The 216,446-nt window shown below is 47.3% G+C and overlaps 2 protein-coding genes across 5 annotated transcripts; one reads left to right on the top strand and one right to left on the bottom strand.

Moving 5' to 3' along the window:
• Nucleotides 1-43,125: 43,125 nt before the first annotated feature.
• On the bottom strand, nucleotides 43,126-84,660 carry fn3krp (fructosamine 3 kinase related protein). 4 transcript variants are annotated; one of them, XM_072483140.1, is made up of 6 exons: nucleotides 84,525-84,660; nucleotides 70,989-71,140; nucleotides 63,038-63,153; nucleotides 62,156-62,238; nucleotides 44,196-44,318; nucleotides 43,126-43,756 (listed from the first exon to the last, which is right to left on the bottom strand). In XM_072483140.1, the coding sequence occupies exons 2-6, from the start codon at nucleotides 71,129-71,131 to the stop codon at nucleotides 43,418-43,420; spliced, it is 804 nt and encodes a 267-aa protein (XP_072339241.1). In that variant the 5' UTR covers nucleotides 71,132-71,140; nucleotides 84,525-84,660; the 3' UTR covers nucleotides 43,126-43,417. The 4 variants fall into 4 exon arrangements, with proteins under 4 accessions (XP_072339241.1, XP_072339243.1, XP_072339240.1 ...); XM_072483142.1 differs by having other exon boundaries at nucleotides 63,038-63,129; nucleotides 84,448-84,626; XM_072483139.1 differs by having other exon boundaries at nucleotides 84,448-84,620.
• Nucleotides 84,661-85,052: 392 nt separating this feature from the next.
• Nucleotides 85,053-167,295, top strand: LOC140395413 (ras-related protein Rab-40B). The gene is made up of 6 exons (XM_072483137.1): nucleotides 85,053-85,536; nucleotides 125,637-125,697; nucleotides 154,096-154,156; nucleotides 158,255-158,332; nucleotides 160,825-161,047; nucleotides 166,195-167,295. The coding sequence occupies exons 1-6, from the start codon at nucleotides 85,320-85,322 to the stop codon at nucleotides 166,461-166,463; spliced, it is 909 nt and encodes a 302-aa protein (XP_072339238.1). The 5' UTR covers nucleotides 85,053-85,319; the 3' UTR covers nucleotides 166,464-167,295.
• Nucleotides 167,296-216,446: the final 49,151 nt, after the last annotated feature.

Genomic DNA, 216,446 nt, shown 5'->3' with positions numbered 1-216,446 from the left:
TCTGCGAGATAGTCAAGGAACGGTTGCCACCGCCTGGTGAACCCTTGAGCCGAACCTCTTGGTGCGTATTTTATTCGCTCCAATTTTATAAACCGTGCCATGTCGTTTATCCAGGCCTCCACGCCCGGGGGTTTGGCTTCTTTCCACATAAGTAGAATCCTTCGCCGGGCTACTAGAGACGCAAAGACCAAAACATCGGCCTCTCTCGCCTCCTGCACTCCCGGCTCTTCTGCAACCCCAAATATAGCTAACCCCCAGCTCGGTTCGACCCGGACCCCCGCCACCTTTGAGATCACTCTTTCCACACCCACCCGAACCCATGCAATACCGGACATGACCAAAACATGTGGGTGTGGTTCGCCGGGCTTCCCGCACACCTCCCCGCACCTATCCTCCACTCCAAAAAATCTACTCAGCCTTTCTTCCTTCATATGCGCCCTGTGTAGAACCTTGAATTGGATCAGGCTAAGCCTGGCACACGAGGACGAGGAATTTACCCTACTTAGGGCATCTGCCCACAGCCCCTCCTCAATCTCTTCCCCCAGCTCCTCCTCACATTTACCCTTCAGCTCCTCTACCATCGTCTCACCCTCGTCTCTCATTTCCCTGTATATATCGGACACTTTACCTTCACCGACCCACGCCCCCGAAATCACTCTGTCCTGGATCCCTTGCGCCGGGAGCTGCGGACATTCCCTCACCTGTTGCCTCGCAAATGCCCTCACTTGCATATATCGGAAGGCATTCCCAGGTGGCAACTCGTATTTTTCTACCAATGCTCCCAAACTCGCGAACGTCCCCGTCCAAGAACAAGTCCTTCAACTTCCCAATTCCTGCTCGCTGCCAAGATTGGAATCCCCCATCTATCCTCCCCGGGACGAACCTGTGATTGTTCCTTATCGGGGACCACAACCAAGGCACCCGTCACTCCCCTATGTCATCTCCACTGCCCCCAAATCTTCAAAGTCGCCACCACCACTGGGTTTGTGGTGTATTTTTTCGGGGGAACGGTAACGGCGCCGTCGTCAGTGCTTTTAAACTTGTTCCCTTACAGGACGCCTTTTCCACGCCGCCCCTTCTTCTTCCCTCATCCACTTACATATCATAGACACGTTGGCGGCCCAATAATAGTCACTCAGACTCGGCAGTGCCAGTCCCCCTCTGTCCCTACTGCGCTGCAGGAACCCCCTCTTTACCCTCGGGGTCTTTCCAGCCCACACAAAGCTCATAATACTCCTGTCCACTTTCTTGAAAATGGCCTTTGTAATCAGTATGGGGAGGCACTGAAACACGAAAAGAAACCTCGGGAGGACCACCATTTTAACCGCCTGTACTCTACCCGCCAATGACAGGGGCACCATGTCCCACCTCTTAAAGTCCTCCTCCATCTGCTCTACCAGTCGCGTCAAGTTAAGTTTATGCAAGGTTCCCCAGTTCCTGGCCACCTGGATCCCTAGATATCGAAAATCCCTTGCTACTATCCTCAGCGGCAGATCGTCTATCCCCCTACTCTGTTCCCCGGGGTGCATCACAAAAAGTGTTCACTCTTTCCCATATTCAATTTATATCTCGAGAACTCTCCAAACTTCCTGAGTGTCTGCATTATCTCTGGCATCCCCTCCACTGGGTCCGCCACATATAGCAGCAAATCATCCGCATATAATGACACCCAATGTTCCTCTCCTCCTCTGAGCACCCCCCTCCATTTCTTAGAGCCCCTCAGCGCTATGGCCAATGGCTCGATTGCCAACGCGAACAGTAACGAGGACAGGGGGCACCCCTGTCTTGTGCCCCTATGTAATCGGAAATAGTCGGATCGTTGCCTGTTTGTAACCACGCTTGCCACCGGGGCCCCATACAGGAGCTGAACCCATCTGATGAACCCCTCTCCAAATCTAAATCTCTTCAGTACCTCCCACAGGTAGTCCCACTCCACTCTATCAAATGCCTTCTCTGCATCCATCGCCACCACTATCTGCGCCTCCCCCTCCGGTGGGGGCATCATCATCACCCCCAGCAACCTTCGTATATTGGCATTCAATTGCCTCCCTTTAACAAACCCTGTCTGGTCGTCATGTACCACCCCTGGGACACAGTCCTCTATCCTTGTCGCCATCACTTTGGCCAGTAACTTGGCATCTACATTTAGGAGGGGGATGGGCCTTTATGACCCGCACTGCAGCGGGTCTTTGTCTCGTTTCAGGATCAACGATATCGTCACCTCCGACATTGTCGGGGGTAGTGTCCCCCTTTCCTTAGCCTCATTGAAGGTTCTCGTCAGGAATGGGGCCAGTAGGTCCACATATTTCCTGTAAAATTTCACCGGGAACCCATCTGGTCCCGGGGCCTTTCCTGCCTGCATGTTCCCAATTCCTTTAATCACCTCCTCCACCTCAGTCTGCGCTCCCAAACCTGCCACCTCCTGCTCCTCAACCCTCGGGAACTCCAGCTGGTCCAGGAAGTGTATCATTCCCTCTTTCCCCTCCGGGGGTTGGGACTTATACAGCCTCTCATAAAATGACTTAAACACCCCGTTCACCCTCCCCGCTCTCTGCTCCATCCTCCCCTCCCCTTCCCTAACTCCTCCGATCTCTCTCGCCGCCCCCCTCTTCCTAAGTTGTTGGGCCAGCAATCGGCTCGCCTTTTCCCCATATTCATATTGTATTCCCTGTGCCTTCCTCCACTGCGTCTCCGCCTTACCCGTGGTCAGCAGGTCAAACTCCGTCTGTAGTCTCCGTCTTTCCCTGTATAGCCCTTCATCCGGGGCCTCCGCATATTGCCTATCCACCCTCAGAATCTTCCCAATCAGTCTCTCCCTTTCTTTACCCTCTTGTTTCCCCCTGTGGGCTCTTATGGAAATCAGCTCCCCCCTAACCACCGCCTTCAGCGCCTCCCATACTACTCCCACCTGGACCGCTCCATCATCATTGACCTCTAGGTATCTTTCAATACATCCCCTCACCCTTCCACATACCCCCTCGTCCGCCAACAGTCCCATGTCTAATCTCCAAAGTGGGCGCTGCTCCTTCTCCTCTCCTAGATCCAGATCCACCCAATGTGGGGCGTGATCTGAAACGGCTATAGCCGAATATTCCGTTCCTGCCACTTTCGGGATCAGCACCCTTCCTAGGACAAAACAGTCTATCCGGGAGTATACTTTATGGACATGAGAGAAGAAGGAAAACTCTTTACTCCTCGGTCTAGCAAATCTCCAGGGATCTACTCCTTCCATCTGCTCCATAAACCCCTTAAGTACCTTGGCCGCTGCCGGCCTCCTCCCGGTCCTAGATCTGGACCGGTCCAGCCCTGGGTCCAGCACCGTGTTGAAGTCCCCCCCCCATTACCAAATTTCCCATCTCTAGGTCCGGGATGCGCCCCAACATACGCTTCATAAAACCCGCGTCACCCCAGTTCGGGGCATATACGTTCACCAGCACCACCGCCTCACCTTGCAATCTGCCACTCACCATCACGTACCTGCCCCCACTGTCCACCACTATGGTCTTAGCCTCAAACGATACCCGTTTCCCCACCAGTATTGCCACCCCTCTATTTTTCGTATCTAAGCCTGAGTGGAATACCTGTCCCACCCATCCTTTCCTTAATCTGACCTGATCCGCCAATTTCAGGTGCGTCTCCTGAAGCATAACCACATCCGCCTTCAGTCTCTTTAGGTGCGCAAATACCCTTGCCCTCTTAATCGGCCCATTCAGCCCTCTCACGTTCCACGTGATCAACCGGGTTGGGGGGCCCTTTACCCCTCCCCCCCCCCATCGTCGACTAGCCATCCCCTTTTTTAAACCAGCTCCTCACCCGGGTCCCACGCACCTGTTTGTCCCCCAGACGGCGCCCTCCCGTAGCGCGGGAAGAAAAAACCACGCAGCTCCCTCTCCCCTTCCCTGTCCCCTTCCCCACCGGTGCCCACATTTCTTCGTGCCCGGGGGGGGGGGGGGGGGGGGGAAATTTTCCCGTCTAACATTTTTACAGATAAGCCCTCCCCCTTTGCATTTCTTTGTCACCACCTCGCTACTTCTTTCCAAACATCAATTCCTCAAATCTAGTCCAACTTCTCTTCTTGAATAAATGCCCACGCCTCCTCTGCCGTCTCGAAGTAGTGGTGCTTGCCCTGGTGTGTAATCCACAGTCTTGCCGGCTGCAGCATTCCAAATTTTACTTTCATCCTGTGGAGCACCGCCTTGGCCCGATTGAAACTCGCCCTCCTTCTCGCCACCTCCGCACTCCAATCTTGATACACGCGGATCACCGCGTTCTCCCACCTGCTACTCCGTGTCTTCTTAGCCCATCTCAGGGCCATCACCCTGTCCTTGTAGCAGTGGAATCTCACCACTATTGCTCGCGGTATTTCCCCTGCCTTTGGTCTTCTCACGAGGACTCGGTATGCTCCCTCCACTTCCAGGGGACCCGTCGGGGCCTCAGCTCCCATTAAAGTATGGAGCATCGTACTCACATACGCCCCAACATCAGCTCCCTCGGTCCCTTCGGGACGACCCAAAATCCTTAGATTCTTCCTCCTCGAGCTATTTTCCAGGGCTTCCAGCCTTTCTGTGCACCTCTTATGTAGTGCCTCGTGCGTCTCCGTCTTCACCACCAAGCCCTGTATCTCGTCTTCATTCTCGGCTGCCTTTACCTTCACTCCACGGAGCTCCATCGCCTGGGTCTTTTGCGTCTCCTTCAATCCCTCAATCGCCAGCAACATCGGCGCCAGCACCTCCTTATTGAGCTCCTCCACACATCGTCGGAGGAACTCCTGCTGTTCCGGGCCCCATACCATCTGGGCTCCCTCAGCCGCCATCTTGCTTCTCCCTTCTCTTCTCTGCCGCTGCTCCAGAGGATCCTCCGCAATCTGGCCACTACTATCGCTTCTTTCCATCCACACCCGGGGGGACTCCTTCCTTTGTCGCCTCACACTGTGTTTGGCCGTAAAAAATTTCAGTTGGGGCTCCCGATAAGAGCCCAAAAGTCCGTTGAAACGGGAGGTGCCGAAACGTGCGACTTAGCTGGTCATCGCCGCAACCGGAACCCCATTCATTTCCTTTTTCAAAGATTCAGTCACCATCAGCTGTTTGGGGGATGGTTATATGTCTGAAGGGTTGGGTTTAGTGTGATTTTGAGTATTGTTGTGCCATTTCTGCATAGTACCTTTATGTATTGGTGGTATAGTGGTCTATTATTTTGTTATAATGAAACATTTCTTCAGTAAAAATTTTAAAAAATTAAAAACTTACACAGTAGGTCTGAAATCTGCATTTGGGGATAAGTGTCAAAATCAATTTGTAGCTGTTGCATTTCAAAGGAGTCTCAAAGGTGATGTAGGACATTTGCATTTTACAGGTGATTTGTGAATAAACAGAACAGGTGTTTTAAAATTTTATTGACACAAAATCGAGATCAAATTGGAACATGGGAGATTTTTAAAATAAAGTTAGAGTATCCAATTCTTTTTTTCCCAATTAAGAGGCAATTTAGCATGGCCAATCCACCTACTGTGCACATCTTTTTGGGTTGCGGGAGCGAGACCCACGCAGACATGGGGAGAATGTTTAAACTCCACAAGGATCGAACCCGGCTCCTCGGCCCCATAAGGCAGCAGTGCTAATCACTGCGCCACCCTGCTGCACATAACACAAACAATTTTAATATTTGGGAATCTGAGTTTTCAAAGTAATATTTGAAGGCAATTGTGAACCAGGATGAATGGGGTGAAAAAGGTATTTACGACTATTGCATTTCAACTGTAGAGAGTTACTGGAGTTCCACCGAAAGCCAGTTCCTGGGTTTTGGAATGTGCCGAAAAGCTGTGAAAGTCTTTGAATTGAAGAAAAGCAACTGCGCTGGACCAGGAGAATATTTGTGCTGAAAAATTAACATTGAATCTCCCTTTAAAAAACTACACCAGCGTGGATTGGTTCTGGCAAGTTGTGGGTTGTATCCTGTTTAAAATTAAAGCAATTTCTCAGTTTGGGCGATATTTCCTGCAGTTTATGGTTAAGAATCTCTAAGCATGTGGGAACAAATATAATTTTATTGTATACCTTTGATAAAGCATGTTGGTCAGGTTTTTTTAACGATGTATCTTTTATCTTCCGTGTTTAAGTTTAATCATTTCTTTCTTTTAATAAACATTTATATTTTTTCAAATTAAAAAAATCTTTTGTAGATGCACACTGAAGTAAAATCTTTGGATCAAAATTCAGAGAACAAGACTCCAGGACAATAATGAAAACAGATTGTGAACTATAGTACCTGAGAAGTGGATGAAAGGGTGAAAGCTGACTTCCGGGTGCGGCGATGACCAGCTGAGTCGCACGTTTCGGCAGCTCCCTGTGAAACGGACTTTTGGGCTCTTGATAGGAGCCCCAACGGCAATTTTAACGGCTGAAAACACCGTGCGGTAAACCAGAAGGGTGTTCCCCCTGGACACGGATGGAAAAAGGAGAGGAAAGTGGCCGGATTGCAGCGGATCCTTTGGAACAACGGCAAGGAAGGCAAGCAGAAACCAAGATGGCGTCGGAAGGTGGCAGTTTCATATGGGGCCCTGAACAACAAGAGTTTTTGAAACGCTGCGTGGAGGAGATAAAAAAGGAAATGAAGAAAGAGTTGTTGGCCCCGATATTACAGGCGATTGAAGGGCTGAAAGAGGAACAAAAGACCCAGGAGCAGGAGCTTCGGGTCGTGAAGGCGAAAGCAGCTGAGAATGAAAACGATATACAGGGCCTGGTGGTGAAGTCGGAGATACAGGAGGCACACCAGAAACGATCTGTGGAGAGGTTGGAGGCACTGGAAAATAACGCAAGGAGGAACAACTTGAGGATTCTTGGCCTTCCTGAAGGTGTGGAGGGGGCGGACGTCGGGGCATATGTGAGCACGATGCTGCACTCGTTAATGGGAGTGGAGGCCCCGACGGGTCCGTTGGAGGTGGAGGGAGCATACCGAGTTATGGTGCGAGGACCGAGAGCAGGAGAAGCTCCCAGAGCCATAGTGGTGAGATTTCTCCGTTTTAAGGATAGAGAAATGGTCCTTAGATGGGCGAAGAAAACTCGGTGTAGTAAATGGGAGAACGCGGTGATCCGCGTCTATCAAGATTGGAGTGCGGAGGTGGCGAGAAGGAGGGCGAGCTTTAATCGGGCCAAAGCGGTACTTCACAAAAAAAAGATAAAGTTTGGAATGCTGCAACCGGCAAGACTGTGGGTCACATATCAAGGGAGGCACCACTACTTTGAGACGGCGGATGAAGCGTGGACTTTTATTGTAGAAGAAAAATTGGAATGATTGGACTACGAAAATGAACGTTTGGACAAAGTGGTGGGACGAGTGGGGGGGGGGGGGGGGCGAAGAGGGATTGTATTGTATGATTAATCCTGCGGTATGGTAACTTTTCTTTCTCCCACAGGTGGTGATGGGGGGAGGTGGGGAGGGAGAGGAGATGGGGCGTTGGCCATGGGAGGCGGGGCCGAGGGAGAGGCGCGGGCTTGGTTCCCGCGCTATGATAATTATGGCGGGAATAGAGAAGCAGGAAGGAGGGGGCACCGCACGGGGCGAGCCATGATCACGGGGGGAAGCCGAGGTCAGCCAGAGTTTGCTGACTTCTGGGAGCAACATGGGGGGAGTAATTACGCTAGCGGGGGGTCTAGCGGGGGGGGGGGGGAGGGGGGAATTACTGGGTTGCTGCTGCTGGGGAAAGGGGGGAGTGGGTGCGGGAAAGGATGGGCGGGGGGGCACCGTCTGGGAGAAATACAGCCGCGTGGGAACTGGGCGAGAAGCTGGAAAAAGATGATGGCTAACCGGCAAGGGGGGGGGGGGGGGGGGGGAAGCCCCCCAACTCGGCTGATCACGTGGAACGTGAGGGGGCTTAACGGGCCGATAAAGAGGGCACGAGTACTCGCACACCTTAAGAAACTTAAAGCAGATGTGGTCATGTTACAGGAAACGCACCTGAAACTGATAGATCAGGTTAGGTTGCGCAAAGGATGGGTAGGGCAGGTGTTCCATTCGGGGCTGGATGCGAAAAACAGGGGGGTGGCTATATTAGTGGGGAAGCGGGTAATGTTCGAGGCAAAGACTATAGTGGCGGATAACGGGGGCAGATACGTGATGGTGAGTGGCAAATTACAGGGAGAGATGGTGGTGTTGGTAAACGTGTATGCCCCGAATTGGGACGATGCCAATTTTATGAGGCGAATGCTAGGACGCATCCCAGACCTAGAGACCGGAAAGCTGATAATGGGGGGAGACTTTAACACGGTGTTGGAACCAAGGCTGGATAGGTCGAAGTCCAGGACTGGTAGGAGGCCGGCAGCAGCCAAGGTGCTTAAGGATTTTATGGAGCAGATGGGAGGGGTGGACCCGTGGAGATTCAGTAGACCTAGGAGTAAGGAGTTCTCGTTTTTCTCCTATGTCCATAAAGTCTATTCACGCAGAGACTTTTTTGTGTTGGGTAGGGCATTGATCCCGAGGGTGAGGGGAACGGAATATACGGCTATAGCCATTTCGGATCATGCCCCACACTGGGTAGACTTGGAGATAGGGGAGGAAACAAGAGGGCGTCCACCCTGGAGAATGGATATGGGACTAATGGCGGATGAGGGGGTGTGCTTAAGGGTGAGGGGATGCATTGAAAAGTACTTGGAACTCAATGACAATGGGGAGGTTCAGGTGGGAGTGGTCTGGGAGGCGTTGAAGGCGGTGGTTAGGGGGGAGCTGATATCAATAAGGACACATAAAGGGAAGCAGGAGAGTAAGGAACGGGAGCGGTTGTTGCAAGAACTTTTGAGGGTGGACAGACAGTATGCGGAAGCACCGGAGGAGGGACTGTATAGGGAAAGGCAAAGGCTGCATGTGGAATTTGACTTGCTGACCACAGGCACTGCAGAGGCACAATGGAGGAAGGCGCAGGGTGTACAGTATGAATATGGAGAGAAGGCGAGCAGATTGCTGGCACACCAATTGAGGAAAAGGGGAGCAGCGAGGGAAATAGGGGGGGTGAGAGACGAAGATGGAGAGACGGAGCGGGGAGCGGAGAGAGTGAATGAAGTGTTCAAGACATTTTATAAAAAATTGTATGAAGCTCAACCCCCGGATGGGAGGGAGAGAATGATGGAGTTTTTGGATCGGCTGGAAATTCCCAAGGTGGAAGAGCAGGAAAGGATGGGATTGGGAGCACAGATCACGGTAGAAGAAGTGGTGAAAGGAATTAGGAACATGCAGACGGGAAAGGCCCCGGGACCGGACGGATTCCCAGTTGAATTTTACAGAAAATATTTGGACTTGCTCGCCCCGCTACTGACGAGGACCTTCAACGAGGCAAAGGAAAGGGGACAACTGCCCCCGACTATGTCAGAAGCAACGATATCGCTTCTTTTAAAGAAGGAAAAGGATCCGCTACAATTCGGGTCCTACAGACCAATCTCCCTCCTCAATGTAGATGCCAAGGTCTTGGCCAAGGTAATGGCAATGAGAATAGAGGAATGTGTCCCGGGGGTGGTTCATGAGGACCAAACTGGGTTTGTGAAGGGGAGACAGCTGAACACGAACATACGGAGGTTGTTAGGCGTAATGATGATGGCCCCACCAGAGGGTGAAACGGAGATAGTAGTGGCGATGGATGCCGAGAAAGCATTTGATAGAGTGGAGTGGGATTATCTGTGGGAGGTGTTGAGGAGATTTGGGTTCGGAGAGGGGTATGTTAGATGGGTGCAGCTGTTGTATAGGGCCCCAGTGGCGAGTGTGGTCACGAATGGACGGGGATCGGCATATTTTCGGCTCCACAGAGGGACAAGGCAGGGATGTCCTCTGTCCCCATTACTGTTTGCACTGGCGATTGAGCCCCTGGCGATAGCGCTGAGAGGTTCCAAGGGATGGAGGGGAATACTTAGGGGAGGAGAAGAACACCGGGTATCTTTATATGCGGATGATCTGCTACTATATGTGGCGGATCCAGCGGAGGGGATGCCAGAAATAATGCGGATACTTGGGGAGTTTGGGGATTTTTCAGGGTATAAATTGAACATGGGAAAGAGTGAGCTGTTTGTGGTGCATCCAGGGGAGCAGAGTAGAGAAATAGAAGACCTACCGTTGAGGAAGGTAACAAGAGACTTTCGTTACCTGGGGATCCAGATAGCTAAGAATTGGGGCACATTGCACAGGCTAAATTTGACGCGGTTGGTGGAACAGATGGAGGAAGATTTCAAGAGATGGGACATGGTAGCATTGTCAATGGCAGGGAGGGTGCAGGCAGTTAAGATGGTGGTCCTCCCGAGATTCCTTTTTGTGTTTCAGTGTCTCCCGGTGGTGATCACGAAGGCTTTTTTCAAAAGGATAGAAAAGAGTATCATGGGTTTTGTTTGGGCCGGGAAGACTCCGAGAGTGAGGAAGGGATTCTTACAGCGTAGTAGGGATAGGGGGGGGCTGGCACTACCGAGCCTAAGTGAGTATTATTGGGCCGCTAATATTTCAATGGTGAGTAAGTGGATGGGAGAGGAGGAAGGAGCGGCGTGGAAGAGATTAGAGAGGGCGTCCTGTAGGGGGACCAGCCTGCAGGCTATGGTGACAGCCCCATTGCCGTTCTCACCAAGGAACTATACCACGAGTCCGGTGGTGGTAGCTACACTGAAGATTTGGGGACAGTGGAGACGACATAGGGGAAAGACCGGAGCACTGGGGGGGTCCCCGATAAGAAACAACCATAGGTTTGCCCCGGGGGGAATGGATGGGGGATATGGAATGTGGCAAAGAGCAGGTATAACGCAATTGAAAGATCTATTTGTGGATGGGAAGTTTGCGAGTCTGGGAGCGCTGACCGAGAAATATGGGTTGCCCCAAGGGAATGCATTCAGGTACATGCAATTGAGGGCTTTTGCGAGGCAGCAGGTGAGGGAATTCCCGCAGCTCCCGACACAAGAGGTGCAGGACAGAGTCATCTCAAAGAAATGGGTGGGGGACGGTAAGGTGTCGGATATATATAGGGAATTGAGAGACGAAGGGGAGACTATGATGGACGAACTAAAAGGGAAATGGGAAGAAGAGCTAGGGGAGGAGATTGAGGAGGGGATGTGGGCAGATGCCCTAAACAGGGTAAACTCGTCGTCCTCGTGCGCCAGGCTAAGCCTGATTCAGTTTAAGGTATTACACAGGGCACATATGACTGGAACACGGCTCAGTAAATTTTTTGGGGTGGAGGATAGGTGTGCGAGGTGCTCGAGAAGCCCAGCGAATCATACCCATATGTTTTGGTCATGCCCGGCACTACAGGGGTTTTGGATGGGGGTGACAAAGGTGCTTTCGAAAGTAGTAGGAGTCCGGGTCGAACCAAGCTGGGGGTTGGCTATATTTGGGGTTGCACAAGAGCCGGGAGTGCAGGAGGCGAAAGAGGCCGATGTTTTGGCCTTTGCGTCCCTAGTAGCCCGGCGCAGAATATTGCTAATGTGGAAAGAAGCCAAGCCCCCGGGGGTGGAGACCTGGATAAATGATATGGCGGGGTTCATAAAGTTAGAGCGGATTAAGTTCGTCCTAAGGGGGTCGGCTCAAGGGTTTACAAGGCGGTGGCAACCGTTCGTCGAATATCTTGCGGAAAGATAGATAGGGGAGAACAAAGAAGGCAGCAGCAGCAGCCCAGAACTTGGGGGGTGGGGGGGGGGGGGGGGGGGGGGGGGGGGTTGGCCTGAGACAAGGCAGTTGCCAATTAGGGCTAGTTTTTATTTTTGTTATTTAATATTTATTTATTTGTTGTTGTTTTCTTTTGTTCTTGTTTAAATAAAAAAGGTCATTATTATCTGTATTGTTATAATGTTGTGTAAAGGATGCACAATGTACTGTGTTGGTTGACCAAAAATTTTCAATAAAATATTATTTAAAAAAAAAAGAAAGGGTGAAAGCTTTATTGTCAACAATCTAGGATCACAAAAATAATATTTGGGTTGGACTGCAGAAAAGCTTCAAAGAAACTTACGGATGACGCCCTCAATTTGTATTTTACTCTTTTGTTTGACAAATGCTTTTACAGCAATTTCCATTGTTGGGTGAGCTGCAGGAGGAAAGGTATGAGTCAACATTTGCTGGATAATATATGTCAAAAGTACAATTTGCGTGCTATATCTTAATAGGCATTCTGACAGAAAATGTAAACCGGCCAGAAAGACATGATGTGTGGTGATCCAATTTCCATGACTCAGCTGTAATATTTTTTTAAAAATTTTAAACGAGAACATGATGGTTTGCAAAACCAAGTATGAAAAACAAGTACCGCTGTCCAATCCAATACCAGAAAGCAAGAGTTTCCAATGAACTGTCATCATCACAAGAACACAAGAGATAGAAGCAAGAGTAGCCCATATGGCCCATCGAGCCTGCTCCGCCACTCTTGGGCTTCAACTCCATTTTCCCACCCACTCATCCTATCCCTTGATTCCCTTCCCTGAGAGTCTGAAGGTTTGTTGATCCGGGACTTATAGTCACAGCTCTTTTGGGTTGAGTTAAGACGTTTCGCCTCATCAAACGTCCTAAATGACCAACCCCTTATCCTCAGAATGTATCCTGGTGTTCCAGATTCCCCAGCCAGTGGAAACTACCTCTTAGTGTCTACCCTGTCAAGTCCCTTCAGAAACTGGCATGTTTTAATTCGATCAACTCTCACCCACCTAAACGTCAGAGATATAGGCCCAATTTACTCAGCTTGTCACCATAGGACAATTCTCTCATTCCAGGAACCAATCCAGTGAACTTTCGCTGTTCTGCCTTCAATGCAAATATATCCTTCCTTAAATATGACGACTAAAACTGCACATAGTATTACAATGTGTTCCTATTATAGCCCTGTACAATTTTAGCAATGCCTCTTTATTCCTGCAATGGATTGAAATTGCAATAAATGCCAACATGCCATTTGCCTTCCTAATTATGTGCTGTACCTGCATGCTAACTTTCTGAACTCCTGGTACAAGCACAACCAAGTCTCTCTGAATATGAACATTTACAAGTTTCACGCCTATTTAAAAGATATTTTGTTTTTTAATTCCTATGACCAAAGTGAATAATCTCGCACTTGCCCATATTATAAGATATCTGTAATCCTGCTGCCCACTGTCATGAATCTACAGGGAGGCAGCTGTAGACAGTATTCAAAGGGTGTCAATCAGAATGTGTATCTCCCAGTAACGAGGTTAGAATGGCAGTTTAGATAATAATCAAGTGTGAACAGTTTATGGAGGAGAAACAGACTGTAGACAATTGGGAAGGTCTATGAGATATATATGTGATAAGGAAGTTGATAGGGGCAGACAGCCAAATACATAATCAAAGAACAAATAATTGCCCAGACTCTGAGAAGCCAAGAGAGGCAGTTAACATCCAGCATTCTCAGAAAGAACACGGGCAGGTTCCAGCCACCAAGCCTGAAGGCCAAGTTTACAGCAAACAAGCTTCTAAGTCTTAATGCCGAGGCAGTGCAGAAAACCTTTGTAACGGCAGCTTTAAAATATCTTTGCTGGACTTGGAAAAAGACAGTTCCCAGATATGAGTATCATCCCTGTATTTAAAAAAAATAAATTTAGAGTACCCAATTCATTTTTTCCAATTAAGGGGCAATTTAGAGTGGCCAATCCACCTACCCTGCACATCTTTGGGTTGTGGGGGTGAAACCCACGTAAACACGGGGAGAATGTGCAAACCTCACACGGACAGTGACCCAGTGCCAAGATCGAACCTGGGACCTTGGCGCCGTGAGACAGCAGTGCTAACTACTGTGCCACCGTGCTGCCCCTGAGTATCATCCCTGTATTGTGTGGTAACTATAGCTGGTTATTCAATTTGGATGTTATTTGGGGAACAGCGGAAGTCTTACAGAGTTCATGTATCACAAATATATTGGGGTGTAATATAAATTATATTTGTCTTTAGTAATTCATAGAACTTAATTTTTTAAAAATAAATTTAGAGTACCCAATTCATTTTTTCCAATTATGGGGCAATTTAGTGTAGCCAATCCACCTACCCTGCACATCTTTGGGTTGTGGAGGTGAAACCCACGCAAACACGGGGAGAATGTGCAAACTCCACACGGACAGTGACCCAGAGCCGGGATCGAACCTGTAACCTCTGCGCCGTGAGGCAGCTGTGCTAACCAATGCACCACTGTGCTGGCCATACAATTTAATTGTGTGAGAGTAGAGTAGTCCTGTTCATGAGTATTTGTTTTTCTTTACTTTAATAAAAGGTCTTTAATAATCGTTACATGACAATTGGGCTATTTATTCTCAATGGGTGTTACTTGTCTCCTCACACCATACAAAATAAAACTATACACACCACGAACTGGTGTTCCACATTGAGATACCCTCACAAGTAACATCAGCGTGTTTTGTGACACCACTCACTTAACCTGGCTATTTCTCTTTGCAGCCCATCTGCATCTTCCTCACAATTTACATTTCCACTTAGCTTTGTATCATTAGTAAACCTCGCTACATCTGTCTCTTCACTAAAATAGATTTTTAAATAGCTGAGATCCCATTAAGATCTTTGAGGGATGCCACTAGTCCCAGCCTGGCAACTTGAGAATTCCCTATTTATGCCTACTCTTTGCTTCCTGTCCATTAACCAATCCTCTATCCATGCCAATATATTACTCCAAATTCCACGATCCCTCAGCTTACCTATTGATCTTTTGTGACACCATATCAACTATAGCATATCTACTGGTTCCCTTTATCTACCCTATTATTCACATCCTCAGAAACACTAATAAGTTTGTCAAACACGATTTCCCTTTTGCAAAACTATGTTGACTTTGTCTGATCCTGCTTTGATTTTCTGCATGTATTAAGACTTCCTTAATAATGGATTTCAGCACTTTCTTGACAACTGATGTCAGGCTAGCTGGCGTGTTTTCACTCTCCTTTCTTGACGTGGTGTCACATTTGCTCACTACCAATCAGCTGGGGCAATACCCAAATGTAAGGAACTTTGGAGTATCAGAGCTGGAGTATCCACTATTTCTGCAGCTGTCTCTTTTAGAACCCTAGGATATAGGCCTTCATGTCCTGGAGATTTGTCAGATTTTAGTCTTTTAGTTTAGGGAGGGGCAATAAATACTGGCCTAGCCAGCGACACCCACATCCCATGAAAGAACATAAAAAGTTGCTCCAGTGCATTTTCTATGCTGATATTAATTTCCTGAACCACTTCTTTCATTTTAGCACCTAGCTTACTCTTTATTTCTGGCATGCAATTGGTGCTTTCTCCTGTGAAGGCAGACACAAAATATTTTGTTAATATCTCTGATATTTCCTCAATCCCTATAATTTTTCCTGTCTCTTCCAAGGGACCAATATTTTCTGTCACTACCCTCATCCTTTTTATATATGTGTAGAAACTGCTACAATCTGCTTTTAGATTCCTGGCTAGTTTGCTCTCATATTCTATTTTTTCTCCCACTGTTTTTAACAATGATTTGGTCACCGTTTTCAGGTTTCTAATAATAATAATTATTATTATTGTCACAAGCAGGCTTACATTAATACTGCAATGAAGTTACTGTGAAAAGGCCCTAGTTGCCACATTCCTGCACCTGTTCGGGTACACGGAGGGAGAATTCAGAATGTCCAATTCACGTAACAAGCACGTCTTTCGGGACTTGTGGGACGAAACTGCAGCACCCGGAGGAAACCCATGCAGGCACAGTGAGAACGTGCAGACTCTGCACAGACTGCGACCCAAGCCAGGAATCGAACCTGGGACCCTGGCGCTGTGAAGCAACAGTGCTAACCACTGTGCTATCGTGCCACCCACTCCCAATCCTCAGATTTACTGCTGGCGTTTGCAGCCTTACCAAAATGATTTTAAAAATCTTTACTTGCAGCCTGACAACTCTGGTATAATTCGGGACCTAACATCTTGACTTTAATTGGCAAGTTTAGGTTAGGTTTGATTACTATATACATGAACAGAACTATGAATTGAAGGAACAAGTAATAATTCCAGGATCCCTGGAAGCATGATTTTATGAGAAAAAGAATATGAACGAGGACAAAAGATAAATTTCATGTTCTATTGGTACTTTTAATCCAAGGATTAAGCACAGGCAAATATCAACATAACTGAATATATCAATGAAGAGCTCAGAGCTGCATCTCATTAATATTAATTATATTGTCAAGATACACAGATGAGGGGCATTGTTTAATTAGGTACCTAGAGTATTTATGAGGAGAGACTGCTGGGATACTGGGCTGGTAGGTGGAAAGCCGACACATGCAATCCTACATTCTGAACATAAACCCATTGTCATGAAAAGTATTGGTGTTGAGTTGCATACTTTACCAATTGGCTTGAGATTGGAATAACCTATTGATTAAGTTACTTTGAAGATATCGGAGTTCATAATCAAAGAAGACTGGATAATTGTAAAGCATTTTTAGCACTTTATCAGAACACGTTCAAATATTTGCAGGTACAGATATGTTTATTCCAGACACAGCTTAATTTTTGACCGCAATTTTGAATGTCCAAGTTCAGCTGGATGAACACATGGGCACTGCAAAATACACACACAAGCAGAATGAAGAAGTCAAAGTAGCATTGTGTAATTGTAAGTAAAGTGTGGGTACTCGATCTGCTTCCACAAGGCTGAATACTTCATCAGGTAATCCAGTTGGAGAATGATAAAATGTCTGGCTAGGTGCAGAGAAGGTTTGCCAGGATGTTGCCTGGTCTAGAGGGTGGTAGCTATGCAGAGAGGCTGAATATACTTGGACTGTTTTCATTAGAACAACAGAGGTCGAACGGTGGCCTGGTAGAGGTCTACAAGATTATGAGGAGCATAGATAGAGTGGATGGGCAGGCATTCCTTCCCAGGGCGGAGGGGTCAGTCACCAGGGGGCATAGGTTTAAGGTCCGTGGGGCAAAGTTTAGAGGAGATGTGCGAGGGTTTTTTTACAGAGTGTAGTGAGTGCCTGAAACGCGTTGCCAGGGGAGGTTTGGAAGCAGATACATTAACGGCGTTCAAAAGGCATCTTGACAAATACATGGATAGGACAGGTGTAGAGGGATACGGCGTAAGGAAGTTGCTGAGGATTTTAGTGAAGGGTGGTATCATGGCCGGTACAGGTTTGGAGGGCCGAAGGGCCTGACCTGTGCTGTATTGTTCTTTGTTTTCAATGATGCAGGAAATATAACACAAGATTCAGTTTCTAGTCCTCTCTGAACATGTGAGAGACAATGACAATAATGCTGTTTGTCTGTATCATCTCTTTATCTATATATTTTTCAACATAAACAAGTGAGATCATCCTAAGACAACTATGGAAAGAATACTTTATCCAGGGTGTGTGCAGAAAGCAAAACCGCGAAGAAACTAAAGGCAGGGTGTGGAATACACAGTACAGAGGGAAAACACATTTTGAGATTACAGGGCTGGAAGTGATTAAAATGATTCTCATTTACATCATGAGCCACAAGAGAAAATATCAAGCAGATTGTCATCTGAACGACAAGGTATTACTTAATTTTATTCAATCTTTCATTTTTCCTCTGACTTTTCCTTTATGTCTCTTTTCTCTCCCCACAATCCAACCTTGCTTTACTCTATGTATCTCGTTCTGTAGCTAATTTCGGTCTAATCCCCCTTCTTGTTTGCAATTCCCGCTTGTTTTCCCCAATCCCTAAAACTTCTTGGTTAAGGTGGTATGCTGTTGGTTCCACTGGTCACTGATGTCAAATTGGTCTCATTGTGACATTGTAGTTTGCACTTCACATGAAACGGCCTCAATCTCTAAATTGTACTGCTGCCCACTTGCTACATCCATTCAGAATTTGATTGGGATGTAGTTCCCCATTAATTGACCTAAATACACAACTACAATACAATCACTTCACTTGTCAACACAAAATACATTGATCTCAAGTTGGGGCATTCTTGGGAGGTGGCCAGGATTAGGAGGGTGGTCTTGTAGAGACGGCGACAGGCAGGGTCTCTAGTCTCCCAAACTTACAGTACTACTATTGGGCGGCGAATATGGAGACAATGTGGGGCTGGACCAAGGAAGGGGAGGACCGATGGGTTAAGGTGGAGGTGGGCTCGTGTAGGGGGTCAGAGTTGTGGGCAGCTGCAACAGCACCACACCCGATGGCTCCGGGAAAGTACGAGGTGAACCAGTGGTCTGAAGGCAAAACATGTGAACGTGATTTGCGGGGCCCCTCCCACATTGCTCAGAAACATCCTCCGCCCTCTCAAACAGCCGGCTCATCTTTGATTTTGTGAGCTGCACCCAATGCACTCCAATTTGAAGATCTGTTGGCAGGTTAGGCATCATTTTAAGCTGGCGGCTGGGTAAGGGAATGCCAATTAGGGGGAATCATGGGTTCGAGCTGGGGAGGAGGGATGTGAGGTTTCGTAGATGGGACGAGAGGAGGGAATCAAGGAAATGAAGGACTTGTTTCTCAGGGGTGATTCGTAAGCTTGGAAGACTTGGGGGAGAAGTACTGGTTGGTGCAGGGGGGAGGGGCTAACTACTTGCAGGTTCAAAATTTTGCAAGAAAGGTTTTCCCTACCTTCCCGATAGAATCATAGAATCATAGAATTTACAGTGCAGAAGGAGGCCATTTGGCCCATCGAGTCTGCACCGGCTCGTGGAAGGAGCATCCTACCCAAGCCGACACCTCCACCCTATCCCCATAACCCAGTAACCTCACCCAACACTAAGGGCAATTTAGTGTGGCCAATCCACCTAACCTGCACATCTTTGGACTGTGGGAGGAAACCGGAGCACCCAGAGGAAACCCACGCACACACGGGGAGAACGTGCAGACTCCGCACAGACAGTGACCCAAGCTGGGAATCGAACCTGGGACCCTGGAGCTGTGAAGCAATTGTGCTAACCACTGTGCTTCCATGCTGCCCTGATAGCACCGGCCTATTTTTTGCTGGAAGCGGTGCTGTCAGTGGGGGGGGGGGGGGGGGATTGGAGAGGGGGGGTAGTTTTGGCGATCAATGGGAGGAGCCTGGAGGACAGGGCATCTAAGGAGGGGGTTAAGGTGAAGCCGCAGTGGGTACAGTGGGGGGGGGGGGGGGACAATGGAAGAGGGATTGTGGTGTCAGGTACTGTGGAGGGTAAATGCTCAACATCATGTGCGAGACTGGGGCTGATACAGTTGAAAGTCGTGCATTGGGTGCAGCTCACAAAATCAAAGATGAGCCGGCTGTTTAGAGAGCGGTGGATGTTTCTGAGCAACGTGGGAGGGGCCCCGCAAATCACGTTCACATGTTTTTGTCCTGCCTGAAGCTAGAAAGGTGTTGGCGCGAGGTATTCAGCACAATCTCGGAGGCCTTGCATACGAATATGGAGCTTGGTCCCCGCGTAGCCATTTTCGGGGTGTCAGACCTGCCCGAGTTGCAGGTGGGTGTGGAAACCTTGCCTTCACCTTGCTGATCGCTAGTAATCAGTCTTGTTGGGGTGGAGGTCAGTCTCTCCAACCTGTGCTTCGGTATGGCAAGGGGTCTGGTTGGAGTTTTTGACCCTGGAGAAGGTGAAGTTTGAGCTCAAATGCACTTGCACTTTTCAATGAATCGTGATTCCTCTCCTGGTTCCTCTGGCTTGTCTCCAACCTCCCTGCTAAATTTGCGAACACCACGCTTAACCTGGTCCTCAACCAATGACCCATCAGCAGCTCAGCTCAGTTTCACTACTGGCACAATGGGGGCTGCCCATTGTCATGGGAGTGTCCCTTTAGGAAATGTTTTTGTCTTATCACATGGCTTCGGTGATGTCATTGTGTGGTTGGAGCTGGGCTGTGGCTCTGAGTTTTACTTTCGCTTTGAGCTTGACCTGGTTTTGTATTGCACAGGTTGGAAAGGAGTATCTCTCTATCTTCAGTTTAAAAGCTGTTTCCAGATTATTTGATTACTTAAAAGTGATCACTGTTTTCTGGAAGGAATTCAAACCTGTTGTTTTGGAAAGGAAACAGGTGTATCCATACCAAGTCTTAAAGATAGTAAGAGTGCATGTGTTGGGCCACACCTTTGTAAAGGGGTTTCTGATTTATGGGATCTTGTTATTAAATTGGAACAGTTACAGGGGGGAATTTATTAAGGGTGATACATAGATTACTGTAGCTGTGTGGGGTATTTATGTTTGTAGTTGATAAAAATGCTTACTGTGTGTGTTTATAAAAATGTTAACTAAATTCGTAGAATAAAGCTTGTTTTTGATTAAATTGCTTAAGGCCTCTGTTGAATAACACCTGAAAGGTAGGCCCATGTGCGCATCGTAACCAAAATCGATAAACAGTGGTAGGTCAGGTGAACTCCATGATATACTTTGGAGTTTTCTAAACCCTGGCCCATAACACCATTCTGCAAATCGCACTGGTTGAATGATGCCTAGGTCTTCCAGTCTTTTCAACTTTGTTTCGAACTTCTCCAATAACGCATACGCACAGGTCCAGCAGTGAAAAATTTGGGGAGCCTCCTGGGTTAAATGAATTCTTGCCTTGGTTCCTTCTATTTTTCCCAGTTCTTCCTGGAAAACATCTTGGTACTTGCTGATGATCTTAAACAGACAGTCGAGGATGAACCCAGAAGGCACATAGTACTGCAAATGTGGGGGAAGCCACCCCCAGGCGGATGCAGATTTAGGGAAGCTGAATGCTTCAGGTGCTTGGGTGTTAGAAATCTCTCGCTAATTTACGTTGATCTCCTGGAGCCAGTCCCATCCCATTAAGCTCGGACTTTGATCAGTCACCATGACTAAAGGCAGCTGAGCGGATTGCTGTTGATAGCTTACTGGTGTCATGCGAGAGTACCTTTAAGAAATGGATGTTTAAGCAATGTACCTTTAAGAAATGGAGCTGATCATATTACTGAAATGATGTCAGAGGGTGGAGGGAGCTGAGCTCACTTCTGCTTTTTGAGTTTCAGTTTGAGAACGCAGCTGGGAGTGTCTGTGTGTTTTGCTGTGAGTTGCAGGAAGAAACACAGAGCTGGTCTGTTGATTTCTGCAATCCAAAGACTATAAATATATTGAATGTAACCTATTGTCTGTTTTTGAAGGTTGAAGTCTTTTGGATGTTTAAAGGAACAGTTTGAAGGATTATTTAGTGTTGTAGTCTTTTGGGGTTATCTTTGAAGTAATGGGTGTTAAGATATTCAATGTTTGTTTTTAATAGGCTAACTTGAGTTCATAGAATAAACATTGTTTTGTTTTAAAAACCATTTGTCCATTTCTGCTGTATCACACCTGGAGAGTACGCCGTGTGTTTCCCACACCACAATCTATTAAAAGTTGTGGGTTGGTTGAACTCCATGAAACACTTTGGGGTTCTGTAAACACGGACCCATAACAATTGGAGGCTCGAGGGGGGGATAAAAGTCTATCGATTGGATTGGCTTAACGAACTTAAAGACAGTAAGAGGTGAGCATATTGTGGTTGCTTTTCAGGTGTGGTATTTTAGTTTAAGTGGGGAGTGTGTTGTGGATAATGGCTCTTTCAGAGGCTCAGGAGTTTTTGGGGGTGGACACGGTAACACGCAATACCTTACGGACAGAGACTAAAAGCAGACTGTTAGATTTGGCAAAAGCATTGCAGTTAACATTGCCTGGCCAAATGCGAAAAGATGAGGTGCTTACCGCTGTAGCTGAGCATTTAAATGTGCCTGAGATACATTCTGACTCATTAGAAATGGCAACGCTCCAGTTGCAGATTAAGCAATTTGAACATGAAAAAGAATTAAAGCAGCTTGAATATGCAATGAGAGAAAAAGAAAAGGGGAGAGAAGAAAGAAACAAAGAAAGAGAATGAGAGGAAAGGGAAAAAGAGATAGAGTTTGAACTTCATAAAATGGCTATGAAACATGAAAATCAGTTAAAATTGGCAGACGCACAGGGAAACATACAGTTGGATAAGATTGATGAGGATAGTGAGACAGAGCGTCATAGTCGAAGATGTGGTGGGGATCTATTTAAATATGTCCAAGCATTGTCAAGGTTTGACGAGAAGGAGGTAGAAGCCTTTTTCATTTCACTTGAGAAGGTAGCTAAACAAATTTGGCCACAGGACATGTGGGTATTACTGATTCAAACAAAGCTGGTAGGTAGAGCTAATGAAGTGTTTGCATCACTACTGGACGAGGTATCTGGAACGTATGAGGAGGTGAAAAAATCCATCTTAAGTGCATATGAGCTAGTGCCTGAAGCTTACAGACAAAGGTTTAGAAATTTAAGAAACTATCTTGTCCAGGAATACAGTTTATCTTGGGTAATGATATAGCTGGATCGCAAGTGGGAGTGATGCCTTCTGTGGTTGATAAGCCAGTAGAAAATCAGACAACTAAAGTGTTGAAGGACGAATATCCTGGTATTTTTACGGATTGTGTAGCAAAAAGGTCGCAAAGTCACAGGTTAAGACAAGAGGAGAAATCAAAGAGTGAAGATGAAGTGGATGTGTAATTATCAGAAACGATTTTTGATCAAATAGTTGAAAAAGAACAAGAACAGGTGGAGGATGAGGTGGATATTTTTAGTTCAGGAAAATTGGCGGAGTTACAACAGAAAGATGTAGAAATAAAACAGATATATCAGAAAGCATATACGGAAGAGGAATCTGAGAGTATACCAGAGTGTTATTACCGAAAAAGTGATGTCTTAATGAGAAAATGGAGAACTGTACATATGCAGGCGGATGAAAAGTGGGCAAAGGTTCATCAAGTAGTATTGCCGGTAGGGTATAGAAAGGAGGTGTTGCGAGTGGCACATGAGGTACCAGTGGGAGGTCATTTGGGGATAAGGAAAACTCAAGCTAAAATCCAGAAACATTTTTATTTTCCTGGACTACATAAAGATGTAGTTAAATTTTGTCAATCATGTCACACATGTCAAGTGATAGGGAAACCTCAAGCAGTGATAAAACCAGCGCCCTTAATACCCATTCCAGCATTTGAGGAACCTTTTACAAGGGTCCTAATTGATTGTGTAGGACCGCTTCCTAAAACAAAAAGTGGGAATCAATATCTTTTGTCTATAATGGATATGTCACTTCCGGGTGCGGCGATGACCAGCTGAGTCGCACGTTTCGGCAGCTCCCTGTGAAACGGACTTTTGGGCTCTTGATAGGAGCCCCAACGGCAATTTTAACGGCTGAAAACACCGTGCGGTAAACCAGAAGGGTGTTCCCCCTGGACACGGATGGAAAAAGGAGAGGAAAGTGGCCGGATTGCAGCGGATCCTTTGGAACAACGGCAAGGAAGGCAAGCAGAAACCAAGATGGCGTCGGAAGGTGGCAGTTTCATATGGGGCCCTGAACAACAAGAGTTTTTGAAACGCTGCGTGGAGGAGATAAAAAAGGAAATGAAGAAAGAGTTGTTGGCCCCGATATTACAGGCGATTGAAGGGCTGAAAGAGGAACAAAAGACCCAGGAGCAGGAGCTTCGGGTCGTGAAGGCGAAAGCAGCAGAGAATGAAAACGATATACAGGGCCTGGTGGTGAAGTCGGAGATACAGGAGGCACACCAGAAACGATCTGTGGAGAGGTTGGAGGCATTGGAAAATAACGCAAGGAGGAACAACTTGAGGATTCTTGGCCTTCCTGAAGGTGTGGAGGGGGCGGACGTCGGGGCATATGTGAGCACGATGCTGCACTCGTTAATGGGAGTGGAGGCCCCGACGGGTCCGTTGGAGGTGGAGGGAGCATACCGAGTTATGGTGCGAGGACCGAGAGCAGGAGAAGCTCCCAGAGCCATAGTGGTGAGATTTCTCCGTTTTAAGGATAGAGAAATGGTCCTTAGATGGGCAAAGAAAACTCGGTGTAGTAAATGGGAGAACGCGGTGATCCGCGTCTATCAAGATTGGAGTGCGGAGGTGGCGAGAAGGAGGGCGAGCTTTAATCGGGCCAAAGCGGTACTTCACAAAAAAAAGATGAAGTTTGGAATGCTGCAACCGGCAAGACTGTGGGTCACATATCAAGGGAGGCACCACTATTTTGAGACGGCGGACGAAGCGTGGACTTTTATTGTAGAAGAAAAATTGGAATGATTGGACTACGAAAATGAACGTTTGGACAAAGTGGTGGGACGAGTGGGGGGGGGGCGAAGAGGGATTGTATGATTAATCCTGCGGTATGGTAACTTTTCTTTCTCCCACAGGTGATGATGGGGGGAGGTGGGGAGGGAGAGGAGATGGGGCGTTGGCCATGGGAGGCGGGGCCGAGGGAGAGGCGCGGGCTTGGTTCCCGCGCTATGATAATTATGGCGGGAATAGAGAAGCAGGAAGGAGGGGGCGCCGCACGGGGCGAGCCGTGATCACGGGGGGAAGCCGAGGTCAGCCAGAGTTTGCTGACTTCTGGGAGCAACATGGGGGGAGTAATTACGCTAGCGGGGGGTCTAGCGGGGGGGGGGGGGAGGGGGGAATTACTGGGTTGCTGCTGCTGGGGAAAGGGGGGAGTGGGTACGGGAAAGGATGGGCGGGGGGGCACCGTCTGGGAGAAATACAGCTGCGTGGGAACTGGGCGAGAAGCTGGAAAAAGATGATGGCTAACCGGCAAGGGGGGGGGGTGGGAAGCCCCCCAACTCGGCTGATCACGTGGAACGTGAGGGGGCTTAACGGGCCGATAAAGAGGGCACGAGTACTCGCACACCTTAAGAAACTTAAAGCAGATGTGGTCATGTTACAGGAAATGCACCTGAAACTGATAGATCAGGTTAGGTTGCGCAAAGGGTGGGTAGGGCAGGTGTTCCATTTGGGGCTGGATGCGAAAAACAGGGGGGTGGCTATATTAGTGGGGAAGCGGGTAATGTTCGAGGCAAAGACTATAGTGGTGGATAACGGGGGCAGATACGTGATGGTGAGTGGCAAATTACAGGGAGAGATGGTGGTGTTGGTAAACGTGTATGCCCCGAATTGGGACGATGCCAATTTTATGAGGCGAATGCTAGGACGCATCCCAGACCTAGAGACCGGAAAGCTGATAATGGGGGGAGACTTTAACACGGTGTTGGAACCAAGGCTGGATAGGTCGAAGTCCAGGACTGATAGGAGGCCGGCAGCAGCCAAGGTGCTTAAGGATTTTATGGAGCAGATGGGAGGGGTGGACCCGTGGAGATTCAGTAGACCTAGGAGGAAGGAGTTCTCGTTTTTCTCCTATGTCCATAAAGTCTATTCACGCATAGATTTTTTTGTGTTGGGTAAGGCATTGATCCCGAGGGTGAGGGGAACGGAATATACGGCTATAGCCATTTCGGATCATGCCCCACACTGGGTAGACTTGGAGATAGGGGAGGAAACAAGAGGGCGTCCACCCTGGAGAATGGACATGGGACTAATGGCGGATGAGGGGGTGTGCTTAAGGGTGAGGGGATGCATTGAAAAGTACTTGGAACTCAATGACAATGGGGAGGTCCAGGTGGGAGTGGTCTGGGAGGCGTTGAAGGCGGTGGTTAGGGGGGAGCTGATATCAATAAGGACACATAAAGGGAAGCAGGAGAGTAAGGAACGGGAGCGGTTGTTGCAAGAACTTTTGAGGGTGGACAGACAGTATGCGGAAGCACCGGAGGAGGGACTGTATAGGGAAAGGCAAAGGCTGCATGTGGAATTTGACTTGCTGACCACAGGCACTGCAGAGGCACAATGGAGGAAGGCGCAGGGTGTACAGTATGAATATGGAGAGAAGGCGAGCAGATTGCTGGCACACCAATTGAGGAAAAGGGGAGCAGCGAGGGAAATAGGGGGGGTGAGAGACGAAGATGGAGAGACGGAGCGGAGAGAGTGAATGAAGTGTTTAAGACATTTTATAAAAAATTGTATGAAGCTCAACCCCCGGATGGGAGGGAGAGAATGATGGAGTTTTTGGATCGGCTGGAAATTCCCAAGGTGGAAGAGCAGGAAAGGATGGGATTGGGAGCACAGATCACGGTAGAAGAAGTGGTGAAAGGAATTAGGAACATGCAGACGGGAAAGGCCCCGGGACCGGACGGATTCCCAGTTGAATTTTACAGAAAATATCTGGACTTGCTCGCCCCGCTACTGACGAGGGCCTTTAACGAGGCAAAGGAAAGGGGACAACTGCCCCCGACTCTGTCAGAAGCAACGATATCGCTTCTTTTAAAGAAGGAAAAGGATCTGCTACAATGCGGGTCCTACAGACCAATCTCCCTCCTCAATGTAGATGCCAAGGTCTTGGCCAAGGTAATGGCAATGAGAATAGAGGAATGTGTCCCGGGGGTGGTTCATGAGGACCAAACTGGGTTTGTGAAGGGGAGACAGCTGAACACGAACATACGGAGGTTGTTAGGGGTAATGATGATGGCCCCACCAGAGGGTGAAACGGAGATAGTAGTGGCGATGGATGCCGAGAAAGCATTTGATAGAGTGGAGTGGGATTATCTGTGGGAGGTGTTGAGGAGATTTGGGTTCGGAGAGGGGTATGTTAGATGGGTGCAGCTGTTGTATAGGGCCCCAGTGGCGAGTGTGGTCACGAATGGACGGGGATCGGCATATTTTCGGCTCCATAGAGGGACAAGGCAGGGATGTCCTCTGTCCCCATTACTGTTTGCACTGGCGATTGAGCCCCTGGCGATAGCGCTGAGAGGTTCCAAGGGATGGAGGGGAATACTTAGGGGAGGAGAAGAACACCGGATATCTTTATATGCGGATGATCTGCTACTATATGTGGCGGATCCAGCGGAGGGGATGCCAGAAATAATGCGGATACTTGGGGAGTTTGGGGATTTTTCAGGGTATAAATTGAACATGGGGAAGAGTGAGCTGTTTGTGGTGCATCCAGGGGAGCAGAGTAGGGAAATAGAAGACCTACCGTTGAGGAAGGTAACAAGAGACTTTCGTTACCTGGGGATCCAGATAGCTAAGAATTGGGGCACATTGCACAGGCTAAATTTGACGCGGTTGGTGGAACAGATGGAGGAAGATTTCAAGAGATGGGATATGGTAGCATTGTCAATGGCAGGGAGGGTGCAGGCAGTTAAGATGGTGGTCCTCCCGAGATTCCTCTTTGTGTTTCAGTGTCTCCCGGTGGTGATCACGAAGGCTTTTTTCAAAAGGATAGAAAAGAGTATCATGGGTTTTGTTTGGGCCGGGAAGACTCCGAGAGTGAGGAAGGGATTCTTACAGCGTAGTAGGGATGGGGGGGGCTGGCACTACCGAGCCTAAGTGAGTATTATTGGGCCGCTAATATTTCAATGGTGAGTAAGTGGATGGGAGAGGAGGAAGGAGCGGCGTGGAAGAGATTAGAGAGGGCGTCCTGTAGGGGGACCAGCCTGCAGTCTATGGTGACAGCCCCATTGCCGTTCTCACCAAGGAACTATACCACGAGTCCGGTGGTGGTAGCTACACTGAAGATTTGGGGACAGTGGAGATGACATAGGGGAAAGACCGGAGCACTGGGGGGGTCCCCGATAAGAAACAACCATAGGTTTGCCCCGGGGGGAATGGATGGGGGATATGGAATGTGGCAAAGAGCAGGTATAACGCAATTGAAAGATCTATTTGTGGATGGGAAGTTTGCGAGTCTAGGAGCGCTGACCGAGAAATATGGGTTGCCCCAAGGGAATGCATTCAGGTACATGCAATTGAGGGCTTTTGCGAGGCAACAGGTGAGGGAATTCCCGCAGCTCCCGACACAAGAGGTGCAGGACAGAGTCATCTCAAAGAAATGGGTGGGGGACGGTAAGGTGTCGGATATATATAGGGAAATGAGAGACGAAGGGGAGACTGAGACAAGGCAGTTGCCAATTAGGGCTAGTTTTTATTTTTTTGTTATTTAATATTTATTTATTAGTTGTTGTTTTTGTTTAAATTTAAAAAGGTCATTATTATCTGTATTGTTACAATGTTGTGTAAAGGATGCACAATGTACTGTGTTGGTTGACCAAAAATTTTCAATAAAATATTATTAAAAAAAATATATATAATGGATATGTCTACTAGGTTTCCAGAGGCCATTCCATTACGTAATATTACAGCTAAAAAGATTGTGGAGGAGTTACTTAAATTCTTTACTAAATATGGACTACCCACAGAAATTCAATTGGATCAAGGGTCAAATTTTACCTCAAAATTATTCAAAGAAGTTAGGGATAGTTTAGGAATAAAACAATTTAAATCGACTGCGTACCATCCAGAATCGCAGGGAGCGTTAGAAAGGTGGCATTAGACATTAAAGACAATGTTGAGGGCTTATTGTCAAGATTATCGAGAGGATTGGGATAAAGGAATTCCATTCGTACTGTTTGCAATTAGGGATGCACCAAATGAGTCAACCAAATTTAGTCCTTTTGAACTAATTTTTGGTCATGAGGTAAGAGGACCACTTAAATTGATTAAAGAAAAATTGGTGGGTGAGAAATCGGAAAGAAAAATTGGTGGGTGAGAAATCGGAAATTACACTATTGGATTACGTGTCAAATTTTAGGGAACGATTAAATAGAGCAGGTGAATTGGCTAGACAACATTTGAAAGTTGCACAAAATGTGATGAAACGGGTAGCGGGACAAGAAATCCAAAGTTCGTAGTTTTGCCAGTGGAGATAAAGTTTTAGTGTTGTTACCAGTGGTAGGGGAGCCTTTGAAAGCTAGGTTTGTGGACCTTATCAGATTGAAAGGAAATTAAGTGAGGTGAATTATGTGGTAAAAACACCAGATATAGCAGGAAGACTCACTGAGTGTGTCATGTGAATATGCTTAAAAGGTACTTTGAAAGGGAAGGAGAGAAAAAGGAGGTTTTAATGATTCTAACTCAAAGTGACAAACCAAATCCAGATGACTGTGAATTTGACATACCTCAAATTAAATTGGAAAATAAGGATGTTCTTAAAAATTGGGATGAATTGTTAAATTACGTTCCAGAGGAAAAACGAACTGACCTGAAAGAGTTATTGATATCACATGGGCAAGTTTGTAGAGATAAATTGGGAAGTACTAAAATGGCTATACATGATGTAGATGTGGGAAATGCTGTTCCTGTCAAACAACATCCATATAGACTTAATCCTTTAAAATTGGCACAGGTTAACAAAGAGATTGAGAGTATGCTTAAAAATGGCATAATTGAAGTGGGTTGCAGCCAATGGAGCTCACCCATAGTGATGGTACCTAAACCAGACGGTACCCAACGGCTGTGTGTGGACTATAGAAAGGTGAATGCAGTTACAAGAATGGACTCTTATCCTATCCCACGTTTGGAGGATTGCATTGAGAAAGTGGGACAATTCCAAATTGGATTTACTTAAAGGTTACTGGCAGGTACCTTTATCCGAAAGGGCAAAGGAGATTTCAGCTTTGTGACTCCAGATGGTATATACCAATTCAAAGTTATACCATTTGGCATGAAAAACACCCCAGCCACATTTCAACGGTTAACTAATACAGTTGTTTCAGGATTACCCAATTGTGCGGTATATATCGACGATCTGGTAGTTTTCAGCCAGACATGGAAAGAACATTTAAAACATCTTATGGAGTTATTCGATCGACTTCAGGTGGCGAGTTTGGTGATAAACCTAGCCAGAAGTGAATTTGGAAAAGCCCAAGTCACTTTCCTTGGCCATACAATCGGACAGGGTCGATTGGTCCCATGGGATGTGAAAACGAAAGTTATTGGGGAGTTTCCGATACCCGCGACACGATGGGAAATAATGCGATTTCTTGGTATGAGTGGATTTTACCGGAAATTTGTACCAATTTTTAGCAGTGTGGTCGCTCCACTGACGGACTTGCACAAGAAGCGTAACAAATTCCAGTGGACAGCGGAGTGTCAATAGGCATTTGATGGCCTGAAGGCTGTGTTAACCACTGCTCCTGTGTTAGTCATCCCAAATTATACCAAACCATTCAAAGTGGCTGTTGACGCAAGTGATGTGGGCGTAGGTGCGGTGCTTCTACAAGACGACGACGAAGGGCCAGAGCGGCCTGTTGGTTATTTTTCAAAGAAATTGAATTCTCACCAGAAAAAATATTCGACGATTGAGAAGGAGACTTTGAGTTTGGTGCTGGCTTTGCAACAATTTCACATTTATGTGACCAGCAATCCGTCTGACACCATTATATATACTGATCATAATCCGTTGACGTTTTTGGAGCGATTCTGGAATAACAATGCGAGGCTGTTTCGTTGGAGTTTATTGTTACAGCCATTTTATTCAAAATAGTACATGTGGCAGGACGGGAAAACGTGATAGCCGATGCTTTGTCACGAATGTGATGAACGGAAGGATTTCGGTTGGAGGAAGAAGAACGAAAGAAAAAAAATGGACTATATTATTATACATGTTTGCGGCTGTTGTTTTTTTGAACCGGTAAAGTGTTTTTACTGTGTGCATTTCTTAATTGATTGTGCAAAGGTGAAAAATGAAACCATCTTGAAGTTGATGGGGTTTTTTTTTCTTGGGGGGAGGTGGCATGTTGAACATAGAGTGCAGAAGGAGGCCATTCAGCCCATCGAGTCTGCACCGACCCACTTAAGCACTATCCCCGTAACCCAATAACCCTTCCTAACCTTTTTGGTCACTAAGGGCAATTTATCATGGCCAATCCACCTAACCTGCATGTCTTGGGACTGTGGTAGGAAACCGGAGCACCCGGAGGAAACCCACGCAGACACGGGGAGAACGAGCAGACTCCGCAGGGAATCGAACCTGGGACCCTGGCGTTGTGAAGCCACAGTGCTAATCACTTGTGCTGCCGTCGTTATGGCCTTCCCCATTTATGTCGTCAGTTTGGTCCCAGTGTTCTTCAACCTCCGAAGTTGGACCACTTCTTTAAGGTACCAGTGGGTCTGCTCCCCCATCACAGTGGTTGAGGCCCCATTGTCCACTTCCATCTGTAAGGCCTTTTCATTTACCACTAACTTCACTGTGATCGGGGCTACTTTGCCCACATTTACATTATTGACAGACATAGGTTTCCACTCTGTCTCAGGACCATCTTCCATACAAAATATTGGTGCTGTACTTATAAATCTAGGCAGGTTCTGCTTGTACTTGCACTTAGGTCTCCAATGTGAGAGTACCTTTAAGAAATGGATGTTTAAGCAATGTACCTTTAAGAAATGGAGCTTATCATATTACTGAAGTGCTGTCAGAGGGTGGGGGGAGCTGAGCTCACTTCTGCTTTTTTGAGTTTCAGTTGGAGAATGCAGCTGGGAGTGTCTGTGTGTTTTGCGGTGAGCTACAGGAAGAAACACAGAGCTGGTCTGTTGATTTCTGCAATCCAAAGACTATAAATATATTGAATGTAACCTATTGTCTGTTTTTGAAGGTTGAAGTCTTTTGGATGTTTAAAGGAACAGTTTGAAGGATTATTTAGTGTTGTAGTCTTTTGGGGTTATCTTTGAAGTAATGGGTGTTAAGATATTCAATGTTTGTTTTAAAAGGGTTAACTTGAGTTCATAGAATAAACATGGTTTTGTTTTAAAAACCATTTGTCCATTTCTGCTGTATCACACCTGGAGAGTACGCCGTGTGCTTCACACACCACAATCTATTAAAAGTTGTGGGTCGGTTGAATTCCATTAAACACTTTGGGGTTCTGTAAACCCGGACCCATAACACTGAACTCATTGTTGTGCCTATTATCGTTATGGCCTTCCTCATTTATGTCGTCAGTTTGGTGCCAGTGTTCTTCAACCTCCGAAGTTGGATCCCTTCTTTAAGGTACCGGTGGGTCTGCTCCCCCATCACAGTGGTTGAGGCCCCATTGTCCACTTCCATCCGTAAGGCCTTTTCATTTACCACTAACCTCACTGTGATCAGGGCTACTTTGCCCACATTTACATTATTGACAGACATAGCTTTCCACTCTGCCTCAGGACCATCTTCCATACAGAATACTGGTGCTGTACTTATCAATCTAGGCAGGCTCTGCTTGTACTTGCACTTCTGTCTCCAATGTCCTTTTTTCCTGCACCTGAAGCATTCAGCTTCCCTAAATCTGCATACGCTTTGGGGTGTCTTCCCCCACATCTGTAGTACAATGTGCATTCTGGGTTCATCCTCGACTGGGGGTTTAAGCTTTTCTACCTTTTAGCTCTTCCAGTCTCCATATTCATTTCCTTACTTGGACCTGCACCTTCACTCCTGGCACCGCTGCTGCTTGTGGTTTCCCACTCTAACTGGTGTACTGTGCTGCTCAGAGCACTTGGCAACTCCTGGGAGCCCCTCTCTGCACTTTCCATGGCTAAAGCAATCTCTCGCATCTTTTTAAAATCAACTTCTGATTCTGCCAATAGCTTCTTTTATATGGCTTCACTGTTAATGGCACATATGAAGTGATCTCTTAGCATCTCATTTAACGTAATCCCCAAATTGCAATGCCCTGAAAACCTCTTTAGCCTTGCCACAAAGGCTGCAATGGTCTCCTCTGGCTCTCTCTTAGCTGAATTAAACTTGTAACTCTGTAATATTACTGGGAACTTGGGGTGGTAGCCCACTTTGAATAACTCTACAATCTGTGGGCGGCATGTGGCACAGTGGTTAGCACTGGGACTACAGCGCTGAGGACCCGGGTTCGAATCCCGGTCCTGGGTCACTGTCCGTGTGGAGTTTGCACATTCTCCCCATGTCTGCGTGGGTTTCACCCCCACAACCCAAAGATGTGCATGGCCATGCTAAGTTGCACCTTAATTGGAAAAAAAATAATTGGGTACTCGAAATTTACTTTTAAAAAGAAAAGAACTCTACAATCTGTGCAAATCTTTTGGTATCAGGGCATCTGGGGACATTAAGCTTTGAATCAGATCGTATGTCTGTGCCCCACACGCAGTTAACAAAATTACTCTCTGCTTTTCTGTATGTCAATTTCAGTTACCCAAATTATACTGCATTTGTCAGATTGTTTTCCCACTCATGTAACCTATCTATGTCCCCTGTAGCCTTCTTATGTCCTCTTCACAACTTACATTCCTACCTATCTGTGCATCATCAGCAAATTTAGCAACTAAACCCGCTGTCCCTTCATCAAAGTCATAAATTGGAGAAGGTTGAGGCACCAGCACTGACCCCGGTAGCAATTACTCATTACATCCCAGAAAAGGACCCATTTATGGTTACCCTTTTTTCACGTTAACTCACCAATCAAGAGGAGGAATTGACCCTGCTTAGGGCGTCCGCCCATAGACCTGCCTCTAACTCTCCACCTAGCTCATCCTCCCACTTGCCCTTAAGCTCCTCCACCGGAGTTTCCTCCACCTCCATCAGCACCTGGTAGATATCCGACACTTTCCCCTCCCCACCCAGGTACCGGACACTACTCTATCCTGTATCCCCCGCGGCGGCAGCAGCGGAAAGGCCGGCACCTGTTTTCACAGGAAGTCTCGCACTTGCAAATATCTAAAACCATTCCCTGGCGGCAGTTTAAAATTATCCTCCAGTGCCTTCAAGCTGGGAAAGCTCCAGTCTATAAATAGATCCCCCATCCTTCTAATTCCTGCCCTTCGTCAGCTCTGGAACCCGCCGTCCAGCCTGCCCAGAGCAAACCTGTGGTTGTTGCAAATCGGGGTCCAGACCGACACACCTTCCACATTCTTATGCCTCCTCCATTGCCCCCAGATCCTCAGAGCCGCCACTACCACCGGATTTGTGGAGTACTGGGCCGGCGAGAATGGCAGAGGTGCCATTACCAATGCCCCGAATGGTGCCTTTACAAGACGCCGCCTCCAACCGCTCCCATGCCGAACCCTCCCCCATTACCCACTTCCGAATCATGGCGATGTTAGCCGCCCAGTAGTAGTTGCAGAAGTTCAGCAGCGCCAACCCACGCTCCCCCCGACTACGCTCCAACTATATTCTCTTCACCCGCGGGGTTTTATTCGCCCATACAAAGCCAGAGATGATCCTGTTCACCCGCTTGAAAAAGGCCTTAGGGATGAAGATGGGGAGGCACTGAAAGACAAACAGAAATCTGGGGAGGACAGTCATTTTTACGGTTTGAACCCTCCCCAACAGTGACAACGGGAGCATGTCCCATCTCTTAAAGTCCTCTTCCATTTGCTCTACCAACTGGGATAGATTAAGCTTATGCAGTGCCTCCCATTTCCGAGCTATCTGGATTCCCAGATAGCGAAAGCTCTTACCTACCATTCTAAGCGGCAGCTCCCCCAGTCTCTCCTCCTGCCCTCCAGCCTGAATCACAAACATTTCGCTCTTCCCCATGTTCAATTTATACCCCGAAAAACTGCCAAATTCCCCCAAGGTCCGCATGATCTCTCCCATCCCCTCCAGTGGGTTCGAAATGTACAAGAGCAAATCATCCGCACAGAGCGAGACCCGATACTCTCCCACCCCCCCCTCCCCCCAACCAACCCCTGCCAGTTCCTCAAAGCTCTCAGCGCCATGGCCAGTGGCTCTATAGCTAGAGCAAACAGTAACGGGGAGAGGGGGCACCCTTGCCTCGTCCCTCGATGTAATTTGAAATACCCCGACCCCAGCCGGTTTGTACGTACGCTCACTACAGGCCCCTGGTAGAGCAACCGCACCCAGCCCATAAAGCCTTCTCCAAAGCCAAATCTTCCCAGCACCTCCCACAGGTACTCCCACTGCACCCGATCAAAGGCCTTCTCCGCAGCCATCGCTACCACCACCTCCGCCTTTCCTCTCTCTGAGGGCATCATAATAACATTTAGAAGACTCCGCACATTGGCCTTGAGCTGCCTGTCCTTAACGGGTCCCGTCTGGTCCTCCCCTATCACGCCCGGAACGCAATCTTCTATCCTTGTGGCCAATATCTTAGCCAACAACTTGGCATCTACATTCAGAAGCGAGATTGGCCTATATGACCCACACTGCTCAGGGTCCTTCTCCCGTTTAAGAATAAGTGAAATCGTGGCCTGCAACATTGTCGGGGGGAGGATTCCCTTCTCTCTAGCCTCGTTAAACGTCCTCACCAGCAGTGGGTTCAATATCCCTAAGAACTTATAAAATTCCACCGGGCAGCCGTCCGGCCCTGGAGCTTTGCCCGACTGCATGTCCTCCAGCCCCTTGATAACTTCCTCCATCTCAATTGGGGCTCCCAGCCCCTCCACTAGGTCCTCCTCCACCCTCGGAAACTCCAACCGATCCAAACATTGCTTCGTCTCCTCCACACCAGCCGGGGGCTCCGACTCACATAATTTACTGTAAAATTCTTTAAACATTTTGTTCACCCTCCCTGGGTCCAAGACCATGTTCCGGTCCCTATTCTTCACTCTATTAATCTCCCTGGCTGCCTCTCTCTTCCTAAGCTGTTGCGTCAACAGCCTACTTGCCTTTTCCCCGTACTCATAAACCTTCCTCAACTGTTCCACTGCTTTATCTGTGGTCAACAACTCAAACTCTGCCTGGAGCTTCCGTCGCTCCCTCAGGAGCCCCGCATCTGGGGCTTCCGCGTATCTCCTGTCCACCCGGAGTATCTCCTCCACTAATCTCTCCCTCTCCGCCCGTTCCTCCTTTTCCCTCTGGGACTGAATCAAAATTAGCTCCCCTCTAACATCCGCCTTCAGAGCTTCCCACACCGTCGCTGCAGATACCTCTCCCGTGTCATTTGCTTCCAGATAGTTCTGAATGGACTTATTCACCCGCCCGCAGACCGCTGCATCCGCTAACAATCCCAGATCCAGTCTCCATAACGGACATTGCCCTCTCTCCTCGCCAACCCGCAAATCCACCCAATGTGGGGCATGATCCGAGACTACAATTGCCGAGTATTCCGTCCCCACCACCACGTATTAGCGCCCTGCTCAGAACTAAAAAGTCAATACGAGAGTAAACCTTATGGACGTGAGAAAAAAAGAAAACTCCTACGCCCTCGGCCGTATAAACCTCCATGGTTCTATACCCCACATTTGTGCAATAAAGCCCTTCAATTCCTTTGCCACAGCCAGCTTCCTCCTTGACCTAGATATTGACTGATCCAATTCCGGATCAATGACTGTTAAAGTCCCCCCCCCCCCCCCATAATCAGGCTATGCGACTCTTAAGTCCGGGATCTTACCCAATACCCGCCTCATAAACTCCACATCGTCCCAATTCGGAGAATATATGTTCACGAGCACCACTCGTACACCCTCCAACCTTCCACTCACCATTATGTACCTACCCCCCTTATCTGACACGATTCGCCCAGCCTCGAATGCCACTCGCTTACTAATCAAAATTGCTACCCCCCTGGTCTTTGAGTCCAGCCCTGAGTGGAACACCTGGCTAACCCAACCCTTCCTCAAACTCGTCTGATCTATGACCTTAAGATGTGTCTCCTGCAGCATAGCCACGTCTGCCTTCAGTTCCCTTAGATGCGCGAACACGCGAGCCCTCTTGACCGGTCAATTCAGCCCTCTCATGTTCCACGTAATCAGCCTGGCCGGGGGGGGGGCTTCCACCCGGCTCTCCCCCCCCCCCCCCTCGCCAACTAACCATCACCCTTTTTAGGCCAGCCCCGGGTCAACGCCCCCCGCTTCCCCGAGTACCCCCATGAGCAGCAGCCGCTCCCGATCTCCCATTTATTCCCCGAAAATAGTTCCTCCCCTGTCAGCAAAGCAGTCTTCCCCCCGTCCCCCCAACAGCACCAGAAACCTCATCCCCAGGCCAAGCACCAGTTTAACACTTGCTCACCCACCACTGCGCTTCCGAGAGTCAGCTGTACCATGCTGACCCCGATAACGTCCGCCCCCGGCACCAAACAGTCTGTCTCCCTATTGTTCGAACCTCTCCCCCCACATGAATAAACCTATTAACAGCATCACATTCCCAAGTAAACAGCAGCAAAAACAAACAAAAAGATGCAATTAACAGAAACCAGTGAAGAGACAGTCCCTTAAGGCAAAATCCCGTCTCCCAAAGAAAAGCTCTAACTTGAAGACCCCCTCCCCCCCACCCCCATCAAATCCCTGCACGGCAAAGCACCCTACCACCATCACCGCAACCCACAATTTCCCCCAGAATGACATGAAATCTCTTTTATTTTGAAAAACCAGTACAGTAATACGAGCTACAAAACTTCTCCGCAACTTAAGTGTCCTTTAAATCGTCTCCAGCTTCTTTTCTTTAATGAATGCCCATACATCGTCCGGCGTCTCAAAATAAAAGCCTCGCTCCTCGTGTGTAACCCACAGCCGTGCTGGGTACAGCATCCCAAACTTCACCCCCTTCTTTAAGAGGGTCGCCTTTGCCCGATTGAACCCAGCCCGTCTCTCGGCCAACTCTGCTCCCAGATCCTGCTAAATACGCAACTCAGTTCTCCCATTTGCTGCTCCGTTCTTTCTTGGCCCACTGCAGGACGTGCTCTTTATCTGAATGCCAGTGAAAATGTACCACCATGGCCCTCGGCTGTTCATTCGCCCTTGGCTTTCTCGCGAGGGCTCTATGCGCTCTCCACCTCCAGGGGCCGAGGGAACGCCCCAGCCACCATCAACTTCTCCAGCATGTCCGTCACATATGCCCTCACATCCGATCCTTCACTGCCTTCAGGGGGGCCAACGATTCGGAGGTTCTGCCTCCTGGACCTAATCTCCATGTCCTCCAGCATCCTCTTCTGGCGATCATCCAGCACCTCAACCTTGTTCTCCAGCACGGTTATATAGTCCTCCTGGTCGGATAATTTTTGTTCGATCTCCCGTATCGCTTTCCCCTGGATCTCCCGATTCAAGACTACTTGATCAATCGAAGCCTTGATCGGGTCCAGAGTATCCTTTTTCAGCTTGGCGAAGCAGTCCTCAAAAAACTTCACCAGCTGCTCCGTTGACCACTGTGCCGTCTCTCCTCGGCCCTTGCCATCTGCCATGCTGTCCCGCTGTACCAGCTCCTCTTGCTTCTCGCTACCAGGACTGAGTCGTTTCTCATGGCCACTTCTGGTCCAATTCTCCATACACCAGAGAGGGAAACCTCCTTACTGTAGCACAGTTCGCTGATTTATCCCAGAAAATCCCAGGATAATCAGGGAAAAGGTCCGAAAGTCCATTACAGGCGGGAGCTATCAAATGTTGCGACCTACTCCTCCATGGCCGCCACCGGAAGTGGCATGACTTTTTCTATGTGTCCGACATAACATCGTTAATAATAGCTTCCAACATTTTCCCTATCACCGATGTCAAGCTAATTGGTCTGTAGTTTCCTGCTTTCCGTTTCCCTCCCTTCTTGAATAAAGGAATTACATTTGCTATTTTCCAATCAAATGGCATCTTCCCCAAATCCAGGGAATTTTAGAAAATTAAAGCTAATGCACCCATTATCTCACTAGCCACTTTCTTTAAGACCCCAGGATGAAGTCCATCAGGATCTAGGGATTTGTCAGCCTGCAGTCCCAACAATTTGTTAAGTACTACTTCCTGCTAACTGTAATTTTGCTGAGTTCCTCCCTCCCTTCCAATTCCTGCTTTACTGCTCTTTCTGGGTGGTTTCTTGTATCATCTTTAGTGAAGACCAATGTAGAATGCCAGTCAATGCATCTACCGTCTCTTTATTTTCCATTAATTCCCTTGACTCAATTTCTAAAGAACCAATGCTCACTTTGTTAACTCGTTTATTTAATTATCTATAGAAACTCTTACTGTCTACTTTTATATTTCTAGCTATCTTTCTCTCATATTTCCTCTTTATTAATCTTTTAGAATATTAGAAAATAAGAGTTGTCATTTGGCCCATTCAGTATGATTATGGCCGATTCTCTATCTCAATCTTTTTGTCATTCTTTGCTGTTCTTTATCTTATTTCCAATGTTCTGACCTGACACCTGTCTTTGCACAATAAAATGCTTATTCTTTAAGTTTGATACTATCTTTAACCATTTTAGTTAACCACAGATAACTACTTGCAGGCTATATTTGCCCATCTGATTAAAATCTCCCATGGTTATCACCGTACCTTTCCAACAAGCTCCCATTATCTTTCCTTCATACTCTGACCTACCACGTGGTTACAATTAGGGGGCATATACACCATTCCCACAAGTGACTTCTTGCTTTTGTTATTTCTCATCTCACCCCAAACCGCTTCTTCTTCCTAGTTCCCTGAACTCAGGTCATCCCTCTCAAATGTGCTATTACCATCACTAATAGAGCCCTTCCATTTTTTTGCTGACTTCCTGTCCTTAAAAGTCACATACCCATGATGTGTAAATATATAAATGCCTCAATAAAATCTATATTTTTTAAAAGTCACATACACTTCAATATTCAGGTCCCATCTTGCAGCCATGTCTTTGTCATGGTCATCAAATTGTACTTATTTATTTCTATTTACCCTGTCAGTTCATCTGGTTTGTTTCAAATGCTACGTGCATTCAGATAGCCTTTAGTTTTGTTCTTTGAATATTTTTGTAACCTTTAGCCTTGACTGTTGTTTTACTCTTAGATTTGCACTGTCCCCTTTCCTGTCACGTTCTGTTATCATTTGCCATATTAATAACTTTCTCTCTTGCCTTGTCTTTACTCTTTGATTCCCACATCTTCCCAAATGTGATCCATTGTGCGCCCACCCCACCCCCCCCCCCCAAACTTTGTTTAAAACTCTCCCTACTTCCCTAGTTCTGCAGTTTGCTGGAACACCAGTTCCAGCTGGTTCAGCTGTAGATCGTTCCAATGGTACAGACCACACTTTCCCTAATACTGGTGCCAGCCCACAAATTGGAACTCACTTCTCCCAAACCAGTCTGAGTCCGTTTGCACATGGCTCCGGTAATAACCCGGAGATTATTAAGTTTGAGGTTATACTTTTCAATGTAATGTCTAGCTCCTCATACTCTATGCAGAACATCATTCTTAGTTCTACCCATGTCATTGGTATCTACATGGGCCACAACAACTAGATCCTCCCCTTCCCACTGCAAGTCCTGAGCAGATGTCCTGAACCTTGGTACCAGGCAGACAACACAACTTTCTCAACTCTTGCTCTTTGCAGCAGAGAACTGTGTCAATCCCCTTCAGTATATTTACCCTACTACCACTACATTTCTTGTTGTTGCCCCCATTTGAATGGCTTCCTGTACCGTGGTCGGTCAGCTCATCCTACAGCCCGCATTCTCATTCAAACAAACTGAGAAACCATCAAACCTATTCATCAATTGCAAAGGTTGAGGCTCCTGCACATCTTCCTTCTGGATCCTCTTACCTGCCTCAATCAGTCACAGTCTCCTACCCCTGACCACTTACGAAATCGGAAAAACCCTATCCTAAGTAGTGTGACTGCTTCCTGGTACAAAGCATTCAGATAACTTTCCCCCTCCCTGGTGTGTTGCAATATCTGCAGCTCAGCCTCTAGCTCAATGACTCTAAGCCAAAGCTGCTTGAGTTGCAAATACTTAGAGTTAATGTGATTACCTTGAATCAGACTTGCATCCAGATGCTTCCACATGCCAAAGTCCTCACACATCACCTATCCTGTCATCCTGAATGTGTTTTAATTAATTACTTAATTATATAATTCACTTATTTATTTTCCTTTTTAGTTTTATTAACCTTACCAACATTGTTTTTACACTGAAGGAATAGAATACACCTGAACCACTTACTGTAATTTTAAAAATTATTATTACAATTAGAAGAAGTTACAACTTACCAGTTACTCACCAATCAGTTTATTCCCCTGTACCAAAGAAAGAACCAGCTGCTGGAGGCTGTAAAAAGATTGATAACAAAAGGAGCACCTCAGGACCTTCTTCACCGAACTCCCTCTCTCACCACACACCCATTTTACACTCTGTGCACCCAACTCAGTTGTCTCAGTGCAGACAAGACAGCATTGAGGAAATCCTGTGTCCATGCTCCAAGCATCTTCAAAAAATAGCAACTGGGAGAAAACTGTGACCAAAAAGCAACGAGTGAAGCTTTGCTCACCAAAAATAGGTTTCTGGCAAGTTGCTACGATGGATAGATTCTGAATGTGATGCAAGAATGAATCAGTTTTCTACCACTCTCACTTTCTGCATGTACCAACTCCCAATTTTGAAAAGTATCCAACAGACCACCTATTCCTCTCTCTTATCTCTGTAACATGACTCTCTTCATTAAAAAGTGGCCCCACCCAAGTGTTTAGTAATAGGGCCACAAGGCACCACATGTTTATAACTGCAAGTAACATTATTGCAAAGCAAAATGTATCCTATTATTGCGTTCCAACAATGCCTAAAGAAAACACAAAGTGTTGTATAAGTCAATAGCGATAACAAATATTTGGCAAAATTGAGGTTTAAAATAAAAACAATCAAGAATATACAATTGTTTTCATAACCAATCTGTGCAACATTAAAAGGGGTTTATTTTTTTAAAATACCCTTACTAAGTCAAAGAAAGAGACTGAGATTTCCACAAAGAGAAAGACACAAAACTGCCAATATAAAATAGACAGTCACTGCTGACTGAAAATATCACCCTGAAAATAGGTTGCAGCACACTGTATCTGAAGCCACATGAATTATTAGTGATACAATGATTTTCTTTTTTAAGTCTGCCAATGGTAATTCTTGTGGTCTTACATGCATAATTAATCTGCCTTAGATACTAATGCAACCAGTGAAAGCACACTGTTGTGTAATCAACCTATTGGAACAATTCTGTTAGGGACAACAAAAACATTCCTGACCATTCAATGTAATTTGTTAAAATATTTATTAAAGTAATAAAATATCTATTATTTTGAATTAGACACTTTGAATTTCCTTTCATTTTAAAGACACACTTTCCACATGTCATTCCTGTTCACAGAAATGCATGCTTTCAACACTTGGGGTGCACTATTGGCAGAATCTAGCATCAATTCTGCTCTAATTTGTGGAGTATTTATTATAGTCAGTTAATTGTTTCAAAGATTTGACAGAAAAAGTTAGTCCTTGCATCTGTATTGAGAAGTATACACTGTTGCTCCCACATGATCAAACTACAATGGACTTATAAACCACAATTTAGGAAAACTGATACACGTGCTCACAAGAACAATTGCGTACATTTTTGTTTCATTAGCCACTGTGCAAGTTCTAAATCTGGTCTGAGGGATTTTTCTCAGTTTACCTTTTAGTAGGTAAATAGCATCCAGAAATAGCATTTTTCAAATGTCCAAAGGCAGAAATAGATTTTCAAATATTCAAAGGTTTTCAGAAATTTGAACAAGCTACAATTATAGATCACTCCACAGCACAAAACGACAGAAAATACTCCACAACTCAACTTGATTCTGTTGTTGATCCACGTGCTAGATACAACATCAAACTTAATGAGAGGAAAACTGTTACAAAAGCTCGCAACAGGAAAACAAATGATAAGCTAGATGGCCACATTAATAATCTTTGAATATCATAATGATAATTTCACAATAACTAAGTTTCGAGTTGCTGTGTCATTAAGTTTTAAAGCCTTTAAAATTCATGAATACAGTTGTAATAAGTATTTAAACATTACACAGTCATGATTCCATATCATTTCAAATAGTTAATACATGGAGAATATTCACATGCAACAAACTAGGAAGTAAAATAAAGAACTGGAATGATTATCTTCAATAATTGTTACAGTGACTGGCTCTCAGCAGGTAACCTGACTTATTGTTATGCCAATCTGCACGAAGTCGGGTCTGTTGTGAAGCTAAATTTCCTTATTGACTAAATGTTCAGTTTCTGTAATTTTCTACTTTTAATTGATTTTCTGCTTTCATTATCTCAATGGCCAGGGCGGTTATCAGGGAAATATTTTATACCTGTGAAGAAATCTTATCTTAACTGGAACTGAGAAAGTTGCAGGGAGCCCTGATGAGGTCTAGTAGGTTATTGAAGGGTTGAATGTAAGATTGATTCCACTGCTTGGCAAGATTCTAGTTTAAGATAATTGTAAAAAGAATTAAAGGACATGCATAATTGATTTTCCCCAAGCAGACTGTAGTTGGATGTGACATTCTCTGATTAACCTCTGATGCTGAGTTGTCAAGGATTTTTGAAAAGGAATAGGTTGCTTGAAAAACATTAAGTATTTAAGGGATAGAAGATAGAATCAACCTCATTCATGACCTTCCTTGGATTTAATTCATAGTGACAAATATAAACTGATAATTGAATCCTGTTTTACAAAACGTAATAACTCTCATAAATCAGATCAGTCTTACCTATCAGAGTAAGTAAACAAAATGACATTTTAAATTTTGTGAAAAGATAGCAAGACAAAGGTGAATATTTCAAACTTGCAAGTTATCACTTTATTTGTTTTGCAGCTACATAGTTATTGCAAATGTTATTTTGAAGTACGAAATCGCAGCTAAATCTCAGACGTCAATGTTCAATGAAATCTTGTTCAGTTAGTAATAAGTACCTTACAATTAATTTTATAATTCACATTAAAGAATATATCTTCCTTCAAATACAAGTTTCTTGGTATAACTTTTCTTAAGTCATCTGAAGGACATACTTTGTGATCAGACAGGAATGATTTTTAATACTAGTTTATCTCCGAGTATGAGATAATTACAGAATCAAAGCTTTCATTATGCTGACTGACGATCCTCTGTACCCTGACCCAAAATGATTCCAATGATTCAGGTAATGGAAGAGTTGGTAAAGTTTCAGTCGCTTCTCAAACCCCGGTGCCTTGGGAATTTTGTTATGGTATGCTGTGTAGAAGCCAGTGCCAAACCCTCCAAAAATTCCAGATATTGCTAGTTCGAACTCAGAGTGGCCGTAGAAAGAGGCAGGATCAAAAATGACTGGACCATCTTCTACTTGTCCAATGTTTCCTCCCCATAGGTCTCCGTGAAGGAGAGCTGGCATAATTTCCATGTCATGAAACAGAGCAGGTATCTTCAACTGGAAAGCAAAATAGCAACCGTTAATCTAAAGAGGCATGATTCGTGGCCTGGGGGTGCAGTTCATTGTTGCAAATACATGAACCCCATGGTAGTTTGGGTAATGTGCTGATTCCACAGCATAGACCGTCCACAAGCTCAGTTGAGCTGTAAGTAAAGGAATCCATCCCCAACAGGAGGAGGAATTAGAGGAGTCAAAGTGAGTTACTATTCCGGACAGCATTCAACAGGATTTAAACCCACAAATATCTGACTCTGAGGGGAGCACGCTCTCAACTGAGCCAAGTTTTAATGATGAAAATAACAATTAGCAATTATTTAAGAATCAATAACTAATTTTGTATAATAAGCCTTTCAGCATGATGAGATTATTCTGTCAAATTTATTCAAGTCACTTGGTTAAGCTTCGGTATTAAAGATTTGTGTCACAGTATTTGTACCTGAAGCTTTGACCAGAGATCCCTGGCTTCACGGTCAGCATATTCCTTTTCGATTAAATCTAACTGCACCTGAAGTCGTTGCCGAGTAAAGAAGTTAACCCAGTCACTCTGCCAGTCATTATGCTGATGAAAGAAAATTGAAGATTTTATGCAAGATGGCATATTAGGTTGAATTTAAATTTAATTAATACATCCAAAACGTAAATAGAGTGGTAGAGGCTTTGTGGCTGAGGATGGAGGCAGACTCTTGCAGGGGGTCAGGGTTGCGGATACTGGTGACGGCGGCACTCCCAATGGCCCCAGGGAAGTATTCGATGAGTCAGTGGTGGTGGCCGCGCTGCAGGTCCGGTGGCAGTTTCGGCAGCATTTGAAGTCTCCAAAAAGCTTTTTTATAATGTATGTGGAGGCAGTATATCGATGGACTGAATAGCTATGATGTGTGCAGTTTTTTCTCACATGGATTACTTCAAAAGTTCTCAACGAATATAATCTCAAAGCATCAGCTCATTGACACCAAACACAGGTTGTACAAAAATGGTAATAAAGTGCCTATTTTATAGTTAGCTTAATGCTCGAACACCAGCACGAAGCATCAGTTCTAAAATCCTTTGATCTGTCAGGACTGCAGACATGAAAAGATCATTTATCTTTCTTTTGTGCAGGTTCATACCGTGAATACAGTCAACGGATTCCTTTCAATCAAGCCTGTATTTACCGTTTAATTTTCTGTTTTAAATCTTTGACATAGGTAAAAGGCTAAGCAGACTCCAAGGGCCAAATGGCTTATAGAATCATAGAATTTACAGTGCAGAAGGAGGCCATTTGGCCCATCAAGTCTGCATTGACCCTTGGAAAGAGCACCCTTCATAAGCATACACCACCCTATCCCCGTAACCCAGTAACCCCACCTAACCTTAGCCAATCCACCTAACCTGCACACCTTTGGACTGTGGGAGGAAACCAGAGCACCCGGAGGAAACCCACGCAGACACGGGGAGAACGTGCAGTCTCCGCACAGACAGTGACCCAAGCCGGGAATTGAACCTGGGACCCCGGAGCTGTGAGGCAACGGTGCTAACCACTGTGCTATCATACCTATTCCTATTTCTTATGTTCATTGAAGTTTATTACAAAAGTCTCAAATCGCTGCTTTAAAAAAAATTGTTATCTTGCAAATTATCAACAATTGCTAATTTTGTCTTAAATGCTACAAAGGAAGATGTTGTGCCATTGTCACATATCTCACTCATTCTGTTCAGTTTCAAAACATCCTGCAGCAAACAATTTGACTCTATTCTAAACTGAACTTTTTTCTGGTGATACATCATAAGTTTCCATTTCTGGGTCTGACATGAAATGAATTGAACACTCTTAACTTGATTCCTAGTGGGCATGGATACACCTGAAGTTTGTTCTCAGGTAGTAGTTGAATTCAGAGTGGGCATACAGATCATTTTTTTAAAAATTCATTTACAGGACGTGGACTTCGCTGGTCAGACCAGCATTTATTGCCCTTCAGAAGGTGGTGGTGAGTTGCCTTCTTGAATCGCGGCAGTCCTGGAGGTGTAGGTGCACCCACAGTGATGTTAGGAAGGGAATTCCAGGATCAGGGGTAACCACCGGTTTGTCCCGGGGAAGATGGACGGCGGGTTCCAGAGCTGGCATCGGGCGGGGATTGGAAGAATGGGGGACCTGTTCATCGACGGGACGTTTGCTAGCCTAGGGGCACTGGAGGAGAAGTTCGAGTTACCCCCGGGAAATGCCTTTAGATATATGCAGGTGAGGGCTTTTGTGAGGCGACAGGTGAGGGAATTCCCGTTGCTCCCGGCACAAGAAGTTCAAGATAGGGTGATCTCGGGTGTATGGGTCGGGGAGGGCAGGGTGTCGGAAATACACCAGGAGTTGAAAGAGGGGGAAGCGCTGGTAGAAGAGTTGAAGGGTAAATGGGAGGAGGAGCTGGGGGAGGAGATCGAGGAAGGTCTGTGGGCTGATGCCCTAGGTAGGGTTAATTCCTCTTCCTCGTGTGCCAGGCTCAGCCTGATACAATTTAAGGTGGTCCACAGAGCGCACTTGACGGGGGCGAGGTTGAGTACGTTCTTTGGGGTAGAGGACAGATGTGGAAGGTGCTCAGGGAGCCCGGCGAACCATGTCCATATGTTTTGGTCATGCCCGGCACTGGAGGGGTTCTGGAGAGGAGTGGCGGGAGCAATATCTCAGGTGGTGAAAGTCCGGGTCAAGCCAAGCTGGGGGCTAGCAATATTTGGAGTAGTGGACGAACCGGGAGTGCAGGAGGTGAAAGAGGCCGGCATTCTGGCCTTTGCGTCCCTAGTAGCCCGGCGAAGGATCTTGCTAATGTGGAAGGAGGCGAAGCCCCCCAGCCTGGAGAAATGATATGGCTGGGTTCATAAAGTTGGAGAGGATTACGTTCGCCTTGAGAGGGTCTGCGCAGGGGTTCTACAGGCGGTGGCAACTGTTCCTAGACTATCTCGCGGAGCGTTAGAGGAAGGTCGGTCAGCAGCAGCAGCAACCTTGGGTGGGGGGGGGGGGGGGGGGGGGGGGGGGGAGGGGACGTCCTGGGGGGGGGGGGGGGGGGGGGGGGGGAAGGGGGGACTGCCTGGGAGGGTGGATGAGCAAGAGATAACATGAAGGGTTGGGGAAACTGGCACGTACGGGTGAGGGCCAGTGTACAAAGCTGTGTAAATATATCATTTTGCCATGTATATATCTTGCTCTGCGCGATTTCTCGTTTTTTTTGTTACAGGGGGGGGGGTTTATTGTTTGTAAGGGAGAAGAATTGTGTTAAAAAACTTTAATAAATATATTTTTTTTAAAAGGAAGGGAATTCCAGGATGTTGCCCCAGTGACAGTGAAGGAGCGGCAAAATATTTCCAATACAGGGTGGAGAGTGACCTGGAGGGGACTCCAGGTGATGGGGTTCCAGGTATCTGCTGCCATGTCCTTCTCGATGGTCGTGGTCGTAGGTTTGGAAGGTGCTATCTGAGGAACGTGGTGAGTTACTGCAGTGCATCTTGTAGATGGTACACATGGCTGCCACTGTTCATCTGTGGTGAAGGGTTTGAATGTTTATGGAAGGGGGAGCAATCAAGCAGACTGCTTTTGCCTGGATGGTGTTGAGCTTCTTCAGTGTTGTTGGAGCTGCACTCATCTGGGCAAGTGGGGAGTATTCCATTACACTGTGGACTTGTGCCTTGCATATGGTGAATAAGCTTTGGGGGGGTCAGGAGGTGAGTTACTCGCCGTAGGATTCCTAGTCTTTGACCTGCCCTGGCAGCCACAGTATTAAAGTGGCTAGTCCAGTTCAGTTTATGATGAATGCTAACCTCCAGGATTTTGATTGTGGGGGATTCAGCAATGCTAATGCCATTGACTGTCAAGGGTCGATGGTTAGAACCTCTCTTGGAGGAGATGGCAATTGCCTGGCACTTCTGTGGCACGAATGTAACTTGCCATTTGTCAGCCCCGCCTGGATATTGTCCAGGTCCTGTTGCATTTGGACTTGGACTGCTTCATTATCTGAGGGTGTCGCGAATGGTGCTGAACATCGTGCAGTCATCCGCAACCATCCCCACTTCAGGCCTTTTAATTGATGATGCAACTGAAGATGGTTGGGCCTCGGACACTACCCTGAGGAACTCCTGCAGTGATGTCCTGAAGCTGAGATGATTGACCTCCAACTATCACAACCATCTTCCTTTGTGCCAGGTATGACTCCAACCAGCAGAGAGTTTTCCCCATAATTCCCATTAACTCCAGTTTAGCTAGGGCTCCTTGATGCCATACTTGGTCAAATGCTGCCTTGATGTCAAAGGCAGTCACTTTCACCTCAACTCTGGCATTCAGCCCTTTTGTCCATGTTTGAACCAAGGCTGTAATAAGGTCAGGAGTTGAGTGACCCTGGCGGAACCCAAACTGAGCATCCGTGAGCAGGTTATTGCTGAGTAAGTGCCGCTTGATAGCAGTTTTTGTTTTAAACAAGCTATTTTATTGAGGTATTTTTGGCATATAAAACAATGACATTGTATAGTCCCGTACAAAAGGAAAAGCAAATAACCCATAGTGCAAACCATGACTCCATCCTCGCAAGGATCTTCCGAAACCACCCCTACTCGACACTACCCTAGCCCCCCCCCCCCGCTGACGATTAATTGTCCGTGAAGAAGTCAATGAATGGCTGCCACCTCCGGGCGAACCCGTTAATGAACCTCTCAAGGCGAACTTAACCTTTTCTAGACCGAGAAAGCTCGCCATGTCCGACAGCCATGCTTCGGTCTTCGGGGGCTTTGGGTCCCTCCATGCCAACAGTATTCGTCGTCGGGCTACCAGGGAAGCAAAGGCCAAGACGTCGGCCTCCTTCTCCTCCTGGACTCCCGGGTCCTCCGACACCCCAAAGTGCACGACAGAACATGTGCACGTGATTAGCCGGCCCACCGGCACATCTGGCACACTTGTCCCCAAGCCCGAAAAATTTGCTCATCCGGGCCACCGTCATGTGGGCCCGGTGCACGACCTTAAACTGGATCAGACTGAGCCTGGCACACGTTGCGGTCGTGTTTACTCTGCCCAGAGCTTCTGCCCAAATACCGTCCTCGATCTCCCCCCCGAGCTCCTCTTCCCACTTAAGCTTCAGGTCATCAGTCTGTGTATCCTCTGCTCCCATTAGTTCTTTGTAAATATCTGAGACTCTACCCTCACCTACCTCTCCCCGAGAAATTACCCTGTCCTGCCTCCTCTTTGGTGGGAGGCGTGGAAAGGATGGCACCAGTCTGCACACAAAATCCCGCACCTGTAAGTGTCCAAAGTCATTCCCTCCTGCCAGCCCGAACTTCTTCTCCAACGCCCTCATGCTCGGGAAGCTCCCTTCCAGGAACAGATCACGAAGCAGCCTCCATCCGCTTCCAGACCGACCCTGTGCCCACCATCCATTTCCTTATCATCGCTATGTTGACCACCCAGTAGTAGTTGCTAAAGTTCGGCAACGCCAGCCCCCCTTCCCCTCTGTTCCTTTCGAGCATCACCTTCCTCACCCGCGGGGACTTCCCCGCCCAGACAAATCCCAGGATAATTTTATTCAGCCTCTTAAAGGACCTCAGGAAAATGGGGAGACACTGAAATATGAACAAGAATCTCGGGAGAATCGTCATCTTAACAGTCTACACCCTACCCACTAGTGACAGCGGGAGCGCATCCCAGCTCCGAACCTCCTCCCTCACTCGTTCCACCAATCGCGACAGGTTGAGCTTATGCAACCTGCCCCAGTCCCGTGCTACCTGTATCCCCAAGTATCTAAAGCTTTATCCCACCAGCCTGAACGCGGCAACCCCTTCAGCCTACTCTCCTCCACCCCCCCCCCCCACCCCCACACACACGCCGGACCAGCCCTTTCCAGTCTTTTGAAGCTCTCAGAGCAATTGCCAGCGGCTCTATGGCCAGCACGAGCAGCAGCGGGAGAGAGGGCAACCCTGTCTTGTCCATGGTACAGTCTGAAGTAATCTGATGTCGTCCTGTTCAACCTCACACTAGCCTCTGGGGCCTGGTATAGCAGCCTAACCCAGTCAATGAACCCCTCCCCGAACCCAATCCTTCCCAGCACGTCCCACAGATAGTCCCACTCGACTCGGTCGAAAGCCTTTTCCGCATCCATAGCTATAACTATCTCAGCCTCCCTGCTCTCCGGGGGCATCATGATCACATTAAGCAGCCTTCTTAGATGGCCGCCAGTTGCCTATCCTTTACGAACCCAGTTTGGTCCTCCCCAATTACATCCGGTACACAGTCCTCAATTCTAGTCGCCAAGATCTTGGCCAGTAACTTAGCGTCTGCGTTGATCAAAGAGATCGGACTATAAGACCCGCAGGCCTCCGGGTCTTTATCCCTTTTCAGAATAAGCGAAATAGTGGCCTGCAACATCGTCGGGGGTAGGACCCCTCTGTCTCTTGCCTCGTTAAAAACCCTGACCAGCACTGACCTCACTATCTGGGCAAACTTTTGTAAAACTCCACCAGATACCTATCCGGTCCCAGGGCTTTACCTGACTGCATGACCTTCAGGCTCTCCAGTACCTCTTCGATCCCAACCAGGGCCCCCAGTCTGTCTACCAACCCCCTACCCACTCTTGGGAAGGTCAGTCTGTCCAGGAATCGCCTCATCCCCTCCGGTCCCCTGGGGGGTTGCGAAGTGCATAACTTACTGTAAAAGTCCCTAAACACCTTGTTCAGCCCTGCCGGGTCCCCCACCAGATGTCCTTCCCCATCCGCTATCCTTCCTATCTCCCTAGCCGCTTCACTCTTCCTTGGTTGTTGCGCGAGCATTCTGCTGGCCTTCTCTCCATGCTCATATATCGCATCTTTTGCCTTTCTAAGCTGCTCTACAACCTTGCCTGTAGTCAGCACCCCGAACTCGGCCTGCAGCCTCTGTCGTTTCCTGAGTAACTCTGGCCTCGGGAACTCCGCGTAGCTCCTGTCCGTCCGAAGAATTTCCCTAACCAGTCGGTCCGTTTTCTGCCCTGTCTGTCCTGTCCTTATGGGCCCGGATTGAGATCAGCTCCCTCTCACCACTGCCTTCAGCGTCTCCCAGAGCACTGCTGCTGAGACTTCTCCGGTGTCATTTACCTGCAGGTAATTCTGCATGCATTTCTCACACATTGCCTCGTCCGCAAGCAATCCACCTTCCAACCTCCATTGTGGGCGCTGGAAGCTATCCTTACAAATCCGTAGGTCCACCCAGTGCGGAGCATGATCCGATATGGTAATTGCCGAATATTCTGCCCCACCATCCCGGCCAGCAAGTCCCTACTCATGCCAAAGAAATCAATTCGGGAATACACCTTATGGACGTGGGAGTAGTACGGGCCGGCTATATCTCCATGGATCAGCTCCCCCCATTTGCTCCATGAACCCTCTCAGTTCCTTTGCCATCGCTGGCAATCTGCCCGTTTTTGAAGACGACCGATCCAGGCTCGGGTCCAGGACTGTATTAAAGTCCCCACCCATGATCAGTTTGCGCGAGTGCAAGTCGGGGATCTTCCCTAGCAACCTCCTGATAAAATCCACAACGTCCAATTAGGGGCACACACACTGACCAAGATTACTCTCACCCCTTTGAGCTTACCCCTAACCATAACAAATCTGCCGCCCCATCCGCAACTGTACCCTCCACCTCAAATTGAGCCCTTTTATTAATCAGGATCGCAACCCCCTCGTCTTATCTTAGTGTCGAGCCCCGAATGAAAGACCTGACTAACCCAGCTCTTCCTCAACCTAACCTGGTCTGCCATTTTCAGGTGCGTCTCCTGCAGCATGACTACGTCCGCCTTCAGAACCCGCAAATGTGTGAAATCACTGGCCCGTTTAGCCCTCTAACATTCCAGGTGATCAGCCTGGTTGGGGGACACTGCCCCCTCCCCTTTGCCGATCAGCCATCCCATTTCCTTGGCCAACCCCCCAGCCATGTGTCGTGTTCCTCTGGCCCGCCTCCTGGCCGGCTCCACCCATGACCTCCTCACTGTTGCCATGACCAGTTTCCACCTCATCATCAGCAGATCAACTTACCCCCCTCCCCCCCTACTAACACCATCCGACCACCTAACCCCTGCTCTAGTCGAACTCTATGAATCCGCCCCCACCTGGCTTCCATTGACTAGCCCACCCAGCTAGCCTGGTGGCTCCCCGCTTCGGCGCCAGCGCGTCTCTCACCCATTGTTCCCTGGCTCCCCTCCCCATCCATACCACTTCCCCAAACCAGCCCTGCTTAAACACACACTCTATACAATTCAAAGACATCCCCTGCAATAGTGCAATTTAGATCAAACAAATAGAGATAAGAAGTACCAGGCACTCTCAGCTCTTCCCCTCCACACACAGAAAAAGATTGCAAAAAATTCCCCCCAAACCCCCACCACACCTTTTTTAACTACTTTATTTTTTATTTTCCCCCTACCAAACCTCCAACCAAACAAGATACCACAAAAGGAAACATTCAGGGTAAGCCACGAAAAAGAACAAGAGAAACACATCGCAACAAAATACATCAACCTAAGAAGGTCGAAAAAATGAAAAGAACGGACCCAAGCATGCAGGCATCTCTCAAAGCGAGAGAGAAACCAAATAAGACTTAAAAGTTCCACCATGAGTCCAAGAGTCCTCAGCTCAGAGCCAGCCCTTGCTTCTTAACAAAGCCCATCGTTGCCTCGGGTTCGTCGAAATTGTGGTGCTGGCTCTCATACGTAACCCACAGTCACGCCGGAAAAAGCAGCCCGAATTTTCACCTTGTTCTTGTACAAAATCTCCTTCACCTGCCTTTAGCCTCCCCTCCTCCTGGCCACCTCAGTGCTCAGGTCTTGGTAAACACGCAGGGTGCTATTGTCCAGGTACAGCGTCGTGTGCTCTTGGCCCATTGCAGAATCCGCTCCTTGTCCAGGTACCTGTGGAACCGGACCACCGTCGCTCGTGCGGGACCCCCTCGTCGCAGCTGCCTCACCTGCACTCTGTGTGCCCTGTCCACCATCGGTGGGCGAGGGAACACCTCGTTCCCCAGCAGCTTCTGGAACATATCTGCCACATACGCGGCAGCATCCAGCCCCTCAGCCCCCTCCGGGAGGCCAACAATTCTTACATTCTGCCGGCGAGATCTGTTGTCCAGGTCCTCCAGCCTTTCCAGGAGCATTATTTGCTGATCCCTCAGACTCCGAATCTCCACGTCCACCACCGTTTTAAAGTCTGCCTGCTCTTCCACCGTCTTCTCCAGCTCCAGCTTCTGGAGCTTCTCAGCCTGATCATCCAGCCTTTTTTCAAATCGGTCCATCGACTTCTGGAGCGGCTCCAAATTATCGCGCTTCAGAGCTAAAGAGCCCTCCTGCACGGCCTGTAGCAGCTGTTCCATTGTAGGCCGGGCAGTCGGCGCCTTGCTCTGGACACTGGCCATATTGGTCTCTCTCACAGCCTCCACCGTGCCCTTGTTTGACCACTTCTTCTGCTGTTTACGGTCCCTCCGGCTTCTTAAGTCCATACAACTCTGTGTATGAGTGCACTGCCTGAGTACATTTGCTTTCCAGTTCCGCGCTGAAAAGCGCAAAAAAGTCAGGGGAAAAGGTCCAAAAGTCCAACCGAAACGGTAGCCACCAAATGTGCGACCTACTCCCTCATAGTCGCCACCGGAAGTCCCCCTTTGATAGCACTGTTAATGACTCCTTCCATCAGTTTGCTGATGATGGAGAATAGATTGATAGGGCGGTAATTGGCTGGGTTGGATTTGTCCTGTTTCTTGTGTACAGGGCACCTGGGCAATTTTCCACATTGCCGGGTAGATTCCAGTGCTGTAGCTGTACTGGAACAGCTTGGCTAGGGGTGCGGCAAGTTCTGGGACACAAGCCTTTAGTAGTATTGCCGGGATATTTTCAAGCCGATAGCCTTTGCAGTATCCAGTGCCTTCAGCTGTTTCTTGACATCACGTGGAGTGGATATCATGGAGAAATGGTTATATTCTCTTGTTGCAGGTGGGCATTGCTTAGTGTGGTGTGGTGCCACTTGTGTGGTGCCACTTATCAGCTCAAGCCTGAATATTGTCTAGGTCTTGTTTTTTGCAGATATGACCCACTTCAGTATCTGAGGAGATGCAACTGGTACTGAACACTGTGCAATCATCAGCCAACATCCACATTTCTGATGCTGGGGGGAGCGGGGGGCCAGGGAGGTCACTGCTGAATCAACTGAAGATGGTTGGGCCTAGGACATTATCCTGAGGAACTCCCTGCAGTCATGTCCTGTGGGTAAAATAATTACCCTCCAACAACCACAATCATCTTCCTTGGTGCTAGGCCTGGTTCCAACAAGTGGAGTCCCCTGATTCTCACTGACTTCAGTTTTGCTCGGGCAGTTTGATGGCACACTCGGTCAAACATTGCCTTGATGTCAAGGGCAGTCACTCTCAACTCACCTCTGAAATTCAGTTCTTTAGTCCATGTTTGAACAAAGGTTGTAATAAGATCTGGAGCCGAGTGCCCGGCAGAAGCTAGTCTCAGTAATAGGGATCATGATTTATCAGATTGTAGGGAAAAAAAAATTGATTCACGAATGCCTATTAGGGATGGAAAACTATTGTCCTTATCTGGTCTGGCCTACATGAAATGAAAATGAAAATCGCTTATTGTCACAAGTAGGCTTCAAATGAAGTTACTGTGAAAAGCCCCTAGTCGCCACATTCCGGCGCCTGTTCGGGGAGGCTGGTACGGTAACTCCAGGCCGACTGCAATGTGGTTGACTCCTAACTGCCCTCTAAAATGACCCAGCAAGTCACTCAGTTATATTAAACTGTTACAAAAAAAAGACAAAGGAAATAATCTTTGCTAGGTGGTCTGGACTTTTGCAAATAGTCCAATGTGATGATGTTAGCGCTTCTTCCAAAAACCAGTTTCACTGCATTAACAAAGTAATGACACTGTGTTTATGGTCTATGAAACTCAATGTAAGGTAGTCACATTTGCTGACAATACCAATCGGGTACAGATAACAGGGTAAGTTGGATAAAATTAGGGTCTGGCAGATGGGCAGCACGGTAGCGTACAAAGAACAAAGAAATGTACAGCACAGGAACAGGCCCTTCGGCCCTCCAAGCCCGTGCCGACCATGCTGCCCGACTAATCTACAATCTTCTACACTTCCTGGGTCCGTATTCCTCTATTCCCATCATATTTATGTATTTGTCAAGATGCCCCTTAAATGTCACTATCGTCCCTGCTTCCACCACCTCCTCCGGCAGCAAGTTCCAGGCACCCACTACCCTCTGTGTAAAAACCTCATACATCTAGTCTAAATCTTGTCCCTCTCACCTTAAACCTATGCCCCCTAGTAATTGACCCCTCTACCCTGGGGAAAAGCCTCTGACTATCCACTCTGTCTATGCCCCTCATAATTTTGTAGACCTGTATCAGGTCGCCCCTCAACCTCCGTCGTTCCAGTGAGAACAAACCGAGTTTATTCAACCGCTCCTCATAGCTAATGCCCTCCATACCAGGCAACATTCTGGTAAATCTCTTCTGCACCCTCTCTAAAGCCTCCACATCCTTCTGGTAGTGTGGCGACCAGAATTGAACACTATACTCCAAGTGTGGCCTAACTAAGGTTCTATACAGCTGCAACATGACTTGCCAATTCTTATACTCATATATTCTTATAGTGGTTAGCACAATTGCTTCACAGCTCCAGGGACCCAGCTTCGATTCTCGGCTTGGGTCACTGTCTGTGCGGAGTCTGCATGTTCTCCCATGTGCGTGGGTTTCCTTCGGGTGCTCCGGTTTCCTCCCACAGTCCAAAGATGTGCAGGTTAGGCGGATTGGCCATGCTAAATTGCCCTTAGTGTCCAAAATTGCCCTTAGTCTTGGGTGGGGTTACTGGGTTATGGGAATGGGGGGGGGGGCTTGGTAGGGTGCTCTTTCCAAGAGCCAGTGCAGACTCGATGGGCCGAATGGCCTCCTTCTGCACTGTAAATTCTATGATTCTATGACTCTCAGCTGAAATTTAACGCAGATAAATGCAAAGTACTTTTCAAACGAAAGAAAAATAAGTATCACATGAACTATATTAAAAATAATCAAGGATTTTAAAGGACTCAATGCGAAATACATCCAACCTATTTTTTTTCTAATCGATTTTTACGAGATGTGGGCTTCGCTGGCTAGGCCAGCATTTGTTGCCCATCCATAATTGCCCTTGAGAAGGTAGTGATGAGCTTTTGTGAGGCAACAGGTGAGGGAATTTCCGTTGCTCCCGGCACAAGAAGTTCAAGATAGGGTGATCTCGGGGGTGTGGGTTGGGGAGGGCAAGGTGTCGGAAATATACCAAGAGATGAAAGAAGAGGGGGAAGCGCTAGTAGAATTGAAAGGTAAATGGGAGGAGGAGCTGGGGGAGGAGATTGAGGAAGGGCTATGGGCTGATGCCCTGGGTAGGGTTAATACCTCCTCCTCGTGTGCCAGGCACAGTCTGATACAATTTAAGGTGGTTCACAGAGCGCATTTGACGAGGGCGAGGCTGAGTAGGTTCTTTGGGGTAGAGGATAGATGTGAAAGATGTTCAGGGAGCCCGGCGAACCATGTCCATATGTTTCGGTCATGCCCGGCATTGGAGGGGTTCTGGAGAGGAGTGGCGGGAGCAATATCCCAGGTGGTGAAAGTCCGGGTCAAGCCAAGCTGGGGACTAGCAATATTTGGAGTAGTGGATGAGCCGGGAGTGCAGGAGGCGAAAGAGGCCGGAATTCTGGCCTTTGCGTCACTAGTAGCCCGGCGAAGGGTCTTGCTATTGTGGAAGGAGGCGAAGCCCCCTAGCCTGGAGGCCTGGATTAACGACATGGCGGGGTTCATAAAATTGGAGAGAATTAAGTTTGCTTTGAGAGGGTCTGCACAGGGGTTTTACAGGCGGTGGCAACCGTTCCTAGACTATCTCGTGGAGCGTTAGAGGAAGGTCGGTCAGCAGCAACCCTGGGTGGGGGGGGGGGGGGAGAAACGAGAGATTGTTTGAGGGGATGGACGAGCGGGAGATGGCATGGAGGGTGGGGAGAAACGGTACGTGCGGCCAAGAGCCAGTGTATAAAGCTATGTAAATATACCATCTTGCCATGTATATATCTTGCTCAGGGAGATTTTGCGTTATTTTGTTACGGGAGGGGGGGGGTTACTGTTTGTAAGGGGAAAAATTGTGTTGTTTAAAAAAGAGAAGGTAGTGATGAGCTGCCTTCTTGAACTGCTGCATTCCATGTGGTGTAGGTACACCCACAGTGCTACTATGGAGGGAGATCCAGGATTTTGACCCAGCAGCCGTGAAGAAACTGTGATATATTTCCAGGTCAAGATGATGATTGACTTGGAAGGGAACTTCCAAGTTTTGGTGTTCCCATGTATCTGCTGCCCTTGTCCTTCTAGTTGGTAGTGGCCATGGGTTTGGAAGATGCTGCCTAAGAAGTTTTGGGGAGTTCCTGCAGTGTATCTTCTAGATGGGATACACTGCTTCGACTGTGTGCTGTGGTGGAGGGAGTGATGTTTTTAGAAGGGGTGCCAATCAAGTGAGTTGCTTTGTCCTGGATGGTGTCAAGCTTCTTGAGTGTTGTTGGAGCTGCACTCATCCAAGCAAGTGGGGAGTATTCCATCATACTCCTGATTTAGGCCCTGGATGTGGTGGGCAGGCTTCGGGAAGTCAAGAGGTGAGTTACTCACCAGAGGATTCCTAGCCTCGGACTTACTCTTGTCGCCGCAGTATTTGTATGGCTCGTTCAGTTCAGTTTCTGGTCAATGGTAACCCCCAGGAAGTTGATAGAGGGGGATGCATTGAATGTCAAAGTGCGATGGCTTGATTCTCTCTTATTGGAGATAGTCATTGCCTGGCAGTTGTGTGGCACGAATGTTACTTGCCACTTGTCAGCCAAGCCTGGATATTGTCTAGGCCTTGCTGAATTTGCAAGTGGACTGATTCAATGTCTGAGAAGCTGCGAATGATGCTGAACAAATGCAGTCATCAGTGAATATCCCCACATCTGACTTTATGTTGGAAGGCAGGTCATTGATGAAGCAGCTGAAGATGGTTGGGCCTAGGACACTAACATGACACTGCCCAATAGTAAACAACAAAGTTACAGAATATTAACTTATCTTGCAATACCAACAGTTTAATATTGCCTGAAAATGTATAGGTAAAGTATAGCATGAAGTCCCAGCATTGAGTCCTGGGTCATTCTACTGATATATAACCCAAGGATGACACTCCTCCACTAACTGGTGCCTGTTGCTTCCTCTCTTTCAGCCAATTTCACCTCCTGATGTTACTGAGTAATTTCAATTTGTGAAGCCTTTCATGTGAACTCGAGGTCCAGGCACATTGCAAAATAGAATTTTTGAAATTCCACCTGGAATGGAACATCCTTAGAAGAAAGCAAGTTAGTTCGTCAGGCAGAATTAACCCTTTGGTTACTAGTCATCGGCACATTTCCATTAGTACTTTGTAGATTCCACCCACACCCTAACAATATGGCATAATTCTTTGGGGATGCATTGATTTTGAGCCTAATCTTCTTCCCAGTGATCTTAACATTAATTTCCCTTGTAAAACCTAGTGATAGTTTGCATAACTACTAATGTGTTTTCTCTTTTTTTTTCATAAATTTAGTGTACCCAATTCATTTTTTTCCCAATTAAGGGGCAATTTAGCGTGTTCGATCCACCTACCTTGCACATCTTTGGGTTGTGGGGGCGAAACCCACGCAAACACGGGGAGAATGTGCAAACGCCACACAGACAGTGACCCAGAGCAGGGATTGAACCTGCGACCTTGGCGCCGTGAGGCAGCAGGGCTAACCCACTGCGCCACTGTGCTGCCCTAATGTGTCTTCTCTAATGCCATTTCTGTAAGTAATCATTTAGTTTATGTTAATTTCTTTTATTTTCTCGCCTGTTTCATTCTCGCTTCCATTATTTTGAAATCTCAATTTTCCTCTCTATGCTGCAAGAAACTGCTTTGAAGATCCTTGTCCTGATTTTCAGACCCCACACCTACCCCTTCATTACTTAAGGAATCTTTTCCAACCATATATTTCAACCTTCAATTAAAGTTGCTGTAACTCTGGACTGTGCTTTGCTCGCCATTAGAAGCCATTCGTTTCGTAGTTTACACTCTCCCAAAAGATATCGATCCTGAAGGTATCATATTTGCTCAACTGAGAATGTTTTTATTGGAATCAGGAAGTTGTGCCATCTCCAAGCCTGCCCTCAGACTTGAGCACTTAATCTAGTAAGAGTTATGGAGTGATGGATGCATTGTTGGAAACACCACTTTTCAGTAAGATGTTAAACAAGGTCTCGTCTGGATGTTTATATAAAGGTCAATGATACCAAGGGATTAAAAAAGAATAAAGTTGCCATCGTCCCAGGTGATCATAGGTGCTTTCCCCTTTGAGGGGGAAGAGCTGACTGGTGGTGATTTAACCTGAGGATCACCACAGATTCACCTCAGACGAGGGGAAAGGTTGAGAAGGTGGGCCTTCCTGAATAATCTCAGTTGGTATGGGAATTGAACCCTTGCTGTTGGCCTTGCTCTGCATCACAAACCAAATGTCTAGCCCACTGAGCTAAACCGGTTCCAAAAGTAATGTAACATTGCCACAGTCCCAGATGACCATAGGTTGCTTTCCCTTTTGAGGGGGAGAGCTGACTGGTGGTGATTTAACCTCAGGATCACCGCACCTCAGGTGAGGGGCAACATTGAGAAGTCGTAGCTACAAGAATAACCTCAGCAGGTACAGGAATTGAGCCCGCACTGCTGGCCTTGTTTGGCATCACAAACCAGCTGTTTAGCCCACTGAGCTAAACCGGCCCCATGGGATTATTCCAAGAAGAACAGGGTGTTCCCTTGATCTCCTGACCAACGGGTATCCCTCACGCCAAAACATATTAACTGGTCATTCGCTCATTTATTGTTTGTGGAACCTTATTTGTTTAATGGGCTCTCAAGGCAACAGAATGCACCTCAGAATTAGTTGCAAAACACTTTTGGCTATCATAAAGCACTATGAACACAAGTCCTCTTTCTAAAGTCTCCTTTTATGCCTTTAAATGTTTTTTGCGAAAAATTCTAACTTTTCAACTGTGCCTTGGTCTGCCCTCCTACCCACACCCCTCCTTACAAATGCAACATCAAAATGCAATTTATTGCACAGAACAGGTCTCGATCAGTTAATGGTACTTCTCATAATTTCTGCTCACCTTTGGTGGTGGTAAAAGGGTTTAAAAGTAAATGTTTAGGCTAAAAATAGTATGGACTGTGTCCAGACAGCAATACGATTCATGCCAGTATTTCTCATTTTATTAATGAATTATACTGGCTGGCACACTTTTCAGCCAAATTATATTGGCACGAGCATACCAGTGATAAGGCATCGGGTCTGTAATGGTAATCTAGTGCTTAACAGTATTTAGTAAAGCTGATTCCACAAACATTGTCCAAAGGGTTTGGTCAGTTATAAATATAACATATTACACAGAAAAGTAACTTTTATTTAAAGCAAAGCTAAAGAAATAAGCATTGCCTTTAAAAGTGCTTATTTTGCAGTGTTTGAAGATCATTTTAATTTCAGTAAGCTTTGATAGGCAAACTGTGAGTAACTGATCCTTTCAATGGATTGCAATCTTCTATGGTCAATTCCTTTCTTTTTAAATTTAGAGCACCCAATTAATTTTTTCCAATTAAGGGGCAATTTAGCGTGGACAATCCACCTACCCTGCACATCTTTGGGTTGTAGGGGCGAAACCCACGCAAACACGGGAAGATTGTGCAAACTCCGCACGGACAGTGACCCAGAGCCGGGATCGAACCTGGGACTTCGGCACCATGAGGCAGCAGTGCTAACCACTGCGCCACCATACTGCCCTTTTTATGATCAATTTCTAGAATGCAGTTGATTAATTTTGAATTTGTAATTTTCTTCCTCCTCTATTATAAAACTTGCTTCAACCATGGACCAGCAGCAGCTTCCAGGTTCTTAATCCAATCCTTATTCTGCAAAGAATCCCTACAGTGCAGAAGGAGGCCATTTGGCCCATCGAGTCTGCACCCACCTTACCTAGGCCCACGACCCCATCCTGCGCACTGATCATGGCCAATCCACCTAACCTGACATCTTTGGACTGTGGGAGGAAACCTAAGCACCTGGAAGAAACCTACGTAGGCACGGGGAGAACGTGAAAATTCCACAAGTCACCCATGGCTCGAATTGAACCAGGATCCCTGGTTCTGTGCGGCAGCAGTGCTAACCACTGTGCCACCCTAATTTGTTCAACATCTTTCAGTCTGGTCACTGTCTGGAGTACAATTTGGGGAACAATTGCATTAGACATTTCAGAATCTAGAGGAGTCGAAAATAACTCACTCCTTTGCCCAGTAACCCCTCTTTCCCGCAAGGAAAGTACACACCACTGTGCACTTTCAACGGTGAAGAAGCTAACATTACGAATTTGATAGATGTGGAGAGTCACTAGTTTGGATTCATATGCTTATCACTCTGCAATAGTCACTGGTGCTCTACCAGTTTATTTATCACAAGTTGTAATTTACTCAAATTTATTCTGATTATATGGAAGTACACTTAGCAAAGTTAGTTTAATGACAGATGTATATTCATCAAAATTAATAAAGAATGCACTTACATTTGATTTTCAGAGCTACGTCTAACCTGCAGTTACTTTATTTGTAATGTAATTAAAATTGCTATTCATGTTATAGAGTAATCAGGTAGCATAAAAGGTAGACAATTTTATACGAGCGATTGTATTTTGACACCTTCTCCTTATATTTCATATTATTCTGTCATGAAGATGGCCTTTCAGCCTTCGTGGTGAACAGTGATTCCATGGCACTATCTGAAGTGCAAAGGAGTTCCTCCACTGTCCCGATAAACCGTTAACCTTCAATCAACATCACCAAAACAGATGATCTGCTCATTTATCCTATTGCTGTTGTGGGGCCTTGCTCTACACAGAATGGCTGCTGCATTTTCTTACAATTTAACAATAACTCCATTTCATGGCTGTGAAGCAATTTGCAACATCCAGAGGTCACAAATGGCACAATATAAATTGAAGATTTTCTTTGATATCTGAATCTATGGGCGGGAGTTTCCACAGCAATCCACCGTGTGTTTCGTGGTGGCGGATGGTGATCTGCCATTAGCCGGCGGCGGGATCTCTTCTGGTCTCCGCCGTTGTCAATAGGGTTTTTCGTTGAATGCACTCCTTACCACTGTGAAGCCTTCAAGCTGGACAAGAAGATTGCGCCGGTGTGAGCGGCCAGAAAGTTCCGGTCTTTATATTTTATTTTTAAATACACTCTAATTGTACAGTAATTTCTGACGAACGAATCTGAGGAGATTGAAGTTCTAAATGTGCGCAAGGAGAACAAAAATCAGCCCACCTGTGGAAGATAACCGCAGCAGGTAGCGATATGAAACCCAAATTTGTTCACGTACTGCATTTCAGACTGCCCTGGCCCCTTACCTATCTCAGACAGAACAAAAAAACATATTTAGGCATAAAAACATTTAGGCATAAACATAAAAAGTCTTTATACTTTTTAGGTGGTACAACAATTTTCATTCAACTTTTAATGCTATTTTCCAAACATGATAATGTTTCATCTATCTCTTCTTAACATTCAGTTGGAAAGTATAAATTTGTGTTCACTTAAACAATTCAGATACAGCAAACCATTATAAAAACAGTACAATCCCTTCTTCATAGTGAGCATTCCACGTTTTCACTTTGTACCATGCTAAATAACTCCAGCTCATTCAGTTAAAACTAAAACTTACATTTCAGTGTTACTTTAAACGATTAATAATTCCAGTTTTCTGTAAAACGTGCCAACTAGTAGTCTTTTCCAAGTTTCATGAACAAAAACAAGAACTACCTTAAAATACCATAACTCCTCACCCACCCAGTATTTTACAGTCCAGCATAATTTTACCACTCTTCCCCCCCCCCCCCCCCCCCCGCCCCAGATGATAGTACCTATTGTGATGAATCAACAAAAATAAATCTTACTCTGAACCCAATGCATTTAACACTTAAAAGCATCAGCATCCTACAATGTATCCTCCCCTCTTCTGCAAAAAAGATTGCAGAATCTCAAAAGCCATCCACAACTACCAGATAGGACTTCTCCATCTGTTGTTGGTGTCACTGAAGGATACACATGAATTTGGGTTATGGATTTGTCAAACTGAAAGCTTACATTTCACATAGATGACAGCAAAGTTACATTTCACATAGATTAGAGCAAAGTTAAATGATTTACCTACAGTATGTGCATCTTTCCTCTGTTGTTCTTTCAGCGTTGCATTGTGAAGGTGCAGATCTGCCAGTTGTTCTCCTAATGTAGCCATGTACCTAGAAGAAAAAACCCCACCAAATCTGGAAATAGAAAGGTTTTGAAACGAGCAAACCAAAATGAATCTTCAAACATCATAGCTACGTCTAAGGCATCGTTGTCCATTGTCTATTTGATGCTATTATTAAGACACAGCAAAACAAAGGATCAAAATGAACTTTTAAAATGTAGCACCAGACTTCCGGTGGCGGCTATGAAGGAGTAAGTCGCACATTTGGTGGCTCCCACTCTGGTCGGACTTCTGGACCTTTCCCGCGGACTTTTTTCTGGTTTTAAACGGTGAATTCGAACGCTGATGCAATTGGGCACCGTTTCCACGTATTAGTGTATAGAGCAAAGAACCAGAAGTTCACAAAAAGGCAGAAATAAGAAGTAAGCCAAGAGCTGTGTTGAAGCTGTAGCAGGAGACAGCATGGCCGAGGACCGGACCCCTGGGGTGGCGGCGCAGCGACCAAGGGTGCAGTTGATGCAGGTCATCCAAGATGGTTTTGCCAAGCAGAAGCAGGAAAGTTTGGGCCCGATTAAAGAATCGATCGATCGGCTAGAGCACAGATTGGACGCCCAGGATCGGGCAATCCAGAAGGTTGAGAAGGCGCTGGCTGAGCAGGAGGAGCATCAAACAGCGGTAGAGCTGGAGGTGGGGATGCTTTGGGACCAGCAGAAAAGGCTTCTGGAGAAGGTGGAGGACCTTGGGAATCGGTCACGCCGGCAGAACTTAAGAATTGTAGGGCTCCCGGAGGGGGCTGAGGGAGCAGACGCTGGGCAATACGTAACGAGTATGTTCGAAAAACGGCTGGGGGAGGGGGCATTCCCCCGACCATTGGAGGTGGACAGGGCGTACAGAGCGCTTGCAAGGAAGCCGCGAGCGGGGGACCCTCTGAGGGCAATGGTGGTGAGATTTCATAGGTTCCTGAACAAGGAATGTATTCTTCGGTGGGCCAAACGAACGCGGAGTTGTAAGTGGGACAACAATATCCTGCGGGTGTACCAGGACCCGAGTGTGGAGGTGGCGAGGAAGACAGCAGGCTTCAACCAAGTCAAGTCAATCTTCTTCAAGAAGCAGGTGAAGTTCGGTCTGCTGTATCCGGCTCGTCTTTGGGTCACACTTGAGGACCAGCATCACTATTTTGACTCGCCCGAAGAGGCGCTAGACTTTGCTAAAAGAAAAGGACTGGTGGGGGTCTGAGAACTCTCGAATTTTGAGGCAACTTGTTGGCCTATATTGGGCCTTTTTTACCTTTTGATTTTCTGTTTTAAATTGGTTTTGCCTCTTCTTACCGTTTCGTTTCGGTTTTTGGAGTTCTGTTTAAGAAAAGGGAGTGTGTGGGGGGGGGGGGGGGGGGGGGGGGGGGGGTGGGGGGGGGGGAGAGTCGATTTTCCGTTTTTGGGTTCTTTTTTCGGTGGATGTTGGCAATGTCCCTTTTGTTTTTACTGATGTGCACTTTTGTGGGCTGGAGACGTGCCTGTTTGAGTTTCGGTGGGTGGTACTTTTGTTTTTGTGTTTTCTTGCTGTTGGGTGTTTGTCTGGGGATTGTTATATGAGGGAATTTGTTTGTATGAGGGGGGGGGGGGGGGAGCGAGGGAACAGTAGGTGGGAGACTTCTTGGCGCCGGGGCGGGGGCCACTAAGCTAGCTGGCTGAGCTGGCTCACGGAAGCACAGTGGGGGGGGGGGGGTGCTTTTGTTTAGTTTACTAGATGGGTTCGGTCTTAGAATAGTGTTGCTTGGGGGGGGGGGGGATCGGTTCTGCTGACGAGGGAGGGACTTCGGTGGAGGGACAGTGAGGAGGTCGGGAATGGGGGCCGCTGTGGGCCAGGCCGGAGGAGTGCGGCGCAGGGGCTGGAGGCGGGCCCAAGAAAGAGGATGGTTGATCGGCGGAGTGGAGGGGGGCACTTTGCCCCCCCAACTGGGCTGATCACCTGGAATGTTCGAGGGCTAAATGGGCCAGTAAAGAGGGCATATGTTTTTGCGCACCTGAGGGGACTGAAGGCAGGCATGGTAATGTTGCAGGAGACACACTTTAGAGTAGTGGACCAGGTCAGGTTGAGGAAAGGCTGGATTCGTCAGGTTTTTCACTCGGGGCTGGATACAAAGACTAGAGGGGTTGCGATCTTAATAAGCGGGTGACATTTGAGGTGGGTAGAATAGTCTCGGATGTGGGAGGTCAATATATCATGGTCAGTGGTAAGCTGCAGGGGATGAAGGTAGTGTTAGTCAATGTATATGCGTCAAATTGGGATGACGGGGATTTGATAAAGAGGGACGATTCTGGACCTGGACTTGCACTAGCTGATCATGGGAGGGGATTTTAATACAGTTATTGTTCCCAGCCTGGATCGGTCATGCTCGAGAACGGGCAGGGTGCCAGCAATGGCAAGGGAGCTGAAAGGGTTCATGGAGCAGATGGGGGCGGGTGGATCCATGAAGATTTAGGCAGCCGAGGGCGAAGGAGTTTTCTTTTTACTCCTACCATATATAAGGTATACTCTCGAATCGACTTCTTTGTCTTGAGTAGGGCCCTGCTGGCAGGGGTGGTGGACACGGGGTACTCGGCGATTACGATCTCGGACTATGCTCCGCACTGGGTTGACCTGCAGGTTAGTATGGATAGCAAGCAGCGCCCGCAATGGAGGTTCGATGTAGGGCTATTGGCGAACGAGGTGGTGTGCGAGAGGCTGAGGAATTGTATGTTGAACTATTGTATGTTGCAGGTGAATGATACGGGGGAGGTCTTAGCAGCAGTGGTCTGGGAAGCGCTGAAGGCAGTGGTGAGAGGACAGCTGATTTTGATCCAGGCTCACAGGGACAGGACGGATAGGGCAGAGACTACAAAGCGATTCTACAAGTCGAGAGGAGGTATGTGGAAGCTCCAGAGGCAGGGCTTTTAAGGGAACGCTGGAGGCTACAGGCGTAATTTGGCTTGCTAACCACAGGGAGGGCAGTGGAACAGCTCAGAAAGGCGAGGGGGGCGATCTACGAGCATGGTGAGAAGGCCAGCAGGATGCTTGCACAGCAGCTCAGAAAGAGGGAGGCAGCTAGAGAAATAGGCAAAGTTATTGATGGGGATGGGAACTTAGTTGGGGACTCGGCAGGGATGAGTAAGGCCTTCCGGGACTTTTATAGCAGGTTGTATAGTCGGAACCCCCTGCGGGGCCGGAGGAAATGAGGCACTTCCTGGAGGGGCTGACGTTCCCGAAGGTGGACGGGGAGCTGGTAGAAGCGCTGAGGGCCCCGATCGGGTTGGAGAGGTTGTGGAGGGTTTTAAGGCCATGCAGTCGGGTAAAGCCCCGGGACTGGACGGGTACTGAGTTGAGCTCTATAAAAAGTTCTCCGGAATATTGGGGCCGGTGCTGTTGAAGGTGTTTAACGAGGCTAGGGAAAGAGGGGTTCTGCCCCAGACGATGTCACAGGCCATGATCTCGCTTATCCTGAAATGGGACAAGGACACGGAGCTATGTGGGTCTTCCAGGCTGATTTCCCTGTTGAACATAGACGCCAAACTGCTGGCCAAAATTTTGTCCTCCAGGATTGAGGACTGTGTACTGGACGTTACTGTGGAGGATCAGACAGAGCTGGTGGCCAATGTAAGAAGGCTGTTAAACGTAATCATGATGCCCCCGGAAAGCAGGGAGGTGGAGGTAGTGGTCGCGATAGATGCAGAGAAAGCTTTTGACTGGGTTAGGTGGAATTATTTGTAGGAGGTGCTGGAGCGGTTCGGATTTGAGAGGGGCTTTATTGACTGGGTTAGGTTGCTGTACAGGGCTCCGGTGGCAAGCGTACGGACGAACAGGACAACTTTGGACTATTTTAGACTGCACCGGGGGATGAGTCAGGGATGCCCCCTCACCCCACTGTTGTTTGCGCTGGCAATAGAGCTGCTGGCAATTGCTCTGAGGGCCTCAAGGGGCTGGAAGGGGCTGGTCGGAGGGGGGGGGGTGGAGCACAGGGTCTCGCTGTATGTGGATGACCTGCTTTTGTACGTCTCAGACCTTATGGAGGGGATGGAAGAAATTATGGGAATTCGGCCGGTTTTCGGGGTATAAGCTTAATATGGGGAAGAGCGAGATGTTTGTGGTCCAGGCGAGAGGTCAGGAGAGGCGACTGGGGGAACTGCCGTTCAGAGTGGTAGAGGACAGTTTTAGGTCCAAGTGGCGAGGGATTAGGACAGGCAGCATAAATTGAACTTGGTTCGGTTGGTGGATCAGATGATGGAGAATTTCCGGAGATGGGATGCGCTCCTGTTGTCTCTGGCGGGCAGAGTTCAAACGGTAAAAATGAAGGTGCTCTCGAGATTCCTATTTGTTTTCTAATGTCTGCCCATCTTCATCCCACGGTCCTTTTTAAGCGGGTCAATAAAGTTATTGCGGGCTTCGTGTGGGGGGGCAAGTCCCCTTAAGTGAAGAGGGCAATGCTCAAGTGGAGTCGGGGGGATGGTGGGATGGTGCTGCTGAATTTCAGCATTTATTACTGGGCGGCTAATATGGCCGTGGTGAGGAGGTGGCTGGTGGTGGTCGTGGTGGTGGTGGGAGGGGGGGCCGGGGGGTAGCCGGCGTGGGTGCGCATGGAGGCTCGGCTTCTTGTGAGGGCACAAGTCTGGGGGCGTTGGTAACAGCGCCTCTGCCGGTCCAGCCGGCGCGGTACTCCACCAGTCCAGAGGTGGTGGCGGCCCTGAGTGTCTGGGGGCAGTGGAGGAGACATGTGGGAGCAGAGGGGCATCGGTCTGGTCCCCAATCTGCGATAATCACCGGTTTGCCTCGGGGTGGATGGACGTGGGGGTTCTGAATTTGGCGAAGAGCGGGGATCGAGAGGATGGGGGACTTGTTTATAGAAGGAAGCTTTCCGAGTATGAGGGCGCTGGAGGAGAAATTTACACTGGCGGGGGGGGGAATGAATTTCAATATCTGCAGGTACGGGACTTTCTGCGGAGGCAGGTACCAACCTTCCCACTCCTGCCGCTAAGGGGGATTCAGGATAGGGTGGTTTCTAGAGGATGGATAGGAGAGGGGAGCGTCTCAGACATACATAAAGAGCTTATGGGATCGGAGGAGACGCAGACCGAGGAGCTGAAGCAAAAGTGGGAGGAGAAGCTCGGGGGGGGAGGGGGGGGGGGGAGAAGAGATAGAAGAAGGCACATGTTCTGGGCATGTCCAAAGCTGAGGGGGTTTTGGCAGGGGTTTGCCAACGTCATGTCCAAGGTATTAAATACGAGGGTGGCAATGAGTCCAGTGGCGGCGATTTTCGGGGTGTTGCAGGATCCGGGAATCCAGGAGGAGAAAGAGGCAGATGTCCTGGCCTTTGCTTCCCTGGTAGCCTGGAGGCGGATATTACTAGCATGGAGGGACTCAAAGCCCCCGAAGCCGGTGACCTGGCTATCGGACATGGCTGGCTTCCTCTGCCTGGAGAAAATTAAGTTCGCCATGAGAGGGTCACTGTTAGGGTTCGCCCAGAGGTGGCAACCATTCGTCGACTTCTTCGCAGAGAATTAATCGGCAGCAGAAGGGAGGAGGATAGCGTAGATTAGGGGATTAAGTAATGGTGGGACCTGTGGGAGAGAGAGGTGGTATTTGCACTATGTTAATATTTTCCTTTACAGGGTGCTTTCACGCTTTCAGGGGTGTGGGTCGGAGAGGGCAAGGTGTCAGAGATTTACCGAGAGATGAGGGAAGAGGGGGAGGAGTCGGTGGGCGAACTAAAAGGAAAGTGGGAAGAAGAACTAGGGGAGGAGATAGAGGAGGGTATGTGGGCTGATGCCCTAAGCAGGGTAAATTCCTCTTCCTCATGCGCCAGGCTTAGCCTGATTCAATTTAAGGTGCTACATAGAGCACACATAACGGGAGCAAGATTGAGCAGGTTCTTTGGAGTGGAGGACAAATGTGGGAGATGTGGCGGGAGCCCGGCAAACCACGCACATATGTTTTGGGCATGCCCGGCACTGGAAGGGTATTGGAAGGGAGTGACGGGAGTGATTTCGCGGGTGGTGAGGGCCCGGGTCAAACCAGGCTGGGGGTTAGCTCTATTTGGAGTTGCGGAAGAGTCGGGAGTGCAGGAGGCGAAAGAGGCCGACGTTGTGGCCTTTGCGTCCCTAGTAGCCCGGCGCAGGATCCTACTCATGTGGAAGGAGGCGAAACCCCCCGGACTGGAGGCCTGGGTAAATGATATGGCGGGGTTCATTAAACTGGAGCAGATAAAGTTTGCCCTGAGAGGATCGGCTCAAGGGTTCACCAGGCGGTGGCAGCCATTTCTCGACTACCTAGGGGAACGTTAGAGGGAAGACAGATGACCAGCAGCAGCAACCCAGGGGGAGGGGGGGGGGGGGAGGGGGGGTTTAGTTTAGGTCAAAGATAAAGGGGTTTTGTTACTTGTGTATTGTTTAAAATTTCTGTATTGTTATTGTTGCGTTTGCTTTGTAAGAGGGGAAAAATTGTTGTTTGGGAAAAAATTTTCAATAAAACATTTATAAAAAAAAAAAAAAAAAAGTTAATATTTTCCTTTTTATGTACATTGTTTATCTTGTTGCTGTTACAATGCCAAAGAAATGCCTCAATAAAATGTTGATTAAAAAAATGTAGCACCTAGTACACTTTGTCACACATATAACTATGTATCATGTTTACATTTCCAGTCTGTCCAGGAACCAGTCTGCTTTCAGTTACCTGATAATAGGAAATCAAACCCATTCCTGCTTTCACATTCCATCTCCAACTTTGCCCAACTCTCTAATCCTCGACTCCATATTGTATTCCTTTTTAAAAAAAAATTTTAGTGAACCCAATTCATTTTTTCCAATTAAGGGGCAATTTAGCGTGGCCAATCCACCTACCCTGCACATGTTTAGGTTGTGGGGGCGAAACCCATGCAAACACGGGGAGAATGTTCAAACTCCACACAGACAGTGACTCAGAGCCGGGATCGAATCTGGGACCTCAGCTCGGTGAGGCAGCAATGCTAACCACTGTGCCACCGTGCTGCCCTCCATATCGTATTCCTGACCTATCTATCCTCAGTTACTGCTCCACAAATTATCTTTAATTATGTCACAGCATATCTAATACATCAGCGCAAATATACGATTATACAAATACAGATATATTACATCCTTGAAACATTCCTGATACCGAGATTTATAATACACATTTCCTTTTTAACAATATTTCTAACCTATTTTTACAACAGTTGCTTTAGCCTCAACAAAATCACACTAAAAAATGAAGGTCTGAGGCATCATTATTACAAATTTATGATGTAGTTGAGCATTGGAATAATGCAGAAGAAATGAAGGTGCATCATAGGGCAGTATTCAGACCAAAGAGTGTGAATAACATCCTGAAACAAGAGTCTGAAGCTTCAGTGTTTCCTAGTGACACCAGAGCCCTAAAATAGGACTGTACCATGGAAATCTATCTCCCATATATTTAAAAACAAATGCACACGAACGAGCTGCAGGGTTTTAAAAAATTCCATTAGCATGCTTTTGTGATGGTGGCAAGTATAATGCCAGACATTAATTGACAAACCCAATTGGGGCATTCCAGCCACTAATTCATAAACATACGGCCAAACACCAAATACTTTGATGCAATTATTATAAGATTAGAAAATAATTTATTCCAAGCATGGCATTAACCGATGCTCAACTTACTAACAAGTTTCTGTACTCACAAATAATAAAACGGGAGTTTGTTTTATAATTATATCATTAAGGAGTGGAATCTCAACTTTTATCTCCAGATTCACATTCGCCTCCCAAATTATGAATCGAAAATCAGCTTTTCATTTGGGAACGATGTTTCCATTCATAAATTAGCTGGTTCAGAATAGATGAATGATGAATAATGAATTTTCCCAAGCTGAAACCTTACCTGTTTAAACTGTGAATATCAAAATGTTCCATAACAAACACAGCTCCACCATCAGAGAGGCTGATCACTTTCACTGGCTTTGGGACCCTCACCGTGCTGGTTTTCAAGATTGCCTCAAGACCTGCCATTTCACCATCAAACATTTTTTTGGCCTGTTTCAAACAGTGTGATTCATGAGATGTTGAACATTGCCAACAAATGTCACGAACAAAAATATTTAAAGCATCATCAACATTTAACAAACCAATGAAATTTGAGGGGCCCAGTTCCAAAATTTCATACATATGTTTCTGGAATTCTCATCCTGCCTGCAATCCTGTCGCTTGCATGCTGCTTAAATACAGTCATTATTTTGGTGAACATAGAATCGCCGCAGTGCAGAATGAAGCCATTTGGTCCATTGAGGTTGCACCGACCCTCCAAAAGAGCTCCCGACCTAGGCCCCCCACCCCCCTCACCCTCCCTATCCCCGTAACCTCTTGGGACACTAAGGGACAATTTAGCATGGCCCATCCACCGAACCCGCACATCTTTGCAAAAGACAATCAAAAATGTATTTACCTATTCATAGTTGGCAAAATTTCATTTATTTTCTGTTCCAAGCAACCACTCAGCTCAAATGTATGGCACGGCTGCCCTTATTTCTTAAACGTTGGTACAGAATTAATAGAATGCAAGGAACGAGTCAATCCAGTTCCCCCAACAAAGCACTCTGATGCGTATTTGCCTTTAATAATCCTCCTTTTTAAGCAATAATACAAATCCCTTTTTAGGAAATCTATAGGTCAGCTTTGAAGATTTGTAACGAAGAGCTCCATATTTTAACCACCCCTGTGTATTTCTCTAATTCCATTCAATTACATAGAATTGAAAGCACAGAAATAGGCCTATACCAATGTTTACATTCCACCCACACCTCCCAACACGCTATTCCATCGAACCCTATTAGCATAGCCCTCTTCCTTTCTCTCTTCACTATTTATCTAGCTTCCTTTCAATAGCGTCTATGCAATTCATAACAACTACTCCATGTGGCAGCAAATTATCCATTCTAACCATACTCTTGAGGAAAGAAATTTCTCCTGAATTCTTTCTTAGATTTATTAGAAACTACGACCCCTATTTCTGGACTTATACTTGTCAAATGGATTGGGATTGTTGACTAATATACTCCAATGCTTAATTCATGTCAAACTAACAGGCCTGTAATTCCTGGCACTATTCACTTGACCTAAACTTGTAACATTAACTATTTTTCCATTTTCTCCTCCCATCTATATGTTCAATGAGCTGTGAACAGAAAGCTATTTGAACTTCTGCCTCTCATTTCCTTCACTGCTTTTGGATATGTTCCATCTGGTCCAGTTGACTTAGAAATGTTAAAAACACTCTTTGCTTTTATAATCATTTTGTTACTGATCTTCATTCTCTCTGTGAGCTTACATCTTCCCTGGTATCAGGAGGATTTATTACCACTATTTTCTGCATTGAAAGCTATTCGGAGAAAACTTAAAAATTCCCACCTGATTAATTTTTAAAGTGCCCACTTGTTTGCAAACACTTTACATTCATTTTTTAAAAAAATATATTTTATTCAAGATTTTTGGCCAAACGTAACAGTACGTAGTGTTTCTTTTACACAACAATAAAGCAATATAAATGGCAGTGGCCAGTTTTAAACAAATAAATAAATAATATATAAACAAAAACAAAACTGAATGGCAACTGCCTTGTCCAAAATAAATACTCTCCAAAAATACAATCCAACAATCCAATATACAATTACCTATAACAAATACCTATACATATTATACATATACAATAACATCTGAGAGTCCGTTCGATTCCTCCCCCCGCCCCCCCCTTCCCGCCACCCCCCCTCCCCCCTGGGTTGCTGCTTTTGTCTACTTCTTTTCCATTCCCTCTATCTTTCTGTGAGGTAATCGACGAACGGTTGCCACCGCCTGGTGAACCCCTGAGCCGAACCCCTTAACACGAACTTAATCCGTTCTAACTTTATAAACCCTGCCATGTCGTTTATCCAGGTCTCCACACCCGGGGGTTTGGCTTCCTTCCACATTAACAACATCCTGCGCCGGGCTACTAGGGACGCAAAGGCCAACACGTCAGCCTCTCTCGCCTCCTGCACTCCCGGCTCTTCTGCAACCCCAAATATAGCCAACCCCCAGCTTGGATTGACCCGGACCCCCACCACCTTCGAAAGCACCTTTGCCACCCCCACCCAGAACCCTTGTAGTGCCGGGCATGACCAGAACATGTGGGTGTGATTCGCTGGGCCTCTCGAGCATCTCGCACACCTATCCTCTACCCCAAAAAATTTACTAGGCCGTGCTCCAGTCATATGCGCCCTGTGTAACACCTTAAATTGTATCAGGCTTAGCCTGGCACACGAGGACGATGAGTTTACCCTATGTAGGGCATCAGCCCACAGCCCCTCCTCAATCTCCCCCCCCAGTTCTTCTTCCCATTTCCCTTTCAGCTCATCTACCATGATCTCCCCCTCGTCCCTCATTTCCCTGTATATGTCCGACACCTTACCATCCTCCACCCATGTCTCTGAGATCACTCTATCCTGCACCTCCTGCGTCGGGAGCTGCGGGAATTCCCTCACCTGTTGCTTCGCAAAAGCCCTCAATTGCATGTACCGAAATGCATTCCCTTGGGGCAACCCATATTTTTCCGTCAGCGCTCCCAGACTTGCAAACGTCCCATCTACAAACAGATCTCTCAGTTGTACTACCCCAGCTCTTTGCCATGCTCCAAATCCCCCATCCATTCTCCCCGGAACGAACCTATGATTGTTTCTTATCGGGGACCGCACCGAAGCTCCAGTCCTTCCCCTATGCCGTCTCCACTGCCCCCAATTTTTCAATGTAGCCACCACCCCCGGGCTTGTGGTGTATTTCTTTGGTGAGAACGGCAACGGTGCCGTCACCATTGCTTGTAGGCTAGTCCCCCTGCAGGACGCCCTCTCCAATCTCTTCCATGCCGCTCCCTCCCCTTCTCCCATCCACTTACACACCATTGAAACATTGGCGGCCCAGTAGTACTCACTTAGGCTCGGTAGTGCCAGCCCCCCCCTGTCCCTACTACGCTGCAAGAATCCCCTCCTCACTCTCGGGGTCTTCCCAGCTCACACAAAACTCATAATACTCTTCTCGATTCTTTTGAAAAAAGCCTTCGTGATCACCACCGGGAGGCACTGAAACTCAAAAAGGAATCTCGGGAGGACCACCATTTTAACCGCCTGCACCCTACCTGCCAATGACAGGGACACCATGTTCCATCTCTTGAAGTCCTCCTCCATCTGTTCCACCAACCGCGTTAAATTAAGCCTGTGTAATGTACCCCAATTCTTGGCTATCTGGATCCCCAAGTACCGGAAGTCCCTTGTTACCTTCCTCAACGGTAAATCCTCTATCTCTCTGCTCTGCTCCCCTGGATGCACCACAAACAACTCACTTTTCCCCATGTTCAGTTTATACCCTGAAAAATCCCCAAACTCCCCAAGTATCCGCATTATCTCTGGCATCCCCTCCGCCGGGTCCGCCACATATAGCAACAAATCATCCGCATACAGAGATACCCGGTGTTCTTCTCCCCCCCACTTCCTGGAACCCCTCAATGCTATGGCCAGGGGTTCAATCGCCAGTGCAAACAATAACGGGGACAGAGGACATCCCTGCCTCGTCCCTCTATGGAGCCGAAAATAGTCAGACCCCCGTCCATTCGTGACCACGCTCGCCATCGGGGCCCTATACAGCAACTGCACCCACCTGATATACCCATCCCCAAAACCAAATCTCCTCAGCACCTCCCACAAATAATCCCACTCCACTCTATCAAATGCTTTCTCGGCATTCATCGCCACCACTATCTCCGCTTCCCCCTCTGGTGGGGGCATCATCATTACCCCTAGCAGCCTCCGTATATTTGTATTCAGCTGTCTCCCCTTCACAAACCCAGTTTGGTCCTCATGAACCACCCCCGGGACACAATCCTCTATCCTCATTGCCATTACCTTGGCCAAAATCTTAGCGTCCACATTCAGAAGGGAAATGGGCCTGTAGGACCCGCATTGCAGCGGGTCTTTTTCCTTCTTTAGGAGGAGCGATATCGTTGCCTCTGACATAGTCGGGGGCAGCTGCCCCCTATCCCTCGCCTCATTAAAGGTTCTCATCAGTAGCGGGGCCAGCAAGTCCATATATTTCCTATAGAATTCAACTGGGAATCAGTCTGGTCCCGGGGCCTTCCCCGCCTGCATGCTCCCAATCCCTTTCACCACTTCCTCCGTCTCAATCTGTGCTCCACGTCCCACCCTCTCCTGCTCCTCCACCTTAGGAAATTCCAGCTGATCCAGAAAGCACATCATTCTCTCCTTCCCATCCGGGGGCTGAGCTTCATATCATCTTTCGTAAAATGCCTTGAACACTCCATTCACTCTCTTCGCTCCCCGCTCCATCTCTCCCTCCTCATCTCTCACCCCCCCCTATCTCCCTCGCTGCTCCCCTTTTCCTCAGTTGGTGGGCCAGCAACCTGCTCGCCTTCTCCCCATATTCGTACTGTATACCCTGTGCCTTCCTCCACTGTGCCTCTGCATTTCCCGTAGTCAACAAGTCAAATTCTACATGTAACCTTTGCCTTTCCCTGTACAGTCCCTCCTCCGGTGCCTCCGCATATTGTCTGTCCACCCTCAGAAGTTCTTTCAACAACCGCTCCCTGTCCCTACCCTCCTGCTTTCCTTTATGTGCCCTAATAGATATCGGCTCCCCTCTAACCACTGCCTTCAGCGCCTCCCAGACCACTCCCACCTGTACCTCCCCATTATCATTGAGTTCCAAGTACCTTTCAATACACCCCCTCACCCTTAAACACACACCCTCATCTGCCAATAATCCCATGTCCATTCTCCAGGGTGGACGCTGTTGTTTTTCTTCCCCTATCCCCAGGTCCACCCAATGTGGAGCATGATCCGAAATGGCTATAGCCGTGTACTCCGTCCCCGTCACCTTTGGGATCAGTGCCCTTCCCAAAACAAAAAAATCTATTCGTGAATAAACTTTGTGGACATAGGAGAAAAACGAAAACTCCTTTCTCCTAGGTCTACTAAATCTCCAGGGGTCTACTCCTCCCATCTGCTCCATAAAGTCCTTAAGCACCCTAGCTGCAGCGGGCCTCCTTCCGGTCCTGGACCTTGATCTGTCCAGCCCTGGGTCCAGCACCGTATTAAAATCTCCACCCATTACCAACTTCCCCACTTCTAGGTCTGGGATTCGTCCTAACATACGCCTCATAAAGTTGGCATCATCCCAGTTCGGGGCATACACGTTCACTAATACCACCGCCTCCCCTTGCAATTTGCCACTCACCATCACGTATCTGCCCCCACTATCCGCCACTATAGTCTTTGCCTCAAACATTACCCGCTTCCCCACTAGTATGGCCACCCCCCTATTTTTTGCTTCTAGCCCCGAATGAAACACCTGCCCCACCCATCCTTTGCATAGTCTGACCTGGTCTATCAGCTTCAGATGCGTCTCCTGAAGCATAACCACATCTCCCTTAAGTTTCTTTAGGTGTGCGAGTACCCATGCCCTCTTAATCGGCCTGTTCAGCCCTCTCACATTCCACGTGATCAACCGGGTTGGGGGGGCTCTTTACCCCACCCCCCCCTTGATGACTAGCCATCTCCTTTTTCAATCCAGCTCCTCACCCGGTTCCCACGTAGCCGTATCTCCCCGACCTCGGCTTTCCCCCGTGACCTCGGCTCACACTGTGCGAGGCCCCCTCCTTCCTGCTTCCCTGTTCCCACCGTGATTACCATAGCGCGGGAACAAAGCCCCGCCCCCAATGGCCGGCGCCCTCAGCTCCTCATCCTCCCTCCCCCCCGACATGGGGAAGAGAGAAAAGTTACAGGGTCGCAGGATTAACAACTTGGGAAGTCATCTCTTCCCTCTTTATCACCCCCCCACTTTGTCCCAAACGTTCTTTTTATGGCCCGCTCACTCCAGTTTCTCCTCGACAATAAATGTCCACGCCTCATCTGCCGTTTCGAAGTAGTGGTGTTTCCCTTGATGTGTGACCCACAGTCTTGCCGGTTGCAGCATTCCAAATGTAATCTTCCGTTTGTGCAGCACCGCCTTGGCCCGATTAAAGCTTGCCCTCCTTCTCGTCACCTCCGCACTCCAATCTTGATATACGCGGATCACCGCCTTCTCCCACCTACTGCTCCGAGTTTTCTTTGCCCATCTGAGGACCATCTCTCTGTCCTTATATCGGAGAAATCTCACCACTATGGATCGAGGAATTTCTCCAGCCCTCGGTCTTCGCGCCATAACTCGTTAGGCTCCCTCCACCTCCAGCGGACCCGTCGGGGCCTCCGATCCCATTAACGAGTGCAGCATCGTGCTCACACATGCCCCGACGTCCGCCCCTTCTACACCTTCGGAAAAACCAAGAATCCTTAAATTCTTCCTCCTCGCATTATTCTCCAGCACCTCCAGCCTTTCCACACACCTTTTGTGTTGTGCCTCGTGCATCTCCGTTTTCACCACCAGGCCCTGTATGTCGTCCTCATTCTCAGCAGCCTTTGCCTTCACAACCCGAAGCTCCTGTTCCTGGGTCTTTTGCTCCTCCTTTAGCCCCTCAATCGCTTGTAATATCGGGGCCAACAGCTCCTTCTTCATCTCCTTTTTGAGTTCTTCCACGCAACGCCGCAGGAACTCTTGTTGGTCAGGGCCCCATATTAAACTGCCTCCTTCCGACGCCATCTTGCTTTGTGCCTGCCTTCCTGGCCGCTGCTCTAGAGGATCCACCGCAATCCGGCCACTTTCCTCTCTTTTTTCCATCCGTGTCCAGGGGGGATTCCCTTCTGGATTACAGCACAGTGTTTTTTGCCGTTAAAATTGCCGTTGGGGCTCCTATCAAGAGCCCAAAAGTCCGTTCCACCGAGCTGCCGAAACGTGCGACCTAGCTGGTCATCGCCGCACCTGGAAGTCCCACACTTTACATTCATGATTCAATGCTTTTGTGTTTTTGTTTTGGAAGGTCTTTTAATATATTTATGTTTAATGCTACATATTTTTATAAAAGGTCTTGTGATGCTCTGCGTTGCGTCCCTGCCTCTGAGCCAGTGGCTCTGATTTTGAGCCCCACTCCAGTACTTGATGGCCCTAAAAAGTGTGTTCAAAACGTGAACGCACCTTGGCTGTCACCCAGTAAATTATTCCAATATGTCCAATTACATTCACAGCACAGACTTTGATTCAGTTACAAACACAGTAACCAGTCAGGAAGCATGTTTGAATATTCACCACAGGTGCAAAGATTTTTTTTTAAAAAAAGAGTTGTTTTTACTTTCAATAGTCATGCACACTGCTGCCTGTGAGCAAACCTTTTCTCCCCCAATCCAGAAGTATTCTCATTTACTTTCATCACAGGTGTCCACAACCTAGATCTAACAATTTAAGCCATTTTTTGTATATGTTACATTGGACTTTACAGTAGGTTCCTACTGTAAAATCACGTCAACAAACAAAAAAATCACCACTACTCTGAACTGCCATAAACTGAAATTAGCTACAATTTTGACAAAGAGACATTGTGATTATATTCATCCAAAGGACTGAGCTGCTGTGCATAAATTAAATGCTAAGCCTACAAGGTGAATTTTTAAAAATCTGTTCAAATCTTGCCAGGACAAAGTGAAAATTAAGTGTCCATTTTGCCAACTTCGCGATAAATATTTGCAAATACAAACTTCAATTCTCACTCCACCACAGACACTGTGTTCCTGAGATCTTCTCTCCTTCAGTTTGTGATTAAGTTCTTTCAGCAAGGAAAGACAGTTGAGCTGTCTGAATTCACTTTGATGTTTAAATCTACTGACATGCTAGAGAATGTTGCAGACAGAGAAAGCAACAATGAAGTAGCATATTTTCACATAGAATAATAACAATCTCTTAACACTACTCTGGGCAAAATTCAAGATAAAAATCATATGAAAGATACTGGAGATTATAACATATGGCTCGATAAACATTAACCCAATTGAAAAAAAGCAAATTACTGCGGATGCTGGAATCTGAAACGAAAGAGAAAATGCTGGAAAATCCAATTGAAAAGGCAGGCACATCTACCCACGAATGCTTAAATAACTCCAGCCAACCATTAAGCATGCAGAGCAGCTGTCTCTCGCACTTAAATTCACACTTCACCCATCAACCTGACTGTTGCAGATCAAAGGATGAGACTAAATTCTGCAACTATTCCAAGTTTTAAAAGCATAGTTCAGAAAATTTGGTTATATTATTTTAAATATCTACAGAACATCAGGCCCCTGCCTGTTGCTGGAGCTAAGTACTGGGAGAAAGAGGGAAATTAAAGACACGGTTGGTAGCGCAGAAAAGAGGCTGAGTTGTCTTTACTTTCCAGGGTAATCTTGGAGTAGCATGTGGTTTGGACAGAGGTGAGGTTCAATACCAATTGATGTGGTCCAACCAGATATGGACCCTTTGGACGAACAAAGGGAGGTGAGATCAAGAGTAATGGCTGGATGGGGCAGGGAAACGGTTGTAAAGTGGGACAAGGACAACATTGGTGGGACATGAAGTTCGAAATGAGCAAAATCAACAACTGAACTATTCCTCCAATGGAGGGCCAAATACTTGCAGGGAGTTTGAAAGTGTAGTGATAAGTAAATTTGGTGGGGGGAGCTATTGCTGAATCAAACACTGATGTGGGTTCTCATCAGTGACTGAGATTATGGGAGAGTTTACAGGGAATGGCATGGTCAAGGAGCTGGTCAAAAACATTGTGTAGAAGATTGTAGTTTAGTCGGGCAGCATGGTCAGCACGGGTTTGGAGGGCCTGTTCCTGTGCTGTACATTTCTTTGTTCTTTGTTCTATTAGTCGGAGAATTTATATGAAGCACAAGGTTAGGGGAGGCATTGGGTTCACCGTGGAGGAAGGAGAAAAGTGGTGGAGTGAAAGGAGTGAAAATGAAGAGTACAGAAGGCGAGGGAGGATATCTTGGGGTCAAACTAAGTGTGGGGCATCGGGGGACACAACAAAAAATATTTTGAAGATAGTGTCAAACAAGGTCAAATTCTCAAAGCAGAATAGGATTCTGGAGGGCTAGGACCAAGAGGCCAAAGTGTGACATGATGAGAAGGGACAAGGCTCCACTGTGATCGTTAGGTCAAGGCAGTGGTCGAATGTTTCGGCAGATTGGGAGGCTTCAGGAAGAAATGAAGAAGCCAGAGAAAAAATAGAATTGAAACTTACTCACAGTGAGCTGGGAATGAATGATTATAGACAGTACAGTACTTAAATGTTCTTAATGGATTAAGAGGTATGTGAGGGAGGTTTTCAGTATTATGAAAAGCTGAGCACATGATTTTTTTCTGTTGGTTGATGAATTGGTGACAAAAAAAGCAGAGAATAAGGATTATCGCTGGAAAGATGAAGGGGAAAGCACACCGAGAATCTACGAACATGGAATCCTTTGTTATTGAGACCATCGAAACAATTACTATAACATAATTTAAAACTGAATTGATAGGGCAGCACGGTGGCGCAGTGGGTTAGCACTGAGGTCCCAGGTTCGGTCCCGGCTCTGGGTCACTCTCCGTGTGGAGTTTGCACATTCTCCCAGTGTCTGCATGGATTTTGCCCCCACAATCCAAGGACGTGCAAGGTAGGTGGATTGGCCACGCTAAATTGCCCCTTAATTGGAAAAAAGTGAATTGGGTACTGTAAATCTATAAAAAGAGAAAAAAAACTGAATTGCTAAGTATTTGACAAGAAACATTTAATTCAAGAAAAAGGTAAAGCAGGGCAACACAATGGCTAGTATTGCTGCCTCACGGCGCTGAGGACCCAGGTTCAATCCCGGCTCTGGATCACTGTCCGTGGGGAGTTTGCACATTTTCCTCGTGTTTGCGTGGGTTTTGCTCCACAACCCAAAGATGTGCAGGGTGGGTGGATTGGCAACACCAAATTGCCCCTTAATTGGAAAAATTAATTGGGTACTCTAAATTTAATTTTAAAAAGAAAATGGTAAAGCACAGGAAATGATGGTCGATAGCTCTGGCTGAAGAACTTGCCCTAACAAATTTGCAACAGGCCAAGTATCCTCCTTCTGACCTTTAATTATCTGATTCAACATTCTGCACTGACTGACAAGGTGGGCAGGATTATAGGAAATCCAGGGCGATTTACCCTCAGTTTTTTCTGCATTTGTTCTCTTCTTATTTCTTACAGATATGAATTTCTGGAGAGATTTACGGTAGGGATGTGGGTGTAGCTACTTACACCAGGTACACTACAGAACTTCAAGAAAGTGGCTCACAATCACCTTCTCAAGGAGACTTAGGGATTGGCAACAAATACTAACCTTGCCAGCGCCACTCTAATCCCATGAATTAAGGAACATTTAGCTGTTCTTTAGGTGAGTGCCCAGATCCTAAGTGTGAAAAGCTGTGTTAAAGTTCAAACCAAATTGAATACTGAACTAACATCCACACCCATGCAAAGGTGTTATTGGAGATCAATAAGTATAATCTTGGTTGATTTTTTTCTTTTCCAGCCTAGGGGCACCATGAACATGTCAGGCATTAATATAATTCTCCCTGATAAAATCAGCCAATTTAGTGCAGTGCAAGTGATCAGATCTGGGATCTCTAGTCTCTGGGGTTCAGCAACACGCTGTATTTATCAATTAGTTTTCAATTCAGTTTCCAACTTCCTGTTCCAGAAGCGTCTGCCATCTGCCTGCCTTCCTGTCAATCGTATGGCCATGACGCAAATGCATGTGCACAAGGAATCACGGGCAAAAAGTGTATGCTCGCACATTTTAGGGCAGAAAGCCTTGGACTAGGGGTTGAATTTTATAATTGGGTTTATTTTTTGCTTATGCCTTTTCAGTTTTTGTAAATATTTACAGTAGATGTCAGTGAACGTAAAGATGTTATTTGGCTTGGTGGAAACGACAGATCCGATGGGCTCTGTAGTGTTTTTTAAATCTAGCAATAAAATGTCATAGAAAAGGCTTCATAGAAAAGGCAAGATTCTTTCATTAATCTTGCTATTTTGGAACCTTTCTTGATGGGGCAGTATGGTAGCACAGGGGCGGCACGGTAGCACAGTGGTTAGCACAGTTACTTCACAACTCCAGGGTCCGGGGTTCGATTTCCGGCTTGGGTCACTATCTGTGCAGTCTGCACGGTCTCCCAGTGTTTGCGTGGGTTTCCTCCGGGTGCTCTGGTTTCCTCCCATGTGTCCAAAGATGTGCGGGTTTGGTGCATTGGTCCTTAGTGCCCAAAAATGTTAAGTAGGGCTACTGGGGATAGGGTTCTCTTTCCAAGGGACAGTGCAGACTCGATGGGCTGAATGGCTTCCTTCAGCACTGTAAATTCTATGATGACCAATTAATGTGTTAATCTACTGTGAATTCAAGAATTAGATGCACAAAATAAACCTGACATTTATCTAGTTACCATCAGCCATTTTAAGTAATCGGTGGATAGTCTCGGTTGCTACAGATAGTTAGGACAAAGTTGCCTCAGGGCAATATTCTGGGCATAGTTACAGGAATGAGAATGTGCAGCTTCCATATCTTAAGAAGTTCTACTTTGGGACATGCAGTTGCAGACATACAGGATGTGAAAGGCTAATACAGGGAAAATCCTACTAAACCTCACTTTGGAACATGTGAGCAGGAATTGGAACCATGGTGAATTTTCCCCAGCTTAATGCAGTCTTTCATTGCTTGTTTGTAACTTCACTTTGATTCACAAATCTTTCCTTTCTTAAACATGACAAGCTGTGATAAACCCACCAAAATTGTAGCTGGCCAAATCATGAACCTCAGGAGGAGGAAAATTTACAGAAACTAATTTTCTGAGAAATTTACAGCACAGAAGCAAATAAATTCATCTTCTATTCTAACTGTGTGGAAAATGATTATTTCTATGTTATTTTTTCATCACTTCACATCCAAATAACATGTTACCTATACATGAACATCTGCAGGGTTACAGGAAGAAGGCAAGAAATGGCAACTGGGCACAGGTCATTCAGAGAACTAGCACAAACTGAATAGGCCAATTGGCCTCCTGTGCTGTAACAACATTCTGTGATTACCAGCACACTGTCACAAACATCCAAGGGTAATTGGCAACGATGAGCACGAGGTCAGGTTTAATGCCTGGATCTGGTATGTCTCTTGTGGAGACCATGAATTGGTTAAATTTAAATTGGTTTTTGGAGCAGGCAAGGAACTTGATTAGGGGGTTTCCCCCATCCACACTCTGATAAAGTAATTCAAAAAAAAGCAGAAGGGCATTGCAAAAAAAACCATATTATTTTACTTTAAACAATTTTATTTATTATTTGTAGAAACACAGTAGTGGAACTAAGAGAACACCGTTTGACTATACCGATCATAAGGGATGTATGATGAAGTAGCCAGGAATACATCCAACCAGAGTGGGGAATTCCAATTTTACCCCATCGAAGTATATCCTTTCAAGAAACACTCAAAATTACTCCACATCAGCATCAAATTAGTTGTTCCCCACTTAAAATCATTCTTTGGGTTTCTCCCTCCTATCTGTAAGATTATTCCATACATTTATCATTTCTTGATGATATCAATCCTAATTTCCTTTTATGAAAGCAAATTACTGCAGATGCTGGAATCTGAATCAAAAACAAAAACGTGCTGGACAATCTCAGCAGGTCTGACAACATCTGTGGAGAGAGAAGGGAGCCAACGTTTTGAGTCTGTGAGACTCTTTGTCAAAGCTGTCGATATTGGGACGTGATCAGTGTTCTCTGTATAAGGATGAAGGTGAAAAATAAATTCTAGTTTTACTGTTTGCTTTGACCATGTTTCCTTTGTTTAACTCCCACAGTTTTATAGTGCTGATTGAGGGATGTTGCTTTATCCTCTAATGAGTGCCCCTCCACCTCTTTTCAAGGTCATAACAAACCTCACTATCCATAGAATCCCTACAAGGAGGCCATTTAGCCTATTGAATCTACACCGACCCTCTGAAAGAGCACCCCACCTAGGTCCCACTTGCCCTCGCTATAATCCCACCTATCCTTTTACACACACAGGGACAACTTAGAATGGCCTAACCACCTACTCCGCACTTTTTGGACTGTTGGTGAAAACCGGAGCACCCAGAGGAAACCCACACAGACACGTAGACAACATGCAAACTCCACAGTCACCCAAGCTTGGAATTGAACCTGGGTCCCTGGTACTGTGAGGCAGGGGTACTAACCACAGAACAGGAGGAGGTGTCAGAGCCACCACCATTCTTTCCAATGCATGAGCTGCAGTATTTAGTTAACTGTACAAGATCCCCCCCTCCCCCAGTTGCGCACATAACAACATTCAAAGAAACCGAAAATTAAATGCATTAACCTGGCTTTTATGATTGATTTTGACAAAAACTCTTCCTGAATCCGTCTCATAACTCTGCCCTTGGCTAATACACCCACCCGCTGCGTGTCCCAAAGTTTTCAGAGCAACTGTGTTCAGCTCCCTCTTTAACAAACTCTCCATCTTCAGCAATCTGGCTGCGGGGACCTCGACAGGCAGATGTCAACCGACCGCCTGATCCAGCCGCCCCCCCCGAATCATCGCGTGTTGAGAGAAACGTTTTAAAATTCCGCCTCTGAATAGCTTTTGTTCGTTTCCCCCTCCCCCCTCCCCCCTCCCCCGGAAATTCGATTGCAGGAAGGGAGAGAAAACCCCTTCTCCAGAGAAATTAATAAAACAGGCGCGACTTCAGGCCGCCCTGGGGAAACTACAAGTCCCAGCATCCCTGCGGCTCAGGTGGCAGCCACGAGGACCCCGGCGGGTCCGAGCGCGATGTAAACAAGCGGCGAGGAGGGAGGAGGGGAGCAGAGGCGGGGCCAGCTGCGATTGACACTCCAGCCGCCCAATCGGCGGCGGGCAGGTTGGAGGCAGGGTCACGACGGCCAATGACGGGAGAGCGGCGGGAGGCGGGGCGGTCCTGTTGTGTTGGAGAGGAGGCGTCGAGCCGTCAGAGGCCGAAGGATCGCCGGCGAGGTTGCAGACGATCGAGCTGAGTTTGAAGCGGAGCTCGAGCAGATTTGAAAGATCGGGCGGAGAGAAAAAATACCCCACAAGTTCCACAGTAGTTGGAGGGTGAGAAAGCGGACGGGGAGTTATTTTGCTGTCAGGCGGACGGTGAATGGTTGTCAGCGCCGGCTCCCTGAGGGGCACCCCCTCCTCAGGACAGTGAACGACAGCGAGCCGAAACTTGTCCGATGAATTTCTACTTGTTCAACGAAAGGAACTGCCGCCAGTCCGCTGCTCCGGCATGGAGCGTAGCCCGTGAGAAGATGAGCCACAAAGGCAGCCCGGTGAAGGCTTACGACTTTCTGCTGAAATTCCTGCTGGTGGGTGACAGTGATGTGGGGAAGGGGGAGATCCTGGCCAGCCTGCAGGATGGAGCCAGCGAATCGCCTTACGGTTACAACATGGGTGAGTAATGAACACAAACTCCCCTGCACCCTTAGTGCTGTAAACTACGGGGCTGTGGACCGACCGGGTGCAGGAAGGTGGGATTAGAAAGAACACCTGGGTCTCTTCGGGCTGCCATGCACAAGATGGGCCGAATGGCCTCCTATGCTGTAGCTTTTCTATGGTTCAAAACACACAAGAGCCGGCAACCAATGTATATTCTTTTAACCACCCAAAATATACTTCATTCATAAAATCAAAATTGCACGTCTAATGCAAGCGACAAAGTTGAAGTCAAATCATTGTTTGCCAATGTAAAAACAGAAAGTGGTGGGAAAAACTCAGTCGCATCTGTGGAGAAACATCAGTCCAATATGACTCTTTGTTGGAACTCCAATACTGCATTGTCACTATGCTTGTAATTACAGTTGATATTTACAATTTTCATCGCACAGCCAACCTACATCCCAAGGAGTTTTAAAAATCCGCCTGTGTCCTGTGACTGAAAGGCCTCAGACGGTGCATCTAGCCCTGGACCTTGGAAGCTGGCAACCAGTGTGCGCAAACAGTTTCAGGCTTTAGACTCTAATAATAATCTTCATTAGTGTCAAAAATAGGCTTATATTAAAACTGCAATGAAGTTACTGTGAAAATCCCGCAGTAGCTTCACTCTGATGCCTGTTCGGGTACACTGAGGGAGAACTCAGAATGTCCAATTCACCTCACAGGCACGTCTTTCAGGACTTGTGGGGGGAAACCCACGCAGAAATGGGGAGAATGTGCAGACTCCGCACAGACAGTGGCCCAAACCAGGAATTCAACCCGGGTCCCTGGAGCTGTGAAGCAACAGTGCTAACCATTGTGCTACCGTACCGCCCGCGCTCTTCTCTCTCCCTTTATTTCACGGCCTAGATTGAGGAATGTAACCCATTTGTCCCGGACATTTTGTTGTATTTTCATGCTGAAACTGGATAATTAAGCAAATAGATTTAAGTCTGAACATGTTTTATTCCAAAAACAAGTTTAGTAATGCAGAAACTTTTGTTAATCTAATTAAATACAAAGTAATCCACACTGGGAATACTGTCGATGTTTTGGTAGAAGATCAATACAGTAAACGTTTTTAAGTGTTTTGAATTAAAGTGAGAGATTATTCAAATAAAGAAAGTTTGTCTATTTTTCTTATCAATTTTGTAGTGAAGCTATTTGCTGCAAATTATTACTGATGTATGTTATTAGTTTGAAGACTGTATTTACATTGTTCGCCAGAATTAGAGAAGTGTAGGTATCTTGGAGAGTTGTGGGGCTGGAGGAGATTACAAGAGATAGGAATTGGGTGTGAAGCCATGGGGGTATTTGAAAACTTGGGTGAGAATTTTAACGTCAAGATGTTGCTTGATCGAGAGCCATTGTGGGTCAGCGAGCGCAGGGCCATGGGGGAATGGACCTTGCTACAATTTAAGACGCAAGCAGTAGGGTTTTGGACGACCTCACGTTTACAGAATGGGGGAGACCAACCAAGAGTGTGTTGGACTAGTGTTATCTAGAGGTCACAGATTTGAATGACGATTGAGCAGCAGAACGAGTTGACGCAACCAAACACTGGTTGCCCAATCAAGTATCTCATTTCTTTTTGTAGATCCTAGCAATGCATTTTGTTCCATGCAGCGATTACACTTCAAATATTTTTCATTGAATCTGAGTTACTTTGGTAGTTCCTTACATAGTGACAAGCACTGCATAAATGCATGCATGTTCTTTTATAATACTGACTAGCCACAGTAATACAGAATTACTCCATGACAATACTGTAATTAAAAAATGTAGCTTTCAGAGATTTTTTAAGTTTGTTTTTCAAGTTTTGGTCTGCCTAATTATATTTTATATTCTTTGTTCAAATTGTTTCTGAGTATCAAAAACAGGTTAAATTCTAACAATTTTACTTCAAACTGCGATTCACAGAGGTTCGAGATTGATCCATTCAGCATTTGTGAATCTATTACAAATAAATTAATCTTGGGGTGGAATGAAGAGTTCTGTACTAATTTGATCATGAACGTTTGTTGACTCACATTTTCCTGGTTGGTTTGAGGAAATAATGCAAACAAATGTGCGGTTGGTTGAATGTATAGTCTTTCAGCTTTGACAAAGAGTCATCCAAACTCAAAATGTTAACTCCCTTCTCACTCCACAGATGCTGCCAGACCTGCTGCAATTGCCCAGTATTTTCTGTCTATGTTTGTGTTGTATAGTATTGGCTGAAGGTTTGCAGTATAAACTTGTACGAACTGCACTATTGCAAGTTTTTTTCTTTAAATCTGGAAACAACAAGCTAGCCAGCATGCTTATAAATATTCTAGTTTTTAATATTTTTGAAGTTGTAATATTAGAATGCAAGTAGATTTACAGCAGTGGTGAGGATTCCCGTAACAGCTTCCCCAAACAGGCGCCGGAATGTGGCGACTAGGGGCTTTTCACAGTAACTTCATTTGAAGCCTACTTGTGACAAGCGATTTTCATTTCATTTCATTTTAATATGAAATATCAATAGAAAGAGCGAAGGATTCACAACCTTGATGATGATAGAAGAGAACATGTGCTGATGAAATGCAAAATTTGCTAACTGTATCATTGTGGTTCATGTTGAGAATTTGAGTGATGTATTGTTTTTTAAAATTCTGCTATTGAGGCCGTGTAAAATTTATTGGTTTTCAGTATGTCTTGAAGGAATGTGTTTGTATGTATTGAATTCAGATATAAAACTTACTTAGAGCCTCACTATGGTTCAGATTTTAGTATGAGGCAATGTTCATTTTACTTTTTAAAAATAAATTTAGAGTACCCAATTATTTTTTTTTCAATTCAGAGGCAATTTAGCATGGCCAATCCACCTAACCTGCACGTCTTGGGTTGTTGGGGTGAAACCCACTCAGACACTGGGAGAATGTGCAAACTCCACACGGGCTGGGATTCAAACCCGGGTCCTCAGTGCCGTAGTCCCAGTGCTAACCAATGTGCCACGTGCCGCCACAATGTTCATTTTACTGATATCTGCCCACACGCATTTTGGTTTTTCAGCAACAGCATCTGGCCAATGGAAGTCTGATAAAGTAAATGTAGGATCCTCTCCAGAGTATCTGGGACATGTATGAACAAGGCAAACAACAGTGTGTCTCGATAACCAATCAGAGTGAAGAATCCTTAATGAAGGATGCAGAGTCTGAACCAAGAAGTTGTTCTCAACCCAAATGTAAAATCATGTACAGAAAGTAAAATGTACAGAAAGTAAAATGTACAGAAAGAGGGAAAGAAAGATGAGATTAAGAGAGCAAGATGAAGGAGAACAAAAACACTTTTAAAAATGTTTTTGAAGATCCAGTGATAAGTAAAATCTGAAGGAATGAGACCCCAATATACTTCGAGGGGCTGATAACTTTTAAAAAGAAAGATTGGGGACACGTGATGTGAGCAAGGGAGTGGCTGCATTTTCGCAAGCTCCAGCTCTGCCCATCTTTCAATCTTAATTTTTATTCTTCTGCACATCTTTTTTCGTTTTTTGGTCTACATGGTTAGTGTAATGTACCAAGAGATGTTGGTCAGTGTTTCAGCTTTATTGAGTAAAGTTAAAAGGCTTTAATCCTCGTTGATTGGTGGCAGCTGGAAGAAGTTGGAATGAAGCCCTGTCTTTGGAGATGCACCCATTTTTGAGGGGATTCTAGCCTGAACAATACAGTGTTCACCAGCAGATGATGGCTGCCTGCGATAATGCCAATCCATCTGAATGGCTTGACTCTGCGATGCGGAACGTTTCTGGAGTTGCGAGGTGTCTTTTTGAAAGCAGTGGTGGTGCATCCCCCGAGCCTCTCCTCCCACTTAAGCTTCAGGTCCTCAGTCTGTGTATCCTCTGCTCCCATTAGTTCTTTGTAAATATCTGAGACTCTACCCTCACCTATCTCTCCCCTCGATACTACCCTGTCCTGCCTCCCCTTTGGTGGGAGGCGTGGGAAGGATGGCACCAGTCTGCGCACGAAATCCCGCACCTGTAAGTATCTAAAGTCATTCCCTCCCACCAGCCCAAACTTCTCCTCCAACGCCCTCATGCTCGGGAAGCTCCCTTCCAAGAACAGATCACCCACCCTCGCAATCCCCGCCCTCCCCCACAGTCTATATCCGCTGTCCATGTTCCCCAGGGCAAATCGGTGATTGCCGCAGATTGGGGTCCACACTGATGCTCTCACATCCCCTATGTACCTCCTCCACTGGCCCCAGATCCGAAGAGCCGCTATCACTATAGGGCTGGTGGAGTACCGCGCCGGCGGGAGCGGCAGAGGCGCCGTAACCAGGGCTGGCAAACTGGTGCCCCTGCACGTAAGCAGCCTCCATCCACTCCCAAACCGACCCCGTACCCACCATCCATTTCCTTATCATCGCTATGTTGGCCACCCAGTAGTAGTTGCTGAAGTTCGGCAACGCCAGCCCCCCTTCCCCTCTGTTCCTTTCGAGCATCACCTTCCTCACCCGCGGGGACTTCCGTGCCCAGAAAAATCACAGGATAATTTTATTCAGCCTCTTAAAGAAGGACCTCGGGATGAAAATGGGGCGACACTGAAATATGAACAAGAATCTTGGGAGAATCGTCATCTTAACAGACTGCACCCTCTCCGCTAGTGACAGCGGGAGCGCACCCCAACTCCAAACCTCCTCCCTCACTCGTTTCACCAGTCGGTACAGATTGAGCTTATGCAACTTGCCCCCGTCCCGTGCCACCTGTATCCCCAAGTATCTGAAGCTTTCTCCTACCAGCCTGAACGGCAACCCCTTCAGCCTACTCTCCTGCCCCCTCGCCTGAATTACGAACAACTTGCTCTTAGCCATGTTCAATTTATATCCTGAAAACTGGCCAAATTCCCTCAGGTTTCCATGATACCGTCCAGTCACTTGAAGCTCTCGGAGCAATTGCCAGGGGCTCTATGGCCAGCGCAAACAGCAGTGGGGAGAGAAGGCAACTCTGTCTTGTCCCACGGTGCAGTCTGAAGTAATCTGATGTAGATTTTCATGTTTTAAGGCTTGTACGATAGCAAACAAATTAAAATCCAACATTGAACAAACATTACTTTGTAGGCAACTGAATTACAGCACACCAGCTCTCTGCTTTGTGATCAGCCCAAAAGCAGACCTTTCTTCTGCGTAGTAAGAAGTCTTGTAACACCAGGTTAAAGCCCAACAGGTTTGTTTCAAATCACTAGCTTTTGGAGCACTGCTCCTTCCTCAGGTGAATGTGCTCACCCCAGTCCAACGCCAGCATCTCCACATCATTTCTTCTACTTGACATTGCAATGCCTGTTGTAGGTCTATTTTCCCCCAAATCCTTCAGTCTTACTAACTTGGAGTCTGTAGCAGTAAGGCAGCTGCCTTTGACTTTGTGCCCCAAGTATTAAAACTTGCACCGTACTCAATAAATTTTGACCTGGGCCCATGTCCTATGGCAACCAGGTCACATGAACTTGTCTCTGGGCAGAACTGGCAGGAGGTCAAATGTCTCTCTCCATTACTTAATTTTACCTTGAATCAAAGAAGAGAGATTAAACATAATCACTGTACAAAACTCACAATAAGTAAAATTTCATTGCCAGAGAGGTTGTTTGGCAATATGTAAGACTTATCATGCCATCAAAAATTCTCTTAATTGCATAGACAAGCTCAGACATTTTCTCGCATACCTTGTAGGTAAGTATTGCACATTCGTGCCATTTGATATATTTCAATGCTGAATCTCTCAGCAAGATTCTGATGTGGTGAAGGTTGTGGATGCAATACACAAGATTTACATTCAGATGCTGAAAATTGCTGTCCAATTTACTCTTTTTAGTAAATCGTGAGATTTGGGTAAATGTGATTGACTCGTCAAGCCTTGGTATAGCTTGACATAAATGTTACCTTGCAATCATTGCTCACATACCATGCCATTCCATTAATTATTTTGTGTTAAAAAACACATAGTAAAAGCACCTGATTTTTAGTGCAAAATAGTGTTGTAAAACTTATTTTGTATTTACTTTTTATAATTTATTTCTGGTGCAGTGAGCTATGCATTCATTAAAAAATATTTTGCTTAACTTGCAAATATGACTGGTTCGTGTCATTGTTGGTGCTCATTCAAGACCTGTTTCTGAAGCACAAATCAACCAGAAATAGTCAGGTTGCTTCATTGTTGGTGCTGCGTATGAGGCAGGGAGCTGGCAGAGAAGACCATTTTCCCTGTTGAATTGAGTTTCATGTGCTGAGAGGAGTTTGTAGCTGGCTTACTTTTCCTGCTCAAGCTTGTGATGAATGCAAGTACCTGTGACAGGAAAATTCAAGATTATTTTTATGGTAAAAAGATTTTGTGTTACTGCCATTATTTGGTGAAATGGAAGGGAAAATGAACTTTGTGCAGACATCAAATATTACATAATGTTCAGAACCATTTGTGACTCTTCAGCGACTGAAGCAGTCCACATCCAAATGTAGCAAGACCTGGACATTATCCAGGTTTGGGAAGACAAGTGGCAAGTCACATTTGCACCACACAAGTACCAGACAATGACTGACTCCAACAACAGAGAATCTAACCGTCATTGACATTCAATGGCATGACCAGTGCTGAATCCCCCACCATCAACATCCTGGGGGCTACCATTGACCAGAAACTGAACTGGACGAGCCATATAAATACTATGGTTACAAAAACAGGTCAGAAGCTAAGAATCCTGCAGCAAGTAACTCTCCTCCTGACTCCCCCAAAGCCTGTCCACCATCTACAAGGCAGGTCAGGAGTGTGATGCAATATTCTCCAGTTGCCTAGATGAGCCCAGCTCCAACAACACTCGAGCTTGACACCATCCAGGCCAAAGCAACCCATTTAATTGGCACCCATCCACAAACATTCACACAGTGGCAGCAGTGTGTACTATCAACAAGATGCATTGCAGGAACTCTCCAAGGCTCTTACACAGCACCTTCCAAACCCACGACCACAACTATCTTGAAGGACAAGGGCAGCAGACACATAGTAATGGCACCACCTGGAGGCACCCCTCCAGGTCACTCACCATCCTGACTTGGCAATATATCGCCCTTCCTTCACTGTTGCTGGGTCGAAATATTGAAACTCCCTCCTTAACAGCATTGTGGGTGCATCGACACAGGGGCTGCAGCAGTTCAAGAAGGCAGTTCACCATCTCGAGGGCAGTTAGGGATGGGCGATAAATGATGGTCTAGCCGGTGATGCTCACAACCTTTAAATTATTTTTTTAAAGTGCAAAGTTATCCATATTGGAAGGAAAATGTGAAAAGGGGTGAGAGACTGGGCAGTGTTGGGCAGATTTGTCTGTTTTTAATAATAATAATAATTTGAGCACAAATCACAAAGTTAATATGCAGGTATGGAATGTATTTGGATGTTACAAAGGGCTGAATATAGAGTGAAGATGAGTCCTGAGGAATTTAAATGGCAGAGTAGGCTCAAAGGGCTGAATGGCCTACTTCTCCTAATTATTCTGTTCTTATAATTTAATCATCCAAAAGGAAAGATATCAAATGATTTAATTGAAATGATATAATTTAACATTTGGCAATAAAATACTAAAGTTATGTTAATTATCTCACATTAGCTGCTCCTATCATGGATCTGTATTGAAATTGTATATGAACCTTTCTACGACTGTATGTAGCTCTGTAACTATACGCTACAATTACTTAAACCTTAACTGTGATTTTATTTTTTTATTGGATTCCCCTTGAAATTTGCTGCAAATTCTGACACCTGTTAATTGGAGCAGTATGCCTTTTCTCTTCTGATGTTGATTCGTTTTGGCTTCCAGTTTACTTGACATGAAACCGACAAGGTTTTAGTTTAATCTGATGTTCTTGGTCCAGAGAACCATTCAAGTTGAGTCATTTCGCAACAAAATAATGCAAACAAGATGTTTGCTTTTGCAGCTATTATCAAATGCAGTTTTGACTGCAGTTGTCTATTTAGAGTAGGCATTGTCAAACTTGGGGGCGTGACCCGTGGGTGGGTGTCGGGAGGGTCGCGGAGCCATCCGTCGCGGCACTCCCGATCGTGCACAACAGCCGCAGCAGCCGTTAATAATGCCGGCTGCAAGCAGCGAACATGTTAAACAAAAATACGGCCGCACTGCGCATGTGTGCCAGATGATCGGGCACGCGTGCGCAGTGCAACCGCTTTTTTTAAACGGTCGCAGCTTTTTTTTTTACAAGTTTGGGGAGGTTTTATTCATTTTATTTTATTCATTTATTTTATCCATTTCACTTTTATTTTATTTTTTTTAACAAGTTCAGGGGGGTTTTATTTGATAAAATTTTATAGGAAAAAAATGCAGAACTTTGGAAAGATGGAGGCTCCATACTTTCCGACACCGGAAGGTTTCACCTTCATCCAACAGGTTCCGTTGGAGGAGCATGTACGAGGACCAAAGGGACCCAAAACCATTTCCTCCATTTTTGTCAACAGCAAACAAGGTAAGAGAAAATGGTGGGTCGCGCAGGTCAGGATGAATGGCTACTGGAAAGAAAAGTTTATTTAAAAAGGATATTTTTTCTCTTTGGGCAATTTGATTGTTCAAACGGTTGAGCACTTGACTGAGTCAGGGGTTTGCTCTTTTGCGGATGTTTTGTAGTTCCTATATGTTGGTTTGAATTAAGTCCTGATCACATTGTTAGGAGAATTGATGTGGTTTTTTTTAACTGACCCCCAATTGTGTAGCTGTTGTGGTGCCACTAATTTGCATTAGAGTTCTTTCTAGTTCTTTGTGGTATTATGAAGCATCATTGATAATCATGAATCATGTGTTTTATAGTATTTGCACAATCCTGTATGATATATTTGATTTAACTATATACTGTACCCCTATCAACATGGACAATTTGGGTCTGGATATTCAATATATAAGCCATCAGTGCAAAAGGAGTAATATATTGTGGAACATATTTCTTGAAAGGAGCATTTGAATATTTACATTTGGGTTCAAACAATCTGCAATTCACAAAATGTTGCTGTGTCATGTAGTATCAGTGGCCTGTTTCCAAAGCAAAATTCCTTTTGTTAAATATTTTGTTACTTGCATTATAGGCCGACCTACAGCTGTCCTCACCATAAACTTAAAACTGTAATTGATTTTGTACCTAAAATGAATGAATCACCTAACGCTTGTTCATACACGAGCATTTTAGCATGTTGAAGATTTAACTGATGAAGAATAAATTTCTGCCTGCCCAGGCAAGTGGTGGTAACTTGTACAAGTCTTTGCGGGTTTTCATTTAAACATACTTGCAATGTGCTGTGGTTCCAAATTACAGAACTATGATTACTTTACACCAGATATTTTCAGCTTCTATATGACAAATGATTCACTCATTTTAAATGGATTTAAAAGCACTGTTGAACAGTGTGAGTGTTAAATGTGAAGCTTTTGCAGGGAAAATTCCTTGCAAATGGGAGGGTTTCTCGTAAACATCCAAATCTTTGAATTGGAAATGCAGACATGCATGTTTGTTGCATTGAAAAATTTAAGATGAATAATTTTTTTAAAATTATGAATCCATTGTTTAGTGTACTCTGATATGGAATTAGTTAATTAAAATGGATACTTCTCTATTGGGAAGTTTTAATTTGATTGAATTGGTTCTCAAAAAGCATTTATTATGGTCTTTAAAAATATTTACTGTGGATTTATACGAAGAAATAACAGTATGCTATTAATGTTTACCATGGTATAACTTTTAAAACTTTTCAAAGCACGACTTTGTGTTGAATTACTCTGTACGCAGTGTAGTATTTACAATAAATATGTGCTTTTGAAATATTTAGTTAGGGAAGAAGCTATAAAAGTTCAGCTCCTTTTCTTTCTAGTTTTTGACTTTAAAAAGAAAATAGGGCTGGCTACAGTTGTAGAACAGTCCTACAAGGCAGAGGGTGTTCAATTTGAATGCATGAGTTGGCGGTCATTTAAGTTGATTTGGCTTCATTGACTGAATTTTGTTGATGCTCAGCCAGGTGGCTGGATGGAACCTTTTGTGCTTTGGAAGAGACTCATCATTGCCATCTTGTAGGCCACTTGCATTGATGTGGAGATGCCGGCGTTGGACTGGGGTGAGCACAGTAAGAAGTCTTACAACACCAGGTTAAAGTCCAACGGGACGGTTGGACTTTAACCTGGTGTTGTAAGACTTCTTACTTGCATTGATGACAGCTGTACCGAATCATAGTTAGAGGCGGGAGCATGCTGGGCAGAACACAGTATTATAAATTTAAAGGATTAATTTAGTTATATGTATATTTTCAGTATGTATTTGCCACTGTCTCTTTTTAATCATCTTTATTATTGTCACAAGCAGGCTTACATTGACACTGCAATGAAGTTACTATGACAGTCCCCTCATCGCCACACTCAGCGCCTTTTCGGGTACACTGAGGGAGAATTCAGAATGTCCAATTCACCTAACAAGCATGTCTTTCGGGACTTTGTGGGAGGAAACCGGAGCACCTGGTGGAAACCCATGCAGACACGGGGAGAACGTGCAGACTCCGCACAGACAGTGACCCAAGCGGGAATCGAACGTGCTGCCCTATTAAGATTACCATTTTGTCTCCAGACCCAAGATTAACAAAACAATGGGAACTTCAGGCCTTCAATGCACCTTGATTTTTAAAGAAAAATTCCAATTAAGGGGTAGTTTAGCGTGGCCAATCCACCTACCCTACACATCTTTGGTTTGTGGGGGTGAGACCCATGCAGACACGGGAGAATGTGCAAACTCCACATAACAGTAACCCGTGGCCGGGATCGAACCTGGGTCCTCAGCACCGAACCCGGGTCCTCAACACCGTGAGACAGCAATGCTAACCACTGCACCACTGTGCTGCCACTTCAATGTATCTTGATAGGTTTAGACACCATCTACTCAGGTGTTCAGCTTTAGAAAACAGAAAGGTTTCTGTTTCAGTTTCAAACACCTGTTTGTCTCTGATGTGATAACCTTATAATTGCAATGATTGATTGGATTCTAAAACTTCTGATATGAAATCAGCTCTGGGTTCTGCTATTGATAGCTGTCCAGTTGATCCATCCTAAAATGGTCAGGTGTGTACTGACTGTGCTGACCAATTTGGACTTGGTTGGCACAACGTCTATGGTCGATGAGCATGCTGACTGTCACTGACCACTTGGGCAAAATAATGGTGGACTGCTGAAGAATATGGAACCTTAGTCCAACATAAGCCACCAACTTGAGAGGAACAGTTAAAAATGGAAGAAGGGATTTGTATATTTCAGTCTTTATTTCTCCTTTTGCTAAAATGTTGTTTTGATGTTGTACTAAATGGTCTCATTTAGCTATGACGTTAGTGATATTCAGGCTTGGGACGATTGTCAGCCTACATAATTTCCTATGGAACCCCACATTGCTGGTATCAGCAGTTCCCAGCTGAGTTGAAAGATCAGAACACGCCTTTAAGCATGAACTACAGATAAACAGTAGTTTATGAAATGGGATAGTGCTTGACATAATTATGTAGCTTATAATCAAAGCTTTTTGGACTTGTAAGATCTGGGACGAAAACAACATCTGCAGTTTTGCAAAATTCAGTGTCAGGCATTCGGATCTATTTTCGGCTTTTAGTGACATGACAATATCATTATTTATAACATTCATACCTTTTTACTTCTTTGTGCCATGTAACTATGACGACGTGGGGTATGTATGAGCACTTGTACTGGTTGCATGATAATGTAAGAATTGTTGTTTTAGTAGTAGCTGTGTATCCAGCAATATCACTTCTGCGTGTTGGGAAAAGAAACTTGTGGATAGGAAAATTATTATTTTTATTTTTGCAAGAGATGTTTGGAAGATGGAGATTTGGTTGCAAGTGGGTATATAAATATAGCTGCCGCTTCTTTCCAGCTGCAGCTTTTTTGGAGTTGCAGTTCCACCACATTTAGAATCCTTGTTAAGATAGCAGCAGCAAATATGGTTGCATGGTAGTCTTGTGAGTGGCTTAGTAATTCAAAGGTTTGGACATGACATGAATTCAATTCTTATCACAGCAGCTGAGGAATTCAAATGGCCAATTAAATAGATCTCAAACAAAAAACCTGAATCTGCAGTGGTGACCATGAAACTACTAGGGAAGTAAACATGTCTTTGTTTCACCTATTTGTGCCTCCAGTCTCACAACAACAGTTGCTCTCTGATTTAGCCTAGCAAACCACTCTGTTGCTACAACAAAGTGCATCAGGTACGAAATGGGCTTGACCGTCTTGCATCGGACTCTGACACGGCAAAGGCACATCAAGCCCAGGTGAATCTGCAAGGTCTCCCTCGCTAACACCTGGGGACATGACATTTTTGAGGACATTAACAGTGCGGTAGATAACGGGGAGCCAATGGATGTGGTATATCTGGATTTCCAGAAAGCCTTTGACAAGGTGCCACATAAAAGGTTGTTGCATAAGATAAAGATGCATGGCATTAAGGGGAAAGTAGGAGCATGGATAGAGGATTGGTTAATTAATAGAAAGCAAAGAGTGGGGATTAATGGGTGTTTCTCTGGTTGGCAATCAGTAGCTAGTGGTGTCCCTCAGGGATCAGTGTGGGGCCCACAACTGTGCACAATTTACATCGATGATTTGGGGTTGGGGACCAAGGGCAATGTGTCCAAGTTTGCAGACAACACTAAGATAAGTGGTAAAGCAAAAAGTGCAGAGGATACTGGAAGTCTGCAGAGGGATTTGGACAGGCTAAGTGAATGGGCTAGGGTCTGGCAGATGGAATACAATGTTGACAAATGTGAGGTTATCCATTTTGGTAAGGATAATGGCAAAAGGGATTATTATTTAAATGAGAAAATATTAAAACATGTTGCTGTGCAGAGAGACCTGGGTGTGCTAGTGCATGAGTCGCAGAAAGTTGGTTTTCAGGTGCAACAGGTGATTAAGAAGGCAAATGGAATTTTGTCCTTCATTGCTAGAGGGATGGAGTTTAAGACTAGGGAGGTTCTGCTGCAATTGTATAAGGTGTTAGTGAGGCCACACCTGGAGTATTGTGTTCAGTTTTGGTCTCCTTACTTGAGAAAGGACGTACTGGCACTGGAGGGTGTGCAGAGGAGATTCACTAGGTTAATCCCAGAGCTGAAGGGGTTGGATTACGAGGAGAGGTTGAGTAGACTGGGACTGTACTCATTGGAATTTAGAAGGATGAGGGGGGATCTTATAGAAACATATAAGATTATGAAGGGAATAGATAGGATAGATGCGGGCAGGTTGTTTCCACTGGCGGGTGAAAGCAGAACTAGGGGGCATAGCCTCAAAATAAGGGGAAGTAGATTTAGGACTGAGTTTAGGAGGAACTTCTTCACCCAAAGGGTTGTGAATCTATGGAATTCCTTGCCCAGTGAAGCAGTAGAGGCTCCTTCATTAAATGTTTTTAAGATAAAGATAGATAGTTTTTTGAAGAATAAAGGGATTACGGGTTATGGTGTTCGGGCCGGAAAGTGGAGCTGAGTCCACAAAAGATCAGCCATGATCTCATTGAATGGCGGAGCAGGCTCGAGGGGCCAGATGGCCTACTCCTGCTCCTAGTTCTTATGTTCTTATGACAAAATTTGGAAACTGATATAACCATGCTCAGAGAATCATTCCTTTTTTTAAAATATAATTTTAGAGTACCCAATTCATTTTTTCCAATTAAGGGGCAATTTAACGTGTTCAATCCACCTACCTTGCACATCTTTGTGTTGTGGGGGCGAAACCCACGCAAACACGGGGAGAATGTGCAAACTCCACACGGACAGTGACCCAGAGCTGGGATCGAACCTGGGACCTCGGTGCCATGAGACTGCACTGCTACCACTGCGCCACCGTGCTGCCCTGAGAATCATTCCTTTCTGCCAATGTCACAGACTCCTCCATCACTGAGTATAGCCTATCCCAACTTTGTTAATGAGAGTCCTGAACACTGATTTCCAACTCCATTAAGTTTCATAGCAACAGGTCAAACAGGGGCAAGAAAACCTTTACTAACTGCCACCTGCTACCCTCCCTCAATCACTGAAGTAGTACATTTTGATGCCACTTGCAAAAGCACAGATTGTCCTCTTGAGTAGGGAACTTCAATGTCCATCACTAAATGTAGTTCAGTGCTTCCACTATTGACTAAGCTGGCTAAGGACAAAACTACCAGGCTGAGCCTGCCAAAATATCTTTGAAAGGCGGCCCTCACCCAAACTGGTGACCTCGACCATCTCGAAAGACCCGGGCATCAGGTGCAAGAGACCATTGTTCTCCAGAAGTTTTGCTATAATATTATCTCACCAAGAAACTTAGTACTAAAACATGTGGAAGAGCATAAAGTTGCAGGTACTTGCGTGAGAAGTAATGTTTTTGTGGCTTGATGAATTTTAATTGTAACCTGGCAATCTGTCTGCAACAGGAAATTAACTTCTACTGTTGGAGAGTCTTGTTGCTTCAGAATTTAATTATCGTTGGGGGAATGGTTTTTTCTGTCTCTCTTTCATCCTGTATGTAGATGGTCGTGTGCTGAAGTGGCTTCCTAATCCTAAAAAAGGCAGCACGGTGACACAGTGATTAGCACTGCTACCTCACAGCGCCATTGATCCAGGTGGAGTTTGCACATTCTCCGCGTGTCTGGGTCGGTTTCTTCCAGATGCTCCAGTTTCCTCCCACAATCCAAAGTTGTGCAGGTTAGGTGGATTGGCCAATGTAAATTGCCCCTCAGTGTCCAATGGTTAGGTGGGGTTATGGAAATTGTGTAGGGAGTGGGCTGAGGGAAGGGCTCTTTCGGAGGGTTGGTGCAGACGCGATGGGCTGAATTCTATGGTTCAATGAAGGTTCAGTGCATAAGAGCGTTTGTGGGCAAGTGTAAATGTAATGAAATGAAATTCTTTCTTTATTTTTCCAATTGCGGGGCAATTTAGCATGGCCAATCCAACTACCCTCCACATCTTTAGATTGTGGGGGTGAGACCCATGCAGACACGGGGAGAATGTGCAAACTCCACACGGACAGTAACCCAGGGTCGGGATCGAATCCAGGTCCTCGGTGCTGTGAGGCACCGTTCATTGCACCACCGTGCCGTCTGTAAATGTAATGAGCCCTGCCACTGATCACACAGTTTAGGTCCAAAAGTTGGGCCAATCTGGTGAAGTGGACAATGTACGATAACCGTCTAAAATTTAATCAGCACATGTCATGCATCATATGTGCATGTTCACATTACACTTCTGGGACTTTGCAAGTCCCAGAAGAAATCCATATGCCTGTGACTCGTTAAAGTATAAACTGGTGATGAGAGTTGGATGACATTGCTCGTTGTGTTTTACCCACGTTGACTCTCTTTCTACAATAAGGACACAATTCCTTTGATGCCATCATTTCTGCCCTTACAATAAATTACTATGCTCAAAGGAATCATCAGTTGACTCTCATATATTTTACTCATATAATGCTTTTCCATCTGCTCTTGATATTTGATTGGAGAACTAGTTTGTTAAAAGGGAACCATGGTCTTAACAGAATTTGAAATCGCTGGTCATGCTTCAGATCAGTATTAATCCCACAGTTGTTAATGGAAGGGGGTTTTGAAGCTGGCCATAGTATGGAGATAGAAATAGGCAGTCTTACTGCAGCAGTGTGTTCTGAATCTCATTTTGAGTTCAAATATAACATCAAAGATGTGAACTGACTGGTTCGGCTTCAGACAGTTGTCGAGGAAGTGGATGGGGCAGGTGGCGAGGGAAGTTTTTTATGGAGATAAAATCCAATGGGTGGGATTCTCTGTCCCGCCGCACCTGTTTAGGCGAGGATCTCTGTGGCTAGGGTTTGCTCACCTTTTTGACAGCATTAGTTTGCAGGTTTTCTAGTTGGAAAACTTCCATCACGTTCTCCTGCTGAAGTGTTCTATCATCCTCCCACTTGAGCAACTCTTAAGGCCAGGAATTTCATGACCTGTTCTGTGGCCAATCACTCACCCATGACTCAACATCAAAATACCTTGGCATCCTTGGTTCTGGAGTTCTTTTTTTTGAAAATATTTTAACATTTTATACATAAAACAAATCACACAAAAAAGCAGAACCCCCCCACCCACTCTACCAACCGATACATATATGACTCAAGAAATAACACCTCTTCCCCTCCCCTCCCACTTTTTTAGCAGTTGATTGTGACCAACCCTTTAAAGTGAAAAGAATAAACAGACTTCATCTCTTATGGAACAAATGTCATACAGAAACTGGCAGATATCACGTTGGCAACACGGTAGTGCAAGTGGCTAGCACTGTGGCTTCACAGCACCACGGTCCCAGGTTCAATTCTCCGCTGGGTCACTGTCTGTGAGGAGTCTGCATGTTCTCCCCGTGTCTGCGCGGGTTTGCTCCGGGTACTCCTGTTTCCTCCCACAGTCCAAAGACATGCCGGTTAGTTGGATTGGCCATGCTAAATTGCCCTTAGTGTCCAAAAACGGTTCGGAGGGGTTATTGGGTTATGGGGATAGGATGGAAGTGAGGGCTTAAGTGGTAAATGGGTCGGTGCAGACTCGATGGGCCAAATGGCCTCCTTCTGCACTGTATGTTCTATGTTCTAAAGCCAACACACTATGCACTGCTCACTTAGCCTACCCAACATGAGAGTACTGCTGCTCAACCTGACTCAGGAGCTGCCACACAACTGTGGTGGACATCCACTTCCAGGAAGTCATATGAATTACTTCCGGGATGTTGAGATCAACATAGGTTGAGTGGCTTCCTGTATTTGCACACATTGAACCTCCTTATGTCTGCAGGGAAAATGTTCTTCTCAAAGAACACCACCAGCTGACAGGTAATGAAGTACTCCCATTGACTCAGCTGCTAAACAACAAAGCCACCAGCTTGTCTGAAACCCCATAGTCCCTACTGGAATACACTCCAGAACCTAAAAACTGACCACCCACTCGATTGTCTCGATCGTCCATCTCCTGGCTGATGGCCAACATTACCAACTACAACCTAAGTCCCAGGTTTAAATCTCCATGGAAAATCTGGATGATCCTCAACCACTAGAGGATGGGCCAGACAAGATGTGACCACTTGCTCTACAAGTGGAACAACTCAGTGTGGCTATTGCCATCCAAGTCAGACCATTGCCCAAATACCTAATTTCTGCCCTGAGAGGTCAATTCCTGGTGGCTTGACAATCATTCACACAGAGTCAGCTGAAGCCATCAAAGTTTGATGCTGAGTTGGGACATGCGGCATAGAGGTGCAGTGGTTAGCACTGCTGCCTCACAGCACTGAGGACCCGGACCCGGGTCACTGTCCATGTGGAGTTTGCACATTCTCCTCGTGTCTGCGTGAGTTTCACCCCACAACCCAAAGATGTGAGGGTAGATGGATTGGCCACGCTAAATTGCTGCTTATTTGGGAGGAAAAAAGAATTGGGTACTTAAAGTTTGATGCTGAGGTTAACTGCTTCCCTCACCATACAAATAAAAACATCTTTGTAATTAATTGTATTACAGTTTAATTGTGAAGTTGCAAATGTTGATATCTTTGTAAATGGATTTTTTAAACAAACAAGGTATCTTCAATTAGTGCTGAATATTTAAAAAAAAAGAACTATCTGAAAATTATCAAGTGTTCTGTTACTGTGTACAATTTTAAAGAAAATTAAAATATGAAGTATGCTTATGTTATTGCTGTGATTCTTCCCTTTCCAGATTGATGAGCTGTTAATATTTTACAGCAGTTTTGTTGTTCTATTGTCGCATGAGTGAATGTGCCAAATTTCGAAATGATTTTATTGTTTGTTGAACTTTGATTTGTTCTTTCCTCTTTCTTCTGACTCTGTCTGTCTCTATACCTGCACTTTTGAGTTGTTTAGGCAAAGCATTTGTACCTCATGCATCCCCTGGAAAAGAAGTGCTCACTTTTGCGAAAAGGGATGGTAATACTCTTTCTCTTGGGTGTGTGCAGTGCCCTGTAATTTTTTGAATCACCATGTAATAATATAGCAAAAGTTCTGGACTGAAATGTTGCTGTCTCATTCTGACAAGTAGTATAGATTGGTAAAGAAATGGTGGGGCAGGGCAGGGAACAGCTTTGTTCTCTGGTTCTGTGAATTTTGTTCTTTTGAGGTGAGCCTTAGGCAAATTTGGACATGTTGCTGATTGCATTACCATATGCACTACCGTGTGACTTTTATTTTAAAACAAGCTGATGTGAAACTGAAGAGGACCTCGTTTGCGGCCTAGTTTGCAACAATACAACATTACTGTGCTATTGATAACACCATTAAATTGTTGTCGCACACAGTACTTATGAATTACCTTAATTAAAATCAAGTTGTAGCTTGGTGTACTATGTTTCAGGTTCTTCAGGTTAAATTGTTTTGTGTGAAAACTTCCTTGATAAATGGACTGAAAGAAGAAAATATATGAGGTCTCAAAATGATACAATTCATTATGCTTCTTTTAGACTGGGTTCTGATTTGCTTCATCTGCATGTGGTTTTTCTTCTTACTAAAGGTTATTCCGAGCTGTTTCGCTCCATGTTTCTCATTCAATTCATTTAGGATCTGACAAAATACTGTAGCTTTATCATAGTTAAAAACACTTGCATATTCTCCCGTGTCTGTGTGGGTCTTACCTCACACAACCTAAAAATGTGCATCAGGTGGAGTTGTCATGTTGGGCTCCAGTCATCGGGTGGGGGTAGTCAAGTCACAATTACACACACAAAACAGTGTCATTTTCTGGTCTGGGATCTTAACAATTACTGTGGGTGCCGTAATAGCATGACATTCATTTCCCACCATTCACATGCATCAGGAAGAAGTAGGAAAAATCTGTGACATTTTTTTGTTACTTAACTTTTGTAATATTTCAGTGTCTCATCCTTTAGAAATAGAAAATTGTTTTTGTTACTGCAGCTTGTGCTTTGTTATCTTTTAAACACATTCATTCAGTTAATAATTATAGACCATTGTTGTTTTAAATAGAAATTTTACGTCATATAGTTTCCTTTAAATTTTGGCAGCAATCTGGAACCATGTTTGTAAACTAGCATCGTGGGATGGCAAACAGGTTTATTATAATTAAGTTGAATCCATTGCATCTATATTGTAGGTTGATTCAAATGAATTTCACCAGTATTTTCGTCATTTATATAATATATCATTATGTCATTACAAATATATTTTAACACTAGAAACTATTGACTTATGGAAAACCAACTGATTGTCTCCAACCCGAGTGAGTTGCAACTATACTTGGGCGAACCTCCACCTCATAATATTAGTTTTCTTTAGATATTTACAATATAAAAAGTGGATCACCAATTTAGAATACTAGGATGGTGCAAGGTTTCAACCTGTCAATCATAAACCGAGTTCATTGGTGGCTGATGAAAGAAAATTGACTTGCCACTTAAATGTAAAAGTATTCTAGTGTTACATCTCATCACAATGAACTAAGTTACTACCATAAATGATTCTGTTCAACTGCCTTGAAATACTCGTATAGTGCCCCAGATTTCCCTGTTTCCAGATCGTCTGAGTACCCCTCCTGATGCACTTCAGGAACCCTGGGAAATGCCAAGGCATTGACTCAGTGGGAATTGCTTGAACAATTAGAACTTCCGATCGGCCACACCCCCGCTCCTCAGGACTCTCTGGAAAATGGCTCTGACTGAGTGAAATGGAGCCAGAGACATCAGGCAGTTCCGACTTACACTGGATAGTGTAAGGACCCTTCCGATTGATTCCCTTATTTCTCCTTAATTTTTTTTGCCATTATCATTTTGATCCATGGATGCTTAATGGACATGTATCGTTAAGTCAAGCAGCAGAGAGAATGAGGAATTCAAAAAGTTGCAATACAGGATATGGTGTTAGCTTTGGACAACAGAACTCCGGCTTTGTGGCACTCGAGAGATGGGACAGGACTCGGTTCGATTAATTGGCTGATGGCCAACAAATGAGCCAAAAGGACTATGTTTTGTGTGTGTAATTGTGACTTGACTACCCCCACCCGATGACTGGAGCCCAACATGACAACTCCACCCGATGCAATCCAACCAACCTCTCCCTTTAATGGATTTGTTGCTTTTCCTAGCACACGGTTTTTTCCCTAGGTGTGGGATTACAATTATGGACAAGTGGGTTTTTAAACACAAAACACTGTTTATTCCATGAACTCAACTTAACATCTTAAATAAACATTGGATCTCTTAACACCCCTTACTTCAAAGATAACTCAGAAAATATTGCAACAGTAAATAACTCCTTAAAATGTTCCTTCAAACTTCCAAAAGAATTAACACCTTTAAACAGTATCACATCAGGTTAAAGGATATATATATTTTCTGTAGAATGGCAGAGATATATTAGCTTGGTTGGCTCCAGCACCTTGCTTTCTTCCTGCAGCTCTCTGGAAACACACACACATACCCAAGCTGCTTTCTCAAACCTGGCTATCTCCCTTCAAGCAGATCACAGCAAACCAGAACTTCTAAAGCTGCTGTCTCAAACTGGCTTTCTACTTTTAAACTGCTCTCAGCAAAACCAGCCAGGCACTTTTTAGCTGCTGTCAGCAAAACCAGCCAGGCACTTTTCAAACTGCAAAACCAAACTGCAAAATGGCTGAACTGACCTCCGCTCCACCCACTCTCTGACATCACTGTTTTCTTAAAGGTACATTTCTTAAACATCCATGTTTTAAAGGTACTCTCACATGGCAGTGTGAAAAAAAATACAGTGTAAAAAAGGAAGAGAGTGGTAACCCAATGGTGAGTGCTGCTTGGAAGATTCCGTTAACATTTTCTGGACAAGCAGAACTGGCAGGCAGTCTTTTCCCTGATCTGAGCTCATGTTGCTGTTGAACCAACTAAGAAAACAAAGTTCCATCAGGTGATGAATTGTGTTAAGTAGTGTTCACATGGCAACAGCAACAGTTAAACCTAACTAATCGGCACATAAAAACATCTAGTGTCTTGCAATGAGATGGCACATTGAAATATTATCAATAACTGCATAAATGTCCATCTGCTGCACATTCCCCAACTTACTGAGTTAATGATATCAAGCCTCTCTCTTTGCTGATATACTAAATACATATCCAGTTGAAGAGAGGAAGAATAATTTTGAGGATAGCTCCTAGAAGATGGTCCTGAGTATTTCTGACTGAGGCCAAAAGGGAGACTCGGCTCCAATACATAGTGTGCAATTTGAGAATAAAAGAAATGTAATTAATGTCAACTAAAACAAAGCAGTTAAAAGTAGAAAGGATTGATCAGATCACAGCAGAGTGCACTGAATATGCTGCTTTTATCTAAGGTGATGCTCTCATGTCACACATTTTGGAAGTTGGATAACACATTTTGATACATTTTGAATTGGCTCAAAATTCAGTTCCTTGTCTTCACAAAGTAAATGAATGTGCACAGTTTATAATTAAGAAACCGCAATAGTTGTTTATCTGGTTTTATAAAGCAACCAGACTGCAAGACTCTGGCATTCAGTTCAGCCAACAGCTGAACCTTAAGTATCACGTTCTGGCCATCGCCAAGACTGATTATTTCAACCTTCATAACATTCCTCACCTCTGTTGCAATCCTTAAATATGTTTTTGCCATCAGTAAACTTGATTACTCCAGTGCCTAGTTGTTCCACCCTCCATAAACTTCAACTCTTAAGTTAGAACCAGATGAGGAGCTCAACTGGTAAATGTGAAAGATAATTTGGACGGAATTATCATTAACCGCAATCTGTGCTCACAAACTATGGTTTTAGTTACAAAACTTTGATAAAATCACAGACATATCTATATAGAAGGAAATTCTGCCCACTGTGCATGTGTCAACACAAACTGTGTATTGGGGATATCTATTCCAATCCCTTTTTCCTCCTCTTTCCCTTACTGTTTTAAAAAATATTTTTATTGCCATTTTCCAATTTTAACAGTTTAACAATTAGACATACAAAACACATAATATTTATCAAATAAGACTTTTCTTATGTACAATTTTATATGTACCCCTTTTATCATCTCCCCCCCCCCCCCTTATCTTGCTCCTCATCCCCCCCCCCCCCCCCCCCCATTGATAGTCTTCCGCCCTGGGTGTTGTGTTATATTCGTTGTGTGTGTGTGTTATATTCTTTCTGTGTGTGTCTGTGTTTTCAACCTGCTGAAGCCACTCTGAAAACCAACCCTTTTATATTGTTGTGGTCCCCCTTCCCCCCCCTCTGTCCCCCCTGCTACCTAAACCCCCACTCCCCCCTGCCCGAGCCTAGTGTTTGGCCCCCCTCCCGGGCTGACTCTTTCATTTGCCCGTGAGTTTGCTGTTCCCACTTCACCCTCTCCGCGCTCCACTGCCCTCGCAGTGTTCTTAATTTTGGAACGTGACCCAGAGCCGGGCTGAGATCAACATTCCAAACTTTTTTAAAATTTTTATAAATATTTTTTTATTCTACATTTTCACATTTTCCTTCAAAAATTTACACCCCACCCACAAACAGTAAATGGTAACAAATACAAAATCTTTCCCCTTAACAATACCAATGATCCCATCCTCCCACCACCCCAAACAACGGCCTACCTGTCAATATATGCATCCAATAAACCAAACCCTCCCACAGTGGAAACAGAAAACAAAGGAGAAAAAGAAAAAGGAGTCCGGGACCGCCCATGGTCACCATTGACCTATAGAGTCTACCCCCCCTACACTCAACGTCATCCAGCCTCTGAAAGAGTACCGTACATGATACCCAAGAGTTGTACCCCCCCCCCCCAAAGTCTCCGGCTCCTCCCGTCCACTGCCTCTTGTATAACTCCTCCTCCCAACCTCTGTTCTTTCCCCCCAACTTTCCACCCCGGCTAGACCACTCGGATCCTGTTCTGCCAAGCTCCGATGGCCGCAGCCCCTCCCCCCACCTCACTCCCGTTCACTGGCCGGCTTAAACTGGCCAGCGTGGAGGCCCCCGCCAGGGTCCCTTTCCCCCTTGCCCGGCCCTAGGAAAGCCCAGAGATCCCCTTTTAGCACACACACCCCGCATACCCACCTACACCCCAAAGAGCCCTCATTTCGAGTGAAAGTCCCATCCCTTCCCTTGTCCAAATATATACAACATTGGCTCCTTTAGCCCCTACACCCGCACGCAGTGAAACAAAAAAGAACAAAATCCAGTCATGAGGTTACATCGGCACTTGGCCATTTCTCAGTTTGTCAGTTGTGCCACAGTCCTTCTGCCTTCACAAACTCCTCCGCTGCTTCTGCCGTTCCAAAATAAAAGTCCCTGAGCTTATAAGTCACCCTCAGCTTTGCTGGATATACAATGCCGCACTGCACCTTGCTAATAACATTCCAAACTTAATTCCGCTCTTGTACGGGGCCGATTTCGCCTGGTTGAATTCGGCCCTGTGCTTTACCAGGTCTGCCCCAATTTTCTTCCCAGTTGCTCGCCTATGTCTGCCGACCCCAATGCAGGTTTCTCTCCCAGTTCTGATGCCAATGCAGTTTGGCAATTATTGCCCTCGGCTGCTCCCCCGCTTTGGGCTTCAGTCAGAACGATCTGTGTGCCCTGTCAATCTCCACCAGTTTGGAGAAGCTGCCCCTCCCGACCATCTGGGCCACATAGAAGTCGGGTTCATGTTCTCGATCCTTTCTGGCAGGCCCATGATCTGTATATTCTGCCGCCGGAACCGGTTCTCCTGGTCCTTGACCTTCCCCTTTAAGCTCCCCTGGGTTGTCACCAACCTTTTTAACTTCGACCTCCAGAGCAACAATTCTGCCGCTCTGGTCCGTCGATGCCTTCTCAAGTTCCTGGATCGTCTTCCCTTGAGTTTCCAGCTTCTTCCCCAGACCGTTGAGCACCATCTACGTGGCAACCTATGCCTCCGTCACAGTCTCCTTGACCGCCACCTGGATCTCCATCTTTATTGGCTCACTTATGGCCAATAGTTCTTTGATCAGAAACATCTTCCATCAATCTCCAGGCCGGGCGGGGGATCGCCTCGTGGGTCCACCATCTTGTTCACCCGCTGCTCTTGACCTTTCCCTCAGCTCCTGCCATCCCTGTGGCTTCTCGAGCTTCTGTTTGCTGACACGTTGTTGTTCCACTTCTCTCCCTTTCTTATTGCTGGATGAAATGAGTCTGAAATTTCAGGTTTAATTTGACTAAAAGTGACTGGTAGTGTTCTGGAGGAGAGCCACCTGATGTGCGACTGCTCAGCATATCACCGCCACTGGAAGTCTCCTCTTTCCCTTACATTTTATCTGCTTAATCCTTAAATGGAGTGATTGACTTAACTTCAGTAAATAGTGTGGTCATGCATACTTATTAATTATTGAACTAGAATTCTGTCAAGCACATTTGCAAGCAATATCCCGTATATTTGTTGTTGTGCATGGTTTGTTAAATTAACAGAAACATGCTTGCTATGAAAGTCCATTTTTATTTTAATATATACCAGAGCAGTACATGATTGAAGGTTTCCTATTTTTCTGCAAATGTAGCTGTGGTCATTTTGACCATTCTTGAAAAGTAGTGAAAAATAGGAAACCCCTATTACATAGAACAATAGAATATTATAGAACATTACAGCGCAGTACAGGCCCTTCGGCACTCAATGTTGCGCCGACCTATGAAACCAATCTAAAGCCCATCTACATTATCCCATTATCATCGTGTTTTGTTTTAAATGATTTGGCGAACATTTGAAGTGCTACTTATAGTTGTATGGCCAGAGTGTCATGAATTGCAGTATTTGAATATTAGTTGCACCCATAAAGAACTTGTAAAGAAAGTACTGACCTCGGCAAATACTTGCAATAGACAACTGAACATTTGTTTAGTGGCAGTCCATCCCCAACCACTTTAGGAATGATCTTATGTCACACATTTTGGAAGTTGGATAACACATTTTTGATACATTTTGAATTGGCTCAAAATTCAGTTCCTTGTCTTCACAAAGTAAATGAATGTGCGCAGTTTATAATTTAAAAACCGCAGTAGTTGTTTATCTGGTTTTAGAAAGCAACCAGACTGCAAGACTCTGGCATTCAGTTCAACCAACAGCTGAACATTAAGTATCACGTTCTGGCCATCGCCAAGACAGATTATTTCAACCTTCATAACATTCCTCACTGCCACTCCTCTGTTACAATCCTTAATCATGTTTTTGCCATCAGTAAACTTGATTACTCCAGTGCCTAGTCCTTCTATCCTCCATAAACTTCAACTTTTAAGTTAGAACCAGATGAGGAGCTCAACTGGTAAATGTGAAAGATAATTTGGATGGAATTATCATTAACCACAATCTGTGCTCAAAAACTATGGTTTTAGTTACAAAACTTTGATAAAATCACAGAAATATCTATATAGAGGGAAATTCTGCCCACTGTGCACATGTCAACACAAACTGTGTATTGGGGATATCTATTCCAATCCCTTTTTCCTACTCTTTCCCTTACTGCCTTAAAATATATTTTTACTTTGATAGTCTTCCGCCCTGGGTGTTGTATTGTTATAATTCTGTGTGTGTGCGTGTTTCCATCTAAATCCACTCTGAAAACCAACCCTTCTTCATCCTTGTGTTCCCCCCGCCCTCTCCCCTCTGTCCCCCCTGCTGCCTAATCTCCCATTCCCTTGTATACCCCCCCCCCCCCCCCGATACTCCTGCCGGGAGGTGAACCGCGGCCGCCTTATTCTTATACTTCTTTCACTAGCTTTCTCCACTGGTGTGGGGCCCCCCTCCTGGGCTGAACCTTTCTTATGCCCGCGGGTTTGCTGTTCCCACTTCACCCTCTCCTGCGCACCGCTGCCCTCGCCCCCTCCTGTGTTTTAATAATAATAATCTTTATTGTCCTGAGTAGGCTTACATTAACTGCAGTGAAGTTACTGTGAAAAGTTCTTAGTCGCCACATTCCAGCCCCTGTTCGGGTACACAGAGGGAGAATTCAGAATGTCCAAATTACCTAACAGCACGTCTTTCGGGACTTGCTGGAGGAAGCCGGAGCACCCGGAGAAATCCCACGCAGACACGGAGAATGTTCCGACTCCACACGGACAGTGACCCAAGCCGCGATTCGAACCTGGGACCCTGGAGCTGTGAAGCAACAGTGCTACCCACTGTGCTACTGTGCTGCCCTTTTAACATTTCTGTTCAGAGCGAGGTAGTACTGTCCCGTGCAAATGTGGTATAGGTCCATCATAGTTGTTTTTCATCTTTTTTCCTCCTCTGTTTCACTCTCGGTGCTGTCTCGTCTGCCTCTTGTCCAGGCCATTCGCTCGCACAAACTCATTTGTCTCCGCCGGGGTATTGAAATAATGTTCTTAATTTTGGAACGTGACCCAGAGCCTGGCTGAGATCAACATTCCAAACTTAACTCCGCTCTTGTACAGGGCCGATTTCGGCCCTGTGCTTTGCCAGGTCTGCCCCAATGTTCTTCCCAGTTGCCCGCCTATGGCTGCCAAGCCCAATGCAGGTTTCTCTCCCAGTCCTGATGCCAGTGCAGTTTGGCAATTATTGCCCGCGGCTGCTCCCCCGCTTTGGCTTCAGCCAGAACGATCTGTGTGCCCTGTCAATCTCCACCGGTTTGGGGAAGCTGCCCCTCCCGACCAGTTTGCCCAGCATCTGAGCCACATAGAAGTCGGGTTCATGTTCTTGATCTTTTCTGGCAGGCCCATGATCTGTATATTCTGCCGCCAGGACCGGTTCTCCTGGTCCTTGACCTTCCCCTTTAAGCTCCCCTGGGTTGTCACCAACCTTTTTAACTTCGACCTCCAGAGCAACAATTCTGCCGCTCTGGTCCGTCGATGCCTTCTCAAGCTCCTGGATCATCTTCCCTTGAGCTTCCAGCTTCTCCCCCAGACCGTCGATCACCATCTACATGGCGACCAATGCCTCCGTCACCGCCTCCTTGACCACCACCTGGATCTCCGTCTTTATTGGCTCACTTATGACCAATAGTTCCTTGATCAGGAACGTCTTCCATCAATCTCCAGGCCGGGCGGGGGATCGCCTCGTGGGTCCACCATCTTGTTCACCCGCTGCTCTTGACCTTTCCCTCAGCTCCTGCCATCCCTGCGGCTCCTTGAGCTTCTGTTTGCTGGCATGTTGTTGTTCCACTTCTCTCCCTCTCTTATTGATGGATGAAATGAGTCTGAAATTTCAGCACATCACCGCCACTGGAAGTCTCCTCTTTCCCTTACATTTTATCTGCTTAAACCTTAAATGGAGTGATTGACTTAGCTTCAGCAAATATTGTGGTTATGCATTCATATTAATTATTGAACTAGAATTCTGGCAAGTACATTTGCAGGCAATGTCCCGTATATTTTTTGTTGTGCATGGTTTGTCAGATTAACAGAAACATGCTTGCTATTATAGTCAATTAAAAAAAATATATATACCATGATTGAAGGTTTCCTATTTTTCTGCAAATGTAGCTGTGGTCATTTTGACCATTCTTGAAATGTAGTGTAAAATAGGAATTTCCTGTTACATAGACTTCCTGTAATGAACACCGACACTCATATAAACCAGTGTTTTGTTTTAAATGATGTGGCGAACATTTGAAGTGCTACTTAATGTTGTATGGCCAGAGAGTGTCATGAATTGCAGTATTTGGATATTAGTTGCACCCATAAAGAACTTGTAAAGGAAGTTCTGTCCTCGGCAAATACTTGCATTAGACAACTGAACATTTGTTTAGTGGAAGTCCATCCCCAACCACTTTAGCAGTGATCTTACCAATAAGGAAAATCTTTGTTTCTTCAAAAATAATCTTTAAAGCAAACAAAGCTTCTGAAAGGAGCTGATAGAAAGGAAGGCAGGAGGGGCCCTTTGGCCACCTGCCCGTGAAAGTCAATGGAAAGTTCCTGCCGGGGAATACTATGCTGCTTAACTGCCTTGTGAACAGTCTCCAAATACAAACATTTAAAATGTACTCGGAAGAAAAAAAATTCTGTCTTGAAGATCTGCAATTTAACATCAAAACGGCTTTCACCCTTCCCGCGTTCATCTGGTTATGAAATCTTTCTGCAAGTTTCCTATTGTACTGTACCCATGTACAGACTTGCACCCTCATTTGTCATTATTGTTGATTTGCAAGGTGTGCTTGGCAATGTTTTTGAATGATATTTCCTGGTGCTTGATAAAAAGAAAACCCTTGGTTTTTATCATTTAACATTATGAGTGATTGCTGAGGATAAGACTGCCACTTGTTAACAGGTTCTCACACTCTAATTGATCCTGATGTCCCCGTGCTGCATACTGCAGCAAAGGCAGGCAAGTTGATGCCAGGCTTTCATCAATTGACCTGAAAGCAGCTTCTCCCAGATATGAGAGTAGCTCTGAATGATTCTTGTTCTGTACAAGTGTTTGGTTTGCTCTTACTGCCTTTGCACACATGTTGTTATGATCCTAGACCAGAGCCCCAAGTTTCTGTACGATCCGGATAGGACCAATAACATTTTGTTTAAAGTTGACACATTTCGCGTTTCAAAACTCTTGTTAAGGAAATATAGACTCAAAATCCCACAGATTTTGAACAAAAATAAACTATTATACAAGGTCAAAAAAGATTTACAGTATCTATCTTGTATTCTGAACAGTGCGGTACATGTGAATTGACAGGCAAACTGTAGTTGAACACCTCACACTGTAAAATAAAAAGCAAATGTGACCAAGACAGATCCACAATTTTTGAGCAACCCACAGATGTCAGTAAACACTGATAGTCAACCTAATTCATTGCAAATTTGTTTACCCCACTCTAAAATTTAATTCTTGAAGTTCAAGCCTCTGAATTCTGTCCAAGTTGCTCTAACTCGGACTGCCGGGTGACACAATGTTAGCACTGCTGCTTCACTGCGCCAGCAACCCGGGTTCACTTCTGGCTTTGGGTATATGTCTGTGTGGAGTTTGTACGTTCTCCCCGAGTCTGCTGCGGTTCCCTCCTACAGTCCAAAGATGTGCAGGCTAGGTGGATTGGCCCTGTTAAATTGCACCAAGATCCCAAGATGTGCAGGTTAGGTAGGATTACAGGAATAGGATGGGGAGTGGGCCTAGTTAGGGTGCTCTCTAGAAGGTCAACTCCTACACTATAGGGATTCTATGAACTTCACACTTCCCAGGGTTTTGGTCTCGTCTGCTGTGACTCCATTCCCCTGGATTTCTAAGTCTGGACTTCAGCATCTACTTGTGTGATTCCAGCTCTTTAATAGCCGGTTAGTTTTGAGAGTTTGGCTGATGATCGATAAATGAGAGTTTGGCTCAAGATGGATTGGAACTTTATGGGAAAAACAAAATGTTAGATAAAGCTTTGCGTGAAGAAATGTCAAAACAGGCTTTTTAGTAGCAAGCTGTATCACTTGTTTTTGAACCAGACAAATTGCAGTAACGGCCTTGGGAATGGGTGCACTAGGCTTAAAGATAATTATAATTGAGGGGGCTGAATTATAATTGAGCTGTAAGCACAGATAGAAATGTGAGGGAGCTGCCCTCAGAAATGAACCAAAAATGTATAAATCCTGCTGTTAGATGTATTGGCTTTGGCTTGCTGTTGTAACTCTCAAGAGATACAGTGGTCTTAGCCCCGGCCGAGAAATAAACATATGTTAAAGTAACGAGGTGTTCGACTGATCATTTAATCCGGACTGGCTGCAAAAGAATCCTCAGTTTCACTAGGCTGGCACTGCCCCTGGATTTCATTGGTTTGCCCAAGCTGCACCAAGCTATAAATGGCTTGGAAGGGCTTCTTCCAAACTCTAACCCTTATCAACACGGAGCCAGTGACCTGCCACCTACTGAGCTCCCGAGGACTTCTCCTGAATCCTAACAGCACAGAGCTATCAAATGTCTTCTGACCCGAACAAACGGCAACACGTTTGCTGCCTGGAACCTGCCAACAGCAATACCTTTTAAGTATAGCATTTTTTCCTGCTGCAGAAAATTCAGTGCTCAGCAAGCACAGGAATAAATTGACCCCTAGAACTTTTTAAATCTCCACCCATCTTCATGAGTACATCATCTTCCAGGTCACACTGAAAGCTTTTAAATTAATTGTAGCCAAGCAGGGTTTACGATCTAACCGGCTGTTGCTCTTTTTAACCTTAGTCTATTGGCTCTGATTTTCCCAGCAGTCTTTCGGGTTAGCCATTTTAAACTGGGTTTTGGCCAAATTAATCGGAACGCAGCCATTTTACGTGGCTACACGGCTCACTCACGTTGCCGGATTCCTGAACTTGTCTAGGTGTGGCGAGAAGCCAATAATCATCAATCAAGGCCAATTTCCATCTCATTAATAAGATGGTCTCTGTATCTAATGGCCTCCTGCAATCTAACTGGCTCGCCAGCGAGAGGTCCCGCCTGTGACAATTAGTACTGGTCCACTCAAATGAGGATCAGGAGGAACAACGGCTGGAGGGTCTCCCAAGCAGTTGTAGGCCCCTGGGTGATCAATGACAGGGAAGAGTGGCACTGACTTGCCTCTGACAACCAGACATCTTGGCACTGCCCAGCCCACACCATGGCACTGCCACCCTGGAACTGCCACGGTGCAGGGTGGCGCTGGCAGGAGCATTGCCAGGGTGTCTGTGCATAGGTGCCCAGTTGTCAGGGTGGCACTGCCATGGGCCAGGGCTTGAGGGTAGCAATGCCCGTGAATGGAGTGATGAGGGGGATACGGAGGGTGAGGGGGTGAAAGGTGGGTATGAAGGAGCCTCCGGAAGGTTGCAGGGGGTAAAGGGTGGAGGTCCCGGAAAGAAGGGAGGGCCCCGAAAGGGGGTGTAGGCCAGTCTGAAAAGCGGGGCGGGGGGTGGTTTGCTCAGCGAACCCATAGCAGAATGTCTTCATTTGGGCAGGAATTGGGTCGGTCCCATGTGTGTGAAGGGTGACATTGTATATGGGTGGGGGACTCGCAAGCTCATTTAGAGATTAGGGCACCCTTTCAAAATGGCAACCCGATTTCTGAGGAGCCGGTCTGGTCAGCAACTTCAGCTCCCCAGTGATGAAAATAATTCTGAATATGGGCTCGCCCGGAGAGGAATTCAAAGGGCCAAAAAACACACCGTTAGAACGCGGTCAGGAGTTCGCCAACACCGGCATTGAGGATCTTGTAGGAAACCTAGCTCACTACGGCAATTAGAACTTGTTCCTTTAAATTGCGCCTCCTGTCTCCAATTCTCCAACAAAGTAAGCCCACATGTTGTTAACAACATAAGTCAACATAGCCCCAACCTTTTAAGTGAAATAGTCTTCAAGTTGCATTTGTTGCATTTATCCCATTTTATATAGTTAAACCACAATCTTTCCAGAACTAAAAATTACCTTTTAAAATATTTAAATAAACTAGGTATTGAAATTGCAAATGTGGCATATGCACATATGCTGGCTGGAACCAGTCTGCCTCCCAAGTTCTGAAGAAAGATCATCAACTCTGTTTCTGTCCTCAAAGATGTTGTTTGATCTACATTTCCACCATTTCCACTTTTAGTTCCGATTTTCAGAATCCGCAGTATTTTGCTTTTTGCCTACTGAAGTGTGTACACTATGCTGTATGCTGTGCCTTCATAATTTCCTCATAAACGTGTGACAGAATTCTAAGAAGAATGATTCATGATGTTTTCATCCTTTCTCAAATAATAATGATTGCCTTTAACATAGCAGTATGTAATCATGCCTTTTAAGCAGTATATTGGACCAAATAATGCAACTGTTAAATTTTTTTTTGTGTTGCTCATTTTGATGTTGAAATGTAGCTAAGGTGCATGAGTCAGCAGTCTGTTCAAATGTATGAATTCATTTTGAGCTACGAGTTATGTCTTGAACATTAACTTGTAGTATGTAAAATATGATTTGTGTTCATGTGATGTGGTGCAAAAATTTGCACTTGTTAGCAGGTGTCCTTTTCTGGCCTTGAGGTGATAGAATGAAGGGAGAACCATGTGAGCAGCTGTTTGCATATTTTCCCGGTTCATTTAGTGTGTGTGTTTGTTGAATGCATCTGAGTATGTAATGTAGTATATTGGTAGCTTTCAGATGATCCACAAAGTGGATGCGGGAAAACTGTTATCATAACGTGGGACCTCCGAGGTGAGCGAGGAACATTTGCAAAATTCGAATGCTGGTTTGTTTAATCTGCTGTTTTTATAGAACATAGAACGATACAGCGCAGTACAGGCCCTTCGGCCCACGATGTTGCACCGAAACAAAAGCCATCTAACCTACACTATGCCCTTATCATCCATATGCTTATCCAATAAACATTTAAATGCCCTCAATGTTGGCGAGTTCACTACTGTTGCAGGTAGGGCATTCCACGGCGTCACCACTCTTTGCGTAAAGAACCTACCTCTGACCTCTGTCCTATATCTATTACCCCTCACTTTAAAGCTATGTCCCCTCGTGCCAGCCACTTCCATTCGCGGGAGAAGGCTCTCACTGTCCACCCCATCTAACCCCCTGATCATTTTGTATGCCTCTATTAAGTCTCCTCTTAACCTTCTCTCCAACGAAAACAACCTCAAGTCCATCAGCCTTTCCTCATAAGATTTTCCCTCCATACCAGGCAACATCCTGGTAAATCTCCTCTGCACCCGCTCCAAAGCCGCCACGTCCTTCCTATAATGCGGTGACCAGAACTGTACGCAATACTCCAAATGCGGCCGTACTAGAGTTTTGTACAGCTGCAACATGATCACCTGACTCCGGAACTCAATCCCTCTACCAATAAAGGCCAACACTCCATAGGCCTTCTTCACAACCCTATCAACCTGGGTGGCAACTTTCAGGGATCTATGTACATGGACACCTAGATCCCTCTGCTCATCCACACTTCCAAGAACTTTACCATTAGCCAAATATTCCGCATTCCTGTTATTCCTTCCAAAGTGAATCACCTCACACTTCTCTACATTAAACTCTATTTGCCACCTCTCAGCCCAGCTCTGCAGCTTATCTATGTCCCTCTGCAACCTGCTACATCCTTCCTCACTATCGACAACACCACCGACTTTAGTGTCGTCTGCAAATTTACTCACCCACCCTTCTTTGCCTTCCTCTAGGTCATTGATAAAAATGACAAACAGCAACGGCCCCAGAACAGATCCTTGTGGTACGCCACTTGTAACTGAACTCCATTCTGACCATTTCCCATCAACCACCACCCTCTGTCTTCTTTCAGCGAGCCAATTTCTGATCCACATCTCTAAATCACCCTCAATCCCCAGCCTCCGTATTTTCTGCAATAGCCTACCGTGGGGAACCTTATCAAACGCTTTACTGAAATCCATATACACCACATCAACTGCTCTACCCTCATCTACCTGTTCAGTCACCTTCTCAAAGAACTCGATAAGATTTGTGAGGCATGACCTACCCTTCACAAAGCCATGCTGACTATCCCTGATCATATTATTCCTATCTAGATGATTATAAATCTTGTCTCTTATAATCCCCTCCAAGACTTTACCCACTACAGACGTGAGGCTCACCGGTCTATAGTTGCCGGGTTGTCTCTGCTCCCCTTTTTGAACAAATTACTTTAATTTCAGGTCAGTTGTTTTTAAACTAATTTTAGACGATCATTTCGATATGAACCTTGCCTTTATGTAATTTGCAAGCAGGTAGATCGTATCCCCCTGACTGCAACAAGTTTTCAGGCAATATGACTGCATGTTTCTGAAATAATGTAGTTCAACAAAATATTGGGTTATTCAAAAGTAAATTTAGTACTTTTTTTAGTGTGACTAAAATCATAAATACTGACATTAACAACCACTAAATTACACAATAGTTTGCCCCAAAAGCTGCTTATGTCAGATATTATCCCCGATTGGTTACTTTTTGAGATTTCTTTTTAGCGAAACGATTGGCTTGCTGATAAGTGAACAAATATGCTGGTGGTTTAGTTTGAATCTTCATTTGTTCAGCTTGTCCATTTAAATTGCTAGAAACTTGTGCTGAACTGTTAGTTCAAGCTCTGTGGTGGCATCTATCTTGTTTTGACCATCATTTTTCATCAGAGTGATTTTAACCATTGCTGAATCTAGATGGTAGCGTTGCTTCTACCTTAATTATACAGTATTGTTGTGGTATCAACCAAGCTTATTTGTATCAACAAAGATTTCTGTGACCAGTTTAGTGTATTGTATTCAATGCTATGTCTTGATTTTTTTAAAAAATGGATAATGTTGGCTTTTCGCCACAATGCAGAAAAATAGTTATTACTGTTTGGACACCAAGTTGTTTAGCTTATAGTGTACTGCATATAAAGTTGTCAACAATTAAAGTGAAATTACACACATGCTCCATTTGAATATTTATGAGTGTTAGCATCTTGGTTAGTATGTGCTCATGACACAAAGAAGGTGATGTTTTAAAGCTTTTGCACACCCTTGTCCAAAAGAGGTATAATTTTAACCATGAATTTTAAGTACTTTTATCTCTTTTTATTCCACAAGGAGCTTTTGTTGGCCTTGTATATGCACTGAAGTAATTTTGTCTATTCTGATGGTTTGTTCAGTTGAAATTGTAGTTGTGACTGACATTTACTTTACAGTATGTGTTGTTTTCATGTGGTTGGGCAAGACAACATCTGTTCGAGAACTGCGTAAAACAAAATCTCAGTAGATCAACCTGTAAACAGACTTAAAAATATCAGTTTAATTTGAATGTACAATTTAAGTAGCATTCTGCCCGATTGAATGCGGCGCGTGGGGGGGGGGGGGGAAATACGACATTAATGAACCTTTTATGAAGGCAGAACTCCTGCCTCTCACATGTAAATATGTTGAAAGAACAGATTGTTGACCTGGTCCCGGGCCAATGCCAGTCTTCAGCCATCTGCCAAGTGGTGTAGGACCTTAGCTTAAAAATGATTTGCCTTATTTTTCACATTCCACTCTCAACTTTGCCTTCGTTCAAACATGTGCAGAGATTTTTGTATTTTTTAATGTGTCCAAAATACTGAAATTCCATATGCCAAATTTAGCTATCTTTTATTTTTCAGACTACTATTCCCAGTTCATCCCATTAAATAGGATCTGGGTGCCATGACCTAGATAGTTTCAGATACAATGAGAAACAAGAAAATCTATAAAAGTTGAATGGCCGTCAAATATCTTTCTTGATTTTGTTTTCCATCATTGCCAGTAAGATCACAGCAGAAAGTATTGGGTTGGATTTGGAGTACTAATAGCAGTGAATGCTGAGAGGTTAACCTTCACTAATGGCATATTTTAGTTACTATTTAAATAATTAACTACAACATTTGGTGGAATTAGTTCAAGCCTTTAATGTTTTTATCCTCCCCACACTTATCCCCAGGCTGTCCTATGCCATGCAGCAATCTGGAATAACCCAATCAAATAATACTTACTTTCACTCTTGTGATTTTCCCTTGTGATTTTAGCTGAGGCGAGGCGAGCTATGGGATAAATCAATAAGGTGGGGAAATGGAGTGAAGCAATAAGGTCAACCATGATTTTATTGGATGGTGGAGCAAGCCAAAGTGACTATATGGCCTACATCTATTCCTATTTCTTATATACTTACGAATATGAGAACTTACGAATGTGAGAATAGGCTTACTACCTCGGATATACAACCAATGAACCGGAACAGCAGACCCCGAGATCTGCGGTGCGGCAACCGAAGAGGAAAGAGTCAAATTGGACCCCTCCAGAAGGCCGCTGCCCTAGACTCGGCATGTATGCTCAAGCCGTCAGGAGTCGCGTCAATGCCAGATTCATCAGTCGCATTCACAAGACAGCCCCAAATGTCACCCAAGTACAAGGCAACGCCATTCGCGCTCTCAAGACCAACAGCAACATCGTCATCAAACCAGCAGACAAAGGAGGGGCCACCGTTATACTGAACAGAACGGACTACTACAAAGAAGTGTACGGACAAATCAACAACCAGGAACATTACAGACAGTTACCCGCAGATCTGACCAAGGAACACACCCGGCAACTCAACAGACTGATCAAGACCTTGGATCCAGACCTTCAGAGCTCTCATCCCACGTACACCCGCGTTGGAGATCTCTACTGCCTCCCGAAAATACACAAGGCCAACACACCAGTCCAGCCTATCGTATCAGGCAATGGGACCCTGTGTGAGAACCTCTCTGGCTACATCGAGGGCATCTTGAAACCCATCGTACAAGGAATGCCCAACTTCTGTTGTGACACAACGGACTTCTTACAGAAACTCAGCACCCATGGACCAGTTGAACCAGGAACATTCCTCGTCACAATGGACGTCTCGGCACTCTACATCAGCATCCCCCATGACGACAGCATTGCTGCAATAGCCTCAGTACTCAACACCGACAACTGCCAATCTTCAGATGCAATTCTGCAACTCATCCGCTTCATTATGGATCACAACGTCTTCGCCTTCGACAACAAGTTCTTCATCCAGACACACGGAACAGCCATGGGGACCAAATTCGCACCTCAATATGCCAACATCTTCATCCACAAGTTTGAACAAGACCTCCTCACTGCACAGGACCTTCAACCAATGTTATACAACAGATACATCAATGACATTTTTTTCCTTTGGACCCACGGCAAAGAATCACTAAAACGACTCAATGACATCAATCAGTTCCATCCCACCATTAAACTCACCATGGACGGGGCAGCACGGTGGCACAGTGGTTAGCATTGCTGCCTACGGCGCTGAGAACCCAGGTTCGAATCCCGGCCCTGGGTCACTGTCTGTGTGGAGCTTGCATGTTCTCCCCGTATCTGTGTGGGTTTCGCCCCCACAACCCAAAGATGTGTGGGTTAGGTGGATTGGCCACGCTAAATAATTGGGTACTCTAAATTTATAAAAAAGAAGAAAAAATAGCATTAACAGGGCAGCACGATGGTGCAGTTGGTTAGCACTGAGGCCTCACAGCGCCGAGGTCCCAGGTTCGATCCCTGCTCTGGATCACTGTCCATGTGGAGTTTGCACATTCTCCCTGTGTTTGCGTGGGTTTCGCCCCCACAACCCAAAAGATGTGCAAGGTAGGTGGATTGGCCACGCTAAATTGCCACTTAATTGGAAAAAAATAATTGGGTACTCTAAATTTATAAAAACATAAAGATTCACCATGGACTACTCGCCAAAATCGGTTGCATTCTTGGACACACTCATCTCCATCAAGGACGGTCATCTCAGCACTTCGCTTTACTGCAAGCCCACGGATAACCTCACGATGCTCCACTTCTCCAGCTTCGACCCTAAACACATTAAAGAAGCCATCCCCTATGGACAAGCCTCACATATGCACAGGATCTGCTCAGAAGAGGAGGAGCGTAACAGACATCTACAGACGCTGAAAGATGCCCTCGTACGAACGGGATATGGCGCTCGACTCATCGATCGACAGTTCCAACGCGCCACAGCAAAAACCCGCACCGACTTCCTCAAAAGACAAACGCGGGACACAACCGACAGAGTACCCTTCGTCATCCAGTATTTCCCGGAGCTGAGAAACTACAACATCTTCTTCGCAGCCTTCAACACGTCATCAATGAAGACTAACATCTTGCCAAAGTCATCCCCACTACTTGCCTTCAAACAACCGCGCAACCTCAAACAAACCATTGTTTGCTGCAAACTACCCAGCCTTCAGAACAACGACCATGACACCACACAACCCTGTCATGGCAATCTCTGAAAGACATGCCAGATCATCGACAAGTGAGAACACCACCCACCAGGTACGCGGTACATACTCGTGCGACTTGTTGTAAGACTTCTTCCTGTGCTCACCCCAGTCCAACACCGGCATCTCCACATCATCGGATATATGGCACAGACGTTCATCATTCAGCAGAACTAGCCCCGGCTGTCATTTTATGCTCCACTCGAGTCTCCTCCCATCTTTCTTATCTATCATTCTAACTCTCTATTCCCTTATCTTTCGTATGTTTGTCTAACCTACCCTTAAATGCATCTGCACTAAATGGCACAACCACTTCCTGTGGTAGCAAGATCCACTTTTTAGGTGAATACATTTCTTTTGGATTCCCTGTTGAATTTCTTGGTGACTATCTTATGTTGATTATCTCCAGTTGTGCTATTCACCATAAAAGGAAACTTTTTCTCTTTATCCACCGTATTAAAATATTTCATAATTTTTAAACACCTAAATTAGGTCACTCCTCAGCCTTCACTTTTCAAGGGAAAAGCGACCCGGTCGGTCGATACTTTCCTGAAATGTATACCCACATGTTTCTGGTATTGTCCCCGGCAATCTTCTCAGCATCCTCACTAATGCCTCTACATCCTTTTTATAATATGACAACCAGAAGTGTTTACTCAGGAGTTTTGAAAGATCAATTATGGGTGGCATGGTTGCACATTGGTTAGCATTGTTGCTTCACTGCTCCAGTATCCCAGGTTCGCTTCCCGGCTTGGGTCACTGTCTGTGTGCAGTCTGCATATTCTCCCTGCGTCTGTGTGGGTTTCTTCCGGGTGCTCCGGTTTCCTCCCCAAGGGACGAAAGAAATGCTTGTTAGGTGAATTGGATATTTTGAATTCTCCCCCCAGTGTACCCGAACAGGCGCCGGAATGTGGCGACTAGGGGCTTTTCACAGTATCTTCATTGCAGTGTAACGTAAGCCTACTTGTGACAATAAAGATTATTATTATAAGCCATAATCCACCATTGCTACCACTGTTTTACCTAACCATGATGGAATCAGATATATCATGTATAATAATAATCTATTAGTGTTACAAGAAGGCTTACATGAACACTACAATGAAGTTGCTGTGAAAATCCCCTAGTTGCCAAACTCCGGCGCCTGTTCGGTACATTGAGGGAGGATTCAGAATGTCCAATTCGCCTTACAAGCACGTCTTCCGGGACTTGTGGGAAGAAACTGGAGCACCCGGAGAAAACCCACACAGACACGGGGAGAACGTGCAGACCCGCACAGACAGTGACCCAAGCCTGGAATTGAACCCGGATCCCTGGTGCTGTGAAGCACCAGTGCTAACCACTGTGTTACCGTGCTTGAAGGCAAGAAAGCAGATGTCTCTTTCGCCATTCCTGGAAAGTACATTTCTGTTTTATAAATTTTACTCATAATATGAATAACATCCCCAAAGAATTAAATGTGATTCTCAAGATGTTATTTATAATCTTAATTGCTAAAGTGTAAAAAATGATCACAGTCCTTTGTTTTAGGGAATAAAATAGGCCATCAAATCCTCCAGATTTCTAATTAAATGCCTGGCTATTTGTCAGCTAAATAAGAAATGTCTTTGAGAATGATAATTGAGAATGTTTGTTTGCCTTGTAATGAATTATTCTGTTTACACCTGATGCAAGCTTGCTAGTTCAGCCACAGCTCACATGCAGAAATATCCCAACTTCTTAAAAAAAACTGACTTTAATTCGTAATTTTTCCCTCAACGCTGGCAAGACAGAGAAAAAAATTCTAAATTCTAAACATCTGAATTTACTTGATATTGCTCATGCGAAACAGAATCTCCAATGGGCAGCAAGAGAAGACTGTTTAGAAATTAGAGGCTGGTTTAGCACACTGGGCTAAATCGCTGGCTTTTAAAGCAGACCAAGGCAGGCCAGCAGCACGGTTCAATTTCCGTACCAGCCTCCCCGAACAGGCACCGGAATGTGGCGACTAGGGGCTTTTCACAGTAACTTCATTTGAAGTCTACTTGTGACAATAAGCGTTTTTCATTTTTTTTCACTTCGTTAAGGATACTGAATGCATGGAGAGAGTTTTTAGGCGGCTTTTGAAAGCTGAAAGAACCCTTTGAGCGCCATTCTGCTTACCCCTCTTCGCCAACAGGAAAACATGGCAATAATTTTGTATGCAGCAGTATTCTGCCTCCACTCTTCTGCTCCCAGCCCAAAACAACTGTTAGATGAATAACTAATTAGTATTGTTGGTTGAAGGCACATCAGGGTTATTGTATATGCAGCAAATAGCTTTTGTTAATTTATTGGTTATATTGTTAAATGTTGAATAATCAATCCATTTGGGGTCTGAAATCTTTCTGCTAACAGTTATTTTTCTTTCTGTCAGGTATCGATTACAAGACAACAACAATTCTGTTAGATGGGCGTCGGGTGAAATTACAACTCTGGTAAGTGCTTTGTAACTGTGCTGGACAGGAGCAAATTTTTGTTTTTCGCCTCCAGTGTGAGGATTTGTTTCACACGTTTTATTTGGATTTGTAGTGGCTAAGTGGAATGAAGAGATTTCCAAATATAGCCAGGGGAGCTGTTTTGAGAAGGAACCTTTTATAGCCTTCAAGCAGGAATTCTTCCATGCCTGGAATCTCGCAAATTGTAAAGATCTAAAAACCTCTTCATCATGAAATTCAGCTGCAAGCAGAACCAAATATTACAGGGGCAGCACATTGGAGCAGTGGTTACACTGCTGCCTCACAGCGCTGAGGGCCCGGGTTCGATCCCGGCCTCGGGTCGTTCTCCGTGTGGAGTTTGCACATTTTCCCCGTGTTATGCGTGGGTCTCACCCCACAACCAAAGATGTGCAGAGTACGTGGGTTGGCCACCCTTACTTAGAAAAAAATATTTGGGTACTCTAAATTTAGAAAAAAGATAACTATATGCTGAAACAGAAATGACAAATTTCAGTATTAATGTCAAAATATCCTCAATCACCACTATGCTCGTTCTATACCCGATATGTGGAATGAGCCGGTTCAGCTTATCACTGTGCTCATTAAAGCTTTCCAGTTAAACCTTCCAAAAACAAATTGAATTCCACCTGATTTCCTGAAAAACATTTTTTTAAATGTCCCACTAGTTTCTGAGGTCTTTTAACCTTTGCAGTAAATACTCTGAAATTCTTTCCTGTTCTTTGGAAGTGTGCTCTGTCCCAGGAACATGGGGCAGACTTTTTTTTTAATCTCCTGCAGATACCCTGGAACACCAACATTAAGTCTATCAGACTTTTCTAGATGCCCCAAGACATCCAGACTAAAGGCTATTGGAACACAATCTGAAAACCTTCAAGCTAATTGGCTAGCAGATCCTCAGAGGAAGACCAGGAATTGAGTCAGTCCCATAGTGGATTAGAGTAAACCATTTGTTCAAAGGGATTAGAATTAAATTTACAATACATAAACACAAAGGTAATTCCCCACTCCTGCAGGAAAGTGGCACAATTCATAGAGGGCTGAGCCTGCCCTGGTGATTTATCTAATCAGGGATTTTAAGATATTGTCTAAGTCGCTATCAGATGTCATAGTTGAGCAACAGAGCAAAACTGTTATAGCACTCAGATTAATGCGAAAGAATCAGTCTTAGCCACTTAAATATAAGAAAATCAAATGGGAATGTTCGACAAACGGGTAAAGACTAGAAAGTAACAAATCAGATTGTTCAATGAAGCATGCACACTCTCCTGCCACCCTCAAAGTTTGATGAACGATGAGAAGCAAAATGAGTGGTGACTCATTCACAGTAGAGCTTCTCGTGTTCCATTTAGTCAAGCCAAGTAGTTAAGAAGGTAATCTTGGTGTTCCTTTTAAAAGATAGTCATTTATGCCAGTTAACTAGAATCAAAACACTTTATCTTGATGTAGAATCCGACGGAAGAGACCCAGGAACGTACGTCAGGATAGGACTGAACAAAGGTTTATTACAGTATATACAAAATTACAAAGCTACAGCTCCTCTCCCCAAAGGGCCACCTTCTTCGACCTGCACCCAGGTTAGGGTTTTTGTACTGTGAAGTTTCTCTCTTGTTAAGGGGAAACCCCCCCCCCCCTCAATTACTGGGGGAGTTTGTACTCTGAGATGAAAGGGGGGGAAATCATATAGAGCACAGTGTTTGGCCCCCAAGGGGGTCGTAACAATTGAGAAACACTGAGAACATAGAAAATAAAACCATCTGTTGTGTTCTAATCTCCTTTCTGTGGGAAGCATAAGAAGGCCAGGCAGGCATTGAGCTGCTGTAAGATTAGGGGGTCTTTTTGAAAAGTACATAAAATAAGCCACAGATAAGGAAGCTTTTTAAACTCTTTTTCGTGTGTGTCTTGGTCTTGTAGCAGTGGATGAGGGAAAAATAAGCTTTTCACTTTCCCTTCTTGGCTTATTCTTATTCTATCCTTACCTTCACTTGATTTCCATCCCATCCTATGAATTTTATTCCTTGTGATTTAAATTTTTTTTAATTTTCCTCATCTTTCAGCAAGTCACTGCCACATAAGGAGGGAGCAGTGCACTGAAGCAGTGGCATGCCACTGATGGATTATGACATTTCACGCTGAACTCCAGATGCTGAGTTGGAGAAGGCGAGTGGAGACTGCAGAGTTTGTTGAAAACCACAGAGAATAGGAAATATGTATCCGAGGGATAGGGTGGAGGATGTAGAGAGCATTAAAAAAAAATGTGCAGTGATAAGTAAATAGAGCTCACAACTTGGGCTGCAAAAAAATGAAAATCATGACTCTGCCAGATTGGCAATAGTTCAGCATATTCTAACAAAACAGAACAGAACTCACTTTATACAGTCGGAAGTATCTATAATTTAGTTTGTCGTCACCCAAACCACTGGATTATATTACAAACTTGTTCTATTAGCTATCTGTTCTGTGATTTGGATGGTGAGATTGGATTTGACTTTGGTTTAATGAAGGGTTCAACTGTGAGAATGTGAAGCTTGTACATGCAGGCAGATATTGCATGATCAAATCTTACAATAATCATTTAATGATCCCCGTAATGCGGTCAATGGCTGATTCCACATGAAGGTCCCAGAAGTTTGCAAACAAAGTTTTAGGGCGCCTCATCATCATTTCCGTTCCTTGAAATATAATGATATGAAGCAGTATCTGTCAATTAAGTCATTCTTTCTCATGAGTTCAAGATTTAATTGTTTTTTTAAAACGACAATATTGGTACAAAGTCACACACAGTGGGTAGGGACTGAAAATACTACCCGAAGGCTGGTGACAGCAGTGGAAGTTTGCCTTAAATAGAATTTGTGAGTTGCTAAATATTTGAAACTTATTTCATAAAATAATTTTTGAATTTTTTTGCAAGTAATTGAAATAAACCTAATTTCACAGAAACCAGAAGCATTACTGTTTGTCAGTAGATTGATAGGTATAATAGGTTTAGGACGAGGTTCCTTTTAGAATACATTTAGATCTTGTATCTTTTATTTCTAATATAACATTTCATTTCCTCCATATTGTCATAACCTTTGGTAAATTTTATGCTGATGCATTTAATTTTTTTAGTGCAATTTTTATAACTGGCATTGTACTTCATTACTAACTTATTCATTGTTAATAAAGCAAGAACCATTTTTTAATTAGAAATGCTGTATGTGCAAGTACAAGAAGTAGAATTTTCCTTTTGCAGCAAATGAAATGTCTTTTAACCCATGAAAGATAGTGGAATTTAAAATGATTAGCTTATGAAATTCTTTGTATGAACATTACAGTATGTAGTTTACCTCCAGGTAGAACATATGAATTTTGATAATTATTTGGCTTCTGTATAAATGTAATTTTCTTGTTGAACTTTGCATTACTGGGTTCCTGCATATCCCAGGTAACCAAATGCTTGCTCAGTGTGCCTTTTCATAATTCTGTTGTTTCCTGATATTTAGGTTGATAAATTGTAGAGCTTGAGGGAGGCTTGGATGGCCCTGATTCGCAGTAGCATTATCAGTGTGCCTCTTGTAAGCAGTGTGGGTGTTAACTGCAACTGATGTAACGGCTTCATGTTTCTTCTCCCATTTTACCTTATTTTCTGCCACTCCCCATTGCTCTCATCTTTCATTCTGTCATTCAGCACATTAGAGGCAGTGCTATTTATGGAAGGTTATGAAGCAAGTGGCATGAAGGATACAGAGGTGTGAGGCATGTGGCAAGGAAAAATTGACGTTGTTTTCAAAATACCTCATTAGTATAATGTAACTAGCCAAGCATTGGGGTGTTATAACAGTAACACACATATTTTGCTACTTCTTCCCCCCAAGAAAAAAAGGTTTAATCTTTGGTTTAACCATCCAAAATATATATACAGCAAAAAAGGAAGTTGTGATCCGAGTTTCATTCATCAAGTACTAGCTGAAATGGAAATGACTGCCATCTGCAACTTCTTCATTTTCCCCATGGGAGGCAAAATCAAAACTCTGCATTCTTGGATCGCATCTGGTTCACCACCCATCTTTCCTCCCACACCTCTGTTCAGATTTGACATTTATAACGTCCCCTTTATCTCCACTGTGTGCTTTATCCTCACATTGCTCTTACCAGAATGATCCTGCCCAGAAAGGGCAGCACGGTAGCACAGTGGCTTCACAAATCCAGGATCCCAGGTTCGATTCCTGGCTGGGTCACTGTCTATGCGGAGTCTGCACGGGTTTCCCTGTGTCTGCATGGGTTTCCTCCGGGTGCTCTGATTTCCTCCCACAGTCCAAAGATTTGCAGGTTAGGTGGATTGGCCACGCTAAATTGTCCTTAGTGTCCAATAAAAAAAGGTTAGATGGGGTTCCTGGCTTACAGGGATAGAGTGGAAGTGTGGGGTTAAATAGGGTGCTCTTTCCAAGGGCCGGTGCAGACTCGATGGGCTGAATGGCCTCCTGCACTGTAAATCTATGGAATATGTTCCATTAGTTTCATCGACTAATTTCCTATCCCCTTGTCCTTCCAGTTCCTAACTACCCATTCATAGCCCAATGCTAACTGACATGGGCAACTGCATCCTTTCCTCAAGCTTTGTTCCCCTCCCACTTTCAAACTCCCACAATCATCTCACTAGATAAAAGCTTTTCTTCAATCCCTCTGTATGGAATTGCTGTCCCATTTCCAACTTCCCTTTCCTTTCCAAGGTTCTGAAAGATAATGGACGGGATTCTCCGTTTCCCAATGCCACAATCGGGAAACGGAATTGGGTTGATTCCAACCAATAGGTTCCAACGCCAAAATCATGGCAGATGCCAATTTGATGCCAAATTGTGATTCTCCGTCACCTTGACTGCCACGTCAATGCGTACCAGAACACACGTACAGTAAACACCGTTTGCATATCATTAGAGGGACCGACCCGGTGTTCTCCGGGGCCTCCGTGATTGTCGTCCTCCGATGGACCACGTTACCGACGGCGCGGTTCATTTGTGCTTTCATAAATCGTGAGACCGGCAAGTGGGGGGGGGGGGTTGCTGGCCACCGACGCAGCCAGGGATGGGGTGGAGGAGGGGGACATGTGAGTGCAGAGCCCGCAGTGCCAACTGCGGCCACCATGTAGCCCGGTTGACCTGGTTCGGCACGGGGATATGCATCATGCTAATGTCGGCCTTTCACCCCCCTAGACAATGGATATTGGAATTCAACCAGCAATAGTGGCCTTCCTGCTACTCGCCGCAGCCCAGGGGGATGCACTGCAGCTGTATGAAAGGCGCTGTAGGAGGAAGCTGCAGCAACAGAGTGTGCTGCAGTGGAGCGGACAACAACGTGCTTGCCACAGAGGGACAGGTGCCAGATGCCCAGGTTGGAGAGCTGGCTGCCCAGCAGGCCGAGGAGGAGGAGGTGCCAAGGAGGCGCCGCATGAGGCCTTGTGTGTACCGGCACCGCCTGTCATTTGAGGACCTGCCGGACCAGGCATGCCATCGATAACTCCGGCTGAGCAGACAAACAGTGCGACATATCTGCCAGATGATGGCACACCTGGTACCACGGGCGTATGTGGGAGGACACCCACTCCCAATTGGCCGTCAAGGTCCTTGCAGGCGCCGAGTGGGGACCTGTCCGGGATCTCCCAGACCTCGGTGCACAGATGCATCCGTGCTGTCATGGAGGTCCTACATGCCCAAGTGGCTCAATACAACCATTTTAATGTGGACCGAGTCCACCAGAATGCCCGGGCAGCGGGGTTCACTGCCATCACCGGGATGCCCTGGGTCCAAGAGGTGATCAACGGGATGCATGTGCCCCTACAATCACCTCCAGATTAGTCTGAGGGGCTACGGTGTTCCGGCACCTCCCCTGCGAGAGTCACCTGCACGGGCCCCATCACCATCTCCTCCCTCGGGGTGCCCGATACCCCCTCCCCACCACCCCGGGCTACTCCACGCTTGCGGCCATGGAGCACAGGGAATGGACCCTCTGGAGCTGTGCCACATCACACTGCAACTGTGCCACCACCTTCTGGGTTTGTGTCACGTCAGCCAGTGACTACGCCGTCTTCCCTTGGGACCTCCCTCTGGGTCTGTGTCATGTCTGCCAGTGCCTGTGCAATGCCACCGAAGTTCCCAGCCATGGTCTGCTGTGACAGGGCCAGACTCAGCAGTGCGCTTGCAATCTCCACGTGGCTATGGGACATGGTCGCATGTGAGACGTCAACCCTGTCCTGGGCCTCGGCCAGCACCTGCATGCAATGCCCCAGGCCTTGGTCGCGCTGATTCATAGCTGAAACCGCCGCCCCCAATGCGAGGTCCGGAAACACTGTAAAGATCGTCATCGAAGTATTCGAGGTCGGAATCATCGGCTTGTGCGTAGGTAACTGCTTGTCGGATGTGTTAATGGTGACTATGGGTGATTCCTGATTCCTTTTTGTCATTTGTTTATGTTAACATGCGGGCTAATGTTTTGGGATTTGGTGGGAGGATGGGATCGTTGTTATTGATATGGGGATTGACATTACATTTGTTACTGATTATTGTTTATTATTGGGTGTAAATTTGGGGGAAAATGTGAAAAAGGAGAATTAAAAAAAAAAAATTTTTTTTTCAAAGAATCAATTGTGTTCCACGTGGCGCTGGTCCAGATGCAACGCCAGTTTTGCTGTCGTGAAAATCCACAAATTCTGTTTTGGTGTCAACACTTAGAAATGGAGAATCTTTCTCAGCATTTCGAGTTTACTTGGCTTCTGTGTGCCATTCACACTATTGGAACTGCTCAATACCGCCAGGAATGTTCTGAAATACTGCAACACAATATCCCTTCTCAGCCTTTTTGCAGTTTTTAATATCGCTATTTCTAATGCTTCCGCATTTTAAATATTATGGTCTGAATTCTAGCCTCGGAATGCATTCCGTGCGCGTTTGTTGGTTTGAGGCTGGGAAATCTGGAAGAACGGATTTCCTGAATAACTAACAGTTTTTAACTGCAGAACTCCTTTAAACATTTTTCTGTAGTTTTTGACCGACAGTCAGCCAGACTGACAGGCTAGAGGCCTATTGATGGGAAAGCTTACATCATAGTGCCACAGCCAAGGTGTACTTGGCAAGAGGTGCTGGGAGTAAGGGTGCCGATAGGTAACAGGAAATGTTTTGACAGCAGATTTCATGTCATGAAAGTTTTACCTTGGAGAACTAAGACACTTTGTTAACTTATTTAAATCTACATTCCACTGCACAATTAGAAGCCTGACTTTTCAGTTGCCGTGCAGGTTTCCTGAGGCTACTTCCCTCCTCCCGTCGTCGAAAAAAAATGATTTAACCATCCAAGATATGTGTACATGTGCACTCCTTGTGGGCCTGGAGGCCCAGCCCCTCAAGGAAGCCTTTGGCCTCCCCTCTGCCGATCACATCCTTTGTCTCCATCCTGTCACGATCGCAGATCTTCCACTTCTGTCCCCCTTCCATGCTTTGATGCCTCTTGGAGTGACTAACATTCCTGCCCCTACCTCAAATTATGATTTTGTTTTCACTCCCCTTCCTGATCTCTGACCTCTGCCAGGTGACTAGCTGCCAGGCGGAAAATGAAATAAAAAAATGTAATGTCCCGGCCTTGCTGATTTTTACTGTGCCCTCCCTGTATCACAGATCGGAGCCTATAAAACCTCCTGCTGCCTTATCCCTGACGATTTCGAGTTCTTTTTGCCCTCAGTCTGGTCTCAGTAAAATTACCACGTCGGATTTGTAGGTAAAAATCTATTTTATTCCAAGCAGCTTCCAAGCTAGACTCACTCTGATAACAGCAGGACACCAAAACAGTTCCTGAGATTCCCAGAGCAAGTGAGTGAAAAACAAAGCACATAGCATCTAATACACATGAACATAGAATCAAGTTTTACACACAACCAAATAAGGTAAGATAGCAAATATAAGGTTTTCATAGGTTTTCCCCACATTCCTTGACCTGGCCTGAGGCCCCTTTTCTCAGTATCCCCTGCAACAAAGAAATGGTCCCAGTGGCTGCCCATCCCCCTCTTCATGCTTTGCAAAATCCCAGTTACAGGCAATTACAGACTGCTACCCATTTTCTCCAGCCTCAGCTAGAGATGTTTAAAAGTCCGCTACCCTAATCCTCTAATCACCTGTATTAGTATCTACTCCTAACTTTGCCTAACTACTTATAGCTACTTATCCCCTTTCTAGTACCTTGCTCTTTTGCTCCATTCCTCATCCCTAGTGCCATCTAAACTCTCACACCACCAGACTTAATTTTGCCATACTGTTCTCGCCGCTCTATCCTACAAAATAGCTTCTCCTCCAGAACCGTGTCACCCTGATCCTATCCCACACAAAGTCGCACTTGCCTGTCATGTCATCCTTGCTGATCTTCATTTATTCATTGTATGCCAACAGTTCACCTTCAAAATCTTTCGCTTTATCTTCAGATTGCAATGCAACCTCTCCTCACTACTTTGTGATTCTCCCAACCCTGTAACTTTCTCCAGCCCTACATATCTACCCAGGCCCTCACAATGGCCCACAGGCACCATAGTAGTGCGAGGATGTCAGACCCCATGGCGGGGAGGGGGGGGGGGGGGGGGGGGGGGGGGGGGGGGAGAAGAGAGAAGAGTTGGTGTACTGGAGGACTCTCCATACCAGTCCAGGCACTGGAACTTCACCTCTAGCTCGACTAGCACACGCGTTCAGGTATGTACTTTGTCGTAGCGAGTCTTAGTTGGTATTTGTGCCTTCCGCACTGGCGTCCTCACTCACATCCTGAGTGGGTACTCTTTGTCCCTGAGGAACCATCCCTCCATCTGCTGCTCTCCCTCAAAAATGGCTGGGATCTGCAAGAGTCCCAAGATGTAACTGTCATGAATGTTCCCAGGGAAACGGGCACACCTCTGCATAATGCACATCACGTGGTCACAGACGATATGATGAGGGAGTGGTATCCCTTACGGTTCATGATATACCTTCAATTCTCCAAGAGGCAGAGAGAGCGAGTGAACATTAGGCTTTATTAATCATGAACTTGCCTAGCCAGAGTCGGTTGTACAGATGAATGCCGCGGTCTATATATGGCCCCGCCACCGGGGTTACAGTACATTACCTGGAAGCAGCTCATATCATCACTTCCAGGTCATAGGTTACAGTATCATACATGCATTAGGTGAATACATTCACCCCATGTTAAAAAAATCAATTCCAGCGGGGGTGACGTGGGGTCATTACATATTCAGTCTATCTGGAGGCCGGATCATTCTCTTCGACCTCCTCAGCTCTGGCGGTGCGGCGGGCACGGTTGTTGCAGGTGGTGACTCCAGGGACGTTGTGTCTGGAGCTTGAACCTCAGTCCGGCGTGCCGGAGCCGGCGGCCAATATGGCAGCCCCCACGAATTACATGATGCTGATGACGCATCAGACGGGGGCGTTCCGGGCAGGCACACAGCCATATTGCGGGGTCTGTGGGGCTGCGAGTCCATGGGTCGGGCCTGGTGCGACCAACACGTGCGACCGATGGGGGTGGCCATCTTGGTCGCCATCTTTGCCCCTGCCCAACACGTGCAACTCATGGGGGCCACCATCTTGTAATTCCACCGACCACACAGGCTACCCGCAGCTGGGCGCATTCACTCTCGACCAGTCGCAGCCGAAACAGCTGAAGAACTCCATGATGGTCGTCCGGGTCAGCGGGCATGAGACCCCCTGTCTTTTCGACTCCAGGAGCACGGAGAGCTTTGTCCACCCCGACATGGTAAGGCGCTTCTCCCTCCACAGCTACCCAGCCTCCCAAACAATCTCCCTTGCCTCCAGGTCCCATTCGGTTCAGATCCGGGGGTACTGTGTCACCAATCTCGCGATACAGGGCGCAGAGTACGCTCGTTTTAAGCTCTACGTCCACCCCACCCCTACGCCCCCCTTCTGCTAGGATTGGACTTTCAGTGTAACCACCGAAGCTTGACCTTACAGTTTTGCGGACCCTTGCCCCCCTCACGATGTGCAGCCTCGTGACCCTCAAGGTCCGTCCCTCCCCCACACCCCCTTCACTCTTTGCGAACCTCACTCCTGACTGTAAGCCCATTGCCATCAGGAGCAGGCGGTACAGTTCGCTAGACATGACGTTTATCAAGTCGGAGGTCCAGCGACTGTTGAGTGAAGGGATCATCGAGGCCAGCAACAGCCCCTGGAGAGCGCAAGCGGTGGTCGTCCGGATCGGGGAAAAGAATCGGATGGTTGTGGACTATAGCCAGACAATTAACCGGTTCAAGCAACTGGATGCGTACCCCCTCCCCCGCATAGCGGAGATGGTCAATCAGATCGCGTAGTACTGTGTGTTCTCAACGGTCAATCTGAAGTCGGCCTACCACCACCTCCCAATCCGCCCGGAAGAGCGCCACTACACTGCCTTTGAAGCAGCCGGCCGACTCTTCCACTTCCTCAGAGTCCACTTCGGCGTCACTAACGGGGTCTCGGTCTTTCCAAGAACGATGGACCGAATGGTGGACCAGTACGGTTTGCGGGCTACATTCCCGTACTTGGACAATGTGACCATCTGCGGCCATGACCAGCAGGACCATGTCGCCAACCTTCAGAGGTTCCTCCAGGCCGCCCAATCCCTCAACCTCACAGACAACAAAGAAAAATGTGTCTTCCGTACTACCCGACTAGCCATCCTCGGCTACATCGTGGAGAATGGAGTCCTAGGGCCCGACCCCGACCGTATGCACCCCCTCACAGAACTCCCCCCTCCCCACAGCCTCAAAGCCCTAAAACGATCCCTGGGGCTGTTCTCATACTACGCCCAGTGGGTCCCCAACTATGCGGACAATGCCCGCCCACTTATTCAAACCACCAGTTTTCCCCTGACGGATGAGGCCCGCTCGACCTTCAGCCGCACCAAGGCCGCAATGCACGCAGTGAACGAGTTCATCTCCTTTCATGTAGAGTGCGATGCGTCAGACGTCGCACTGGCCGCCACACTCAACCAGGCGGGCAGGCCAGTAGCAATCTTCTCTAGGACCCTCCACGCTTCCGAAATCCGACACCCCTCGGTCGAGAAGGAAACACAAGCCATAGTGGAAGGCTCTGGAGGCTCTACCTAGCCGGTAGGAGGTTCACCCTCGTCACCGACCAGCAGTCAGTCGCCTTCATGTTCGACAACGCACAACGGGGCAAAATTAAAAATGACACAATCTTGAGGTGGAGGATCGAACTCTCCACCTACAATTACGATATCAAGTATCGTCCTGGGAAGCTCAACAGGCCCCCAGATGCCCTGTCCCGCGACACATGCGCCAGCGCGCAAGATGACCAACTTCGGGCTATCCACGATGACCTCTGTCACCCGGGGGTGACCTGGCTTACCCACTTTATTAAGGCCCGCAATCTGCCCTTCTCCACCGAGGAGGTCAAGGCAATGACCAGGGACTGCCAAGTCTGCGCGGAGTGCAAACCGCACTACCGGCCAGACAAGGCCCGCCTGGTAAAGGCCTCCCGGCCCTTTGAGCGCCTAAGCATTGACTTCAAAGGGCCCCTCCCCTCCAGCAACCATAATATATACTTCCTCACCGTCATCGATAAGTACTCCCGCTTCCCCTTCACTGTCCCCTGCCCCGACATGACCTCGGCCACTGTAATAAAGGCACTGCACAGCATCTTCACACTGTTCGGTTTCCCTGCCTACGTCCACAGCGACCGGGGCACATCGTTCATGAGCGATGAGCTACGTCAGTACCTGCTCAGCAAAGGCATCGCCTCAAGCAGGACTATGAGCTGTAACCCGCAGGGAAACGGGCAGGTGGAGAGGGAGAACGCGAACGGTATGGAAGGCCGTTCTTCTGGCCCTCAGGTCTAGAAGTCTCCCGATCCCCCGCTGGCAGGAGGTCCTCCCCGACGCCCTCCACTCCCATCAGATCACTCCTATGCACAGCCACGAACGAGACCTCTCACGATCGTTTGTTTATCTTCACCAGGAAGTACATCTCCGGGGTCTCGCTTCCATCTTGGCTGACAACTCCGGGACCAGTCCTTTCGCCCTGGTCGAGAGGGTCCAGCTGCTCCACGCCAACCCCCAGTACGCCTACATCGCGCACCAGGACGGACGGCAAGATACGATCTCCCTACGGGACCTGGCACCAGCTGGTTCCCCTGCCAACGCGCCCCACTGCTGTCGCCACCCCCAGCGCCCCGTACGCTCCCCTGGGTCTTCTGTATTGTCCCGCGCCGACACTGCCGTCACCCATCACCTCCCTGCCTACCCCCACACCCCAACCGTCTCCGACACGCCGGACGGAGGCTCAAGCTCCAGACGCAATGCCCCTGGAGTCACCACCTGCAACAACCATGCCCGCTGCACTGCCAGAGCTGAGGAGGTCGAAGAGAACGATCCGGCCTCCAGATAGACTGAATATGTAATGACGCCACGTCACCCCCGCTGGACTTGATTATTTTAACAGGAGGTGAATGTGGTGAATGTATTCACCTAATGCATGTATGATACTGTAACCTATGACCTGGAAGTGGTGATACGAGCTGCTTCCAGGTACTGTACTGTAACCCCGGTGCTGGGGCCATATATCGACCGGCCGCCTGTGGGCGGCATTCATCTGTACAACCGACTCTGGCTAGGCAAGTTCGTGATTAATACAGCCTAATGTTCACTCGCTCTGTACATTCACCACAGTTCACAAACGGCGGCGTGGGGAGCGCAGAGTCATGTGGGTGCAGTCAATGACACCCTGCAACTGGCGCGTGCTCACTATGTGGACAAAGCCCTTTGCCCTGGCATCCTGACTTGCCTGGTCCCAGACTAAGTTGATATACATGTGGGCCCTCGCAAATAGCACTGTAGGATTCTATGATGTGTGATACCCTCTGAGGGCTGTAATGGAGGGCTCCACAGACAGGTCCAGTGACCTCCTTTACTCACTTGTGTGCGACAGCCTGGGAGATACCACACAGGACACGAGTTCAGCCCTGAAATGATGGGCTGGAATAGAAGTTCAGTTCAGCAGTGACTTTAGGGCAACAGGCATTGGGTGACCTCCCAATCAATGAGGTGGCATCACATGGCACAGGTGGTCCACCGTCCCCCATACAGATGCAGCCTTCTCCGGCAGTGGCCCACGAACATTTGGAGGTAGGAAGTTCTATGGTGGTATACCAGTGGCCGGTAGTATCTTATCTGAGACTTTGCCCTCTGTGGCTCTGCTCCCAGAAGATTAGCGGGCCCTGCCACCCCCTCCTCTGCAGGGCCTTGGTCCTGGCTGCATGCAGCAGCATGCCGATGTTGCTACCCGATAGCGATCAGAAGAATGCCCAGCTCAACTAGCTCCATGAATCTCCCGAATCAAAAACTGAAAGGAAGAGAACATCAAAGTGGATGATGAGGAATCCTGACAAGGCCCTGACCCGCAGCCCTCTTATGATCTGGGGCATCCTCAACCTCCCCTAAGTGCCTTTCCAATGGGCTTCACTCCCTCCCCTGTCACAAAATTGCCACTTCCCTACACTTGCTCATCTCAATTCCACCTGAATGAAGTGCTTCAACTCTTGAGAGCCTCAGTGGGCCATGTGACTCTGCCACGGTTGAGGAGTGTGCCAAGGGTGAGGAGTGAGGGCAGTTGAGTGCATTGAATGGTGTTCTTTTTTTTTAAAGAAATGTTTTTTATTGGATTTTTGAACAGAGTATATGTCGCCGTTATGTACACAGGACATGATTATATCTATATATATATATGTAAGTAGGCATCCGTTTGTACCGGTGAGGCACTTCCGGAGGGCAATCCTCGAGTGGGTCTGGTGCCGGTGTTGCCCCTCGCTTCTCCCGGTCGGATTTCGCCCCCGTTGTCTTCTCGTGCACGCTGCCGCTTCAGCCGGCCCTCCCGTCCTCCACCTGCATTCTCCTTTTTCTCTGTTCCTGTGGATGTCAGATTGCTTAATGTTTCCCTGCCCCCCCCACCCCACCCCCCTAGCTCTCTATTGTTCCCTGTCTGTTGTCCCCCCGCCCCCCTTCCTTCCTCTTAGACTGAGTTGTCCCCCTCCCCCGGTCTATCTCCCCCTCTCATTCTTTGGCTGCTTTCCCCTGGTTCCTGGCTATTCTTCATAGAAAACATGGAAAAATACAGCACAATGTTGTACCGAACTATTGTTATCCAAGTTATTGGCATTCTGCCGTACACCTTTTATGTCAAATTATTTTCGGATAACTGCTTCTGGGAAGCTTCTTGGAATGTTTTCCTATGTTTTTTTAATTCAAATTTAGAGTACCCAATTTTTTTTTTCCAATTAAGGGGCAATTTATCGTGGCCAATCCACCTACCCTGCACATCTTTGGGTTATAGAACAAAGAACAAAGAAAATTACAGCACAGGACCAGGCCCTTCGGCCCTCCCAGCATGCGCCGACTGCTTGTTTGTTGGCCACAAACAAGTCCCGGAACAGTCAGGTGAATGGCCCCCACGTTCTGTGGAAGCCGTCGTCTGACCCTCTGATGGCGAATTTAATTTTCTCCATTTGGAGAGATTCCGAGAGGTCGGACAGACAGTCTGCAGCTTTAGGTGGTGCTGCTGACCGCCAGCCGAACTGGATTCTACGTCGGGAGATCAGGGAGGCAGAGGCCAGGGCGTTTGCCCTCCTCCCCAGAAATAGATCTGGCTGGTCTGAAACCCGAAGACCGCCACTTTCGGGCATGGCTCCACCCTCACCCCCACCACTTTGGACATTGCCTCGAAGAAGGTAGTCCAGTACTCCACAAGTCTGGGGCAGGACCAGAACATGTGGGCGTGGTTGGCCGGGCCTCCTTGGCACCGTTCACATCTATCCTCCACCTCCGGGAAGAACCTACTCATACGGGTTCTTGTTAAGTGGGCTCTATGTACCACTTTTAGTTGCGTCAGGCTGAGCCTTGCGCTGGTGGAGATGGAGTTGACCCTATGCAGTGCTTCGCTCCAGAGTCCCCACCCTATCTCGATCCCCAGGTCCTCCTCCCAATTCCTTCTTGTTGCGTCCAATACGGTGTCGGCCCCTTCTACCAGCCGGTCGTACATGTCGCTACAGTTTCCTCTCTCTAATATGCTTGCGTTCAGTAACTCTTCCAGTAATGTCTGTCGTGGCGGTTGTGGGAAGTCCTTGTCTCCTTTCGTAAGAAGTTTCTGAGCTGCAGGTACCTTAGCTCGTTCCCCCTGGCCAGCTGGAATTTCTCCGTCAGTTCGTCCAGTGTCGCGACCCTGCCATCGGTGTGTAGGTCCCTGACTGTCAGTGTCCCCTCGTCCTGTCTCCACCTTTTGAAGGTGGCATCAGTCAGTGCTGGTGTGAACCTATGTTTGTTACAGAGGGAGCTTTGTCCGACATTTTGGTCAGGCCAAATTGCTGCAGTAGCTGGTTACAGGACTGGAGGGTGGCTATCACCACCGGGTTGCTGGAGTGTTTTTTGGGTGGGGATGGGAGTGCTGCCATGGCGAGGGCCCGGAGGGAGCTCCCCTTACAGGAGGCCTCTTCCGCGCACACCCACTCTGCTTCTGGCTTCTTGATCCATCCCCTTATTTGCTCGGCCGTCGCCGCCCAGTTGTAGAATTGCTAGCCCTCCCCTTGATTTTGTTTTTTGAAAGACCTTCTTTGTGATCCCAGCATTCTTTCTACCTGCCCCCCTCCCCCCCTCCTAAGTTTGTCTAATGCTTTGAAAAAGGCCTTGGGGATGGAGATCAGGATGGCTCTGAATAAGAAGATTGAATGGTATTCTAACCTCATGACAGTATGTGACGCTGCCACCATCATGTCCTGAATAGGGTGACTGATGAACGTATTCACCATAACGCCTTGCATTGGGGGCCACATTTGTATCACGTCTCTCTTGGAAACATTGAGTATTAATCTTGGAAGTTCAATTCTTGGGGGCTAGGCTTCTAACTTTTCGATGGAAAGAATGCAAGGGCTGTCAGGGATTTGAACCTAGCATTATTCACATTTTAAGCTGGCACGTTACCACTAGACCAACATATTTTAGTCAACTATCGGGCACGAATCAGTGGCACACTAATGCACTGTAATGCTGACTAAATTTGCACAATTGACACGTTAAGGAAAACTAATGAAGCTAATTAGGCAACCGGCTTCCCCATGGAAGGCGAGGCACATCTGATGCATGTGAAGGCTGCAATTTACAGTCTGCTTTATTCTTAGATGGCATCCTCATTCCCCCAGCTCTCATGGGCTGTGGATTAAATGAACCTTCCAATTTGAACAACCACCCACCCATACACCATCTATGACAGTCAGGCCTCCATAATCAGTGACCTAACCTGCATACAGCTCGTGCTGTCAGGCTTCGAAGTTCATTCTTGCAGGGGTTAATTTTTTTTCCCAATATTTTTATTAAAGTTTTCATTTGATGAAACACAAAATAAACAAATCCATGCATATAGAATACCATTTACAAACCCCTATCCTTTGGTGGTGGGGGGAGATAAAAAAAAACATACCATAAACCGCCCGACCCACTGACTGTCTTTTGTCTTTAGAAATTGGTCACAAAGGTCACTGCGTCCAGCAGGCCTGGTCCAGGACCCACTCAAGACAGTCCCCAACCCCGCACCCAAGATGAGAAACGAAAACAGCCCTTAGTCCCAGTCAGATCCCTGCCCATACCCCTCCCCCCAAGAATCTTTGCAGAGACATGTCTCTTTACCCCCACCACCAAACAAATAAGCTAGGCTCACTGAACCTAACCCAAACAGGTCCAACAAGCCGCAGTCCCACCCCATGTCATTCCCGTTCACTAGCTGAAACTTTACAGCGAGCAAAGGTAACCCATCCCACCCTACCCTGGGTATGCGGTCAAAGAAAAAAATGACACTCCCCAACCTGTTCCAGCTAAGGATGAGTTACAGAAGTCCAGCAACCTTGCAATAGGGGCAGCACGGTAGCCTTGTGGATAGCACAATTGCTTCACAGCTCCAGGATCCCAGGTTCGATTCCGGCTTGGGTCACTGTCTGTGCGGAGTCTGCACATCCTCCCCGTGTGTGCGTGGGTTTCCTCCGGGTGCTCTGGTTTCCTCCCACAGTCCAAAGATGTGCAGGTTAGGTGGATTGGCCATGATAAATTGCCCTTAGTGTCCAAAATTGCCCTTTGTGTTGGGCGGGGTTACTGGGTTATGGGGATAGGGTGGCGGTGTTGACCTTGGGTAGGGTGCTCTTTCCAAGAGCCGGTGCAGACTCGATGGGCCGAATGGCCTCCTTCTGCACTGTAAATTCTATGTTGATAATCTATGAATACTTGAAGTCCCCCAGGCGTCATATATTCTCCATACTGTTAACCTGATCACAAACCCCCTGCCAACCGCAGCCCCCTCAATCCCAAACATATACCAGCTACAAGCTACAAATATCTCAAACCGACACCTCCCAATGGTCCCCATTAAAGTCCCAATCAAATCCATTCAGTGAAGCACAAGTTCATGCTACTTGACAAAAGCCTCCACCTCCTCCAACATATTGAAAAATTGATCTTTCAACCGAAAAGTAACAGTCAGCCTCACCAGGTACACCACTCCAAACCTGACTCCACTCCTGAATAGCGCTGACTTGGCCTTATTAAAAGCTGCATGCCGCTTCGCCAACTCTGCTCCGATATCTTGGTATATTCTGAAGATGCTTCTTTCAAGTCCCGATTCACTTTGGGTCATTGCAAAACCCTCTCCTTCTGCAGGAAGCTGTGGAATCCAATCACCAATGCCCGCAGTGGCTCCTTCGTCCGAGGCTTCTGCTGGAGTACTCAGGAGATCCGATCCAACTCTGGAGGGGACAATCGCCAAATCCCCCCCCCCCTAACATCTGAGAAAAGTACATTTGGCTTCGGTCCACCCCCTCCAATAACCCCACAATTCATGAGGTTTAGTCTCCTTGACAGATTTTCCAAGTCATCGACCTTTGCTTGCAGAGCCTTGTTCCTCTCCACCAGCAACATCTCAGCTTCCGATGAGATGATTCAATCTCCATGCCATGATAAGGCTATCTCCACACCCTTCAGCACCTCTCCATGCTCCTTCACCGTCTCTAAAGTTTTTCCCAGCTTCTCCAGAATCGGGGCATGTGCCTCCTCAATTGACCGCTTAAGGGTTTCCATTATAACCCTCCTGCTTCTCAATATGCTTTGCAAACTGTTTTTCAAACTCCTGCGTCATCACCTAGTCAGTGTTTCCACCGTGATATGGGCGGTCACACCCAGGGCCGGTTCAGGGGTTAAGTCTGACAGCACAGGTCATCTTCACTGTGTGGTCTTGTTCAGCCCTCGTGAGGATGGGAACCGCCCTTTGTCAGAGTCCCTCACTCTGCCCTTGCAGCCTGGCATCTCACAGGACCCCACCTAGGAACCTCGCAGTCTCCCCCTGTGCTGACCCTGTGAATTCATTTGCTCCTAGCCACTTTGCAGCTGCCACTCTAGAAGGACAATCCCTCAGTGGTGATATCGTCACAAGCCTAGCAAGGAGGACATGAGAAGCGCTGCCTGCAAACTAGCCGCCAGACGCCTATAAATGAAGGGCAACGTTTCCCCCAGTCCCTAGCCCCGAGTTGCACTTATGAGTCCCCCTTCCCCCCACAGTCCTCTCTGGTTCCCCCCTTTGTAATTGGCATCCTGGAGCCCGCTGGCGAACTGAACACTCGCCTCCGATATACGTTTTGGAGGTGAGGTCACCAGATTCTCATTTTCATACAGTTGTTGTAAATGGCACTAGCATGACATCACGCTGGCACCCAATGAATATTTAGTGAAGGGGGAAGCCCCGGCAGGAGGCCTCATTAATAATGTTTTTTTTCCCGTTTTACATTTAGAGTACCCAATTCTTTTTTTACAATTAAGGGGCAATTTAGCATGGCCAATCCACTTACCAGACATATGTTTGGGTGCGGGGTGAGACCCATGCAGACACGGGGAAAATGTGCAAACTCCACACGGACAGTGACCCAGGGCAGGGATCAAACCCGGTCCTCAGTGCCGTGAGGCAGCAGCGCTAACCACTGCGCCACCGTGCCACCTTTACTCGTTAATGATATGTTGATGTGTTTAAATGAGGCTCTCAACCTTCTGTGGCGGGAACCTCATTACACCACCAATGAGGGGCCTGGAAAATGTGGATACGTGATCTTGTCGGTGAGAATCACATTTCCCGATTCTCGCTGTATTTTGCACCCGCATCGCCATTTTCGCTGCCAGCTAACGCAAGCTGAATATTTATGTCGAAGGGTGTTGTGGGCTCGAAACGTTAACTCTGTTTTTCTCTCCACAGATATTGCCAGACCTGCTGAGTTTATCCAACATTTTCTATTTTAACCTTATAATCGTTCCTGTGCATGTTCCGCATGTTTACTCGCCATGCTATAGAGAGTGGAATTGGTTCTCATGCTTATTGTCTTTAAAACTACAGTACTGAATTAACACCATGGAAGTGCAGCTCTGGGAAAGTTCTGCCTGGCAAAACGATGCATCCTTAACCCCATGCCAATGTTCTATGTTGCGGACATTTTATAGTTTTGGCAGCTCCCTAGCCTTCACCTTTGCTATGATTAGCTGGAGAATGGCTGCAACAGAGTTTGGACAGCAAATTGGGAACAAAATGTGTTTTTTCTTTGTGAGGTGCTTGGCATAAGCTTTCAAATCCGTTAATTTTTAAACTGTCTTCCCACTGCACTTCCTACCCCTGACCACTGCAATCCGCATCTCAATGTTGGACCAGGAAAACACCATCGTTTCTAGCATTAAATGTTGCTCAAGCACAAGAATAAGAAATATACTGTGTGATATATTTTCTGTTGTTTATTTTTCTAATCAACCTGTATACCCAACATTATTTCAAGTAGAACATGACAAAAATCACAAGTGCGAGCAGAAGACAGCAGAGTGAATCCTGAAGGATTTGTTGATTCTCAGCACTTAAATTACACCGGCTATCCAATGTAGCCTTAACGCAATATTAAGCCAAGATTTAATTTACCCATTGTTATTTTCTGTACTCTAACTTCATATAAACACCACTGACTGCTGAGAAGATTCTCCACAGGCAGTAGATAATTAGTGACTTAGTGACCTCTCTCTTGCTGGTTATAATTAGAGAGAATCATTTTCTCGGGCCAGGTAGTGCACTGTGCACCTGTGAGCAGAAGCCAGATGCTGTGCCTTTGATTTCCTGTCATCTTATGCAATTAAAAGGATGGAGGGAGCAGTTTTTCCTAATTCATTGTGATTCTGAATCCATTTCTATTTCTCCATGAAGCAAAGGACAGATATTTTCCTGTTCCTGAAACAAATGATTCATCCAGGCACAGTAGAAAATCATGCAAGGAATGTACTTAATATTGTTTGTCTACTTAAATGATGCAAAATCAGACCGGTTCAATTCAGGACATGAGCCTCACCCCTGTATTTTACTCTATCTCAAGATAGATTTTAATTTTGTTGTCATGCTTTATAACATGATCTTCATTATCACCATCCTCAAAAAAAAACATTTTCCCTCTGTTCTTGCAAATTGCTTCCCCACTGAATCTTCTATTTTCAGAAGTCCTTGAAGGTACTGGGACATCCCAAATCGAAATTCTTCTTTCCTGAAGCTCCACACCTTGAGTCTCTGCAATCTATTTCTGCTGGTGCCACAGCATTGAAACAGTCCTAAATAAAGTTACAAATGGCATTCTCTATGGTGATCATGCTGATGCACTACTCCCCTCATTTTTACCCTTAACCTGGCAATCCTCCTCCAAGGTTACCCCTCCATTGTCCAGCTGAGTGGGACAGCCTGATCTTGTTTATCCATTCATAGCCAGAAATTACTTTTCCTCCTAACCCATTACCTTTGAACTTTTCCAAGGATTTGTCCTTGGCCTCTTCTGTTTTCTCACCTCCATGTTCCTCTTGGCGCCATCATTCAAAGACATGGGGCGACATTCTCCGACCCCCCGCCGGGTCGGAGAATCGCCGGGGGCTGGCGTGAATCCCGCCGGTTGCTGAAGTCTCCGGCACCGGATATTCGGCGGGGGCGGGAATCGCGGCGCGCCGGTTGGCGGGCCCTCCCGCTCGATTCTCCGGCCCGGAAGGCCAAAGTCCCGCCGATAAATTGCCTGTCCCGCCGGCGTAAATTAAACCACCTACCTTACCGGCGGGACAAGGCGGCGCGGGCAGGCTCTGGGGTCCTGGGGGGGGCGCGGGGCGATCTGGCCCCGGGGGGGTGCCCCCACGGTGGCCTGGCCTGCGATTGGGGCCCACCGATCCGCGGGCGGGCCTGTGCCGTGGGGGCACTCTTTCCCTTCCGCCTCCGCCACGGTCTCCACCATGGCGGAGGTGGAAGAGACTCCCTCCACTGCGCATGCGTGGGAATACTGTCAGCGGCCGCTGACGCTCCTGCGCATGCGCCGCCCGGAGATGTCATTTCCGCGCCAGCTGGCGGGGCACCAAAGGCCGTTTCCGCCAGCTGGCGGGGCGGAAATTCCTCCGGCGCCAGCCTAGCCCCTCAATGTTGGGGCTCGGCCCCCAAAGATGCGGAGCATTCCACACCTTTGGGGCAGCGCGATGCCCGTCTGATTGGCGCCGTTTAGGGCACCAGTTGGCGGACATCGCGCCGTTTCCGGAGAATTTCGCCCCTGGTGTCAAGTTTTACATATATACAGATAACACACCCTCTACTTCTGCCACCTCTCCCAAACCCCACCACTGGCTGTTGTCAGACTGCTTGTCTGACATCAAGTTCTGAATAAGATATTTCTTGAACCTAAATGGTGGGAAGACCAGAACTCTAATAGTGCTGTCACAATCTCTATACAGTCTCTGCTCATTCTATTCCACTACCTCACCCCTCAGCTACTATCTTATTCTTTCTTTCACCTCTGTATTTCTGCCCACATCCAACCCTAGTTCAACACACCTTCCGAGACCTTCATTCATGTCCTTGTCATCTTTAAATCATCTATTGCAAATCACTCTTAATCCCATTTACCATTATCCTTATGCTCACTAGTTGGCTCGCTTTTTCCCAATGTCTCGAATTTAAAATTTTCTATTTGGAAATTAACTACCTTCAAGGTCCCAACCCACTCATTGTCTGTAACCTTCTCCAGTCCTATAACTCTCTGGGAACTCTGCATTTCTTTCCACTCTCTTCGCCTCATTATTGGGTTGCCATCAAGGTCCCACACTCTGGAATTCCCTCCTAAATTCCCCCTGCGTCTCCAATTCTCTCACCTTTTAAAGTGCTCCTAAAACTACATCTGTAATGAGCTTTTATTCATTTAGCTAATATCTCCTGCTTTTTAAGCCATATTCATTATTTTTCTGATTATGCTTCTGTGAAGTGCCAGAGCATGCTTTTATTTTATTTTTTTATAAATATTTTATTGAAAATTTTTGGTCAACCAACACAGAACATTGTGCATCCTTTACACAATATTGTAACAACACAAATAACAATGACCTATTTTATAAACAAAAAATGAATAAATAATAAATAACAAAAATGAAAACTAACCCTAATTGGCAACTGCCTTATCACAAGTAACACTCTCCAAAAATATAATTTAACAGTCCAATATATAATTATCTGTCGCAACGACCTATACATATTATACAGTATATATTAACAACCCTGAGAGTCCTTCTGGTTCCTCCTCTCCCCCCCCCCCCGATCCTGGGCTGCTGCTGCTGCCTTCTTTTTTCCATTCCATCTATCTTTCTGCGAGGTATTCGACGAACGGTTGCCACCGCCTGGTGAACCCTTGAGCCGACCCCCTTAGAACGAACTTAATCCGCTCTAGCTTTATAAACCCTGCCATGTCATTTATCCAGGTCTCCACCCCCGGGGGCTTGGCTTCTTTCCACATTAACAATATCCTGCGCCGGGCTACTAGGGACGCAAAGGCCAAAACATCGGCCTCTCTCGCCTCCTGCACTCCCGGCTCTTGTGCAACCCCAAATATAGCCAACCCCCAGCTTGGTTCGACCCGGACCCCCACTACTTTTGAAAGCACCTTTGTCACCCCCATCCAAAACCCCTGTAGTGCCGGGCATGACCAAAACATATGGGTATGATTCGCTGGGCTTCTCGAGTACCTCGCACACCTATCCTCCACCCCAAAAAATTTACTGAGCCGTGCTCCAGTCATATGCGCCCTGTGTAATACCTTAAACTGAATCAGGCTTAGCCTGGCACACGAGGACGACGAGTTTACCCTGCTTAGGGCATCTGCCCACAGCCCCTCCTCGATCTCCTCCCCCAGCTCTTCTTCCCATTTCCCTTTTAGTTCATCTACCATAGTCTCCCCTTCGTCCCTCATTTCCCTATATATATCTGACACCTTACCATCCCCCACCCATGTCTTTGAGATCACTCTGTCCTGCACCTCTTGTGTCGGGAGCTGCGGGAATTCCCTCACCTGTTGCCTCGCAAAAGCCCTCAGTTGCATATACCTGAATGCATTCCCTTGGGGCAACCCATATTTCTCGGTCAGCGCTCCCAGACTCGCGAACTTCCCATCCACAAACAGATCTTTCAGTTGCGTTATTCCTGCTCTTTGCCACATTCCATATCCCCCATCCATTCCCCCCGGGGCAAACCTATGGTTGTTTCTTATCGGGGACCCCCCCAAGGCTCCAGTCTTTCCCCTATGCCGTCTCCACTGTCCCCAAATCTTCAGTGTAGCCACCACCACCGGGCTTGTGGTGTAGTTCCTCGGTGAGAACGGCAATGGGGCTGTCACCATAGCCTGTAGGCTAGTCCCCCTACAGGACGCCCTCTCTAATCTCTTCCACGCCGCTCCCTCCTCCTCTCCCATCCACTTACTCACCATTGAAATATTAGCGGCCCAATAATACTCACTTAGGCTCGGTAGTGCCAGCCCCTCCCCTATCCCTGCTACGCTGTAAGAATCCCTTCCTCACTCTCGGGGTCTTCCCGGCCCACACAAAACCCATGATGCTCTTTTCAATCCTTTTCAAAAAAGCCTTCGTGATCACCACTGGGAGGCACTGAAACACAAAGAGGAATCTCGGGAGGACCACCATCTTAACCGCCTGCACCCTCCCTGCCAGTGACAGGGATACCATATCCCATCACTTGAAATCCTCCTCCATTTGTTCCACCAACCGCGTTAAATTTAACCGATGCAATGTTCCCCAATTCTTGGCTATCTGGATCCCCAGGTAACGAAAGTCCCTTGTTACCTTCCTCAACGGTAGGTCCTCTATTTCTCTAATCTGCTCCCCTGGATGCACCACAAACAACTCACTTTTCCCCATGTTCAATTTGTACCCCGAAAAATCCCCAAGTATCCGCATTATTTCTGGCATCCCCTCCGCCGGGTCTGCCACGTATAGTAGCAAATCGTCCGCATACAAAGATACCCGGTGCTCTTCTCCTCCTCTAAGTACTCCCCTCCACTTCTTGGAACCCCTCAACGCTATCGCCAGGGGCTCAATCGCCAGTGCAAACAATAATGGGGACAGAGGGCATCCCTGCCTTGTCCCTCTATGGAACCGAAAATATGCAGATCCCCGTCCATTCGTGACCACGCTCGCCATCGGGGCCCTATACAACAGCTGCACCCATCTAACATACCCCTCTCCAAAACCAAATCTCCTCAACACCTCCCACAAATAATCCCACTCCACTCTTATCAAATGCTTTCTCGGCATCCATCGCCACTACTATCTCCGTTTCCCCCTCTGGTGGGGCCATCATCATTACCCCTAACAGCCTCCGTATATTCATGTTCAGCTGTCTCCCCTTCACAAACCCAGTTTGGTCCTCGTGGACCACCCCCGGGACACATTCCTCTATTCTCATTGCCATTACCTTGGCCAGGATCTTGGCATCTACATTTAGGAGGGAAATAGGTCTATAGGACCCGCATTGTAGCGGGTCCTTTTCCTTCTTTAAGAGAAGCGATATCATTGCTTCAGACATAGTCGGGGGCAGTTGTCCCCTTTCCTTTGCCTCATTAAAGGTCCTCGTCAATACCGGGGCGAGCAAGTCCACATATTTTCTATAGAATTCGACTGGGAATCCATCCGGTCCCGGGGCCTTTCCCGCCTGCATGCTCCTAATTCCTTTCACCACTTCTTCTACCTCGATCTGTGCTCCCAGTCCCACCCTTTCCTGCTCTTCCACCTTGGGAAATTCCAGCCGATCCAAGAAGCCCATCATTCTCTCCCTCCCATCCGGGGGTTGAGCTTCATATAATTTTTTATAAAATGTCTTGAACACTCCATTCACTCTCTCCGCTCCCCGCTCCATCTCTCCTTCCTCATCCCTCACTCCCCCTATTTCCCTCGCTGCTCCCCTTTTCCTCAATTGGTGTGCCAGCAACCTGCCCAACTTCTCCCCATATTCGTACTGTACACCCTGTGCCTTCCTCCATTGTGCCTCTGCAGTGCCCGTAGTCAGCAAGTCAAATTCTACATGTAGCCTTTGCCTTTCCCTGTACAGTCCCTCCTCCGGTGCTTCCGCATATTGTCTGTCCACCCTCAAAAGTTCTTGCAGCAACCTCTCCCATTCCTTACTCTCCTGCTTCCCTTTATGTGCCCTTATTGATATCAGCTCCCCTCTAACCACCGCCTTCAACGCCTCCCAGACCACTCCCACCTGGACCTCCCCATTATCATTGAGTTCCAAGTACTTTTCAATGCACCCCCTCACCCTTAGACACACACCCTCATCTGCCATTAGTCCCATGTCCATTCTCCCGGGTGGGCGCCCTCCTGTTTCCTCCCCTAGCTCCAAGTCCACCCAGTGTGGAGCGTGATCCGAAATGGCTATAACCGTATACTCCGTTCCCCTCACCTTCGGGATCAACGCCCTTCCCAGCACAAAAAAGTCTATTCGCGAGTAGACTTTATGGACATAGGAGAAAAACGAGAACTCCTTACTCCTAGGTCTGCTTAATCTCCACGGGTCTACACCTCCCATCTGCTCCATCAAATCTTTAAGTACCTTGGCTGCTGCCGGCCTCCTTCCAGTCCTGGACTTCGACCTATCCAGCCCTGGTTCCAACACCGTATTAAAATCTCCCCCCATTATCAGCTTTCCCATCTCTAGGTCCGGAATGCGTCCTAGCATCCGCCTCATAAAATTGGCATCATCCCAGTTCGGGGCATATACGTTTACCAAAACCACCGTCTCCCCCTGTAGTTTGCCACTCACCATCACGTATCTGCCCCCGTTATCCGCCACTATAGTCTTTGCCTCGAACATTACCCGCTTCCCCACTAATATAGCCACCCCTCTGTTTTTCGCATCTAGCCCCGAATGGAACACCTGCCCCACCCATCCTTTGCGTAGCCTAACCTGGTCTATCAGTTTCAGGTGCGTTTCCTGTAACATAACCACATCTGCCTTAAGTTTCTTAAGGTGTGCGAGTACCCGTGCCCTCTTTATCGGCCCGTTCAGCCCTCTCACGTTCCACGTGATCAGCCGGGTTGGGGGGCTTCCTACCCCCCCCCCCCCCCCCCAACCCCCCCTGTCGATTAGCCATCCCCTTTTTCCAGCTCCTCACCCGGTTCCCACGCAGCTGTATCTCCCCCAGGCGGTGCCCCCCCCCCGCCCATCCCCTCCCATACCAGCTCCCCCCTCTCCCCAGCAGCAGCAACCCAGTAATTCCCCCCCTCCCACCCCCCCCGCTAGATCCCCCGCTAGCGTAATTGCTCCCCCCATGTTGCTCCCAGAAGTCAGCAAACTCTGGCCGACCTCGGCTTCCCCCCGTGACCTCGGCTCGCACCGTGCGACGCCCCCTCCTTCCTGCTTCTCTATTCCCGCCATGATTATCATAGCGCGGGAACCAAGCCCGCGCTTCTCCCTTGGCCCAGCCCCCAATGGCCAACGCCCCATCTCCTCCACCTCCCCTCCTCCCCCATCACCACCTGTGGAAGAGAGAAAAGTTACCACATCGCAGGATTAGTACATAAAACTCCTCTTTCCCCCCTTTATAACCCCCCTCTTCGCCCCCCACATTCGCCCCACCACTTTGTTCAAACGTTCTTTTTAATAACCCGCTCATTCCAGTTTTTCTTCCACAATAAAAGTCCACGCTTCATCCGCCGTCTCAAAGGAGTGGTGCCTCCCTCGATATGTGACCCACAGTCTTGCCGGTTGCAGCATTCCAAATTTTATCTTCTTTTTATGAAGCACCGCCTTGGCCCGATTAAAGCTCGCCCTCCTTCTCGCCACCTCCGCACTCCAGTCTTGATAAACGCGGATCACCGCGTTCTCCCATTTACTGCTCCGAGTTTTCTTTGCCCATCTAAGGACCATTTCTCTGTCCTTAAAACGGAGGAATCTCACCACTATGGCTCTGGGAATTTCTCCTGCTCTCGGTCCTCGCGCCATCACTCGGTATGCTCCCTCCACCTCCAACGGACCCGCCGGGGCCTCCGCTCCCATTAACGAGTGCAGCATCGTGCTCACATATGCCCCGACGTCCGCTCCCTCCGCACCTTCAGGAAGACCAAGAATCCTCAGGTTGTTCCTCCTTGCGTTGTTCTCCAGTGCCTCCAACCTTTCCACACATCGTTTCTGATGTGCCTCATGCGTCTCCGTCTTCACCACCAGGCCCTGTATGTCGTCCTCATTCTCGGCTGCCTTTGCCTTCACGACCCGAAGCTCCCGCTCCTGGGTCTTTTGTTCCTCCTTTAGCCCTTCGATCGCCTGTAGTATCGGGGCCAACAGCTCTTTCTTCATTTCCTTTTTGAGCTCTTCCACACAGCATTTCGAGAACTCTTGTTGTTCAGGGCCCCATGTTAAACTGCCACCTTCCGACGCCATCTTGGTTTTTGCTTGCCTTCCTTGCCGCTGTTCTAAAGGATCCACTGCAATCCAGCCACTTTCTCCTCCTTTTTTCATCCGTATCCAGGGGGGATTCCCTTCTGGTTTACCGCACGGTGTTTTTAGCCGTCAAAATTGCCGTTGGGGCTCCTATCAAGAGCCCAAAAGTCCGTTTCACCGGGAGCTGCCGAAACGTGCGACTCAGCTGGTCATCGCCGCACCCGGAAGTCCCCAGAGCATGCTTTTATATGTTAAATTTTTTAATTTAAATTGTTAGCAAAGACTGGGAAAACTGGTCCCAATTATTTCATGCAGTCCTGCAGTCCCCACAATACTTCAATTTTGAAATGGAAAATCTTTCATAACCATTGTCAAAATGCTTTCATCAGTCCAAAAGTATTGAGATCAGGATGCTGCAGCCATCTTGCATTGAACCGTCATGCACTTGCAATTTTGTCCTTGAAAAGTCTGCATGTAATTCTGGTTTTTTTTCTGATGATGGCAATGTTCTTTCTTTTGGTTTCGGTATTGTTTCCAAACTGTAGAATATTTCATGTTTTGCTGTTTAATTTTATCTTCAGGGATACATCTGGGCAGGGCAGGTTCTGCACCATCTTCCGTTCCTACTCTCGAGGTGCCCAGGTAAAGAGAAACACTATTTTGAACTGAAATATGTATTCTTTAACATGTTTTTACAAGCCAAACCTGAGGACAGTATTTTATCTAAAGAATGTGCTTCTAGACATCCACAAACATTAGATAAATAAATAATTTTGAAATGGAAGATAGAAGAGCAGATAGTCATTTCTGAGAAATATACCATCAATTCAAAAAAGGTTGTTGTGCCGGTCCTATGAAGAGTAATTATGCAAATGTGCATGCAAATCAACTGTCAAAACACTCGGGACAAAAATGTTACTTTGTTTTTTCATAAAAGTGTGTTTTAAAGTTTGAGTGATGACATTATTTATGTGACACATCTAGGGTTGCCAAATGACTGGAATGCCCTTAAGTTATCCAGTATGTACTTGCGCTGTGTGGGTCTCTGCCTGATAAATTAAGGGGAATATAAATTTAGAAACTTGTGGAAGCCGGTGGTAAATGAACATTAATTTATTAAATTATTTGCAGAGTTCTGCTCAAAGCAGCATATCGCTCCCAGTACAGTTCTTGCTGGGAGAGCTAACCACACCAGGCCCTGGTTTGGACCACAGTGTCCCAAGACAGGATTCGAACCCGGGTCCCTGGCACTGAAGCGACAGTGCTAATCACTGTAGACTCTGTCGTCTTGGCCAATTAAGTATAAAACACCCCACGGTAATTGGATGTGAGATCCAAATTAATCCCAATTCTGGCCCCTTGCACATCCCTGATTTTCATTGCTCCAATTTTCTGCCTTGGTCATAATCTCTGGAATTCCCTCCCTACAACTCTCTATCACTCTAGTTCTCATCTTTTTAAGTTCCTTTAAAATCTCTCTCGCCGATTGAGCTTTTGGTGACCTTACAAATCTTTTCATTTAGTTCCAGGTCAAAATTTGTCTTTAAAACTAAAGTGAAGCATCTTTTAAAGTTTCACGGCATTAAAGTTGCTATGTAAATACAAGATTTTGTTTATGACTAAGTGTATTATGTCTTGTTGTCGCACATCCAATTTCATTATCACTCAATACGCTCACATATGTGCCTGCTGCGTTCCCACCTAGTCGCTGCACAATAATTCAGGCGTGTTTTCAATTTTCCATCTTTAGCAACAAGGATGTGGGTGGTAAGAGAATGTATTTTACATTATACTGGTTCCCTGTACTGATAGCAGAGGAGATTTGTCAAAGGCGTGGAATTATGTCATGATGTATGCAGTGAGAATTATTTTATTTATTGTTTCTCCTATATAGGTGCCTCAATTTTATTTTGTAATTGCCTGGGCTAACTCCAGAGGAAAGCGATGAGATACCCTAGTTGGGGCTGTCTCATTTAATTTAGGCGAAAGTGCTGAAGGTCTAATATATTTGTGTACTCAAGAAGTGCTCAAAATTGCTAAAGATAACATATTTGAAGTATTAAAACAATAGTTGGTCAGATTGCGCATGTTCATCATATGGCGCATGTTCTGTTTTAAAGTACTTTTTATTGTCCTCTGGTGCAAACATTCTGTTTTTCCAGACTAAAGATGGCAAATTGATATAGAGGATGTCAACCTTCGCTTAGTGGTACCATTCTTGTCTTTGAGTCAGAAAGCTGTGGGTTAAAATCTCTCTCTGGAGGAAGTGTTGGACCATCGGAGATGCTCTCATTTGGACAAAATGTTAAATCAAGGCCCCATCTTCCCTTCCAGTAGATGTAAAAGATCCCATGGCACTTTTTGAATAACAACAGAGGAGTAATTTTGCTTTTCTGGCCAATAGTTTCTCTCAAGCAGCATTAGAAAAATAAATGACCTGGTCATTGTGCGTGCGTGTGTGTGCGTGTAACCAACGTAAACACAGGGAGCATGTGCAAACTCCTCACGGACATTGACCCCGAGTTAATGCTTCCCTTCTGTTGTGTTATGCTTCTTCACATAGCATAAGCTGCTTCCTTGATGTATACTCTGACAAAGAAAGGTTCACACTTGGAGATAGGTTTAACACATTTATTGAACAGTTTTTTAAATTTTTTATAAATTTAGTGTACCCAATTCATTTTTTTCCAATTAAGGGGCAATTTTGCATGTTCAATCCACCTACCCTGCACATCTTTGGGTTGTGGGGGCAAAACCGAAACATGCAAACACGGGGAGAATGTGCAAACTCCACACGGACAGTGACCCAGAGCCGGTATTGAACCTGGGACTTCGGCGCCGTGAGGCAACAGGGCTAACCCACTGCGCCACCGTACTGCCCTGTTTATTGAACAGTTAACAATTCTCCTACTTGGGTTCGACTCTCCTGCTAATCTAACTATAGTAACTCCATCTAACTAACCAGTCTGCTCTAATCCATGCGTGGGTGTGATGCTTCCTGATCTGCCCCTGTCTCTCTGAGTGTCGCCTATGGAAAAAGAAAGAGCATGTGTGCCCTGTCCTTTTATATGGGTAGCCCCCTTGTGGTAGCATCACCTCTGAGTATGTCTTGACTGCCCATTGGTCGTGTCCTATCTTACTGACCTGTTGGTTGAATGTCTGTGTTATGATGTCTCTGGTGCTCCCTCTGGTGTTTATTTAGTCCTAGTGTATTTACGTTAACCCCTTATGTATTTACAATGATGCATATCACCGCATCTTCATCGGCCAGGGCATTGAATATAAAAATTGGCAGGTACAGAAACTTAGTTGGACCACACCTGGAGTATAGTGTTCATTCTGATCGCCACACAACCAGAAGGATGTGGAGGCTTTGGAGAGGATACAGAAGAGATTTAACAGGATGTTGCCTGGTATGGAGGGCATTAACTATGAGGAGCGGTTGGACAAACTCGGTTTGTTGTCACTGGAAGAACAGAGATTGAGGGGCGACCTGATAGAAGTCTACAAAATTATGAGGGGCATGGGCAGAGTGGATAGTCAGAAGATTTTTCCCAGGGTGGAGGAGTCGATTACTAGGGTACATAGTGTGGAGATGCCGGCGTTGGACTGGGGTGAGCACAGTACGAAGTCTTACAACACCAGGTTAAAGTCCAACAGGTTTGTTTTGATGTCACTAGCTTTCGGAGCGCTGCTCCTTCCTCAGGTGAATGAAGAGGTCTGTTCCAGAAACACATATATAGACAAATTCAAAGATGCCAAACAATGCTAGGAATGCGACCATTAGCAGGTGATTAAATCTTTACAGATCCAGAGATGGGGTAACCCGAGGGACCAAAAGGCATGCAACGTATGGTACAATGCATAAAAATATGGGAACACAGGAATTTAAACTAATTTCCAATATAGAGGCCCCCCCCCCAAGCAGCGTGATGCCACGTCAGCAAAACTCACTACTGGCTTTCTAAAATGTAAACTAGTCGTGATGACCTAGTAAAGGGTGCTAAGGTGCCTGGAGGCATCGGAGTTGAGGGCTGAGGCTGGAAGTGCTGGGGCAAATGCTTATCCATTGCGGGATGGAGCAGCAGTGTGCACCATACAGAAGAAGCACTGCAGCAACTTGCCAAGCGTCTTTTGACATCACCTTCCAAACCCTCAACCTTCCTTTATTAGTAAGGAAGACAAGTGCAACAGGCATATCGGAACATCACCACTTTCAAGTTTCCCTCCAAGCCTCACACCATCCTGGCGTAGAATTATTTCCTTTAATGTTGCTGGATGAAAATGCTGGAACTCCCTTCGAACAGCACCTACATCAGAGGATCTGCAGCAGTTCAAGAAGGTGGCTCACCACAACATTCTTATGGACAATTGGGTATGGGCAACGAATGCTGGCCTTGCCAGTGACACCAATACCCCAAGATTGAATATTTTTAAAAAGTGAACAACGGCACAAAGATATTGACAAAGAAATAAATAAAAATAAATGCAATTAACAAGCAATAATAGAAACGTGGAAAATTAAAGCCAGAAAAAAGGAGTAATGCACTGGGGGGAAACAAAAACTGTGAAGGAAGGGATGAAGTACACTTTTAAGTGAGAGGATAGAATCACAGAAATAGTCTCTGATAGCCGAAAAGGTAAGTAGAAGGGTGTCTTTTCAGAAAATGTTTCTTGGATGAGTTGCAAGATATTTGGTAAACAGTTGGATTTATGCATTATTTTCCTTGAAATTCGTAGGGTGTGATCTTGGTTTACGACATTACAAACCGCTGGTCATTTGATGGTATCGACAGGTGGATCAAGGAGATAGACGAGGTAAAGCACATTCCAAATCTAGTGTCCTGATGAGTGCAAGACAAAAAGCTTTGACATGTCTCTGTTTTTTTTCAGCAATATTGTAAGCTTCTGGAACTCCTTCCCTAACAGTACTATGAAAATACCTTCACACAGGCTGCAGTAGTTCCTAGATCACCATCACTTTTCAAGTACAACTAGGGAATAGCAATAAACGCTGGCCTTGATGCCCATGTCACATGAATGAATAAAAATTCCCTATGGGTACCTTTGAATGTTATATGGGGGGGTTACTGTATATGGGGGAAACCCAATGTATCCGTTTTGTATAATTTTTGACTGTTGTGTTTGTGTTTCTTTCTTTGTGTTATGGGGGGGGGGGGGTTTGTTAAAAGTTTTGTTGGCAAATTTGAATAAACATTTTTTTTTGAATGAATGAATAAAAACAAAATTGCTTTTGTTGAAGCAGTGCAAGGATTCTGGTACATGTAGTGGTAGAACACGGTTGCTAATGTTTCATGATCAGCATTTTCTTGGCTGTGTTCTGGAGACTAACTAACAGGAAGCTGATCTCGTAGAAATCCAATTGTTTGACTGGCAGTGGAAGCAGGATACCTTCGAGCTTTCCACAAAGTGCACCCCATTCAGCCTAACCAGTCCAACCGGTGTTAATGCTCCACTCAAGTCTTCTCTCATCTTTCCTCATCTAATTATAATCGTGTAACTCTCTCTTTCCATCTTCCTCATATATGCTTGTCTAGCTTCACTTTAAATTAATCTACACTGTACTATTCACTTCACCCACTCCCTGAGGTAACCTGTTCCACATTCTCACCAATCTTTAGATGAAGAGGTTCCTTCTGAATTCCCTATTACATATAGGGAAGGTGGTTGTATAGTGGTATTGTCACTGCACTGGTGATCCAGAGACCCAGGGTAATGCTCGTCGGACCCGGTATCAAATTCCCCCACAGCAGATGGGGAAATTTGAATTCAATAAAAATCTGGAATTTTAAAAGTCCTATGATGAGCATGAAACCATTGTTCATTGTTGTAAAAACCCACTCGTGTATTTCGGGAAGGAAATCTGCCACCCTTACCTGATGTGGCCTACATGTGACTCCAGATCCAGAGCAATGTGGATTCCTAAATACCCTCTAAAATGGCCTAGCAGGACACTATGTTCGAGGGCAGTTAGGGATGGATAATAAATGTGGCCTCGCCAGTGACGCCAACATTTCAGGAATGAATGAAAACAAAATTTGATTTCTTATTGATGGACTAACTTAGAATCCATAAAATCCCACCAGTGCAGAAGGGGCCATTCGATCCATCCAGTTAAAGACCTTCTATTAATTTACTCTTCAGCCATCTTTTTTCAAAAGAAAGGAGGCTCAACTTGTCACTCTTTCCTGTACGTATACCAAGTATTTCTGGTTTCATTCTTGTAAACTTCCACACCACAATGTATAATAATGCCAGCAGCGTGGGTTCAATTCCTGTACCGGCCTCCCCGAACAGGCGCCGGAATGTAGCTACTAGGGGTTTTCACAATAACTTCATTGAAGCCTACTTGTGACAATAAGGGATTATTATTATTAGTTGCGATGCCACATGATGGAGTGAAGACACGAGGACTGTGCCTTGGTCACTCCTGCCATTATGGTCATGGGCAAGTCCATCTGTGACAGTAGATCAGTAAGGATGAGCTCATTACTTGAATAGTCAACGGATACAGCTCTCCCAATTTTGGCACAAGACCCAGATGTTGCTGAGAAGAATCTTCATGTCTAATCCTATTATCTTGGCCAATGCGGGGTAGACGTCTGGTTTCATTGTTATACATTGTTGTAGTGGCTTTGTGCAACCAAATAGCTTGTTATTCATTTCAGAGGATAACGGTAAAGATAAAGTCGCCATTGACCCAGAAGACCATAGGCTGCTTTCCCGGAGAGCTGACTAGTAGTGATCTAACCCGAGTAAACCACATTGCTGTGCCTCTAGATTCACAAATAGGCTAGATAGGATAAAAATAGCAAATCTTGTTCTCTAAAGGAACCAAGTGGGGTTTCTTTTATAAATTTAGGGTACCCAATTCATTTTTTCCAATTAAGGGGCAATTTAGCGTGTTCAATCCACCTAACCTGTACATCTTTGGGTTGTGGGGGCGAAACCCACCCAAACACGGGGAGGATGTGCAAACTGCACACGGACAGTGACCCAGAGCCGGGATTGAACCCGGGAACTCGGCGCCATGAAACAGCATAACTACCACTGCGCCACCGTCTGCCCTCCAGGTGGGTTTTTAATGACACCATGACGGATGCTAGCTTATGATTCCAGACTTATTTAATTAATTGAATTTAAATTCACCAGCTGCTGTGTAGGGATTTAAACTCACATTTTTGGATTATTTGCCCATACTTCTGAATTTCTGTCCTTTAAAATAACGACTGCAACACAGTTCCTGGTTCGTCTGAAATTGTACATTTCTATTTTATTCCTTCCCTCAGCATGCCCCAGGTGTGCCTAAGATCCTGGTTGGGAATCGTCTTCACTTGGCCTTTAAGCGGCAGGTGTCAACCGAACAGGCTCAGGCTTATGCTGAACGGCAAGGCATGACGTTCTTTGAAGTTAGCCCTTTGTGCAACTTTAACATCATTGAGTCATTCACAGAACTGGCAAGGATTGTGCTAATGCGGCATGGAATGGACAGGCTCTGGAGACCAAACCGAGGTAAAGTTTTTATTTTCTTAAATCTGAGGAATGTATCTTTCTCTCAAAAATTGTAGTATCTTTGGAAGTTTGGCACTGAAATGAAACTAAAATGTGAACATAAATACAGGAAAGTTGTGATTTTTTTTCTTTGATATTTGTGTCTATTGCAAGCTGAATTCAGTACATGGTGGGATAGAAAGTACCAACTTCCAGATGTCTGTATCATAAATTCCACCCCTCTCCTGGGTGCACACTTGGGCTAGACATTGGGGGTCTATTGATTCACAATTATACTTCAGACTTCATAATCACTTTCAAGACGGCTTATTTGTACTTATGCAATATTGCCTGTTTTCTCTCCTCCTTGATCCCACCAACAACAATAACTCACTTCACTGCCTCTGGATTACGATTTGTCCAATTTTCATCCTGCCGACTATGGCTTGTCTTGCTTGCTCATCATCCCATTGTTACAAAGCTATGCTGGCTCTGAGAGCATATTTGAAGATGAGCAATTCTTTTGATCCATCCTAGATGCCCCTCCTTTTGAAACCCTCATTTTCTTTTATTGCTCCGCTGATGCTTCCAGTAACCTCTTGCTCAATTTGGCTGAAATTGTTAACTACTGGAGGATTATTCTGGAAATTGAAGGTAACCGTGAGTTTTCTTTTTCTTCCATTGTCTCCTTAGATGCTCAGACTGTAACAGTCTGTTCTTGCTTCATCTGGTATTAGCTATTTCCTCTGTTCCTTTTTCTTTTTAAAAAAAAATGGTGGCGCTTGGAACAGTTGCACTGAAATATATCTTGCATTCTGAATTTAATATTTCTGAAGCTGAAATGCAGCCTTGTATTTCAGCGGAGAATATCGAGGTAAAGTATCAAGTAGCGAAAGAAATATTATTGAAAATTCACTTGTGAATTAATTAGAAGCTGTTGTGTGTATAATCGGCATTTTAAGAACAAGATGAGTCCACATTTCTTCTTTGGCATCTTTCAGTTCTTATAAAGCTATGATCTCGACTCCTTCAATCTCGTGTCTGTCATCATGATCTAAAGCTCTAGAGGAGTAGATCCTTACTATCTAAATTTTTATTTTCCACATTCAAGACGTTGCCAAGATTACATTCTTTCGCATATATAGGAGCAGCTACCTCTATCCCATAATCCTCAGTAGGCTGTACTTTTATCATCTCGAGATATAACTTATTCAAAGCTACTCTTACTGGCTTGTGTCCTCCACAATCTTCAAAGCATTGCAGCTAGGATCCCTTCCTCACACAAGTACTCTTTTCTTTCCCTGTCTTTGCCAAGCTTCACTAGCTTCCTAGTGGCTCAATCAGCAAATTCATGATCCTGGTCTTCCTTTTCTCCAACTGTGGCCTCATTTGTTTGTCTCTCCAGCACTGGTTATCTCTACGTTTCCATTTCTCTATTCTCTCAGTTGCGATTCTCAAAATCACTTTGACTCAATTTTTTCCCCCAGCGCTTCTCCCTTCCCCACCCCTCTCAATCTTGTTCCTTTTTATCTCTGTTTCACTTGACCCCTACAAGACCTGTCATGTTATACTTTTATTAAGAGCTTTTTATGTAAATTTGTTAACATCTCTTACATTATGGATGGCCCGCCAGCGAGATCTACAGGTCCCATCACTGTCGACGGGTTCCCGTTGACAGCACCCCTCACCGCCAGGAATCCTGTGTGTTGGCGCGGGACCGGAATTTCCCACCACCTTGCACAGCTAATAACTCCTGTCCTATTTCTGCTTACCAGTCAGTGTGTCGACAATTAGTAACTGACAGCATTATAAATGAAAATCGGGATTTTAAAACAATGCGGGACATTCTTCGCCTTGTGCCTGACAGCCAATCCGTTTCCGATGTTCCTGCCCCTCCCCGCTGGTGGCAGGATTGTGGTTCATTCCTCTTGCCAGCTGGAGGATGCAAATGAGTCTTGATTTGCATCCCCTTAGCGGGCCAGGCACCATATTCTCTGGGTCGGTGAGATTCTCCCGTCTTCTGGGCCACGAATCAAATGGGCGAAAATTACTACAGCTATTAACAAGCGTGGCCTTGAGACAGTGGACGAAGGGGGTAACTCTTGAAGGGAGCACATGCGCCCCCCCCACCCCCTTGGAGATTCCCTAAGTAAAGGGATTCCCCCCCTGCAGACCCCCCAGAAAAGAGACCCCTGTCAGGAAGCTCCCCAGAAGAGAGACCCCTGTCTGGAAGCTAGAGAGCAGTCCAGACACAGGCACCTGGGCAATACACCTGCTGGCTCAGACAGAGGAAGCACCATGTGTCAGTTCCTGGAAAGAGAAAACCTGTCAGCTGTGTTTAAACCCCTCCGATCTTTGAGCTGCAAGCCATTCATTCACTTATCTTTGATATTGATTTTATTAGGCTGTGATTGACAGCTGTCACACAGCCACATGCAATGTTTATAAATATCAAGCTTGGATTGACAGTACCTTGACCACTTCAAACAGAACTAAGTGTTTTTCAATCACCTCCCTTCATGCTTGAGTGATTTTAAAATGGTCAGCTGGAAATTGACAGCATGGTGAAGAATTGGGAATCGCTTCCTCATTTGCGCTCCTGCTGGAAGCGCATATCAGGTGTATTTCATCTCCGGCGGGAGAACATAGTCTCGCAAACAGAGAATTTTGCCTAATATTTTTATTATTGATCCATTTAATCATTTGTACTAATTGAGTACTTTTTGGAAAGTCCATCACAGGTATATAAGACTGCAATCTACAAAAGCCATGGGATTCATTTAGTATTTATTATAAACAATTTTAGTGGACTTTAGGACAAAGGTTCAGCACAACACCGTGGGCCGAAGGGCCTGTTCTGTGCTGTATTTTTCTATGTTTTCTATGTTAACACTCTCCCAAGGAGGGGACACAAGAAGATACTGCCCATGTTACTCATAATCTTGAAGGGAGTCAGCAATGTGCGGGTTAACTTATCCAGCAATTTAATTCTGATCTGATTTTCTCAAAAATGTTCAGTCTTGATAGATGTGGCATGAATGATCAGACCTTGATGTAAAGGACTTACTACAGGGTAGAGAATATTGAGGCATTAGCTATGCTGTCGATCAGTCCAAAATGTCAGATTGAAGTTTACTCTACTCAACAGGAATCCTGGGCGGGATTCTCCGAGCCCCCGTGCCGAAATCGCGATCAGTGCAGGGGCGGAGAATGGGCGTTGGCGCCGAAATCCGGCGTAACGCCGCTCTGGTCCCCGTAAAATCACCGCGAATCGCGCGCAGTCTACACGGCGCGGGTAGGGGGCCATTGACAGAGGCCCCCACGCGATTCTCCAAGTTCCGACTCAGTCCACAGCCACCCTGGTGGGGGGCGGGGGGGATCCTTCACCGGGGGGTGCCTCATGGACAGCCGGGGCAGCGATCGGGCGGCACCGATCCGCAGCGCGAGATCTGGGGGGGGGGGCTACGATACTAGTGCTGCTCTGCGGTGTGAGTCCGCCATGTCCCACGGGGCGGCCACTGCCGTGCGCATGCGTGGACTCCCGACCAGAAGTCCAAGGCCAGAAGGAAAGTCCAGAGTGAAACGTCCGCGTTTTGACATTGGCGTGGGGACATAGCCTCATTATTGGAGAATCCCGCCCCCTAGCTTTGGAATGTACAATGTACTGTCACCACCTGGTATAGGTCCTAATGAAGTACACACCGTACGTTGTCATTTTACATGTTTAAACTACAGAATGGGCAGCACGGTAGCATTGTGGATAGCACAATTGCTTCACAGCTCCAGGGTACCAGGTTCGATTCCAGCTTGGGTCACTGTCTGTGCGGAGTCTGCACATCCTCCCCGTGTGTGCGTGGGTTTCCTCCGGGTGCTCCGGTTTCCTCCCACAGTCCAAAGATGTGCGGGTTAGGTGGATTGGCAATGATAAATTGCCCTTAGTGTCCAAAGATTGCCCTTCGTGTTGGGTGGGGTTACTGGGTTATGGGGATAGGGTGGAGGTGTTGACCTTGGGTGGGGTGCTCTTTCCAAGAGCCGGTGCAGACTCGATGGGCCGAATGGCCTCCTTCTGCACTGTTAATTCTATGACAAATTGCAGTTAGTTTTCGAGCTGACCATTATCATCCAGGAACATTTTTTCCCTATTTTATGGTAGATGTTCATATGGTTAGGGCAATAAACAATCCATCCAATTTGAAGACTTGCATTATTCATTCTGCTGTCAACAATGAAAAGGTTTCTGAGTTCCAAATCGATCCCTGGGAGAGACCCGTCACTCTTTGGAATTTTCACAGAGGCGCCCTGTAATTAACTTGGGGACAAGTTCCCTGTCCTTTTTAAGGGTGTCAGGTGGGCTCTCTAGCCGAAGGGCCAATCAGAGGCCATCAATCTTGGGAGGAGGAGCAGGTTGCGGTCAAGGCTAAGTAACTGAAGAGTGATTCAACATGGAGGTACTCTTTCACCAACCTTCTCAAAACTTTACATAGAGAACGGATACATCAACCAGGCCCCGCTGTGGAGGTGATGGGAATCCCTCTACAGTCCTGCCTTTCGTTCCAGCAGCATACTGGTTGGCAGAGTGGGCCTCCTGGGCCTACCTGGAGCACTGCCCAGTGACCAGCTCACCTACAAGCCATTGAAATGTGCCCACCACTCTCACCCCAAGAGTTGGAAAACTGTAGGTTGATTAGAAAAATCCCAGTCTTGTAAGGGATGGCTAGCCCTGCCAGCTCCAGACCTGCCTTGACAAAAACAGCCAACACTGGGAGTGGGGTGGAAAACTGGCACATCACCGGTCAGTGCCCATCCACTTCCATTCCCTCCCTGAACAGGACCTGAAAATTCAAACCTTTGAATTCTCCTCCAATAAATGAGTAATTTAAATGTTGTTGAAGCTTTTCATCTTGTACTCATCGAGACAAATGCAAGAATGCCATATTTCAAACAATTAAAACACCAAGAAGAAAATGGTGCTATTTAGTTCGCAAAGTAACTCTGGATGAGGCATTGGCAGGGAAAACACAGGGAAACTAAAGCTCCCCAAGCTCCTTCAAAAAAGAGGAAAGACACATATTTCTTCAGTTTGCAGAGAATGGGTCCCTGTGTGTGAATGTATATCGCCGTACTATTCCAAGATGAATAATTTTTCTAACTGATGTTTTTTTTTGCAGTGCTGAGCCTGCAGGATCTCTGTTGCCGAGCCATTGTTTCATGCACACCTGTACATCTAGTGGACAAACTGCCCCTTCCTGTTACCTTAAAGAGTCATCTTAAGTCTTTTTCAATGGCCAATGGACTGAATGCCAGGATGATGCATGGGCGTTCCTACTCTCTCACTGCTAATGGGAGCAAGCAATACAGTCTGAAGAAATCCAAGATCATTCGTCCTTCCCAAAGTCCAACACAGAGCTGCAGTCGAAACAGCTGCAAAATCTCTTAGCTAAATCTAAATGTGAAAATTGAAATCACTATTGATGCAGCCATGACAAGCCGATGTCTCAGCTGTTCCAGTGAGAGAACTTCTTCGACAATGATGTTTGCAAAGGGCCCATAAACTGTAGGTTCAAAGTTTGCACAAGGGAGTGAGAAATGATGCTGCTAATTTAAACAGTAATTGTGCAAGACATGGTAGTCACAGGGATTTTAGTTTCCCTGTTGTGAATGTTTCAATTGAGGTCGGGACGAGAGTTTGTTTCATGACAGCTCTGTCAAAACTATGTACATTTTTGTGTGAGCCACACAGTTGAACTTTCTCTGATTGTTTTAGGTAATTTGGACGAATTAAGCATGTGTTTAAAGTGATACTGGGAGTTGGAATTTTAACTGCAGTGTATTCTATATTATATGTTGTTTAAAACATTCTTAAATATTGCAGTCAGTTGGATCCTGCCAACAGTTGAAGGATCTATTTCTAGGAATATGGTTTGCCTTGACAACATGCAGACACTTACAATAACCTTCAATTTTTAATGTAAAAATCATATGCTGAAAAAGATTATCGAGAATTTGTATGTTAATCCATTTTTCAAGTTGCTCTGGTGGTTGTTAACTGTCGTGAATTAATATTACTTCAGTGATTTGTAAATATAATTTTCCTTGTGGGATAACAGTTTGTTTTGAACAAAAACAAAAAAAAACACTACGTAGTATAATTCTAAGGGAATAAAGCCAAAGATGATGTTGGTAGAAATGTTAACAGTATGGCAGACAAAGATTTCTGAGTCAATTATCCATAATGTTTTGTAATTAAAACACTTTGTTTGGAAAAAAAATCTTTCTGGAAAGGAGTATAATTTATAATGATTTTAAATGTGCCTGTTTTATAAAAGTTTACATATTGGCCTAGGTTTTCCAGTCACAATACTGATAGTGGCCCATTTATTTTGGTGGTTACTGGCTGTTTTAAACCCTCGGCCATTGCTGCATAGTACCTCCAAGAGTACTAATTCATTCTTTTGTGACACACCGTGAATATTGCTTTCACAAAAATAAACAAAATACTAGACAATCTCAGATCTGACGGCATCTATGGAGAGAAAAGGGAGCTAATGATTCGAGTCGGGATGACTCTTTGCCAACGCTCTGACAAGCTCCCCCAATATGATGCAAATAACCTTTACTCTTCTCAAAAAAATATTCCTATTTTTCTGTTAACTGCATGATATTACTTTTTTCCCCCTTCACTTCCACAGAGAGATTTTACTCCCACACTCTTAGGAATTTAACTGGAGTGTGAACAACACCAACAGTAACTTGAATTTATATGCTGCTATCAACTTTGAAAAATGTCCCAAGGTGCTCCACAGAAATCAAGATAAATGTAAATGTCAATGATGTACTCAGTGGAGTAACCAGAAGCTTGCTCAAAGAGATGTGTGTTTTAAGGACAGCTTTAAAGGAGAGAGTGCAGTGGGATAGCCCAAGAGTACAGGGAGGGAATTTCAGAGGGCTCGACATAGACACCAGAAGATGTGGCCACCCATAGTAAAGCAGGGTGGGTGATTGGAGCTTCAGGGGCTCCTCCTGTTCTAGCTGTCCCAGGTAGATTTGTGAAGACTAGGTCATAGGTTATTCCTTCACTAATTCTGGAGAATCGCTGCAGGGGCCTCTTCCAATGGTCTCGACTGGCGCTGTGTCAACCGCGCACGCCCGATTGGCGACGATTTTCCAGGGGCCGGAGAATCACGAGAGCGGCATCGGACTTGATTGTGGGTCTGACGCCCATTCTCCGTCCCCACGCCAAGCGCGATTTTGGCACGGAGGCTCGGAGAAACGCGCCCCGAGTTAACATTTCTGGTCCATCTGACTTCAGAGAATTCAGTTGACCTAACAGGAGCCATAATGTTCTAACACCAAAATTGCGAGCATAGATGACATCCCTGGTTTGAAACACCCACTCCAACGCCATCAGGCCATGGGGCCTCTTCTGCATCTCCTGTTGCCTTCTACTTTGTTGTTGAGACTCTGAAAGGTCAGAATCATCCGAGTCCTGAACCTTCGGTCCATCAAAGTCCGCAGGGATGACTCCCGTTGTCACGTGCAGCTCGTGTGATAACTAAAAACATTGAATGCTTTTTCACCCCCCTTTTGAAACGACTGGACTGCCCTTTCTGCTAGTCCATTGGAGGAGGGGTGATACCGGGTGGGTATACCGAATGCCCTTCCGCTACATAAACACTGCAAATTCCTCACTAAGAACCGCGTCACCATGATCCCATAGGTGCTAAAAGTACCCCAGAGCTTTTCAATCGTGGCCCTGGATGTCCTGGAGGTCATCCTGCATACCTCCAGCCATTTCGAGTGGATGTCCACGATAACAAGGAACATGGACCCCATGATCGGTCCCGCAAAATTAGAATGGAGGCGAATCCATAAGCATCCCAGTCCTTCCCAAGGGCGAAGGGAGGCCGTCGGCAGGAGTTTCTGAAGTTCCTGGCACGCTGGGCAGCTTTGCACAACCCTCTCAATGTCCCCATTGATACCGGGCCAGCAAACATAACTGCGGGCTAACATTTTCATTTTAGAGGCCCCCGGATGGCCACTGCAGGTTCTGTAGCTGCCCACAATGTAACGCCATCCTCCAAACTGAGTTTGGATAACCTTTGAGCAAAAACCTGAAGGGTCACCAGAAGAGCCTCCTTTTTCACACCACTTAACAGCATGAGGCGTAGCTTCGCCAATTCCAGGTCCTGCTGGGCCCACGCATGCACATGAGCAGCCATCACCGGCAACGTGTCCATGAAGTTGAGTGTCATAATCACTCCATCCACCACTGGTGGGGCCGGGGCGCTCATGGGCAGATGGCTGACGGCTGAGGGCGTCTGCATGGGAAATCTTCACATCCATACGGTGCTGGAAGGAACATTTTACGTAGCGAGCAGGAACGCCCAACGTTGGATCCTAGCCGATGTTATTAGCGAGATGCCTTTATCCTCCCTGAAGAGCCAAACAGCGGCCTGTGGTTCATTATAATAAAAGAATGTAGCCCATAAACTTAATGATGGGACCTCTTTACTCCAAAAATCACAGCCAAGCCCTCCTTCTCCATCCGTGCTTAACAACGCTCTGCATCTGCCAAGGTTCTTGAAGGAGAAAGCATCAAATGAGACCTCGCTGGATCATAATGCGTAAGAACCTGTTTTGAAGACCGATGCTTCTTAATGTCAATAAATGCCATGACTTGGGAAGTGCCCCAGCAGCACCTCTGGTCCTCCCTCAACAGCACATGGAGCAGAGCTAGCAGAGTATCCAGGGTGGCAATGAGCTTCCCGTAGTAGTTGACCAGGCCCAAAATTGACCAGAGTTAAGTGGTGTGTTTCGGGGTCAGGCCCCCTGTTTATCGCACAAACTTTATCCTTCACCAGGGTCAGACCATCCTAGTCTACTCTGCAACTGAGATTGGTCTCCGCTGTAGCACTTAGGGCACTTGTTACGCTTCAGCCTGGTGCCCGCATAGGAAATACACCAGAACACTTCCTGTAAGTTCGCCATATGTTCCTTCTCTGAAGACCCCGTAATAAAAACATCGTCCAAATAGACGACCGCCTTCGGTAAGGCCTGCAAGATATTCTTCATCATCAGAGCAGACGAAACCCAGAATGGAAGGCGGGTGTACTCAAAAATTTTCCGATGCTTTTGATGGTTGCAAACTCTCTGGACTCTGGGTTGAGTTCTACCTGCAAGTCAGCGTGGCTCATGTTCAGCTTCATGAAGGAGCAATCTGCAGTCAATTTGGCGTACAAATCCTCGGCCCAGAGCATCTGAAGCCCTGTTCACGGTGAGCTTGAAATCACCGCAGAGCCGGAGGGTTTTATCGGGGTTCATCACCGGCACTACAGAGACAGCCTATCCCACCCTTGTTTTAAAAAAAATAATTTTAGGGTACCCAATTATGTTTTGTTTTTGTTTTTTCCAATTAAGGGGCAATTTAGCGTGGCCAATCCACGTAATCTGCACATCTTTGGGTTGTGGTGGTGAAACCCGCGCAGACATGGGAGAATGTGCAAACTCCCCACAGACAGTGACCCAGGCCAGGGATTCGAACCCGGGTCCTCAGTGCCGCAGTCCCAGTGCTATCCACTGCGCCACATCCCACCCTTCTATCCCACCCTTGTTGCCAGTTTAAACAAACATAGATTTATTTACACTATTTACAAAGGTCTGCATAACGCAGCAAATCGCTCCCAGTACACTCCTCGGTGGGAAGACTAAGCGCACAAGATCCTGTTTTGTGCCTGTTTCTATGTTAACTCATAACGAGCCCCTGGTGGTTGGCCCCAGCTCTTTACCTGGGAAGTTCACACTCCATGACTCCCACAGGGAGATCAATGATGGTTTCCCATGGACCTTGTGGGGTTTATGACAGAAAGGAAATGGCCAGCTTGGTTAACAGAAATTGATCATGAGTTAAAGGTTTGAATACCTCCGAACACAATTTAATTATGATGAATTTTTAACTCGCCGGGTAATTGAATTGAAGGGAGCACTACTCAAACACAATATTAATTCTTAAAGGGATTGATGGATTTACTGGAAACAACAATAGTTTGGGGTTAAAAGATCGGGGAGGGATTCTCCGTTGGCCGACGGCGAAATCAGTCGGAGAATCGATTCCACGGCGAAATTGTGTCAAATCACAATTCTCCATCACCCCGACAGTGGCGCCTATGCGTTTCGGAAGGTCCATACAGTAAACACCATTTGCATGTCATTAGTGGGCCCAACCCGGTATTCTCTGTGGCCTCCGCGATTCTCTTCTGATTGGGCCGAGTTCCCGACGACGCAGTTCACGTGTACGTTTAAACATCGTACTTTTAAACATCGTGAAACCGGCGTGGTGGCTGCTGAGGGAGAAAGAGCAGATATGGAAAGTGTCCAACGTCGCCATTGTTTGCCGACAGTTAATAATAATAATCTTTATTGTCACAAGTAGGTTTACATTAACACTACAATCAAGTTACTGTGAAAAGTCCCTAGTCCCTCTGGGTGGGCTAGGTACAGGGTGGAATTAAAGGGGTGGGAGTTAAGTGGGAAAGATGACAGACGGTAGAGGGGATTGGAGGCATAAGCCTCTGATAAGGCTGATAACGTGGAATGTCCGGGGACTGAATGGGCTGGTTGTTCGCGCACCTCAGGAGCTTGAAAGCAGGGGAGGTCTTTCTGCAGGGGACGGACCTCCGTGTGAAGGACCAGGTTAGGTTAAGGAAGGGTGGGTTGGGCAGGTTTTTCACTCCGGGTTTGATTCGAAATCGGGGGGGGGGGGTGATTTTAATGAGTACAAAATGGGATTTGTGAGTGCGAAGGAGGTGAGGGATCCGGGTGGGAGATATGTGATTGTGAGTGGGGCATTGGAAGGGGCACCGGTGGTGTTGAGAAATGTGTACGCCCCAAAGTGGGATGATGTGGCTTTTATGAGAGGGTTGCTGGCAGCGATCCCAATTTGGCCACACACCAGTTGATCATGGGAGGAGATTTTAACTGTGTCCCAGAGCCGAGGATGGATAGGTCAAGCCCCAGGTCGATGGGTAGGGTACAAATGGCGAGGGAGCTGAGGGGGTTTATGGAGAGGATGGGTATGGTCGATCCAAGGCGCTTTCAGAACCCAGTGGGAAGGGAGTATTCCTTCCTTTCACATGTCTATAAAGTGCATTCGCAGATTGAATACTTTGCAGTGAGTCGGGAGATTTTGGTTGGGGTGGAGGGGGCAGAGTATGCGGGATAATTATCTCGGACGATGCGCCCCACTGGCCGGAGATTCGGATTAGATTGGGATGAGAGCAGAGGCTGGGGTGGAGGTTTGACTCGGGGTTGTTGATGGATGGAGGTTTTTGTGATAAGGTGCGGGCAGCGATTAAGGAGTATGTGGGAGGTGTCGGCGGCCATTTTTCCAGAAGCACTGAAGGCAGTGGTCCGGAGGGAAATTATTTTGTTGAAAGCCCATGCGGATGAGGAAAGGAGAGAGGAACATGACCATCTAGTGAGCGAGATAGTGGAGATGGACAGGGAGTATTCAAGGATGCCCACCCTGGAGGGATTGGCGAGGAGGAAAAAGTTGCAGGGGCAGTTTGACGGGCTGCAACAGGGAGGGCGGTAGGGCAACTGCGTAGAGCAAGTGGGGTGCAATATGAGTATGGGGAGAAGACGAGCCGCATGCTGGCGCACCAGCTGCGGAGGAAGGCTGCGTCCAGGGAAATATCCAGAAACTGGGCTGGGGATGTGGTGTCAGAGCCAGGAAAGATAAATGAGACATTTAGTGAGTACTACCAGGGACTTTATGAGGCGGACCCGGGAGGAGAGGAGGGGAAAAGGGGCAGTTTCTGGACAAGCTGGAATTTCCGTAGGTGGAGGAAGCAAAGCGGAAAGCGTTGGAGGAGGCCTGGGGCTGAGGGAGGTGCTGGATAGTATCAGGGGTATGATGTCGGGGAAGGCCCCTGGGCCGGATGGGTACCTGGTGGAATTCTATATGGAATTTGCAACGGACCTGGCACCATATCTGTTAGGAGCATTTAATGAAGCACTGAAGAAGGGGAGTTGCCTGAGACGATGACGCAGGCAGTCATCACACTAATTCTAAAAAGGAAGAGGACCCAGTGGAATGTGGGTCGTATAGGCCCATACCATTATTGAACACGGATGTGAAAGTATTGGCTAAGTTGTTGGCGAGGAGGATGGAGGATTGTGTCCCGGGGGTGGTGGCAGAAGATCAAACGGGCTTCGTAAAGGGCAGACAGCTCGCAAGTAATATAAGTCGGCTGTTGAATGTGGTGATGAATCCGTCGGGGGTTCTGGTATCGGAGGTGGTGGTGTCCATGGACGTGAAGAAGGCATTTGATCGGGTGGAGTGGCGGTACTTGTTCGAGGTTTTGGGAAGGTTTGGGTTTGGGCCGAGATTTGTGGCACAGGTACGGTTGCTGTATGTGGCGCCAAGGGCGAGGGTGAGGACAAATGATATGAGCTCACAAAGCTTTGACTTACACAGGGGTACGAGGCAGGGGTGCCCACTGTCACCGCTGCTGTTTGTGTTGGCCATAGAGAAATTGCCGATGGCTCTCGGGGTCGGCAGAGTGGCGGGGGATTATGAGGGGACAGAGGGAGCATCGGGTGTCTCTCTATGCAGATGACCTCTTGCTGTATGTTTCGGATCCGCTGGAGAGTATGGGAAGAATTATGGGCTTGCTGGAGAGGTTTGTAGGGTTCTCAGGGTACAAGCTGAATGTAGGGAAAAGCGAGGTATTCCCGGTGAATGAGCTGGCACAGCCGGCTAATTTAGGGGGGATGCCATTTACGGGAACGAGGGATGGGTTTAGGTATTTGGGGATTCGGGTAGCGAGGAATGGACGGGGCTCCATAAGTGGAACTTAACAAAGCTGGTGGAGGAGGCAAGGGGAGAATCTTAAGAGGTGGGATACGCTGCATTTAACGCTGGCAGAGAAATGCAGCGTTAAATGCAGGTCCAAGTGGTGAAAATGAATATTCTGCCGAGGTTCTTGTTTATCTTTCAAGCTCTCCCGATCTTTATACCAAAGGTATTTTTCCGGAATGTGGACACAATCATCTCAGGCTTTGTATGGGCGGGCAAGGTGCCAAGGGTGGGGAGGACTCTGCTACAGGGGGGGGGGGGGGGGGGGGGTGGTTGGCGTTGCCGAACTTGCTTCATTATGGGGCGGCGAATGTGGACAAGGTGCAGCGGTGATGGGAAGGAGAAGGGGTAGAGCGGGTTAGGATGGAGGAGGAATCTTGTAAGGGGTCTAGTTTGAGGGCGATGGTGACGGCAGTGTTGCCAATGGCTCCAAGTAGGTAATCAAGGAGTCCGGTGCTGCAGTCCACATTCAAGATATGGAATCAGTTGAGGAGGCATTTTAGGGTGGAAGGGTTGTCGGTGCTAACGCCGCTGTGCGAGAATCATGAGTTTGAGCCGGGGGGGATGGATAGTGTATACAGGAGATGGAGGGAAGTGGGGCTGGTCAAGGTGAGGGATTTGTATTTGGAAGAAGGGTTCACCAGTCTGGAGGAGCTAAGGGAGAGGGTAGAGCTGCCGAGGGGAAGTGAGTTCAGGTATCTGCAGGTTAGGGACTTTGAACGAAAGGTCTGGAGGGGGTTCCCTCGGTTGCCGGGATACACCCTGCTGGAGCGACTGCTGCTCCCGGATGTGGAAGGAGAGGGAAGAATTGGCGATATATATAAGTGGCTGGGGGAGCAGGGAGGCGAGCGGGTGGTGAAGATCAAGGAGAAATGGGAAGCGGGGTTGGGAGGGGAGATCAATTGGGGAGCATGGAGTGAGGCACTGCGTAGGGTAAACGGGACCTCCTCATGTGCAAGGATGAGCCGAATACAGTTTAAGGTGGTGCACATATGACTCGGACGAGAATGAGTGGGTTCTTTCAGGGGGTAGCAGATGAGTGTGAGAAGTGTGGGTGGGGGCCAGCGAAGCACATGCACTTGTTTTGGTGTTGCGAAAAATTGGGACGATTTTGGGCAGGAGTGTTCACAGTCTTAGCCAGGATAGAGGAAGAGGTGGACCCGGGCCCTTTGGTGGCGATATTTGGGGCCTCAGAGAAGCCGGAGCTCATGGGGAGGAGGAAGGCTGATGTCTTGGCCTTCGTCTCTCAGATTGCACAGCGGCGAATTTTGCTGGAGTGGCGGTCGGCATTGCCACCGGGGGTAGCGGCTTGGTTGGGTGACCTATACGACTTCCTGCAATTAGAGAATATAAAGTATGAGTTAAGGGGCTCTTCAGGGGAGTTTGAGGAAAGGTGGGGGATGTTTGTGACCATGTTTGAGGGGCTGTTCATTGCAGGGGAGGGGGGGGCGAAAAAGGGGGAAAATCTGTACAGACTGTATAGTTGATTGTTGGGAAGTATGTTTCCCGGGGTGTCAGTTTGCTGTAACCTGTTTTGATACAGGTTTGTAATAAAATACATTTTTTAAAAAAAAGAAAAGCCCCTAGTCGCCACGTTCAGCCGCCTGTTCGGGTACACAGAGGGAGAATTCAGAATGTCCAATTTACCTAACAGCACGTATTTCGGAACTTGTGGGAGGAAACCGGAGCACCCAGAGGAAACCCACGCAGACAAAGTAGCCTATGGTCATCTGAGACTGTGGCAGACTTAAAATCTGCATAATATTGACTAATAAAATCCATTAATCGACAACATGCCCATCTAGAATGTGAGGGAAACCCTAGTGGTGGGGACCTTTGGAAACCAGAGGTCAAAATAATTCAAGAAGAATGAAATTCAATGCATATCTTTGGTGTAATGTTTGTAACAATCCACCAAGTGGCATATTTTCCAATGTACCTTCCATTGTGTGATGCCAGCCATATGCCAGCAGGTGGTGTGTGTTGTCAGGTCTAATTCTCTGTAAAGTTACAATTGTATAAACTGAAGATTTATTTTTTTATTTTTTCCGAATATACTTTTGAGGACAATAATGAATATAGACTGTAGCTATAAATAAATTGAGAGTGGATCAAACTGACGTAAAGTTGAGACTTTTGGTAGAAATAGTCGACTCGCCTAGGGCTCGAAACTTTTAATGTATATTGTAATACAAAAGTCAAGGTTGAAGAAGACTGGTGCAACAAGAAATTGTAATTAGACATCATGCTTGGAAAAGTCTACCTGAGGGTAACAAGGTCAAAGAGGTCAAAAGTTTCAGCTTTGAGGTCCCAGGAAATAATGAGTTACATTCAGAAACTGCTCAGTACAGTGAATCTTGATTTCAACACTGGGGGCATATGGAGGGAGTAGAGAATATTGCATGGTGTCTTATATCATGGAAGAAATAAGGTGTATTCAAAAAAGCATTGACTGAAGTAGCATTTGAAGAGGTGAGTGAGAGATATCTTATATGATGAGCTTTTATACCCAAAATCGCCATGTTATTCCGAATCACATCCATGACTTCATTAGCACAGGTAACAATTTTTCTTAAAGCGATACAAAATGCTAATTTTAAACAATTTGCGACAGTCAAACAGGCAAGTTTAGTTCACAGGAAGATTTGTTTATAAGCTTCTGCACAATAAGAGAGAGTGGTCAGAAGAGTATACCTATGAGGAAACACAGTTTTAGGAATTAGAATTGAAGATCAGGGAAAGATGTAACGTATCGGTTAAATTGCTAGACCGATTATGTATATGAGTAGATGGATTAGTGTGTTGTTCGAGGTCATTTAGGATAGCAAAGAAATCAGCATTAGGTACCTGTCTGAATGGTTAAAGAGGAAAAATATTTTAGGTCAACAAACAATGTTGGTCACTCCCATACAAGCAGAGGCTTCAGCTGCCCCTACCTCTATTGCCAACCTTCCCAACTAGTGCACCTGCTGGCGGGTACAACCTGCCAACCTTCTTCCCATCCTGCTCACCAACCCATCACTGTACCCTCCGATTCTGCATCGAATCCCAAAGAAATACTCTGCTGTGTAGGATGTTCTCAGCAAATTCAGCAGCCTCGGGGGCAGGGGTGTCAGCTATGCAACATTGCTTCTCTTTCAATAACACTATCCCATGGATTGCCACAATAAAAGCATTATGACTGCTTCCTGGACATTAGCCACTGATGTGCATCATAATCGTTTAGTGCCACATTCTCCCCGTGTCTGCGTGGGTCTCACCCCCACAATCCAAAGATGTGCAGGGTAGGTTGATTGGCCATGCTAAATTGCCCCTTAATTAGAAAAATTGAGGCCAGATATCAGCTAAGCAATCTTGTGAGTGCAAATTCTGTTCAAGAAGGCCATAGTATTGATTTCTACAACAAAACTGATGCCAATTATTGCAGAAGATAAATACTGCAGATACTGGAAATCTGAAATAAAAATTAAATGCTGGAAACATTCAGCAGATCTGTTAGAGAAACAACTCACATTTCCTGTTGTTGACCCTCATAGGCAAAGCATTTCAGTATGTTCTATCTCTATTTGGGTACCATCCATTGCATTGCAATCAAAGAAATACCGTCACTTTATGAAGTCATAACTCCTGCTCCAAATCACTCTTTGAAAGTTGGGCAGCCTGGAATTGAAAGACTACAAGACATAGGAGCAGAATTAGGCCATTCGGCCCATTGAATCTGCTCTGCCATTCAATCATGGCTGATAGGTTTCTCATCCCTATTCTCCTGCCTGCTTCCCATAATCCCTGATTCCCTTATTAATCAAGAACCTATCGATCTCTGTCCTAAAGACACTCGGTGATTTGGCCTCCATAGCCTTCTGTGGTAAAGAGTTTCACAGATTCACCACCCTCTGGCTGAAGAAATTCCTCTTCATCTCTGTTTTAAAGGGTCACCCCTTCAGTCTGAGGCTGTGCCCTCGGGTTTTAGTTTTTCCTACAAGTGGAAACATCCTCTCCACATCCACTCTATCTAAGCCTCTCAGTATCCTGTAAGTTTCAATAAGATCCCCCCTGATCCTTCTGAGCTCCAATGAATACAGACTCAGAGTCCTCAACCGTTCCTCATACGACAAACTCTTCATTCCAGGGATCATTCTTGTGAACCTTCTTTGGACCCTTTCCAAGGCCAGCACATCCTTCCTTAGATATGGGCCCCACAACTGCTCACAATACTCCAAATGGGGTCTGACCAGAGCTTTATACAGTCTCAGAAGTACATCCAAGATCTTGTATTCTAGCCTTCTAGCCATAAATGCTAACATTGCATTTGTCTTCCTCGCTACTGATTGAACCTGCACGTTAACCTTAAGAGAATCTTAAACTAGGACTCCTAAGTCCCTTTGTTCTTCTGATTTCCTAAGCCTTTTCCCATTTAGAAAATAGTCTATGCCTCCATTCTTCCTACCAACGTGCATAACCTCAAACCTTCCCACATTGTATTCCATCTGGCACTTCCTTGCCCACTCTCCTAGCCTGTCCAAGTCCTTCTGCAGCCCCCTCTGCTTCCTCAATACTACCTGTCCCTCTGCATATCTTTGTATCATCTGCAAACTTAGCAACAGTGCCTTCAGTTCCTTGTTCCAGATCATTAATGTATATTGTGAAAGGTTGTGGTGCCAACACCAACCCCTGAGGCACACCACTAGTCACCAGCTGCCATTCTGAAAAAGACCCCTTTATCCCCACTCTCAGCCTTCTTCCAGTCAGCCAATCCTCTATCCATGTCAGGATCTTACCCTGAACACCATGGGCTCTTAGCTTATTTAACAGCCTCCATGGCACCTTGTCAAAGGACTTCTAGAAATCTAAATAGATCATGTTCACTGGTTCTCCTATGTCTAACTTCCTTATTACCTCCTCAAAGAACTCTAACAGATTTGTCAGACATGACCTCCCATTGATGAAGCCCTGCTGACTCAGTCCTATTTTACCATGCACTTCCAAGTACTCCACAATCTCATCTTAAGAATGGACTCTCAAATCTTAACAATAACCAAAGTCAGGCTAACCGGCCTATAATTTCCAGTCTTCTGCCTCCCTCCCTTCTTAAACAGGGGTGTTACATTAGCCATTTTCCAGTCCCCTGGGACCCTCCCTGCCTCCAGTGATTCCTGAAAGATCACCTCAAAAGCCTCCGCAATTTGCTCAGCTACCTCCTTTAGAACCCTGGTGTGTAGTCCATCCGGTCCAGGTGATTTATCCACCTTCAGATCTTTCCGTTTCCGTAGAACCTTCTTCGTAGTGATGGCCATTACAGTCACCTCTGCAACCAGATTTTCCTGAAGTTCTGCTATCCAACTAATGTCTTCCACCGTGAAAACTGATGCAAAGTAACTATTCAGTTCCTCTGCCATTTGTTTCCCATTACTACTTCCCCAGCCTCATTTTCCAGAGGTCCAATGTGTATTCTTGCCCCTCTCCTACCTTTTATATATTGAAATAAACTCTTGCTATCTTCTTTTATATTAACGGGGCTGGTTTAGCACAGGGCTAAATCGCTGGCTTTGAAAGCAGACCAAGGCAGGACAGCAGCACGATTCAATTCCCATACCAGCCTCCCCGAATAGGCGCCGGAATGTGGCGACTAGGGGCTTTTCACAGTAACTTCATTTGAAGCCTACTTGTGACAATACGTGATTTTCTACTCCTCCCCCCTTATTGCTTTTTTAGTTGTCCTCTGCTCGATTTTAAAGGCTTCCCAATCTCCTGGCTTCCCACTAATCCTTGTCACCTTGAATGCTTTTTCTTTTGCTTTTATGCTTTCCTTGACTTCCCTCGTCAGCCATAGATGTGTTGTCCTCCCCTTAGCGTGTTTCCTCCTCCTTAGGATGAATTTCTGTTATGCCCCTCGAATAACCCCCAAAGCTCCTGTCATTCCTGTCTTCCCTGCTAGGCTCCCCTTCCAATCAACTCCGGCCAGCTCCTCCCTCATGTCGTTGTAGTTATCTTTACTCAATGGTAATACCGTTACATCTGATTCCAGCTTCTCCCCCTCAAACTGCAGGCTAAATTCTATCATATTGAGGTCAGAAAGCATCTTATCTGACTGCATCACAGCCTGGTATGGCAACTGCTCGGCCCAAGACCGCAAGAAACTTCAGAGAGTCGTGAACACCGCCCAGTCCATCACACTAACATGCCTCCCATCCATTGACTCCATCTACCCCTCCCACTGCCTGGGGAAAGCGGGCAGCATAATCAAAGATCCCTCCCACCCAGCTTACTCACCCTTCCAACTTTTTCCATCGGGCAGGAGATACAAAAGTCTGAGAACACGCCCGAACAGACTCAAAAACATTTAGGAGTCTGGTCACAGCTGTGAAGAAGCTGTTTATGAAATTAAATGAAAATCGCTTATTGTCACAAGTAGGCTTCAAATGAAGTTACTGTGAAAAGCCCCTAGTGGCCACATTCCAGCGCCTGTTCCCGTAACAGCCTCCCCGAACAGGCGCCGGAATGTGGCAACTAGGGGCTTTTCACAGTAACTTCATTTGAAGCCTACTTGTGACAACCGATTTTCATTTCATTTCAAAAACAGCTTCTTCCCAGCTGTTACCAGACTCCTAAATGACCCTCTTATGGACTGACATGATTAACACTACACCCCTGTATGCTTCACCCAATGACGGTGTTTATGTAGTTACATTGTGTACCTTGTGTTGCCCTGTTATTTATTTTCTTTTTCTTTTCTTTTCTTTTCATGTACTTAATGATCTGTTGAGCTGCTCGCAGAAAAATACTTTTCACTGTACCTCTGTACACGTGACAAAAAAACAATCCAAATCCAATCCACTGTCCCCTAAGGGTTCCTTCATCTTAAATTCCCTAATCCTCATTACCCATCACCAAATCCAGAATTGCCTGTTCCCGAGTGTGCTCTGCCACAAGCTGCTCCAAAAAATCATCTCTTAGACATTCCACAAGTTCCTTTTCCTGGGATCCACTACCAACCTGATTTTCCCAGTCCACCTGCATATTGAAGTCCCCCATAATTATTGTAATATTGCCTTTCTTATATGCCTTTTCTATCTCCTGATTTATTTTCTGCCCCACATCCTAACTACTGCTAGTAGGAGTGGCTCCACAGACTGACTACTGTACATAACTCCCTTCAGGGTCTTTTTTCTTTTGCGATTCCTCAACTCTAACCACACAGATTCAGCGCCTTCTGGTCCGATATCACTTCCTGCGATTGATTTAATTTCATTCCTTACTAATAATGCAATCCCGCCCTCGCTGCCCATCTGTCTGTCCAGTCGATAGGACACATATCCTTGGATATGAATCATGAGGGGTCAGGTGCCTAATTTTTCAGACATCATGCTCACCGCTCAATTCAGCAAGAGAGCTTGGAAAATCAGGATGATTACATATTCTTTTCTCGGAAAGGAAAATAATGGGATTATCCAAAAAATTCCAAGTTATTTCCTCAGGATGTGCATCATCGGCATTGAGGTTCATGTTGCGAAGCCACGGTTGTTGTAAAGCACCCAAACTCTTGTTCCATTGTTAGAAGTTAACAGTAAAAGTTAAAAGTTTGAAAAAAAAACAATTGTAGGACAAAAGGGCACATAACATCTTTCAGCATTCTCCAGTCGGATCATTCCACAAACTTTCCACAGTGAATTTACTCAGACGGATAAATGACAGTCCAAACTGTCCCTGATTACCATTGTCTCCTTACTGACTTTCCTGCAGAGTTTAGAATTGACTGAGCTGCTGTTTTGAGTTACTATAAACAATCACAGCCCTGTTAATTGAGGCTAGTTCATACCACCCGCAGCAGAAAGTTTCAGTTCCTTAACCTCTAGGAACATCATAAATGGACAACGAGACTGATGACTGTGGAAATGTGTTTGACTATACAGTTACCAATTGTCATAATATACATCAGTATATCATGGTGCAGACACACACTGATGGACACACAGTGGGACCAATCAACATACACAACACCGCAGCCAATCACCAGTGAGAGCACACGCACTATAAAGACGGGACATCAGAGGTCCCGCTAATTCGAGTAGCAGCTAGCTAGGAGCACAGAGCTCACATTCACCATGTGCTGAGTGCATCAACTGGTTAGGACAAGGCAAAGGTCTTTAGTTAAAGCTGGTATTGCATTTACCCACAGTTCAAGTATGTTTAAATAGTTAACCTTTTAATAAAATAGTGTTGCACCACTTCAAGTGTTGGTGACCTGTATGTGATCCAGAACACCCAACACATCATGATACCAGGTGTGGTTGCATACTAGCACTTCTTAGACCTACCTGCAAGTGATCTGCCTTCCGCCAGCATTCCGTCATTCTGCAACATGGACGACATCAGCCCGCCGCCGCCTCTCCGCATCGCCGGCAACCTCGGGGCCAACTGGAAGATTTTCAAACAGCGCTTCCAGCGCTACCTCGAAGCCACAGACACGGAGAGTGCCTCGGACACCAGAAAGATTGCTCTTCTCCTCTCCACGGCCGGGGACCATGCCATCCATATTTTCAACTCTCTCACCTTTGCAGATGACGAAGACAAGACGAAGTTCAAGAAGGTTCTCCTCAAATTTGACACTCACTGCAGCGTAGAGGTGAATTAAAGTTTCGAACGCTACATGTTCCAGCAGCGTTTGCAGGGTAAGGACGAACCTTTCCAATTCTTTTTAACGCACCTCCGTATCCTTGCGCAGTCTTGCAGCTACGGGCCCACCTCCGACTCCATGATACGCGACCAGATCGTTTTCGGTGTTCAGTCGGACCCCCGACGTCAGCAGCTCCTCAAAGTAAAGCAACTCACCCTAGCGACCACCATCGAGACCTGTGTCCTACATGAAAATGCCACCAGTCGGTACTCCCATATACAAGCGGCTGAAACGGCGCGGCAAGGTCCCCACGAGGCGGAACGGGTCCAAGTGATTGAACACCTCCAGGGCCTCAGCCTGGATGAGGGTGGCCATTTTGAGCGCTTGTACGCACCAAACGAGGGGACGACGACATGGAGGAACATAATGCGCAGGCGTGCACCACGCAGGACCGCACCGCGCATGCGCCGTGGCGCAGCGAACGTGCTGACGTCACGACGTGCAGCAACTGTGGCTCCACCCATTTAAAGCGGCAATGCCCTGCAAAATCTTGACAATGCCTACGATGTGGAAGACTTGGCCACTATGCTGCCTGCTCAGCCTTCCAATTCATATTGCTTCAGCCAGCCTCGCAGGAATGTTCGGGCAATTCAACCCACGGTCACCGAGTCCGATTCCGACCTCCCACACAGCAGTGACATCGGGGACCCGAAGGCGCCTTTTCGAGTCAGTGTCGTAACGAAAAACAGGCTGTCCCCGAAGCAAAGACACCAGCCGCTGTCGGTATACAGCATCGATCCAGACGATGAGTGGTGTACCACCCTGACGGTCAACCGGTCCCAAATACGATTCCGCCTGGACACTGGTGCCTCCACCAATCTCATGGCGTGGTCTGCTTTCCAAAGCCTTCGTGTCAAACCAACCATTCTCCCATCGGCCTGCCAGCTATTGGACTACAATGGCAACATAATTCCTGCGACCGGCTCATGCCAACTCGAAGTGACGCACAAGTCCCGAAAAGCCATTCCTTCCTTTTGAGATCGTGGGCTCCTCGAAGGACTCTCTGCTTGGCGCACAGGTGTGCAAATTGCTAAACCTCGTTCAAAAAGTTCACTCTCTCTCTCCTGATGATACGTCTGCCTTCCAGGATGCTGACTTCAGGGCGCAACTCAACGCCATCATCGACCAGCACCGCGACGTCTTCGAAGGCATGGGCACGCTCCCATGTACTTACAAGATTATACTCAAACAGAACGCCATGCCTGTGGTGCATGCACCTCGCAGAGTCCCAGCACCCCTCAAGAACCGCCTCAAGCAGCAGCTGCAGGACTTCCAAGACCAAGGAATTGACCTCCAGAGTTACGGAACCAACCGACTGGGTCAGTTCCATGGTGTGCGTAAAGAAGCCTTCCGGCGAGACTTCCGGGTGCGGCGATGACCAGCTGAGTCGCACGTTTCGGCAGCTCCCGGTGGAACGGACTTTTGGGCTCTTAATAAGAGCCCCAACGGCAATTTTAACGGCTAAAAGTACTGTGCGGTGAACCAGAAGGGAATCCCCCCTGGATACGGATGAAAAAAGGAGAGGAAGGTGGCCGGATTGCGGTGGATCCTTTAGAGCAGCGGCAAGGAAGGCAAGCAAAAACCAAGGTGGCGTCGGAAGGTGGCAGTTTAATATGGGGCCCTGAACAACACGTGTTTTTGAAACACTGCGTGGAATAACTCAAAAAGGAAATGAAGAAGGAGCTGTTGGCCCCTATATTACAGGCGATCGAAGGGCTAAAGGAGGAGCAAAAGACCCAGAAGCGGGAGCTTCGGGTCGTGAAGGCAAAGGCTGCCGAGAATGAGGACGACATACAGGGCCTGGTGGTGAAGACGGAGGTGCACGAGGCACACCATAAACGATGTGTGGAAAGGCTGGAGGCGCTGGAGAACAACGCGAGGAGGAACAACCTTAGGATTCTTGGTCTTCCTGAAGGTGCGGAGGGAGCGGACGTCGGGGCATATGTGAGCACGATGCTGCACTCGTTAATGGGAGCGGAGGCCCCGGCGGGTCCGCTGGAGGTGGAGGGAGCATACCGAGTGATGGCGCGAGGACCAAGAGCAGGAGAAATTCCTAGAGCCATAGTGGTGAGATTCCTCCGTTTTAAGGATAGAGAGATGGTCCTTAGATGGGCAAAGAAAACTCGGAGCAGTAAGTGGGAGAACGCGGTGATCCACGTATACCAAGACTGGAGTGCGGAGGTGGCGAGAAGGAGGGTGAGCTTTAATCGGGCCAAGGCGGTGCTTCACAAAAAGAAGATAAAATTCGGAATGCTGCAACCGGCAAGACTGTGGGTCCCATATCAAGGGAGGCACCACTACTTTGAGACGGCGGATGAGGCATGGACTTTTATCGTGGAAGAAAAATTGGAATGAGCGGGTTATTAAAAAAAGAACGTTTGAAACAAAGTGGTGGGGCGAGTATGGGGGGCGAAGAGGGGGGTAAAAAGAGGAGTTTTATGTTATTAATCCTGCGATGTGGTAACTTTTCTTTCTTCCACAGGAGGTGGTGGGGGGAGGAAAGGAGATGGGGCGTTGGCCATTGGGGGCGGGGCCAAGGGGGAAGCACGGGCTCGGTTCCCGCGCTATGATAATCATGGCGGGAATAGGGAAGCAGGAAGGAGGGGGCGTCGCACGGTGCGAGCCGAGGTCACGGGGGGAAGCCGAGGTCGGCCAGAGTTTGCTGACTTCTGGGAGCAACATGGGGGGTGTAACTACGCTAGTGGGGGATCTAGCGGGGGGGGTGGGAGGGGGGAATTATTGGCCTGCTGCTGCTGGGGAGAGGGGGGAGCTGGCATGGGGTGGGATGGGCGGGGGGGGCACCGCCTGGGGGGGACACAGCTGCGTGGGAACCGGGTGAGGAGCTGGAAAAAGGGGATGGCTAATCGACAAGGGGGGGGTAAAAAGCCCACCAACCCGGCTGATCACGTGGAATGTGAGAGGGCTGAACGGGCCGATAAAGAGGGCACGGGTACTCGCACACCTTAAGAAACTTAAGGCAGACGTGGTTATGTTACAGGAAACGCACTTGAAACTGATAGACCAGGTGAGACTACGCAAAGGTTGGGTGGGGCAGGTGTTCCATTCGGGGCTAGATACGAAAAACAGGGGGGTGGCTGTATTAGTGGGGAAGCGGGTAATGTTTCAGGCAAAGACTATAGTGGCGGATAGCGGGGGCAGATACGTGATGGTGAGTGGCAAACTACAGGGGGAGGCGGTGGTTTTGGTAAACGTATATGCCCCGAACTGGGATGATGCCAATTTTATGAGGCGTATGCTAGGACGCATCCCGGACCTAGAGGTGGGAAAGTTGGTAATGGGGGGAGATTTCAATACGGCGTTGGAACCAGGGCTGGACAGGTCGAGGTCCAGGACTGGAAGGAGGCCGGCAGCAGCCAAGGTGCTTAAAGATTTTATGGAGCAGATGGGAGGAGTAGACCCGTGGAGATTCAGCAGACCTAGGCGTAAGGAGTTTTCGTTTTTCTCCTATGTCCACAAAGTCTATTCGCGAATAGACTTTTTTGTTTTGGGAAGGGCGTTGATCCCGAAGGTGAGGGGAACGGAGTATACGGCTATAGCCATTTCGGATCACGCTCCACATTGGGTGGACTTGGAGATAGGGGAGGAAACAGAAGGGCGCCCACCCTGGAGAATGGACATGGGACTAATGGCAGATGAGGGGGTGTGTCTCAGGATGAGGGGGTGCATTGAAAAGTACTTGGAACTCAATGATAATGGGGAGGTCCAGGTGGGAGTGGTCTGGGAGGCGTTGAAGGCGGTGGTTAGAGGGGAGCTGATATCAATAAGGGCACATAAAGGAAAGCAGGAGAGTAGGGAACGGGAGCGGGTGCTGCAAGAACTTCTGAGGGTGGACAGGCAATATGCGGAGGCACCGGAGGAGGGACTGTACAGGGAAAGGCAAAGGCTACATGTAGAATTTGACTTGCTGACTACGGGCACTGCAGAGGCACAATGGAGGAAGGCACAGGGTGTACAGTACGAATATGGGGAGAAGGCGAGCAGGTTGCTGGCCCACCAATTGAGGAAAAGGGGAGCAGCGAGGGAAATAGGGGGAGTGAGGGATGAGGAAGGAGAGATGGAGCGGGGAGCGGAGAGAGTGAATGGAGTGTTCAAGGCATTTTATAAAAAATTATACGAAGCTCAACCCCCGGATGGGAGGGAGAGAATGATGGGCTTTCTGGACCGGCTGGAATTTCCCAAGGTGGAGGAGCAGGAAAGGGTGGGACTGGGAGCACAGATTGAAATAGAGGAAGTAGTGAAAGGAATGGGGTTGAATATTACAGGAAATATGTGGACTTGCTCGCCCCGCGACTGATGAGGACCTTTAATGAGGCAAAGGAAAGGGGACAGCTGCCCCCAACTATGTCGGAGGCAACGATATCGCTTCTCCTAAAGAAGGAAAAGGACCCGCTGCAATGCGGGTCCTATAGACCTATTTCCCTCCTAAATGTAGACGCTAAGATTCTGGCCAAGGTAATGGCAATGAGGATAGAGGATTGTGTCCCGAGGGTGGTCCATGAGGACCAAACTGGGTTTGTGAAGGGGAGACAGCTGAATACGAATATACGGAGGCTGCTAGGGGTAATGATGATGCCCCCACCAGAGGGGGAAGCGGAGATAGTGGTGGCGATGGATGCCGAGAAAGCATTTGATAGAGTGGAGTGGGATTATCTGTGGGAGGTGCTGTGGAGATTTGGTTTTGGAGATGAGTATGTTGGATGGGTGCAGCTGTTGTATAGGGCCCCAGTGGCGAGTGTGGTCACGAATGGACGGGGATCTGCATACTTTCGGCTCCATAGAGGGACAAGGCAGGGATGCCCTCTGTCCCCATTATTGTTTGCACTGGCGATTGAGCCCCTGGCAATAGCATTGAGGGGTTCCAAGAAGTGGAGGGGAGTACTTAGAGGAGAAGAAGAACACCGGGTATCTCTATATGCGGATGATTTGTTGTTATATGTAGCGGACCCGGCGGAGGGGATGCCAGAGATAATGCGGACACTTCGGGAGTTTGGAGAATTCTCAGGATATAAACTGAACATGGGGAAAAGTGAGTTGTTTGTGGTGCATCCAGGGGAGCAGAGCAGAGAAATAGAGGACTTTCCGCTGAGGAAGGTAACAAGGGACTTTCGTTACTTGGGGATCCAGATAGCCAAGAATTGGGGTACATTGCATAGGTTAACTTTAACGCGATTGGTGGAACAAATGGAGGAGGACTTTAAGAGATGGGACATGGTATCCCTGTCACTGGCAGGGAGGGTGCAGGCGGTTAAAATGGTAGTCCTCCCGAGATTCCTCTTTGTGTTTCAGTGCCTCCCGGTGGTGATCACGAAGGCTTTTTTCAAAAGGATCGAAAAGAGTATCATGAGTTTTGTGTGGGCCGGGAAGACCCCGAGAGTGAGGAAGGGATTCCTACAGCGTAGTAGGGAATGGGGGGGGGCTGGCATTACCGAGCCTAAGTGAGTACTACTGGGCCGCCAATATCTCAATGGTGAGTAAGTGGATGGGAGAAGAGGAGGGAGCGGCGTGGAAGAGATTGGAGAGGGCGTCCTGTAGGGGGACTAGCCTACAAGCTATGGTGACGGCCCCATTGCCGTTCTCACCGAAGAAATACACCACAAGCCCGGTGGTGGTGGCGACTTTGAAAATTTGGGGACAGTGGAGACGGCATAGGGGAAAGACGGGAGCCTTGGTGGGGTCCCTGATAAGAAATAACCATAGGTTTGCCCTGGGGAGAATGGATGGGGGATTTGGAATATGGCAAAGAGCAGGAGTAACGCAACTGAAAGATCTGTTTGTAGATGGGAAGTTCGCAAGTCTGGGAGCGCTGACCGAGAAATATGGGTTGCCCCAAGGGAATGCATTCCGGTATATGCAACTGAGGGCTTTTGCGAGGCAACAGGTGAGGGAATTCCCGCAGCTCCCGACGCATGAGGTGCAGGACAGAGTGATCTCAAAGACATGGGTGGGGGACGGTAAGGTGTCAGATATATATAGGGAAATGAGGGACGAGGGGGAGATTATGGTAGATGAGCTGAAAGGGAAATGGGAAGAAGAGCTGGGGGAGGAGATTGAGGAGGGGCTGTGGGCGGATGCCCTAAGTAGGGTAAACTCATCGTCCTCGTGTGCCAGGCTAAACCTGATTCAATTTAAGGTGTTACACAGGGCGCATATGACTGGAGCACGGCTCAGTAAATTTTTTGGGGTAGAGGATAGGTGTGCAAGATGCTCGAGAAGCCCAGCGAATCACACCCACATGTTCTGGTCATGTCCGGCACTACAGGGGTTCTGGATGGGGGTGACAAAGGTGCTTTCGAAAGTAGTGGGGGTCCAGGTCGAACCAAGCTGGGGGTTGGCTATATTTGGGGTTGCACAAGAGCCGGGAGTGCAGGAGGCGAGAGAGGCCGATGTTTTGGCCTTTGCATCCCTAGTAGCCCGGCGCAGGATACTGTTGATGTGGAAGGAAGCCAAGCCCCCGGGGGTGGAGACCTGGATAAATGACATGGCAGGGTTTATAAAGCTGGAACGGATTAAGTTCGTCCTAAGGGGATCGGCTCAAGGGTTCACCAGGCGGTGGCAACCGTTCGTCGAATACCTCACAGAAAGATAGAGGGAATGGAAAAGAAGAAGGTAGCAGCAGCAGCCCAGGGCGGGGGGGGGGGGCGGGGGGGAGGAACCAGAAGGACTCTCAGGGTTGTTAATATATATGTATAATATGTATAGGTCGTTGCTATAAATAATTGTATATTGGACTGTTAAATCATATTTTTGGAGAGTGTTTATCTGAGACAAGGCAGTTGCCATTTAGTTTTAGTTTTCGTTTTTGTTATATATTATTTATTCTTTGTTTATAAAACAGGTCATTGTTATTTATACTGTTATATTATTGTGTAAAGGATACACAATGTACTGTGATGGTTGACCAAAAATTTTCAATAAAATATTTTTTTTTAAGAAGAAAAAAAAAGAAGCCTATAGGTGCTCTCTATATACCACCTTCAGCTGTATCAGCCCCAACCTCGCACATGAGGTGGAGGCATTCACTCTCCGGAGCACCTCACACCTGACCCCCTCCTCTATAACCTCTCCCAGCGCTTCCTCCCACTTTGCTTTGATCCCTTCCAGTGGTGCCTTATCCTCTTCCAAAATAGCTCCGTACACTGCTGACACTGCCCTCTTCTCCAGTCCCCTTGTCGTCAACACCTCCTCCAGCAATGTGGAGGCCAGTTCCTCTGGGAAGCTCTGTATCTCCTTCCTGGCAAAATCCCGAACCTGCATGGACCTAAACACTTCTCCCTGCTCTAGCCCATACTTCGCTTCCAGCTCCCTCAATCCTGCAAACCGACCCCAAAGAAACAAATCTTTTAGCGTCTTAATCCCCTTCTCTTCCCATTTCCGAAAACTTCCATCCCACCTCCCTGGCTCAAATCTGTGGTTCCCCCGAATCGGCATTTCCCTTGACCCTACCCCCAACCCGAAGTGTTGGCGAAACTGCATCCAGATTTTCAATGAAGCTATTATTACCGGACTCCTGAATATTTCCCCGGAGCTATCGGGAGCAGCGCTGTTGCTAGTGCCTTCAGCCCCGACCCCCTGCACAAACTCTCCTCCATTCTGACCCACTGAGAATCCACCCCTCTGACCCAGCTCCGCATCTTCTCCACATTCGCCGCCCAGTAGTAGTACAACAGGTTCGGGAGACCCAAACCCCCTGCCTGCCTTCCCCTCTGTAGCAGCACCTTTCTCACTCTAGCCACCTTCCCTCCCCATATGAATGAGGTAATCCTTCCCTCAATCTTCCTGAAAAAAGACTTTGGCAGGAAAATTGGGAGGCATTGAAAAATAAACAGGAATCGCGGCAACACATTCATTTTAACCGCCTGTACCCGACCCGCCAGTGACAGAGGAAGGCCGTCCCACCTTGCCAGATCGGCTTTCACTATCTCCACCAAACTAGTGATGTTGTACCTGCGAAGCCTCCCCCACTTCCGGGCAACCTGCACCCCCGGATACCTAAAATGAGTTCCTGCCCTACGGAATGGCAGCCCCCCCCCCCCCACCCCTGCCCCCACCCCCGGCCGAGACACCACAAAATACTCACTCTTGTCCAGGTTCAGCTTGTACCCCGAGAAAGACCCAAATACCCGCAGTAACTCCAATATTCCTCTTATCGACACACTTGGTTCCGACACATACAGCAGCAAGTCATCGGCATATAAGGACACCCTATGCTCTATCCCCCCCTAGCTGCCTCCCTTTCACGAACCCTGTCTGATCCTCCCCTATCACCTTCGGGAGACACTCCTCCAGCCTACCCGCCAGTACCTTCGCCAACACTTTTGCGTCCACATTCAGAAGTGATATGGGCCGATACGACCCACACTCCATCGGATCCTTATCTTTTTTTAGCAACAGTGAAACCGATGCCTGCCCCAAGGTTTGCGGCAACACCCCCTTCCCTATCGCCTCCTCAAACATCCCCACCATCAGGGGTGCCAACCTGTCCTTAAATTTTTTATAATATTCCACCGGGAACCCATCCGGCCCTGCCACCTTCCCCGACTGCATCCTCCCAATCGCATCCTTTATCTCCTGCTCCACTATTGCTCCTTCTAATGTAGCCCTGTCCCCCTCCCCATGCCTTGTGTACGCCAACCCATCTAGAAATTCCTGCATCTCACGGTCTCCCCCGGGTGGCTCTGAGTTGTACAACCTCTCATAAAACTCCTAAAAAACCTTGTCAATCAGCACTGGAGCCACCACCAACTTCCCAGCCCTATCCCTCACCTGAAGAATTTCCCTTGCCGCTGCCTCCCTCCGGAGCTGACCTGCTAACATGGAGCCTTATCTCCATGTTCATAAACTGCACCCCTTGCTCCTCTCAGTTGGCGCACCGCCTTCCTGGTGGTCAGTCGGTCGAAGCTCGCCTGTAGTTCCTTCCTCTTGTCCAGCTTCGCCGGGTCCCCATCCTGTGCATACCTCCTATCTACCTCCAGCATCTCATCTATTACCCTCTGCCGCTCCAACCTCTCCTCTTTGTCCACCCTGGCCTTAAACAAAATTACCTCACCCCTCACCACCGCCTTTAGAGCCTCCCAGACGACTGCCTTCGACACCTCACCCGTACAATTGAAACCTACATATTTCTTAATTACCTTTTCAATTTTCTCACAGAACACTTGGTTCCCCAAAAGTCCCACATCCAGTTTCCACCCCGGTCTATGCGCAACCCCCTTCGCCAGCACCATATCCACCCAATGAGGAGCATGATCTGACACTGCAACTGCAGAGTACTCCGACCCCTTGACTCCAGCCAGCAAAGCCTTCCCCACCACAAAAAAGTCGATCCGCGAGTATACCTTATGGACCACTGAGAAAAACGAGTACTCCCGTTCCCTTGGGTGCAGGATCCTCCAAGGGTCCACCCCTCCCATTTCCACCATTAGCCCAGCCGGCGCCTTCGCCCCCCCCCCCTGATGGGACCAGCAAGCGCGGCCGTGATCTGTCCAACCTCCTGCACCAAGTTCCAGTTCCCCCCACAATCAGCTCATGCGTGTCCAAGTCGGGAATAGCCCCAAACACCTTCCTCGCGAATCCCACATCGCCCCAATTGGGACCATATACACTTAACAGCGCCACTAATCTCCCCTCCAGCGCCTCTGCCACAATCACATATCTACCCCCCTGATCTGCCACCACCTTCTCCATCTGGAAGCGTACCCTTTTGCTGACCAACACCGCTACCCCTCGAGCCCTTCCATCAAATCCGGAGTGAAACACTTGGCTAATCCAGCCCCTTTTAAGTCTCACCTTGTCCTTCACCCTCAAGTGAGTCTCCTGCAGCATTGCTACATCGGCTTTCAAACTTTTAAGATGTGCAAGCACCTTTGACCTCTTGACCGGCCCTCCTAGCCCTCTCACGTTCCACGTGACTATCCTTACTGGGGGTCTCTCACCCCCCCCACCTTTGTTATCCACCATCACCATACCACCGGGCCCTGCCCCATAAGCTTGACCCTGTCCATTGTTAACATCGAACCCCTTCCCCCTCCCAAGAACCCCCCTACAAAAACATACCCCAACATCCATCCCTTCCCCCCCTCTCGCTCGCCTCGTAGGCCCATTGAAGCCTGCTATCCAGGCTCCAACGTCCGCAGTCCTCCTCTCACCTCAGCCCCGTTCACTAACTGACTCTAGTTAGCTAGCGTGGGTGGCTCCCCCCGCCAATACCTCTCGTCCCCTTCCGCCCAGTCCCAGAGAAAGAAACACCAAAACAAACCCAACAATCCAACCCCAACAATTCACTAACACAACATTTATCCGTCGCAACACAGAACACCATTAACTTGAACTCTGTAACAATGCAAAAAGGAGTAAATTTCAATACAAATCAGTAAAAAGAAAGTTGTAACATTTATACATTTTCCAACCTCTCAAACACAGTCCACAATCTCTCTTCCAGTTCCGCTCTTCACGTCTGTCCCAAGCCTTCTGCCCTCACGAACGCCTCAGCCGCCTCCGCTGTCTCAAAATAAAAGTCTTTGGCGTTATATGTTACTATCAACTTCGCCAGGTACACCACACCAAATCGCACCCCCTTCTTGTACAAAGCCGCCTTCACTTGTCCAAACGCCGCTGGTCTTTTTGCCAACTCCACCGTCAGGTCCTGGTAGATCCGAACCGCAGTACCATCCCACAGCACCTCACGCTTCTGCTTCGCCCAGCTTAATACTTTCTCCTTCATGCAAAACTTATGGAAGCAGATAATTACTGCCCTTGGCGGCTCGTTCACTTTGGGCTTCAGCCTTAATGACCGATGAGCTCGGTCTAGCTCGTACAGGGTGGGGCTCTCACCCTCCCCCATCAGCTCCGCCAACTTCTTAGCGAAGTATTGCGTTGGCCTTGGGCCCTCTGTCCCTTCGGGCAAGCCCACAATTCTCAAATTGTGCCGCCTTGAGTGGTTTTCCACTTTGCTCAGAGTCCTCTGTTAACCTCCACCACCCTCTGCAGCTCGTCCCCCATCGAGGTGACCTGGTCGCTGTGTCGTGACATGGTCTCTTCCACCTCCTTCATCTTCTCACCCTGCTCTCTCACCTCGGCCGATGCATTTGCCACCTCCACCCTCATCAGGCCGATTGCCTCCTCCACCCATGACCTCAACACGACCGCCATCTCTTTCCTCAAGGCCTCCATGTGCCTCACAAACTGTTTTTCCAGCTCCACCGCCATCACCTCGGTCGTCTTCTCCACCATAAGTAGTGCGGCCCCGCCTTGCAGTTCAGCTTCTGCCATCCTGTCAACACTTTTCCTCGTCTTCTCCTTCAGCGGCGAACCCGCGTTTCCTCCTTTCTTCGATGCTGCTCTTCGCATCCTTTAGCGGCTTATTGTTTTTTATCTTCTTTCTTTTCTCCTCGCTCCCCCTTCACCCTCCTGTCCTTCATCAATCTGACTTATTCTTTTTTTGAAAAAAAAGGGGAGAGAAAAACCCCCCAAAAAAACTTTTACCAAACTTCCTTAAACCTTCTTTCTTTCTCCTCTGCATTCACCCAGAGCTCCTCTGGGACCAGGCTTCAGCCTTCTTTCTTCCTCCTAGGTGGGAGCCATCCAACGTGGAGCACCCTCCCTACATAGTGCCCTGGCCTCGGGCCTGCCGCCTCGGCCTCCTCGTAGCTCCACCCCCGCTGCACTGACCTCGACGCTGCGCCGGGCCCAGCGCCTCAGCCCCCGCCGCCCGACACGCGCGCGGGGTTCTTCACTGGTTTTTAAACCGGCCCCGCTGGCTGCTTGTAACGGCCCCAAAGGCCGACGATAGTCGGGGGGTGCGTGAAGACTCGGGGATTTCCCCGAAATCGCCGTGAATCGTGGCCACCGGCGGGACTCTTGTTGCTGCGGCCGCCCTGCTCGCCCACGCCACCAGAAGTGCCGTTTGGGATCATATCGGCGTCAGAAATATTCCACATGATCATGGAACAAATGATGGAAGGCATTGAAGGTGTTCGCGTCTATGTTGACGACATGATCATTTGGTCCGCAGGAGCATATCAGTTGCCTCCAGCGTGTGTTCAAATGCATACGGGAGCAGGGCCTACGCCTCAACAGAGCCAAATGCTCCTTCGGCCAGACGGAACTCAAGTTCCTAGGGGACCACATCTCCCAGTTGGGTGTGCGGCCGGATGTGGACAAGGTGGCTGCCATCACAGCCATGAAAAAGCCAGAGGACAAGAAGGCGGTCCTCCGATTTCTGGACATGGTCAACTTCCTAGGGAAGTTCATCCCAAACCTCGCCTCTCATACCACAGATCTCAGGAACCTGGTCAGGAAGACGACAGACTTCCAATGGCTCCCTGCCCACGAGCGCGGATGGATAGAATTTAAAACCAAACTTACCACGGCACCGGTATTGGCTTTTTTTTATCCAGCGAAAGAGACAAAAATTTCGACCAATGCCAGCCAATCTGGCATTGGGGCAGTGCTCCTGCAACGCGATGAGGCCTCATCATGGGCCCCCGTTGCATATGCATCACGCGCCATGACCCCCACGGAACAGCGCTACGCGCAGATAGAAAAGGAGTGCCTGGGCCTGTTGACCGGTGTCGTCAAGTTTCATGATTATGTGTACGGCCTTCCCCAATTCACCGTCGAGGCCGACCATCGGCCGCTGGTCAATATAATACAAAAAGACTTGAACGACATGACGTCTCCAGCACATTCTGCTCCAACTCCGGCGATACGACTTTCAGCTCGTATACACCCCGGCAAAGACCTGATCATAGCCGACGCTCTGTCCAGGGCAGTCAACACCCCGTGTGACCCAGCGGGATTCGTCTGCCAGGTTGACACCCATGTGGCCTTCGTGGCCTCCAATCTACCGGCCACGGATGAACGGCTCGTCCAAATTCGCCGCGAGACTGCGGCTGACCCCCTGCTACAGCGTGTCATGCGCCACCTAACAGACGGGTGGCTCAAGGGCCAATGCCTGCAGTTCTACAACATCAGAGATGATCTGGCAGTAGTTGATGGTGTCCTCCTGAAGCTGGACCGCATTGTTATCCCGCACAGCATGCACCAGCTTGTCTTGGAACAGCTAGACGAGGGCTATCTTGCCATGGAGAAGTGCCGCTGACAGGCCCGAGAGGCAGTGTACTGGCCCGGCATCAATGACCACATCGCCAACACAGTGCTCAACTGCCCCACCTGTCAGCGGTTCCAGCCGTCCCAACCACGTGAGACCCTACAGCCCCATGAGTTGGTCACGTCCCCTTTGTCCAAGATCGGCATCGACCTGTTCCACGCGCTGGGCAGGGACTATGTTCTGATTGTAGACTATTTTTCAAACTACCCGGAGGTGGTACGTTTGCACAACATCACATCGTCTGCAGTCATCCGTGCCTGTAAGGACACCTTTCCTCGTCACGGCATCCCACTCACTGTGATGACGGACAATGGCCCCTGCTTCGCAAGCCAGGAATGGTCCAACTTTGCCAGGAGGTACAACTTGTGACATCCAGTCCCCTGTGCCCCCAATCCAATGGCAAAGCGGAGAAGGGCATCCACATAGTCAAACGGCTCCTCTGCAAGGCTGCCGATGCCGGATCCGACTTCTACCTCGCCCTGCTGGCCTATCGCTCGACCCCACTGTCCACTGACCTGTCGCCAGCCCAGCTGCTCATGGGTCGCACCCTGAGGATGACGGTGCCATCCATTCACGTCCCAGACCTCGACCACGTTCGGGTTCTCCAACTAATGCAACTGTCTCGTGCACAGCACAAGGCGGCTCATGACGCCCGTGCAGCTGATCTCCCTGCTCTGGCTTCAGATGACAACGTCCACATCCATCTTCCGGATGGTGGCTGGTCTGCAACTGCTGTGGTTCTTTGGCAGGTGGCTCCCCGCTCGTTCCTGGTTCGTCTACCGGATGGTTCCATTTTGCGCCGGAATCGGCGTGCCCTTCGTCTCGTTCCACGCTCGCTACGTGATCCTCTGCCAGTGCCACGCCCTCCTGTTGTCCCTGACCTGGACTATGCAGAGATTCCGGTTACTCTGCATCCTCCTCACTCTGACGCAGCCCAGCCCGCTCCTCAGCTGATTGCTCCTGACCCACCCTTGAGGCGGTCAACTAGAATTCGTCACCCACCTCAGAGTCTTAATTTGTGAACTTTGCACTAATGGACTCTCTGGTCTGTTCTGTTCTTCCGTTTAATCGGTCAAGTGGTTTGTATATAGTGTTCATCTCGTTATTTGTGTGACACACTGTTTTTTTCTGCACCAGGTACCTTCCAATGTAAATAGCTTAGTTTTATGTACATAGTCCTGTAAATGTTTTGCACACACGTAGTCAGGAACATTCACCACACACTATTTATTTTCATGCAGACACATTTTTTTATATAAAAGGGGGGATGTCATAATATACACCAGTATATCATGGTGCAGACACACACTGATGGACACACAGTGGAACCAATCAACATACACAACACCGCAGCCAATCGCCAGTGAGAGCACACGCACTATAAAGACAGGGGACATCAGAGTTCCCGCTCATTCGAGTAGCAGCTAGCTAGGAGCACAGAGCTCACAGCCTGCAACATAGACATTCACCATGTGCTGAGTGCATCAACTGGTTAGGACAAGGCAAAGGTCTTTAGTTGAAGCTGGTATCGTATTTACCCACAGTTCAAGTATGTTTAAATAGTTAACCTTTTAATAAAATAGTGTTGCACTACTTCAAGTGTTGGTGACCTGTATGTGATCCAGAACACCCAACACATCACCAATGTCAGTAGGATTGCCTTGGCACCTGACACTTTAGCTGCCCTTGTTTTCATTAACAATAGAATGTGAGTTTAATAAATTTATAATCAGCTGAAACCACCATCAGAATACATTTGGTGGAACCCCTGGTGCTCAGTCTTGATAATGCCTCTGCACCTTGCAGGGTTGCTAGTGAATTATTTCTGTGAGTTGTTAATGAAAACAAGGGCAGCTAAAGAATTCTTTCTGCCATACCTACTTGCCAAGCATGCTTATCAGAGTTGAGGAAACTATAAGCTTGAGAAATCCACTCAGGCAAGGCAATCATGTGAGCATGTCAAGCCTTGCAGTTTAAGTGCTGTGCGGTCTGTCAACGTAAACATGACATTGAACTATTTTTAATTCTGTTTGCTTTCCTCCATTTGGAGACTGTTCAGTGTCACTTCCTCTTCCATCATGAAGGCAGTCTGATTTTTCCATCAGCAATAATGGTATTCTGTGATTAAGCTGCGCCTTGTAGGACTAAAGCAGAATTAAGTGAATACCATCAGTTTGCCTTCTTCAATGATTGAAAACTTCAGGGGAACTCTCAACCACCAGCTGCCCATTTCTCATCTGAGGAATCTGCGGTCAGGGACGTAGCACACCATTTGCCTGTCCAAATCCATTTTCAGGGAAGAGGCTGTTTAAAAATGTAAATTGCTGCCCGACATAGATTGTAGGACCTCAGTTGGAATTTTTGTGGTTGGATGGGCAGAGCCAAGATGCCAAGGTGCCAGGAGGAGTGCCAGGTGCCACCCTGCCCTGACCCCGACCCCTCAGGAGCTGTTACCCCTGGTCTACATTTGTGTGGACTAGTACTAAACGGCACTCTGACAAGGTTTCCCAGGCTCCTTTAAATATTCAGATCAGGATCACAAGCAGCGAGGGCGAGATTCAGATTGCGGAGTGAGTCGGGTGACTCGCGATCGGCCCGGCGCCGAGCCCTTTGCGCCTGGATCTACGCCAAGCGAACAGGGTCGCTGAATCGCGCCCATAACTAAAATATTGATGTACCGTCAATTACCATGAGATGAGAATGGTGAAACAATCGAGGCTTTATTGCACAAGATGTTGTGCCTCCTGCAGCTGGAACCAGAATGGGAGCAGCGCAGGAGAGCACACATTTTTATACGTCGCCTGCTGGGCAGAACCAGCAGGCTGGGATTTACCGTGGTACCTGTAATACACTGGCAGTACCATAATACATGCAATGTGTTTCTAGTGGTGTTCACCACATTCACCCCCTGTTTAAAAAAATAGTCCGGCGGGGGTGAAGAAAACATTACAGATTGAGTGTGTCGGGGGCTCTGACCCTCCGCTGCGATCGCCTCGGTCCTGGTGGTGATGTGGGCGCCAACGTGGTCACCTGCGACTCCGGGAGCATGTTGTCATCTACTTTGTCACCCCTTAGTGGATCCAGTGAGGATCCTGCTGGGGTGGGGGCTGCGGTGAGGTTCGCTGGTGGGAGGGTGGGTGGCGCAGGGGTGAATGAAGCAACTGGGGGGGAGGGCGGTATCAGGTCGGAGGTTGAGGGTGGGGACCCAGCGGGTGCCAGGTCCCGGAGGGAGACTGTGTCCTGTCGCCCGTCGGGGTGTGCCACGTAGGTGTACTGCGGGTTTGCATGGGGGAGGTGGACTTTCTCAACCAAGGGATCCGATTTATGGCTCCGTACATGCTTCTGCAGGAGGACGGGTCCAGGAACTGTCGGCCATGTTGGGAGCAAGACCTCGGAAGTGGACTTCCTGGGGAAGACAAATACCCGTTCGTGAGGGGTCTCATTAGTCGCAGTGCACAGGAGCGACCGGATGGAGTGGAGCGCATCGGGGAGGACCTCCTGCCAGCGGGAGACCGGGAGACTTCTAGACCGAAGGGCCAGCAGGACGGCCTTCCAGACTGTCCCGTTCTCCCTCTCCACCTGCCCCTTTCCCCGGGGGTTGCAGATGGTCGTCCTGCTCGAGGCGATGCCCTTGCTGAGCAGGAACTGACGCAGCTAATCACTCATGAAGGAGAATCCTCGATCACTGTGGATGTAGGTGGGGAAACCAAACAGAGTGAAGATGCTGTGCAGAGCCTTGATGAACGTGGCAGAAGTCATGTCGGGGCATGGGATGGCGAAGGGAACCGGGAGTATTCATCAATTACGTTGAGGAAGTACACGTTGTGGTCGGTGGAGGGGAGGGGCCCTTTGAAGTGCATGCTGAGGCGCTCAAAGGGGTGGGAGGCCTTCACCAGGTGCACTCTATCTGGCCGGTAGAAGTGCGGCTTGCACTCTGCGCAGACTGGGCAGTCTCTAGTTACGGACCTGACCTCCTCAATGGAGTAGGGCAGGTTGCAGGCCTTGACAAAATGGAAGAACCGGGTGACCCTCGTGTGGCAGAGGTCATAGTGGAGAGCCCGGAGTCGGTCCACTTGTGCGCTGGCACATGTACCTCATCAGGGGGCTCATTGGGCATCCCCGGGCGATACAAGATCTCATAGTTATAGGTGGAGAGCTCGATTCTCACCTCAAGATCTTGTCATTCTTGATCTTGCCACACTGTGTATGTTAAACATGGAATCAACCGACCGTTGGTCAGTGAGGAGAGTAAATCTCCTGCCGGCCATGTAATGCCTCCAATGTCGCACAGCTTCCACAATGGGGACTTCCGGTTGCGGCTATGCGGAGCTAAGTCGCTCGTTCGGTAGCTCCCGCTAAAAACGGACTTTTGGGCTCTTTTTAGGGCCCGTAACGGCGCTTGTTCGACGTTTCCCGGTGTGGGAAGGGGACAGCAACATTCCCCCAATAGTGTATGGATTGGACCAGGAGTGGGACGATTAAAAAAGTGGCATTGAAGCAAAGAAAGGTGCAAGGAAGGAGGACCAAGATGGCGGCGGGCGGAGACCAGGTAGCGTGGAGGCAGTGGCCGCAAGAGCAGCAGGAGCTTCTCCAGCGCTGTTTTAAGGAACTGAAAGCAGAGCTGTTGGAGCCGATGAAGGCTTCAATTGATAAGCTGCTGGAGACCCAGACGGCCCAAGGGGCGACGATCCGGAAGGTCGGGCAGAAGGTCTCGGAGAACGAGGACGAGATCCTGGGACTGGCGGTGAAGGTGGAGGCGCATGAGGCGCTCCACAAGAAATGGCAGGCGAAGTTCGAGGAGATGGAGAACCAGTCGAGGCGGAAGCACCTGCAGATCCTGGGTCTCCCGGAGGGGCTGGAGGGATCGGACGTGGGGGCCTACGTGGTCACCATGCTGAATTTGCTGATGGGAGCTGGGGGGGGGGGGGCGGGGGGGGGTGCCTTTCAGGGGCCCTTGGAGCTGGAGGGGGCCCACCGAGTGCTGGCGAGTAGGCCCAAGCCCAGCGAGCTGCCGCGGGCGGTTCTGATGCGGTTCCACCGGTTTGCTGATTGGGAGTGTGTGTTATGGTGGGTCAAGAAGGAGCGGAGCAGCAGGTGAGAGAACGCGGAGGTCCGGATCTACCAGGATTGGAGCGCGGAGGTGGCGAAGAAGAGGGCCAGTTACAACTGGGCGAAGGCAGTGCTGCACAGGAATGGGGTGAAGTTCGGTATGCTGCTACCGGCGTGTCTGTGGGTCACCTATAAGGACCGACACCATTAGTTCGAGTCCCCAGAGGAGGCGTGGGCCTTTGTTCAGGCCAAAAAACTGGACTTGGACTAAGGGTCGGGGACGAGGGGTCGCGGTGGAGGGATGGTTGGGGATTGTTGCGTTGTGTTTCGAGGGGGGGTTCTTTGTTTGTCGTGGGTTAATTGGGCATTGTTTTGATTAGATCCGCCGGGTGGGCTCGTGGGGGGGGTAGGTAAACTGCTTGGGGGGTTGATGGTCGGTAGGGGAGATGGGGCCCCGCGGGGAGGGGGGGGGGTAGAGGCCTGAGTTGGGGGTAGTGGGACCGGGCCTGGAAAGGGAGCTGCACCAGAGGAGGTGGGGACGGGCGAGTGGAAAGCATGGGCTTTTTCCCACGCGTAGGGTTGAAGGGGCGGGGCCGGAGCTGGGAAGTGCGGGCTTTTCTCCCGCGCTGGGAGTGGAATGGATGAGAGCCTGCTGGTGGACAAGGGGGGGGAGGGGAAGTTCCACACCGGAATGGCCGGGGTCAGCAGGAGTCAGCTGACTTATGGGAGGGCAATGGGGGGAGCAATGCAGCTGGGGGGACCAAGCTGGGAGTGGGGGGGGGGGACCGGGTTGCTGCTGGAATGGCCAAGAGGGAGCTTGAGTTGGTAGAGGAGGTCGGGGCGGGGGCCTGCCGCTGTGGGCAAAATGTCGTGCGGGCGGCGCGGGCACGTGGCTGGCCTAGGAAGGGCTATGGCTAGTCGGCGGGGGAGGGGGGGAGTAGCCCCCTGATCCGGCTGATAACCTGGAATGTAAGGGGACTAAATGGGCCGGTCAAGTGGGCCTGGGTGTTCGCGCACCTGAAGGGGCTGAAGGCGGATGTGGACATGCTTCAGGCGACACACCTGAGGGTGGCGGCTCAGGTAAGGTTGAGAAAGGGGTGGGTAGGGCAGATGTTTCATTTGAGTTTGGATGCAAAAAACCGGGGGGTGGCGATCTTGGTGGGGAAGAGAGTGTCGTTCGAGGAGTTGAGCATTGTGGCAGACAATGGTGGTAGGTATGTGATGGTAAGTGGCAAGCTGCAGGGGGAGCGGGTGGTGTTGGTCAATGTATATGCCCCGAATTGGGATGATGCAGGGTTCATGCGGCGCATGCTGGGCTGGATTCCGGACCTGGAGACAGGGGGCCTGATAATGGGGGGGGGGATTTCAACACGGTGCTGGACCCTGCACTGGATCGCTCGAGGTCTAGGACGGGCAGGAGGCCGGCGGCGGCCAAGGTGCTGAGGGGGTTCATGGACCAGATGGGAGGGGTGGACCCATGGAGGTTTGCGAGGCCGGGGGCCAGGGAATTCTCATTCTTCTCCCATGTCCACAAGGCCTACTCCTGGATTGACTTTTTTGTCATGAGCAGGGCGCTGATTCCGAGGGTGGAGGATACGGAGTACTCAGCGATAGCCATTTCTGATCATGCACCGCACTGGGTGGACCTCGAGTTGGGGGAGGAGAGGGACCAGCACCCGCTGTGGCGCCGAGAGGTGGGGTTGCTGGCAGATGAGGAGGTGAGCGGACGGGTCCAGGGGTGTATAGAGAGGTACCTGACAATGGGGAGGGGCAAGTAGGGGTGGTCTGGGAGGCGCTGAAGGCAGTTGTCAGAGGAGAGCTGATCTCCATTAGAGCACACAAGAAGAGGGGGGAGAGGAGAGAGAAGGAGAGGTTGGTGGGGGTGGACAGGAACATAAGAACATAAGAACTAGGAGCAGGAGTAGGCCATCTGGCCCCTCGAGCCTGCTCCACCATTCAATGAGATCATGGCTGATCTTTTGTGGCCTCAGCTCCACTTTCCGGCCCAAACACCATAACCCTTAATCCCTTTATTCTTCAAAAAACTATCTATCTTTATCTTAAAAACATTTAATGAAGGAGCCTCTACTGCTTCACTGGGCAAGGAATTCCATAGATTCACAACCCTTTGGGTGAAGAAGTTCCTCCTAAACTTAGTCCTAAATCTACTTCCCCTTATTTTGAGGCTATGCCCCCTAGTTCTGCTTTCACCCGCCAGTGGAAACAACCTGCCCGCATCTATCCTATCTATTCCCTTCATAATCTTATATGTTTCTATAAGATCCCCCCTCATCCTTCTAAATTCCACCGAGTACAGTCCCAGTCTACTTAACCACTCCTCGTAATCCAACCCCTTCAGCTCTGGGATTAACCTAGTGAATCTCCTCTGCACACCCTCCAGTGCCAGTACGTCCTTTCTCAAGTAAGGAGACCAAAACTGAACACAATACTCCAGGTGTGGCCTCACTAGCACCTTATACAATTGCAGCAGAACCTCCCTAGTCTTAAACTCCATCCCTCTAGCAATGAAGGACAAAATTCCATTTGCCTTCTTAATCACCTGTTGCACCTGAAAACCAACTTTTTGCGACTCATGCACTAGCACACCCAGGTCTCTCTGCACAGCAGCATGTTTTAATATTTTATCATTTAAATAATAATCCCTTTTGCTGTTATTCCTACCAAAATGGATAACCTCACATTTGTCAACATTGTATTCCATACAAGGAGGTACGCAGAGGCCCCGGAGGAGGGATTGCTTAGGGGCCGGAAGGGTTCCCGGTTGAATTTTACAAGAAGTATTTGGACCTGCTGGGCCCACTGTTGGTAAGGACCTTCAACGAGGCAAGGGAAGGGGGGGGGGGCTCTGCCCCCGACGATGTCTATGTGGTATTATAGGTATTACGGTACCTGATAGGCTAAAGCACCATTGGTGGAAACTGTATGCTTTCTATTGGTTAGAGTGTATGATAGCTCCGCCCTGATAGGCGGGGTATAAGAACCCGTGCTGCCCCAGCAGCCCTCATTCTGTACCTGAGCTGTTGGAGGTAACATCTAGCTTATTAAAGCCTTCAGTTGGACTGCAATCTCGCTTTAGTGGTCATTCATCGTGCACCAATTTAATAAGCTAGTTTATTTAAGAAGAAAGGATGGAGCTCCGAATCAAGCTCCGGAGTGTCTGCAACTTAGCCCCCACGCATCGAACTCAGCGACAATCTTTAAGCACTGGCTGGCGTACTTTAAAGGGTATCTCGAGATGGCCGAAAACACACCCATGGGAGAGCAGAAACTGCACGTCCTGCACTCAAGGGTGAGCCCGGAGATTTACACCCTCATCGAGGAAGCAGAAGACTTCGAAGCAGCAATAGAGCTGCTTAAAGGACACTATATTCGCCCGGTTTACCAGGTCTGCACCCGGCACCTGCTTGCAACAGGCGACAAACCCCTGGGGAATCGCTGGAGGAATTCTACCGTGCACTCCTGGTGTTGGGCAGAAGCTGCGGCTGCCCGCAAGTTTCGTCAAGCGAACACACGGAACTCTTAGTCCGGGACGCTTTCGTGGCAGGTATGCTATCGTCACAAATCCGCCAGCGCCTGTTAGAAAAGGACACCCTGGGTCTCAGGAAGGCACGGGCCCTTGCAGGCACCCTGGACGTGGCCTCCAGGAACGCCCGTGCTTACGTTCCCGACCGTGCGGCAGCCCCCTGGGCAGCGTTGAACCCCTCCGCGGCCGACCCCGAGACTTCCCCCATTCCCCCACAGGCCTGCGCTGCAAGGCGGACTGGCAACTCCGAGGGGCCCCGCTGCTACTTTTCCCCCGCCAGCGCTGCCCGGTCCGCGCATCCACCTGCAAGGGATGCGTCAAAAAGGGCCATTTTGTGGGGGTATGCCAGGCCCGGGCGGTTGCCGCGGTCTCCAGCGGCGAATGCGGGCCGCAACCACAAACTTCTCCACGGGCCCCTTGCGGCCAGCGGTCACCGCCACCTCCATATCCCAGGGCCACGTGCGGACCCCGGGCGCCGCCACCTTGTTCCGCGGACGCCACGTTGGAGGGATGGGCGCCGCCATTTTGTGCACCCCCAGCCATGTGCGACCAATGGGAGACGCCATCTTGGATGAACCCCCAGGACACCAGCTCGGCTGACCACACACTGCCCGAACAGAACTCTCAACTGCTGCGATTAGCCTCGGTGACTCTGGATCTGTCTCGGCCTCGAACACTCTCAACCACTACGACAACCGTATTCATCAATGGGCACGAGACGTCCTGCCTAATCGACTCTGGGAGCACGGAGAGCTTCATACACCCCGACACGGTAAGGCGCTGTTCTCTCCTCATCCACCCCGTTAATCAAAAAATCTCCCTGGCCTCCGGTTCCCACTCAGTGGAGATAAAGGGGTTTTGTGTAGCAAACCTCACAGTCCAGGGATGGGAGTTCAAAAATTTCCGTCTCTACGTCCTTCCCCACCTCTGCGCGGCTACACTCCTGGGTTTAGACTTCCAGTGTAACCTTCAAAGTCTGACCTTCCACTTCGGCGGCCCGATACCCACCCTTACTGTCTGCGGCCTCCCGACCTTTAAGGTCGACCCGCCTTCCCTGTTTGCGAACCTTACCCCGGATTGCAAACCCGTCGCCACCAGGAGCAGACGCTACAGTGCCCAGGACCAGATCTTTATTAGGTGAGAGGTCCAAAGGTTACTGAGGGAAGGGGTTATTGAAGCCAGTAACAGCCCCTGGAGAGCTCAAGTAGTGGTGGTAAAGACCGGGGAGAAGCATAGGATGGTCATCGACTACAGTCAGACCATCACCAGGTTTACGCAGCTGGACTCTCTCCCCCGCATATCCGACCTGGTAAACAGGATCGCGCATTATAAGGTCTTCTCCACGGTGGATCTCAAGTCCCCCTACCACCAGCTCCCCATCCGTACTAGTGACCACAAATACACTGCCTTCGAGGCAGATGGGCGGCTCTATCACTTCTTAAGGGTTCCCTTCGGTGTCACCAAAGGGGTCTCGGCCTTCCAGCGCGAGATGGACCGAATGGTCGACCGGTACGGTTCACGGGCAACGTTCCCGTATCTCGATAATGTCACCATCTGCGGCCACGACCAGCAGGACCACGACACCAACCTCCGAAAATTTCTCCAGACCTCTAAAATCCTTAACCTAACATACAACAAGGATAAATGCGTGTTTAGCGCCGACCGTCTAGCCATTCTCGGCTACGTAGTGCGAAATGAAGTTATAGGCCCCGACCCTGAACGCATGCTCCCCCTTATGGAGTTCCCCCTCCCTCACTGCCCCAAGGCCCTGAAACGCTGCCTAGGGTTTTTTAGCTACTACGCTCAGTGGGTCCCCCAACTACCCGTCCCCTGATCCAATCCACAGTTTTTCCCCTGTCGATAAAGGCCCGCCAGGCCTTCAGCCGCATCAAAGCAGACATTGAAAAGGCCACGATGCACGCCATCGATGAGTGTCTCCCCTTCCAGGTCGAGAACGATGCGTCCGACGTAGCTCTGGCGGCCACCCTCAACCAAGCGGGCAGACCCGTGGCCTTCTTCTCCCGTACCCTCCATGCTTCCGAAATCCGCCACTCCTCAGTCGAAAAGTAGGCCCAGGCCATAGTAGAAGCTGTGCAACATTGGAGGCATTACCTGGCCAGCAGGCGATTCACTCTCCTCACTGACGAACGGTCGGTGGGTTCATGTTTGATAATGCACAGCGGGGGCAAGATAAAAAACAACAAGATCTTGCGGTGGAGGATCGAACTCTCCACCTACAACTATGAGATCTTGTATTGTCCTGGGAAGCTAAATGAGCCTCCTGACCCCCTGTCCCGCAGCACATGTGCCACCGCACAAGTGGACCGCCTCCGAGCCCTCCATGAGGACCTCTGCCACCCGGGGGTCACTCGCTTTTTCCATTTTGTCAAGACCCGCAACCTGCCCTACTTCATCGAGGACTTTAGGACAGCCACCAGGGACTGCCAAATCTGCGAGGAGTGCAAACTGCACTTCTACCGGCCAGAGAAAGCGCACCTGATAAAGGCTTCCCGTCCCTTTGAACGCCTCAGCATGGACTTCAAAGGCCCCCTCCCCTCCACCGACCGCAACACGTACTTCCTGAACATGATTGACGAGTACTCCCGGTTCCCATTCGCCATCCCCTGCCCCGACATGACCGCCACCGTCATCAAGACCCTCCATAGCATCTTTGCACTGTTCGGGTTCCCCGCTTACATACACAGTGATAGGGGGTCCTCCTTTATGAGCGACGAACAGCATCAATTCCAGCTCAGCATGGCATCGCTTCGAGCATGACGACCAGTTACAATCCCCGGGGTAACGGACAGGTCGAGAGGGAGAACGGAACGGTCTGGAAGACCGTCCTAGTGGCCCTACGGTCCAGGATCCTCCCAGTCTCCCGCTGGCAAGAAGTCCTCCCGAATGCCCTCCACTCCATCCGGTCACTGCTTTGTACGACCACCAATCAGACACGTCACGAACGTCTCCTTGTTTTCCCTAGGAAGTCCTCCTCTGGGACCTCGCTCCTGACCTGCCTGGCAGCACCCGGACCCATCCTGCTCCGAAGACACGTGCGGGCGCACAAGTCGGACCGTTGGTCGAGAGGGTCCATCTGCTCCATGCTAACCCTCAGTACGCCTACGTCTAGGCCCCCCCACCCACCGACGCTCCCCGCAGGCGCTCCCTTTCCAGGTCAGCCGTTTTTCCCACCAGCGACGTCTAGGGTTGACGAAGTTGCCATGGAGATCGAAGCCACGCTCCCGGAGTCACAGATGCCCGAGCCTCCACCGGAGTCACCACCGAAGCTCCGACCATCACAGAGGACGACAAGGGCCCTCGATCGACTGATTGCTTCATTTTAACTGTAATCTGTAAATATAAACCATCAAATGTACATAGCTACCAGACTTGTAAATAGTTACTAAAAACTGTACGGAGGTATTACGGTACCTCCATAACTAATTGTACCATGTTGCTATGTTTTGTAGTTTCTGGCCACCATCCCCGCCGGACTCTTTTTTTAACAGGGGGTGAATGTGGTATAGGTATTACGGTACCTGATAGGCTAAAGCACCATTGGTGGAAACTGTATGCTTTCTATTGGTTAGAGTGTATGATAGCTCCGCCCTGATAGGCAGAGTATAAGAACCCGTGCTGCCCCAGCAGCCCTTATTCTGTACCTGCTGGGGGAAACATCTAGCTTATTAAAGCCTTCAGTTGGACTACAACCTCGCTTTAGTGGTCATTGATTGTGCATCAATCTAGAGCGCTGATTTCCCTGATCCTGAAGCGGGACAAGGATCCCCTACAGTGTAGGTCATATAGGCCGATCTCACTCCTAAATGTAGATGCATAGCTGCTGGCAAAGATTTTGGCCATGAGGATAGAGGACTGTGTGTTGCAGGTCATACACGAGGATCAGACAGGGTTCGTGAAAGGGAGGCAGTTGAATACTAATGCACGGAGGCTCTTGAATGTTATAATGATGCCGGCAATGGAAGGGGAGGCGGTGATAGTGGCTGCGATGGATGCGGAGAAGGCCTTCGATAGGGTGGAATGGGGGTACCTGTGGGAGGTGTTGAAAAGGTTTGGGGAGGGGTTCGTAAGGTGGGTGAGGCTGCTATATGAGGCCCCGGAGGCGAGTGTGGCCACGAACAGAAGGAGGTCAGAGTATTTCCGGCTACACCGGGGGATGAGGCAGGGGTGACCCCTGTCCCCCCTGCTCTTTGCACTGGCGATTGAACACCTGGCCATGGCGTTGAGGGAGTCGAGGAACTGGAGGGGGCTGGTGCGGGGTGCAGAGGAGCATCGGGTGTCGCTCTATCCGGATGATTTGCTGCTATATGTGGTGGACCCGGTGGGGGGAATGCCGGAGGTGATGAGGATCCTTAGGGAGTTTGGAGATTTCTCCGGGTACAAGCTTAATATAGGAAAGAGTGAGTTGTTCGTGGTGCACCCAGGGGACCAGGAGAGGGGGATTGGTGAGCTCCCACTAAAAAGGACGGAGAGGAGTTTCAGTTACCTGGGGGTCCAGGTGGCTAGGAGCTGGGGGGGCCCTACATAAGCTTAACTTCATGAGGCTGGTGGAGCAGATGGAGGAGGAGTTTAAGAGGTGGGACGTGCTGCCACTCTCCCTGGCGGGTAGGGTGCAGTCAGTTAAAATGACGGTGCTCCCGAGGTTTTTGTTCCTGTTCCAATGCCTCCCCATCCTAATCCCTAAGGCCTTCTTCAGGTGGGTTAACAGGAGCGTTATCAGGTTTGTGTGGGCGTAGAAGACCCCGAGGGTGAGAAGGGTGATCCTGGAGTAGTGCAGGGATAGGGGGGGGGTTGGCGCTGCCTAACCTCTGTGGGTATTATTGCGCCGCCAACGTGGCGATGGTGCGTAAGTGGGTGATGGAGGGGGATGAGGGGGCATGGAAGAAGCTGGAGATAGCGTCCTGTGTGGGCACGAGCCTGGAAGCGCTGGTGACAGCGCCGCTGCCGTTTCCTCCAACGAGGTATACCACAAGCCCGGTGGTGGCGGCTACCCTCAAAATTTGTGGGCGATGGAGACGTCACAGGGGGAAGGTGGGGGTTTCAGTGTGGTCCCCGATTTGGGGGAACCACCGGTTTGTCCCGGGGAGGATGGACGGAGGGTTCCTGAGCTGGCACAGGGCAGGTATTAGAAGGATGGGGGACCTATTTGTGGACGGGAAGTTCGCGAGCCTGGGTGAGCTGGAGGAGAGGTTCGGGCTCCCCCCGGGGAACACCTTCAGATACATGCAGGTAAGGGCGTTTGTTCGGCGGCAGGCGGTGGAGTTGCCACTGCTGCCACCACGCTGGGTCCAGGACAGAGTGCTTTTGGGGGTGTGGGTTCGAGAGGGGAGGATCGCGGCAATGTATCAGGTGATGCAGGAGGAGGAGGAGGCCTCGGTGGAGGAGCTAAAGAGTAAGTGGGAGGAGGAGTTGGGTGAGGAAATTGACGAGGGAACGTGGGCGGATGCCCTGGGGAGAGTGAACTCTTCTTCCTCTTGCGCGAGGCTCAGTCTCATACTATTTAAGGTGCTGCATAGGGCTCACATGACCAGGGCAAGGATAAGCCGGTTCTTTGGATGCGAGGACAGGTGTGTTAGGAGCCCAGCAAACCACACCCACATGTTCTGGGCGTGCCCAGCGCTGGAGGACTTTTGGAAGGGTGTAGCGAGGATGGTGTCGAGTGTGGTAGGTTCCAGGGTCAGACCGGGCTGGGGGTTCGCAATATTTGGGGTGGCAGAGGAGCCGGGAGTGCAGGACGCGAAAGAGGCCGGAATTCTGGCCTTTGCGTCCCTGGTAGCCCGGCGAAGGATTCTTCTTCAGTGGAAAGATGCGAGGCCCCCAAGCGTGGAATCCTGGATCAGCGGTATGGCAGGGTTCATTAAATTGGAGAGGGTGAAATCCGCCTTGAGAGGGTCGGTGCAAGGGTTCTTTCGTCGGTGGCAATCGTTTTTAGACTTTCTGGCAGAACGATAGACATTGGTCAATGGCAGCAGCAGCTCGGGGGGGGGTTTACTTTAATTTTGTTTATGTTATTTACACTGGAGGGTCTGAGGGGGTGTATACACCTGTTGTGTTAAGTCGGGGTGTTAATGTTAATTTATTATTTATATACAGGGGGGAGGGGTTTGGGGGGTTGCTTTTTTAGATTGTGTTTTGTACTTGTGGTAGTATGCATTAGAGGTCATGTGGGACTGTGAAGCCGTGATGTCATTGGCTGACAGATCCCGGGTCCTGGTTGGCTGTTGACCTCTAGCTCCGCCCTGAAGGCGGAGCATAAGAACCAGGAGTTCTCCCCCGCAGGCCAGTCTGTTACTGAACTGCGGGGAACAAGTCACGCTTAATAAAGCCTCATCGACTTCATCTCTCGTGAGTCTTTGTGCGCTACAGTACTTAACCCTTTTTTCTTTCTCATTTTGTTATTGATATTTTATGAAAACCTTTAATAAAAATTATTTTAAAAAAAAAGATTGTATTCTTTGGTATGTTCAATTAATAATGATAATCTTTATTATTGTCACAAATAGGCTTACATTAGCACCGCAATGAAGTTTCCGTGAAAAGCCCCTAGTCGCTACACTCCAACGCTTGTTCGGGTACACTGAGGGAGAATTCAGAATGACTATTTCACCTAACAAGCACGTCTTTTGGGAGTTGTGGGAGGAAACCAGAGCACCCGGAGAAAACCCACACAGACACTGGGAGAATGTGCAGACTGCGCACAGGCAATGACCCAAGCCGGGAATCGAACCTGGGGCCCTGGCGCTGTGAAGCAACAGTGCTAATCACTATGCTACGCAACATCGCAGTAAATAGGCAATTCCTTCTCAAACATTTCCCAACTATCTGCAATGTTTTCATCGAAGACAAGTCAGTCTATGCAGCGAAGTCCTTGTGGTATACTACCAACTCCTGACACCATGTAGAAGCACTGGGTTCTCACAACAAGGAATTGTAACAAACAATACTTTATTCACTAGCTTGGCATCTACTTCATGCCTGTGCTCTGCTAGCACGCCATGGAGAACTCCTGCACTCCCATCTCATGACTTTTTTTGTAGCAGCGTCTGCTATATTACTCTTTGGTAACATATCATTACTCTTTGCTTCTGAATCCAGAATGGCCTGATGGTGTGATTCTGAAGAAATCACCAATCTTTAATATAAAACAAAACTGATTTGTTGAATAACGAATTGATTAATATTGAGTTTGCACACCCGACAGAACTATGACTAGTAATCAAGTAATCTATATTAGTTAAAGTATTAACTAATTTAAACTACACATGCTAAACTATGCTGTAATCTATCTCTCCAATACTCTGCTATCTAGTCACTCCTGGTTGGAAGAGATCCAAGATCCTTTGAGTTCTCATATTTATAGTGGGATCTAGTGTTGCTCTCTTGTGGTTGTGTCACACTGAGATGTCATCATTAGTCCTTTACTTGTCTATATATATATATACACATATCATTACATCCCCCCTTTTTAACATTTCTTTCTTTTGTGTAACAAAAGGAAAAATGTATAACAATAATATAACAAAACTTGATATGTATATCTTTGTACATGTCAAAATGAGTAACAATCACACAGTTTACTGTAAATTATTAACAAATTCAGTCTATCAGGTTTTCTTCTTCTTCTCGTTGATCTTCTTAATTGACGAGGAGGTGACGATGATGTTTTTACAGTTCTTTGCGTGTCATCACAACTTTGAATGTTGGTTAAGGTATCTTGAAATATTGTTTCATTCAGTTGTATGTCCGGAAAAAAATTAGTGTGTAGCCTAATTTTTTGAAGTGCTCGTAGATTTTGTTGAAGTATATTTCCTTCAGGCGTCATGACCATGTACGAACGTGGTACTGCTTGTTTGATGATTCTGGCAGGAGCAGACCAACCTCCATCAGGTATCTTGATCCTGACGGTGTCATCTGGAAGCAATATTTCCAGCTTGGCTGTATGCATGTCATAGTACATTTGTGGACGAGCACGTTGTTGTTTCATTTTCTGTATCACTGGCAGATGGTCTAGATTTGGAAGTTGTATTGATGGTAATGTTGTTCTCAAATCTCTGTTCATTAACACCTGTGCCGGTGATCGTCCAGTTGATAGAGGAGTAGCTCTGTCGGATAGAAGCGCAAAATGGATATCTGACCCAGAATCCAAAGCTTTATTTATGAGTTGTTTTATTATGTGTACTCCTTTTTCTGCTTTACCGTTCGACTCTGGGTAATCTGGACTTGATGTAATATGTTTAAAATTGTATTGTCGTGAAAACTCGGTCCATTCGTTGCTGTCAAAACACAGTCCATTGTCTGACATGACAGTGGTAGGTATTCCATGTCTTGCAAACGTTTCTTTGCTGGCTTTGATGACAAATTTGCATGTTAGATCTGGTAGCTTCATGACCTCTGGATAATTGGAGTAATAGTTGATTATCAGAACATAATCATGACCATTGGAGTGAAATAGGTCTATACCAACTTTGGCCCAAGGAGAGGTTTCAAACTCATGCTGCTGTAGTGTCTCCTTGCACTGCTCAGGTTGAAAGTTCTGAGACGTCTCACATGAAAGTACCATGTCAGTGATGTCCCTATTTATTCCTGGCCAGTATACTGCTTGTCTCGCCCTTCGCTTGCACTTCTCAATTCCGAGGTGACCCTCATGAATTTGATTGATTGGTCTGAGACACAGTGGTATGACTATCCGGTCGAGTCGAAGAATTAGTTCATCCACGATTGTCAAATCGGCGTGTACATTTCAAAATTGAGGACAATACCTTTTTGGCCACCCATTGTTGATGTGGTGTATGACATGTTGCAGCATTGCACCTTTCTTTGTCTGTATTCGGATTAGGTTGATCTTTTCATCCGAGTCCGGAAGATTTTCTGCACCTAGCTGTACTTGAACTTCAACATCTTGTATGAACTCAAAAGGTTCACTTTCGACTTCCGGTTGCGGTGATGCATTGCTAAGCCGCACGTTTCGGCACCTCCCGTTCCAACGGACTTTTGGGCTCTTATCGGGAGCCCCAACGGAATTTTTTTACGACCTAACCCAGTGTGGGGTGATGAAGGAAGGAGTCCCCCCGGGTATGTATGGAAAGGAGCGGCGGTAGTGGCCAGATTGCGAAGGATCCTTTGGAGCAGGGGCAGAGAAGAGAAGGGAGAAGCAAGATGGCGGCGGATGGAGCCCAGATGGTATGGGGCCCGGATCAGCAGGAGTTTCTCCGACGATGTGTGGAGGAGCTCAAGAAAGAGGTGCTGGCGCTGATGCTACTGGCAATCGAGGGACTGAAGGAAACACAAAAGGTCCAGGCGATGGAGCTCCGTGGAGTGAAGGCAAAGGCAGCCGAGAATGAAGATGAGATACAGGGCCTGGTGGTAAAAACGGAGACACACGAGGCACTACACAAGAGGTGCATAGAAAGGCTGGAAGCCCTGGAGAAAAGCTCGAGGAGGAAAAACCTACGGATTCTAGGTCTCCCCGAAGGAGCAGAGGGAGCTGATGTTGGGGCTTATGTGAGTACGATGCTCCACACACTAATGGGAGCTGAGGCCCCAATGGTCCCCCTGGAAGTGGAGGGAGCGTACTGGGTCCTCGTGAGAAGACCAAAGGCAGGTGAAACACCAAGAGCAATAGTGGTGAAGTTCCATCGCTACAGGGACAGAGAGATGGTCCTGAGCTGGGCCAAGAAGGCACGGAGTAGCAAATGGGAGAATGCGGTGATACGTGTGTATCAGGACTGGAGTGCGGAGGTGGCGAGAAGGAGGGCGAGCTTTAACAGGGCCAAGGTGGTGCTCCATAGGAAGAAAATAAAATTTGGGATGCTGCAGCCGGCGCGACTGTGGGTCATGCATCAGGGCAAGCACCACTACTTCGAGACGGCGGAGGAGGCATGGACATTCATCCAAGAAGAGAAACTAGACTAGATTTGAGAGTTTGATGTTTGGAGAGAAGCAGCGAGGTGGTGGTACAGAAACGTAAAGTGGGGAGGGGAGGGCAATTTCACGAAGAAATGTGGGCGCCGGTGGGAAAAGGGACAGGGAAGGGGAATGAGGGAACTGCGCCATAGGGGGCAGGGCCGAGAGGAAAGCACGGGTATTTTCCCACGCTATGGAAATTATAGCGGGAAAATGGGCACAGGAAGGAAGGGAGCCCCACATGCAGGGAGGTCAAAGAGTGAACGGGGGAAGCCGAGGTCAGCCAGAGTTAGCTGACTTCCGGAAGCAATATGGGGGGAGTAATCAAGCTAGAAGGGGATCTAGCGGGAGAGGGGGGGGGGGGGGGGGGGGGGAGGGGGAGGGGGGGGATTAACTGGGTTGCTGTTGCTGAGTGCAAGGGGGAGCTGGTAAGAGATGAGGTGACCGGGGCGGGAAGGCGCTGCCTGGGGGACAGACGGGTGCGCGGGACTTGGATGAGGAGATGGCCTAAAAAAGGGGATGGCTAGTCGGCGAGGGGGGGGGGGGGGGTGAATGGCCCCCCAATCCGGCTGATCACATGGAATGTGAGAGGCTTAAATGGGCCGATTAAGAGGGCACGGGTGTTTGCGCACTTAAAGAGACTGAAGGCGGACGTAGTCATGCTCCAGGAGATGCACCTGAAGGTGTCAGATCAGGTTAGATTAAGAAAAGGATGGGTGGGACAGGTATTCCACTCAGGGTTGGACGCGAAAAACAGAGGGGTGGCAATATTGGTGGGGAAACGTGTATCATTCGAGGCTAAGAACATAGTGGTGGACAGTGGGGGCAGATATGTGATGGCGAGTGGCAGACTGCAGGGCGAGGCGGTTGTGCTGGTGAATGTATATGCCCTGAATTGGGATGACGCGGGATTCATGAAGTGAATGCTGGGACGTATCCCGGACCTGGAGGTGGGAAATTTGATAATGGGGGGGGGTTTTAACACAGTGCTGGATCCAGGGCTAGACCGGTCCAGATCCAGGACCGGGAGAAGGCCGGCAGCGGCCAAGGTGCTTAAGGGATTTATGGAACAAATGGGGGGAGTGGATCCGTGAGATTCGCCAGGCCGATGGCTAAAGAGTTCTCTTTCTTCTTCCACGTCCATAAGGTATACTCCCGGATAGACTTTTTCGTTTTGGGAAGGGCACTGATCCCGAAAGTGGCAGGAACGGAGTACTCGGCCATAGCCGTTTCTGACCACGCCCCGCATTGGGTGGATCTGGAACTAGGAGAGGAAAGGGAGCAGCGCCCACTCTGGCGACTAGATATGGGACTACTGGCGGATGAGGGGGTCTGCGGAAGGGTGAGGGAGTGTATTGAGCGATACCTGGAGGTCAACGATGATGGGGAGGTTCAGGTGGGGGTAGTATGGGAAGCGCTGAAGGCGGTGGTTAGAGGAGAGCTGATCTCCATCAGAGCCCACAAGGGGAAACAAGAGGGCAAAGAAAGAGAGAGATTAGTGGGGGAAATTTTGAGGGTGGATAAAAATATGCCCCCCAGACGAAGGGCTATACAGAGAAAGACGAAGACTACAGACGGAGTTGACCTGCTGACCACGGGGAAGGCAGAGGCACAGTGGAGGAAGGCACAGGGGATGCAATATGAGTATGGGGAAAAGGCGAGCCGACAGTTAGCCCACCAACTTCGGAAGAGGATGGCGGCGAGAGAGATCGGGGGAGTTAGGGACGAAACGGGAAATATGGAGCAGAGAGCAGGGAAAGTGAACGAGGTGTTCAAGACCTTTTATGAGAGGCTATATAAGTCCCAACCCCCGGGGGAAAAGAAGGAATGCTACACTTTCTGGACCAGCTAAGGTTCCCGAAGGTGAAGGGGCAGGAGGTGGCAGGTCTGGGGGCGCCAATCGAGGTGGATGAGGTGATTAAAGGACTGGGGAACATGCAGGCAGGGAAGGCCCCGGGACCAGACGGTGGAATTCTACAGGAAGTATATGGATCTGTTGGCCCCGCTTTTGGCGAGAACCTTTAATGAGGCTAAGGAAAGAGGGATGCTACCCCCGACAATGTCGGAGGCGATGATATCGCTAATTCTGTAACGAGATAAAGACCCGCTGCAATGCGGGTCATACAGGCCTATCTCACTCCTAAATGTAGATGCCAAACTGCTGGCCAAAGTGATGGCGACAAGGATAGAGGACTGCATCCCAGGAGTGGTGCATGACGATCAGACAGGGTTTGTAAAGGGGAGACA

This window comes from Scyliorhinus torazame, chromosome 18 (assembly GCF_047496885.1).
Source record: "Scyliorhinus torazame isolate Kashiwa2021f chromosome 18, sScyTor2.1, whole genome shotgun sequence".
Taxonomy (NCBI): domain Eukaryota; kingdom Metazoa; phylum Chordata; class Chondrichthyes; order Carcharhiniformes; family Scyliorhinidae; genus Scyliorhinus; species Scyliorhinus torazame.
This window is presented reverse-complemented; position numbering and strand designations above follow the sequence as displayed.

Bases quoted from the DNA above. Each gene is read 5' to 3' on its own strand.
- fn3krp (XM_072483139.1), bottom strand. From the start codon at position 84,588: ATGGAGAGTTTGTTAAAGAGGGAGCTGAACACAGTTGCTCTGAAAACT. The intron at 71,141-84,447 runs GTTAATGCATTT...TGTTTGAAACAG, and splicing joins AAATCAATCATAAAAGCCAG to GCCAAAAAAATGTTTGATGG. The intron at 62,239-63,037 runs GTAAATCATTTA...TGTCTGAGATAG, and splicing joins GAAAGATGCACATACTGTAG to GTAAGGGGCCAGGGCAGTCT.
- LOC140395413 (XM_072483137.1), top strand. From the start codon at position 85,320: ATGAATTTCTACTTGTTCAACGAAAGGAACTGCCGCCAGTCCGCTGCT. The intron at 154,157-158,254 runs GTAAAGAGAAAC...TGAAATTCGTAG, and splicing joins CCTACTCTCGAGGTGCCCAG to GGTGTGATCTTGGTTTACGA. The intron at 158,333-160,824 runs GTAAAGCACATT...TCCTTCCCTCAG, and splicing joins GGATCAAGGAGATAGACGAG to CATGCCCCAGGTGTGCCTAA.